Source organism: Diceros bicornis, chromosome 9, assembly GCF_020826845.1.
Source record: "Diceros bicornis minor isolate mBicDic1 chromosome 9, mDicBic1.mat.cur, whole genome shotgun sequence".
Lineage (NCBI taxonomy): Eukaryota > Metazoa > Chordata > Mammalia > Perissodactyla > Rhinocerotidae > Diceros > Diceros bicornis.
In genome coordinates, this window is record NC_080748.1 from 44,486,730 (window position 1) to 44,775,087 (window position 288,358).

The following is a 288,358-nucleotide window of genomic DNA, read 5'->3' on the forward strand; positions in this document are numbered from 1 at the left end:
AAATTTTTAAGTTCCAATAGAAACAGGCACATAAAACGTTATAAAAAAGAAGCATATTTCTAGTTATTAAAAAGTCAAATTTTGAGCCTTAATTTCTATACCAAATGAAAAGTGTCAAAGCAAATATTGCACTGGGCAAAGTTAAATAAACAGGAGAGAATTTATTCAGGGCTGGTGCAATGGGAGAGTGAGGCCGGTCTAAGTTCAACTCCACTGAAACAAGGGCTGGGGAGATTGTAAGAGCTGGGGAGGGGTGATCACAGGCCGTCTGCATTCACTAATTGGCCTTACCCAAAGGAGAAGTAAACTTTCTCACATCTTCATGACAGGAGGTAGTTTCACAACTTGACTCAAGGCAGCCCTCCCACAGAACTAGGAGATGGGGCACTAACCCTTACATCTCAAAAGGGATGGCTCCGGAGTTCTTCAGAAGGATGCTCCTGGATTGTAAAAGTCTCAAGAAGCTGGGAGAAGATTTACATCTCAAAGGGGCAGAGAAAGAATTTACAAATGCAAGTATTCTAAAGTAAGTCATCTGAGAAAAGGCCTAGAGATAGGAAGAAGCGTGTCTAAAGTTTAGTTAAGCTGAGAGGAACATTAATGCTGCCTTGGTCAGCATCAGATCATCCCTCAAGGCAGTGCCCTGCCAGCCCAGCAAACTGGCATGCCCTTATCATCATGTGGTTTGTAATTGACTAAGAACCAGACACTATAAATATTTTATTTTTTCACAATAGTGACATCTCAGGATGACAACTTTTAGATTTTGCATATTGTAGATGGTTCCGTTTGTTGATTTTTGTTTCCACATGACACACTTTTTAGTAACTCAATGGGGATAAGAAACTAATAACTGGATTGCAATGATGATGACCCTAAAAAGTTAACTTTAGCCTTTATTAATAGGGGGAATATAGAGAAGAAAAACATATTTGACCTTGGTATTTTCCCCTTCACACTAAGCAAAGTCCTCGTTAGAGGGCTATCACCAAGAGAATTTTTGTAATTTACTTCAAGTACTTGCCTATGGTTGTTTTACGTGTTTTATATTGAACCCACCTTATATCAGGACAGCTTTCTTCAGTACACGGCCCAGAATTCCACGAGGTGGCTCTGCCTCTCACTCTTGGAGCTTATAGTAATTCCAAGCCCCATTTAACGTTTTTCATTTGTTTACGTCATTTATTTCTCACAGGAGAATAAACTCAAATTTTTTCCTAATCAGTTGGAAGACATCAATTGAAAAGTACACTGCTTTTTAATGTATCTGAAACTTAGCTCCTTGAATTAGGAAAAATTGTCAATGATTGAATTAAACTGATAATACGAAAAAATAATAACTATTTTATAGTGCTTATTATATACTAGGCATTAATTAACTCATTTATTCTTCACAATAACACTAAGGGCAATTTAATTTTTATTGTTATTTTGAAAGTGAGGAAACTTAGGCACAATATGTTAAGTAATTGGCCTAAAATCATACACTGAAGTATTTGACAATGTTGAGTTTTGATCCTAAGCTGTTTGAAATAGATTTTATAAACCAAAGTTCATAGCTAGTTCTGCATCTCCTGAAATACAACTTCTAAGAAAACTGTACATGAAGTTGCGTTGGGAATATTATTTCTACTACATTTTTCTGTGTCTATGTCATACTTAATATTTAATATCAAAATGGAATAGGTTTTGATACCATTCAATAATTTAATTTCCTTTCAGGTCACAGATGATGAAAAAGACTATTAGCACAGAATGTATGCATTTAATCATTATCCCAAGTATTATACCATTTAACATGTTAATACCATGTAGAATGCAATTAGTAGAAGTATTTGTTTTGTTTCAAAGCAATTATGCAAAACTTCTATGAAATTCACAAATTCATTTCAATTTTACATGTTTTTTTTTAGCTGATTTAATTTTGGGAGGAAACCAATATTTTACAAACAGTAAACTGAACATCCTATCATTAGTGGATACCCCACATCCATATTTGAAAATATCAATATTTAATTTTTAAAAATATACTGAACATAAAGGATGGGTATATTAAAAGATATAGCAATATTTTCACACATATACTTTAACTAGAAAATCAATAGGAAAGCTACACTTAAAGTATCTATGATTTATGAAAATAGTTCTTCTAATTTCATTTTTATTTGATGAAATCCACATTTGTATCTTTAAAAATGCGATTCTACATATTGTAAGATATTTTGTTTTGAAAAGTAGTACGTGATCTGCAGTTTCTTTCCCTAGTTCATTTTTTGTCTGATGCACATTACCAGATGCTGATTTAGCACCACATCCTGTGTATGTGTCTGCACGTGTACAGGTGGCACATTGCTTCTTTACTTTAGGCTTTCTAGATTAATGGGAAAACCAAGGGGACTTGAATTGAAGGGTCAGAGTTCTCTGGTGTCTCTCTTAACACTTGCCTAGGGGAGTCTTCTTATTGCAGATATTTCATATTCGATCATAGCATACTCTGGGGGCATTTGTCATGATCTTGACGGGTTAGATAAATGCTTAGTTGAAACTATGGGTGAAGGTCAATAAGGACGAGTCTGAGGTAGCTAAATTAAAAGCAAAATACCAGTTATAACTCTCCTTGGTACGGAAAGCCTCACAAAGTTCAAATAGAACAGAATCACTAATGTTGGGTTAGAAATTTACACAAGTAGGTTTTAACTCTACAGTAACAGACAATTGAAATCAAAACTCTATTTTTGCACTGGGTTAGTCTCAGGACCTGCTGTCATCTTCCTCTCATATTTCTGGTAGATTGAATAGGATTAATAAATAAAATGAATTAAAATGGAAGCAAAAACCAAAGTACAAAAGAAAATTGAAAGAGTGCATGATAAATTAATACTGTGAGTAAAGTCAAGGTGAATTTTGTTTTTACCTTATCAATACAGAAATGCTAGTTTCTTTATTTCTGACTTGCAAGTTTTAGCAGCAAGTAGAATGTTATTGGTCATCCATTTTACATTGTTAGATATGTATTAATCACTGTGCTAAGAGCATGTAATAGTCCCTACATTCAGAAAGTATAATCTTCTGTGAGACACATTAATTCATGCATTAATTGAAAAAAATTTTGCTTCTTAATAAGCACTTTCGTAGGGAAAAATGGAAGATAGATTGTTAATAAATACACAAAAAAATAAATGAATTTATTTAATATAGCAATAAGTATTTTGAAGGTAATTTAAATATGAGATATTATTTGCAGTGACTGGTGGAATAGGCAGCATTGGGTATGGTTCTCAGAGAAGATTTTTCTGAGGAGCTAATATTACTTCTGAGATCTAAATTATGAGAAATAGCCAGACCTTTGAATAATTGGGCGATAAGAGATTCAGACAGAAAGCGTATCCATGGCGAAGACTCTAAGGCAAGGATTAATTACTGCTTAAAGATGAAAGAGCAGTGTGGAAGCAGTAGTGCATAAGCTGTCAAATGGTACAAAATGGGGTTCAGAAGAGTAGGCAAAAAACAGTTAAGAGATGTATAGACAATGGAAAAGTGTTTAGATTTTATTCTAAATCTGGTACAGTGTATAAAAGGTACACAAATCATAAATGGCAAATGTGATAATTGCTCTAAAAGGTACTAGTTGCTTAGACCCGAGTAGAAGGCTAGGTAAAATTTTCCTAATAAGAAATATTTGAGTTGACAATTTATAATAAGCAGTCAGTAACAAAGGAAGGTGCACAGTTTTTTAGGTTTTTTTTTTTTTTTGTAAAGGATCAGATGGTAAAAGTTCTAGGGTCTGTGGGCCAAGAGGCAAAATTGCAGATATTATATAGGTGCTTATATACCAAGAGAAATGGCATGTTTCCACAGATTTATTGACATAAATGAAATGTAATAATAGTTGGTAGACTTCTTTTGCAGTACAGGTCTACTAATAAGGACAATGAAATTCTTTATTGGGGCATAACATTTTGCATAATTGGGATTCAAAGTTTGTTTTACCTATCATCAAAATTATTTACAAAATCTCATCTGTTGATACTCATCTGTAATGAGATTTTCCATGTTTCATCTCTGAAAATGTCTTTTAACACAGAGGGATACTGCCAAATATTGATATCGATTCACAACTGTATTATTTTAATTGAGCATATGCAACACTTGGATGGCATTTATAGTATTCTGTTAGATTCTTCTCTTGATATTTGCCTTCTAGCATATCATTACATTGCAGAATAATCATTACAATTGAAGGTCAGGTGAAAGAGCCTCAATTGTACAATCAAATGGAATTTGAAATGTGGACATTTCTTTTATACTTACATAAAACTTAAAAAAAAAACAGTACTGGAACTGTAGTTTGAACTCACAGAAAATTTACCTCCTGCAAATTTGTGTAGGAATTGAAAATATGCTTCTTGTTCAACATATGACTACAGAGGAAGTATATGAGCAGCTTGATATTAGTTAAATGACTCAAAATTTAGTTGTTGAAATAATATTACAACCATATAGGTTTTGCATACAGGCACTATTTTGCTCTGTAATTTTCAGATGAATTCATTTAGAAATATTATCTGCAGAAATCAGCAGGAAAAGCTAATTTCGTAGCCATTCTATGTAGTGATTGGGGATGGTTCTCATTCACAATAATTTCAATCTTGGCTTTCAGCTCAAACAACTGCTATAAAACTGTACTGCTACTAAGTGAACTAACCACTGTGTGGTAGGTCAGGATATTCAGCTTCTATTTCTGACAAAAATTCATGGAATTGACAATGGTTAAGTTCATGAGAGTGAATGAAATTCACCATTCACACTGTTGGATCAAAAAAACATGATAGGGTCAAATATTTTATGCAAATATATGTGATAAATAGCACAATTAATAACTATAGACTTTAAACATCTTACATTTTCTCAAACTGTAAATTTGTCCACCTAAGGCTTTTTCTGCTGCACGTGTTTTTATTCCCATCATTTGTAACCATTGTAGTAAATTCCATTTCTAGATGCATGGAATTAGTGTTTTCTTGACTTATTTCAAAATATTCTTACTTATAATTTTTCCTGTAGACTATAGAGAGAGGCTAATTCTTCCAACACTTCAAACTGATCACTGACTTATTGAAAAATCAATCATAATTTAACAGTGTTAGTAATGTCTCTCAACTCATCAAGTATCTAGTCATCTGCTTTACTTTTATGTAAAGTTATTTGATAATACAGTAGCCTAAAATTCATCTTGAATGAATTTGATAGCTATTCTATATTGAACATTTATTTATCTTATTTATCAGCACTGAAATTGCACTCACATCTGGGAAATATGTTATTCAGCAAATCTTTTTGGATGGTGTGACTATTCCTCATACATTGGGAGTCAAGAAAGCCAAATATTTTTCTTCCACTTTCTTAAAATCTAGGACTTCTGACTTAAATTTGTTTCAAAAGTTTGAGACTTTATATGTAGAAAAAGTGATTTAAATTACTAGAAATGGTTACAATTTTATTAAAGTGACTATAAACCATGTACATTCAATTTTTGAGGGAATATTTATTCTCTATTAGATGTAACAATTATCTTTTTGATAAAGAATCCTTAGTCTAATAGAAATATTATGGATGCTCATGTAATCAATATTCTAGTTTCCCCTGACAAACAGGACATTACCTGATGCATAAAGACAGGCGTTCTTAGCAGCCCTTCGTCATCAAGTCCATTTAGAGAATCCTTTCTTACTCTCTCATAGCAAGTTGACTATTACTGCTTGAATGGACAGGAAAAAGCTCTAACATGGTTTGTATACTGCTCTTCAGGCTATGCTTATCCCACAGAGGGGTGTCTCTGAGGCATCATGAGGAAAGAAATTTTTCCCAGTTGAGAGACTTTGAGCAGAACATCTTTATTGCTCATTTTGCCTAGGAGTGATGACACAATGTAAGGATCTGCAACAATATATATATGCAATGGCCGATGAATGCACTAGACCCATGTGACATTCACTGCTAATAGCCTAAGATGTATTTTCTACCTCCCTAGGAAAGAACTTAAATTTTAAAAAAGGCAACAGTATAGTCAGCTTTAAAAAGTGAAACATATCTCTCAGGTTCTTTACAGCTAAGAATAATGAGGTGACACAGTTATGGCAATGAAATAAATGTAAGTAAAACTCATTGGATGAGGCTTTTGAGAATCCTCTCTTAAATATCATACAGTGGACTAGCATATACCATTTTGAACTTTTCCAGGTCTGGAAGATAGACGTAATGTTGAAGTGGCAGAGCCTTGCTAAGATTATGAGGCAACAAACTGTAAGCAAAGGATGGCTGAATATAATTTTATAGAGAGTCTCAGATAGTAGTAAAGGGGCTTCTGTGAATATCCTGGCCTACTTTCACCTAAGAAAAATAAAATGCATAATTTATTTAAAACATGATTCATTCAGATTTACTTTTACTCATAGTTCTTTCATCATGTGGAGGGTAGGGTAGGCTTGACTAAAAAAAACACGTAGCCTGAATTTGGATTTATTTTCCTACCTCATACTTCGGCCAACAAAATTATATTTTTGTATCACAAAATATAGCTTCTGATCAATAAATTCAGTTTATAATACAGGAATCAAAGCTATGGAATCATTTACAGGAGAAAGACTCTAAGATTCTGCAATCTACACAATAATTCTAAAGCAGCTGGACATATAGAAAAGAAAAATTGTCTATTGGAGCCCCAATTATTGAAACATTTGCAAAGCAGAAGTGAGACTGGCCATAAAAGTGCCACATAAATGATATTTGCAGTGATGGAACAGTTGTGTATCTTGCCTTTTTCAATGTCAATAACCTTGCTGTGATATTGTGCTATAATTTGCAAGATGTTACTATTGTGGGAAACTAGGTTAGGGGACATGGGAACTCTCTGTGTTATTTCTTACAACTGAATGTGAATCTACAATTATCTCAACCTTAAAGTTTAATTTTAAGAGGAGATTTTAGAAAACACATTAGTTTAATGATAAAGATTTCATCAAGGGCCGGTAGTTTGTGTAGCATGATGAGGGTAGATCTTCATGAATCTTTGACTTTCTATGGTACCATAGTACTTGGCGCAAGAGAACTTTCAAAAAAATGGCTCTGTCACTTCAACGTTATGTCTGTCTTCCAAACATGGAAAAGTTCAAAATGGTACATGCTAGTCAATTGTGATATTTAAAAGAAGATTCTCAAAAGTCACATCCAGAGAGTTTTACTTATATTTCATCGGCATAATTGTGTCACCTGGCTATTGGCTGCAAAGGAGCTTTGAGATATGAAACACACTGACAAGGATACAGATTTCATCAGGGGCTGGTAGTTTATGTGATACATGATGGGGGTAGATCTGCACGAATCTTTGACAAATCCTAGTACTTGGTCCCCAAAATTAAAAAAAAAATAATAATAACAGAAAGAAAGCCAGATAAATTGTTATCTTGTCAGACTTTAATTTTCAAGGAATAATGACTTCCTGATTGAATGGTTACTTTTCTCTTCTCTACCAGTGAATATGATATATTTATATATATTTCCCCCATTTTTATGTGTATGTAGATGGACATTTCCAACTATATTATATTTTAAAACAATATCTATTATTTACCTAAGAATCATAAATCATAAATCATATAATGCATAGCTTTACTTGGTCTCAGACTTTATTATGTACACATGCAAGTATGAGGAATCATCTTGTTTATAATACTATATAACATTTCATCTTGATATGCAGATAGCAGATCCTACCTTTTAATAGAGTCATACAATTCATAACAATGTTTTGGTCAATGACAGACTTCATATACAACGGTGGTCCCATAAATTACTACCATATAGCCTAAGTGTGTAGTAGGCTATTCTATCTAGGTTTGTGTAAGTACACCCTGTGATGTTCACACAATGATGAAATTGCCTAACGACGCAGTTCTCAGAACGTATCCCTGTCATTAAGCGACACACGACTGTACTTGAACTCATTGAATTCCGTTTTCATGATAACAACTTTCACAGGTATTCCCACCCTAACAAATATTTTATGTTTAGACTTCACCATTAATTTTAACCCTAAGAATTATTTGAATTATTTTATCATATCTATAGCCTTATTTATACTATTAGGATACATGTGTTCCATTATTAAATCTAGTTTATCAGATTTATAGTGTGTTAAGGATTATTTATTTTTCTGGTGTCAAATGTAGAAGGGTAGATTATGTTAACTTTTTGTCAAAAGGCTTCGTTAGGGGCCGGCCCGGTGGCGCAAGCGGTTGAGTGCGCGCGCTCCGCTGCGGCGGCCCGGGGTTCGCTGGTTCGGATCCCGGGCGCGCACAGACGCACTGCTTGGTAAGCCATGCTGTGGCGGCGTCCCATATAAAGTGGAGGAAGATAGGCACAGATGTTAGCCCAGGGCCGTCTTCCTCAGCAAAAAAAAAGAGGAGGATTGGCGGATGTTAGCTCAGGGCTGATCTCCTCACAAAAAAAAAAAAAAAAAAAAAAAAAAAAAAAAAGGCTTCGTTAAAACATTAATAATCATAACATTTTATAAAATATTCTTATATTTTTAATTTTGTAACCTAGTGAATGAAGCCTCTTCAGATAACTAGAATTGCTTTCATAACTCATATCAGAGAACCAATATCACAAATTGTGTTTTGGATTCTGATTTATTTATTCATTAAATTTGCTTACAATTGCACATTAAAAGTTTGGTACAACTGATTGTTTTCTTATGAAAGTTTTTCTGTAGTCCTCTCTTGGCTTCCTTCTCACCACCAGCCAGGAGAAGAAATGTTGATATAACAAGTGAAGGCCGAGCATCTTTGGAGAATCCTATCTACTTGTTTACATCTGGCTTCTTTTGTGATTGCTTGACATTCTCTTTCCATAGCATCTGGAATGCTAAGTACTTGAGCTATTTCTTGCTTGAAAATAATACCTTCCTTCATCAGGTCGAGATGGAGAATCTAAGACAAATGTTGTTCTAGGCCATTGAGAGACTATAAATCTACTTTTTATTTCCGGACTTACACGTTTCTTTGGTTTTATCTTTCCTCAACATGAAACGTTAAGATTTTGAGGACAGAGATTCAGTTGTAGGCTTAAAGAATATTAGTTGGAAAAAAAAAGCATGATCTAGATCATACACCTTCCTACTCAAGCAAGAGGAGTCCTGATGACACCACATTGCAAATGTACCAGGACATACTAAGTTTGTCTACCTGGTTCTTTCGTTTGTGTCTGATCACTTTTCATATTTCCCTCAGGAACAGTTGTTCCAGTGCCTACATTCCAGAATAGTAAAATCACTTAGCCACAGTGTTACACACAGGAAATAGGAAAAAAATAAAATAGAAAAGAATGGACATATTGTCAAAGAATGAGACAAAAATCTGCTACAGATAATATATAGAATGCTGAGTCTAATAAAAATCCAAGAATGATAAATCATGCTGGAAAAGAAATTTGCTGCACTGCTCACTGAGGGGGAATGAGCATCGTAGACTTCCTCCAGTATTAATAACCACACAAACATTATCTGTTTCAAACTGCAACATCCACATTTGGATTAAAAATAATTTATTAAGATAAATAATTCCCATATAAATTGAATATTTCTTCTAGCTTCATATATTTTCTCCAATATTCAATTAATGACCGTCTCAGCATATTATGTTTGGAAATAGCAACAACATCCACATACTAATTAAAATTATTTTAATGAAACCATCTTAAGAAATTCCAGAACAACAGTTAAGTGTCTATGTAATTAATGTTCCTAATGAATCTATTTAGTCTTTAATTTTTGATAATGAATAACAAATTTTCAAACATTTGCTCATAATAAAAGTTATTGCCTTGAGTTTATAGCTTCCTGATGAAGGTAACTAAATCTCTTTAATTCATTCTCTAGAGAATAAGTAGTAAATCTCTGGGGAGACTCACCTGCTATTGTGAATTACTTGTATTAACACAACCCCATTTCTAAGCACTATTGTTCTATAAATTCTCATTTGTGATTTTTATTAACATAATAAGTATTCACTGTAAGACAGTACATTCAACATATTTAATTAAATACATAGCCATGCTGAAAACCAAGCTAAACAAAATGTCAATAAATAGTTAAATTTGGCGCAGTGTTAAATGTCACTTATTTCATGCTGGTGAACTCCATTGCATTATATATTTATTTTGCTTTTATTTTTACAAGCCACGATTTTCCCATTTAGTCAAGATAATTTAAAAAACTTTTATTCAACTATAAATTCTATATTTGAATTACAATTCTTAAGAGCATGAAGAAATAGGAAGCTTGTATGCTTAATATGCGGACTATACTATTGAACATACAGTATTCTCTTATTTCAAAAATCAGACAGCTAATAATAAAACAGTAATCCTTTTTTACAGCTACTAATTCCATTTATGAATTTGAAAAGTCTGAAAGTTGTAATACCATACTACTTATTCTAGGTCAATTTGTTCAACAATTCATATCAAAAATTTAAGTACTATGTAAAAAAAAAAGAAAACTGAGACTTTGCCAAAGTGGGATATGTGTGCTCTATAAGTTGTTTATATAAAATTATTTTCCAGTTTTCTTATTTGCAAACTATAGAATTTAATATTTTCTGTAATTAATTCTCTTGGTGAGGTTTTGCCACAGACATCAGAGCTAATTCTACTCTTTGGTTGTCAATTAGAAGTAGAGAAGGCTGGAGAATCAAAATATAAGTAGGAAGTTAAAACAAAATTAACATCCAGCAATTTGCAAAAATGGTATGAGTATTGAAAGCATATGAGCCTATATATTAGCAGATAAATTGATAGAGATTTTCAAAATACATTTGTTATTTTCAATGTGATTGAAAAATTGAGAAATAAACATAGTTATTTTATGAATTAGTCGTGAAATGAAAGTAATTTATGACTTCTAGCCAACCTGAGAGATTTAAAGACATTAAAGTTGCTAAAAGTTTTATTCACTCATACACTTTTTTTTCCTTAGAGAACAAGCCTCAGTCACAGTCTTAGAATAGGAGATCTGAAATAGCTTTGACTACTACTATTACAATTGACTATTATTTGACAATTACTTCTCATGAAAATCTGGTTGGATATTTGGCCAAATACAGACCAATTGAAATCGGTATCATAAATATTTTGAACATGTGCACAAAGTTAACTGTGTGGCACTGAGCCAGAAGATAGTCATCTTGAACTGAAGTTCTCAGAAGATCCATGGACTGAGTTTGCCACTTTGGTACAATCATAATTGACTGTGTTTAAGCCATTAAATGAGCAGAGGAACCAAACTTCAGAGGAAGAAAAATCAAATACTGGCACATAGAAATAGAGAGACAAGAGACTAGGGAAAGAAAGAGAGGTGGAGAGAAAGAAAGAGAGAAAAGCTTCACAGTGCCTTTCCAGCTCAGAATGGATTCAAATCCATTTCTTTCTATCTCCAAGGACTCCTCTTTTATCCTCATATAAACACCCATTTTTATTTCAGCTTAAACGATTCTGTTTCTGTGTCTTACAAACTAATGATTCCTTTTTTAAAAAATTTATTTTCACATGGATATTAGACACATTATCAGATTTCTCCCTTTCTGTCTTATTACCTCTCTCTCTCTGAAATTACCAATTACCATCTGGATTGATTGAGCAATACTAAAGTTTTACTTGTCACATGGTTAAAAATCATGGTTCTATATTTTTATTTGCATGATGCAATAAATAAAAGTAGATTTGAATTGCAATATTGAATATGACTTTGACTTCTACTTTATTCATAGTTTACAATTTTGATATAGGAATTCGTTTAGAATTTAAGGTCACAGACTTGAGAAAGACTACTTCAAAATGAATTTCTACTTCTACTTGTTACTAATTACTGGTATTTGAATAAATTAATACAAAAGTATAAAATATTTATAGAACTTTTAAATGAACAAATTAATAAATGTGGCTGATTTTACAATTTTTAAGCTACTTGAAAATTTGCAAATGAAATAAATAGTGAAATACTTATTTGCAAATGTGGATATTATGTGTGTCAATGTTATGTCTTGGACTTTTGATGCTGGTTCCATTACATTTATATTATCATCTAACAAGTTGGAAAATCTCAAAATGGCTACTGGGGTGGTAAAGTGAGTTTGTCTGAAAGAATCCGTAGAGTTCAAATGGTATCATTTTAGTCACAGATTTTGGCTCCTGGAAATAAAGAGCCTTAACCCCAGTCTCAAATGTGCTATGTAATTCCTATGAAAACATTACAAAGAAGAAATTTGTCCTTTTCTAATTTTCTTTGATCACATCATAATTTGTTTAGCATACACACAGGGAAGAAATTGCTTCCAGACAGAACACTTATTATTTCCAGAGTGTCTTTAAAAAACTTCTTTTGAATAATTTGAACTAAAAGTAATAAAACACTTTCTCTCTCTTTGTAAGAATATTTTTTCTTTACAACTTGGTAGTCTTTATTCAGGTGACATTGTTTTTCATTTTGTCTACTTCCCCCAAAATGGAGAAGGAACATTTTTGTTTTTTGCTAAAAAACGTAGTATCAATTCTGAAGTATAACCTTAACTATTTATTTTGATATGAAGAATGCCTTGTGTTTCATAAGAGCTATTTTTTGTTGCTCCATTCATTCCGAGACAGTAATTATTATTAGTAGTAAAAACAGCACAGGACAACACAAGTAAAAAACATGCGGTTTGTTTTTTTCCTAAAATGTGAAGTCAATATTAAGAAGGAAAAAAAGAGGATGACATCATCATCATGGCAGTATGAGATGTTCCTTGTGTCTCTTCTCTTCAATCTGCAATGAGTAAAACATCCATAACTCAAAAAGACTACATTGCCCAACATACCAGGACAATGGAGAAATCCACACATAGAGGAGGGGAACTGGAGGGATAGTGGAGGTGGTGCCCAAGATCCTGGCCCCCAAGCTGTGACTACTAAGCCAGCTGCCCTCAGCCCCAGAGAATCTGGTAAGCAGCAACAGAAGTGCACACACAACTATGTCCTCCCAACCACAGTGGCACCTGCAGCCACAAGGAAATGAGCAGCAGTGGAGGCAGTGCCCCACAAAAATGGCTGCCTCACTATTGTCCCCTTACCTCCACCATGGCTGCAGTGTCTGCATCCTAGGTGATCTCGGGCATGGCACGTGTAAGCCATACCTGTACCCCAGGAGCAAAGCCAGTGACCACAGTGACACTGTCAACAGCATAGCATCAGTCACTCCCGGAGGTGCAGGAGACAGCAATGAGAGTACCGATGACATCCCTATTAGAGGTAGTAGAGGGTAGAAAATGCTGATCCTCAAATATAGCCAAAGGCACCTCAGGTAAGAGAAACCAAAAACTGGTGCTATAACACCATTGACAAAAAACAAAATAAAGACCTCTAATCTCCAAACTGTTGAATAGTTAGAATCAAAACAAAGATATATCTAAAAAAGAAAAGTGTTCGTTATGACAAATGCACCAGAAGAGGAATAATTCACCAAACACCAAGAAAAGCTATGATACCATGGCATCACAAAAAGAAAATTACAATTCTTCAGAAACCAAACATAAAGTCATGGAAGATTGTGATCTAACTTACAAAAAATTTAAAATAGCTGCCAGGATGAAACTCAATGAAATACAAAAAATCTCAGACAGGCAGTTCAATGAGCTCAGGAATAAAATCAATGAACAAAAGGAATAGTTTACCAAAGTGATTGAAACTCTAAGAAACAACCAAACAGAAATTCTAGACTGAAGAATTCAATAAATTAGATGAAAAATATACTATAAAGCATGGAAATAGAGGAGATCATATGAAAGAGAGAATTAGTGAACTCAAAGACAGAAACCTAGAAATGATGCAGGTAGAGAAGGATTGAGAGCTAAGATATTTTTAAAAATGCAGAAATTTTTTGAGAATTATTTGACTCCATTAGAAAGGAAAACATAAGGATGATGAGTATCCCAGAGGGAAAAGAGAAAGAGAAGGGAGCAGAGAGCTTATTTAAAGAAATAATAGCTGAGAAATTCCCACCCCCCTGGAAAGGAACTGGATATATACATTCCTGAAGCTAATGGAACACTCAGTTACTTCAAGACAAAAAGACCTTCTCTAAGACACATGATAGTAAAACTGTTGAAAGTCAATGACAAAGAATGTTAAAGGCAGCCAGAATAAAAAGTAATAATCTACAAGAGAACCTCCATTAAGCTATCAGATTTCTGAGCAGAAACTCTATAGACCAGGAGAGAGTGGAATGATATATTCAAAATATTGGAAGATAAAAGCTGTCAGCCAAGAATACTCTATACAGCAAAGTTATCCTTCAGATATGAAGGAGAAATAAAGGCTTTCCCAAACAAACAAAAGCTCATGGAGTTCATCACCATTAGACCTATTACAAAGAAATGTTGAAAGGAGCTTTCCCACCTGAAACAAAAAGGCAAAGATATACAGAACTTTGAGCAAGGTGATAAATAAACAGAATCAGAAAATTGCAACTCTATATCAGAATAGGTTGGTAAATATTTAATTATAACATAAAAGTTAAAGGGAAAGAAAGGATTAAAAATAACTATAACCACTTCAATTTGGTAATGAATTCATAACATAAAAAGGGATAATTTGTGACAACAAAAACCTAGAAGGGGAAGAGGTAAAAGATGGTAACTGTATAGGCAAATGAAGATAAGGTGCTATCAGCAGAAAAAAGACTATATTATCTATGATACTTTTTATACAAACCTCATGGTAACCACAAAACAAAAATTAAGAGCAGATACATGAAACATAAAAAAAGAGGAAACTGAGAAAAACATGACAAAAACTACCAAACTGAAATGGCAGACAGAAACACAAAGAAAAAGAAACAATGGGAAAATAGAGCAATCAGAAAACAAAAGATAAAATGGCAGTATTAAGTTCTCATTTATCAATAATCACCTCAAATGTATATGGATTGAATTCACCAGTCAGAAAACACAGGCCTGGATGGATTCAAAAATAAGACCCAACAACATGCTGCCTCCAGGAGACCCATCTCTGGGTCTAAAGATAAACAAGCTCAAAGCAAAAGGATGGAAGGTGATACTGCAAGAAAATGGCAAACAAAAGAAATAGAATGTAGCCATACTTATATCAGACAAATTAGACATCAAGCCCAAAAAGATAACAACAGACAATATGGACATTATGTAATGATTAAGGGGAAAATCCACCAAGAAGACATAACATTTATTAAAATATATATACCTAACATAGGAACACCAAAAGCTATAAAGCAATTATTAACAGACCTAAAGGGAGAAATTGACAGCAACACAATAATAGTAGGGGACTTTAATATCCTGCTTACATCAATGGATAGATCATCAAGACAGAAAGTCAACAAAAAAATATTGACCTTAAATGAAACATTAGACCAAATGAACTTGATATACAAAGAAAACATTCCATCTACAAGCAGCAGAATACACATTCTCCTCAAGTGTACGTGAAACATTCTCAAGGATAGACCATATGTTGGGAAACAAAACATGACTCATTTTTCTTGTTTCTTGAGGTAGGCCTGTATTGCTATAAACTTCCCTTTTTAAGTTTGAGAAGATTGAAATTATATCAAGCATCCATTCCAACCACAACGGTATGAAACTAGAAATCAACTACAAGAAGAAAGTTGGAAAAGTCATAAATATGTGGAGACTAAACAACATGCTACCGAACGACTATTGGATCAACAAAGAAATCAAAAGAGAAATAAAAAAATATCTAGAGACAAATGAAAATGAAAACATACCAAAATCTATGGGATATAGCAAAAGCAGTACTAAAAGGGAAGTTTATAGCAATATAAGTCTACCTCAAGAAACAAGAAAAATCTCAAATAAACAATCTAATATTATACCTAAAGGACCTAGAAAAAGAATAAAAAGCAAAGCCCCAAGTCAGTAGAAGGAAGGAAATAATAAAAATCACAGTGGAAATAAATAAAATAGAGACTAAAATGTAATAGAAAAGAACAGTGAAATTAAGAGCTATTACTTTGAAAAGATAAACCAAAGTGACAAACCTTTAACTAGACTCACTAAAAAAAAAAAGAGAGAAGGCTCAAATAAATAAAATCAGAAATAAAAGAGGACAAATTGAAACAGACACCACAAAAATACAAAGGATTATAAGAGAATACTATAAAGAGCTACATGCCAGGGGCCAGCCCTGTGGCCTAGTGGTTAAGTTTGGTGCATTCCACTTTGGTGGCCTGGGTTCAGTTCCCGGGCATGGCCCTGCACCACCTGTCAGCGGCCATGCTGTGGCAGAGACCCACATACATAATAGAGGAAGATTGACACAGATGTTAGCTCAGGGTGAACTTTCCTCAGTAAAACAAAAAACAAAAAACTACATGTCAACAAATTGGATAACCTAGAAGAAATGGATAAGTTCTAAGAATCATACCACATTTCAAAAGAAGAAATGGAGAATCTGAATAGAACAATCACTAGCAAGGAGATTGAAACAGTAATCAAAAACCTTCCAAAAACAAAAGTCCAGGACCAGACAGGTTCTCTGGTGAATCCTACCAAACAGTCAAAGAAAATTTAATACCTGTTACCAAAATCTTCCAAATAATTGAAGAGGAGGGAATACTTCCCAACTCCTTCTACAAGGCCAACATTACCCTGATACCACAACCAGATAAGAACAACACAAAAACACAAAAAAAGAAAATTACAGATCAATATCGCTGATGAATATAAATGCAAAAATCTTCAACAAAATATTAGCAAACTGAATACAACAATACATTAAAAGCATCATATGCATGATCAAGTGAGATTTATCCCAGGGTTGCAAGAATGGTTCAACATCCACAAATCAATCAATGTGGTACACCACATCAACAAAATGAAGAATAAAAATCACATGACCATCTCAATAGATGCAGAAAAAGCATTTGACAAGATTCAGTATCCATTTGAGGTAAAAATTGTCGATAAAATGGATATACAAGAGAAGTACCTTAACATAATAAAGGCATATATGATAAGTCCATAGCTACCATCATACTCAATGGTGAAAAACTGAAAACTATCCCTCTTAGAATAGGAACAAGACAAGGATGCTCACACTCGTCACCCTTATTCAACATAGTATTGGAAGTCCTAGCCAGAGAAATTAGGCAAGAAAAAGAAACAAAAAGAATTACTAATTGAAAAGGCAGAAGTAAAACTGTCACTACTTGTAAATGACATGATTTTATATGTAGAAAACTCTAAAGAATCCACCAAAAACCTGTTAGAAATAATAAACAAATATAGTAAAGTTGCAGAGTACAAAATAAACGTACAAAAATCTGTTGTGCTTCTATACACTAGCAATGAACTAGCAGAGAGAGAAATCAAAAGAACAATCCCATTTACAATCACAACAAAAATAATAAAATACTTAGGAATAAATTTAACCAAGGAGGTGAAAGACCTGTACACTGAAAGTTATAAGACATTGTTGAAAGAAATCAAAGAAGACACAAAGAAATGGAAAGATATTCCATGTTCATGGATTGGAAGAATTAACATTGTTAAAATGTCTATATTACCTAAAGCAATCTACAGATTCAGTGCAATATTTATCAAAATCCCAACGGCAGTTTTCATGGAAATAGAGCAAAGAATCCTAAAATTTATATGGAACAACAAAATGCCCTGAATAGCAAAAGCAATCCTGAGGAAAAAGAACAACCCTGGAGATATCACACTCCCTTATTTCAAGGTATACTACAAAGCTATAGTAATCAAAACAGCATGGTATTGGCAGAAAAACAGACACACAGATCAATGAAACAGAATTGAGAGCCCAGATATTAACCCACACATCTCTGAACAGCTAATTTTCGACAAAGGAGCCAAGAACATACAACAGAAAAAGAAAAATCTCTTCAATAAATGATATTGGGAAAACCAGATAGCAATATACAAAAGAATGAAAGTGGACAACTATCTTACACCATACACAAAACTTAACTCAAAATGGATTAAAGACTTGAATGTAATATCTGAAACCACAAAACTCCTAGAAGTAAAGATAGGCAGTACACTCTTTGACATTGATCTTAGTGGTATCTTTTAGAATACCATGTCTCTTCCTGCAAGGGAAACCAAAGAAAAAATAAACCAATGGAACGAATCAAACTAAAAAGCTTCTGCACAGCAAACAAAAGCATCAATAAAATGAAAATTTAACCTATGGATTGCGAGCATATATTTGCAATTCATATATCTAGTAAGGAGTTAATACCCAAAATATATAAAGAACTCATACAACTCAATGACAAACAAACAACCCAACTAAAAAATGGGCAGAGGATCTGAGCAGACATTTTCCAAAGAAGACATACAGATGGCCAAAAGGTACATGAAAAGATGTTCAACATCATTAATTATTAGGGAAATGTAAATCAAAACCACAACAAGATATTACCTCACACCTGTCAGAATGGCTATTATTAAAAAGACAAGAAATAACAAGTGTTGGAGAGGAGGTGGAGTAAAAGGAACTCTCATACACTGCTGATGGGACTGTAAATTGTGCAGTCACTATAGAAAACAGTACAGAGAGTCCTCAAAAAATTAAGAATAGAACTACCATATGATCCAGCCTTGCCACTTCTGGGTATTTATCCAAAGAATACAAAAACACTAATTTGAAAAGATATATGCACCCCTATGTTCATTGCAGCATTATTTACAATAGCCAAGACTTGGAAACAAGCTAAGTGCCCATTAACAGATGAATGGATAAAGAAAATGTGGTATTTATGTATACAATGGAATACTACTCAGACATAAAAAAGATGAAATTTTGCCATTTGCTACAACATGGATAGACCTTGAGGGTATTATGCTTAGTGAAATGAGACAGATGGAGAAAGACAAATACCATATGATTTCACTCATATGTGGGAGATTAAAAAAAACAACAACAGACTACAAGATATAGAGAACAGATTGGTGGTTACCAGAGGAGAAGGGGGATGGGGGAAGGCAAAAGGAGTAAAAGCAGACATTTGTACAGCGAAATAAAGAAACTAGTCTTTTGGTGGTGAACACAATGTAGTGTGTACAGAAGTCAAATTATAATGATGTACATCTGAAATCTATATAATGTTATAAACCAATGTTACCTCAATCAAAAAATTAGTAATAATAAAGAAGGAAAAAAAGACAAAAAGAGTTGTTGCCATTGAAATCTTAGGTATATATATATTTATACTTGTCCTTCAATTACAATTTGCTTCAAATTACACAAAAAGAAATGTGCTTTTCAAGGAACATGCTAATGTAAAGAAGGAAAAGAAAATCTTGATAAATCTAGCATAGCCACACTGTTTCTTCATTCATTCATTCATTTATTCCTTATTGAAACATTTGTTCATTCAACAAATTTTCATTGAATAACTATCATGTTCCAGGAACTACAGTAAATGCTGGAGATAGGGTAACACAAATTGCATCAGGACTATTGAATTAACCAGGGCCTGGTTAAATATACCAGCCTTCCAAGGTAACACTTGACCGAGGATAATAAAAGCAATGAGAAGAGCAGTAAGAGGGAACAAGTACTTACTGTCCCATCTATTGATTGGCAGGCACAGAGCCTGCATAACTTCTCCCAACTCAAGCGTGCCTATGTAACAAAAAATACTAAGATGAAGCTAAGAAAAGTTGTGCTATATAAAGAAGTGGAGGTACCACAACCCAGAATATAAAAAAGGATGTTTTTGAGAATTATGAACTACAGAAATAGAAGGCATTTATATATACTCAATTTTTTCTCAGTGGAAATTCAGAAAGTCAAGAGTTGGAAAAAAAAACACCTATAACACTAGAAACTGTCAATAATGCTATTTAGACACGTTCAAACTCACATTAAGACATATTCAAAACACCATCAAAGCTATGTGTCCAGAGAGTTTTATCAGTGATACATTTCAAATTCAGGTGCAGACAATGCTAAATAATGATAAATGTTTTGAAAGTTTATATTATATCATATTTTATTATTTTTGGGGGGTCTGCTAATCTTTCCATGCCATCACAAAAGAAATCACAAATGCATTATGAAACAGTGGTCAGACATTACTTCAGTGGCCATGGATGCCAAAATTGTATGAATAGTGAAAATTAGTCTGGTTTTTATAATCTTAGGATATTCTAATGGATTTTGGTAATCTTGCATTAACTTTTGAGTAAGCTACGTTGTGTTGCAATATCAGATTAAAAGAGTACAGTTTGACAAATGCTAGAAAGGGAAAATTCCCTTTTTTCTTTCCCATAGTTATCTAATTTCCTTCAAGGTCACATAGCTTCACCATAGCAATCCACAGTCAAAAATAAGTGGTGAGGGAATCACCAAGAAACACTAGAGAAATGAGCCTGTCTATTGGAGATGACTGACATCTCAACAAGAGCATCTTATTTTGTTGAAAGTCATTGACATTTAGTGACATATGACATAATGATATACCCCCAAATAGCGTAAAAGTTGCCAAATAAGTCTGGGGAAATATGACATCTTAGAAGTCATGATTTTTGTTCTATCTCATGTCTATTTCATTTGGGATGTACTATAAAGAAGGAGATAATAAAATATAAACTGCGTGAACTGAGATGTAATTCATAATTTTGACTAACTGAATTCACATCACAATTACGACATTTTCATAATTAAACAAAACAATTTACTTGTAAATGTCAAGTGAAATAAATTGAATGTCAGTATTAAAACTGTAGCAAGTATTATTAAATTTACAGTTTGGAGATGCCTTGTATTAAAAATAAACATAAATTTTGTTCTCAATTTATGGATTCAAAATTATACTTTTGTATTACAATCCATTACGTTTGTTTTGGTATTTAGTAGTTTGATTCAAATTTTATATGTGCTTCATTTATTTCAAGAGACAATTTTCTTGCAACATTTTATGGAATTCAAGTTTTATATACCAAATAATATAATAAAAAATATCCAAGGATATATTTGGAGAAAAGAACACATTATTTTTCTTTTATAAAGTGGCATATTCTCTCATTTCTTTATCAAAAATCCCTGAGAATAGAGTGAAATATCATTCATTAAAGAATAAAAAAAATGGCTCCTTAGTGTTGAATGGAATCTAAGTATTTTAGATTTGATTTATAATTTTAAGAAATTTTCTCTCCTTATGTCTCATCCATTTCTATGAAGTTAAAATACTATTTTGACTTGAAAATTATGATATCTTTTTAATTATGTTTTAGTATATAACACTATTACAAATTCAATGCAATATATAATAAGTGGAAATTAATTTGGAGAAACAATACATCTTAGTTACAGAGTCTGCCAATGATAGCTTGGAGGGTTAAGTACTCATGAAAGGCATACAGCACTAAAAAAACTGCTTTATCGAATCTGCCTGAAATAAAATTCATCTTGTTTTGATTCCTCAAAGGTTGTTAACATTTTACACGATCATACATTTAATTTTAACAAGTGAGCACTGTGTAATTAAAATTTTAAATGCATTATTAATTCTAATTGGGTTTATGGTGATCCTTATTTTATAGATGATTATGCCTTTGTAAAAGACACTGCTTCCAAATACAAATAAGGTGAGCATTCAGGACATATTGTAAAGTCCACATCTATGTTTGTATTATCTGTCTTCAAGGAAGAGGAGAAATGTTTTAAATACAAAATAATAAAGAGAAGGTAGGGGTGTGATACTGACTCATTTGTAATCAGATGGCCCCATCAAAATATTACCTTAGAAAAAGAGATTAACTCTTCCTAAGCAACTTTTTAATAGTAACTATTTGGATGTAGGTATCAGTTTCACCCTTAAGGCACCACTACTTACATCTGATTTTAATAAATGGTTACTAGAAATTTCATATATTATGCATAAATAAGCAATTTCATACACTGTTAACATAATATATTCTTATACATAATACTATGATTTTATACACTTATTATTTTAAAACAAGAGTATATGCAGACATTTTCAGATTTTATTATAGAAGATTAAAATGCTTTATTTTTTCAGGTTTTGCACAAACATCATAAATATCATTATCAGTCCCTATCACCCATAACTTATAAGCCACCTGTACTTGAAAATCTCAAACTTCCTTCTTTATTTGAAGATTACTATTTCAAGAAGAAAACTTTTGGTGTATTCTTTTAGAGATCATCTTGGTAAACTTTCTAAAATTTTTTTACTATAAAAGAATTTTCCTTGGATTATTGTATCATCCACTACATCTGGCAATATTTGGTGACCGGATTTTTTTCTTAGGCATAGGAAAAAAAGATAGTTGTTTATTCACATAAAGACAGTTATTCTGCATCTCATCTTTCTAATTGACAGTGTTAAATATAAAAATTAATATAAACAGTTGTCTATGATGTATTTGCAGAAAAAAAGATAAACTACACGAAATTGATACTTTAAAAAATGACAAATACATTTTCCTGCCTATTATGTCAGAATTGAAATCTGATTCACTTGCAAGTCCATAAATTATTTTGCCCTATATGTATTACTTTTTTTGAAAATAAGTTCTGTTATTTTAAGCTACATGTTTAACTTAGCTAAGGTAGTGTCTATTTAATTGAGATTTTAATAATATTTACTAATTGTCTCAAATCTGTCTTACTTTTTCATTTGAGCATAATTCCATTTTTGAACCAATATCTACTTTGCATTACATGCAGGGCTGTGCCCTCAGAAGAAAACATTCATACCTGGTATTTATCAATGTGAACTAAAAATAATTATCTAAAGAACAAAGTAATTTTGCTATTAAGTTGGAAAACGCACTTGCTTAGGAAAATATTTCTTACCCTTCTCATAAAACTTGATGTGGTTTCCTTCCTCCCTTTACTCAGTCTTCTTTTCAAATGCTGCTATCTCAGGGAGATCTTTTCTCATATTTGCATATAAAATATCCCTGTCTCTTCACTCTTTACCTCTTTAATGCACATTACCTTTAGTTTTTAGAAACTTTAATTGCCTCAGAATTTGTTGTAATTATTTTTCATAGGAACTTTTTTCTCTTGCTAATAAGAATGTAAGCCCCATGAAATAAGGACTTTGTGACTATTCTGAACCTTCTATCCCTAATTAGATGATTACTTGGCACATAGGCAAACAATCAATTAACATATGTGAACATATGAATAGCTTAAGTGAATATAGAGTGTTTGAAAACACTTCCTTCTTCATAAAATTCTAATAATCCAATGATAGTAGTTTCAAATGTCCTTAGCACTTTAGCATCTTTATCATAATTTTCCCAGGAGAAATTGATGAGCTGAATGTTAGGTGTGTTGACTATCAGCTTCAAGTGTAACACCTGATTGACAGCATCTGTTATCATTTGGAGGCATGAGTATGAGTACAAGGAATGATACCTATGCTAGTGAGACCGATTTGGGAGTTACTATAATGGAAGGGTTAATTAAAACTAAAGGAGATGATATGATTGGCCAATGAGAGAATATAAAATAAGAAAAGACAATATAGACAAACGTCAAAGAACACCAACATGTATGATATAGAGACAGGTGAGAGAAATGAGGAGTTGCTCCAGCCTGTCCAACAGATTTTCTCCAGCTCCCTGCATTTTCTGCTGCCCAAAGCCAAAAAGCCAAAATTTAGGTTCCCTGCCTTTACTATCAAATCCAGAGACTAAAATGCTCCTTCTCCCACTGAGAAGAAATAAATTAGGAGAAAAAGCAGTAGAGATTATTATCATAGAAATCAAAAGAAGATAATTTTTCAAGAAGTTTCAAGAAGAAAGGGTAATCAAATATTGAGGAGAAATGATGAAGTCAGATAATTGTCTATTCATTGGTTAAAATATTAATTGTTTAATGAGGGCATGGTTCATTTTCCATCAATATCAATTTTCCCAAGGTTGGCCCTGTTGGAGTGATTTTATTTCCTGTGTACTCCATTCACTTTTGCCCTCTTTGAATCACTCCCCTTAGCAATGAACTGGTCTGCAGCAGACCATACTCAAACACCATGATGCTCTTATGCCCTAATTTTTACAAAATTTCAATCATTCGGCATTTTGTGAGTTTAGACATTTTACAAAATTTTGAGGGCTTACGTTAAGTACAGCACTGAATGTCTCTATTTTTCTAGATCTGATTTTATCATAAACTTCCTAAATTGTTCCCTCCTTATACTCCGACCTGCAAGTCCTGCATCGTGACTTTCTCCTCTGCAGACATGACTCTCTTCTTTTGCCCCGGGAATATAATCTGTTCCTTAATCCCAACTGCTTCACTATTGCACACAGTGAACGGACAGACCAGCTTGTTTTTTCCCATTCTCCTCCAGTCAATTCTGTTGAACAAAGAATTGATTTTCATTTTAGGTATCGCCTAAAGTTCCTTTTTTTTTAAGAGTTCAAATTGTCAGAATCTTGAAGGATATGATGTGGGTACAACAGGGAAGACTGAATCCACAGTATACTACCTGGAATACAGTGGCATTTAATAAATGTTTGTTAAATTAAAAATATATATACTGTTTCCAATAATAGTATTGAAACAATTTCAGTTGTTAAAAAAGTATGCATCTTTTTTACAGCAGACTTATCTCTCTTCATTCTCTAAATGAAAAATACGGTGTCTGTCACTTAGCTCCCATCATTTCTCTTCCTCCCCTATTTCTCTCCCTCTACCCACCATGAATGCCTCCCTTTATTATACACACTTGTGTTTAAATATTCCTAGGGCAAGGAGGTCTTTCTAAAATAACAAATAAAAATAAAATATATCTTGAGGCAGACTACTGTGATAAAACCAGTCAATAACATAAATACTAATGACTATTGCAAAACCAGTGGAATCCACAAACGCAGTGGACATCAGTAATCTTTATCTGGGTGTTAACCGCAGATTATTTTTGAAAGGCACAGGGCATGTTAAATACTGCTTGGGTGTCAGCTAGAGTATGAGAGCTACTAGTCATTTGGAGTAGTAGAGGAAGTGGAGGACTGGGGGACACACAGTAGCCTAGATACCAGTCCTCAAAGCGCTTTTCAGGGACTCTCAGTATTATTTCTGTAGAATTTAAGTAATGCTCGAATTTCCACAGAAAGTGAATCAAAAAGTCTATGAAATATCTTTTTTTGGTAATTATTCTTATTAACTTGTTTTACTCCAGGAAAGGTATACCCTCAAACAACTAGTTACATTTATGTCAATTAGAGTGCTGGATGTGTTGGGATAGGGGTCGATTTAATTTAGAGGTGAATACAATCATTTATATAAGTTGCTTAAACACACACATTAAAAAATTTTTCCTCATGATATTTCTCTTTTTTAAATTTCATACTTTTAAAACATTATTATTCTTTCTACTTGCATTTATGACAAACATTGTTTAGATTAGTAATCCTAGCCTTATTTTTCTTTTGCCAAAATCACTGCAGAATTATGTATTAATAAAATCTTTAGAGCAGAAAATATATGTAGTATCTACCTACCTAAGTGAATGTAGATGGAATGATATAAGCATGTATACAAATGGAAGGTGTTACTCTGGAGCACAGCGAAATCAATCTTATGAAGTTTTTAGAAAGCACTGTGTCATACTGTGCACATTGAGATCAGCAAGGCGTGTGTTGTTGCATGGTTTACAGCTTTCTAAGCAGCTACCATGTTCACAGTAGTTACAGCTGTTGAGACTGAATGTTGAGCTAAGCTAAAGCGTACTCCGTTTACAAATGTTGTGGGTATATGTACATATTTTTTGGAAATTTGTTAGCCAACAAAATATTTGAATGGGAACATAAATATAGATTGTATGTTCCAAAAGAAATATGCTTGAATTAAGGCCATAAATATTTAGCATTGGAGCTGTTAAAATACTTTTACTCTATTATTGAAAGAGAGTAGTTGAAAAGTCCATACAATTTTTTTCTGATATCTAAAGAGCTCAGAATTGTATTTGGCATCATGGAAGTGTTAAAAAATAATTTCTATGATAGAAACTCTTTCAAAAATACTATTTTATTAATTTACTTATTTTGTCATGTATTTCATACACAACTATTGAGTAACTACTGTGTGCAATCTATGCTATTAAGAAGAGGCAATACTTTGGAAAATACAGCTCTGATAGCCTACTGCCAGAGCCATATATCTAACAAGACATTTGCAGACTGAGAATATGTACATAATAGAGGAAGTGGGTGTTGCTACTGGAATGTATAGAAAGGGCACCTAATGTAATATGGATGCTCAGGAATTTATTCCCGGTATAAATAATGTCTCTTTTGATCATGAAATGTGTATTTACCAGGCGATGATTGGATAAAGTCAAAGAGGACTCAATTGCATATGAGAAAAGTGGAAGCAAGAGAGCATAATTAGTTCAAGTAATTTTTAAAATGTTATCATAGCCAATGAAATGAGAAAATAATATCAAGAAATGAGGTTGGAAGCACAGGAGGGGCCACATATTTTAAAGCCTTTTACAGAAGAAAATATACATTAGAACAACAGAATCTCAAAACATAACAGTCATGCATCTTTGAGAATTTTAGATAGTTACGTCTAATTTGTATAGCATGTTCATACATTCAAAATGCTTTATGTCATTCTCGTTAATTCCATTAAGACTACAAGACAACTAATTTTTGGAAGATGATGTATGTAGATTACACCTTCAGTGCCTCAGGAATATGAACAACATTAAGGTACCTTTTTAAATGGTGGATTCCTGGCTTGCCTTTAATGAACAGTGCATTGGGCTTAATGAATCAGAATGTCTTGGGAGGGGCATTGTTAACTTGTATTTTTAACAAAGTACTCAGATATGTATTGTGAACACTGTAGTAAGTCATTTTTAAACTAAATATAGGTTCATGAAAAAATTCTATTTGTAATATAAGTGCATCTGGTACACTATCCTAAATAGACCAGATGCTGAATCAAAGAAACAGAATCAACGAATTTAAGAGAAGGGAAATCATAAAGACTCTATGTTTATAAAAGAGTTAAATTGGAAGTCAATAAAAATCTCTCAGGAAACTCAAAAACATTTGGAAATTAAGTAATACATTTCTAAATATTCCATGGTCCAAAAAAGAAATCAAAAGGAAATTAATGAATATTTTGAACTGAGGAATACTTAAAATATAACACATTAAAATTTGAGGATGCAGATAAAAGAGCAATTGAAGGAAAATTTATAGTTTTACTTGCAACTTTATAAAAATAAAAATGGTTTAACATAATTGACCTAAGTTTCATCATCAGAAGATAGAGGAAGAATGGCAAAGTAAATGTCTAGTGAAAAAGATGAGAGAAGTTACATTCAACAGGAAAATAAGTGATGGAATACATTAACAAAAGCAAAAGTTTGTTCTTTGAAAAGAGCTGCTTGATATAACCCTAGCGAGTCTGATCACAAGTCAGAGAGAAAAAAAATAGGAATAAAAAGAAGTTTTTACTACAGATCCTACAGACATTAAAATAATAGTAAATGAATATTTTGAAAAATTTATGTCAACATATTCATCAAGCTGGATGAAACTGATATTTTTTACAATCTTGGAGTAGCAAAATGTTCTTAGAAAACAGAAGGTACGGATTAAAAAGAAAGAATGTTAAATTGGACATTGTGAAAATTAACAACTTATACTCTTTGAAAGTGCCATTAAGAAAATAACAGCAAGCCACAGAATATGAGAAAATATTAGAAGTATGTATATTTGACAAAGGGCTTTTATCCAGAATATTTAAAATCTCCATAAGAAGAAGACAACTTACATATTTTCAAAAATGGGAAACAATTTTAACAGATATTTTATAAAAGATGATACAGAACTGGACCAAAAACTCACTAAAAGATGATTAACATCATTAGTCATCAGAGAAACGCAAATTGATGCCACAATGAGGTGCCATTATATACTCCTTAGGCGGATAAAATTGAAAAATATACCCCCCAAAACTATTAATCTTAAGTGTTGGGTTATCAAACAGAACTCACAAACACTGTTGGTAGGGAAGGAATATGATGCAAACTCCTTGGAAAGCATGATGGCGGTTTTCTAAAATATTAAACACACCTACAAAACTATTGCATTCCTATATATTTACCTAAAGGAAATAAAAATGTTTGCCTCAAAAGAATTGTACATAATGTTTATAACAGCTTTATTCACAAAAGTCTGCAACTGGAAATAACCTCAATTTCCATCGCCAGGTGAATGGATAAAGAAACCGGGGATGGAATATTACATGGGGGATGAAAAAATAGAAGGAACCACTAATTTATGCAACCATATGCCTGAATCCAAGAACAGTTTGCCAAATAAATGAAGCCAGATCCCACGAGAGTACCATATTATTTCTTCTATTTATTTAAAACTATAGAAAATACAAGTTGTCTGGGGCTGGCCCCGTGGCATAGCAATTAAGTGCGTGCACTCTGCTGTGGCAGCCCGGGGTTCAGATCTCGGGCGCACACAGACGCACTGCTTGTCAAGACATGCTGTAGCGGAGTCCCATATAAAGTGGAGGAAGATGGGCATAGATGTTAGCCCAGGGCCAGTCTTCCTCAGCAAAAAGAGGAGGATTGGCAACAGATGTTAGCTCAGGGCTAACATTCCTCCAAAAAAAAAACAAAAGAAAATACAAATTCTCCCATAGTGTCAAAAAGGCAAATGAGAATTTGCCTGGGGTTGGGGCACAAGGCAGAACGAACTGAAAGGGAGCACAAAGAATCTATAAGAGTGATGGAAGTCTTGTAGCATAATTGTAGTAGTGATTTCATATGTTTATACATCTGTCAACAGGCATCAAATGGACTTTAAATGGAAACAGATCATTGTACTGAAGTAAAGTTGACTATTTTTATTTATTTATTTGTTTTAGAATAAAGGGACAAAACTTAATTTCCAATTTCAAAACAGAATGCTTAGGAATTGCAACTGGTCCAAAGACAAGCAACATGAGAACTACATTAGGTGGAGAATTGAGGATTCCCAGTAAGCTTTAGGGAGGTGGAGTCATATTGAGGAAAATGGTCTAGGAGAAAAAAACGAATATGATCCAGCTAATCAGAATGTTTAAGACTCAAGCACAATCAGTTACATTTAAATGTTTGCTATCATAAAGCCACCGAAAACAACTGGTTTCAAATATGTCAAGTGTTCCTAGAGGAGGATACTGTCCAACTTTCTTTCTCCAGGGAGGATGGAAGAGAAATGGATGGTGTTACATCACAGCCAGCGTGTTTAGTTAGGAAGCAGGTGGAGGGATCCCTTCATCAAGTCTGACTGAACACTGCAGGGGCTGCCAGGGGAGGGTGGTGTTGAGGCTGAAGCTCTAGAATATCAAATACCTCCAGCTCTCCTGGATACTTTAAGAATTGTCTCACCTGGAAGCTGGAGATGGGAGCTCATGACTTCAGGTATCCATTCAGCTCTGAAATTTTATATTAGTTCCACTGTGAGGATCCCTTTATGTTTGCTAAAGACTAAAACCAAAGCAGGCATTCCATCTTTAGGAGGAGAAATTGTATCTTGGCTCTAATTATATTGATCAGCATGCAAATACTTCTACAATATTTGTGATGGTCCTTATCCTTGTGAAGAAATAATCATTTGACACAAGCGAGCATTAATGGCCTGAAGAAAAAAAATATATTACATTTAGGTCCTGTTAATCTATAACTTGCCATATCCAAAGTAAAATAGACCCAGAAATTACATTTGTACTATTTTATGGGAAAATAGAGGACTTGATGTAGTTGGGGAAAATTAAACCCCAATTAATCTATTGATTACAATAATGGTGAAGATATTTTAATAAGTTTACATGTAGGAGACAAAAATAAAAATAAAATACTGTATTTCTATATATCAGCCTTTAACAGAAAACAATTATAAAATAAAACATAACATTAAAAAAAAAACCCAGAAAATATAAAGAATCTGGAAATACATATAAGAATTGGATATGCCCTCTATAACTTTTTAAATTACTGAAAATACTAATAAAATACTACATAATTTAATATATTCAATATTTTAAAATATCACTTTTCCTTAAATTGATGTCTAAATTAAAGATAATTCTGATTAATATTATGACTATGCGAGTGTATATGTGAGTGTCTAACCTAATAGCATAAATCTAATTTAGGGAAGGAATAGAGTGAAAAATAATAATAATCAAGACTTGTTTGAAGAATAAGGTTAGGATTCTGGCAATACCAGGAAGCAAAAGATTATGAAGCTATAATTAATGCAACTTCATATTAGAAGGAATATACCTTGAGCAAGAAAATAAAATTGTCAGAATCAACACTACACTTATTTTTAGATATTTGATATATGAAAAATTACCACTCGAGACACTTGGAAGAAGGATACAATGATAGACCATTATCCATATGGGAAAAAATAATTCTGTACTTGACACATCATACAAAAAATCAATTCCTATTTTAATAAATAAAAGTGAGAGAAAAAGATTAAAATTATTTTGAAAAAGTATACAAGCAAATCTTTTTTTGTATTTTTCTGGAGGACAGTTTCTTAATTGAGACACAGATATTTTACGTATAAAAGAAGGAATTGATAAATTACCCATTAACTTTAAGAGTTTTAGTTTCCAAAAGACATACCATAAAAAGTTACCATAGAATTAAAAAAATATATTAAGGCACACGCAACCAAATATAATGATTGAGCTTTGGATTCTGTTTTCAACAAAACCAGTTGCAAGTAGATATATCAGAGAAAATAGGAAATTTCAATATGAAATGGATATAAAGTGGCACCAAGAAATATTCTTAATTTGATGTGGTTTCATAATGGTATGGCGGTTATCTAAAGACAAAATCCCTCTTTAGAGATGGCTGCTGAAATACTTACATTATCACAGTATTGCAGTCTACGTCTTCCCTGAAAGTAAACATATTTAAAAAGTTGGGGTCAAAAGAAGCAATATCAGCAAAATGTTGATAACTTCACAGCTAAGGCATGGGCACATGGAGTTTCTGTAAATTTCTGTCTCTAATTCAGCATGTATGTGAAATATTGCCATAATAAACTGTTAAAATTAAGATAAAAAGTAGCACAGAGAATGAAAGATAGTTAATAATCTGAGACAAATTGACACCTAAAAAAGAATAAATAGCAAGTGTATATAGATAAGTGCTAATTATTATTAAGAAAACTATAGGTCACCCAAAAATTGTAGGCAACAGGATTTCACACAAGAGTAATTAGGAGAAGCTTCTGTAAATACAACGGCTTATACAAATAGAAGAAAGCATGCTGCGGCTCATTAGTAATCCCAAAAAGAGGTAATTCACTCCCAGAGTCATGTACTTTAAGAAACTCTTGCACCTCACCACCAATGGTTTCCCTTAAGAATGATAATGTTTTTATATTGGAGAGATAAAACTGTTTCAAGCATTGACTGGCTATATACATTGAGGTATATTTGCCAATGAAATATCATAAAGCAGAGAAAATACAGCTCTAGAAAGCATCTTGGAAACGAAATATATTCATAATAAAAAAGAAAGTTGCAATAGACTAAACATTGTATGGTGAGAGTTTTACTAAGTGGGTAGAATTATAAACACACATACATATATACATATATATGTATATATACATATACACAAATGTATTCATACATATATATATGTAGGAATATATGCATAGGAACATATATGCATGAATATAGGCATTTTAGGAAACAAATGTGTGGTTAAACATTTTTAAAAATCTAAAAAACTCATGTATACATACAAAATGAGGCTACTGGTTAACCTGGCATAGAAGAAAAAGGTTAGAAAAAAATGGATGTAGCAATACTGTTGACTTTGTGCTTATTAGATTGAGTAGGTGATTCACGACTAGGTTTTCATTAAGTATTGTGCTTTTAACCTCACGTGTTATGTTGCATATATTCTTTCATGTATCACATATTATATAATAATTTAATTAAAATTGATTAGTATGATGACATTCATATCAAAAAAAAGTTACTCATTGCCAAAACTGGGATATGGACATTATGTAATGAGAAAGAGAATAATTTATTGATAAATTATATCAATAATATACTTAACATACCAATGGATATTCCATTTAATTAGCTAAAGTTAAAGATCATAAAATAAGAACTTTACAACCAAAAAATTAGAGTTGAAATATTTGATATGTTTATTTTCACATGTGACCATATGAACAATTTGGCAAAGACAAACTAGATCAATTAGCAATGATTTGAATGAAATTATCAACAAAATTAAATCCATGTATATACACATAAAATTCTTTGCCTTGCAAAAAAAATATGTTTTTAATATCAATGAAGAAAACCCAAGTGCATTCTATAAAAAATAAAGAAGCTGCAAAGGCATAATCTTTTTTAAAAAATTGTATCCCAATAATAAAGAAGTAATATAAAAGGTGACCAAGTCCTATTCCCATATAAATTATTAAAAAATTAGGAGATATTTTCATAAGTAATGCCAGTATCAAAAACATCCTGAATTTAAATTTATCTACAAATATATTAAAATAAAATATGCAATAGCATGAGTAAACCTAAATCCTCTATAAAAATATACTAAAGAAAATAACTAGTTATCATTTATAATACTATCACAAAAGAAAAAAAAACTTTTCCACACAAAATAATGTTCTTATGATAAAGTAGGTGAGTAAGTCTTGCAATTAATCTCAAATCCATTATTACAAAATAATCGCTTTATAGCCATACCCCATATTCTTTATTCATTACCTAGTTATTCTTTTTATGTAGCAACATTTTCACAAATTATAATATAAAATTTTAATAATATCCCATTTGCTCTATTCATTTAACATATGCTGTTGAATAAGTGATAAATGAATATCTAATTTGAGAATGTTAATCCAGTAACTGCATCTAAGAATCTTAAATTTTGCTGCACTTTTTGCTATATTGTACAATTATGGGCACTCAGTATAAGTTAACCATATAAATTGAATTATGCTTTTTGCAGATATGAGATGCCCTTTTTTTTTTAATGAGTAAAGACGTTTTTAGCTCATTTGTAGATGCATGGTTTGATTCTGCTTTGCATGCATATTTGCTTCTGGTTAGCAGTTACCACAATGAAGGTAAAGTTTTTATCTTAAAAGTTGTATATAGTACTTGTTTTAGATTTTTATAATCTCCCTGACTTTCTTATAAAAAATGGAGAATTGAACAAATAATGTGTTTGCTTTTACTAACTCTACCAAATGATGTAAATTAATTTTGCAAAGGCTTTAGTTACAGGGAGGTGCAAGTATCAAAATTAGCTAATTTGAGGGGGGAAAAAAGCTGAACCCATGGAGAGCGTGGGATTTGCTGAGGATCAACTAGATTTTTCCTCAGGAACTTTTATTGGCTTCATAATTTAAGAACCAAAGACCTTGGAAGTGGAGTGTTTAAATAGCCTGATCAATGGATTGTTGAAAATCTTTTTAGCAAGCATCTAGATTCTCCAGGTATCCACTCCATCCAGGGAAGACTAGATGTTTATTTTCTGGAGAAGCTAAAATGTGGGAGTTCTGGAGTAGAGATCCCTGGACATAGCTGAGGGCAGGAGTATCACACTGACAAGTGGAGGGTTAGATGAAGGACTTTCCTTGGTTGTTGAGACTCCTGACTTCCTTGACACACTTGATGCCCCAAATCTGGCAGCCAGGTTTGTGACAATCAAATGTGACTTTGAAAGAATATTCTCTAGGAATCTAACTCTATTGAAAGACAAGAATAAATGCACTAATATTTAGCTTCTCTCTCATAATGCCTGATTATCTATTGCTTCTTAACAAAATACCCCAAAATAAAATGGTTTAACATAAACACATGTATATCATCATTTCTTGCAGTTCTGTGTGTTGATGAGTGTTTCTTTCTTGGAGTCCATCATAGTGGCAGTCAGATGATGACTAAGGTTGGCATCACTGGATGGCTTCTTCACTCATATATGTGGCGCTTGGGCTGGAACGGCTGAGGCTGCCGAGGGATCTCTCTCAATGAGGTCTCTCCACTTGAATAGCTTCTTCTTTTTCAAAGCATGGTGACTTCAGGAAAGCTGGGCTTGGTACTTGATGGTTGGATTCTCCCATGGTGAGTGTTCTTTAGAATCAGGAATTGGAAGCTGCCAGTGTAATGACTCAACAATGGCAAAATGTCACTTTCACTGTATTCCATTGGTCAAAGCAGTCCAGAGCTTACCATATTTAAGCGGAGAGGACATAGACCAAACCTATTTGTGGGAGAAATTTCAGAGAATGTGTAGCCACCTTTAATTCACCATACAAACAAATGAAATGGCCCAGAGAGATAACCCTTCAATAAAGCCCACCTTTTAGGGCAGCTCAACAAATTGCATACAGACAGATCTCCCTAATATCTTTTAATAGTGCCATTTAAAAATGGTCAGACAGCCAAGGAAAACCACTTCAGAAAAGTCTCTAAGGCAAAAAACAGACATTAAGATAAACCAATACAAACAAAGAAATTCAGAGAAAAGTGACAATGCAGGTGAAATAAACCTCAAAAATCCTATCACTAATATTCTCAAAAAAGATAATGTACCCGTGAAAAAAGAATAGGACAGTATAAGTAGCAAAATTCAGAAAACCAAAAAATGACGTCTAATAATTCTTTTAAATTATACCATAATTTAAAAAATAATTTAAAAAGAATGGTATTTTGATATATTTGAGGAAATCTCCCAAAATTAGAATAAAAAGACTATAAGTTAATATATAGTACATAGTAAAATGACAACACCAGCATACTGTGATAAGACGTATATTTAATTTTGGTTTGTTTATAGTGTTCATTAGCGTATCTATTTGTACAGGTTTTTAGTGGTTGTTCTGGGTATTAGTATATATATGTATATAGTATATGCCACACAGCAAGTAATCCATCCAAAAAACAAAGATTGCAGCCTAAATTCCTAATACCAGAAACAAATCTTCAGCCTTGCCTAAGAGAACATCTTGATCATTGAACTTTTATCAAAATCAATTAAACTTTAAAAAATGTTTAGGTAGCCCACAACAAGGGAGATAAAAGGAAACAGAGGAACAAAAAATAGAACAAACAACAAAATAAAAATAAAATAACAAACAAGCTCTAAAGTATCAATAATTACATTAAATGTAAATTTTCTAGATACACCAATTAAAAGACGGAGAATGGTAAAGTGAATTTAAACACGTAACGTAACTATCTGTCCACAAAATAAACTCACTTCAAATATAACAATATAGTCAGATTGAGAGTCAAATGATAAAGATACATCACACAAATATTAATTTTACAAAAAGAGTGGGTGGTCTTCAACTATAGTAGTCTTCAGAACAAATAAAATGACCAGAGACATTAAGGGATATGATATTATGATGAAAAGAATAATTCTCCAAGAAGGCATAGCTATCCTAAATGTGTACACACCAAACAATAGAGCTGCAAAATATAAAACAATTTGTGTATATTCAGCTGCTAGTTTATACTATTTAATGTAGACAATTATTAATTTAAAATTAATTTAAAATTACTGACTGTATGCTGAATATTTGAATATTTATATGATTTTTCTGATGCATTCACTATGTAATAGTGTTGTTATTTTATACTGGGCAGTTGATTTTTTTTTTAACATTTTTTATTATTTATTTATTTGTTTATTTTTTGTGAGGAAGATCAGCCCTGTGCCAACATCTGCCAATCCTCCTCTTTTTTTGCTGAGGAAGACTGGCCCTGGGCTAACACCCGTGCCCATCTTCCTCCACTCTACATGGGACGCCGCCACAGCATGGCTTGCCGAGTGGTGAGTCGGCTCGCACCCAGGATCTGAACCGGCGAACCCCAGGCCACCGCAGCGGAGCACGCGCACTTAACCGCTTGCGCCACCGGGTGGGTCCAGGGTAGTTGATAATTTTAAGAAAAAGAAAAGCAAAGCAATATTTTCAAAGATCTCTACTGTTAAGCTGTCACCTGATTTACAGTAGTTGCAAAATTCATGGACAGTTAGAAAGCCTTTTCAGTAAAGTTACCAACTTCAGAAAATGATGTGAAAGAAGTGCTTTTAAGAGCTGAAAGCAGTGGCCACACGGAACAAAGGAATGAATGGTCAGGGTTCTGCATGATGTGCGTACTGAAGTTGTATTCTTTTATAGTTCGACAGATCCAATGTAAGGGTCCACTTGTTACTAAATAAAAGGATAAGGGGCTTTCACTTTCACAAAGCCAAAGAATCCAATTGCTCTTTCTTTTATAAGTACTAGGAGTGATTAAAGATTTGGGTAAAGAAATGGAAGCAACATCCTAAATTCTGCCACCAGCTGTGGATTATGGGCCGCTGGTGCCGCACATAGAATAGACTTCTTTTAAAAGGCACCTAAAGTTGCTCCATTATTGCAACATCCCATTTCGTCGCCAAAGACCACAAGAGAGGAAGTTCTGTCACGTAAAATCTGAATAAGGACGCCTGAATTTCTCCACTACCTCCAGATCCTGAATTTGTCAACTCAACAAGACACACTACACCTTTCATTATTATTCTTGTGAGACTAAATTTCCTTAACTTCAGTAATTTATTCTTTTAAGTTTAAATTTTCAGATCTTAGAGTTGACAGTCTACATATGATCCTTTATGAAATATGTACTAAACATTACCAAATATGGAATATCTTGGTAAATACCATTATTTTTGCCGTCCTCATCCACTCCTCTGCCCCCCCCGGCTGTCCTGCATCCTCCCTGACCTCCTTGCTGATCCTTGAACACACCAAATTTACTTGTATCTTAGGGGCTTTGCACAGGTTTTTCTCTTTGCTTAAAATGCTCCTTACCAACACAGTTATGTGGCCAAACCCCTCAACTATTTAATCTTTCTTCAGATATCTTCTTACGGCTCAAACATCACTCTACCTCCAATACTCTATTTATAATTGCAACTGGCTCCTCCTTCTAGTACTCCTGAGCTCACTTGCTTTGTATCTTTTCCTGCAAGACACTTAGCATCTTCAACATAATATTTAATTTGTTATATCACTTTTGCTTATTCCTAATTACATATTTCCCACTAGTGGAAAGTAAGTTCCCTGAAGGCAGGAGTGTTAGTCTACCTTGTTCACAGATATAGGCCAAGTCCCTTCTACAATTCCTGGCATATGATGGGTACTCACAAAATATTTTTCGAATGAATGCTGTTGTAAAATATAATACATTCATTTGTATGTATTATAGGAAAAGCTTTCATTCACAGTCCCACTTCTTATTTTGCATAACTGGCATCTGTCATAATGTCTTGTTTAGTAAAATAATAATGTGTTTAGTGCCTTCTTTTCCTTTTATTTGACTTAAGTTTTTTATCTTCCCACAAACTCTGCAAAAGAACAAAAGGCTAACATAGCTTTGTTAAATATAAATAATAATATATACAGTCAAATCACAATCTCTATCACAGCTCAAATGCTCTTTAAAATGATAGGGCTACACTATATATTCTAAGATCATTTATGGATCTAAGGATTGAGAACGCTAAGGTAATTTACATTTGTATATATACATTTATACGTAATGTGAATATTGTAAATATATTACATATAATTATACTATGTAAATATATACATAAATCCGTGATTTTGACTAACATATTTATTAAACTATATTCATAGATGGGGCCAGCCTGGTGGCGTAGTGGTTAAGTTTGCACGCTCTGCTTCAGCAACCCGGGGTTCACAGGTTTGGATCCTGGGTATGGACCTATGCACTACTTATCAAGCCATGCTGTGGCAAGCATCCCACATATAAAGTAGAGGAAGATGGGCACGAATGTTAGCTCAGGACCAATCTTCCTCAAAAAAAAAGGGGAGAATTGGCAACAGATGTTAGCTCAGGGCTAATCTTCTTCACCAAAAATATATGTATATTTTTATATATTCATAGGTAAACAATTTCATCCACAGCTTTGTACTGGGTATCTATTTGAGAATAAATCTATAAGTACACTTCTATTCATGAACTCAGCATATATGTGTTGAGTACCTACAAGGTGCCAGGCATTGGGCTATGGTATGGGGACATAGAAGAATATAAGACAGGCAAGATTGCTGCCTTCATGAAACATTTATTTGGAGGGGTGAAAATAAAAATATTTTAAAATAAATGGAAATTTCATTATAATCAAATATAAAATACAATAATTAATAATCAATTGTTATAAAAATATTTTTATAATAGAAATGGCTAACACTTCATTTACCCATGTCTATTCATTAATAGATGAATTTCTAAAGTATAATATAAATGTATATGCACATTTTATTAGAGTAAAATGACATAATGTTTTTAGTTCTTTACAGATAGACTAGTGGTTGTTCATTTATTTTAAAATTTCTTTCTCAGATTGCAATATTGTGCTGCCTGCCTGCTATACAATGCCTAAAAGCAGTTGCTTCATATATTTTGTTCTGTTTTATATTTGTTTATGCATGGAGGTTTATTTCAGTACCAATTATTCCATCACAGCCAGAAGTAGAGGCATCTATTTTTTTATATAATAAATTTTTATGTGATATTACCTTTCTAGAATAAAAGTGTGCAATATTTGAAAAATATTTTAAAACTACTGAGGAGACGTAAAGAACCCATGTGATTCTGAAAAAGTAAAGTCACATAAAGTACATATCATTTCATAGAAAGGTCATCTGGGAAAGGACAGATTCCTAGTAAGGGAGATCATTTGAGAAACTGTCGAAATTGTACAGACAAGCAATGATTAGGACTTGAAATAGGACAGTGGTTGTGGGAATGAAAAGTAATAGATTGTTCAATATTGTAATATGAAAATGTAATATAATTTGTCATTGCCAGTATATTTCAGCATTTCTAATATACAAAACTACGGTAATTCTGAGATGCCTCGAGCAAGGACTGTGTTGTTATAAGACTATTTATTTTAATACAGACCATCGAATTTTAAACCCAACTTATCACAGTGACAGATCTAATATCCCCTTGGGGTCCAAAATTTTTAAAAATGTTTCCTGTCCTGATGATATTCTGTGAATCTATATATTGCAATTTCTCTTTACAGACTAATTAGAGAAGTACGATTTACAAAGGCCCAGAGGTCAAATCAATGCAATAAGAACTATAATTTATTTCACTGGGTCATATGGGTGAGTCTTGATCAAGAGTGAGAAAATTATGGTTGAAACTATTTCCAGTGACAGATTAACACCCAGAGGATTAGAATTTTGGATAAGACACTCTACTAAAGTAAGCAAGTGAGCGGGTCATTAAACAGTACATAATTAAGACTATGGGCTACAGCTATCGACAAATGAAGGTATGAGCCTACTAGTTTCTGAGAAATTACAGATCAGGGCTCATGACTTCCTTTTTTCTCCAGATAGTATCACATTGCCCAATTCATAGCAGACATGAAGTATGTTGTTGCTGACTATTAAATGAATGGCCTTCCCTATTCTAAAAAAACAAAAGGTCCAATGAGAGATGAGAATCACATTGTTAGAAAAGGTTCACGTTTTCCCAATAGCTCCTCTACTCGCTGGATACTCTTGTAAAAAGTATTAAGCCAATTGGATTACATTTGGGATCACTCAAACTTATTCCTGTGACCGTTTCATGGTCATTCTAGGTCACAATTATCGTTTCAGATGATAACGGTATGTGTTTGTTGGAGTACAAAGGACTCCTCTTGGAATAGCTATCGATCCTGGAAGTATAAGATCAGTGAATTAGCGGTCATGGGCCTATTCCTGTACATTTTTTTTTCTTTAAAGTAGGTCCCCTGTACTTAGGTAAGTGTAAGTATAATTTGATGCCAGTAGGTCAAATAAGTCCTTGCACGTACTGACTCTGTGCAGGTAGTAAAGATAAACATATGCCCAGGTACATACCTATTCCTTGAGAACAAACCACTAGTCCTTACCACCAAGCTGCTCTTGGTCTCCTCAAGGATGGTGCCATATTTTGCCATTGGTTTCTGCTCCTGGCAGGTTGAACACTGGACTCTAGCAATAGCTAGACTAGCATTGGTAATATGAGCCAATGCTGTTAGACTTTGGCATCGCCTTCATGGCTGCCACTATGGCTACTTAATTCATGTGCCCATTATTCCAGGCTGACAGTTGCCAATTACAAAGGCTTGCTAAGGCCCCCTGGCTGGGTCATTTTGGCTGTTTGGTGGATTGATTCTTATGCAGAGGAGGATGCATTCTAGTTGATAATAACATGTGGCACAGTCATACGGCGTATGCCTATACCCCAGACCTCTTTTTCCTCAATACTACAATATTTTTTTCCTTTGGGGATCCTGAATTTCTCAGCCATTCACGACTATGCATGAGTCTATGTTTATTCTTTTCTTGGGCCACTTCTCTGTCCATGCAAAGTGGATGACCAGATTCACAGTCTGAAGTTAAGCCCAGGGGGAAGATTTTCCATTGCCACTATTTTTTAAGGCTAACAGTGTACAGTAATATATTCCAGTTGCTACTGATTTTGACCTGCATCTTCATACCAAGACAAACTATCAATAAACCAACATAAGGATTTGTTCTCTTCTTTCATCTTGTCTTAAGGGATCCCCTAGACATGAGATGAAGAAAGGACACTGGTGCAAGGATGATGGGTGTTATGAGCACTAGACTTCCAGCAAGTGTGTCTGACTTGTCACTAATTATAATGCATTCCAGATGTACCATTTCACTCATATATCAGTGGATCGTATCAATGATGGTTTACAGAATACTCAGAGAGTCCATATCTATTATGACTAAATTACGACAGAGTTGGAAGAGTTAACATAGCACTGGAATAAAATTGTGACTGTATATTTTTGTTTATTCCGTGTGAATATGAACTGGTTCTAATTACGTTTTTTCATAGGGATAGAAAAGAACACATTTTCCAAATCAATGGTCACACATCTTATTACTGAGGCTATATTAATTTTTAGGAAATGTATTTGAGATTTGGGCTACAATTAGGTTGAGCTTGCAGTAGTCTACAGTCATCCTCTAGCATCTATGCTATTTCTACAAGAGTGAGACTGGTGAGTCAAATTAGATATGATGAGAACCACTACTCTTGCCTCTTGGAAATTATGCAGGGTAGCATTAGTATTTTCTAAGCCACCTGGGATGCAATATTGTTCTTGAATTACTTTATTGTGAGGGGAAGAGTAGTTTCTGAAGACGTCCTCTAACATTTTCTACCATAATAATTCTTCCTCTATGGACTAAAAATATATTGTGATAAAATGGCAACCAGGTGACCACTGTAAAGTCTGTAAGCCTGCCCTCGGCCAGGACCTATTTATTACCTCCCCTCTCTACATATGTCCCAATATACCCCATTTTAATAGGGAAGGGGCATGATGGCATGATGATGCTTTAGGTCTCCAGGTATTAGTGTCAACACAGACCCTGTTTCTAACATCTCTCAACACGTCTGGGAATCTTCTACTCTTCAGTCCACAGTTATCAGAGGAAACGACCAAAGCTCTCTTTAGTAAAGGACTAGGGTGTCCATTTTGTGTATGCTAACTATGGTTTCATATGGTCTTTTGTCTCGGGTACCTCACTATCCCTTCAGACAATGAGTTCTAAGTCTGATAACTGGCTTAGCTCTAGAAACTGGGCAAGAGGTCATGACTTTTAAATGGACCAGCTGTTTTCAGGCCCCTTCCACCCTTGACTTCTTCTGTTAGCACAAATTGAATAGCAGCTTGTTGGCTGCCCACTTGTATTCTCTCTGGGACGGTTGTGTTCTATTAGCCATACCCATAACCCTCTTCCTGTTACATCCCCTTGGCCGCCAATGAGACCTTGCCAGTCATTATTACAGTTGTGATCACTTCTCTTGATGGTTAAGCACCACTGCCTGGCCTCTACTGTCTTGCTATTAATGAACTAAGTTCTGTAACAGCCTCTCCTACTTTCAGCCCTGGTATCAGAAAGAGTGATCCTCTCACCATTACATTGCTAAAGGTTTTGGTCCTCCTGCGAAACAGTGTCATTTTGTGAGTCTCACGACTTCATGTAATATATCCAATCTAGCATGGTTCTTCCTTCACCATCTATGCGGCAATTCTGGCATTTCATCTTTATTCAGTGTGGGCCATCAATTTTCCATGGTTCTAGGAGGCATTATACAAGTTAATTTGATCAAATCTGGGGTATTTTCTGGGAAGTTATATCCTATAATTTGGGAGAACACTCCCAAGTCCAAATCTAAATCCCAACCCTCTTGATCAGCACTCTCGGAATCTAGTTTCATGCTCAAACCTATAAATGATAGCTATGCCTTGTACTTCCTTTGTGGTATAGTCCTATTTCTCTTTTATGAGAACCAATATGTCCGCTGATAGGTTATGCAATGAATTAACCCTATTTAGGCCTACTGGTCAAGATGGGAGTAGATCCTAAGGAGGATTGTAGTGGTTTTGTACCATGTCAATTTACCTAAGAAGAAATCTTCTCTTACATTGTCTTTTTTTTTTTTTAATCTTTATGTTCCTTTATTGGAGCAAGATTCCTGACCAGTTTACAGTGATGTATTTACTAAAAACAGACCTGTGCATAACTTACGTACTATGCATCTAGACAGGTTTTCATTACACTTTGCCTGTTGATGGAATAGTTCCATTTATAAAGTTTTATACATCAAAAAGCTTTGAATTTGACCAAACTGTCCATTAATTCACCTCTGAAAAGTTAGGTGGCATTTAATTTTAGCTACTATATTTTACAGCATGAAAAGTTTATACATTCGGTGATTTCTCAAAATGTTATTCTATGCACAATGGCATTTAGCAGACAGAACAGAGTCCATTGTCTCACCTAGATTCACAGGAAAGGGTCTCATTTGAGAGCTATATGCTAAAAAGCTGGTACTTAGAGACAAAAGTACTCCTAACCTGAGTTTCTTACCACCAACGGGGACTTCTTACTCTAAGTGCCTGTCTTGTTGGCCACATTTTATAGTGCCAATGAAGACATGCCAGTAATTGCCCCATTTGTAACTAGACATTAGAGTACCAGGTCTGTCTGATGGTGGTGGTAGGCACTGTTATTGTATCTATGTAAATAAAGGCCTATTTTTTAAAATGCCAATTTGAGATACAAATCAAGGATACAATATACTCAGAACTGAGTTTTGAGCAATCTGATATCGCAAATGAAGTGAAAAATTTTAGAAACTGAGGGCAAATTGTACCCATGATGTTTCCCAGTTATGAAGATATTAATACATTGATTCAAATATCTTTACTCAATCCACATAGCCGTGAAGTCATCCTGCAAAGTGTGTATCAGAAAATACAGAGCTAGGGTGGCAAAGTTTAAATTATTCTCCTTATCTCTTCTAGGAGAAAAGCATTAAATCTTTTGTATACAAGTTTAGTTTTACTGTAACAAAGCAACTTGTACACTTTTAACATTTAAAGCTGAGCATCACTTTTCTTTCCAGTGAAACAAAAAGAAAATTTAAAATTTAAAAATAAACAGGAACAAAATTACAATAGAGAATATCAATTCCATACAAGATCCTACAGGTTCTCCTGATTCTCCCTTAAGTGGCAGGGCTCAAGTCATCATTAGGAGAGAACTTTATTTTAAAAGTGTTACCTTAAATTGCAAGTATGTCCATTAAACATCACAATTAAACATGCCAAAGGAGAAGCTATGTTGTCAAAATGCCCACTTACCCCACTCAAACATTTAAAACACACCTTTTGCTAACCTTCTATAAGCCAACTTTTTTTTTTTAAACAAGAGAAGGTAGACAGACACATGTTGGTAAATGCTAACTGTTCCTATTCACATAGAGACACAGTGTCATCTCTGAGCCCAATATGCAGAGAAAGGAGGAAAAAAGCTAGAACTCTAGGCACTACTACACAGGGGCCTAGCCCCCTCCAGATTCCAGCAGAGCTAGGGGAGCAGAAGGTTTTTTCTTTTTCGTACATTGTACGATGGTGTTGATTTCATAAAATTTTTGATAAGACAGGAAGGGATAAAAATGAATTTGGAACAGAAAGAAGCAGAGATTCTTTTTCCACTGTATTCTGCTCAAGGTATTTCCCCCTCAAATGTTGAGAACCATGGTACAAAGGAGAAAAAAGAGAACTCAAAAACAGAGCAACTGACTGGGCACAAGAGTTAAAAAAAGAAAAGATTGCAACTTGCATCCAGGCACTGGAAAAAATTTAAAAAGAAAGATTATAATGCATCAGTGTTCCATTAGTGATCTCCTCCTCCTCCTCATCTTCATCTTCTTTAGCTTCATGCTTATCCCCTTCTTCATCAACATCTTGCAATCATTCCTCCTCCTCCTCCTCATCAATCTTCTTGTTCTCCTTCCCCTTTTTCATCATTCATGTCAGGAACCAAGCAGTACTGTAATGAATTTGGCCAAATATCATCTTTGATGCCCTCTTCTAACTCACCTGCACCTGTATCAGAACGGTCAGTAAACCACGTAAGGAAGCTTTCTGCTTCCTCATGCTGTCTTTTCCTGCTGGCTTTATTCTTTATTCAAGTGTTTGACTTCAACGTTTCGTCAAATCCTTTCCAGATTTCCATTTGGTTTCGGTGGACTTTGAAGATGGATCACCACTCTCAGTCATACGAAATTCTCTGGAGAGCACTTTCTTTTCGATGTAAGGGTTTTCTTCAAAGTAAAAATCTGTTCTGTAACCTGATTTCATATCTTCAAATTCTCTCACTTCAACTCTCGTCAAATAATGCAGTGCCTCTTCATCTTCCTCCTCAAGCAGTGCAGACACTTGTGGGTGGCTGACAAATGTTTCCATAAAATTTGGGATTTTGGCGATCAATTCTGACCTCTTCTGAAAAAATGGTTGGCGGACTTTGCTATATTTTTCTTCTACTTTCAAAATCTCCTCACGAGCTCGTTCATTAAGTCTATTTCATTTTGTATTTCATCAATATGTTCAATTGCTTCTTGCTGTTCCTTTTCTGAGCTCTCCTCCGCCCCATTGTTGGAATTGAGCTCCTTTTTACTGACTTCAGCCAAGGGTGAGCCTAAACCTTGCTGCTCTCCCTCCCTCAGGGGGAAGGGAAGGAAAGGAGAAAGGGAAGGGCAGCGGCTTCTTGCAGCACACGCACAGGCGCTCTCTCGCTGGCTTGCTGTCCCTCCCCCCGGCCAGCGCTGCCTTCCAGGTCCCGGTGAGGAGGAAGGGGCTGGGGCGGCTTGAGCCCGGCCTAGGCTCCCGCTTACTGACGCATCTTTTTGATGCTCTTGTAAATGAGATTTTTTTCTTAATTTTGTCTTTAGTTTGTTTTAGTATATAGAAATGTAGCTGATTTTTGTATGTTGATATTGTATCCTGCAATTTTACTGAATTTGTTAGTTATAACTTTTTTTTGTGACATCATTAGGGTTTTCTGTATATAAGATCATGTGTTCTGCAAACATAGATAATTTTCTTTCTTTCTTTCTGAATTAGATATCTTTTATTTCTTTTTCTTGCCCAATTACTCTAGCTAGGAATTCCAGTACTTTGTTGAGTAGAATTACTGAGAAGGGGCATTCTTGCCTTGTTCCTGATTTTACAGGAAAAGCTTTCATTTTTTTCAACACTGAGTATGATGTGAGTTCTGAGTTTTTCATATATGGTCTTTATTTACTTATTTTTTAAATATTCTTCTATTCCTAGCTTGCTGAGAGATTTTATCATGAAAAGGTGTTGAATTTTGTCATACACTTTTTTCACATCTACTGAGATGACCACGTGATTTTTATCATTCATTCTGCCAATGTGGTGTATTATATTTATTAATTTGCATATGTTGAACCATCCTTGTATCCCAGGAATAAATCCTATTTGGTCATGGTGTATGGGCCTTATAAAGTGTTGTGGAATTCCATTTGCTAGTGTTTTGTTGAGGATTTTTGTGCCTGTGTTTATCAGGTATACTGGTCTTTTTTTTTTTTTTTTTTCTTGTAGTGTCTTTGTCTGGCTTTGGTATCAGGGTAAGTCTGACCTCATAAAATGAGTTTGATATTGTTTCCTCCTCTTCATTTTTTGGCAAAGTTTAAGAAAGATTAGTGTTAATTCTTCTTTTAAATGTTTGGTATAACCCAGCAGAGAGTCTTTTCTTTGTTGGGAGGTTTTTGATTAGTTATTCAATCTCCTTAATCATTATTGATCTGTATAGGTTTTCTATTTATTCATAATTCAGCCTCAGCAGGGTGTATTTCTAGGAATTTATCCATTTCTTCTAAATTATCCAATTTGCTGGCACATAATTGTTCATATTAGTCTCTTATGATCCTTTTTTATTTCAGTGGCATCAGTTGTAATGGCTCCTCTTTTATTTCCAAAATTGTTTGTCTTCACTCTTGTTTCTCAGTTAGTTTAGCGAAAGGTTTGTCAATTCTTTTTATTCTATCCAAAAACATCAATTTAGTTAGCTTGATGTCTTTCTATTCTCTATTTTGTTTATATATTCTCTGATCTTTATGATTTCCTTCTTTCTGTTAATTTTGGACTTAGTTTCTTCTTTTTATAGTTCCTTGAGGTATAAAGTTAGATCGTTTGAGTTTTTTTTTTCTTTTTTAATGTGGGCATTGATCGCTATAAATTTCCCTCTTAGTACTGCTTTTCCTGCATCCCATAAGTTTTAGTATGCAGTGTTTGTTTTCATTTGTCTCAAGATATTTTCTAACTTTCCTTGTGATTTCTTCTTTATATGCTTTGATTGTTCAAGAGTGTGTGGTTTAATTTTTATGTTTTTGTGAATTTCCAAGTTTTCTTTCTGCCATTGATTTCTAGCTTCATTGCATGGTGGCTGGGGAAAAAATCTTGTTATGATTTCAATCTTCTTAAGTTTAAGACTTTTTTTTTGAACTAACGTGATCTATACTGAAGAATGCTCTATGTGCACTTGAAAGGACTGTGTATTTCCCTACCATTGGGTGGAATTTTCTGAATATGTCTTTTAGGTTCACTTGGTCTATAATGTTGCTCAAGTTGACTATTTGCTTATTAATTTTCTGTCTGGATGTTCTATGCATTATTGAATGTAGGATATTGAAATTTCCTACTATTGTTGTGTAATTGTCTGTCTCCCCTCTTCAGTTCTGGCAATGACTGCTTTATATACTTAGGTGCTCTGATATTGGGTGCATATATATTTATAATTGTTACATCTTCCTGGTAAATTGACCCTTTTATCATTATATAATGTGCTTTGTCTCTTATGGCAGTTTTTTACTTAAAGTGATTTTTTCTGACAGAAGTATAGACACCACTGCTCTCATTCATTTAGAGTAATGGTGGAATTATTCTTAAGTGTTGAATTTGATATATCTCTACCCTTGGGTTTTGGAAAATAGCAAGCTAAGGAAGAAATCATCACAAGGAAATAGAGATATTAAGTAGATTGAGACAATGTGATAAATTAAGAATTAGAGAAATATCAAATTGAGTGGCAGTAGGCAAAATAATTATGATGGAAGAGATCACAGGTAGCGTGCAAGAAAAAAGTACTTACTACTTTATAGAACCAAGGATAAAACAGCTCAATGGGTAAATATGCTAAAATTCTAATATCATTTTGATTTAAAAATCATATCTGTTTATCTTTTCTTTGGTGATTACCCTGGCATTTAATTTAGTTTAAGTGATTAAACAAATAATACCAGTATGCAAAATGACAGCTACTTTGTTGCCTAAGTTGTCAGAATTCAAAAAGTTTTCTTGTGAAAGATCATGTAGTACCCCCTGGAGAATTCTATCTTCGTATGGCTTGTTTACGTTTGTGCACGCCTTGAGTTAAAAATGCTCAATACACACACATGCACTGAATAAATGTATTGCCTTAAAAACCAAAAGCATTCTTACTCACAGATAGATTTGACTGCTTGCTGTTAAATGCTTCATCTAGACACTACGCAAACTTTGATAATAGCCCCTTTGATAATTTAGTAAACTAACTTATTTGCATACATTTCTGTACTCCACTACTGTACCAGTACTATACCATATTTTCCTGGAGGGAAAATCCTAAGCTTTATCATCATTGTTTTCTTAATGTCAGCATTTTGCTAAATCAATCTATGCTTATTACATGAATGAAAAATAAAGGAATGCATGAAATGTTAGCTGTGACAAAATTTTGCCTTTTATAATTTTTCTAAACTTTCTAATAATGCATGATAGTTTTAAGTGGGTTACAATCTCATGTTATTGAGCTTCACAGATATTGTGGTTTTTACAAGACTCTCCACCAGCAAAAGATTGTAACTCAGTGAAGGCTCAGATGATGGTTAGCACTGTTTAGCAATAATGTATTTTTTAATTAAGGTATGTACATTGTCTTTTTAGACACAATGCTATTGTACACTTAATAGACTACACTGTACTGTAAACCTAACTTTTATATGCACTGGGAAACCTAAAAATTCATCTGACTGTCTTTATTGTGATATTTGCTTTATTTTGGTGGTCTGAAACCAAACCTGCAATATATCTGAGGTATCCGTATATTCATTTCACAGCTATAACACAATTGAGTTGTCAGATAGCCTGTGGTAGTGTTGGACTGGATAAGATAGCATTTTCCTCAGGTATTCTCCAAAATATGTCAGCTTTTCTAATTTGCTTTTCTACTATCTCTTCTTCCCAAATCCTAACCTAGAGCAACATATTTTTGATGGCTGAACTGATATTTATATTCTTGAATAATTTAGGAAAAAAAGAGGGGGACTGTATGACATTTTAAGATACTTCTGTATCATAGTTCTAAGAATGAAAGAGAAAAGCAAATTATGGAAATGGCAAACAGAAACTAAAACTTTCCAACTATTTTCAGATTCTCATAAAACTTATATTTTTAGGAAAGAGAAGTGAATTTTTATGTTAAAATTTCAAAAGTTGAAATAAAATGGCAATACTATTATAATATCATTTAAAATACACTAGATGTTTATTTTGTTGGTTTTATTTAAACTTGATTATTCACGGATATTACCACTGGCTAATTTGGCTTTCTACTCTATGAAAAAAATTTCGAATGAATTGCACAGTTTCCATAGAGATTTTGCAAATTACCATGAGTCAACTTCTCTCTAGAGAGCTTGCCTTATCACAGCATATCAACCAAAAGCATGAATATCTAATACACAAATCCCTCTACAATTGCACAACTTGAGCCATGCTTGCTACAGAGCAGACTGTTAGAGGAAGGGAAGAAAAATTTAGAGAACTTGAATGGGATATCATTTGGTTTAGGACATGTCACTCAGTTCATTCAAATATTTTTAAAAATATATTCAACAGTAAATATAATGTAGGGTAAATAGTTTTGTACTTGCAAATGAGTGGCAACTTAAAATGTCTCCAGTGAATGGTATTTTTATGTTGAAGATATTTCCCATCCAAATGATTTTAGGATTTATATATGGAATATTACAATCTTAATTATTTAGTTAATATTCAATTTTTTAAAAATATACTTTAAATTCATTCAATATATGTCTGCTGGCCATTGGAAAGAATATGTGCAGAATACAAAATTAGGAAAACAAGTTAGTTTATATTGCCTTACATACATTTTAATTTTATCAAGTTAATCATAAATATGTGTGGATTATCAAGTCATTAATATATGTATGGATTATAAAACAAATAATTTATATACTTGAAAAAATTTAAAGATAATTGTCATCGATCCAAGGGTTTTCTTGGCATGATTGATATATTCCATTGTGTAGATATCTTACAATTTCATAACTATTTTTCTACTGATGGGAATTAAGATTGATTCCATATTTACATTAAATATATTGTATTATTGGATCCTGGGAAGATGATGAAGTTAACAGCCCCAGGAATCTGACTCCCCAACCAGACAACAATTAGACTGGCAAAATCTATCTGAAGTAAATGCTTTGGAATTCTGGAATCTATTAGCAGCTTGCAAATTCTATGGGAAGGCTTGGACAGTAAAATGTGGTGAATTTTGGTCAATTTCAGCTCTTAGCTCAGCAGTGGCCATCCATATCCCATCCTCAAGGCCTGTGGCAGGCAGCTGTGTGTGAGTTCCTGGAGCAGCTTCCTCACAGATTTTGGGAACCAGAGTGGGCAATAAAGACCCTGTTTTCTAAATGGTGGCTATCAGTGTTCTGATTGCTGATTGGTGCTTCTTATCTGAGAAGTGCAGGCAGAGAGGCAGGGGGCAATCGTCCCTGCATCTTCCTTTACTATTACAAGCCCCTCCCCCTCCAGCTAAAGTTACAGTCAGGGGATTTAAAGGGCAAGCACCTTTTTTCCTTTGACTTTTCTCTTTTCCCCTTTTGGGAGCCAGATGTTAAAGACTAGCACATTCAAAAGCAACTGCATTTATGGGAAAAATTAGAAAGTCACTGTGTATACTCAGGGAAAGGTGCAGGCTCTGAAAAGACCATAAATTTATACCTTAGGCTGATCCTCAGTGCAGAGACAACCTACATCAATAAAAACAAAACCCAGCAAAACCTGGGGAAAGGACATAATCTGATTTACAGAGTTAACATATTATTATATCTAAGTGACTAGTTTTCAATTAAAACAAATCACAAGGCATACAAAGAAACAGGAAGTATCTACCATTAAAAGGAAAAAATAAACCAAGAGAAATTGTACAAGAGAAAAATCTGATGGCAGAACTACTAGATAGACTTTAAAACAACTGTCTAAAAGATGCTCAAAGAACTAAAGGAAGACCTAGAGAATGTCGAGAAAACAATGTATCAACAAAATGGAAATATCAATACAGAGAAAAACCTAAAAAGAAATCAAAAAGAAATTCTGGAGCTGAAAAGTACAATAAACGAACTGAAAAATTTACTAGAGGGATTCGTGGCCTGATATGAACAGGCAGAAGGAAAAATCAGGGAACATGAAGATGGGACAATTGAAATTATTGACTCAGATGAACAGAAAGAAAAATGATTGAGGAAAAGTGAACAGAGTTTAAAGGACCTGTAGGACACTGTCAAATGGATAAACTTATACATTGTGGAAGCCTCAGAGGAGAGGAGAGAGAGGAAAAAAAAGGGCCGAGAGACTATTTGAAGAAATAGTGGCAGACAGTTTTCCAAATTTAATGAAATACATGAATATAAACATCTAAGAAGCTCAACAAACTTCAAGTAGAATGAACTCACAGAGACCCACACTAAGACACATTGTAATCAAAGTGTCCAAATGAAAACAAAGAGGCTGCCTTGAAAGCATCAAGAGAGAAGTGACCCCATCACATGCAAAGGATCCTCAATAACATTAACAGCAGATTTCTCATTAGAAAATTTGGAAGGCAGAAGATGGTGAGTTTATATATTTAGAGGGTTAAAAGGAAAAAAAAACTGTCAACCAAGAATCCTATATCCAGAAAAATTGTTTGTCAAACATGAGAGAGAAGTTTTTCAGATAAACAAAAGCTGAGGGTGTCCATCACCACTAGACATGCCCTGCGGAAATGCGAAAGGGAGTCTTGCTGGTTTAAATGAAAGGACAATAGATAGTAATTCAAAGCCATGTGAAGACATAAAGATTTCAGTAAAGCTAAGCGCATGGGCAATTGTAAATCTAGTATTCTTATAACTTTTGTTTGTAGCTCTACATATTGTTTTCTACATAATTTAAGAGGCTAATGCTTTAAAAAAACAATTATCAGTTTATGTTATTAGACACACAATGTATGAAGATATAAATTTGTGACATAAACAATAACAGGTGGGACAGAGCTATAAAGGAGCAGAGGTTTTGTATATTATTGAAGTTAAGATGGTATAAATTCACATTAGAATGTTATAACTTTAGAATGTTAAATGTAATTCTCATGGTAACCACACACATAGGATATACTAAAGGAAATGAGAAGGCAGTGAAAATATTTCACTATAAAAAATCAACTAAATAGAAAAGAAAATAATAATGTAATAAATGAGGGACAAAAAAACTAAGATGTATAAAAAACAAATAGCAAAGTGACAGAAGTAAGCCCCTCGTCATCTGTAATTACTTTAAATATAAAAGCAGTAAACTCCCAATCAAAAGACAAATTGGCAGAATATATTAAAAAAATCCAACTATATGTTGTCTACAAGAGATTCACTTTAGATCCAAAGACACAAATAAGTTGAAAGTGAATAGATGGAAAAAGATATTCCATGCAAATAATATGCAAAAGAGAGCAGGAGTGGCTGTATTAAAATGATACAAAATAGACTTTATATCAGAAAAATTTACAAGAGACAAAAAGGACATTCTATATTAATAAAAATTTCAATACAGCAAATGATATAACAGTTATAAACATTTATGCACCTAATAACAGATCATCAAAATATATTAAGTAAAAATTGACAGAAATGAAGAGAAAAATAGACAGTTCTACAGTAATAGTTGGAAACTTCAGTAGTAATGAAGAACTCTTGTGCACTGTTGGTGAGAACGTAAAATGGGACAGCTGCTGTAGAAAATGGTATGATGGTTCCTCAAAATATTAAAAATAGAGTTACAAAATGATTCAGTTATCCCACTTCTGGGTATATACCCAAAAAATTGAAAGCAGAATCTCAAAGAGATATCTGCATTCCTGTGTTTATATCAGGATTATTAACTGTAGCTAAAACCTGGTAGTAACCCAAGTGTTCATTGATAGATGAATAGATAAGCAAAATGTGGTATAGGCATACAATGGAATACTGTTCAGCCTTTAAAAAGAGGAAATTCTGACATATGCTACAACATGGGGGAAAGTTGAGGACATCATGCTAAATAAGCCAATTCCAAAAAGACAAATCATGTATAATTCTACTTAGAGTAATCAAAAGCATGGAGACAGAAAGTAGTGAGACAGAAATTAGAATGGTAGTTTCTAGAGGCTTGGGGAGGAAGGAGGAATGGGGAGTTATTGTTTAATGAGTATAGATTTTCAATTTTCAAGACGAAAAGAATTTTGGAGATGGGTGGTGGTGATGGCTGCATCACAATATGAATGTACTTAATACCACTGAATTGCACACTTAAAAATGCTTCAAATGGTAAATTTTATATGTGCATTTTATCACAATTTATAAAAATTGAAAGAAAAAGTGAGATGATTGGGGAAATTTGAATAGGTACTGGTTATTAGATGAAATCAACAAATTATTATTCATTTTGTTAGAAGTTTTATGATATTTTGGTTATGTCGGAAAATATTTTTTTTGAGATGAATACTGAAGTATTTAGTGGTGAAGTCTTGACGTCTGTAATTTATTGTAATATACTTCAACAATAACAATAAAATAGATGAAGACTTGTGGCAAAATGTCAACAACTGTTAAATCTAAGTGATGTGTACAGGTGTTCATTATACTATGCTCTGTATTTTTTTGTTTTTAAATATTTCAATAATAAAAAAGTTTAAAAATATTCCCTTGTTTGTAGAGCTCATACACTCCATGATTTTGTCCTTTTTTATATATTTTATTTGTTCATAGAAACAGCTATTCAGAAATAAAAAAAGAGAGAAGTAAATGCTATTGTCCTATCACTCAAAAACAACGCTTACCAATAGTTTAGTGTATATCTATAATTTTTTCTATGCTTATTTGTTTCATTTTACTATGAACAACTTATAACAAAATTTTTTTGCAATAAACTCTTTGTAAATATCATTAAAATGTTCCGTTAAACTTCCTCATAAATATTTTCTGGTATGTGGATAGAGAGAATACTGGAGTGAGATTGCTGGCTCAAAGAGTATGTGTATTTTTAATTGTAATTGATGCTGCCAGATATATTCCTAGGAATGTTATAACATTACACATATTCAATATTGATTTTTAAGGATGAAAGTATTTGCCTCACTCCTCATGTAGCTTTTTGGCTGGAGGAAGATCCAAGACTATAAACACTTTGGGCCTCTCTCCAGCTAAGTCCCCCCAGTGGGAGAAGGAATGATGTAATCTTATTGATAGAAAGACTGGACATTTATATCTGAGTCCCCTTTGCCTTCCTTCCTTTTTGAAGCTGGCCTACATGATGTGGACATGTATTCCTCTTCTGCTGCCATACACTGAAAGGCTTGCTTCTCTGACAGAAGACTGCAATTGCTGGAACTACCTGTGAGAGGGTGGGTGAGACTGCCAGTCATCTAAACCACATTATCAGATAGCTTTCATCTTTAATACAGATTATGTTTGATTTCCTATGTACTTACTCTGTTGTAAATTGTCACACTTCCTTTGGAACAGATTTATACTTTTACCATAGCCAGGGAAAGTAGCTTCAAGTATCATGAACACTAAACTGGACACCAATGAAATGGAGTTTTCAAATGGAGGGCTATCTTCAGCCTTTTCCACAAGGTAGTGGCTGTTTTGATGTAAATAGGGCTACAGTTGCTCACCTTAAGTACAAACCTGTGGGCCTCATGGAATAGTCCAACCTTAAAAATAGGTAAGAGGAGATCAGAAATTTTACCTCTCTGCTTCAGCATAGTTGAAAAGTATTGTGTGTCTGTGTGTTTAATTATTTAAAATAATGTAGAAAAAGATTGATTTTGTTGAGAGGAAGTTCAGTTCTATGAATTTTAACATGTATATAGATTTGTATAACCATCTTTACCCTCAGGGTATAGAACAATTTCACCATCCCACAAAACTCTCTTGCACTCTCCTTGGAATCCATGCTCTCCTTCCATTCCTAAGCCATGGCAACCACTGTTCTGTTCACCATCACCATACTTTTACCTTTCAAGAAGGTCATATAAATGTAAGTATAGAGTGTATACTTCTGTAGATATTTCATTCACTCACCATAATACCTTTGAGATTCATCCAGTTGTTGCTTGTATCAACAATTTGTTCCTTTTGTTTCTGATGTATGTACAACGGTTGTTTATCCATTCCCTCATTCAAAGACATTCTGATTTTTTTCTAGTTTTTGGTAATTATGAATAGTGTGCTATAAAAATCCATATACAGATTTCTGTGTGAACATAAATTTTCATTTCTCTGGATAAAATATCCAGGAGAGGGATTACTGAGTCATATGGTAATGGTATGTTTAATTTGATAAGAAACTATCAAACTTTTTCCAGAGTGGCTGTATCATTTTGCGTTCTCACCAGAAAAACACGATAGTTCCAGTTTCTCTGCAACCTCATCAGCACATGATGTTGTCAAAAATTATTTTAGCTATTGTAATAAGTGTGTGGTGACTTAATTTGCGTTTCCCTAAGAGAAATGATGAGCATTTTTTCATGTCTTGGGTGTAACCTCTTTGGGAAGTGTCTGTTCAAATCTTTTGTGCATTTTTAATTGAATTGTTGTTTATGTGTTCTGGATATTCACACACACGCTTTGCATTGAAAACAGTTCACTACATGTGAGATGTTAGTGTTGCCACCTTTAACAGATGCTGTTCAGATGCCATTTACCGGACCAGGATACTTGTTTCCCAGCACTAGCAGCCATTGGCTGTCAGTAGCTCACATCTGCTCCTTTCTCTGGAGGATTGCTCTTGGCTGATGCGAACTATCTTCCTCAGAGATGCTTGAGAGTTTAGACTCTTAGCAAACCCCCATGGGTCATGGCCTGAAGCCAATGACCAATCCAAAGGGATAGCCCCAACCACTATTTTCTAGATATGATGGCTTTTGTCATAATTTACACAGCAGAGCTCTCCCTGGGATTAAGGTGAGCCCAGATGTCTCCTGAAGTCACATTTTTGTCTAGTTCAAGGGTGGGTAAACTTTTCCTGTATAGGAACCAATAGTAAATATTTTAGGCTTTGTAAGCCATGTGGGCTCTATTACAACTACTCAAACATTGCTGGTGTAGGAAGAAAGTGACATAAAGCCACAGTAATTATAACAGAGTGGTACTACTGGCATAAAAACAAACACATAGACCAATGGAATAGAATAGAGAGCCCAGAAATAAATGCATGCATCTACAGTCAATTGTTCTTTAGTAAGGCTGGCAAAATACGCAATGGGGAAAGGATAGTCTCTTCAACAAATGATGTTGGGAAAACTGGATATCCACATGCGAAAGAATAAAACTGAACTCTTATCTAACACCATACATCAAAATAAACTCAAACTGGATTAAAGACTTAAATACAAGAGCTGAAACTGTAAAACTCCTAGGGAAAAACATAGGCAAAAGGTTTATGACATGGGTCTTGACAGTGATTTTTTGGATGTAATACAAAAGTCAAAGGCAACAAAATCAAAAATAGACAAGTGGGACTACATCAAACTAAAAAGTTTATGCACAGAAAAGGAAACAATAAACAGAGTGAAAGGCAACCTATGGAGTGGGAGAAAATATTTGCAAATCATATATCCAATAAGTAGTTAATTTACAAAATATATAAGGAAGTCCTTCAACTCAATAGCAAAAAAAAACAACCTGATTAAAAAATGGGCAAAAGACTTGAATAGATATTTTTCCAAAGAAGACATATGAATGGCCAACAAGTAAATGAAGAAAATCTCAACATAACTTATCATCAGGGAAATGAAAATCAAAACCACAATGACACATCATCTCACACCTATTAGGATAACTATTATTAAAACAGCAAAGATAATAAGTGTTGGTGAGGATGTGGAGAAATTGGAACCCTTGTATACTGTTGTTGAGAATGTAAAATGGTGCAAGTGCTATGGAAAACAATATAGAAGTTCCTCGAAAATTAAAAAATAGAACTGCCATATGATCTAGAAATTCCATTTTGGAGTATATATCCAAAAGAATTGCAATTGAGATCTGGAAGAGATATCTGCACTCCCGTGTTCATTGCAGCATTTTTCACAATGCTCAAGATACGGAAACAACCTACATGTCCATTAAAAGACAAATGGATAAGAAAATGTGATATATATATATCTATATGTATGTATATACATACACACACACAATGGAATAATATTCAGCCTTGAAAAAGAAGGAAATTCTGCCATTTGCTACAACATGGATGAACTTTCAGGACATTATGCTTCATAAAATAATCCAGTTACAGAAGGACAAATACTATATGATTCCTCTTATATGAGGTATCTAAAATAGTCAAACTAATAGAAACAGGGAGTAGAATGATGACTGGGTGGACTGGGAAATAGGAAGTTACTGTTCAATGGGTACAAAGTTTCAGTTAAAAGATGAATAAGCTCTAGAGGTTTGTACAACATTGTGTCTACATACTTTATTGTGCACTTAAAAATTTAAGAGGGTAGATCACATATTAAGTGTTCTTACTACAATTAAAGAAAAATAAGAAACAGCCTGGTTGTGTTCCAGTAATATTTTTATTTATGGATACTGAAATCTGAATTTCATGTAATTTTGACATGCCAAGAAATATTACTATTCTTTTACTTTTTTTTCAGCTATTTAAAAATTTTAAACTCATTCTTAAGGTGTACAACATCTTAGTGTTAGCTAGGGCCTTTGCCTTTATCATGTTGCATAATTACCATTTTCTTTTTGTGGTGAAGACATTTAAGATTTACTCTGTTAGCAACTTTGAAGTTTGTAATACTGTATATTGTTGACTATAATCACGATGCTGTGCATTAGATCTCCAGAACTTATCTATTAGTTGCAAATTTACATGCCTTTATTAATAGCACATATATAATTTCTCTTTTTGAAAAAGGACATTTACAATTGTGATAAAAATGAAATAGTATTTTTATAAGATTTTATTTTAACTTAAGGGAAAAAGAATGGTATTTATCTCTCCATATCTGCATATATATGTGCACATGTGTTAGATCATATGAATATGTTACTACACACACCTGACATACATATTTTTCAATAGTGATAAAGAGATGACAATTTTAACAGAGATGGAGAAAAATTTTTTTCTGCATACATTTGATTTGAAAATCTCTTATTTTCTGATCCAAATAACCAGTTTTATATGTGACTAGCCACATCTTCAAATAAGCATAATTTAGTTATTTGGTTGCCTGGATTTATATTTTTAAAATGTGTATGTATATTTTTCCTGTTATATTGAGGCATGTAATGAGATGACAGTTAATATTCAGAGGAAAGATTAACCTACGTCTGTGATGACATCATTATATTTTCCATAAATTTCTGATGTAGTATGGGAATGTACATAAGACCAATTCAGTGAACCTATATGTATGTATATTTTCAGGAGACTATATTAGCTCAGCAAGCCAGCAGTTTAAAAAAAATTATATGTGTGCTATTAATAAAGGCATGTAAACTTGCAACTAATAGACAAGTTCTGGAGATCTAATGCACAACATAGTGAGTATAGTCAACACTACTGTATTATAAACCTCAATGTTGCTAATAGAGTAAATCTGAAATGTTGAAATGTTGAGCATAACTCCTAATATAAGTTAATATTCTTTACTAGTTACAAGATTTTGGCAGCAAATAGCAGCCTATTGGACTAACAGTGGCTCACTTAACTTGAGATATTCCATTATCTCACATTATAAAATATATAGAGAAAGTAATATCGTTGTCTCATGTTTACAAAAGGGCTGCCACAGCTCCAAGCATCATATCACATAATTTCATCCAAAACGGGAGTACAGGCAAAATGACTTTTTCTTTTTTATATAAGACTAGCCGCTTTTTTCATGTGTTTTTATCTTGAACAAAATCTTTTCCAGAATTCTTCCATAGAATTACCCTTAGGACTCATTCAATTTGGTCACATATATCCTGTCATTTGTGACTAAAATATATCAAAAGATAATGAGTTAATAAGATGAGTTCAGACTAATAACGTCTCTCATTTCGAAGAAAATGTTAACATGTTATTTTAATTATTAAATTGAAAATGTAGGGAATAGACTGAAATTGAGAGAGGTATTTGATAGTTAATAAATTATGAATCCATATACTTAATCATTCTTCCCACCTACATCCCCCCAAAGACTTTAATCCTGGTGGCAGGTAAACATAAATAGTTAATTAGACATCTAAAAGATTCAGAAATATTTCGATTTAATATCATAATTTGTTAGGATAAATGATTTTGATTTCTACATGGCAGTATATTGAATTATTAAATACAAGTTAAGCAGATTGACAGAAGTCTTCCAACTTAAACATTAATGACAATTAGAGAATAAAACATGAACTCTATTTCCTTAACATAATCCTATGCAATTCATGAATAAATAAAGCTCAACATTGGCTTTTAGAGGCAGGCATTAGTTCATTAAAATATTCTTTTATAAAATAATATCTGTGCCAAGGCACATATCAGGGATTAACTTTAGTTAAAACAATTTCCTGAAGAGTTATTTGCTTTTCTTCACAATAGCACATCGCAGAGAGAGACTGAGTCAGAGAAATTTCAGTAACTTAATCAAAGTCACAAACTGTTTCGTGGGTAGAGCTGATATTAAAATCTAGGCATGATCCATTCTTTACTTTCTAATTTTGAATTAGAATCTTCTGTTTTCATTGGTATGCTAACAATAAAACTTTTTTGTTTTGCTATTAATTGGAAAGGAAAATAACCAAAGGATATCTATTGTTTTAACTGTTCAGTCACCATTTTTCCCCCAACACTTACTCAAAATCTTCAAAAAATGCTTGGAGTTTTAAAACAGTGGTTTTCAAATACGCAGCCTCAGTATCACCTATAAGGAGGTTAGCAATGAGGATTCACGGCCTCTACCTTGACATACAGAATCTGAATATCTGGGGTGAGTCAGGAAATTCTTTTCACAAATTCTCCATGGATTCTTAGGCATAGTAAAGTCCGAGAACCATCATTTTAGTGTATACATTTTTCAGTAAATTTTATACTGAATCCACAATGTTTTTAAGCTAATTTCTATTTTGGTTCTTTAACGAAAATTTACAAATATTAGCTTGGATTTCATTTTCAGGATAACCTCAATATTTCATTTTCAGGATAACCTCAATATTAGGTGAAAATCATCTTCTATCATAAGACATTAAATACTTTATTATTTTTGTTGTAGTTTAGAGAATAGAATAAAAGATAGATAGGGGAATGCCAAGAAATTCAATTAATTTGAGAACCACTGCTAGAGTTTGCAGTAATTTTCATATATCACGAAAAATTTGAGGAAAGCTACTATTTATGCAATTATTATACAGATATGTGTGTGTATATATATAAAACGTATATATATATTATTATGTATATATAACCCTTAAATATAAAAGAGTAGTGATTTACTGGCTTATATAGAATTCTATATAGAATTCTATTTTTGTAAATGGTTATACTTTGATTACAATGTATTTAGAATTACCATTTTACCTTTGACGACCTTCGTGGTCTGGTTAGAGAAATATTTCTTTGTTTCGATATTTCTTACATAATTAAAATTATTATAAGATACGCAAAATTAATGTTCTTTTATATGCCTGCTAACAAAGTTATTTGAATATGTTATAATGAATATTAAAGCATGAGGAAAATTAGAGAAAAATCTATTCTACCTTCCTAATATATAGATAAGGTAATGAACTTCAGTGAGTTTGAGTTACTTTCCCAGATCTCTTGAAGACTTTACTCACATTGAATACATCTTGAGTTCTTCTCTTCTAAGAGAAATTACTCCACCGCCAGCTCCAGTGGGGGACTGGAGTCTTTAATGGAAAGGAATGCATATTTGTGTATTGTCTGTACTAGGGTGTAGGTGATGGGACTAAGGTTGGTTATCTGAACCCAGGAAATCTGCACGGTGGCAAGTCTGGACGGATCTTGATCCATGAATTGACTTGTTGAGAAATGTTGTGTTGAAATGAATAAAAATGAATTATAAGGCCACTTTTTTTCAAAAATAAATGCTATGAAACATAGTAAGAACCTGATTGAGAGAGACAGAGAAAGAGAGAAGCAGAAATACACAAAATAGTATATACACATTAATGGAAAAGTAGAGATCAGATTTAAGAATTTCACCATCAGTATATTAACCATAGAACTGGCTTAGATCATGAATGACCTCCTAGTTCTAATGTTAATGAGTATTGTATTTGGGAAAATTCCTGCTATTCCTATGTAGTTCTGTAAGCATACTCACACCATACCTCCATTACGTTCTCAAGGCTCAGTGGTTCTGTATTTTTTAATGAAAGGATTCTAAAATGCATATCATATAGGTTATGGTAGGAATGAGTCACAAATCTACCACCTTTCTAGTACTAGTTATTTTAAACCCAGGTAGAATTAATTTGGTATCCATTGCAGGTCTTCGAAGAAGTCCATTACTAAGACAAAATGTATATATATTCAGATGGTCATTTTTCTGGGGAGAAGAGCCATATATTTTATTAGTATGACAAAGTCATCAATGACTAATATAAACACATGTTATCTTAAGGCTATTTATCCAATTTCATATCAACGTGTCTAAAATTTTGTTGCATGGATGTCCTACCTCAGAATTCCCTGGAGTGCTTGCTTAGAATGTAAGTTTATGGCCTACTCTCTCATTTAATGGACCATAGTCTTGGCAGATGAGGCTGACAGCTGTAGCTTAACAAACTGTTCATATATTTTTACGCACAAAAAATCTTGTATATTACATGAAAAAAAGTGAGTTTTTCTATACTTGCATCATCCACTTCAACCTTGTGACAACAAACTATTACTGTTTTTTTTTAATTGAGGTAAGAACACATCATAAGATCTATCCTTTTAACAAATTTTAAAGTGAATAATACTGTATTTTTAACTATAGGCACAATATTGTATAATAGATCTTTAGAACTTAGTCATCTTACGTAACTGAAACTTTATACTCATTGAACAGCAGCTCCACATGAATTTGAGCTAAGTGTGATATTCCTTCAGTGCTAACCTGTTTTTGTGAAGCAACCTGAGCTAGACAAGTTACTGAGAGTTTCTTCTATATTTGACAGGGTGGAAACCCAGTCAGACCTATGGGAAGACCCATAAACTTGGTATTGATTGGTACCCATTGCGGGAATAAATGATCTTAAAAAAACTCAATCATTTTAGAAGTAGAGCTCCACCATACTTCTCTTTCTTTCATTTACAGTATCCATAATGCTACTAGGGACATACCATGACATATTTTGCTTGGATACTTAGTGCAATAAATCTCCTTGGAAACTCACAGTGGTTAGAAAATGTGGCTGGCACAATGCCTGCTAGAATCTAGGTCCGAAAGAGACTTTTATAATATTGATTAACATCAAACAGCCTGGAGCTAATAGAACTAATAAAATATAATAGAACATATACAAGAGTATTATTGTGAAAGTGAACCATATGTACATATGGAAAAAAAGTGGCTTCATTCAAAATTCTTTTCCTTGTGTTTGGCCTATTATTATTGCTGTATATATGAAACTATCCTAAAAACATTTGCTAGCTGATTGTTTTTGGACTGAATGAATATTTGTTTTGTTTTGTTATAATATGCTTGTGTCCCTTAAAAAACTACCTAATGATAAATAACTAAGAAAATCAACAAGAAATAGCATTTTTACTCGCAATACCTTGCATTATCTTTTGCCCTTATGATTTATTCAACATCAAAATTCAGTCACATTTGAGAGTGTTTTATTTTATTTACAGATAAACTTGAATAGATTAATTCATTAAAAAAACCCTTTATTCCATATAATTGTAAGCTCATGTGTAATTTATTCTCTGAGAGGCACTATAAATTCCCAGTTGTGATAACAATATTCTTCTTTTAAATATGTAAAGTGGGTTATTCTTTTATTTTATGACTTTTTTTTTGCGAGGAAGATTAGCCCTGAGCTAACATCCATTTCCAATCCTCTTCTTTTTTTTATTTTTTTATTTTTTGCCGAGGAAGATTGGCCCTGGGCTAACATCTGTGCCCATCTTCCTCTACTTTATATAGGATGCCGCCACAGCATAGCTTGACAAGCAGTGTGTCGGTCTGTACCCGGGATTTGAAGCCATGAACCCCGGGCCACCAAAGTGGAGAATGCGAACTTCACCACTACGCCACTGGGCCAGACCCTATTTTCTGACCTTTAAGCCAACTGTTACTTCTGTCCATCACCTAAAATTCCTCTCATTATGTTCTAAATGCATGAAGTTTACAATTACATATGTCTTCTTTAATAAAAATTTGACATGCCCCCATTAAAAGGAATATGTAAAATAGGGAGTGAACATGTATCTAAATTTTTGAAGGATTGTACAAGAGCATGTCTTGAGTTCATATTGTATTAATGGAAAGAACAATGATGATATCCTGGGGAGTAAAATGCATAGTGTTGGAATATAAGGGCAACTCCTGCCTCAAATATTTAAGTCTTGGGCTTACTTCAAACACTAACCATCAATTACCCCGTACATTAAATAAGGGCACAGAGGACATCTCAGGATTATTTTAATTATAAAATTCAGGGTAAGTAATATGAGTTACTGATTCCTAGTGCTGTTCAAATTTACAACTTTTAGCAGCATCATCTATACCAGGGGTTGACAACCATTTTCTGAAAAAGATTAGATAATAAATATGTTAGGTTTTCTGGGCGATACCATGTCTTCACAACTACTGAACACTGATATTGTAACAGAAAAGCAGGCACGGGCAATATGTAATTGAATGGGTCTGACTGTGTTTCAATAGAACTTTATTCACAAAAACAAGTGACGGGCCAGATTAGACTTGTGGACTGTAGTTTGCTGATCTCTGGACTAGATGATAACCAGTTGGTAAATTGATATTAAGGGAAAATGAATATTAAGGAGTTGGCATTAACTTTTAAAGAGATCTCTAGTAGTTCCTGCATGCCCTTTCCTTGAATCTCTCCAATGAAATCATTTCTATCATAAATTTTATTTTTTCACTGTCATAAAACTTGTATACTTAATGAAGCAGGATTGAGCAATAAAGAATTGAGAAAAAATATAGATATATACATAAAGGAAAAGTTGAATGTGATAATAATCAGAATCTTAAACTCAGTAAGCTGGAATGATAGAATACATTTATTATAGTTAAACAGTATACTGATAATATAAAATCTAATACATGGTTAATATAACTGTCTAGGTAGAAGAAAACGGAGGTATGACTTAAAACAATATTTGGAAAAAATATATAGGTTACAGTCTGATATAATTGCTAAAATAATGAATTTTGGATTAGCAGTAGAGAAAGAATATTAGAACACCAGCCCTCTAATTAGGGTTCTGCTGCTTGAGCAAACATTTCATCTGTCTGAGCCAGTTTCCTTATCTATAAATTAACTTGAGATATTTGTTTCATTATACATTAATTGGCATCTCACTTTTTTTTCTTTTTCATGTAGCAAACATCTATCTTGATCAAAACTTGTGATAATGTCTACCTGTCATGATGAATATCAATATGAAATTTGTATATTTTGTTTCTTGATAATCCCCATTCATTTACATCTCAGAAAGTCATGTACCTTTGACTTACATTTAATGTATTTAGAGCTAGTGTTCAATAAAAATGAGTGGACATTTTAATTTCTCCAGATGTATAATAGCATTTTATTGTAAATATATCACTCATTAAGGTAGTCCATTAAGATTCTACATAATGCTATTAAGTGAGAAACATAAAGTATAACATAATGCTACTTTGCATAACAAATACAAAAACATGCCATACGTTATACATCTTATTATGTAAAACATAAAAACTCCAATTCATATACTTGTTTATGCATACTTGCTTTTACATAAATAAATATGTGCAGATATTTTATGTCTAGTTGCTTTTCTTCTTTAGGATCTTTTTTTCACTCCGCTTTACTGAGATATAATTGACATATAACATTGTGTAAATTTAAAGTGTACAATATAATTTGATAAACATATATTTTGAGAAATGTTTATCACAATAGGGTTAGTTAATACATCCACCACCTCACGTAATTACCATTTTTTTGGGGTTTTGGTGAGAACATTTTAAATTTCCTCTCTTAGCAACGTTCCAGTATATAATACAGTATAGTTAGCTATAGTCGTCATGCTGTACATTACATTCCTTCAACTTATTCATCTTCTAACTGGAAGTTTCTTCTCTTTGACCAACATCTCCCCATTTCTCCCACCACCCCTCCCCTGGCAACCACCATGTTACTCTCTCTTTCAATGAGTTTGGCTTTTCAGCTTTTACATATAAGTGAGATCATGCAATATTTGTCCTTCTCTGTCTGACGTATTTCATGTAGCATACTGCCCTGAAGTTCAATCCATGTTGTCACAAGTGGCAAGATTTCATTTTTTTAATAGCTGAATAATGGCATATATATATATACACCATTTTTTCTTCATTCATTCATCAGTTGATGGACACGAATTGTTTCTATATCTTGCTATTGTGAATAATGCTGCTGTGCACATGGGAGTGCAGATATCTCTTCAAGACACTGATTTCATTTCCTTTGGATATATACGCAGAAGTGGAATTACTGGATCATATGGTAGTTCTATTTTAGTTTTTTGAAGAACCTTCATACTATTTTTCATAGTGGCTGTACCAATTTACATTTCCACCAACAGTGCATAAGGGTTCCCTTTTCTCTATATCCTTGCCAACATTTGTTATCTCTTGTCTTTTGATAATGCCAATCTAACAGATTGAGGTGATAACTAATTATGGTTTTGAGTGATGTTTGAGTGAGTTTTCAGATGTGGTCTGAAAGATGTACTCATTTCAATTAATAAAAACTCTAGCAACTATGCAATAAAAATAAAGAAAATATTTATTTATATGAATAGCAATAGGAAAATATAACTAGAGTTACAAAGTTACATTTTAGTCCCAGTAGAACATTTTAAAGCATAAGAAAATTTTGAAATTCTACTTAAAAGCTACTAAATTTTACCTTCTTATTACTTATGTATTATTTCTGTTTTTCAAATTGTTAACCTTGCTTTCAAAAGCTATAAATCATTTTCCTAACACAGAATACTTGATTTAAGCAGCATACCTACAGATATAGCAGCTCTTCTGTAAGGAAGAACCAAAGAGATGTCCAAATTCAAGAATCCGTAAAATGCAGAAGTCCTCATTATTGGCATTACAACTCAATTGCTGATTCATTTATTGCACAATTTCATGCTGGGTAATTACTCTGAAGTTTGTGCCAACTGGGTTGTTATCTGTCTTAGTAATAAGTTCTGCTAAAATCATTCCCTTTTTCAGAGTAAATTACCCTGTTCAGAAGAAATGTCAGTCATGAATATAAAATTTAAAATATATTTTAAAATACAGTAGAACTTCTAAACATAGGTAATGAACATCATGCACTTGCAATAATCAATAGATTTGTATTAAACCTAAAATTCTTTGCCAAACATGCATGATCAATAAAGATGATGAAAGGATATTAAAATAAATAAACAATTACTTGGTTTAAATTCTAAGAAAGAGCTCATTAAATATTCTGGTTTTTAGGGTTAAAATCCTTTAAGATCATAGTTTTAAATGCAGTTTACTTTTATCTAAGCTCAAAGAAGACAAAAAATAATACAATAGTCTCCTTTTTTCTAAAAATCTACTTTAAAATTACACTCATCTCTACCTCCTAAGTTAAAAATATATTTAACTAGTGTTAGAAATATAGCTAAATTTGCTGTCTCATAGCATCTTTATAATTTTTTCAGAGACTAGTACTACTGAACTTTTATTCCTTAAGTTATCCTTATTTTCTTTATTCAAATAAACAGCTAATTAATAGCCGTATTCTATATTTGAAGAGGAAATTTATTAACCAAAAGATTCCTGTCTAAAACATTGGTCTTTGAAAGTATTTACTTTGACCACATTTTTTGAATTAATTTAGCACTTTCTTTCCTCCTCTCCTATCCTTCTCCACTCAGGCATGCATGTGCATGCACACACACACACACACACACACACACACACACACATCCTTCTGCCTTTACACTTGTACATCCCTCAATACCATCATGTAACTCCATTGTTCCCCAATACCTTCTGCTTCTTATTCCCTCAGGAAATATCATGTTCCAGATTCTCACTGATGTCCATGTTTCTCATCCTAACCATGCTTAAAGAATGGTACAGAAAGTACAATCATGACTGGAAGCAAGAAACACACACATGCACACACACACACCAGTGATTTACTTTCTCCCCCACAAAGAAGGCACAGAGAATCTGTCCAAAGTCCAAGAATTTTTGCTACCTGTCTTCACTCAGGGCAATCTCCCATCTATGTTGCTAAAATACCCTCCTAACTGGTCCTCCTGCTTCTACCATTGCTCCCTGTTGGAGGTTGAATGTGTCCCCCCAAAAGATAGGTTCAAGCCCTAACTGCAGATATAGGTGCGTGTAAGTGTGACCTTATTTGGAAATAGTGTCTTTGTAGATGTAATCATGTTAAGATGAAGTCATGCTGGGATAGGGTGTCCTCTAATGTAACGATTAGCATCCTTATAAGAAGAAGGAAATTTGAACACAGAGACACACAGGGAGACCACCACATGACGCCTGAGGCAGAGATTGGAGTGATGCTCCAAGTCAGAGCCATCAAGGATTGCCAGCAGCCATGAGAAGCTAGGAAAAAGCCAGGAAGGATCCTCCGGTAAGGATTTCAGAGAAAGCATGTCCTTGCCAACACCTTAATTTCAGACTCCTATCCTCCAGAACTGTGGGAGAATAAATATCTGTCATTTTAAGCTACCCAGTTAATGGTAGTTTGTCATGGCAGCCCTCAGAAATTGATACACCCACATTCAGTTCAGTCTCAACAGAACAGCAGAAAGATCCTTTGTCCCCATAACATATTCTTAACAGAACTCTAAGTGGTATTTTAAAATACATACCAAATCTTGTCCCTTTTGTTCTCAAAATGCTCCAGTATATCCACAGTTCTCTTACAGTAAAAGCCATTATATTACGATTTCTGCCAAGCCGCATTTGGTCTGGTCCTTGTTAGGTCTCCTGTCTCAATTCTTACACTTTCTGCCTTACTCACCCTGCTTTAAGCAATTGGCCTTCTTATTGTTCCTAAAATATAGCTGGGATTTCATTTTCAGGCATTAGCGTTGTGAATTCTTTGTGCGTGGAATATTTTTTGCTTGGATATTCATGTGCTTAATTCCGTTACCTCCATCGTTTGCTTGTGCAGTTGTCACTGCTTCTTCCTATACTAGTTTAATTGGATTTTTTTATCTTCTAAAATTCTATAAACTTTAATAAATTGTTTTTGTTTATTATTTATTATCTCTCCATGCTAGAATATATTTTAAAAATCATCTCAATTTGTTTCCCTCTCTATTTTAGATCTACTCATCCAATACAGTAGCTACTAGCCACATGTAACTATTGAACTTTTCAGTATTTAGAGTTAACATGTGCCATATGTGTGAAATGCACTCCAGGTTCAAAAACTTAGTATAAAAATAATGTAAACAATGCCATTAATATTTATATATTGATTACATGTTAAAGTAATAGTTTAGATATACAGATAAATAAAATTTCAAATGTTTTAACTTTTTAAAATGTGGCTTCTAGAAAAATTTTAAATTACATGTTCATCTCACAATTCTGGTCTGCATTACATTTCTATTGGAAGAGTGGTGATCTGAATGAGGCTGATCTTTAAAGGTTGGGAAGGGAGATTAGGGATGAATGAGTTCTAAAGTGCTCATGCTTCTTAGGAAACATATTTATGTTTTATGAAGGAATTTCTGAAGGTACTTTCTTAAAGAGTATATTATTTCATAGTGATTTTGGTGTGAATGTACAGTCAATTGGGGGCACATTTTAAGGAGGTCTCAACTTAGAAACTGCTTATTTTGTGTCTCTGTTGGCCATCTGCATATCTTCTTCAGAAAAATGTCCGTTCAGATTCTCTGCCCATTTTTTAATTGGGTTGTTTGTTTTTTTTGTTGTTGAGTTCTTTATATATTTTGGATATTCACTCCTTATCAGATATGTGATTTGTAAATATCTTCTCCCAATTGGTTCATTGTCTTTTCATTTTGTCAATGGTTTCCTTTTCTGTGCAGAAGATTTTTAGTTTGATGTAGTCCCATTTGTTTATTTTTTCTTTTGTTTCTCTTACCTAATGAGACATGATATTCAAAAAGATACTACTAAGACTGATGTCAAAGAGCATACTGCCTATATTTTCTTCTAGGAGTTTTATGGTTTCAGGTCTTCCATTCAATTCTTTAATCCAATTTGAGTTAATTTTTGTGTATGGTGCAACATAATGGTCTACTTTCATTCTTTTGCATGTGGCTGTCCAGTTTTCCCAACACCATTTCTTAAAGAAACTTTCCTTTCTGTATTGCATGTTCTTGGCTCCTTTGTCAAAAATTAGCTAACCGTAGATCTGTGGGTTTATTTCTGGGCTCTGAATTCTGTTTCATTGACCTGTGTGTCTGTTTTTCTGCTGGTACCATGCTATTTTGATTACTATAGCTTTGTAGTATATTTTGAAATCAGGAAGTAGGATACTCCAGCTTTGTTCTTTTTTCTCAAGATTGCTCTGGCTATTCAGGGTCTATTGTTGTTTCACATAAATTTAAAGAGTCTTTTTTCTATTTCCATGAAAAATGTTTTTGGGACTTTGATAGGGATTGCATTGAATCGATAGATTGCATTAGGAAGCATGACATTTTAACCATGTTAATTCTTCCAATTCATGAGCATGGAATATCTTTCTGTTTCTTTGTGTCTTCTTCAGTTTCTTTTAACAGTATTTTATAGTTATCAGTGTACAGGTCTTTCACTTTCTTGGTTAAATTTATTCCTAGTATTTTATTCTTTTTATTGCAATTGTAAATGGGATTGTATTTTTGATTTCTGTTTTTGCTATTTTGTTCATGTATAGAAATGCAACTGATTTTGGTATGTTGATTTTGTACCCTGCAACTTTACTGTATTTGTTTATTATTTTTCATACTTTTTTGGTGGATTCATTAGGGCTTTCTATATATAAAATCATGTCATCTGCAAATAGTGACAGTTTTACCTTTTCCTTTCCAATTTGGATCCCTTTTATTTCTTTTTCTTCCCTAATTGCTCTGGCTAGGACTTCCAACACTATGTTGAATAAGAGTGATGAAAGTAGGCATCCTTGTCTGTTCCTATTCTTAAAGGGACCATTTAGCGTGATGTTAGCTGTGGATTTGACATATAGGGCCTTTGTTATGTTGGGGTACTTTCCTTCTATACCCATTTTATTCAGAGTTTTTATCATAAACGGATGCTGAATCTTGTCAAATGCTTTCTCTCATCTATTGAGATGATCATATGATTTTTATTCTTCATTTTGTTAATGTGGTATATCACATTGATTTGTGGATGTTGAACCATCCTTGCATCCCTGGAATAAATCCCACTTGATCATAGTGTACTATCCTTTTAATGTATTATTGTGTTTGGTTTGCTAATATTTTGTTGAGGAATTTTGCATCTACGTTCATCAGTGATATTGGCCTGTAGTTTTACTTTTCTGCGTTGTCCTTTTCTGGTTTTGGTATCAGGGTAATGTTGGTCTTGTAGAATGAATTAGGAAGCATCCTCTTCTCTTCAATTTTTTGGAACAGTTTAAGAAGGATAGGTATTAAATGTTCTTTAAATGTTTGGTGGAATTCCTTGGGGAAGCCATCTGGTCCTGGATTTTTTTGAGGGGAGATTTTTTGTTACTGTTTTGTTCTCCTTACCAGTGATCAATCTATTCAGATTATCTATTTCTTCTTGTTTCCTTTTGGAAGGTTGTATAAGTCTAAGAATTTATCCATTTCTTCTAGATTCTGCAATTTGTTGGTGTATAGCTTTTCATAGTATTCTCTTATAATCTTTTGTATTTCTGTGGTATCTGTTGTAAATTCTCCTTTTTCATTTCCAATTTTATTTATTTGAGACTTTTCTCTTTTTTTCCTGGTGAGTCCAGCTGAATATTTGTCAATTTTGTTTATCTTTTCAAAAAACCAGCTCTTGGTTTCATTGATCTTTTCTATTGTCTTTTTAGTCTCTGTTTCATTTATTTCCAATCTGATTTTTATTATTTCTTTCCTTTTACTGATTTGGGGCTTCATTTGTTCGTCTTTTTCTAGTTCCCTTAGGTATAATGTTAGATTGTTTATTTGACACTTTTCTTGTTTCTTGAGGTAGGCATATGTTACTATAAACTTTTCCCTTAGTACCCCTTCTGCCATAGATTTAGTATCCCATAGATTTTGGTATGTTGTATTTTCATTTTAATTTGTCTCCAAGTTTTTTTTATTTATCCTTTGATTTCTTCATTGACCCAATAGTTTTTCAACGGCGTTTTGTTTAATCTCCACATATTTATGATTTTTCTCATTTTCTTCTTGTAGTTGATTTTGAGTATGAAACTCCAACTGTGGTTGGAAAAGATGCTTGATATTATTTCCATCTTCTCAAATTATGACCTAATATGTGATCTATCCTGAAGAATGGTCCATGTGCATTCGAAAAGAATGTATTCTGCAGTTTTTGGATGGAATGTTCTGTATATTTCTATTAAGTCGGTCTGGTCTGATGCGTCATTTAAGGCCAATGTTTCCTTATTGATCTTCTGTTTGGATTTTGTATCCATTGATGTAAGTGGGGTGATAAAGTCCCTTATTTTATTGTGCTACTGTCAATTTCTCCCTTTATGTCTGTTAATATTTGCTTTATATATTTATATGCTCCTATGTTGGGCATATAGATATCTACAAGTGTTATATCCTCTTGCTGGATTGTTCCCTTTATCATTTTGTAGTGTTCTTCTTTGTCTCTTGTTACAGTTGTTGTTTTAAAGCCTATTTTGTCTGATATAAGTGTTGTTACTCCAGCTTTCTTTTTATTTCCATTTGCATGGAATATCTTTTTCCAGACATTCACTTTCAGTTTGTGAGTGTCTTTAGGTCTGAAGTATGTCTCTTATACTCAACATATATATATGAAACTTGTTTTTTATCCATTCAGTCACTCTGTCTTTTGATTGGAGCATTTAGTCCATTTACATTTAAAGTAACTATTGATAAGCATGTACTTATTGCCATTTTGTTACTTTTTTTCTGGGTGTTTTTGTAGTTCTCTGTTCTTTTCTTCTTCTTTTGCAATTTGATGACTTTCTTTAACGTTACATTTGGGTTCCTTTCTCTTTATTTTTTGTATATTTATCATAGGTTTTGGTTTGTGGTTACCATGAGGTTCATATAAAATAATGTATGTGAATAGCAATCTATATTAAGTTGATGGACTCTTAAGTTTGACGTCTTACTAAAAGCCCTACACTTTATTCTCCTCCATCACATTTTATGTTTCTGACATCATATTTTACCTCTTTTAATTTGTGTATCCCTTAACCTCTTATGATAAATATAGATGATTTTAGTACTTTTGTCTTTTAACTTTCATACTAGTTTTATATGTGGTTGATCCACTACCTTTTATTTATATTTGCCTTTGCCAATGATATTTTTTTCTTTGCTAATATTCTTATTCCTATTTGTGGCCTTTTGTTTTCCACTTAAATAAGTCCCTTTAATGTTTCTTGTAAGTCTTGTTTAGTGGTGATGAATTCCTTTAGTTTTTGCATGTCTGGAAAACTCTTCATCTGTCCCTGCCTTCTGAATGATAACCTTGCCAGGTAGAGTATGCTTGGTTGTAGGTTTTTTCTTTCAGTACTTTGAATATATTGTGCCACTCCCTTCCAGCCTGTAAGGTTTCTGCTGAGAAGTCAGCTGATAACCTTATGGGATTCCCTTTGTATATAACTTGTGCTTTTCTTTGGTAGCTTTTAGGATTCTTTCTTTATCTTTAATTCTTGACATTTTAATCATAATGTATCTTGACGTGGGCCTCTTTAGATTCATCTTGTTTGATACTCTTTGTACTTCCTGAACCTGGATGTCTGTTTCCTTCCCCAGGTTAGGGAAGTTTTTAGCTATTATTTATTCAAATAAGTTTTCTTGCCATTTGTCTCTCTCTTCTCCTTCTGGGACACCTATAATGCAGATGTTAGTATGCTTGATGTTGTCCCAGAGATCCCTTAGACTGTCCTCATTCTTTTTAATTCTTTTTTATTTTTTCTATTCAGCTTGGTTGATTTCCTCTTCTCTTTTGTCCAGATTGCTTATTTGCTCTTCTGTGTCATTTACTCTTCTATTAATTCCCTCTAGTGAATTTTTCACTTCCATTATTGTAATCTTCATCTCTGATTCATACATTTTTATATTTTCTAATTCTTTGTTCAAGTTCTCACTGTGTTCATCTATTCTTCTTCCCAGTTCAGTGAGCATCCTTATGATCATTAATTTGTACTCTTTATGAGGTAGATTGTTTATCTCTGTTTTGTTTAGTTCTTTTTCTGAGGATTTGTCTTGTTCTTTTATTTGGGACATATTCCTTTGTCTCCTCATTTTGCCTACTTCTCAGTGTTTATTTCTATGTCTGACGTAGATCAGCTTTGTCTCCTGATCTTGGAAATGTGGCCTTATGTTGGTAAAAATTATTGGTAAATTATCTTGTTAAACAAGATCTCAAAATATTTTGCTTCAGTCAACTCAGGCTGCTGTAACAAAATACTATAAATTTCATAGTTTATCAAGAACAGAAATTTATTTTTCACAGTTTTTGAAAATCCGAAATATGAGTGCCAGCATTGTTGGGTTCTGGTGAAAGCTGTCCTCTGGGCTGCAGATGGTAGACTTCTCAGTGTATCCTCACATGGCAGAAAAAGAGAGCAAGCAAACTCTCTCCTGACACTCATAAGGGCACTAATCCCACTAATGAGATCTCTACCCTCAGGACTTCATCTAATTCTGATTACTTCTAAAGGCCCACCTCTTAATACCATCACATTGAGGATAGGGTTTCAACATATGAATTTTGGGGGAACATAAACATTCAATCCGTAACATATCGCACCTGACACCCTCCCCACTTATAACTATTAGTTGTAATTTCTCTTTCTGGAGATCTGACTCAACAGTTCCAAATCATTTTTTTATTTCCTCCCTTCTCCTTTTCCCATCACACTAACTCAATCCCCATGTTATATTAATAATGTATTAGGATTATCTACTGGACTTGTCAAGTTTGTTAGTCAACACATGCTTATTTAACACATAATAAATTATTTGACAGACACTGCTGGGAATATAAAGAGAAACAAGAAAGATTCATCCTCTAACTCAAAGAAATTGCAGTATATAAATTTTAAATAATCAACATAGGGTGTTATGCTCATGTTAATTTTTACTCAATCATTTTTTGTCATATTTATTGATTTAAAATTTATATATTCTCATTGATGAGTTTTAATAAATGTGTTAACCCATACTCTTTGATGATTTTTGATAAATGTATGTAACCCACAAGCAAGATCAAGATATATAGAATTTCCATAATCACAAAGTTTCCTTCATGAGCCTTTGTAGTCAGTGATTCCCAACCCTGGGGACTTGCAACCACTTATCTGGTTTTTGTTTCTATATTTTTGTCATTTTCACAATGGTATATAAATGGAATCATTTACTCAATAGCTTTGTGTCTGTCTTATTTCAATTAGCAAAATGCTTTGACTTTAACCAATGCTATTGCATTTATTTTTATTCTATATATTCTCCCACTGATTTGACATACCACAATTTATGTACCCATTAATCAATTGATGGATATTTGACATCTTTCAAATATGTGGCTATTTTGAATGAAGCTGCCACAAACATTGATGTAGAGGTCTTGTTATGAACATGTGTGTTTGTTTCTCTTGCACATATATCTAAGAGTGGAATTGCAGTGTCATATAATAAGTGTACATAAAACTTGAAGAGACTATCAAAATCTTTTCCAAAGTGGGCAAGTCACTTTGCGTCCTCACCCACAATATATGACAGTTTCTTTTGTGAAATGTCCTTGTCATCCCTTTTTATTGTCAGGTTTGATTTTACTTTTGTTTATCTTTGTTTATGCTTTTGATTTTTCCCAATCTAATAGCTATGTAATAGTATCAGAATTCTTTTTAATTTGCATTTCCCCAATTATTAATAATATTGAGCATCTTTTCATGTGCTTAGTTGCCATCACTATTTATGCAAATCTTTCAGCCATTTAAAAAATCTTGTTATATATTTTTGCTCATTTAAAAAATTCTGTCATTTTTCTTCTTAGCTTGTTGTATGCTTTTTTATACATATTACTGGCATCTGTCCTTTTTCGGATAAGAATTTTGAATTTTTTTCCAATCTAGGGCCTGTTTATTCATTTCCTTAACAAGGTGTTTGAAGAGCAGAAGTTTTTATATTTTATGAAGTCCAATTTATCATGATTTTCTTTTGCAATTCATGCTTTTTGTCCTACTTACAAAATCTTTAACCCAGGCTGAAGATTTTTCCTATTTTTTTAATCTTATTTTTTTAGATGTTAAATTTAGATCTATGAATTATCAAATTAATCTTTGTGTAAGGAGTAAAGTGGGAGTTCATTTTTATCTTTTGCCCAGTCTTATCCAGGTGGTCCAATATAAATTGTTAAAAAAAAAAAAAAGTAATCTGCTCACACTGAATGAACTTGTCAGTTTTGTCACTTATCAATTGACCATATATGTGTAGGTCTATTTCTAGGCTATGTATTTTGTTTTCTTAATCTATTAGTTAATCCTTACAATAATTTCACACTGTCTTTACTGGGATAGTTTTTGACCTTGTTGAACTCACTTCTTATTGTTAGTGGTTCTTTGTGCATTCTTTGGAGTTTTCTAGAGGCATCATGATGTTAACATATAAACAGTTATATTTCTTTCCAATCTCTATGCTTTTTATTTCCTTTTCTTGTCTTATTGTACTGGCTAACACCTCCAAAAATTATTGAATAGGAGTGATGATTGGATATCCTTTCCTTCATCCCAATCAATCATAGTAGGAAATCAGTCTTTCACTGTTAAGATGTTAAGTTTAGAATCCTTATAGATGGAATTTATTAGGTTGAGGAAATCCCCTTCTATGCCTTATTTAGTGAGAATTTGCAGTTAAATCTTGTATTTGATTTGCTAATACTTTGTTTAAGGAATTTTTCCAATATTCTTATAAATATAGTTGTTTCCTTATATCTTTTTTATGATTTTGGTATCTACCTACTTCTAGCCTCATAAATTAACTTAGGAAGGTTTCCTGATTCTTTTATTCTTTAGAAAGATTGTGTAGAATTGACAATATTTCTTTATTACTTTTGGTATAATTCACAATGAAGTTGTTTAATATAGAGTTTTATTTGTGGGAAAATTTTTAACATATAAAGAACATGAGGTCTTTCAAATATATATATTTTCAAATATAAATATGTATATATTTGAGAGATAAGGAGAGAGAGAGAGAGAAATATTTCAAGGTTTGTTGTATTTTTTCCATATGTGTTGGAACATCATCAATTTCTACTAAATTTTACAGTTAGTGTAAGAAATAGTATTATATGTCCTAGTAACATATCTTTTCTCTTTAATGGTTAAGATTTGACTAGTAAACACTTTATGGTATTAAATATATAATATAATAATATTTTTCAAAATATTTGTCATCTGTGAAAGTATTAATGGACAAAAATATTCCATCTCAACTAGGTTGGTGTTAGTCATATATAACTATTCTGGGGCTATTACAATAAAAAATAAAATTTGAAAATTTTAGGAAATTAATATACAAATTTTTACATGAAAATACTTAATATGTTATATATTGAGAAATAATATGTTACTTAAATTTTCCCTTTATTTTGCATTAGTTTCCTATTAGTGTTGTAACAAATTAATACAAACTTAGTGACTTAAAACAAAACAAATTTATTACCTTACAGTTCTGGAGGTCAGAGTCTAATGTAGGTTTTTCTGGACTAAACTCAATGTGTCAGCTAGGCTGAGTCACTTTCTGGAGCTTCTATCCATTCTCTTGTCTCTTCCAGCTTCCAGAGGCCACTTGCTTTCCTTGGCTTATAGCCCCCTTCCCACATCTTCAGGGCCAGCAACATTGAGCCGAATCCTCACACTACCAATTTCTGACTCTCTCTCTGTATTCTCTCTTCCACTTTTAAAGATCCTTGTGATTACACTGGGCAGACCTGATAATCCAGGAGACTCTCCCTATTTTAAGGTCAGCTGAATAGCAACCTTACTTTCATCTGTAACCTTAATTTCCCTTTACCATGTAATCTAAAATATTGATAGGTTTTAGGCATTAGGATATAGACACTTTGGAGGGCCACTATTCTTTCTACCACAACAACTTTCAACAGAAAAGAAAAAGTAATTTAAGAAACTGTAAGTGACCATAACAGACATAATAAAAAAGAACTGAAAGTTCAAAGCAGTAAGATAAGAGCACTGAAATGATACTATAAATGGGAGAAGAATAGAGAATACGAATCGCTGGAGGAACACAAAACACAGAAAGGGAAGCACTTTTCACGCTATGTAGTATGATAGACTGAAAACATTTCAAATTATGTCACAGTATATCCTCTGCAGATTGAATATGTATGAATACGTTTATGTAATTACCTACTTTTCCATGATGGTTTGGGAGTAACTGTTAATGTAAGGAATAGAGATTACCCAATAAACTCTTAAGATTACTTCCTTATTGATTTCACAATTATCACATTTCTTCAATTGCATTTTCATTTATAACCTTCTGCATATTTGCATGTTATTGGCACTGAGTCTCACTTCACAACTTCTTTGTCTCTTTCGTCTCAGATTCCATGAAAGCAGAAAAAAGAAAAGTGTTTCCTAAAACTACCATTTGTGTATTCAGGCAGAAGAAATAGCACTCTGGAATGTATCCTCAATATTGACTTGCACCAAATTATAGAACTTGAACAAATCACTTAATTTCTTCAGGTTCCTGCTATCATATCTGTGCACATGGGAGTATCATAGTAAATTACCCTTGAATCAATGAGGTTGTAGCAAGAAACACAGAACACTCTCAAAGTGGGTAATTGCAAGAGAGAGTTTAATACATTGAGTAGTCGTAAGTAGAGTAGGTGGAAACCAAATGTATCCCATGACAAGTAATTGGGAGTGGAGGGATGAGGAAGTAGGGGAACCTTTATTCTTGCAGCGAGGCCTAAGGAGACCTGAGGACACAGCAAATTTAGACATGGACAGATCTGTGGGTGGAGAGGGCCACAGAAATGTGACTTGCAGTCCACAGTCATAGCCAGCTCTCAGTAGGTGGGGAGCCAGGGATATATACAGCCCGTCTTCACTCTCCACCTTCTCTCCAACTGCTTCCGGGTGCTCACCAGCTCCAACGCTTACCAGTAGGTGGCCTGGGCAATTTACTTAACCTCTTTGAGGCCTAAGTTCTTTATAATAAGTTTGTTATGGGTTTTAAATATCTGCAAATCATTAAAACTGTGTTTGGCCCTTAATAAGAGCTCAGGAAGTGCTGATCGCAGTTATTATTTGAAGTATTATCATCACATGCTTGTTGGTCGTGGGGAATTAATTCAGAACAGAATAATAAAAATGGCATGGTAGGGCATCAGACTGAACAAGGAGAGGTAAATAATGAGAAATAAATTAGTTTATTCAATAGTTGAGTAGTTAATACATGTCATGAACTTGTCTAGGCATTGCAAATAGTCCATGGCACTGGGTGCACTTTTAAGTTAAAATTCAAGATGACGTATGGCAGAATTGAATTTTGAACAAAAGCAGTTAAAGTGGAATGTAAAATAATCAATTTTGTATTTTTCTAAGATAGCTGCAGAAGCAGCTTATATGATGAATATAATGAAGGAAAAAGTGACTTAGAAAAATCAGTTAGCAAAATATATGACAGTCAAATCACATTCCTCTCTAACAAGAGGACAAATCATTGGCTATCACCAATCTGTGAGCCAACATCTGAAAGAAAGCATCAGAAAAAATTCAATCAAAGCAAAAGTGTCATACATTTTTAAAGTATAGTTCTTCCTTCAGAATTATTAAAGCTGCTCTATTGTCTTGAGAATTCCACACAAAATGAATTCATAAGAAGAGTAAGATACAATCCTTGGTTTCTTTTGTGAGCTATATTGATGGGGAGGATACAGTTATACTGACATTGCATTATTTTACAAATCTCTCATTTGAGTATTTTAAATAGAATGGTAATTTTAAATTGAATGTATTGTTACTTGAAAATGAATTTGAGTAATATATGCTATCCTTAGAGTTATAAAGGATCTGTACAGTTTTGTACAAGAAAGACTGTCCTTGAGCAAACAGGAAAAGAAAGCGTAACCAAGTAGAGAGGTGAAGCTCTTCCTGCCTCGTCCTTCACTTGGCTCCTGCAGTTTGTGCACAGAAACCAGCTCACACACACGATATATAACACAGGCCTTATAGAAGAGTGCATACTGGACAGAGTTTTATTGTTTGGAAGGCTGTATGTGGTTATCTGTCAAATGTTATGATGCCATTAGAGAGAAATACATTAGATGGTACAGTACAAATTAGTATTATGCAGTGTGTAATAGTAAAAAAAAGGTAGCTTGAATATAATCAAGGGTTTTAGTCATTGTTGGAGCTTCAGGGTTTTAACATAGTGGTTTAAATATGTGGATCCTAAAGCTCGATTGTGGAATTTGAATCATGGCTCCGCACATGCAGCCTGTGCATGACAAACTTGAGCAAGTCACTCCTCCTGGCTGTACCTCAGTTTCTTCATCACTAAATTTGGGTTGTGGTCAGGATTTAATATAAAACATATATAAAAGTGTTTTTAAATATTTAATGTGTCTTCCATGGTTGCTTATATTTTTGCTATTATTGATATAAATATTATACTATCCTACTTAGAAATCAAACTTAGGCCCCCTCCCTTTTACAGACTGTCCTGTCTTCTGTCACTCATTGGCTTTGTTTTCTTAGACAAGTCACATAACCTTAAAGAATGTTTCTTCATCTGTAATGTGTGTGTAAAGGGATTGATAATATGTAGCATCTTTCAAACCGTCAAAATCTCTAATGATTAAAAACTAAAATAAAACAGAAACACTTTATCCTCAGATTGTTGATATTTAGAGAGGAACTTGTGAAGAAGTTGCAAGTCCAGGAAGATATCTAAATGCTCGCTGAAAGTTGGCAAATCCTTTGGGACTTGACTTTCTGCTCAAAGTAAATTCTGATGCTCTGGCTATTTGTGACATATTATTTATCCGCTGATGGATGACCGATGTTTAAATGGTAATGCCATTGTACACACACACACATACACACACAGGTACACACACATGCACACGTTCACACACACACAAAAGAGTCACAATTGTCTGTCTTGGCTGACTTGGGAGGTTTTGTAGAATTTTTTATAATGAAGCTGGAGTATTAAAACTGAAAAGTTAAAGGTAAAATGTAACAGTTTGTCACAATTATGTTTCATATTGGCAGGTGTTCTGAACTTTCTGTTTGATAACTAGACATATAAATTTCAGTTCTTAAAGCTTTGCAGCCAATTTAAGGGCTCATTTATTTCGCTGACAGCAAGATGTATGTGCAGCCTGGCATACTGGATGTCTGGGGCCAAAATCGGCACTTTGTTGCTTGCTTGTCTCACAGGGAGTAAATAGTAGCAATTTTTCAGCATAGGCATACTAGCACAAGGTGTTTAGCAAATAAATGAGCATAAGATGACCTGTGGTGTCCTGAAATTACTAAAATTCATGAATAATAAAATGATCTATAGATTGTTAGCAGAGGGCTATAGCACAGGCTAATTTGCAGCTAGTGAAGCTTTGCAGGATAATTTATAACTTTTGAAAATTTAATGACTTCATCAATTTTTACCTATTTTTTACCAATATAATCTCCTGAATACCACTTTTAGCTATGATTTCCTCATAAGAAAATATCTAAGCCAACTACATGTTTAGGTTATTAACATTAAAGTTTTTTTTTTAGATTTCTTGATTGTTTTATGTAATTCAGAAAATCATAGAGGAGAAAATTTTAGTGGTTGTATGTGTTTGGTTTTAACAAGATAATTTTATGAAAAAACCTTGATATACATAACTATTTATGTAGTTTGATGCTGTTATTTCAGGGGCATATCATTTCACTTTTGACAATTAAGTCTTTCACTTTCAATCCAAGCATCGATACCAATTCATTTTTTTCTTTGCTATCATAGGAAAAAAATCTTTAAACAAGTATAAAAATATATATGTCTTCTTACACTCAAATTACTTGGAGAATATTTTTAAATAATTCACTCAAAACAATTAATAAATAATGCTTGAACTTTACTTTTATATTCTCTCACAGAAGACAAATAATTTCTTTAAAATTCCAGAATATATTTGTATGCATGTTTTTTCTCATAATATTTACACTTTATGACTAATTTGCTTACATTAATTATTAGATCATATTTAGACTATGGCTTTATGATGCTATTCTTTTTTTCTGAATTTTCTGGTGGTTGAAATGAATAACTTTATTATTGTCTCATGTATATGAATGATGCAACCTTTTATATACAGGTCCACGTTCTTTAGATTTTTCTCAGTAATGTAGAATTTGTTCATTGAGGATGGTCTGGTTATTGCCAAAAACCGAACATATTTCCTGACAATTTCTAAGCAAGTTACTCTACAAGCTGGATGAAATAGGCACTATCAAAATTGAATACGAGGGGCCGGCCCGGTGGCGCAAGCGGTTAAGTGCGCGCGCTCCGCTGCGGCGGCCCGGGGTTCGCTGGTTCGGATCCCGGGCGCGCACCGACGCACTGCTTGGCAAGCCATGCTGTGGCGGCGTCCCATATAAAAAAAAAAAAAATGGAGGAAGATGGGCACAGATGTTAGCCCAGGGCCGTCTTCCTCAGCAAAAAAAGAGGAGGATTGGCGGATGTTAGCACAGGGCTGATCTCCTCACAAAAAAAAAAAAAAAAAAAAAATTGAATACGAATGTAAAACAGTAAAACTGTTTTCATCTGTGATACATAAAAAAGTAGAATGTAATTCAAGAGGAAGTATTGCAATTGTATTTGGAATATTAGTATTACTTAAATGTGGCATGTTGGTGTGTTTATTATATGTAAATTATTTGGATTTTAGTGGCTTATTTTTTATGACAATTTTGGTAACTTTCTTTTTATATTTATTTTAATTACCTTTTTAAAATTTAGCATAGTTAAAGAGAATGTATTTTCATCCACAACTTTCTACTTGAAGTTTTTTTTGTTTCACGAATAAATATTTTATTTCTGATCAACAAAAAAATTAATTCAAATAATTTGTGGTCTTTTAATAATTGTTTTATTTCTTTTATTAAATAGAATCAGTAGAATTCTACATTGCACAATAAAGTTTAATAAATACAAATTTCAATCTATTGTATGTTATTAGTATACATATACATACGAATAATAATTACTCAGAAGAAGGGGTCTTACATTTATTGTGTAGCTACTATGACCTAAGAACTATAGTAAGTATTTTACATATTATTTCATTAGCTTCTTATGACCTGGGAATATATGAATTAATACTGCAATATATATGCCAATTAATTGAGGCTCATATGTAAGAGCAACTTTTTCAAGGTCCTGGGTATATTGAATGAAAGAACCAATATTTGAATTCAGTATGTATGTACCTAAGTCTCATGTTCTTTCCAAAATACCACAAGTTGTCCCAAGATCCAAATGAAAGAAATATGCACTTATTTTTAGTGGTGTTTTTATGGTGTGTATTAAAAATTGTAACATATTTTGGAATTTAAACAACATATTTCACAACATTTTGGTGATCCACTTTTTATACTTATTTTTCAGGACACTTTTTTATTTACCTCAGTCAACTCTAGTATGCACTTTCCCCCATTTCTGAATTGCTGGTATCTCTTATACTATCATTTAATATAATGGAAGGAAGATAAGGAATAACGTAGTCTGATAATCCTGTTTATGTTCCTGCTATTTAATTCCTTGGGCTTTAGTTTTTTCATCCATAAACATGACAAACTAATAAAATTTATCATAACAATCTTGGCATTGGTGAATACCATATAGTGAATGTGATAGCCTTAAAGTACTCTAATTATAATTCCCATGAAATGAAGAGACTACTGAGTGAGAGCTAGAGCATCCAAAAATAATGTTGCAAAGAATGTCAATAAATTGCTAACACAGAAGGAGGAAAGGAGAAGGAGAGGGAGGGGGAGGCCTATTTAGAGATAAAGCAATTAATTTCAAACTGAGTTATTCTAGATTATTTCTAATAACTTATTTTGCCACTTGCAAAAAGTTATGCAGTATAAATGTGGCTTGTCAGAAAGAAATTTTAGAGCCAAGAGGATCATAGTGAATTACCTAAATACTGTCACAATCAATTTGACCAGTATAAGATGAATTATCAGCAAGGCCAATTTGATATGTGGGAACCCTTACTTAAATTCTCACCAGTGTTTCCTGTCAGTAGTTTTCATTTTCCCTCTTTTTATTGACTCATTAGTAGAATATCTTTTTAGACGTTTTCCATTATTATTTAGAGCATTTCTATGAATAGTGAAAAAATAAAATATTAAAAATGTCCTCAAATTGAGAGTTATAAAGCACGTGTGTGTGTGTGTCTGTGTGTGTATGTGCATTTTGGTTTGGAAGGTTTGGTGAATGTCTTGATGTCTAGGCAGGATCTTCGTGCCATTGGCGGCAGTAGAGGTTCTCACATCTAAGTGCCATTTAAATTCCGCCTCCTTTGAAGTTGAGAGGAGAAAATGAATGTTATTCAACAGGCTAAATTTAACATTTGCAACATGATGCTTTCCCTGAGCCTGGATCCCACTCTTTCGCTCTTTAAAAATTCTTAGCTAGAAGCTAGGATAATTCTAATTTTAAAGCTTTCACAAATTTTCTGATTTGTTGGTCTAACGAAATCTTTGATTATTTAGTTCCTTCTGACAACCTAGGCATTGGTTACTTCAGCTATGATAAGAATACTCTTGAAAGTTGGATATTTGTAAGAATTAGAATAAATTAATTGATTACACTCAGAAAAATTCACAATGTTCTTAGGATTATTCCTAGGAACATTCAATTGTTTTCTTGCTGGTCAACCATATTAATGACATACAGGTACAAAAAATATTTATTCAAGTTTTCATTTTATTTGCAAGTAAGTAAATTATAGAGGTTCAAGGTGATGATACACAGTCAGCTCTCCCCTTAGCCACTGGTTTTGGTGATCTAACCCATACAGAATCATGTTGGGTCTTCTTATCTCACAGATGATCCTCTTCAAAGGAATGCATTTTCGTATATCTATAAGTTGACTCCTTGGAATTCATACCTGATGTCTAGGAAACGTCAAATTTTGCCCTACCTTTGACTAGGTGCCATTCATTTTCTTACAACCACTTCTCTTTGCTCTGGCACAGGGCCAAAAGCTCCAAGTATAAACTTTCCCCTTTAGTCCTGCTAACTCAGAAGTTATCCTTATATTTATAAATTCTTATATGACCATATCTGAGGTCTCCATGTGGTCCTTCTCCCTAAGCTTGAAATGAAGCAGTGGCATCATGCCTCACTTCCACTGAAAGGTGGTAAACACTACCTGATGACTCCCTAAAATAGGTCCACTTTCCTCACATCTTCAACCATAGTCTTTCCACAGTCAGCTAGTCAAGAGGAAGGTGATAATTAACATAGGTGGAAAGAATACTTCAGTCTCTTACTAAGCCCTGATGATTACAGCACTTTCCTTTGGAATGAGGTTACCTTCGGTACCTATTTATTTTTCTCAGTGCTTTGGCCTTAGCTAAAAGTGAGATTGAAATTGTTACACTGTAAAATGATAAATTATACCATATGCCTTAATATGTTATTAATATTTTAGAGGGTGTTATAATGAATTGTATGTAGTTTTAGAAAACCCTCATAATATTGCCTCCTTTCTCAAATTTGTCATTTCTCAGGTACCTAAGAAAAGATCTTGACCTTGAGGTCACTTAACAGTGTTACAGAATTGAAAGGAATTTTTACAGTATAGACGGCAGCCCCTTCCTAGAGAAGCCTGTATCCAGTGACTCTTTGATGCAAGAGTGTAAGAGCCTAGCTTTGTCCCAACTCAAGACAACTCTAAAGAGGACATCCCAGCTGCAGAACATAGAGTCGGTTTTGAGACTTTATCACAGCCTGCCCAATCCTGATTCTTTCCCTTCTTGTCCTCAGAGGGGGATCCCAAGTATCCTCCCTAATAAACATCTTGCATGCTAACCTTCGTCTCAGGGTCTGCTTCCCAGAGAACTCAACACAGAGACAACAGTTAGTGGCCCCAAAACACAAACCTTACAATACTAGTAACTTAGTTCAAAGGAAACTCTTAAATGATTTGTGAAGAAATCTTTGAAATTATTGATCAGAATGGGTACTGAGGCAAAGGAACTCACTATACCCATCTATGTTAAAAGCTTAAAATGTATCTTTTTCTCTAAAAAGTATACTGAAAACAAGCAGGTGCAATTTAATATATGAAATGTTATAATAGATACTATGTTCCTAAGTTCCACCAGTTATTTTAGTACAAAATATGTGAGAATAAATTCCCTGTCATGAGATTTTTAAAACAGTGCTACATACGTGTTGGAAGTCAAAATTGGCTATAGTTACATAAAAACCACATTCAAAAAACTCATATTACAATCAAACATTATGGTTTTAATGAATACAAACACAACAATAATGTTCCTATCCTGGATCATTCCAAGTAAAGATATTTCAGGAAAAAATAAATCACTGTTTTCTATTGGATTTTTTCTTGTTTTATGAATATTTTCTTTTCTTGAAATTTATTTATGGTTCTAGATTTACATATTTAATGAAATTAGATCAACAGACACAGACAGGGAAGCTTCAACAAAAATGTTGGTAATTTCTACTTTTGTTCATTTATGTCATGTCATGTCAAGTAAACTAAAGGAAAATAGTTAAATATATAAAATGAAAATTAACATAGCAATAGTTTAAACTTCACCTGCTTGCCAAGCTCAAAGTGTTTGTGGCACGCTTTTCCGGACTGACAAAATGGGTTGAGAAAAGCCAAATTATAGCCAGTCCTATTCCATGCCTACAGTCCTTCACGTTGATATCTTCAATAAAGCAACGCTGATGACAGCCATTTTACTCAGGGGGTTTGCAAGATCATATGAAGAAAGCAGTCCATACATACATGTGTAAAAATTACAATACAACTAATTTATAAAATGGAACAAACAAATTTAGCTAATAGGAGTTTGTCAGGTTAAAGTAACATATAAACTGTGTACATATAGTAAGTACTTAAAAATGGTAGCTTCTATTATTGTGCTACTCCTTTACAACCACTCCTGGCATACGGTTAGATTCAACAGCAGCCGACATTGACAAATGCCTCCCTCACTCACACCTTGTTTTTGCTGTACTCTAATTTTACAGAGAGATCTAGTCGTTATCATTTCTGAAAAAAATTGACAATTCTTTCAGTTGACCTTGAATATCACAGTCTCTATGTTTAAAGTCCTTTGAGTCATCTAAATTTATGTCACCTAAATTTTCAGTTAAAAGTTGCCACTCTGGGGACTTAAATGCAATGCTCAAATGTTGGAATATTTTCATCACTTTCAGATATGTCCATTATTTCTTCTAAACTCCTCTAAAGCAATCTAGCTATCATATTTCCATTATGCTATTATATACTTTATATGTATGATATTATATAGGATTATGTGCGTTAGATACTGTTTTCTTAAAGTATCTCTTTTCATACTAATTGTACACTATAATTTTTATTACATGAAATAAGAATCATGGATATGTTTATATTAGATTTTTAGAGCAAATTTAAAATAACAACTTTCATGAATATAAAAATAATAGCATGAAAATTGAAAAATAAAGAAAAACATAAGCGAATTATCATTACATCACTATGAAAAAATAGATATGCTCTTAAATGTGTACATATATGATCAGATTGTACATATTGCTTAGTAACATTTTTTACAATTAATAATATATTTTAATATGTTATAACACTTTTCCATACAATGGCATACTCTTGTATACCAAGTATACCAAGTATACTCTTGGTAAACATTTCACTATTCCCATGATATGGATATGTCATATTTTCTCTAAATTGTTTTACTAAATTGTTTACTAAATTGTTTCTCTAAACTGTTTTACTATTCTTGTTAAAAATCTGCAACAAAATCTTGTATCTATTTTCTTTGGAAGTTCATATAGAAAGTTATAAGTTTACATAAATTAGAATTATTTTTGAAAAATGTTTATATAATTTCAGAGATAAACAATTTGAAGGAATAATACAAAGAACTTTAGTGTACCTTTGTTTAAATTTACCCATAGTTAAATTTTGACCCATTTGTTTTTACCTTTTACTTCTATTATCCACTTATATTGTATATAATTAATGTATCATATAATATATCATATGTATATTTTAAACATCATGCCCTCTTACCTCTAAATAAAATAACTTAGTGTGCATTTCTTAAAATGAGACATATATTACATAACCATAGTAGAATGAGTAAAATGTGAAAATTTAAGATCAGCTTAATGCTTTTAAATATTCCATAGTCCATATTCATTTATATGAATTACCCAAATAGCATTACTTAGGTTATTTTTCTCTAGGTATGGATTTGATCAATGATCACACATTGGTTTTGGTTGACATGTCTTTTATTTGGCTTTAATCTGGAGATGTTTTTCTGATTTTCTTTGTCTTTCATGACTTTTAATTTTTGGAAGAATACTGACCAGTTATTTTGAAGAACATCCCACAATTTGAGTTTGATATTTTCTCATAATTACATTCAGGTTTTGCATTTTTGGTAGGTATATCAGGTTAAAGTGGTGTCTTCAGGTTTCTCCATTATAAAATTACTGGTTTTCCTTTATAATTAATAAGCATTTAGTAGAAAATACTAAGGAATATGTGGATATCTTAGTGTTATTCAAGTTTTAATCAGTGATTTTAGCATCCATTGATGCTAATAGGTCATTTTCACGAAAGTTGCAAAATAGAGGTTATCTAACTCCAGTATTGTTTCTACAATTTTTGTATTGTATTCCTTCTATAATTTTGCCATTTTACTATAAAGAAGCCCTGCCTCCAGTTTTAGATTTTATTATTCATTAATTTGCTTGGCTGTGGACACATAGATTCCCATTTTTAATGAATTATAAACTATTTTACTATTAATGTTCAAAATGTCTAAATAAGAACTGAATCCTGTGTTCTTTTGACCTGTCCACATCTTTTTTTGTTTCCCTTAGATATTTTCTGTCCTAGACTTACCTTGCTCTCTTCTTGCCCAGCCCTGAAATCAACCATATGTAGATATAGAGTATTCTTCATGCTTCTAGACACGCTCTGTGTACCATGCCTGGAAATTTTATATCTGTTTATATGCGTCTCTTTATGTTTGTTTGTTTGTATGCTTGTTTGCATGTATGTATGTATTCTCCCTTTCTCTCTCTCTCATATATACAGATATCTTCATAATCTATTTATAAAGATTTGAGGTCATTATGTTTTCTTCAATTACAGTCCAACTATTCAGAGTTCATTTTAGTCCCCTCCTTTCTTTCCTTGTAACTTCCTTTATCAACAGTAAGAAACGTGGCTTCCATTTTCTACAATATATTTGCTATCTTCTCAAGTCCTATAATACACAGAAAGTAGGTTCAGAATTGCTAATCCATACTACTGTGGAAAACAAGTCTGCTAACTTGAGTTTCGTAATTGCTTTTTCTTTTTTCTTTAGTTTGAAACTATCAAGTCAGAGTACTGTATTCTAAAGTTACTTGAGATCTTATTTTTCCCATTTTGCATGATTATACTATTTATCTGAAATACAGTTATGTTTAGGTTTGTTAGTAAAATAGGCTATAGTTTACTTTTTCTTTTGTTCTATTTTTTAAACCATTCTCATTGATTATTTCAATTTTTGATTTTGTAAAAATTTAACATAGTTCCAAAAAGCAAAACTATGCAAAGTTATATTTGGAGAAATATCACTAGTTCCTCATTCATTTCTTCATATTTCCACCCACTCCCTGTACATAACCAATCTCAGTAATTTCTGTTTGTTTATATATTTTTTCGAGTATTGCAAATCCATGGATATTTTTATATTTTCCCTGTTTCTTATACATAAAGTTAGTATATTATAGCTTTTCTTTTTCATGTAACACATTACATTGTATCAGTTCACAGAGATCTTTCTTATTCTTTTATAAAGCTGCTTATATAGCTACATATATCCTTTGTGTGGGTATAATGTATTGTCAACCAATCTTCTATATATAGACATTTAGATTGTTACCAATACACTGCAAAAATGCTGTAATGAGTAACCTTAATCATATATATTTTCATATGTTTCAAGGTGTGTCTTTAGGTTAAATTACTATAATTGGGATTGTTGAGGCAAGAGTTAAATATTTACATAGATTATTAGATATTTCTGAATTTTTCTCCTTATGAGCTGTTCCAGTTTGCATTCCCACTGACAATTGATGAGTGCGATTTCCGCACAGCTCCATTAATGACACGTGTTGTCAAACATTTTAATTATCTGCCAATTTGGGAGTTAAGAAATATCATCTTAGTGTAGTAGTGATTTGTGTTTCTCTTATTGTAACTGACGTTAAATATCTTTTCATATGTTTAAGGACCATTTTTACATATTTGTTTGTGAAATATCTGTTCATGTATTTTGCACATTTTTTATTGGGGTTTGTATATGTATATTTTTTCTTCTAGTATTTCAATGGTTTCTTTTTAAACTATATTTCTGATCCCTTGGAAGTTTGTTATTTTGTTTGGTGTGAAATATGAATTTAAAATGATCATTTCTCAAATGTTTATACAGTTGCTGCAGCACCATTTATTAAGAAGTCTGTCTTTGCCCCAGTTATTTGAAATGCTACTATTAGCATATAATTAATTTATATGCATTGAAGACAATTTTTAGACTATACGTCCTATTACACAAACTATGTCTTATGCATCTATATTCCATTATTTTAATTAAAGAGCTTTTGAAGCACATTTTTAAGATTGTGTAGGCTAGTCAGCTCTCATAGCTGTTCTGTTCAGTGTTTGCCAGTTTAGATTTTCAGTGAGAGTTCAACATAGTATTGCTGGAATTTGGTGGTAATTTTCTATTTATATTGAGGTTTGTGATCTTTCTCCTATTTATGAATGAACATGTGGGTTTTATGTGAGTTTCAATGTTCTTTTTGATATATATAGTTATTTTGGAGAATGTTTGGAGTGATTTGGATTTAAGTGACAATTTTCCTCAGGTTAGGCAAAAAAAAAATTTTTTTTAAATATATCCCCAAAACCAACATTGGCAAAATACTATATATTATTTTGGTAAATTTGTATGACTATTTGGAGTAAACTTTAGAAGAAACCTAAAGAATAAATTACATAAATAACCCTTTTAAAATTAAAAAGAAAAAAAGCAGGAAATGAGATTGGATTTTATCTATTGGTACATTTAACATACTGATGTGATAGGTTATGTTCCTATGTTTTCTAACATTAAATCTTATTTGGGTCACTCAGCTAAATTTTATGTGAGATTTCTAATACATTGTTCTAAGTGTCAGCAGTTTCTCATTATTCATGCTGTATTTGCCAGACTTTAGTGTGGTAGTTTATTTTTATATTTTAGAACTAATTGTGAATTTTAGATCTTTTTCTTTGCTCTGGACAAAAAAATAGATAACGTCTATATGGTTCTTCCTAATTGCTAGAAAAAAATTTCACATGTGAAAATGTACCCACCCATTAGTCTTGTGTGTATTTGTTTCCTTTGATAAATTTCCTGACTTTCCCTTACTAATATTTCACATACAAATTACTAGTTCTTATTGAATCAAAATTTGGCCATTTTCCTTTTTTTTTTTTTTAACATATGGTCCATGTCAATAAAGTTATCAAATGTGTTAGCAGAACATTTTCAGAGGATTTGAATTTTTTTTTCTTTTGGTGTATCTCTTTGTTGTCTTTTTATCTCATTTCTAGTTCGTTACACTGCATGATGGTGTTTCTACCCACTTCTCTGTCAGTGCTCTAACCAATATCGAATGATAAGGGGAAGGTAAAAGAAAAGGAATCTGAATGATATTCATTGTTTTTTTATTTTTAAATCTGTTATTATTTTCCTCTTTTGTATGTTGTTCTTCTTCTTTTTTAGTTTATTAAATCACATGCTAAATTTATATTATTCAATAGCAAATTATCAAATAACATAAATATTCCTCTGTGCTCATGCTTGTTGTGTCAGGAACCCTTTTGATAACATTTTCTCAAATATTGAAATTTTATAATATTTATATCTAAATTCAGTTATTACAGAGGAAATTCTAGTGGTTTTTTTTTCCAGATTTTTATATGAATCTGTCAAATACTGTTTTGTTTTAGTCAAACTACAGAAAAATCATATATGGCTCTTTTATTCTCTGAGATCTAAGATCCAGTAGTGTATTGATGACAGTGGGGGTGATAATATGGATAGAGGCAGCTTAAATAGAGAGATATATCTCTATGCAGTTATTTTCCTTTTTTTTTTTTTTTTTTTGCTGAGGAAGGTTAGTCCCAAGCTAACATCTGTGCCAATCTTCCTCTACTTTATATGTGGGTTACTGCTGCAGCGTGGCTGACGAGTGGTGTAGGTCCATGCCTGGGATCTGAACCTGCAAACTCAGGATGCCAAACCAGAACACACCAAACTTAACCACTACTCCATGGGGCCGGCCCCAATTATGTTCTTTTTTAAGGGGATGATGTCTATAATTTGTTATGGCTGCGTTCTAATTTTTAAAATAATGATATAGGTAGATTTAGAAGCAAGATATTCCAGAGTCAATAGTCTTTTTGACAAATGATTGTGGTGCAAATAGATATTCAAATCAAAAGAATTAAACCTGACCTCTATCCCACATGATATACAAAAATTAACTCAACACAGATCTAAGACCAAAATATATAAGCTAAAACTATAAATCTCTTAGAATAAAAATTAGGTGTAAATCTTTGTGACCTGGGATTAAGAAATTGTTTCTCAGATATGACTCCAAAGTACAAGCAACAAAAGAAAAAATGGTAAATTGGACTTCAAAATTAAAACTCTTTCTGTGTTTCAAAGGACGCTATCAAAACAGTGAAAAGACCATCCATATAATGGGAGATAATATTTGCAAATCATATATGATAAGGATCTAGAATCTAGAATATATAAAATAATCTTACAAATCAACATTACAAGGACAAATAATAGAATTGTAAAATTTGGCAAAGAATTTGAATAGACATATCACCAAAGAAGATATACAAATGGCCAATAAACACATGAAAAAATACCCAACATCATTAGTCATTAGGGAAATACAAATCAAACTGCAATATCACTTCATACCCACTAAGATCACTATGATGGCTATAATAGATAGATAGATAGATAGATAGATAGATAGATAGATAGATAGATAGATAGATAGATAGATGGATGGATAGAGAGATAGAGAGAGAGAGAGAGAGAGAGAGAGAGAGATAGAGAGATAGATAGATAGATAGATAGATAGATAGATAGATAGATAGATAGATGGGTGGGTGGGTGGGTGGATGGATGGATGGATAGATAGATAGACAGACAGACAGACAATAACAAGTCTTTTTGAGAATATGGAGAAACTGAAACCCTATACATTGCTGGTGGGAATGTAAAATGTTGCAGCTTCTTTTGAAAAAGAGTTTGGCAGTTTCTCAAAATATTAAACAGAGTTACACATAACCTTGCAATTCTACTCCTAGGTATATACCCAAGATAATTGAAAACATATGCTCTCAGCAACAATTTTATATGGATATTTATATTTACCCAAATGTCCATCAACAGATGAATATATAAACCAAATATGTTGTATCCACAGAATGGTATATTATTCAGCCACAAAAAGAATGAAGTGCTGATATGTGCTACAACATGGATGAACCTTGAAAACATTATGCTAAGTGAAATAAGCCAGACACAAAAGGCCACATAGGGTATCATTCCATTCATATGAAACGTCCAGAATAGGCAAATCCAAAGAGACAGAAAGTAGATTAAATGGTTGCCAAGAGCCAGGAGAAGGGATAATGGGAAGTGAATGCTAATGGGTAAAGCATTTCTTTTTGGTGTGTTGAAAATGTTCTGATTTAGATGGTAGTGATGGTTGCACAAATATTGTGAATATACTATAGGTTCTAAAAATACTGAAACTCACTGAAATCTATACTTTAAAAAAGGTGAATTTTATAGTATGTGAATTATATTTCAATTTTAAAATGCTGGAAAATGCATTGCAGTATAATGTGTGTGTGTGTGTGTGTGTGTGTGTGTGTGTGTGTGTATTACTAAGACCTGTAATCTGGCAATTTACATTTGGAATCAATTTACCTGCAAGTATTGTGGAAGTTGTGGAAATTAATGAGCTTTAAAAGTGAAATATAAAGGAAAAGCTTAGAGATGCAAGGTATGGACTTTGAGGAAAGTTCATACCTAATAGGGAAATGAAAGGAAAGGAAGCGAGGAAACTGCCTTTGAGAATCCCTAGAGGATGTGTCACTGCAACCACCTACGTATGTGAACCACAGAGAGCCATCATCAATATAGGAAGTGCCCCTGTATTTAATCCAAATGCCCATCTCTGTCCAACTCCTAAATGGTAAACTCGTTTACAAGATATAATTAGGTGAATCATTTATTCATCTGAGGATTCCATTAATTTGTTAACATATATTTACAGTATATCTTCTATCTGCCAAGCAGTGTTCCTACACTCTAGAAACCCAGCATTAAATATATATATAAAAAAAAATCGCTGCCCTTCATAGAACTTACATCTCAGTGAAGGTAGAGAAGCCATATATTAAGTGTATACAAAAAAGTCTACAGTGTTTCAGATGGTCATTAATGCTGTGGAGAAAGATAAAGAAGAGAAATGGTTCAGGGTGTTGGGGACATCATGGAGTAGGCTAGAGTTTTCATTCACTTTCAAATTTATTTTTAAATAAGAGTATAATTTTAATTACAGAAGTCAAGGAAGGCCTAACTAGAAAGATATATTTGAATAAATTCCTAGAGGTCATGATGGAGGAAGATATGTGAGGCTTTGAGGGAAAGACATATTTAGGCATAAGAAGAGGGATATAAATGCTTTGAGGTAAGAGCATGCCTCTAATATATTATAAGAACTCGGAATTAAAAACAAGTTCTAGGGGCCGGCCCGGTGATGCAAGCAGTTAAGTGCGCACGCTCCGCTGCAGCTGTCTGGGGTTAGCCAGTGCGGATCCCGGGCGCGTACCAACGCACAGATTGTCAAGCCATGCTGTGGCGGCATCCCATATAAAGTATAGGAAGATGGGCATAGATGTTAGCCCAGGGCCAGTCTTCCTCAGCAAAAAAGAGGAGGATTGGCAGATGTTAGCTCAAGGCCGATCTTCCTCACTAAATAAATAAATAAAAACAGGTTCTACCTTTTATAAATTAATATCAATGTAAAGAATATTAATTATTTTTTGAAATACTACTTATCATACTTTATATTTATACTTAGGTTAATCTGTGATTTGGGGCGCATATATCATCAGATATATTTTTTTCTGAAGAAGTGTGAAGATTACCACATGAGATTTTACATGGGTTCAAGTATATTTAACTTCCACATATTCAATTTTTCTAAGAGTGAATGATAATCGAAAGCCTAGGTATTTTTTACAGGTTTTCTTATAGTTTGTTTCTCTCTCTGTCTCTCTTCTGAGAGAGGAGTGGGAAGTACTTTATGGTATAAACCTTGCTCTCTATGCCTACTTTACAGTCACAGTATTTAGATTTGTAATTTTTCTTGTCATCAGGTACAGGATTACACAAGATGATTTTAAAATGAATATCATTTATACATTTATATTGAAATGTAAGCAATCCATAATATATTAATTAAGTGTACTGGATTAACATTTTTATTAATCCAAAAGACATATTACCTGTCTTTGCTTGCATCCTTCATGAATCAATGTAATTTAATATAAAATTATGATAAGAATATAAAGAGGATAATGCTATTTTTCACCCATTATTTCTCCTCTGGTGTTCAATAATAGCAACATTAAGTCTTCACAGTTGTGACAGCTATAGAAGGATGTGGTTAGATTATCTACATCAAGCGGTAAAGGTAAGAAAGGTAAAGTAATATGCTACCACAAAATGACTTTTAGGTCATTTGCTTTTATATGTAAAATTAATTAGATAAGCAAGATTGGAAGTTGAAGATTTTGTTCCTTTTGCCTAATGTAGAATATTACTTTTAGCTGAAAAAAGAATATTCAGTTGTAATTTTCCTTTTATTTGCTTCTCTTAAAATACCTAAAAGTTTAGTTAACTATATCTCGCATTACGTGGAAACATTCTTTTTTCTAGCAATGTGTAGTTTTGTATTTTTTTGTATACAGTTCAGGTATTTTCACACATCAGATGAAACTCAGCCTGTCATAACTAAACCAGACAGATTTTTCTATGATATAGCACGCTATGTGCAGTTTGAATTTTTGCAGACATTAGAGAGACAGTAAAAATAAATTTAGTTGTAAGACATAAATAGCGTTCATAAGAACCTCGAAGGTGCTATTGAAGCAGAAAAAGAAAAATAATTTTCTATGAAAGGTATTCTAATGATATTTGCACTGGAAAAAGAATTTATTCATATGTCATTATTTTATCATACTTTATAATGATAAACATAATTAGGTTGGGATACCATGACCAATTATGCAATTTAAAGGAAACATAATTTAGTATTTTTTTGTCATTGTAAAACCATTTCATCTGCTTGAATTTTTTTTTGTACAAAATACAGGGCTTTGGCTAATAAAATGATTAGTTATTGAAAGCACTTCATATATTTTCTTAGCTCATAATCAAGATGAATTTCTATATAAGAACCATCATATTATCTTATAGATTTATGTGTTTTTGGTTTTGGTCATTTATAGACATCCTTATGGCTATTTATTCAGTTCTCAGAGCTGAGTGAATGGTATTTAATAGATATGTGGAAGAAAACATATGCTTATTTAGTAGAAAAAATAAACAACAACAAAAAAGCCCTTTACAATTACTTGGAGATATTTCTTCAGTTAGCATTTTATTGCTCAGGTAGCTGTTCTAAAATAAGAAAAAAAACTTATTTTACCAGAAAAGAATTGTTATAGAAATTCAAAATTCATTTATATGAGTTTTTAAAGTAGTAGATTTTATTTTCAGCACAGAATATGCTGAATTATTTATACAAAGGTCATATAAATAAACTTTTGAAAGAAAGCCTTTAAATATCGTTTTAGTGATAATTTTATTTTTAACTTACTTTGCATTGCCACTAGGTGGAACCAGTAAACTTTATAATTTCTGTTAATGCATTTTTGTCCTATATGCGTACACTTATAAACTCTTCAACTAAAAAGCCTGGAAATAGTTCAACACTTAATCTTCTTAACTCTGTGGATGGGCATCAAAAATTGAGTAATTACCCATCCAACATTACTGTGGGCAAACCCTAATGCAAAAATAAGTGAAAAAAATGTCATCAGCAACAACAAAAAATCTGAGTAGCTTAAATATATCAGGAGAGAGCATGCAGTCTTTGAACAATCAGGAGGAAAGCTAAATCATAATCAGAAACTGGACTAACACGTTTGGTGATAAATACTAAGTTGTGTCTTGGCAGAAATCTATTAAATGAATCAAAATAGATAATACTAATTTTTCAACTTTTGATATTCATCAGAAACCATTAAATCATAAATCAAACCTATTTTAAATGGTTCCATGTAAAAATTATTGCTAGTGATCAACAATAATCAGCTCCCTGGCAATTTGAGCTTGTGTTAATACTTTATTTCTCAAATTAGTAATTTTTATCTAGACATTTATAAAGGATAAAATGAGGGAGCAATTAAGAACCAGACAATACATGGTGGTGCACATAATAAACTTTTTCCGCCTTCATTAGAGGGTTGATTTTTTCAGTATATCCAGTTCCCAGAATTGGAAAAGCCTAGTTATGCTCCATAAAAGACAGAAGCAGGTAAGAAGACTGATTGGATAGCAATAGAGTAGCATTGTTGGATACTTTTATAACTTCATTTTATAGGGGCGAAAATTGAGACTTAAAAAGTTTAGTGGCTTTCCCAAAGACAACTAGCTTTTAGAGCTTGTTTCTGATCTAAGATACCACGCTCTTAGTCCCTATGCAAAATACTAGTATGTGGAGTATACAGGGCACATATAAAGCAATGAACCTTGAAAAACAAGCTTAGAACATCACAAGCCCAGATTGCCATGGAAACACTTTTCCCAGTGTTGATGGTAATTGTAGACGCTGTAATTGATAAGATGACACATGAGGAATATGAAGATTTAGAACATAAGAAAACCAAGGGTAGATACCAAAGAAACACCATCTGTATTAGTTTGCTAGGGCTGCATAACAGTACCACAAACTGGATGGCTTAACGCAACAGAAATTTATGTCTCCCGGTTCTGGAGATTACAAATCTGAAATCAAGGTGTCCACAGGGCCCTGCTTTTTTTGAGACTCAACGGAGAAGCAGAATCCCTCCTTGTCTCTTCCTACCTTCTGGTGCTGGCCAGCAATCCTTGCCTTGCATATCAATGGTCCAGTCTCTGCCTCCAACATCATGGTAGAAATCTATTAAATGTATCAAAATATATATACACTATTTTTCAATTTTGATATTCACTGGGAACCATTAAATCATAAATCAAATCTATTTTAAAAGGTTCCATGTAAAAATTATTGTTAGTGATCAACAATAAACAAAAAAGTGATCAATTGCTAATTGGCAATTTGTGCTTGTATTGGTATTTTATTTCCCAAATTAGTCATTTTTATCTGGACCTTTATAAAGGACAAAAATGAGAGAGTGATTAAGAAATAGAAAATACTTGGCTGTCTTCACATCATCTTACCACTGTGCACGTCCGTGTGTGTGTCCAAATTTCTCCTTTTTTTTTGGTGAGGAAGATTGTCCCTGAGCTAACATCTGTTGCCAGTCCTCCTGTTTTTGCTTGAGGAAGATTGTCCCTGAACTAACATCTGTGCCAATCTTCCTCTATTTTGTGTGTGGGACACTGCTACAGCTTGCCTTGATGAGCGGTGTGTAGGTCCGTGGCTGGCACAAAGCCAGGGCTGCCAAAGTGGAGTGTGCGAACTTAACCACTACACCACCAGGCCAGCCCCCAAATTTCTCCTTTTTATTAGAACACCAATCATATTTGACTGGGACTTATCATAATCACCTCAACTTGGTTACCTGCAAAGATCTTATTTCCAAATAAAATCATATTCACAAGAGGGGAGGTTAGAAATTCAACGTATTTTGAGGGAGACACAATTCAAATAAGAGCACTATATTTAAACAAAGTACTAGAGAAATATTATTCTGCATATATCTGATGGAAGAGTCTACTCAAAGATGTAGATTTGACAAAATTAGTCAAATGCCACAGATTTTTAAGTAAGAGTGGACCTAAAGTCTTTCTGTTAAATTTATCAGCAAGGAGGTTGGTTATTTTGGTAGGAGTTGCTTTAAGGAGCAGTGTAGATATAGCAGAACTTATCTTTGTTGGTTGCTTATTAAATGAGACATTTTCTCAGGAATCTTGATGTTGAGTGGACGACAATATTGTCATTGCTTAAGATGGGAAAGGTGTGCAAGTTTAAACTGTTATGGGGAAAAAAGGAGTAGAGAATGTGTTTACACATGCTAGATATTAATGGGAAAACTCACTGAGTGAGTGAGTGAGGTTAGTAGGTTGATATAAGGGCATCTCAGTCAAAACACCATTGAATTGATTTATCTTTCATAGAGTCTTTAGAGAATATGAGAAGGTTGTTAGCCATCAGATGTTCTAAAGCTATGGTGAAGTAAGGTATAATATATAATAATTTTTTTTTAGAAGTGAAATCAGCTTTTGAATGGAAGTGGATTTTGGAAAGGAGATGACTGGGGAAAGTGTTGCAAGTTTGAATTATTACCATACAGAGGAAATGAGATAGCTGACTAGAGAAATACAGTATGATTGCTTTAAGTGACCAGTGGTAGGTGGCCATTTATTTACAAAGATTACAGTTGTGCTCAACAACACAAATATGGATTGGAAAAATCACAAAATTAGAATGATGGAGATTTGGGCTTGAGAGTAATTATGTAGCTAATAGGAGTGTTGTGGGATGGATATAGAAATCGACAATAAGGGCTGATCAATGGTGATAGGTGTAAAAAAGAAGGAAAAATACAAGAATAGAAAATCGGCTCTGTAGTTAAATAAAATTATCCCATGTTACCCTCTGAACGTTTAAGAAATCAAATTAAAACATATGTGTGTGTATTTTAAATTAAAGATTTGTAATATAAAAATATGCAGATATAGCAAAGTAAACTCTTGATTTTGTCTCAAAATACCAACTAATTACCCAACTAATTGGATCATTTCTTGACTTATAAATTTAGGTCCATAAAGATACTACTTAATTCTAAGTTAAATGAGGAAAAATAAATAAATTGGGATTTGGGACTTGTAGGCTTGTTAAACATATAGAAGAATATGGAAAACTTGTTTTTTTTAAAAATTATAATATATGAGGAAAATATCTAGAAACATTATCGAATATCTCTGTTTTGAATCAGTATTTACAGTGAGATGGCCACAATAGAGATATATAATGTTTTGTTAAAACTCTCAAAGTATGTAAAAAATAACATGCATCAATCATAATCAGGATAGTGAGTTGGTCTGCTGGCTAAATCAGGAAAAGTTAATAGGCTTTTGATCAAAATATTGTTGATGAGTCATGGTGTCTCCATTTAAGCTGAGAGATTTTTCTTTTTCTTTTTTCTCTTTTTAATGAAAATGTCAGCAAGCTAGAAGTTGACCTCAGCACCCAAAAGCTTATCACTGGAGGTGAAACTTCAACTCTTTCCGTTAAATTTGTAATTATGTCTAAGCATCTAGAGACAAGAACTCAAGCAGAATAAGAGGCAAACTCATTATTATCACTTGTGACCTACCCCTGCACTAGGGAACCAGAATTAATTACGTAATCAAGATATCATTGTCAAAGTGGATTGTTCACAGGTCAAGGAAAAAAATGCAGAGGAGATGGTTGCAAATGAAAAAAAAATAAAGTTAAAGAAAAGAAAAAGAAAGAGACAGCCAAATAAGCTTCATTACCTAGATGAAAATAAAAGCAGCAAAGCTAAGGCAGATCTATTTTGGTATGGTATTTATACAACACGCATTCTCTTTAACATTTCGGAACCAAAGACAAAATTAGAACAACCAAATTTTCAAATAAAATATCATTTCAGTAAGTTTTGCAGAACTCAAAGAAAAACAAAACTCATCTTTTTTTTAATTCTCAATTCATGAAAAATAAATCCTTCTGGATTAAATCAATTCATTTAAAAAACACATTCTGTGAAAAATGTTGGTAATATACAGTTGGATAAGGCAGAATTATTTCTCTTTGAAGCATTTATGACTCCTAGTTTAACAAATAACAGAAAATACTACCCAGCTCAAAGAATAAGAGCATTATTATGACCTGTATTGAAGATCTGATGGTATGGCTTGCTTTAGCCACAAATAGATTAGAGTCTGCGTCCATTTCTCCATGGTTCTCTAAACTGTATTTTCCTCTCTTTTAACTTGACTCCAGATTACTTTACCTGATGGCAACAGAATGACTGAGGCAGTTCTAGGCTTCATGTCTGCAGACCCCACCACTGTAAGCAACCTGTTCTTCATTCTCACTGGATAATCCTGAGCCAGTCACTATGGTAATGAGGACTGAGATCACTCTGATTTTTCTAAAGCAGGATAGTTCTTGCTCCTAGAGGCATGAGTAGATTCAATCCTACCGGGAATGCTTTGTCCTCCACAACAGTGATGAATCAAATGGATATGGGATTATGAGGCCAGAGTAGAGACGTATTGTGAAGTTTTTTACTGGCAGTTTGAAGCAGTGGGGTGTCAGCAGTGATGTAGCTAGTGCAGTGGAGAGGGGAAGATCTACCCACAGAGCAGCTAATAGAAAGTACGTTGTCTCTAAAGAATTTAGAAACGGCTATAAAGCCACCTAAAAGTTGCTCTGCTTCTTATTATAGCCACGCTTTGGCAATTCTAAACAATTCAGTGGTAAATTACCCATCCCTAAAAAAATCTTCTTTTTTGATGTATCTAAATTTTATTTTAACATATGTATAATTTACATACAATGAAATGCACATATTCAAGTGTACAGCTTGATGAATTTTCACACATACATATAACTATGTAACACTAACTCCCTCATGAACATGTAGACCACTTCCGTCAACTCTGAAAGTTCTCTTGTACTCCATTCCTAGTCATTCCTTGCTGAACCCTGGGAAACAAACACTACTGTGAGGTCTATTGTCATATATTAGTGTTGCCTGTTATTTAACTTCATATTAAAGGAGTCACATAATGTGTACTCTTTTGTGTCTGGCTTCTTGTGCTGAATACAGTAATGTTCAATATCAGCATTCATTCTGTTTGCTGAATAATATCCCACTGCACGAATACAGCACAATGTGCTTATCCTTCTTCTCTTTATGGATATTTGATTTTTTTCCCCCAGGTTTTTTCTAGTATGAACAAAGCTGCTATAAACAATTTTGTGTGATAATTTTTGTAGATATGCTTTCATTTCCTTTGGGTAAGGAAAACACCCAGCATAATTGGTTGGCCATAAGGTAGATTTATTTTTAATTTATAAAAGACTGCCAAGAGTTTTTCAAAGCAGTTGTTTCCTATTCAACACCCCTGAATATTCTATGAGAGTTCCATTCGATCCATATCCTTGTTGGTGCTTGGTTTTGTCAATCTATTCAAATTGAGCAATTCTCCTGGTGTGTATGGCTACTTCAATGTGGTTTAAATATACATTTCTCTAATAATAAAGGATGCTGAGCACAATTTAGATCAACTATTTGGATATCTTCCTTTGTGTAGATCATTTTCTCATTAATAACTCCTCAAACTCTACAGTGAAGGTTTGTATAGGTTTACCGTGTAAAAATATTAAACTGAATAGAAAAGGAAAAAAAAATGAATCGCATCTCCCCTTTCAGAGGTTTCCCCTTTTCAGAATCTTGCTTCCTTGACTCCTGATTGCTTGAGCAGCTTTCTGAAGACTTTAATTGAGTATCTTTTAAATGTTAGTTTATTTGCTTACTTGTTCACTTTAGTTGGTTAGAGGAGATGGGGGGGGGACCATTTGTTGGCTATGATCTTCCTTGTCTGAAGTATTTCCTCATTCTTATTCACTAATTTTTATATTTAAAATTATTTTTATTATAATTCTAGATTTTATTTTTGCTATTTGGATCTCCGTTTTAAAATTTTGTATATTTCTGTCTCTTTCAGCATTCTATTTGACTACATACGCTCGCTTGCTTTAAATCTCTGTTCCAAAATCACTTTATCAGAGAGAATTTCTTAACTATTCTATTAAAAATAGCAAAATAGAATAACTTTTGACCCATTATACTGATGTTTTATATCCAAACATTTATCACCCCAAGATATAGTATATGATTATTTGTTTATTTTCTATCTAGGAAATGTTCCCTCCTCTTCAATTTTTTGGAAAAGTTTGAGAAGGATTGATATGAATTCTTTTTTAAATATTTGGTAGAATTCACCAGTGAAAGCATTATGTCCAGGACTTTCGTTCAGGAGATTTTTGATTACTAATTCTATCTCATTACTAGTTATAGATCTATTCAGAATTTTCTATTTCTTCCTGATTTAGTCTTGATAGGTTTTGTGTTTCTAGAAATTTGTCTATTTCATCTAGGTTATCCAATTTCTTGGCATACAGATTTTAAAAGTACTCTCATAATCATTTTTATTTCTGTAGAGTTGTTAGCAATGTCTCCACTTTTATTTCTGATTTTAGTAATTTGAGTCTTCTCTTTTTCTTTTAGTCAATCTACCTAAAGTTTTGTCAATTTTGTTGATCTTTTCAAAGAACCAACTTTTGATTTCATTGATTTTCTCTATTGTTTTCCTATCCTCTGTTTTATTTATCTCTTATCTAACCTTTATCTCCTTTCTTCTGTTAGCTTTGGGTTAATTTGTTCTTCTCTTTCTAGTTCCTTGAGTTATAAAGTTAGGTTGCTGATTTGAAATCTTTCTTGTTTTTTAATATAAGTGTTTATAGCTATAAATTTCTCCCTTAGCACTGCTTTTTCTATGTCCCATAGGTTTTGGTCTGTTTTTTGTCATTTTCATTCATCTCTAAGTACTTTCTAATTTTCCTTGTGATTTCTTCTTGGATCCATTGGTTGTTAAGAGTGTGTTGTGAAATTCCACAAATTTGTGAATTGCCTAGTTTCTCTTCTGTTATAGATTTCTAACTTCATCCTGTTGTAGTCAGAGAAGATACTTTGTATGATATCTATCTTTTTTAATCTATTGAGTATTAATTTGTGGTCTAATATAGAGTGTACCCTTAAAAATGTCCCATGTACACTTGAACATTTGAGAAGAATGTGTATCTGTTGATGTTATGTAGAGTGTTTATATGTCTGTTAGATCTAGTTGGTTTATTGTGTTGTTATTGTTCTCTATATTCTCACTTATCTTCTATCTGGTTGTTCCATCTATTATTAAGAGTGAAGTGTTGAAGTCTCTGACAATTATTGCAGAACTACTTATTTCTCCCTTCAATTCTGTGAGTTTTTGCTTTTATATATATTGGTGGTATGTCATTAGGTGCATAAATATTTATAATTATTATATCTTCTTGCTGTATTAAATGTTGCATTAATATATAATGTCCTTGTTCGTTTCTTGTAACCTGTCTTGATTTAGTCTATTTTGTCTGATATTAATATAGCTACCCCTGCTGTCTTTTGGTTACAGTTTGCATGGAATATCTTTTTCCCTCCCTTCACTTTCAATCTATTTATGTCCTTGATTCTAAAGTGAGTCTGTTGTAGACAGTGTGTAGTTGGAATGTGTTTTTATCCATTCTGCCAATCTCCAACTTTTGATTAGAAAGTTTAATCCATTTACACTTAAAGTAATTACAGATAAAGAGGGACTTACTCTTGTCATTTTGCTATTTGTTGTCTAACTGCCTTACAGCTTTTTTTGTCCCTTCTTTCTTGTATTACTATCTTATTTTGTGTTTAGTTGATTTTTTGAAGTGAAATGTTTAAATTCCTTTATCATTTCTTTTTATGTATATTCTATTGCTATTTTATTTGTGGTTACCATGGATATTATATTTAACATTCTAAAGTTATAACACTCTAATTTAAATTTATACCAGCTTAACTTCAATAACTTACTAAAACTGCTCCTTTACAGCTCCCTTCTCATCCCCTTGGTTGTTGATATCACACAATTAGATTTTTATACATTATGTGCCCCAAGATATAAACTAATAATTCTTTTAAATGCATTAGTCTCTTAAGTTATGTTTAAAACAAAATGTAGTGTTACAATTTGTAGTTACAACAATACTAACCTTTTGATTAATAATTTATTTTTAAAGTATATCTCAATTCACGTAGAAAACAAAAAGTAGAATTAGAAACCATTGGTACAAAAATACTAGCTTTTATAATTGCCATTGTATTTATCTTTATTGAGATATTTAATTCTTCATATGGCTTTGAGTTACTGCATAGTGTCCTTTTGCCTCACCCTATAGGACTCCCTTGAGTGTTTCTTACAGGGTAGATCTACTGGTAACAAACTCTCACACCTTTTGCTTATCTAGGAATTACTTAATTTTGCTCTCACTTTTGAAAAGCAGTTTTGCTGGATATAGGATTCTTGGTTGAGTTTTTTCTTTTAGCATTTTAATATATCAAGGCCTACTGCCTTCTGCCTCCAAAGTGTGTGATGAGAAATCTGCTGATAATCTTATTGAAGATCCCTTGTATGTGATGAATTGCTTCTCTTGCTGCTTTCTAGATTCTCTCTTCATGTTTGTCTTTAGAATATTTGATTATAATGTGTCTTGGTGTGAATCTCTTTGAGTTAAAGTTAATCGGACTTTGCTGAGCTTCTTGAATGTTTATGTCTTTCATCAAATTTGGGAAGTTTTCTTTGATTATTTCTTCAAAAGTTCTCTCTGCTGCTTTCTCTCACTCTTCTCCTTGTGAGATTAGCATAATATGTATGTTGGTCTACTTGATGTTTTCCCACAAGTCCTTTAGTCTCTGTTCACTTCAATTTTACTCCTTTTTGTTTTCAGACTCAATACTTTTCAATGCCTTATCTTCAAATTTGCTGATTTTTTTCTTCCACCTGGTCAAATATGCCTTTGAATCCCTGTAGCAAATTTTTTTATTTCCGTTATTGTACTTTTCAGCTCCAGAATTTCTTTTCTGTTTCTGTTTTAGGTTTTCTATCTCTTTGTTAATATTTCCATTTTGTTCTTGCATCATTTTGTTGACTTTCTTCCCATCTTCCTTTAGTTCTTTGAGTATCTTTAAGAGAGTTGTTCTAACGTCTTTGTCTAGTAGGTTTGTCATTAGGTCTTTTAAAGGGACAATTTCTGTTGATTTATTTTTTTCACTCGAATGGGCCATGCTTTTCTGTTTCTTTGTATACCCGGTGATTTTTTTTGTTTAAAACTGGATGTTTGAATCTAATAATGGGCTAACTCTGGAAATCATATTCTCTCTTTCCTTGGAGTTTGCTATTTTTTGTTTCAATTTTTATGTTTTTATATTGTAAACTACCTTCGTGCCACAGATCAGCCTGAGGTATAAAATTAGGGTCTTCTGATGTCTTTTTTGAGCCTGTACCTTTCCTTGTGCATGTGCAGTCACTTTCTCTGTAGGTTTTGAATATCCTAATCTTTAATGTCTGGCTCTCAAAAGGAGAAAAAGAGAAAAATTAATAGTTTAGGGGAAGTACAAGGCACTAGTTCTTTAAATCTCCTGGAAGTCACTTCAGAAGGAGAGGGAGGGGCTTATAGCAATGGAGGAAGATGCAACAACAATGTCCACTATTTCATCTGCACCTTTGTAATCAGAAGCAGTAATCAGTGACCACACACTGATCCCCAATATTTAGAGAACAGGGTCCTTTTTAGCTCACCCTGGCTCCCACAAGCTGTGTGCAAGGTGTGTCAGGAACACTTGCACACCTGCCTGCCTTGTGGTTGGAGTAGAGTATGAGTAGTTGCTACTATACTAAGAGCTGAAATTGACCAAAATTAACCACAATTTACTTTCCACCACTTCCCCTGGAAGTTGCAAGCTTCAGTAGACTCCAGACTTCCATAATAGTTTCATGAGACAGATTCTGCCAACAGAATTATTATCTAGGTGGTGAGACAGATTCCTGTTGCTTATTATTCTGCCATCTTCCCACAATAAATATTATTTTGATGAAAGAGTGACTTATATAGGGGACCTTAAAAATGTGAGGGACTCAAGACCCCAACTTATCAGTGACTTTAAGGTATCCCAATAGGGACTTCAAAATTAATAAATTTGAGCCTCTTTTCCATTATCTTAACCAAGTTATCACTAAGAAGAATGCCAAATATGATATAGCAGGTGTGTGTTTTCTAGTAATATTTTAAAAAACTTTCAAACTCTCATTGTGTGAAGATGTACTAAAAAAAATCACTGGAAGCCACATTTAATAAGACAAGCTGGGTTCTGATATTGTTGCAAATTCTTTCTGCTTTATTGAAGCTTACAATGAAGTGAACTGAACCATTTTGTTAGCACATTAAGTCACAATAATATAAATATATCTGGCAAGGAAAGATAGGAAACATTTTCTTTTACAAAATCAGAAGACCTCTTAATTTACAGTAAATATGTTACATAAATTTAGACTAAGTCTTATATTTTTATTGTTCCACTTCAACTGTTTCCTACTTTCAGAAAAAAGTAATAAAAGTGGAAATAAATGATTTTTATTTTAATAAATTGTTATTTTAATTAGTTCAACAGTTACTTTCATTATTTTGTAATGAAAACTTTTATAGTTCATTTGTTTAATATCATAGTGGTGTATATGTATGTTTGAGGTTGTTTATTTAGGGATTAATTTTAATATTGTATTGTCCAAACAAAGTAATAATAACACTGATATCTGCTAATTATCATAAGTAATTGATGAATAAATTTAATATCACTTGCAGTCTTTAGGTATTCATAAAACTCTCATTTCTACTAATAAAGCAAAGTTATTTTGAAGTTCTAATGACTTAGAAAGCAATACATAGATAATTATATATATGCCAAAGCTACATTTATAAAGATTTTATGATAATGAGATATAAGAATATATTTCTGAAATGAAATCATTTCAATTTGAATCATATTACATATTATTATTTTCAATATAAATGCATCCATATTCCATCATTTTATCCAACTATAGAAACAGATTAACGGGGACAATCTCAAGATATATTACATTATTATTCCCTTCTGGTGCTCTTGTAAGATCCTAGTCAATACTGAAAAGTCAGAATAAATGTAATTTGTATTTTAGAGTTGTTTTCTATCGTTTTCTGTTGAAATACATGTTGCTGATCCCATCAAAATCTAGAAAATATTTCCTTTAAAAGCAAATCACTACTCTGTGATTGGATTTAAAATATAATTTTATAAAATGTCTTAAATAGTATATTTTAAGAAAAATTATACATTTATCCTAATTATTAATCCACGATGCTAGAAATATTTTCAATTTTGTTGTGGAACTTATGGTATATCCCAAAGAAAGATATATCTTTTAAAATGTTTAATTATAACTCCAGATTACTTATAATAAAACACAGACTATTATGAATCTATAAATAATCATTATCATGTATTTTATAAAAGGCTGTTGTTTGAGTTACCACAAACAACCCTCTAATAAAAAGAAAACATGTAACCATGTGTTGGAATCAAAAGCTAAAACAAGGAATCAAGAAATGGCAGATATGTAAATTTTATTTTATATTTTTATTCATCTGTACTTAGATTCGGCCTTCTAAAATCAATGATATTAATATGTCTGAGTAAGCCAATGCCTATATTAAAATACATGATGTATGGGTTAATGACTGAAGACTGTAATTAATAAAATATATCACTATCACCCTGCAAAGGTTTATTATTACTATAAGGTCAACTAATTAGAAAAAAGTCATACCTTCAATACAGAAGTGACCTAGTTAGTTTTACCCTTTACAAGCCTGATTGGCTTAACTATTATTAGTAGAAGGTCAATATTATTAAACTTTACTTATTTATCAAAAGGTAATGAGATAGATATTGATAATTCACAAGCATTTTAACAAAGCATGAATTAAAATCCACTAGCTAGACTTTTTATGGAAAATTTGACACAGTATTCTAAACATAAAACTTTATGCCTTTTATAATTTTTAAAATGTTGAGAGACAAATATTGAATTTTATAACATATTATTTAAAATACATTTAATGATACATTCCAGAAATAAGCTCTGTTTATCTGTATAGTTGTCAGAAATAACATTATTTCATTTTATTTTTCCTTTTAAAATATACGATAGTGTAAGATTATTCATGATGAAAAGTCTAAAATGTAGGAGAAAAAGGAATATAGCAGCAAGTGACTGAGCCAAAATTTCATTTATAAATAATCTCTCTTAAAATTTCATCATTTGATGTTAAACATATCAATTGTTAGAAATAACTCTGAATGATTATTTGCTGTTGATTATGCAAGGATCTATGCATAGCAATTTGCTGATATTTGTTACGCAACTTCCAAATGCATACCAGTTAACTCAAAAGTGAAACTTTAAATTTTTCTAGAATTTAATTGTATTAAAGCACTTTTTTTATGTTGGGCATTTGCAAATTCTATCTTCTTTTATCCTAACAAGAATATTGGTAGATAGGTACTGCTGGTCTAATTTGTCAAATAATACTCAGAGTTTATAAAAGTATGCCATAAATTATAAAATAACAGCTAGGATTTAAATCCAGGGCTCTGAATAATAAAATGTATGTCCTTCCCAATGAGTAGATTATGCTCTAAGATATTCACTTAGATTATTTTCAAGGACATATTCTTTGAGAGCAAAACATAAAAGGAACAAAAAATATATCAACAAAAATTTTCAAAATAAAATAATTCGTGTTATATTAGAAACTCTTAGAAATCAATATAAAAACACATGAAACCTAATATAAAATGGGTAAAATATTTGAAGAGTCACTTTGCTGGGAGACAATTCTGCATGGCGTATCTACATATCTTGTATCAATTTTTGTTCTGGACTATCTATTTATGCATATTTAAATGATAAAAAGCTTGGAATTTTGCCTGTTTTAACCTAAAATGAGTGGAATAATTAATAAACTAATATTCTCTTATGACATGTTCCATAACTCAACATAAAGAATGTGTTTCACCATTTTTTTTTGGTGAAGAAGATTCTCTGTGCACTAATATCTATTGCCAATCTTCCTCTTTTTTTGCTTGAGAAAGATTAGCCCTGAGCCAACATCTGTGCCAGTCTTCGCCTATTTTTCATGTGGGTCACCGCCACAGCATGGGTTGACGAGTGGTGTAGGTCCATGCCTGGGATTTGAACCCACAAATCTGGGCTGCTGAAACGTAGTGCACTGGACTTGACCACTATGCCATGGGGCTGGCTCCCGTTTCATCATTTTTTGCTTATACTTAGTCTATTTATTTGCATACATGTATAATATTCTATTGTATTATCGTAGTATAATTTATGCATTCGACTTATGAAGTAACATAATGTCACTCTCTGGGTGTAAAAAGTAAATTTGTTTCTTGGAAAGTGTAGTAAAGATGTTTTCCTCTCAGACAAAGGCACAACAGTCTTGTTGGTACCACTCTACAAAAGCTTTGGCTTCCTCAGCTGTGATACAAAACAACCGTGTGCCCAGCATCCGTCTAGGCTTGTCTCTATATTGCCTTGAAGGTACTTAGGAAACAAAAGCAACCAAAGTCAACATAAAGCTCATGCTCTCTGCTGTGCCCTGAATAATAAAATCATTTTTATCTGACCCAGGAATCCTGTGTCCTCTGCCAGCATCTATGAAACTGTATCAGACTAACTTGTTAGCTTATAAGCAGAGTAAAATCTCAAACATGTCAGAGTTCTAGAAACACTTAACTAAAAACTTAAATCTAAATCACCATTATATTGCCAATATACATGTAGAATGATGAACGAAAAGATCATGCTATAAACAAAATATGGAGAATCATATGCTGTTGTAGAGTAAAGAAGCATATCACAAAAGAGTATTAGTTTATTAATTATCCTACTCAGTTTAAGTTAAAACAAGGTAAACTAAACTAAAAATTCTATAATATATACATGGTTTGTAATTTGTTAAGAAAAGAAAAATCTAGGTGACTTGAAGATGTAGCTACCATCATGTGATATTGGAAGAGTGCAGATAGATCAGTTATTTATCTGTAGTGTGAGAGAAAAATCGGTGCTGGGTATATAATTTGGGGGTTGTCAGCATTTATGTAGCCTTTAATACCATGAGACAGAATGTCATCACCAAGAGAGTATACATAGTGAAGACCAAGGACTGATTCCCAGAATTAGTCAAGAATAATCACCAGAGCAAAGAAAGAGAATCATTGGATAATATTGATAAGGAGTGATAAGTGTGGTATAAGAAAAGCCAGCAGAGTGGAGTATCTCAGAAGACAAGTGAAAAATTTTATAAAGAAGCAGAAAGTACTACTCTTCATTAAGTGTTACTGAGTAGTCAAGTAAATGAAAACTAAGTATAATATATAAAATATAGTCTAAAATATAAGTATTTTATATAGTAACATGAAGTTCAAATGACTATAACAAGTGCCATTTTAGTGGAGTACCGAGAGTGAATGTCTGACTTAGGAGAAGATAGGAGGAGAACAATAGACAAAAGCGAGAATGGAAAGAAATTTTGAGAAGCAGTAAAACATTATTTGGAGAATAGCTGTCAGGAGTTCAAGAGAATTCATCTCATGGGATGGAAAAATATCTTCAGGTATTTATATTAAAGAAAATGATGCAGTAGAGAGCAAGCAAACAAGCAAAAACTAATAGTGGTAGGACATCATCAAAAATGGTGGAATAAGGACCTCCAAAAAATTCTTCCCATAGAAGCGACTTCTAAACTCACAAAATATTTCACAATCAAGTTTTTCAGGAAACTGGAAATTAACCAAAAACTTGAAATGAAGTCAAATGAAGACTACAATGGAGAAATAGAAGAAAAAATACATAACATACAGAAGATAAGTAGCAAAATGGCAAACAAATACTATGTTATGAGTAATAATTGCATAATATGTAAATTGATTAAACTCTACAATTAAATGCACAGATTGGCAAAATGGATGAGAAAACATGATCCAATTATATGCTGTCTACAGCATACACACTTGCGATTTAAAGGCGTAAGTAGGTTGAAAGTAAAAGGATGGACAAAGATCTATCATGTTAACATGATAGATGATGATACTGTGATCATCATGATATAACATGGTATCATGTTAACCAAAAAAAGAACTGGAGTGAGTGTTATGAACTTGAGACCACTGGACTTCAAGATAACTGTTGACCAGAGACAACGCAGGACATTTTGTAATTATAAAAACATCAATTCATCAATAAGATATAACAGTTATAAACATATGTGTATCTAACAACAGAGCCTCAAAATACCTGAAACAAAAGCTGACAGAATTAAAGAGAAAAGTAGACAATTCAACAACATAAGTTGGTGACATCAATACCACACTTTCAATAATGAATAGAATAACTACGCAAAAGAACAATGAAGAATGAGACATGAACAACAGTATAAAACAAATGGACCTCACAGAAGTCTATGAAACATTCCAATTAACAACTGTAAAATATATATTCTTTCTCAGGTGCACAGTGAACATTTCTCTGGATAGACTATATGTTAGACCATAAAACTCTCAAAAAATTTAATAAGGATTGAAATCATAGAAAACATGTTCTCTAGCCAAAAAACTTATGGAATGCAATGAAATCAGTATTGGGAAAATTATAGCTATAAACATTTATATAGAAAGATAGAGAGACAGATATCTCAAAACAACCTAATCTTCTGCCTTAAAACAATGGAAAAAGTAAACTAAATCTAAAGCAAGAAGAAGGAAAAATATTAAAGATTAGAGCAGAAATAAATGAAACATAAAATAGGAAGACAATAGAGAAAATCAACCATCTCAAAAATTAGCTCACTTTGAAAAGATCAACAATAATAAAGTAATGGTTTAATTGTCCAAGTGAAGTAATATTGACTAAAATTGTTTTCTCTTATCTTAATTGATTTCCCAATGCCTGGAATTGCTTGATATATAATATGTAATAACTATATTACCTTCCTAAGTTAGTAGTAAGTTTTAATATAACTAAATATCTAGTAATAAATTGCAAAAATGGCCCTAGTTCTCCATTCCTTTTTTCTCCACCATTTGCCATATAACTTTGTAGTACATTTTAAATCCAATCCTAGGGGTTCAGTCATGTGACTTTTTTGGCCAGTGAGATGTTAGCAAACAGGACATAAATAGGGAACTAATAGACATATACCTGATTAAACATGCTCTCACTCCTCCTTATCAGGAATTTCTACAAGAATCTCCCTAGGCTAGCCCAGTGGAGAAAGAAAAACGTGAAAAATAGACATGTGGCCCCGGTTGTCCCAGCCAAAGCCGTCTTAGATTAGACCAGAAATAGCTCACTGATAGCATGTGAGTGAGCTTAACCAAGAGCAACAGAGCTATTTTGAACATCAACTAAGATATGAGAGCAATAGATTCTTACTACTGTCTGATCTGGCATTTGTGGCTGCATTATTGTGGTTAAAAAAATATATACATATATATTCCTGTAATATCATAGATATTAAAGTTGCTGATAGAATTAAGGTTGCTAATCACCTGACCTTGATATGGGAAGATTAACTTGGACTCCACATGGACCCAATGTGATCACAAGAGTCCTTATCTATGAAAGAGGGAGGCAAGAAAGTCAATGTCAGTATCAGAGGGATGCAATGTGAGATAGACTCAACCTGCCATTGCCAACTTTGAAGATGAAAGAGGGCTACAAATGAGGGGGTGTAGCTGGCCTCTAGAAGCTAAAGCAAAAAAAGTAAATTCTCCTCTAAAGGAACACAGCCCTGTCAACAGCTTCACTTCAGCTCAGTGAGACCTGTTTTAGAATTCTGACCACCAGAATCATAAAATGACAAATTTGTGTTGTTTTAAGCCACTAAGTGTGGTAATTTCTACAGTAGCAATAGGAAACCAATGTGTATATGAATATCATATAGGATATGTGTGTATAATTTAATAATGTATTATTATTATAATAATGCATTCTATATGTGCATTACTATAATAATTCACGTTGTGGGACAGTTATTCCCATTTAATGAATGAATGGAATTTGGTGTGGACATTAAAAATGACATGGCTCCACATTAAACCAAGATCTGTTTGAATTTAAATCCCAGGATTTCAATCAATACATTAAACTGCTTTTATTTACCCAATGTTTAGCTATTTCCTCTGATCTAAGAAAATTATTTAATATTTTTTATTTCTAAATGTTACCTTAAGTTATGTGGTTGAAGTCAGCTAATATAATTCATGAAATAATTTCTAATTTTAGAGATGAAGCTTTTATAAAACTAATATTCATGTGAATTTATATTAACTTCAGATGACTCATTCTGGAACTACTAATAATGGTTGTAAAAGCATATATCATGTTCTTCAGAGAAAAATATTCATATATACAACTCTAATTTTGTTGTCAGATGTATAAAACAGTTGAATAAATTCCAGGTGACTAATAAGCTGTAATTTTTAAAGAGCATTACTTATTTCAACACAGGCGAACATTAACATACGTATCTGCAAAATATTTTTTCATTTGAGTAATATATTACTCAAAGTTGAATCCATAATAAATATCTAACAAATGAGATGATTTTTTTGGAAATTAGTCATTGGATCCTAAGTTGGAAAGAATGTGAATACTATAACAAGTGTTTTAAAATATGATTGGTCTTTGGTGATGTGTCTATCTCAGTCATTTGGTAATACCTATCGGTTAAATAAGGCTTTATTGACTTGTGATTCATTTTTTGGTCATCCTTCTCACAAGATTCCATGCTATATTAATAATATAAGGAAACTATTTCTATTTTCTGTGAAGACTACTAGTTTGAAAATCAAGAGATTGGAGGTTAACTGTTCTCGGCCAAGCCAACACTTTGAAGAAAAATAAACAAATTTATTAATATCAAGAGTTAACTGGGGCCAGCCCAGTGGCACAGTGGTTAAGATCGCATGCTCCACTGCAGTGGCCTCGGGGTTCACAGGTTCGGATCCCGGCAGCGCACCAGCGCACTGCTTGTCAGGCCATTCTGTGGCGGCATCCCACATAAAGTAGAGGAAGATGAGCACAGATGTTAGTCCAGGGCCGGTCTTCCTCAGCAAAAAGAGGAGGGTTGCCATTGGATGTTAGCTCAGGGCTAATCTTTCTCACAAGAAAAAAAAAAAATATATATATATATATATAAAGAGTTAACTTACAAACCACTGGGTTAAGACAATTCCTTGCCAATCTAAAATGTTGTTGAACCACTTTCAAAGTTCATTGGAAAAGGTTTGTACACCGTGACCAGTTTTAGCTTCTTTGTCATCTTTGCCCACGTCGAGTGTTAAAAATTTTGCAGGATATTTTAAGATAAAACATTTACAAATAGAATATAACAGTGAAAATATTAAAAACAACATACATATGTAATAATCATTATGATAGTATCATGATTTTTCATAGATTTTTTAAAGCATTTGCAGTTATACTTTTAGTTTAAATGCACTTCAGTCTCATGCATCTATGCCTGAGAACTTTATTTGCCCCTGCCTATACTTTCTGTTATACTGCTGGACAAAATTTCTATATTCTGTGTAACATACATTACTTCATTGGTCCTAGTCGTGAGCTTTATAGCTTTGTTACACTGTGTCACTTTATACAATCTGATCAGTGAAACGCTACCCCCGATGTACCTGCGTCAGTATGTATTCTTATTTGTAGCCAAAACAAACAGAAAACATTGGTCAAAATTTGTCAGTCCACTAATTGCTGAAATGCTCATAGTAGACCAAAGTGCTGACGTACATGTGCAAACTCATTTGTGTTATTGAGGTTAAGAAGCAGAAAAAGTGGTGTGTCCCTTAAGTCAGGAAAAGGGAACGTGTGAATGTAAATACACACGCACACACAATCTATAAGGTTTCTTAATCTATAAAGTACTAAATTCCTTGTAAATGTATAATAAATACTGAGGGAACTATATATAAGGCATATGGAATAATTAGTTAATATATGGCACATAATGAATTCATAACAAATGAAACAATCATTATTATTATTGCTATTATTTTTATTTATATATGAAAGACAGTGGAGAAACATCCAGATTTGCATTCCCTGAGTAGTCTTTCACAGTATTTGAGAAGCTGAATTTCTCTTTATGGAACTGTCTTTTACCCTCCACATTATTTCTACTCCAATAGAAAAAAAAAATTGAAAGCAAGATTTGATATTAATATTGAAGCAATTGTTGCTTAGGCAAAAGAAATGACTGATTGCATGGAACAGTGTAGTAGATAAAATTGGGTAAGTAAAAGTAAATAAAAGCATGGGCTCTGCCCTCAGACCTGGATTCACAATATGATGCTGCCAGACACAACAACGTTACTGTGTGCCCATTACTTACATTTCATGATCCTAACTACCCTCTTCTGTAAAGTAAATAAAAAAAAACTCCACGGAATTATAAGTATTTAGTGAAAAAATAAATGTGAAGTTCATTTTATACATGAAGTTCATAATTTGATTAAGGACCAATACATACAAGCTATTATAATTGTTAAAATTATTACTATTTTATCCATTGCCACTACTTTAAAAGTTGACCTATTATGTTCTGGACATGAGGTAATCATTAAATTTCTTCTCTTAACTACAAAAGTTTTACGTTTATATTCCATTTTAAATCTGGCCATATTGCCAATTTGACAAAACTGACAAGATCAGAGTGAGGACATTTCAAACCAACTAATGATGCACCATATCAAAAGGAAAAGTCTGTTTTAGACCTGTGATAGAATCTCATCAAAATTACTGAATTTAGAATTTATAGATTGGAGACTGGTGTATATTGTGAGACAGTTCTTAACAGTCAAATTAACAGTTAACAGTCAAATTTTATTGAAATGATGAATCAAAAGTTTCTAAAAGTGCTCCTAGTGCTGGAGTTTATGAAAATTGTAACGTTATTAAAGTCTCTGTGATTTTTATTTTTGTTTATTTTATTTATTTTTTTTGTGAGGAAGATCGGCCCTGAGCTAACATCTGCCAATCCTCCTCTTTTTGCTGAGGAAGACTGGCCCTGGGCTAACATCCATGCCCATCTGCCTCCACTCTATGTGGGACGCCCCCACAACATGGCTTGACAAGCAGTGCATCAGTGTGCACCCGGGATCCGAACTGGCGAACCCCGGACCACCACAGCAGAGCGCGTGCACTTAATCGCTTGCACCACCAGGTCGGCCCCTAGTCTCTGTGATTTTTAAACATGATATTGGTGATTCCAATGGTGCAAATGGTGATTCTTTATGAGGATATTCTTGTGAGATAAAGAAAAGTTTATTGAACAAATTAACTGTTGTTGCCTCTGAAAGATAGAACATAAACAAAGGCCACAGTTATAACAATGATTGATCCATTTTATTCTGGTCTCACTTTACCACTTGAATTCACTTTTTTTTTTTAATTTTTTCCCCCAAAGCCCCAGTAGATAGTTGTACAACATAGTTGCACATCCTTCCAGTTACTGCATGTGGGACGCGGCCTCAGCATGGCCAGAGAAGCGGCGTGTGGGTGCACGCCCGGGATCCAAACTTGGGCCGCCAGCAGCGGAGCGCGCTCACTTAACCGCTAAGCCGCGGGCCCGGCCCCTTGAATTCACTTTTAATCTCACTTTAATTCATATTTTCAATATTATTCAAGGAGACATTGTATTAACAGAGTAAAAGTATAAGGCTACATAATCAGTAAGTTGAATTATGGAAAGATTTCCTATAGATAAAAACATATGGGCAAATAAGAAAATACATTAGTATAAATCAGCAGTAAATTGGAGAATAAAAATTAATGAGAAAGAACATTCTCTAAAACACAAAAGAAAAGATACATTTCTTAAATTACAGTAAAATGAACAAACCTGAAGAATAAAGGTAGGAGATCCTACAACCATAGAATAGGTATTCCATTAGGTGTAAAGAGAGGAAGTAATTCACTCACTTATCCATCATTCATTCATACATCCATTCATTCGTCCCTTCATTTATTACCCAGCAATATTTATATATTCCAGAAACCTCTCTCAGAGTTGGAGATAGAGTGATAAATTTGGGGTAAAAAAATAATGACTCTACTCTTAATGAGTCATACTGACTATGCAATGGCAGGAATGATCTGAGGGTAAATATACAAAAAAATTAAAATAAAATATATATCATGGCAGGTGGTGAGAAGTGCTATGAAATTAAGAAAGGCAAGGTTCCAAAGGGCATTGGGGGTGTGGGTTTCTGTGGGAATCCATGTTGATCTGCTAGTTTTGCTAAAGTATCTGTATCCGTGAAAGTGGCATTGGAGCAAAGACTTACAGAAGAGTGTCCCAGACAAAAGCAAGACTACATGTAAAAGCTTTAGCCAAGGATGTGTTCGCAACGTCTGAGGAATGACCAAAAAGCCTGGTGAGGGCGGAGAGGTAGGGAGGGTGTTAGGAGAGGTACCCAAACAATAATCGGCATAAACAAAGGAAGACGGGCAAATAAATTTAAAAAAGAAAAATGCTCTATCTGAAGAGAGATTTTAGTGCGGACATCAAATGCGTTAGCAATAATAGCAAGATCCTATCATTGATTGGGATGAAATTGTAACTAGATGGATATTGATGCTGTAGAAAATCAAGAATAAGGAAGAAACCCTCCCATCAAGCAGACAGAAATGGAGAAATAATGAGGTTGACGTTTGGCTGTTCTGCAACTTTAAATGCCAAAGACAAGGGTTCATTATCAGCATTATGAGGAAAACAGTTTGCGTGCCCTCTGTGACACAGCCCGTCAGGCTGTCTTTCACGCGGGAGGACAAGAGAAGGGCACTCGTTGACATGTAAGCAGTGAGAAAGTGTGCTGTTTCTATAAGCTCTTCAGGAAAAAATTAGAGACCACAGGATATGAATCAGCAGCAATGTGGGAAAGATTTGCAAAATAAACATAGACTATCAATGACATTTACGGCAAGTCTGAATAAGGGGTGCTAACATAATTATGAAACAACGTTGAAAATTCTTAAAATATAAGCTATTAAAAAGATCTCAATAAAATCTGAGAAAAAATACCATTTCATTTCGACACAATTTTGTAGATGATAAAGGGTTGAAGAAGAGTAAAAGCATACGGAAGTGTGGGGAAAATGCTATTTGTTTGTAAAAACAATAATGACTAACATGAATTGTATAGTTACGCCAGGGTCTGCTTTGACAGCATTTTATTTAGGAACAAATTTAAACCTCCCAGCACTGTAACATAGGGTTGCCTCCAATCAAAATCATAGTTTTAAGCCAGAACTGACTTCTACGGAAGACAATTGATTTTTTAAGGGAAGAAAAAAATAACCTCAATTTCAGAGCAGCCCATACCTTCACCTAGGTAGCAATGATTTTGCATATACAAAAGAGATTCTGGGGCATTGTTGGAAAGAAAAGAAATGTGAAAGTGGATAAAGGAGAGATGGAGAGATGGGAAGGAACGGGAAAGTAAACAAGAATTACAGTGAAAAGGTCAACCTCTAGAGAGGGTAGCATGCTCAGTGAATAAACAGTGATCAGTATCAGGGTGTCCAAAAAAGACTTGCGGTGATAGGGATGACAAATATGTGGTTTCAACTTTGACTGTCACAGACAGAGAAATGAAGCAACTTTTCATGTCGTGGTCCCAAAACTTTAAGGTGCCATTATAAATGACAGGCTTGAATTCCTGATTTCTTGAGGATGGGATCAGTGTGTAAATATGATAGAGGAACAGCTGAGAAGAGCACTGCAGTGAATTCAGAGGCCAGGGAACTTTGGGCCAGAAGTGACTGACACTTTGGCAAGAGCACTGGGCTTTCTGCAAATAGAGAATGTAGGCTTAGATCAATTTTATTTGGATATTAAGTTAATAGAAAAAATGCATCACATGACAGATAACTAATAATGTAATATTTAAAATTAAGTATTTCTAGCAAATGACCATCTATAAAGATGATCACGACAGCAGTGTTTATAATAGGAAACTCTTCCAAAAATAACTTTTAATCCAAAGTAGAGGATTAGTTAAATAAATTAAGCAATATATGTGTTAGAATACTAATCAGCCATTCACTTTACATTAAGGCAGTTATTATCATGGTAAGATTTTTCAGGACAGATTGAGAGCAAAAAAAGGGACAAACTCTGGTAGTGGCACTACAGTCTGATGCTCCCAGAGGGTGTGAATATGTAAAGAGAACCTCCATATCCATATGGTTTAGGTGTGTTATAGGAATTCTGTTGTTTACGCTATCTGATTCTCTTTCCCTTGTGGATATATAGGAAACTGCTTTTCTCAGGCCCTTTGCAGTTGGGTGGGGCTGCATGAGAAATTCTGGCTAATCGTTTATGAGGGTAAACAACTTCCAGGCCAAAGCATCTAATTTCCTGTGTGAGACTTTGCTTCTCTCCTGGAATAACTGTGTAAGATGCCTCTCAGTAAGAGGGTAGAACCATAAGCCTTTGTCTTTCAAGTGCTTTGAAAAGTTGCTTGGAGGCACAGCGGACTTTGCGTAGTTGAGAAATAAACTTTTGTCATCATAAGTAATTGCCATGTAGTTTTGTTGTTGCTGTTATTGTTTTGTTTCTAAGCCTCAACGTAACCGTAGCTATCCAGAATAATATACAGTAGGAACCAGCAGTCTGCTGCATGTTCTTCCTTAAAGTTCACACATTGTAGGAATTATCTCAGAAAAAGTACATGATGTTTTCACCTCTAAGATCAATTTTAAATTTAAAAAATATTTATATTATTACCCCTGAATTATATTGTTTTTTTATGTACATTTTTTCTTCATTTGTAGTATTTCTCAGCTTTAATTTTCTAGACTCACCTCTCTATCCCCCATCTGAGCACTAGCTAAACTATGATTAGTTACCACAGATGTAGACCTCAGAGAACTGTTATTTATCATAACATTACCTACCTGAATTGGTTTAATTTTAGTACCTACTTGATTATCTTTTTTCATTACCTTATTTTATTTAGTCAAAAATTTACCAAGTGATAAAATTGATTCTATAACAAAATAGAATAAAATAATTCCAAAGAAAAATTAAATTCCTATATACTTTGAGGAGATTAGTATCATTCTGTGTGGAACCATACCAGAAATTATGTGAAAAATTTCTGGAGAAATTTTGTGTGTTTTAGTTTATGTAGAGACTAATAAATGCAAACAAATACACAAAATATTGTTATTTCTTAAAGTTTGAGTAATATGTATGTCTATTTCTATCCAAAGACTGGATTTAAAAAAATATTTCTTAGTAATGCAAAGTGCATTACTAAATGTGATATAAATCACATTTTATAACCCTTCTCAATCTTTTGTAAATTGTATTCATCTATTCTCCTTAGTACTCTCTCCAGAATGTTAAAAGGCATGTATTTTTTTTAATTCTAAAATATGTTTAGCAGTATATACAGTATTTCCTATGTCTAATCTAAGTGTTTCAAAGCTTGTTTCAATATTAGATTATTTTACCTCTCACTATTCAGAAGATAGGCCTTTTGACAGCAACTTATTATTATTAGAAAGTTTTAGAAAATTTGATATTTGTAAATATTACTTTGAAAATACTAAATTTTGTCTGTCCTTTTAGGGTCAATGTACCTCAGATTGAACATATTTATACATATTGTCTAAATACTTGCCGTGAATTTGGAACCTTGTATCTTATGTGTATTTTAATCTTTATTTTATTTAATAAATGTATTGTAGTAAATGGTCATAAATAGCATAAGGCACAAGAAGTGTAATTTTATAAAAGCTACTAATTTTATGAAAACTTTTATTCTCCTCCATGATATCCAAGTTCTATATTAAGTACACTTCTTAAAATCTCTGTTATTTGAAATTCTCTTTAACCTGCTCATTTTTATTAAAACTTTAGTTTTCCTCAAAGACAATTTTTACTGCATTCTTCAGCAATTGAGACTCTTTTTCCAACAATGAGCGAAGAAGGATGATGTATTTCTTTTTCTAATTTTCACTTACTGACGCATCTCTCACTGTCAACCTATCATAGACAGTAGTGCCTTAGCCTCTTATTCTATCTTACATATTCAAATTTTCCTGTTCTAGTTTAATATTCTCAGAAACACATAATATGACATAGTAAATCCCTGCTAAGGTTTTTGTTAAAGACCTCATCCTCTTCTAGCCATACCGAAGTGTGTTTTTTTTTAGTTGAAATATATTTGACATATAACATTGTGTAAATTTAAAGTACACAACTTGTTGATTTGATACATTTATATATTGTAATACGGTTACCATTATAGCAATAATTAGCACCCGTATCATGTCCCATAATTATCGTCTCTGTTTTGTGATTGGAATAGTTAAGATTTAATCTCTTAGGAATTTTGGTAGCTGTAATAGAATATTGTTGTCTACGTTCACTATTCTGTGCATTAGATCTCTAGGACTTATTTACTACTCACTGCAGTTTGTACCCTTAAACAACACCTCTTCTGTGCTCCCACCTCCCAGCCCCTGGTAACCATTATTTTACTTTCTGTTTTGACAAGTCCTGCTTTTTTAGATTTCATGTATAAGTGACATCACACAGTATTAGTCTCTCTCTATTTGACTTATGTCACTTAGCCTAATAGCATGTTGTGCCTAAGCACCATCTCAGCCCACATCTACTCTTCCACTGACTCAGGCTCCAATAAGTTCATACCATTTGACCCACGGCGTTATTATCACTGCCTCCATTAGCCAAATAACTGCCTTGACACCACAATGTTTTTGTTTGTTTGTTTCCCTCTGGCTTCTATTTCTCCTTCTAATTAACTGGATCTTTCTTCTCTAGTTCCATTGAAACCATTCCTGAAGTGAACTCTTTCTTTAAGAAAGAATACTCCAGTTTTCTAAGAATTTCCTCCATTATCATTAAGCTTTTAAATTTCTTTAATATGCTAGTTACTCATCAATTGAAATCCAATCTAGACATCTCCTCTGAGCTCAGACATATATTACTGCCTATTGGAAATCTGAACTTAGCCATTATTAGGTATCTTAACTGCAGCATTTTCAAAATTGTACTTGTGTTCTTCTTACTCTTCACCTCACTTCTTTCACTTAATCCACCGACTGCTCAAGACACAACCCTTCAAGTCATTTTTAGCATCCTCGTGTCATACTCTCCATACTCTGGTCCATAAACAAATTGTATTTATTTTATTTGCAAATGTATCCTGATCCTAGTCACATCTTTACTATACCACCATTGTCATCACCTCAATTTAAGTCACTATGTCTTGCTAGAGAAGAGAGTAATTGCTCATTGGTCTCCTTTCTTTGATCTGTCTTTTCTATTTTCTCTACACAGTAACCAGGAGTATCTCTCTAACGTGCTGAACACCTATGCCACTTACTGATTACAATATTTCAAGGCTTCCATTGCACATGGGACAAAACTCAATTATCTTAAAGTGAACTGTAAAGCACTATATGAGCTGAACTCTGCCTAACTCATCAACCTCATCTTGTCCAACTCTCTTCCTTCCCTTATTGTCCTCCATACACAGTGAGTTTTAAACGGGTTATACTCTTTTCAGACTCAGGGTCTTTGTACATGCTTTTGCCCTCTCCCTGAAGTGCTGTTATTCTGATTGATTTCTTCTCATTATCTTTGCCCTGTTTCAATATCACCTTTTCAGAAAATATAATCCTATTCTAGGCATACAGAAATGTCCATTCCTTTGCAATGTCTCACAGACCCTATTCTTATATATTACTACATGTATGTATATTTGTTGCTTTACTCATGTAGTGTCCCAAACAGGAAAGCAGGGCTCATATCTATTTTATTCACCTGTAAACCTAGTGTGTTGTGTATTAATTAGTACTCAGTTTATATTTTTTAAACAAACGAACGATTAAATATTCTTTCCTCTTTTCCAGGTCACATCATCATCTTGTAGCATTCATTCACCATATACATTTTCTTTGCCTGAACTCCATAATTCATTTTCAAATAATTACTTAATTGGCTCCAGTATCTGAGTCATAGCTAAATCTACATGTGCTTTCTCCTTGAGATGCATCTTACTCCTTTACTTTTACTTAATTTGCTTTAACTTGATGTTTTAGTTTATAGAATACTTCTGATATTACTATCTTTTCTTTGTGTTTGTATCCTATCATGTACTAATTCAACATGACTATATTTTCAAAAATTTTTGTGCACCAATTTTGAGCATTCACTAATTGTTATCATGTAATCAGCCTACTCCCATTTCCAAGATTAGCTAAACATGCTGAATTAAGTCCTAGCAGTTTACTGACTGTAATTTCAGTGACTTCATGCAGTGTAACCTCAACATGCTCACAGTACTGGTTTGTGACTAAAACTAAGTCAAGCAAGCTCCTTAACATCTATGTCATTTCAAATATTTCATTATTGTTTCCAATTTAAAAATCCATCTGGCTAGTAAATTATGACAAGACTTTTCACAGACCTTTAAGATGATTAGTTATATAATCACAGTAAAAAGTTAAAATGGTCAACCTAAAACACTAGACTACAATAACGAGATCCAAGAATAATTTACAACAGCTATTTTGCATTATCTCACAGTAATTTAATATTTAGTGAAAAAATAAGGCAAAGCATACAAAAATGCTTACCTTCATATCTTTTTATAAAGTTTGAAAACAAGAAAAATAAACACTATTTATGTGATAAAACTATATATAGATTTTATGTGTGTGTGCGTATGTGTGTAAAGGAATTCCTAACACAAAATTTTCATTGCTTGCTACTCTAGGAGTGGCACAGGGATGAAACAAGCCCATTCATGGAAAAATGGTGATAATATGTTATAAAACAAGGATTATAGTCAATTTCTTAATTCACAGGTCTAAGTAAGAGAGAAAAAAAAGAATGACGATTGTGATAGAGCATTACCTTACTGTTCTGTATCAGCCTGGGAGATAACAATTTTTTTCAAGTGAAAAGCATACGTATGTCATATCTTTATAGTCTTTACAGAAGTTGATTTATGTGTTGAAAATACCTTCTCCCATAAGTGTTATTTTACTTCCTTTTAGGTGCCTTTTAATAGTAAGTTCTTAATTTTAATATACTAATTTTTATCAACACATGCTTTTGTGCCTTTTAAACTTGTAAGACTTGAATTTAATTTTTTTTAATATAAAAGTTTTTGTTTTTGTCATTTAAGTTTTTAATCCATATTTATTTTAAACAATAATGCTTTTAATGAGTTGGGAAGGCAATATCATATATGTGTGAATATATATATGAGATATATATTATATATGTATATTTTTTATAATGAGCATATCTCACTTTCTCATTGACCTGACAAGCCAGCCCTATAAAATATCAATGTTGCATGTAGACATGGTTTTTTTGGACTCTATCCTGTTCTATTTTTTCTCTCTTTGCTGCAATATCACTAATTTCCCCTAGCAGGACTATCCAATTTCCTGTTACTTTATAATATCTTAATATCAGGCAAAGTAAATTTTCTTCATTCTTCCTTCATAGGATAATGCTTTTCCACATAAATCAACATACAAAAATAAAAAACTACCCTTTGGGTATTTGGGTGAAGTTGTATTGAATTGACAAATCAATACAATGAGAAATTTCATCTTTTTTAAAGCCTTTAATCTCTTAATATTTAGTTTTATAATTTTCTAAGTATTAAGTATTACACGTCTTTTGATTAATTTTTCACTAGGTACTTTATAGCAGTTTTTCTATTGTAATGCTACTTTTACATTACATTCATAAATTGTTTGCTGCTTGCCTAAACTTTTGAGTAATAATCCATGTCCAGCCACCTTGCTCAACATTTTATCATCTATAATAATTTGTTTGAAGACACTGTTGGTTTTTATTTGTAGTCACTTTTTGTCTCCAAATAGTGACAGCTGTAGCTCTCTTTTCATTTCTTGTAATTAATTTATTTGTATTTCTCACTGCCATAGTGAGGATATTCACTACAAAGATAATTAGAAGTGGTGATAGCAGACATCTTTGTTTTATTATTGATTTAAAAGAATATTTATCATCTTTCCCCATTTAGAAAAATGTTTGCTCTAGGTTTTTATAGATATCCTTTATCATGATGTGGAACTTTTCTTTTATTCTTCATTTATTAAGAGTTTTATTCATGGACAAGTGTTGATTTTCATCAAATATGTTTCTGCATTTATTTAAATGCTCATATGACTTTTCTTCTTTGTTTTTTTAATGCTGTGAATAACCTTTATGAATTTTCCAATAGTAAGTTTTCCTTGTATTCCTGAACTAACCTCAAATTTTTTATGAAGAGTTTTATCTTAATACACTTTTTGGTTAGGTTTGCTATTATTTTACTTAGAATTCTTCATCTACATTCATTAGAGAATTAGGATTGTAGTTTTCCTTCTCCTTCTATTTTTTGGGGTTTTGGTAGCACAAATAATACTAGTCTCAAATAAACAATTTTGGAGTATTCCTCCATTTTATACTCCCCAGATGATTTTCAATAAGGTTAGAATTCTGTGCTTTAAATATGGAATGTTTGGCAGAATTCACCTGTAAAGCTATTTGAGCTGGTGATTCTTTAAAAAACGTATTAACTATTATTCAATAACATAATAATTACTCTACTTCAAGTTTTTCAATAGAAAAAATATCTTCAATAACCTTTTGGTCCTTTCTGAAAGCTACACATTCCTGGGACTTTTCCTATTATATCATGTTTCGGAACTTATTTGCATAAAGATGTAGATAGCATTTCCCTCTTTTTTTTTAGTCTCTTCCTTATCTTTATTTGTTTTCCTTTGTTCATTCACAAGAACGTTTATGTATCTTTTCTTTCGCTTTCTCTTTATTTTTTTTTTTTTTACAGAAAATGTCTATTAAGTTAGGTGCTTCAAAGAATCAAACTGTCATTTGGCGTTTCTCTATTATTTAAAATTTTGTTAAGCATTTCAATTATTTCTATTCTTTTTTTGTCTCATTGTCTCTATTATCTCTGAATTTTTATGTTGTTCTCTTTCTAATTTTTTCAATTGTCCATTTAAATAATTAATATTTAGGCTTTCTTCCTAAGATAACCATTTAAGACAATGTTTCCCTCAAAATGCTGATTTTGCTGCATCCTGCAAGTTTTATATGCAATGTTTTTATCTTCATTCAGTTTTAAATATTTTAAAAAATTATATTATGATTTATTTTATCCATAGCTATATAAAGTTGCATTATATAATTTCCCAGTAGATGAGGATTTCTTGAAGATATTCTTTCATTCAAAATTTTACATTCAAAAGTTGGGAAGTTGTACCATGAAAGAATTGGTAGTCAGAATTGAAACCTGTTAACCTTTGAGCAGTTAACTCTTAATAGTTAGGATTAATTGTAGGATGACTTCTGCTTCCAGAAAGATGGAGTAGACATACTTTTCCCATTACTTCTACTATTTTGAACCATAAACTCTAGATGTTATATATAAAACAAACATCAGAGGACTCTTAAAGGTAGAGAGAAGAAGCTCCTGGCTAGGGACTTCAGGAAACAAGGAATGACATGGTAGAGAATTCAAAGGATTTCCTTTTTGCCTTATATGCCCAGGCTTGAAGCTAAAGAAGCTGGCATACTGGGAACATCAATAGGACAGGGAAAGGAAAGGAAAGAAAAAAGGAAAGAGAAAAGACCCAACAAAGCTCACCCTCTCTAGCCAAAGGACCACTAAAGGGGCAGCCTAGCAAGATATAAAAGTTTTAGACAACTTTAGACAAGAGAACCCAGTTTTGAGATTCCCCAACACTACTGTTGGGATGATGTCAGAGAAGGTCAAGTAAGGAGCAAGGACTTTCGTTCATGCCACCAGTAATGAGCCCCACCCATATGTGTTGGTACAGAGCACTTGGGGAAGCTGGACTTTCACCTACCCACAGCCGTAATGAGGCATCCTTCTCTATCTCCACACCAGTGGAGTGGTATCAGAGGAGACCAGTAGATTCAGGACTTGCATCATTTCTCTTTAATAATGAGGTTAACTCCAACAAAGTGTCAGTAGAGATCATGTGGGAAACCCGAACTTTCAAGCCCACCCAGCAGTAATGAGGAACCAAGGTCAACTCAGGTACCAATGGAAGCCAAGTGGGAAATTTAGATGTATCAGTTTTCTATTGCTGATGTAACTTTACCACAAGCAACATGGCTTAAAACCTATAAATTTATTAGCTACTGTTCTGGAGGTCAGAAGTCTGAAATGGGCCTTGTTGAGTTAAAATCAAGGTGTTGTCAGGACTGAATTCCTTCGAGAGTCTCTGTGGGAGAAATTGTTTTCTTGCCTGCTCCAGGTTCTAGAGGCCACCTGCATATCTTGGCTCATGGCATCTTCATTCATCTTGAAATTCAGCAATATAGCTTCTTCAGATCACTGATTCTAACACTCTCACCTCCTTCTTTCACTTATAAGGACCCTTGTGATTACATTTGGCATACTCAGGTAATCCAGGATAATCTCTGCATCTCACGATCTATTAGTGACTTTAATTATATCTGCAACGTTAATCCTGTAACATAACATATTTACAGGTACCAGGTTTCAAGACATGGGCATCCTGAGGGAAGGGGTATTATTCTTGTGTACCACGCTAGACTTCTACCTCTACCTGGCAGTAATGAGATGACAACGTCCTTCTTCTGATGGAGTGGTGTCACAGAAAGCCAACTAAAAGGTAAGTGTAAATAAAATCCAGAATTTTATAACATAACCTGAAAATGTACAAGATTCAACTGAAAATCACTTGGGAAGATCTCCAAAAGAATGAAAAAAGACAGTCAATATATGCCAAGATCAAAATAGCTGAGTTGGTAGAATTAGCTGAAAAAGATTTTAAATCACCATGATATAAATGCTTCCATGGACAATTAAAAGCACATTTGAAATAAATGAGTAAATAGAAAGTTTTCAAACATTTTCTCCCTATCTGAAGTTTTACTTTTCATTTTGTTGGTTATTTCTTTTACTGTGCAGAAGCGTTTTGGTTTGTTATAACCCCACTTGTCTATTTTGCTTTTGTTGCTTGTGCTTTTGGTGTTGTGTTCAATAAATCATTGCCAAGAGCAATGTCAAGAAATTTTTCACTTTGTTTTCTTCTAGGATTTTTATGGTTTCAGGTCTTACATTTCAATCTTTAATCCATTTTGAGTTGATATTTGTGTATAGTATAAGATAAAGATCCAATTTCATTCTTTTGCATGTGGATATTCAGTTTTCCCAACACTACATATTGAAGAAAGTATCCTTTCTCCTTTGTGTTTCTTGGCGTCCTTGTCGAAGGTCAGTTGACAGTATATCCCTGGATTTATTCCTAGGTTCTCTATTCTGTGCCATTGGTTAATATGTCTATTTATATGCCAGTATCATATTGTTATGATTACTGTAGCTGTGTAATATATTTTGAAATCAGGAAATGTGATGTCTCTAGCTTTGTTCTTGCTCAAAATTGCTTAGACTATTTGGGGTCTTTTGTTGTTCTGTGTAAATTTTTTTAAAGACTGATTTTTTTAGAACAGTTTTAGGTTCACAGCAAAATTGAGAAGATACAGAGATTTTCCATTTATCCCTCTGTCCCAACACATGCATATCCTCTCCCATTATCAACATTGCTCATCAGAGTGATACATTTGTTACCATTGATGAACCTACGCTGACATATCAGAATCACCCAAAGTCCTTTAGGTAGTGTAGATATATTAACAATATTAGTTCTTCCAATCCGTGAACATGAGATATCTTTCCATTTATTTGTATCTGCTTTAATTTCTTTCATTAGATTTTTATAGATTTCAGTATACAAGTCTATCACCTCCTGGGTTAAGTTTATTCTTGAGTATTTTATTCTTTTTAATTCAATTATAAATGGGATTGTTTTCTTAATTTTACATTTACACAATTCTTTTTTTAGTGTATAGATGCAATTGATTTTTGTACATTGACTTTGTATCCTGCAACTTTGTTGAATTTCAAATTTGCAGAATTCATTTATAAGTTCTAACAGTTTTTTGGTGGAGTCTTTAGTGTTTTCTATATATAAGATCATGTCATCTGCAAACAGAGATCATTTTACTTCTTTCTTTCCTATTCGGATGCCTTTAATTCTTTTTCTTTCATAATTGCTCGGGCTAGGACTTCCATTACTATGTTGAATAGAAGTAGTACACAGGCAAATCCAACATGGTGGCTGCAGCTTAGGTGCGTAAAAGATAAATTTAGGAAATCGAATAACAAGATTCAACTACCTATTTGTGGGTGGGAGAATGAGTTGCTGAAGATAAATTCTGGATTCCTGGATGGAGCACCTGAGTGGGTGGGAGTGCTTTCATTGATATAGAGAAGACTTGGGAAGTAACAGGTGTTTGGAAAAATACCACAAGTTAAAATTTTATAATATATGCAAATTTTCAAATAATACAAAAACATGTTTCTTAAATTTAAGGGGACTTCAAAACCTGTGTTTTCTTAAAATTAGTTTTGTTTCCTTTATTTCTTGATTTTTGAATTTTGTCTGTTTTTAAGTCATATTTATTGTTATAATTTCCTTACAGTAAAATTGGCACCTTTTAATTGTACAATTCAATGAGTTTTGATAGATTCATAAAGTCATATAACCAAAACCAAGCTATTGAACATTTCTATTACTTCCCAAACACTCTTATGCCCCTTTTGCTTGCAGTGTCCTTCACAACTACCCCCAGCTCATAGTTACCACCAATTTGTGTTCTTTCTTTACAGTTTTGCCTTTTGCAGAATGTTGCATAAATACATAGACTTTGTATCTAACTTTTTCAATTTGTATAGTGCTTTGGAGATACGTCCATGTTGTTGCATGTATCGGTAGTTTTTGTTTGTTTATTGTTGAATATAATTCATTGTATAGATATACTATCATTCATTTATCCGTTCATCAGTTGAAGGACATTTAGATTATTTCCTGTTTTCTCTTGTTAAAAATAAAGCTACTGTAAAAATTCATTTACAGATCTTTGTGTGACTATGTGTGTTCATTTGTCTTAGGTAAATACCTTAGAGTAAGATTTACCAGTCATATGTTAAATCTACTTTTATAGTAATTTAGATTTAATTATATGTTTAGTGGCTGAAATACATTCAACCGGTTCTTTATTACTATAAATCTACTTTTCTGAGGACTGTTGATTTATTTGGTTTGTTAAAAAAAAAGAATAACTCAAGTAATATGTGTGGATGAGTGGTATGTTTCCTAAGTCCCTGAACATCTAACAATATCTTATTGCTTTTTTAATGCGCGGATGACATTTAATTTGGAATGTGACTTTTTCCCCTGGTGAAAAATCTGAGGATTCATTTTTTCCAGTTTTGAAGGAAAATTTGCAACCAACAGAGAGGTCCTTGTCCATTTATAGATAACATCTTAGATTTCTTGGATACATAGTACATGAGATTTTGTAGTAGCTTGAAGTTTTAATAATTATGTCTATGTTTATTATGTAGTACATGGTAAATTATTTTCACCCACCATTCAGGAAGATTACTTTTTACTTGTGCTTCCCATACTGTAATATCAAATATTGTTTCAGCTACATTTTTATCTTTATTGCAGGAAGTTCCAATAGATGAATCTCCACTCTTTATGTATGCCGCAATATTCCTAGTCTCTATTTATACTAATAAATTTTCTCGTCTCATCTTGTATATTTAATTTTCAAATTATGCTCATGTTATTTGCATACTTACATTATATTTCCTTTCTGCTTGTTCTCTTTACTTGTGGAGTTAGAATTATGACTGTGTGACATGGGAAAATAAGGTCATCCTTTTATCCTTAAATTTTCTCATATGAAAATTAGGCTATTGCAGAATTTATCAAATATTGTTGTGGTGGATATTTAAAAAGAAATGATTCTAAAAAAAATCACTTAGGTCTCAATTTGGCAAAGAGTACAAGGTTATTATATATTATTTTTGCTGCCCTTTTGTTTTTTATGGAATTTATATTATTGTTAATTAAAAAAAAATTTAATCAACTTTGCATGTTTCATTTTCTTTGATAGACACAAATACTGCTGTGTCAAAAAAGCTGGTTACCTAACCTGAATATATTGGCATGTATTGGTTGAATGTTCCAAGTTCTCCTTTTGCCCAACGAACACTACAGGCCAAACTTAGTCCTATCCTCCCCTGGACTATGCCATACTTTACATTGACTTCCTAAGTGTATGAGTGTGTATTCATAAGCAAGAGCAGAGTAGAAACCATCTCAACATATTTGCCATAAAGAAGATGAAATTTTTGAAAGATAATTCAAAAATAGTTGAAAGATTTATGAAATGAAACAATTAAATTTGGAATTATATGTGGAATTAATATATATTAATGGCACTTTAAAAATACACATATATATATTTGTTGTTGTCTCTTTCTTCTAAAATCTCCAATTCTTTCCATCATATGTACCTAAATTTTCTATGCTGTTTTTGACACATAATAAAGGTATTTCCCTTGGGGAGAATGTGTATTCCATAAAGACTAGAGAGTGCGGACAAAATGCTTAACAGAAAAAGGAAAAAAAAAATCATTGTGGAAATATAATAAAACATATAGTTCCAATATACTGGATAAAAAGATATAATATTTTAATTCTTTAAATATAAATTTAAATAAGTATTTATTAATATTAGAAAAATTAATACTAAAGTGACCAACATTAAAGCTATGTATAAATATGCTGAAATAATTACATGATGGTATAAAATGAGCTATCATAAATCATAATCAATACCATGTTTATAATATATAACTTTGTTATTAAAATTAAGATATACAATTTGTAACTATGTGTGGTCATGGATGTTAACTAAACTTATGGTAATCATTTTGCAATATATACATATATTAAATCATTATGTTGTATAACTTAAACTAATACAATATTATATGTCGATTATATCTCAATAAAAATATTTTAAAAAAGATATACATATACATGAAGTGGTCACATTTTAATAGTAGAATGAATAGGTCTCACAGAAAAAAAAATTGGAAGCAAATAGACCAAAATATTATCACTACTCATTTATTCTATGAAACATTAATATTTATTTCTCTTTAAATTGATTTCTTTATATAGCTATATTAACTACTACAAACATGCACTATTATTAGAACCTTAAAATTATACTTTGAAATTGTACTTATTGAATACATGTTGCTTAAATTAATTTACAAAATGCTAGACATTTTAAATATGTACAAATCCAATGTATTTGATAAGAACATAAGAAAACCAAATTTCAGTGTCTTATTTTGAAGACTGCTGCACTGTCTCTTACTTTCTGAAGTTTCTAAATTAACTATAATTAACATAGCATAGCTGTGGGAAATTATAATCATAAGTTGAAGTTGAACCGAAATCGTTACATTTTAAAGTTCCATCTTGACTGTGGAAGTAGTTGCTCAATAGCCTGAGGTGTTCTTAGTATTCAAAGTATTGTCAAAGGGGCCACAGACCACAAGCAGTAAAAATTTTTCCAAATATCTATATTCCCTAGGTGTTCTCTGCACATGTCTTGTTTTCTACTCAGCAGTCATCAGTACTACTAAATATTTCAACACAGAAAATACTTGGAATCAATGAGTAGAAGATCAAAAAATAGGTTTAATGTTCTTCTGCACTGAAAATACATAAAGCATTTGGTGAGCAATTTTCTGTTGGGTTTAAAGCGATTTCATAAATTCACTGAGCAAGCAGTTCTATGAACCTAAGTTCTGTGTTGATATGTTAACTACAGTGTCTAAGATATGTACCACAGCTTTCTGCTCTCTTGTAGAAAATAAATTTGAGGATGGAAGAGAACAATCCAGGAAATGGCATGAGTTGTTAAGGTTTTCGATCTAAAATTACTGTCCACTTTTTCACCCTTTCGAATTAAGTTCTATAAAAATCTCTTCTGCAAGAGAGGAAACTGAGGTGATATAAGGGACTTTCCTGAAGGTAGGCATCAAATTCCAAGAAAATAAAAATCCGTATCTAGGCTTTAGATAGTTACCAGTAGGTTTTTCTACTACAAAACACATTTAGCTGTGGAACAACCATGATAAAAATGTAGACCCAAAAAAATGCAAAAAACACTACAGTCACGCATTGCTTAACGACGGGTGTATGTTCTGAGAGATGCATCACTAGGTGATTTTGTGTGATTGTGTGAACATCCTAGAGTGTACTTACACAAACCTAAACAGTATAGCCTACTACACACCTTGGCCATATGGTACTGATCTTATGGGACCTCTCTTGTATGTGTGGTTTGTCATTGACTGAAATGTCGTTATGTGGCACATGACTGTGTTGAGTTTGCCTATTTTAGATTCCTTATATGAGTGGTGTCATGTAGTATTTGCCTTCTCCATCTGACTTATTTCACTCATAGAAACATGATCTCACTTATATGTGGAATCTGAAAATACCAAACTCACAGAAACAGACATCAGATTAGTGGTTGCCAGAAGCTAGGGGTAAGAGATGGGGGAATTAGGTGAAGGTAGTCAAAAGGCACAAATTTTCAGTTAAAGATAAACAAATTCTGAGGATGTAATGTGCAACATGCTGACTATAGTTAACAATACTGTGTTGTATAGTTGAAAGTTACTAAAAGAGTAAATTTTAAAAGTTCTTATCATGAGGGAAAAAATAATAACTACGTTAGGTGATGGATGCTAACTAAACTTATTGTGGTAATCAATCATTTCACAGTATATACATATAGCAAGTCATTATGTTGTACACCTTATGTTGTACACATTATGTTGTACACTTTAAACTTATACAGTATTATTTGTCAATTATATCTCAATAAAACTGGAAAAAAATAAAATAATAAAAATAAAAATCTGATCACATGCCATTTACAGGACACACATAAGAAACAGACATAGACAGTTTAAAAATAAAAGAGATCCAGTTAAAAAAGAAAAAAAAAGAAACTGGCAGTACAATGGTGGTTGCCTGGGGCTGGAAGGAGGAGAAAATCTAGTTTTAGTCATAGAATACAAAGTTTCAGTTATACAAGATGGGTAAATCCTAGAGACCTACTGTACAGTCTAGTGCCTATAGTTAATACTATTGTATTGAATAGTTAAGAATTTGCTAAGAGGATAGATCTTTTGTGTTCTTAAAAAATAATAATAAACAAAGAGGGAGGGAGGAAATTTTTAGAGGTGATAGATATGTTTATGGCATAGATTGGTTGAAACCAACCATGGATGGTTGGTTTCATGAATGTATATTTATCTCCAAACTCATCAAGTTGTATACATTAAATATGTACAACTTTTTGTATTCAATCATACCTCAATAAAGTGGTTTAACAAATTATTGGGGGGCCCGCCCTGTGGTCTAGCGGTTAAGTTCAGTGCACTCCACTTCTGCGACCTGGGTTTGGTTCCTGGGCACAGACCTACACCACTCATTGACCGCCATACTGTGGTGGCAACCCACATACAAAATAGAGGAAGATTGGCACAGATGTTAGCTCAGGGTGAATCCTCCTCAGCAAAAAAAAAAATTATTGCATTGCCAAATATTATTGTATGATTTTAGCACCATCCAACAAGATTAAACTTGTTCCAAGTTACAAGATTTATAATAGAGAAATCAACAAGTGGATTTAAAGTGTGCAGTTGAGCTTAAAATGTGATTTTTCCTTGTAGTTTCAGTAAATTGAGGGAGCTTTCAAGTGTACACCATCCAATTGATAGTTGCTGAACAAGAACTACATCTGTGAAGGATTAGTTTCAATGCCAACTTACTGTACAATGTCTCTAGGAATTGTTTCAGTGGTGATATGATATGTGGTCATAAACTTTTGGCTGCCTGGCCTGTTGTGGTCTTGACTATCTAAAATGCTATTTGTTGATTGAGTCCAATTAGCCCAGAAATCAACTGAGTTATTGCAAGGTACTAACGCTGGAGGAAGATGGGTGGCATCTAAAAAATAGTGGGTAGAAACTCAAGCAAAACTGAGGCTAGAGTTTGGATCCATACCAAGGAATGACTAGAGATTCAAATAAGAGTATTAAAAATAGACGCCTTATTAAATAAAAGTCAGAGTTAATGAGTGATAAGTGGCTTAGCAATTCAGACATTGAAACAGAAGAAATAAAAATTTCTAAGCAAAAAACGAACAAACAAGATCATGCTGATTGAAGCATGAATATCTGAGCTATTAGTCATCTGCCTCTTGCTCAGGGGTCTTAGATGAAAGTTGTCTACTTGATGCGATCATTCAATGGTATGTAAAATGCCAAGAATTTTTACACTCTCTTTTGTTGTTCAAATCATAACAAGATGATAAAAAACAAATAACTAATTGTTGTCGATACCAAATTTTAATTTATTGATTAATTAGATGGATGTGGTTATATATAGTAAATTAATTTTTCTGGATATTATAGGCTGGACATTGAATATATTTGCAAATAAAGAAATCTCCCTATACTAGGACTTTCAGTTGTAGATTGTTTCATAAGCCCAAAAAATATTAAGTGGGAAATTAAAGTTATACATTTATGGTTAAATATCCTAAATGTTCTAGTAGGTTAATTAAAAATAAAAGCTAGCTTGGAGAAAATTAGTTATTACTGTCTCTTTTTAAAAATAGAAAACAAATGTTTTATTTTTAGAGTTGAAAAATACTGGCTTAGTGCAAATTAATGTCATTAATGCAACTTTTCCTAGATCACCTAATAATAAATGTAATTCTCTTTGCTCTCTTTCATTTGGATAATATTAGTATACTGTTATTTAGTAAACTTTAATGAATTATGATTATATTAAGAGGATAATATATATTTTTTGGCAAGAATCAGAAAATATATACATTCTTTTTATACTAAATTTTCTCCTGAAATTCCTAAAAGAGATACATACACAGAAAACAAAGAAAATAGAATTACTATTTTGATACAGGCTGGAAATTTTGCCCCTAACCTTCAGTGCAAAATTATAGTGAGCTATATAGAAACCTTGGAGAAATCATTGTCAAGAGAGAATTTCCCCCAAACTACAAAAAGTGAAGGAAGAAACTCTCAAGAGGGAGCAGGGCACCCTGTCCAGATAAAATTACATCTAAATAAGAAATTAGTCATGATAGGGCTCTCTCGCCAATCTGGATCCATTGAAAATAGAGAAAGCATAAAAGCAAAGTTATTCACTCAAATATTTCAAATTTTACCTGGGAAGTTCTGTACTTGTCTTTTGCTATAAAACCTGTCCTTGGTAAATTTAGCTGTAGCTTATAGGAAGAAAACCCAAAAAATCTGTATCTCTGACATTTATCCATTTTAGAGCTTCCCTTCAGCATTTTAATTGCCCATCACAAGTCACATTCTCAATATTCAACAGGCATCACGTATTAAATATGTCAAAATTGGAGTTCACTGTCTCATTTTTAGACTTTCCTTCATCTTTTATTATCTAATTTGATTAATGGTACAGCCAGCAGCCTTATGAGTTTCTCTTATAAATAAAATATAATGTATAAGTATCTTTTTTCTTGCCCTCTATATCAAGCCAATAAGATATTCTGTTGATTGGTTCTCTACTATATCTCTCATATACAGGTATTCATAAATACTGCAATTCTTATTGGCATAGTTATTTTTATATTTTTATTTAAAATGGTGTAAGAGTTAAAACATAAGCAAAACATTAAAAAATAAAATATATCTCCTCCTAAGTCTAAACCAATGTTAACATTTTACCACATGCATTTCAGATATTTTAATGAAGTCACACGTTTCCACTTTTCGACAAAAAAAAAAGCAATGTGAATTGCTGATGCCCTTCCCTGAACTACGGACTGAAGACAACTTATAAGCAAAGAGTTGTGGAAGAATCTGAGAAACTAAAGCTTTGCGAGATTCTTGAGAAAGAACACATTTGTTTCCCAGAGCTAGAAGTGCTGGAAACTAGAAAGTTACAGCGGAATAAGGGGAGATTTCTAGTTAGGGTGTTTCCTGTTTCCTTCCACAAGTTGTTCATGAAATATTTTTAAAGATTTTAAAAAGAATTTATTTCTAGTAAAAATACAATTAAAATGTGAAGGAAAACATCAGTATATTATTGTCAAGACTACAAATCCTTAGAAAGTTTCTATGGTAAACAACACTTTTGGAGCAAGAAGAGAGAGGGAGAGAGAAAAGAAAAGGGGGAGAGAGAGAGAGAAAGAGATTAAGGTGCTAATGTTATTCTCTTTGGCTCAGGGAATTCCTCAAGTTTCTCTAAAGCTTTACTTAGAAATATCTTTCTATGTCTGATTTTCTATTTCTGTGTCCGTGTTTTAGACTTGCATTCTCTCTCTCTCTCTTTCTCTCTGCCTTGCCTCTCACACTGTCATTTCAGTTGGAATCTCTCTCTACTTATCTATCTCTCTTCCTATCATTCTACCTAACTACTTAACTAACTACCTGTCTGCTTACTTTTTATTTAAGTATAGCATAATACTATGCAGGACCCAAATTTAAAGTGTATCAATTGATGAATTTTTACATTTATGTGTAACCTTTAGCCCCTACCCAGATGCCTGAGGCAGTGCTGACTCGAATCAGAATATTTTGCAAACATTTATGATAAAATTTACTATCTGGAATGTTTGGAAGGTTTGCTATATACTTAATATTAAAAAAGAACTCTTTTAGCTGGATATGCCTCCTCTGTCTGGATTATTTATTGTAAATAAATTGCAATTTGTAGAGTAGCGGGATGCATCAACAATATAATATTTATATATAAAACTGAGAAATCTCACAACTCTTTGCTAACTCTTTCTGCTCTAACTCCATCCTAATATGGAAATGGAGACTTGAGGAACTAATTCTGATGGATTAAAGGCTTCTCAATGTGACATATGGCGGTGCACCTTTCTTGTGTGGTTTAATAATGATTACTAAACCTTGGTGCCAGATAAGATTGAAATTTTGTGAATCTGGTTGAAATATTGGAAATTTTAAACTGATGAACAAGAGAGCCAGTCTTTCAGACCCACAGTACATAATAATATAATGTCTAAGTATTCATTGGTAGAAATAGAAGGGGAAACTAGACACAATGAGAATTTGATATCCAGAGAGTTGTCAACCTATGCATGATTTGAAGCGGCTAAAGCTTGTGATGGATCATACAGCACACATATCCTATTAATGAAATTTGATGAAATAAAATCAAAGTAGAGAGATTAATAAGTTGATAGACAAGGATAGGATCCCTTTCTGGTACAGATGCATTCAGTGACCAAAGTGCCTTAAAAAACTTTGAGGGGTCGAGAAAAGGAGGGTAAAAAATAATTTTCAACTGATTTTTTTTCAGCTTTATTGAGATATAGTTGACATATAACATTGTGTAAGTTTAAGATGTACCACGTGATGATTTGATACACATATATATTGCAAAATGATTACCACAACAAGATTAGTTAATACATCCATCACCTCACATAACTACAATTTGTGTGTGTGTGTGTACGTGTGTGTGTGTGTATGGTGAGAATGTTTAGGATCTACTCTCTTAGCAACTTTATAGTATATAATACAACATTGTTAACTATAGTCACCATGCTAAATATTAGATCCCCAGAACTTATTCATTTTATAACTAGAAGGTTGTACCCTTTGACCATCTCTCCATTTCCCCTACCCCTCAGCCCCAGGCAACCACCATTCTACTTTATTTCTATGAGTTTGGCTTTTTATTAGGTTTGACGTATAAGTGAGATCATTCAGTATTTGTCATCTTCTGATTTATTTCACTTAGCCTAATGCTTTCAAGGTCCATCCATGTTGTCACAAATGGCAGAAATTCCTTTTTTATGGCTGAATAATATTCCATTGTATATACATAAAATACATTTTCTTTATCCATTCATCCATTTATGGACACTTAGGTCATTTCCATATCTTGGCTATTGTGAATAATGTTGCAATGTACATGGGGCTGAAGATATCTCTTTGAGATAGTGCTTTGATTACCTTTTGATATATACCTAGAAATGGGATTGCTGGATCATATGGTAACTCTATTTTTAATTTTTTGAGGGAACTTCATACATTTTCCATAGTGAATATACCAATTTATATTCCCACCAACAGTGCACTAGGGTTCCCTTTTCCCCACATCCTTGTCAACACTTATCTCTTGTCTTTTTGTTATTAGTCATTCTAACAGTTGTGAGAGATATCTCATTGTTGTTTTGATTTGCATTTCCCTGATGATTAGTGATGTTGATTTTTGAGAAAGTAGTTGCAATGCTCAAAAAATTCAGATGACTGTGGATGACAGTATGTATGGAAGATCCAATGAATGCCTTGACAATTATCTCATTGTTGAACGACATTTGTGAGGAAAAGTACATCGTTGTCAGACTGAGAATGGTCCACAAAGCCAAGCACATAATATTGTTTAGCTTCAAGGGCCACAACTGGCCAGTGTTGGCTAATTACTTGAACAGCAATAATACCAAGAATGATGAGCAACCACCAATAACCCAGAGACAAGGATCAAAGTTCTGATTTAGTCAATCTGCCAGGAGTGAGTGCAGCTATGCATCATGCAATATGGTCTCCATTACCAAGAAACCTGGGTCAACTTTTGACTAAATTTACAAGTATGGCATACAGTTGTAACTTCTGTGTCAGAAACATAGAGTTCTTCACTTGGTGCCTGCTTTAAGATAGTTGATTGTTGCTACGTCCAGGACGATTATGGATCCATACATCAATTGGCAGCATTCTGGGAAATGTTAAATCAGCAAGTGGATTCCATTTGACCTCATCAGAGAATGAGCCTTTACCATGGATCTACAAGAGTGACGCAGATGATTCAGTCAGCATCCTTGCCTTGTTTGCACAGTTTATGGCCCTAACGAGTGGTGTCTTTACTCTGCCATTCTGTGGTTTTCCAAGTGGCAGACCAAACAGATTGGTCATTGGCAATAGCCCAAGGTCAGTAAAAATATAACAAATCCATCAAGGAAAGTATTAAAGAAAGCTAAGAGAATGACTTTGATTTCTGCCCACTGAATAGAGCTACTACGTCTGCTTTCAGGTCGACAAAGCTGCCACTGAGTTTAAAAATGAGTAGCATTCCATTGCACATCATTGGGTTTCAGCTTGGTTTGTCCATCAGTGAATAAATCCCGGCTATTTAGAGGAAACTCAGTGAATTGAGGGCCTCGTGGAGAGTGTTTGCTTAGAGATTTGAATTGGAGAAGAGGGTCACATTTCACTCTAAAGAAAAGCTTTCTGCTTTTTCATGTAAAGCCACTGCACCCCCGAGACCAGGTTGGTGCTTTCTTTTCCACTTCACATTTACATTTGACAGGTGAAGCTTAGTGGGCCCTTAACCCCTTTTCAGTCATTAAGTCTGATTTGACCCCCCCCCAAAATAGGACTATCAGACTGGAGAATCATGTGACATCTATGGATCAAATGTCTAGTTTAGATACAAATCTAGGGTAAGTCATCACATCTTTTCCAGACAGGCTTATTGAAAATTCCACTTTCCAGTTCTGTACGTAAGGAGCTTGGAAGTCGCCACTCCATTCTAACAAGTAAAAAGCTGAGCAGACTGAAATCAAAAACTTCTCTTGGATCCACAAGAAAGGGGAGGACACAGGGCAAACCACTGCCCCCAGGATTGGAGAGATAGACAGGCTAATCTCGGGAATCACGGTTTACCTGAGCAGACACTCACGAGTGGAAACCACCAAGGGAACCAGTTTCAGATAGGAAAATCTGAACTGTAATTGACGAACAGCTGGAGGCTCAGCATGGACAAGTCTAAGAAGTAAAAACCTCAGGGGGTCCCAGTCGTAAAAGCAGCCCCAACAATATTGTGAGACTTACCTCCTCGAGCTCATCCAGGTTCTCACAGTAAAATTGGAAAAAAATCCCATCTTGCTTCCAGCAGAGGAAGGGGAAAAGGAACCATTGTGAAATATACCAGAAGACTCTTAACAAGATCTACCACTGAGGGAAACTAGGTAACCAGAGCCTAATGCACTGGGGTTTTATCAGAGCCTAACGGACCTGGAGGACGGGAAACACCCAACTCCAAAGGGGTATATCTGGCAGCAGCGTCAGGAAAGCAACAGGCTGGAGACTCTAAGGGGTGACTCCAGGTAGAAGGTTTCCCCCTTTGCCAGATACCTGAGTTGGCAAAAGTCAATCACCAGAATTCATAGCTCAAAAGTGTTATTTGGATTGGTAGGCCTCAAAAGTAGAGATTAAGCCATAGCTTGCTAAACATTTTCCAGTATGGCTTGTTGGTTTGTGATCCCCTCTAAAAGGACACTGATTTGTGGGCCAAGTAGAATGTTCATATGTATCATTTAACAGTGCAAAGCTATGTTTTTATATATCGGGTGGATGTCTTACAAATATAAAATTCTTTAAGAAACCTGAGAAAATATTAAGGATTCTCTCCTTTTAGAAAAATAGAGATGTGCTAATATAATATGACAATATTAAAATGTCTCATTAATGGGGCCAGTGGCATGGCCTAGTGGTTAAGTTCAGCATGCTACATTTCAGTGGCCCAGGTTCAGTTCCCAGGCGCGGACCTACACCACTTGTTGGCAGCCATGCTATGGCAGCAACCCACATACAAAACACAGGAAGATTGACAACAGATGTTAGCTCAGGACAAATCTTCCTCAGCAAAATTAAAAAAAAATCTCATTAATCAATATCCACTTAATTGTCAACTATTAATATTTTAGCCCTTTTTTAACATATAACATATAATACAAAGGCCATTGTTATATTTAGTTCTCTTGGCCTGCAGTGGATTATATTACTTTTTCTCTCCATACTTATACCTTTCAAATTACAGAGTGGAGAGAGATAAAGGCACAGTGTCCCATGAAAAGGAATTTAAACTTTTTTTCCTGAAAATTTGGGTAATTTTTTGCAAAGCATTCTGTGTCTTAACTATACTCTTCTTCCCTGGGGAACCCAACATTCTGAGTTGTACATAATATGCTCTTAACAAATATTTATTGAATTCAACAGTTCAAGGGGAAGTGTATAGGAAACAATGGGAAACTTCCTAGCAAGCTTTTTTTTATTTGTGTCTTTTCTTATTTATTTATGGCATTATTCATAATAAATGTCACTGACACATTATCTTGTTCCCATTCCTTTAATAGATACGGAAGTGTAAAGAAGTAGCAGATGGGTTTTCCAGTTTTGACGTGGAAACTGAAGAGCTGTGTAAAGTTGGCAAGATATTGGGTTCCTTTGGTGTTTTCATACAGTGAAGGGAACTAGTTGGGGCAGCAATATATTTGATTCATCTCCAGAAGAAGCAAACTTCTCACAAAGAGACGTGTCAAAATAGATTAGAATCAATAACAACTGCCGAGCAGTCAAAGCCTGCTCTAGCATGTCAGACACGGGGCCACCAGGGGGGAAAAAAAAGCAATTTCATTGGGCTGTGGCGATAACACTACAAAAAACTTGGGAAAAAGGCATCTTATTTGTCTGTAGATTTTGGTGAAATATAAAATGAAAAATAATATTGTCATTTCTAAGGTTTAACTCAAAAAATGTCTCATATCCTATTACTTGCTCTACTATGTAGTTGGCAAATGATCTTTTCTAAGTTATGTTGCACATATGCTTTTATGCTTTTGATCATCTGTATAAAGGGGGCTGTGATTAGGACTATGCTTCTACACAGTATGACCCTGAGAGACAGTATGCTTAAGTAGATTGTTGTGAATATGAAACTGAGGACCATTGTCACTTGAAAGAGCAAGAAGAGAAGGTTACTGGTTATTAGATAGAGGTGGAAAAGAAAGGTGAGTAGGGGTCAAAGGTAAATTTTCCCCAATCACCCTATTTGCTTTACACTTTTTTGAAGTAATAAACTCATATGCCAATAAAATCAACTTTATTTCTCCATCTTCCAAATACATGTCATAGATGTTTATGATGTCTAAAATGAGATGTAAATTTTAAATAAAATTGTATAGGAAACGTTAACTACCATTTTGCATATGTTTGACATCATATCTTCTAGGTGCTTTACATATATTATTTGTTTTCCCAAAACAAGTCTATGAAGCAGGAAGCATTTACTCAAAATTTTATAAATAAAGGAAACTGAGGTGCAGATAGATTAAGGTGAAGGTCACACATTTAATGAGTGATTGATAGAGATAGGATATAATCCTGTAGATCAGGCTCCAAAACCTGTATTCTAACCACTAGACTCTAAATTTTAGTTCTCGTTTTTCTTTCCTTCCTAACTAACAAGTAGTTTGACATAAGATTCAACCATTAGTTCTTTATCTATAAAACTAATACTTAACAATTTTCTGCCTTTTCTAACAAATAAATTTGTTGTGAGAATAAACGTGGGATGGAAATAACATTAATAAACCCCACTACATTCTAGGCACCTTATTAGATTCTTTTACAGATTAGGAAGTGAAATTTAGAGGATCGATGATTATCCAAGTCATACATTTACAAAGGGACATATCAGATTCTAAAGTCTAAACCATTTCCACCTGAGTACCTGTCATCCAATGAAATAAAACAAGATATTATATAAGATGAAATATAAGCACGACATATTTTTAAAGAGGCAAAGAAAAGAAAGAGATTAAAATTTCCTAGAAAATGATAAATACCAGCTGTTGACATTGTAGCTGTTGGGATCCCCAGAGTATTTAGCAAACTTTGTCTGTAAAAGGTTAAATAGGAAATATTTTAGGTTTTGTGGGCTATATAGTTTCCTGTGCAATTTCTCAGTTCTTCTGTTGCAGTGCAAAAGCAGTCATAGGTAATACATAAATGAATGAGTGTGGGCTATGTTCCAATAAAACTTTATTTCAAAAACAGAATATGAGCCCAATTTGGCCCATGATATAGTTTGCTGGCCTAGGTAAATACCTCAAATTTCAAATCTGTTAAAAAAGCAATACATATTAAACAAAACAGCAAACAAAAAATGTTCTCTTCGTCTAAAAGGAATATTTCTTAAATAATAATACTAGTAATAGTTAACATTTGCATAGCACATTGTACTTGTCTTAAGGACTCATGTAAATCTTATAAAATCGTTCTGAGGCAGATACATTTCATAGGTAAAAAGTTAAGCAAAATTTCCAGGGACACGCATCTAGGCAGCAGTGAAGCTAAACCCAGTCAATCTGGCGCCTGGCTCCATAGTCTTAACCATTACGCCCTACCCTCTCCTTACTAGAGCCACTGACCTCTTACTCCTACAAGTAAGGTTAGTTAAACTTTAATCTCAGCACCACAGACATTGTTGAGGTTGAATAACTCAATCTTTCTCTTCACGCTAGTGTTTCATTTTAATCAAAAAGCAGATTATTATGTATATGGAAATGTTGCTTTTTATGTGGGAGGATCACCATATAGTCAGTAAAAATCACATCACCAAATAGTGATTATTTTACCTGAAACTAGATTTAAGATTATTGACCCCAAAAAAGTCTTATTGACATTATAAACATTATAATGGGCAAAAGATACATAACTTTAAATTATTAAGTTAAATTCTATAAGATTTTGGATGTTTAGGTTTTGTAGGGCCAACGCCTAGATTGCACAGTGTCCATAGTCATGAATCATGTTTACCCGTAGAATAGAAATTAATCATTTGATCATTGTAAATAATTTTTTCATCTTTGAGTGAAGGTTGGTTTGTATGAATTTATATTTACAATGATAAGACATGTTAATATTATTTATTATTCAGCTTAATAACAAGAAAATATTAGGTATGAACAAGGAAGTATTTTATGGAAGATAGATATTTGAAATTTACTAAATTTAGTATGCTTCTTAATATTATAAGCTACATATTAGCATATGTTGGAATATTTCCTTTGCTAGAAACAAAAACAATTTGATTCATATCTGGTCTTTAGTAAGCCATAGGCAAAGTTTTGTTACATTCTGAGGAGACTATATAAAAATATTTTTATTTTAATAACAACACTGATGTCATATTTAATTGGAAAATCCTGTAAAATTATAAATAAGATATTTAAGTATATATCTTGTGAGAAAACCAATATTTTATTTCAACTCATCACAAAATAGCAGTTACTAAAAATAAAATGATGTTGAATTCTCATTTAATTTTAACAAATTGGGTGATATAAAATTTTAATAAAACATTTTGTTTCTCACTTTACTCAGTATTTTTTAAATAGATGTTAATTATACTGTTATGTTAAAAATCTCAACACATTATGTTGGAAAGGCTTAGGAAAAAAAAATCCAATAAACTCCCTTCAGTCTAAATCGGCATCAAGGGAACAGAAATGAGTGTGTGTCAGTATGCTCTGTATTGTAGCCCAGGGGGACATAACACTTGCTATGTGTGGGGAAGAAACAGCAGGACTTTTCAGTAAGAAGGAGACAGAGGGAAAACTTGTGATCACAAAACAGAAAAGCATATTGCTGATAAGACATAAGTGTTAGAAGTTTTCTACAACTTCAAGCTGTGCTTCTCCCAACAAAAATCTCATACTAATTTACACAAGGCAATTTTAGTTGCACAGCCAGAAAGCACTGTGAAAAATGAAATTAGTTGTTCTTTTACTAGGAAAGATTCATTGCAAACTTCTGAAATGATTTTTTCTTTTGAACTCTGTTAAAATAGCTGACACTAGAATTGCCTTATAAAACTATTTATTTTAAAAATGGGAGACTAGTGTTTTTTAAAAATACGTTTGGATGCATTCTTACTCTTTTCTATGATAAATAGTTTTCATGAAATTCATATACCTGGACGAAAGGAAGATTAAGCCCAACTTATAATGTTGCTTAGAGCCTATAGCCTTAGTCTTGCTCTAATTAAAGATCCACTACCACCCATAGAAAGACTATTCATTGTTTATTCTGGAAGTGGAATGTTAACAAGAGGAGTTGTGAGGGAAGTAGAGTGAAAACAATATAGCCCATCCAAATCATCTTCTAGGTTGGCTTCTGATTTTTCTATTGTTTCTTGGCCCAGAATTTACAGATTTGTCCCACTGACATGTAAAGAGGAAGGGATGCTCTCTTTTTCTGTCAATGTGTTTGTAACATCATGAATCTAAATTAAAAGGAAAAAAAAAAACTGAACCAAATCAATTGTGTAGAAAAAATCCTATAGACTGTAATATGTTTCTACACATTTATGATTTTCCAGAAGTGATTCATGGTTGGCTATGGTAGCCTGACGTGGGGTATCGGTGGCTCATGCGTAATTCCAGTTAGACTCATGGTTTCCCAGGACCAGAAAACCCAGAGAGAACTTGTGTCAGAGAAAGTGAGAAAAATGAATTTTCTAGGAGTAAGTGAGTTTACAAAGAAATTAAGGGAATTCTAACTTTCACTTAGTTATTAACTTTACTGAGGCTAAGTTGTATTCGTACTTCTATCATTAGAGTTATAATCACATAGGATTTTTAAAGTGGAGTTCTTGCTTTCGAAAATAGTGCACGTCTTATTTCTGTAAACCAACCAATCATTACCCATGTTGAGAATATTCTGGATGAGATTCCTACAGTTAATAATAGTAATATCTAACATTCACTATATACTGTGTGCCAGGAACTATGTGCTCCCTTTACACATAATGTCATATCCCATTTAATTATTTGAACCATCTATACTTTAGCTTTAATTGTGACTCTTTACAGGTGAAGACATGGAGGCTCAACTATTTGAACAAAATCGTCCAAATACCTCAGAGAGAATTAGTCGTTATTCCAGGACTCAAACACTGTACTTACTGAATTTAGCTTTAATTGTGACTCTTTACAGGTGAAGACATGGAGGCTCAACTATTTGAACAAAATCGTCCAAATACCTCAGAGAGAATTAGTCGTTATTCCAGGACTCAAACACTGTACTTACTGAATTTGAAGTCCATTTCTGGAAACTAAACCTGTACATATGTAGTCTCTCATCCCCATAGTTGATAGCCGGTTTTGCTCTATTCTGTTTATCACTATGCCAATTATGACTACATGACTGTCATGAAATTCTGCTCTAAAGGCTAAGGATACAGTCCACAAATGTAGCCTTCAGCTAAGCATGCAATGATCAAACTTGCTGATATTTTAAATCTACCATCTTCTCTTTTGTGTCTGACACAGATGTCTATCAAGTCACTCCAGTTAACCTAATTAGTTTGCTGTTCTCTGAGGTTGCCCCCCTTTTCGGGTACTCTATAAACCTCTTTTTCTATGAAGTAGTCTAGGAAGTACACCCAACTTATGGTTATTTAAATCACCTACAAGTGGGGACGTATAAACTTTTCATTCTTTCTTTGATCATGTACTAACAATGCAATAATAATTTTGAGATATTTATGCAAACAGAGTATCCTCTATATCTATTGGTGGAACTACTTTCGTTGATAACTCAAAATAATTTGAAAGGATGAAGAAAGATGAAAAGAATGACTGAAAGAAAGAAGGAAGGACATTCTAAAATATTCACAAAATAATTCATAAAATTATGAAATTTGACACTTTATCAGAGTTAAGCCATTCCCAATATATCTTTATCTATATTTATCTATCTATATCTATATATTTATATACACACCCACATATATAGTCTTTGAAATATTTGAATATTTGAATATTTGAAATATTTGTAATATTTGAAATATTACAACCTTGGGTAACACCTGAAAAAGGAAAGTTAACTTTCTAAGATATACTCTTCACACTATTAACAGAATGAGTATTTTGTAGGCTTTTTAAATATAGATACCATTGTCTTGAGCATTATAAATTACAATATTAAAATAGAATTAGTAAGCATTGCATAGTGGATAAGAACAGTTGCTCTGGAATTAAAATATCTTTTAATTCTGCCTTCAGTATTTATTAGCCGTGAGACCTGTTTTGTGCTGGTCTCAGCCTATCGATAACCAACGTGTGGCTGGACTGGTCCTTGAGATTCTTGTTATGATAGCAAGACGCTTTCTACAAAAACCATTAGAAAACTAAAACAAAAGATTTATTTCTTACAGGTCCTGGAAATTACATGGCACACTTGGGGCCACACAGCGAGGTCCTGTGGGTGCAGGAAGAGAGAGAGAGAAGGTGGAGTTTTTGCGGGCTTGTTCTCTATTGCTGAATTTAAAGCATAAGAGTGGGAATTTAAAGTGCTAGAAAAGAAAAACAGGCAGCCCAAATGGTCAGTTACTGAAATCAACTAGGATCTGTAAAACAAAGGCGCCTGGGTGGGTGGGGGGCTGGCTCTTTATCTAGTTGTGGGGCTGGCGATGTGTTTATTGCAGATCGCCATCTTTGAAGTGGATGCCTCTGCAATCAAAGCTTAAGCCAGGCACTTGCATTACAAAAAGAAATGCCCACTGTCAGGGGTTTGCACTATAAGACCTTAGACTCTCTATCTCACCTCTCTGCATTTCAGTTTCTTCCATGATACAATATGCTTGATTTTAAAGTATGCCTCATTGAGTTACGATAATTAACTGATAGTGCATAAAAAGTGCTAAGCATGGTGTCTAAATGTATCAAGCACCCAATAAAAGGCTGTCATCATCATTACTATTATTAGCAAACATTTTTGTTTTTTAAAAATATCTATCAGAATATGCTGGATTTCACTATTGCAGATGGCATTGTGGACTACTTATTCTTATTTAAAATATTTTGATATTTGTGACACCACCATTATTTGGATCTCCTCATAGATAGTTTTCAATCTGTAAGCACCAGTATGGACATAAAAATTGCTAAAATACTGAAACACCTCCTTTTTTAGTAACTAATGCAATAATATCTGATATACTACATGATACAATGTGATACTGTCATATATTTATTAATACTTAAATTCTAAAACAAAATTATTAGTTCTAGCTAATTTTCATAGGATTGCATGTCAATCAGTGATAAATCAGTCCCTGTTGTAGCAGGATTTAGTTGGTAATAAAAAAAGTGAATATATAAATATTTCAGCTAGTATCATAAGGGCTAGAAAAAAAATTAATGCATTTGCTATAAGTTCAACAGAAGGCAAGAGAAGAGTCAGTGCAATGACATTGTAGGTTTTAATTTTAAATCTTTATGAGGAACAGAAATCACCTAACAATGCTGCCTAGTGGAGGCTGCACAGTCAGCTGAAGTGGCCTAGACGCAGGGCCAGGGAGGGGGAACATGTGCAGCTCAGACTCGCTGTTCCTAAGCTGTCCTGCGGTGATGGGGACAGTGAGGCAGGGGACAGAGACAGTGATAGTATTGTTGCTGGGTCAAGGTAGATACTTTCTGGGTCCAGGTGACACAGAAAGGCCGACCTCAAGGTAAGTATATAGATATAACACTCGCCACCACCTGCAGCATCTAGAGACCTAATGAAGATCAGTTTAATTGTTGGAAGGACCACATGCAGTTCCCTCTATCAAATCCTATCTCAGAGAAGGCCATCCTTTAGCTAGTGACAGCAACATCAAACAAAAAAAATCACATCAAAAATTTCTGAAAATTAACAAATGATTTGAATATTACTAGATGATATCATACAGAATTTATACATAATTTTATACTGCTCAGTGAGCAATAAAGATGATACTGTATATAATACATACACATAAATGTATAGTTTAGTTTCTTAGTGAATAAAAAATTTATATTTTTAAATTCATAGGGCATATATTGAATGAAATGTTAATTTACAAACTATCTCAGTTAATGTTGTTTAAATATTGGTATGAATTTCTATATACTCGCCGAATACTGCTGAAGCTTCCTTGTTGACTCTTTTACTTCTGCTATTTCCTTTATTACCTTTGTACATTTTGCATATCTCTAGATCATATTTTGGGGGCACTTGTTTGTTACCACCTGGTGATTTTGATATCTTAGCTCTTGACCGGACTGCCTGACATATAAATCTATGTATATGTCCAAAAGACACCTCCTCAGCAACAGTCCAAAGAGGGAGCAAAGCTCTTTCTCTTTTTCTTTCCCTCCCTCCTTCCCTCTCTACCTCTCCGTCTCATCACTTTTAATTGCTGAGGCCCATGCTGCAATTTTTTTGGTTGAAGAGGCCTGCCTGCATTTGTTGATTCTAAGCAAATTGCTTCAGTCTGGGGAAACCCTGATATGAAATAGCCATGTATCTACTGGAGAGAGCAGAGGGGTGGGGTGGGGGAAATTGCCCCACATGTCCGGATCAAAATAACAGAATAGTTTATGGCTTAAAGCTTGGCATCCTGAAATTTAAAAAACAACCCCACATAAAGGCAACTTGGCAGTACAATGGTGAAAAGGTGTCGTTTCAGTAATTGGTGTTGGTCAATAGGCTATGGAGAAATACAGAGAAATAAAATATTCATCTTACTGCAAATATGCACAAAATTAATTTGAATGGATTGGAGATTTAAGTATGAATGGTGAAACAATAAATATTTAGAGGAACAAATGAGGGGAAATAATTTTGTCAGCTTGAAATAGACAAAGGACATTTAAACAGGATAAAACATACCAAGAATTTAAAGGGATTTAAATCTACTCTAACACTCATACATTGCTGGTTGGCTTGCAAATTGATAAAACCTTTGGAAAACTCTCAGTGTCGATCATAGATGAATATGTATGTATCTTTACTCCTATTTCATTTGGCTTCAGTATCTTGTTTTGCCATCTGCTAAAACAGTCCTCTCCTTTTCCTCCTACTAAATCTTCCTCATTTTCCTAACCTTCTAATGGCATAGTCTTGAGATGGATTTCTTTTCTTCTTTTCTATCTACTACTCTTCTCTACCTATCACTCTGCTCCCAAAGTGATACAATCCAATCTTGTGTGGGTAAAATTTGATGTATATGTTAATGACACACACATTTATGTTTCCTGCCCACTTGTGTCCTCTAAACTCCGGCTGGAATTTTCATAGGTAGTGTGGCCGGCATACATGTGTTTGTCCAGGACAGTCCTAGTTTATGTCCATTGTCCTGATGTAATTATTAAGTTATTGTGACCCGATCCAAACTCTTTATTACCCTACACAAACTTCCCCTCCCCAAGGATTCCTTGTTTTAACAAACAACTCTATTAACCTTGAAATTCAGAACCGAACACTTGGCTCTTCACTTTCTCTCAATCCTCTGCATCTAATATTCCTGGAAATCCTGTTGACAATATCAATAAAATATATTATTGAACATAACCTTTATTCTACATATTCACTTCTAAAACCCTGATCTAATCTATCATCATTCTTCACCTGAACGTAGAAATCAAACCCTACTTGATCATTCTGCTTCCTCTCTTGCTCCCATAGAATCCATTTTTTTTATACTTAAGCCAAGAAAATTCTTTCAAAATATAAATCTGAACTCAAAACATTTTTTCATAACTCTGGATAAAACCCAATATCCATGCCTTACTTGAAAGGCCTTCTATTATTTGGCTCCTCATTTCTGTTTAAATCTCATCTCCCCTCAGTTTTATTCTCACTCATCTTGCCTCATTCACGCTGTTTCCATATAATTCCTCAAATATCTCCAAGCGCTTTCCCCCCATGGCCATTGCGTTTGTTGTTCGCTCTGCCTGAAATGCAGCTCCCTTAGAGCTTAATATGGCTAAGTCCTTCAATTTAGTCAAGGTGCTGCCAAATATCCCCTCTACAGACACAGCCTATCTAACATCAGGCTCCCATACCTAGCTTGTGGTCCTGCACTGTTTGAATTCAAAACAATTATAACCACTGCACATATTGATCTATTGCTCACTTATTTGATGTGTATCTTCCTCACTAGGCTGTATATTCTGAGGGCAAGTTCTTTGTCTATTTTATTAAACACTCTATTCTAAGGGCCAAAAAACCTATAAAATGCTGGGCATGTAAGAGATACTCAATATATATTAATGAATGAATGACTTTAATACTCATTCATTTAAGGTAAGGTACGTATAACTTCATTTATAAGAGCTTTATTAAGGTGTAATTGATAACACAAAGAACTGCGCATATTTAATGTGTACAGTTTGATGAGTTTGGACGTAGGAAAACACCCGTGATATCATTACCACAGTCAAGGTAACAGTTGTATCCAACACCTCGCAGAGTTTCCTTGTGTCCTTTTATATATTTATTTTGTTTGTGGTAAGAAGACTAATATGTAGTGATATGAAGAATCTTCCTTCAAAAGTATTTCATAGGTGTCTGTTATTTTTAAAGTACTGTGTTGAAGCTCTAGCCCTTCAGTAGTAAGCATTATACAGGAGAAGGAAGATATTAATAATCACACACAACTTGCAATCATCAGCAAGTTCAAGATGTTCTAGGTTAGTGGTATTTGCATAAGTTGGAGAATCAGGCTTGGCTTTCTTGAGGAAATCATAATTTAGCTTGTATATGATTGATATTTAGAAGTTATTAGTGCCAAGAGGTAGAAAGGAGACTATTGCATTTAAAAGGGTGGAAACTTCAGATGTGCTATCACTCTTTTGCATTTCAAAAAGCTCTGCACTGACTGAGGTATGGAGAAGAGTTCATTGAAAGCAGATAACAGAAGGGGCAGGCAAAGACTAGAGAAGAAGGCAAGTAAGTACAGTTATTCGTTGGTAGGCCTGAGATTGGATCCCAGTTGTTTCTCATTCTAAAATCCACGCTCTAAGGTCCATGTATGTAGGTATGATATCTGTATCTGTCCCCCACTCTGTTTAGATCTTAGAGGTTATGGACTGAGCTTTGGTCATCTTTGTACCTCCAACTCCACACAGTGTCTTGAACATAGTAGGCACTCAATAACTATCTGATGAATAAAAATACGGAATATAGGTCTCTTAAAGGTTGCCATTAAAATGTCTGCAAATGTCTTTGGTGGGACTAGATCCAAACTCTAGGCCAATGGCAAGAATTGAGACAAATTTTGAAACCCAGGGATAAAATTTGTATCTTAGTCTTGTGCTTTAACATTTAAGTTCTTTCCACTTTGCTGCCCTCTCCATGAATATTTAATGGTGTTTCATGACTATGAATTGAATAGTGATCTCCAGTAAGTGAATGATGATGATAAGATTAATGCCACCTTTATTAAAATAGCCTTATATCATATTCCTTGACCAGTAAAATTGGGTTAAATTTATATAGCTAAAAACGAAAGATGAATGCGTCATAAATTCAACGTTCAACTAAATAAACACCTTTCTCTCTCTTTTCATTTTTCTTTCTCTCTCTCATATCCTTAGTGCTCAGAATAATGCCTACCACGTTTTAGGCACTCAAGAAATATTTAATATAATAATCGTTTTAGGAGCTTCTTTATGAAAATCTACTTTTCTCATACATTTTTATTTGATATCAGAAATCAATATATTTCCAAATGATAACACAAAAAGATACCACTCAGTGGTATCTATGATGCATAAATGAAATGACTATTCACTTTAAATATTTACTTGAATTCTTTCAATGATCAAATTAACTTGGCACTTCCTTCATCCAGTCTAATTTTTTTAATGCCAACCCCCTACAAGTTAATCTAATAATAAAAATAATGTATCAGTAGGAGATAGTATTCATTTTATTTGCATTTAAGAAGTGATTCTTGCTGTTATCCACAAAATAGATACCTGTATTTCGTTATTAATTAATCACCATTTTAAAAAACCACCATTTTTTAAATCTGCATTTATTGACGTAGATTGTTTTGAAATAATTGGGGATGAAAACATAACATTGATTCAAATAGTACCTAATTTTGAATAAGTTAATTTTACTAGGATCTCTTACAAAAGTCATTCTCTGTATTCCAGGCATCATTCCTATTATCCCATATATATTTAATATATATATTTAAATTTGCACTAATTTTTTCTTTAATAGCTAAGAAGACACCATACATGATATTTGAAAGAAGAAAAGACAATGAAATAAAAGAAGCTCTTCCTTTTTAATAATTTACATTTTAATTATCTTTTTCAAAGTTAGATCTTGCTCATGGCTTTGATTACAAGTAGATTATCAGAGTGCATATACTATACCTTTTTTTTAGCCACATTCAAAATAGATACTTATTCATTAAGGCTCTGTGTGTATAAATAACCCTGATTAAATAGAAACCCAATATCCCTGCCTGTATAAGTTTTATGGGTTCAGCAAAACAACGTATGATTTAAGTATAGCCAGTGTTTCTCCTCCAAAATCAATTAAACTAATATTGAACAGGATAATCATAATGAACATAGTTTATATAAAGCCTATATGTGATAAAAATCAATTCCTGACGTGATTTTTTGGCATAACACTGAATTGGTACTGCTGTGGAAATGTTATATAAAACAAAAAATAAACTTGGATTATAGTTACCTTGATTATACATTTATTTAAAAAGACTTAAATAATAAAAATTAGATATTGAGATGATTAAAATGGCCACATATTCTTTGCTGATTCTTCCATCAATCTGTAGAATCTATTCCCTTTCCCTTGGATGTGAGATGTGCCTCTGATTAACGCAAGGAAATGACATTGGGTGATTTTTGAGCCTCAGCGTCAAGGAAATTTTCAGCTTCCCTCATGTTCTTTCAGAACTCTGAGGTGATGCTGTGATGAAGCTCAGAATGAAGGACCACATGGAGAAAGAGGCTCAGTCACCCTAGCTAAGGCTCCAAACACTTGAGCACCTGAGTGAAACCATCTTAGACACCTGGCTCCAGCCAAGCAACAAGTTGATTACAGCCAGGGGAAGGAGCCCGGGCATGATCATCAGAGAATCATGCGGCCAACCCACAGAATTATGGGAAATCATTTAAGTCACTAGTTTTGGGGTGGTTTGTAAAACAGTGATAGATATTTGATGCAGTCCATATAAATATATACAGATATAGATGCATATATACATAAGATGGTGTGATAAAGTGAATACCTAATGACAGAGGGGAAAATTCAAGTGAGCTCAATATATTAGGAAGGAGGAAAATTTCAAAAAGAACAGTTAAAGAATACATAATTAAGCATAGAAGTTTTGATGGATTAAAAATTTCATTAGAAATGGAGTCATGTTGTTGATTCTTTACCCTCTACTTTTGCTCTTTAAACTTCCTTTTACTCTGGTTGTGCTCAGGTTCAGAACTATTACTTTTATCTTCCTATTTCACATTCTAAAAGACACGTTAAAGATTGAATTTACTAGGGAAAACATGTGACCTGAGTAATAATAGGAACATTTTACTTTCACATCCATTTTATCAAATGCTGTCTTTTTCTCTTTTCTTACTCTTTTAGATTTTTCTCATTAGGTTAATTAATAAAATAAAGAAAATATAATTATGTGATATATACAGATGCATATATATGTATCTATATCTATATATGTCTATATAATTTAAATCACAACAGTTGTTTTGGAAGAGACATTAAAAAAATTGATCGATCTCCACTAAGCATCATTCCATTTTGAATGTCTTTATAGGAGAAAATGTTAATTTCTGTAATAGGGTAATTTGTCCTATATATGTCACAACCATATTTTCTTTATTGTATTAAATAACCTAAGATTGTGCTGATGCTGCTGGTTAGGGACCGCACATTGAGAATTACTGTACTAGATTTTTTTTGAGCAACTGGAAATAAAATATTTATAGCCATATAAGATCTATGCAAATAAAAAATAATCATTAACTATGAAAAGCAAAATATTGCATAATAAAGTAATCATACTAATGTACAATATTTATATAACCCGTAATGATGTAAAAACTTGATTAATTTAAGAAAAAATGTGATATTTGGACTTGAGGGTTGTAGAAAGTAGGGATGTTATAATGAGACAGAATCAATTCTCAGCAACAAAAAGAGAAATCAGCTATATAAGCTTACTATGTAGAAAATTGTGTAAATAAAAAATTGTCAAAATTTTATATCTCAACCTTGTCCAGGGAGTAGGATAGAAATGAGATTAGGGTGGTATGAGTCTACCCTTGGTCATTAAAAAAAATTAAATCTATTTATTTTCAATTCTGTGCATTTAGAGATAGAGATAGAGATATACAGATATAGATAGATCTCTCTCTATATATGTGTATATGTGTGTGTATTTCTCCTTCCCTCTAATATATATATGAATATAGATCTATATATATATAAAGAGAAATATACATATATATTGAAATATATATGTCTATGTATCCCTATCTACCTATAGAGAGAAATACACACACACATATTTACTCTATAGTTTCTGTTTTTCTGGAGAATCTTGTATACAATTTGTATTGATCATATTTTGGATCAATCATTATTTCCATACACGGTAAAACTCTAAAATGCTATAACACGTTGGAAAACACTTTGGATTACTAAGGAAAGTTGAAAATATTTATTCTTGAAGACTTAGCAATTCTAGCCATGAAATATCTGAATATGCAGAAGAATATAGTTTGCAACATGTTTTGTAATAGCTTCAGACTAGAAATAGCTCAGATGTTCCACCATACAACAGATAAATTATGTTATATTAAAACAATGGAATATTAAAAGTTTCAAAAGGAATAAACTCCAGCTATATACAATAAGTATATAAACATGGCAAACATAATGTTATACACTCACACATAACTAGGCACAAAATAATGCATCTAGTGTGATTTCAGTAAAATAAAATTTGAAATAGATACATACATAAATGATAAACCAAAAACAATATCAGGATAGTAGTTATCTCTAGGAGGGATGAAGAGGGTGCTAATCGTGAAGGAACACTCAGCAGGGAGAGAGGCAGGAGATTTCCTGTGGGTTATCGTCATTCTGCGTCTTGAACAGGGCTCTATTTACCCAGGTGTTTACTTTATAAATATTCATGAAGTTATTCTTGTACTTTTTCTATGCTTATCTGAATATGTTATATATTACAATAAAAAGCTTTAATAATCTGTTTTTGCAATATAATTTCACTTTGTTAAGAAAAATAGATACATGTACATACAGAAGAATTTATGATAAAAAAAATCATAAGCACACTCATTTTTTTATCTTAATCTTATTCATCATGAATGTATTTTGTAGCTCTGCTTTCAGATACTTAAATATCCCTCTCACTATTTAGAGAAGATAGCAAATGGGTAGACATTTCAAGTGTGATTGATTGTGTTTTTGATAAACATCTTTTACAATGAAAAATTACTGTTAGTTCTTCCTTGTGTAACAAATGCAATTATTAAATATTCTCAGTCTAAAGGGTCTCCATAATGTCTGAAGAATCACTTCATCCTTAATCTAAATTGTGGTTTCCTCTAAGAATATTTATTGTACTGTAATGCAGGTTCCCATTAAAATCGGAGAATTCAGACCTCAGAATAGCATAGCAAAAAAGAGAAAAATTCTTATAGATAAATAATTTTAATATCAGGTCAAAAATAAATAATTGTTGGAATAAGAACATATTTCCCATATGAGAAATGTTACCCACTGCAATTTCTGTAGTGTGCTGTGTTTGGCCATGTGTGTCCCCAAACAAGAAGAGGATCCATCCTTGTTTTTTCCGCTGATTCAAGTAAGCTATATATTCTGAGTCCCATGTGTTTTGTTTTTGCTTTTGTTTTTCTCCCCAGAATTGTGTATAAAAGATTGTAGCAGCTGCAAAAATGGTCCATTTTAAAGTACCACAAAGAAAAGCAATAACTAGTCTACTCTGTGGGCTTCATAATCCTACTGCCAAATTGTGATGTGAAGGCAAATCTATGAGCACAGAAATTCCATGTTATGAACATATCATTCCTACAGATTAGATAAATACCTTGATATGAAATCTATTGGAGAATATAAATGGGCAAGTGGGATTATATAAAAATACCACTTGAATGGTAAAAGATCTATCTGTGAATGTATTCTAAAATACTTTCCACCTTCAACTATAAAAACATAAAAAGTATCTAAGATTCTGACCAATTCTAGACCTAAATGAAAGTCAGGTAATCCATCATAATGGATCTTATAACAGTAAATCGAAAGGTTTTGATTACAATAAACCCTCTTGAAGAAAACTTTTTTTCTAAATGTGACACATAAAAGGAGTGAACTTCACACAACTATGTACTAGAAAAGAAGAGAGTGAACTCCTTAAGACTAGGAGACTAAAAGCAATAGCGACATTTTAGTACTTCTAAAGAAAATTGCTGGCTGAAATAGATTTTGTACATTGACTCTGTCAGTATACATTGTAATTTCACAGGTGTTGGATAGATAACTTTAATACGACTTGTCCTGCTCCCAGTCACTCACAGTCAGTTTGAGGAAGAAGTCTTTGAGATATTCCCAAGTGCTTCTCTCTTATATTTTTCAGGGTTTCATGGTATAGTTAGCACAATAAAACAATAGACTATAATTTTCTCCAAACTTCATTACAGCAGGCAATCTTTATGAAATAACACTGCAGGGTACACTATTCCCTCCTCTTTCACATGCCCACATCACAGCTATAGAGAAACTCTACAAAAGCATGATGAGGCACTAGGGCAGGTGGCTCTGTGCCATCCCAGCAGAAGTGCTGCTTGAGATTCTTTAATAATGAATTCTAATTGGGTGGATTATTTGTTCCGCATATTTGGTTTTCCTAAGACCATAATGAGAGAATTGTTGAGCAATTTTAAAAAGTGAAATTGGCTACTGCTGCTACAGAGCCTTTTCTGTATTTCTGACTCTAGTCTCACATACCAGTGAAGTACCCACAAAAGGCACTAATGCTTAATAGAGGCCGTTGAATTTCGAGTAAGAACCCATGTTTTCTATTTGATAAGCCATTATTACTACATGAGGGGGAGATCACAGTCAGCAATAACTTTAATCCCCAAAATACTTAAATCAACCTTTCTCTCAGTGCCAAAATATCATTATTTTCTCAGAGGCTATGCACTCAAAGTTTGAATTTTCAGCAGCCTTTCCTTTTATTGTGGAGTGCACGTAGCCCTAAGATCGTTTTCACATTAGGAATGCTGCTTTCTGGCAATGTTCCTTCTTAAGTTGTTTAATCTCAAAATTAAGAATATTATGGAATTTTTCAGGTACAAATAATATTGCATCTGACCTACAGGGTTATCTTTAACCAACAGATTACAGAACTTATTATGACACTTAAGTTTTCAATTTTAAGACATACTGCCTCTACACTAAACTTATTTAATATTATCGCTCACTCTATATTAGAGATGGAAAAACTGTGGTGCAGAGACAGTAAGTAATTTCTACAAAGTTACAAACATATTAAGCAATACGTACAGGATTCTAATCTAATTGGTTTTGTGTCTTTATGAATATCGATGTAGTTAATAATTAAGTCACCCATGACATAAGTTTTTCAGATATGTTAGGTAGAAACTTATTAGTAAAGATATTGTAAAAGATATTTGCTGTTAAAATCTGATATCAAAAAGAATGACCACCTCTTGATAAAAGAATGGTTATCAAGGTTTTTTCTACGTGAGTGGGTCACTTTTTATTTGAACATGCTAAAATAAAGGAATAGATTGTATCATTAAAAATAGTTTGAGACCAAATTAAAATCACCAGCATACTGATTTCTAAATAAATCAGAGACAATGGAAGGAAGTGATATAGTGGGAAAAAATGATAAATGTAAGTATGTTACAAATAAAGGCTAAAATAGTTATGCAAAATAAAACTATTTCACATCTTTTCTTTTTTAGCTCCTAGTGTCACAATTAAGTGTAATTGTTTTGAGTAACTCTCTCATAGAGAAATATTATTTTTCCCAACTTTAAATTAAAAGGAATTTAGTTAACTGACTGAAAAATATATAAAAGATCTGAACAGACACCTCACCAGAGATGATATACAGTTGGTAAATAAGCATATACCAAGATGCTCAACATCATATGTTCTTAGGAAATTGCAAATTAAAAGAGCAAATATAAACCACAATAAACATATTAGATTTACTAAAATCCAAAACACTGATAACACAAAATGCTGGCAAGGATGTGGCGCCACAGGAACTCTTATTCAATGCTGGTGGAAATTCAAAAAGATACAACCACTTTGCAGAATAGTTTCACGGTTTCTTACAAAACTAGTCGTACTCTTATCATATGATCCAGCAATCAAGCTCCTTTGTGTTTACGCAAATGTGTTTAAAACTTAAGTCTGCACAAAAATTTGCACAATAATTTTTTATTTTTTTTGGCGAGGATGATTAGCCTTGAGCTAACATCTGTTGCCAATCCTCCTCTTTTTGCTGAGGAAGATTGGCCCTGGGCTAACATCTGTGCCAGTCTTCCTATACTTTATATGTGGGATGCCACCACAGCATGGCTTGATAAATGGTGTGTAGGTCTATGCCCGGGATCTGAACCTGCTAACTCTGGGCCGCAGAAGTGGAACTTAACCACTACACCACTGGGCTGGCCCCTGCACAATAATTTTTATAGTAGCTTTATTCATAACAGCCAAAACATGGAAGCAACCAAGATGTCCTTCAATAGACGAACGGCTAAACAAACTGTGGTACATGCATAAAACAAACTATTATTCAGCAACAAAAAACAAACAAAAAAGTAACAAAAAATTATCTAGCCATGTAAAGACATGAAGGAGTCTTAAATGCATGTTGCTAAGTAAAAGAAGCCAATATGAAAAGACTACATACCGTATGATTCCTACTACAGGACATTCTGAGGAAGGCAAAACTGTGGAGACAGTAAAAAAAATCAATGCCTTTGCCATAAGTTTGGTAGGTGGGAGGGAGGGATGAATAGGTAGATCACAGGCAATTTTAAGGTCAATGAAACTATTGTGCATGATACTTCAATGGTAGATAAATGTTATATATTTGGCAAAACCTATAGAATGTACAATAGAAAGAGTGAACCCTTATGTTAACTATGGAATTTAGTTAAAAATAATGTATAAATATCAACTGGCCTATTTAATAAATGTGCCACACTAATGCAAGATGTTAATAATAGGGTAAACCGAAGGCTGAATGTGAGAGGCTGTCACAGGAACACTGCATTTTCCACGTAATTTTTCTGTAAACCTAAAACTGGTAACAAATGATAAAATTTATTAATTAAAAACAAATTCACCAGAGGGGAGTAACAGTAGATTTGAACTGTCAAAAGCAAAAAATAGCAAACTTTAAGACAGATCAATACAGATTGTACAATCACAAGAACAGACTTTAAAAAGAGTGAAGAGAAATTAAGAGAGCCTCAGAGAAACCATCAAGAGCACCAATACACACATAATGGGAAACCAGGAGAGGAGAGCAAGAAAGGAAGAGAAAAAAATATTTGAAGAAATCATGGCAGAAAACTTCCCAAATTTATTGAAAAACAATAACCTACACATCCGAGAAGCTCAATGAACACCAAGTAGGATAAATGCAAATTGACCCACGAAAGGCTATATAGGAAAAATGCCAAAAGGGAAAAAAAAGAGAAACTCTTGAAAATAGCAAGAGAAAAATCACTCTTCACTTAGAAGGTAAGCCAATATGATTAACAGCTGACTTCTAAGCAAAAACATTGGATTAACCAAGAAAAAATACTAGAATAAGAATTGAAACAGGGGACATTACTACCAACTCTACAGAAATTAAATGAACAAGAAGAAAGGACAGAAAGAATTGTATAACAATAAATTATTAGCTTAGATAAAATGGACAATTTACTAAAAAGACACAAACTGCAACACAGACTGAAGAATAGACCATGTGACTATATAGATCTATAACAAATGAAGATTGAATTAGAAATCAAAACCTATCCACAATGAAAAGCCCAGGCCTGATGCCTTCTAAATTCTAACACACATTTAAACAAGAATTAATTCAAATTCCTCATACACTTTTCCAAAAACATACAAGTAAAGCTTCCTAAATTACTTTATGAGGTCAGTATTACCCTGATATGAAATGAAAGACTCCAAAGAAAGAAAACTATAAACCAATATCTCTTGTGAATTTGGATGCAAGCATCCTCAATAAAATTCTAGCAAATCAAAGCTAGCAATGTATAAAAAGAATTATACACCATGACAAAGTGGAATTTACCCAAGGAATATGAGATTGGTTTAAAATAAGAAAATCAATTAATGTGATAACATCATATCAATAGAACAAAAAACAAAAACAGCATGACCACTTCAACAGATGCAGAAAAAGCATTTGGCAAAATCCAAAACCCTTTCCTGATTTAAAAAAAAAAAAAACCAACTCAATATATTAGGAATAGAAAAGAATATCCTCAATTTGATAGAGGACCTCTATGAAAAACACACAGCTAACATTATGCTTAATGGTTAAAGGCTGAATACTTTCTCTTTAGGGTCAGGAAAAAGACAAGAATATCTTCTCTCAGCACTTCTACTCAGTATTGTACTGGAGGTTCTAGCCAGGCCAGTTAGGCAAGAAAAATAAATAAAAGGCATGTATACTGCTAAGGAAGAAGTAAAACAATCTCTATTCACAAATCATATAATCTTGTATGTAGGAAATCTTAGGGAATCCTCTAAAAAATTAGAACTAATAAATTATTTCAGAAAGATTGAAGGATAAACAATTAACATATGAAATCACTTTTATGTCTATATACTAGCAATAAACAACCCAGAATGAAATTAAGAAAATTTTATTTAAAATAATGTCTAAAAAAATCAAATACTTAGCAATAAATTTAACAAATGTAATGCAAAAGATTGACTCTGAAAACTACAAAATATTGTGGAAAGAAATTTAAAAAGACCTAAGTAAAAGGCAAGACACCTCATATTCATGGATCAGAAGATTTAATATTGTTAAGATCCAATACTCTCCATACTGTTGTACAAATTCAGTGCAATCCATATCAGAGTCTCAGCTGACTTCTTTGTAGAAATTGACAAGCTGATTCTGAAATTCATGTGGAATTGCAAGGGATCCAAAATGATCCTGAATAATAAGAACAAAATAGGAGGACTCACATGTTCCAATTTCAAAACTTATTCAAAACAATATGAATCAAGACATTGGATTGCTCACATAAGGACAGACGTATAGATAAACACAATAGAATGGAAAGTACAGAAATAAACACATACATCTATGATCACCGGATTTTCTGTAAAGGTGCCAAAACCATTTGAAGGGAAAAAATAGTCTTCTCAACAAATGGTGCTGGAACAACTGGATAGTCACATGCAAAAGAATGAAGATGGACTCTTATCTCACACTGCATACAAAAATGAACTCAAAATAGATTAATGACCCAAATGCAAGAGCTCAAATTATAAAATTCTTAGAAGAAAACAAGAGTTACATCTTAATGACCTTGAATTTGGCAAAAGGATTCTTAGATATGATACCAAATGCATGAGGCACAAAACAAAAAAAATATATATATATATACATTGGATTTCATCAAAATTAAAAACTTTTACATACCAAAGAACACCATCAAGATAGTGAAAAGACAATGCACAGAATGGGAGAAGAGATTTCCAAGTCATATATGCAATAAAGAACTTGTATCTAGAATATACAAAGAGCCCTTACAATACAATGATATAAAAGACAAATAATCCAATTTTAATAAAGGACAAAGAACTTGAGTAGCGATTTCTCCAACAAAGACATATAAATGACCGAGAAGCACCTGAAAAGATTTTCAACATCTTTAGTTACCAGGGAAATGTAAATCAAAACCACAGTGAGATACCACTCAAACCCTAAAGAATGGCTCTCATCAAAAAGTCAGATAATAACAAGTGATGGCTAGCATATGAAAAAATTAGCATCCTCATACAGTGCTTGTGGGAATGTAAAATGGTGCAGCTGATTTGACAGTCTGTCACTTCCTTAAATGATTAAATATAGTTTGCAATTCCACTCTAGGTATGTACAAAAGAGGCATGAAAACAGATGTCCACACAAAAACTTGTACACGAATGTTTATTGCATCATTAGTCGTAATAGCCAAAAGGAAGAAACAATCCAAATACCCATAACAGATGAATGGATACACAATATGTGGTATATCTATACAGTAGAACTTTATTTGGCCACAAAAAGGAATCAAGTTGAACACCAGCAAGATTCTCTGTCCTTCATTATTTTCAATCACTACCTTCTTCTTCTCCCCAAAGTTAGACATTATTCCATCTACTAATACATAAAATAATGGGATTTTTTCTTTAACAATTTATAAATGTAATCATAGAGCATGTTTTTTTTGCTTGATATATGGAACTTTTTCTTATCTCAAAAAGTTTCATGTTGCTGAAATTATTATTTTTTTTAGTTTTTGGATGATCATGTTCTTTGTAATAACGGCTGAACTTTGATATCTTATGTTACTGAGCTTAGTTTGTAGCGCCCATATCCCTACTGTATTGTGATTGCCATAGGAAGAGTAATCATTTCTATTTTGATTTTATCACCAAATCACAGCACACATTATAGCAGTCATTAGATAAATTAGTCTATCTTAATGTAAAATGAACGGCAAATGGTTATAACAGGTAAGAAGAAGGTATAAGAATAAAATAAGATACCAATGAAGTTGAAAAATGTGTAAGCAAACAAGTTAGAAGAAGTGGAGGGAGTTACCAGAATAGGATTTTGAATTAATAGATTTTTGAGTTACAACAAATTTCTAAGTTGTTCTAGTAGTGAATTGTTAAATTAAATTAGAAGTGAATGAAGGTCTTGTAGGAGATCAAGAACTGTGAATCTTCTATGTAGGACGGGTCATTTATCCAGATGATGATACAGTCACCCAGGTGGATGGACAAAACTGAATTCAAAAGAAAGTTTTTAAACCAGTTGCTGAAAGAAAGAGGTTATAGCCAGATGGCTTGAGCCTAAATGGATTAAAATTTTGGAGAATCAATAGCCAATAAGAAGCAGAAACGTATCACACTAAGCAATTTGCAGTCACATTAATAAAAATAAAAATATCCTCCACTGGAGAGACTTACAAGGAAAGCCAAGGTCTTGGAGTGGAGTACTGACAGCCAGCACGATTTCCGTTGAGAAGAAAAGGAGGCAATATTTTCAAAGTAGTTGGTATTAGAAAATAATTTTCTCGATGTGGAGTGGTACTCTGAAAAGTACAGGGAAGGATTATGGCAGAAACAGTGCAAATTTAGAGAAAGAGAGAACAATTACAAAAGATTATGAGGGTAGTAGTTGAACAACGAAAAATAAAGTATTGACTGGTACCAAAATAACATTTTTTGTGAGGCATCATAAATTTAGTCCCAACTGTCTGTTGGAGAAAACTGAAGGAAAGAAAACAGGATTCAGCTATGCTTTCATGATCATGACCAACCTATACTTTAAACATATTTTACCTGCATATTGTAGAAGTGTTTCAAGAAACACGTGAATTACCATCACGTGCTATAGATTGTCTCTTCAGCTTCCGTTAGTTTGATAATTATAAATTCCGTAAAAGTCTACACTAGACGAGGAGCACTAATAAAGAGAAATAAAAGAGAAACAATGATATCTTCATGATTTGAAAACCTTATTAATAAGAGATGTTCTTGGATATGGTAAAAATATATAAAAATTAACAATGGTAGAATTCTAGGAATCTCTGTTAAACTGTAGCCTGGGGTCAAATTCCCATAAACTACATCGGATATGAACAAGAGCATAACTAAATACACCACATGTCTGGAGAGGAACATGGATTGACTGTTCAATCCCCTAAACAGTCTCATCATTTTGATTGAATCAATTCATTAATTTTGCACAAAATATCAACATAATAAATATGAAATTTCCTTTAAAATCTATTGTTATGTTATGTAAACCATAGTAAGTGTGAAAACAAACTGAAGAATGAGCAGGTTTTAATAGTGTCGTCAAGCATGTGATTATTTTCTATAGTTATTAATTTTAAAACTGGCTGCAACATCATGTTAAGGATACAGTAACAGATGGGGATTTCCCTATAGAGGAAGTCTAGCTTCACTATGCAACAAGATTTATTTGCCTCATCAAGAAAGTATATGGTAGGTTAGAAAATACAATCCTTTGGGGCTTCTTAGTCCTTAAAAACCATATGAAGTTTTCCTCTGGTAGGAATTCCAAATAATTATTCTTTCTTAATTTTTTTAGAGAAGAGTGAAGTCTGTGGTTTGGAGGGTAGAAAACGAGAAAATTTCTTGGAACATTGAAGAAGCTTCAATGGTAAAAAAAAAAAAAATATATATATATATATATACACTAAATAGAATCAAGTATCAACAGGAGTGCTCTCTAGTTACTTCATTTTTCCTTTAACAGATTAAGACTACTACTTAAAACACCACATCGAAAATATTTTTGTTACTGGCTTAATTTCTAATAGTGGACATATTCAAATCATATCACATATGCTCTAGAATAGGAACCTAGTGTGTATTCCAGTTTCAATATTATAAAAAATTACATAAAAATCAAAACTGCCAAAATAAATTAAGACTTTACTTTTGAAACAGCATGAGGAATACAATTTTAAACTTTTATTTTAAAATTTACATGGAAGAAATGCCAAATACACATAATTAGTTGGTTTAATTCTAAAGGTCACATTTACAATTCCTATTGTGACAGAGCTTAATTAAAATATCATAAAAAATCTCATTTATTGATGATTTTAGTTCACATTAGTGGCTTTGACCTCAGGCTAGCCTCAAGCATCTTTCAAGCTGCTTTCATTAGCAGACTATGCATACACAAATCAGTTCAGCATTGCATATCATTTTTTTCAGAGATGCTATCCTCTGCAGTATTGAAAGACACAAGTGACCACTGCCTAAATGTCCATCAGCTTTAACTCCTGTCTAATCCTGTACTGATCATAGCATTGATGATTCATCTTAAAGCTTATAGAGTTTAAGTATCTAAAGACAGATGAGTTCATGAATTCAGTTAAGAACATTGGACTGTTCAACAGCGATCTGAAGAGGTGCTTAACATCACTAATCATCAGGGATATGCAAACCAAAATCACAATGAGATATCACCTCACATCTGTTAGGATGGCTATTATCAAAAAGACAAGAGACAAGTGTTGGCGAGAGTATGGAGAAAAGGTAACCCTTGTGCACTGTTGATGGGAATGTAAATTGGTACAGCCTTTATGGAAAACTGTATGGAGTTTCCTCAAAAAATTAAAAATAGAACTACCATATGATCTAGAAATCTCACTTCTGGCTATATATCCAAAGGAAATGAAATCAGGGTCTTGAAGAAATATCTGCACCCCCCATGTTCACTGCAGCATTATTCACAATAGCCAAGATATGGAAACAACCTAAGTGTCTGCCAACAGATAAATGGATAAAGAAAATGTGTTTTATATATATACACACACACAATGGAATATTATTCAGCCTTAAAAATGAAGGAAATCCTGTCAATTGTGACTACATGGATGAACCTGGAGGACATTATGCTAAGTGAAATAAGTCAGACACACAAAGACAAATACTGCATGTTCTTACTTGTATGTGGAATATAAAAAAGTCAAACTTACAGAAGCAGAGGGTAGAATGGTGGTTGCCAGGGACTCCAGGATGGGGGAAATGAGGAGACATTGGTCAAAGGGTGCAAATTTTCAGTTATAAGACCAATAAGTTCTGGGTACCTAATGTACAGCATAGTGACTATAGTTAACAATACTTTATAGTACACTTGAAATTTGCTACGACAGTGGATCTTAAGTGTTCTCACCACACACAAAAAAAAATGGTAACGAGGTGACATGATAGATGTGTTAATTAGCTTGATTGTGATAATCATTTCACAATGTGTATGTATATTAAATCATGTTATACACCTCAAATATATACAATTTTTATTTGTCAATTCTACCTAAATAGAGCTGGAAGAAAAAAAAAGAACATAGGGCTTTTATTTTATCATCTGATTTTATGTCTTAAAAAGTCATTTAGAGAATTATAAACAATTATATCAGTTTTTTTATCTCTCATTCTCTATTATATACATGTGAGTATAAGTCAGGTTGGCAAATATTTTACTTAAAAGGCCAACTAGTGTGCAGTTTAAATCTGCAGGCTATCTAGTCTCTTTTGCAGCTACATAACTCTCTCTTTATTTAAAAAGAAAAGGCAGCCATAACAGTAAGTACATGAATATGTATTACTGTATTCCATTAGAACTGTATTTACTATTTACAAAAACAGACACATGGCCTGTGGGCCATAGTTTGCTAATCCCATGTATATAAATATATTTATTTATTTATTTATTTATTTATTTATTTATTTATTTATTTATTTATTTTCACCATATCAATGTTTCTGGACTCAACAGCTCTTCTGTTGAATCTAAAGATGAGTGCTTGTGGTCCTAGGTATCAACATAAGGTCTCCAGACTTCTACCCAAGTTATATATATTTAGCATTATTTTTCTTTTCCTAGAGCTAATTATTCAACACTCACCAATTAGATTCCTTGTGTTACTATGTTGTAACTTTATTTAGCCCATCCCTTTGTTAGAAGAGGCAAATTGCTACGGTCCCCGAGTGTTCTTACACATTCTTGCTGGGAAAGTCAAAAATGCTAGGTCCTGTCTTGAGGGATGAGGCTGTGTCTATGCCCAGATAAAGAGCCAGCTTGCTCAACTTACTACAGAAGTGGCGATTCTACAGGCTCAATGCTCCTTTCCTGTCATGTAATCCACTGTGTGTGCAGGCATTCACAATGGACTTTTTGCATGGTACTTTGAGGGGCATGGGGAGCTGACACTAGTCAACATGAATTCTGGCTACTGCTTTTGCTGTGAATAATAAAGTGTTTGTCTCTAACTCAGGAGTCTCGCGTCTTCTTTCAGCATCCACAGAACAGGAATCGGTGCGCTTGTCAGCTTTTAAGAAAGACAAAATCTCAGGCACTGCACAGTTCTTGCCAGTTTTGGTGACAAGGATGAGCTGCTGACTGAGACAGGGCTTCCTAGAATAGAAAGGATAGAGAGGATAGATATGAGAAGACTCCCCAGAATCAGACAGTGAATGTTATCAGTCAAGAGTAGGTAGGGAGAAGAGCAGAGTGAGTATCTTCCACTGTCCTATCTGTTAATGACTGTCGCTCTCCTTGGTTGTTATTCACTCTCCTTTGGGAGGAAGGAGGAAAGGATTTATCATGATAATGGGCTCAGGCCACAAAGTAAAGATGATGTGGATATGGCTGCTGAGTCAAAAGTTCCCCAAAGTTAAAATCAGTGTGTCAGCAATAATGATACAGAATTTTGAATGGATCAAAACTAGATGCTCATTTGGAGAGCTCCAGTGTGCAGCCACTTGAACCTGAACATACATGCAAATTATTGTTCACTGGAGCTGAGCATCTCTAAATATAAACACAAGATAATAAAGTTGTCCAGTGTATTAGTTTGCTAGAGCTGCCACAACAAAATACCACAGACTGGATGACTTAAACAACAGAAATTAATTTTCTCACAGTTCTGGAGCCGGAAGTCCAAGATCAAAGTGCCATCAATGTTGGTTTCAGGTGAGGCCTCTCTTCCTGGGTTACAAATAACCACCCTCTTGTTGTCTCCTCATATAGCCTTTCCTCTGTGTGCATGTGGAGAGAGAGAGAGATCTCTGGTGTCTCTTCTGCTTCTTATAAATAAACAGTCCTATTGGATTAGGGATTAGGGCCCCACCCTTGTGACTTCATTTAATCTTAATTTCTCCTTAAAGGCCCTATCTCCAACTAGAGAAATATTGAGGGTTAGGGCTTCAACATATGAATTTGCAGGGGGTGGGGGATGATGCAGTTTAGTCCATAACAGCCAGATACAAAATTCATTTACAGAAAAAAAATATTATTTATAATTGTACTCATTCGATGAAACAAACTCTGGTTAAATTCAACTCTCTGCCAAACCCATTCCTGGCCTAAGACAGAAGTACATGCCTAGCAAAAAAAAAAAAACAAAAACTAAAACCACGCACACACACAATTATGTAGACAGTTTTCTTTTCAAATTTATGATCAATGATCTTAACTGGATCTTTAATGCTGCTCAATACTCTTACTCTATTTTCTTAGGTCATTAACTCTCTCATTGTTTAAATACTCTCCCTTCTTTCTTTAAACTCTGAAATCCCTCCTCCAATTTTCAATTCCAGCTGACAGCTTTGCTTCCTAATTTACAGAAAAATTAATATATCAGAGACATCTATCTGCATCTGTAGTTACAAACTTGCCCGCCCTTCCTTTTTGCTGTTATAGATTACAGCTCTGAAATTCTAGACAGGATCAACCTCTGTAATTGTTTACTAGATTCCATCTCCTCTTGCTTTCTCCCTCAGAAATTCTCTCCTATCTCACAAGTATCTTGTATATTTTTTCTTTCTAGAGTGAATTATCCCCATTAGTGCACAAAGATAAAAATCTTTTTCTCTGCCTCCTCTTCAAACTACCCACTTATTCCTGTCATTCCTACTTGAAAGATTTGTCTAAACTAATCTTCAATTCATTAAAATATATTTCATCCTCAACATTCTATCCAAACTGCTCTGATCAAGGTCACCAATTACCTCCACTTTGCTAAAAGGAATGGTAATTGCTCTGCCGTTATCCTTCTGGAACTACCTATAAGCATTTGAAGTAGCCAATTATTTTTCCTTTGTGAATAATGTATTTCCTTGACTTCCTGGGCAGCTCATTTTCTGCCTACATTTATGACTTCATTTTAGTGACCTTTCTGTTTCCTCTTCATTTTTCTCAACTACAAATGTTTGCATCACCCTTGCTATCAGCCCTTTGATCATTTTTCTATCTGCACTCACTTTTAGTTTATCTTATACAGTCTCCTGGTTTTAAACACTGTCGATGTGCTGATGACTCCAACCCTCTGAACTCTTCTGCACTTCAAATTGGTATGTCTAACTACCTACTTGACATTTCTCTTTGGATGTCCAACAGGAATCTCAAACATAGCATTCTCAAATCTGAACTTCTATCATGTCTCTCTAACCCTACTCCTCCTGCAGTCTTCAATCACCACATCTGGTAGGGACATCATTCTAATTGGACACACCTACACCTGGGTTTTATCCTTAATTTTTCTCTTTTCTTCCCTCCATACATCTGGTCTGTCAGCAAATACTATAGTAGTCAGCTTTAAAATATATCCAGGATCTGGCCACTTCTTACTGACCCCCCTTCTATTACCCTTACTTAAACTCCCACCTTCTACTATAAAGACTATCTCAATCCCCTTATGACTACCCTCCTTGTTTCTACTCTTACTGCCTTAAATCTCTTCTCAACATAACAGCCATGTGATCTTCTTAAAACATAGATTAGATCTTGCTACTCTTCAAAGCACTCTACTGGCTTCCCACTTCACTCAGATGGAAAGCATTACATGAGTCCCACCCGCCCCCCGACCCCCATTACTTCTCAGAACACAACAATACACTCTGGCTTACTGTGTTTCAGCCACATGAGTTTTCTTATGTTCCTCAAACTTTCCAGTGAGGATGTTATCCATGCTCTTTATTCTTCCTAGAATGGTTTTCCATTGATAACTAAATGGCTACCTCACACATTTAATAGGTTCTTTTTGCAAAACTCAACTTCTCAGTCAAGCATTTTCAGGCCACTCTATATAAAACTGCAACCCTAAACGTGTTTCTTTGTTTATTATCTGTCGCCCTGCTGGATCAAGTGTTGTCTGAGTGAAGAAATGTTTATTTGCTTTTTTCCCTGGTTTATCCTCAATGCCTGGAATGGGACCAGGAAAATAACAGGTGCCTAAAATATATTTTTTAAATGAAATAATTAATTTGCAACATATCATAAAATATATAATGGATGATGCCTTTTTAATGCCAAGAATATAATTAAGTGCCTAAAAGTAACACTGATATGTATGAAAGATCCATATGAAGAAATCTTAAAATAGTCTTATTGTCATAGAAGAAAACGAATTAATTTATAAAAGTACTTTGTTCTGAAATTTCAATATCAAAAAAAATAAACTTTCTCTACAGTAATATAAAAAGTTGTATATGATCCCAATAAAATTATGAGGTGGTTTTATATTTGGAACTACAGATGCTCATTCTAATATTAATTTGAAAGAATAAACAAGAATGGCCAATGAATTTTTTTAATAAAGACAATAATAAAAATGTAAAAACCTTGATTGATATCAAAATTTGTTTCAATATTTGAGATAGTGTGGTAAGCGAAAATGAAGAGAAGGACAAATCAACGAAGCAAAATTAAGTTGTGAAATACAATCAAGTAGATAAATAGAACTGCTTGGTATCTATCTTTAATAGATATGTGGCATGTGACTCACTTGTGACTAGCATGTGACTGACTGCTTAGTTCTATTCATATATTTTTTTCATAGCATGACTTGCTCAATGAAGGGAACAGCACATTGCACTACTTTCTGGTGTACACTCCTTAATTTGTTACAGACCTACAGCAAAGAGTACCTTGATCTGCTACTTTGAATAACAGTGCTCTAGAGAACTTATTTCATTCTGCTATGTGCTGGAGCATATTTTTATACATTTTAACAGCTTTTTTGAAATATAATTGACATACAAAAAACTGCACGAATTTATAGCATACAATTTGATAAGATCCGACTTATGTTCACACTTATGAAACCACCATCACAATCAAGCTTATGAACATATCTATCAGCCCTCAAATTTTCCTCATGCCCTTTTGTTATACTTCCCTTCCACTCTTCTATACCCAGCCAACCATTAATCTGCTTTCTCAATAGTTTGCATTTCTGAGAAATTTATGTAAGTGAAAGTATACAGTCTGTATATTTCTTTATTTTTTGTCTGGTTTCTTTCACTCAGAATAATTACTTTCGGTACAACAATGCTGTAAGGGTATATCTAATATTTGTCTCCTTTTATTGCTGAATATAATCCCATTTTATGTATTATTAGAGGTTCTTTATCTATTTATCTGTTGAAGAACATTTGGATTGTTTCCAGTTTTTTATTATTGCAAATTATTACAAAATTGCTATGGATGCTCATGTATGAGTCTTTATATACACATCTAATGGAAACATATAATGATGTGAACACTTTGAAAAAGAATTGGCAATTTCTTAAAAAGTTAAACATCTACGTACATATGACCCAATTCTTTCATTCCCAGGAATTAACCTATAAAATAATGAAAGCATATGTTCACGCACATCACTTTTAATCTAACTATACCAATTCCAAGTATTTTATCCCTATAGATGCACTCACAAATGTAAAAAATGATGTGCATACAAGTAAATTCATTGCAGCACTGTACTTAGCAGATTAGAAATTACCTGTGGGCCTATATTTGGGAATACGTTAATTTGGGGTACAATGATATAAAGACATGTTAGGCATCCAAATTTTTAATTTAGAAATATTTTCATTTCTAATGCTTATTTATTTCTAATATATAATTTATTTATTTCTAATATTTTTATTTCTGTATTTATATAAGATGATCTCCAAAATATGTGAAAAGTTGAGCACAACATGTTAAAGAGTGAAAAAAACAATGAAACAATTTCATTGGGATAAAAGGTTATTTTTTTAATAGTAAAATTATTTTTTATTGCTTTGGTAAATAGTATTTGCTTAGAGTACTCAGTTTTGTGGATTTGTTCTATGACTTCTTTATGCATAAGTTTCATTATAAAGGAATTATTTTGGCACTTCAACAGCAAAACTGTAAGAAAGGATGCAATAAAGAATTTCTCTTTATGTTTGTGTGTGTGTGTGTGTGTATAAAATGTTAGATGGATTAATAGTAAGATGTCTCTTCATGTATTCACTACCGTATGTCAATACCCTTCCAGTAGAAAACTGATGATAGATGTTCACTAGTGTTTCTATTTGTTTTGTAGTTAAAAGGAACATTAACCAAGAATCATCATATATTAATTACTCTGGAAATTATATGATAAAAAAATTTATCATCCTAATGATTTCAAGGAAGCAAATGTTTTAAAAATATAGATTTTTTTTTTAAATTTTAAGTAAAACTACTTATTTTTTAGAATTGTTTTAATTTCTAAATACTATATCATACATCTGTGACATTTTCTAAATAGTTAAATTTTAAAGCAATTTTAGGTTAAAATTCATTGCATGCAATATATTAACATGGTAAGGTTTTGGAGTATAATTTTAAATTCCATTTTACTTTGTATTAGAAATAATTTACAGGGGAAATTTGTCAATCTTGCCAATTCTAAGAAAACATTATTTTAAATGTTACATTCTCAATTAAAGTTGAAAGCAATGTGCCTTATTATTTGCTTAAGAGATTGAAAATAGCATCTCTCCAAATAGTCTGGAAGAAGATGGGGTAGCCTTTACACCAAAGCTTGGTGTGAAATCATAGCTTTATAATGGACTCTAAAAATCAGAAATTCAATGTCACGCTGATATATTGAGATGGAACTAACAGGAATCTGCTGAATTGAAGCACCATTAACCATAGCACCTGTTTTACTTTCTGCAAGATTCTTTTTTAACAAATAATCCTCCACATTTTTCCATCATTTAGAATGCTGAAATAAATAACTGATTGAATTTTATAACTCTGAATAGAGCAATTTAGGTGTTAATTTATAGCGTTTTATAATATCAAGAAACATCTATCTATTAGCTATTTCTTCCTAGGCTATTATGCAGCACCAGTGTCATTAGTTCCAATTTATTAATAATGTACTTTGGATTTAAAATGGTAAAATGAGTTGGCTCAATCTATCAGTGCATTAGCTAAGCTCTGAGCTTTAGGACTCATATAACCAGTTCACAGCCTTAGCTTGGCTAAGTCCATTAAACACTCACACTTGCTAGGTCAAGCAAATAATACTTTCACATCAGCAGAAATTAGTTCTAATAGTAGGAAAAATAATCTCTGAAAATAGATTTGCTGGACTCATCCATTTTTACTCATCATAGACTTGCCAACTCAGACAAAACATAACATTTGAAAATGCATGTACTTGGGAACATAAACCACCGTCCATCTCCAATATTTATTAGGTTCTTATATTGACTGTGGTTTACTAATATTATAATATGCCAAATGTTGAGACTTTTAAATTATGTTTAACATCAAATGTAACCTACCTTTAATAGTAACAAAGGTTTAAAAATTGAACATGCTGAAGTAGCATTTGGCTGATCTCTAACAGTCTTTGAAGAAAGGCTGTTTGAAGGTGGGTTGTGGAGGACTGCAGTGAAGAAATAGGAAGCTCTGCATGAAGAGGGAAATGTTTTTGCATAGGGGACTGGTATTCCCAGTAGCATGCAACCTGAAAAAAAATCCTTTTTAAATCTCTTTATCTGTAAAACAAGTTTACCAAGTGTCAATAAATAACCTTTCACTTGAAATGGAAATGAAAAACAGGAATCAGTATAACAAAGTAGTTATGATAGAAAAACATCCAGCAGAATGGCATGCAAACAATGCAGAGCATGGAGAAGGCATTGTCCTCAAAATAAAACGTGTAAAGAAGAGGAATTATCAAAGAAATTATATGTAAATGAGTAAGAAGGCATCAGAAAGAAATAGAGGAGACAGGAAATGTAGCTTAAAAAATCTTGCAGAAAATGCAGCACAAGCATAAAGATGATAATTACTGAAAACAGAGTGACTTGCAAAGAGATCTGCAACATTCTTGGAAAATGCATTTACAAATGTTACAAGACCTAATAGGACTAGACATGTCTCTTATAGTCACTCTGTTTGCAATCTATGATAAATAACAAAGTGAAGGGGTTGAGGTTTAAAAGTAATAAATTTTAATATATTTTATGATATATCGACTATAATTAACCAAATAATATCTGTTTTAAGTGTTTTTCACATTTGGTTATAATTTTATGTACATGTTTATATTAATATATTACCAAGGAAATTCCAATTTTGGAAACACAAAGAGGCATTGATTATATCAGAAAGACCTGAAATTTGGTGAACTAATGCCTGCTTGGTTACTACACTTAAGATCAGATAAAATAGCATAATGCATAGTTTCTGGGTAGAGAGGGAACTTTTTTTATAGAATGAGTATCTAAATTTCAATACATATATCACATGCCTCAACATATAGATAAACACACAATAAATGCCAGACAATCTTAAAAGTTCAAAATCTATACCTGTTGTTAAGTTGTATTTATATTACATAGTCAGTGAGACATTCTGAAATGACTTTAGAGTTTCATCCATACCAATTTCTGTATTTAATGGAAATCTAAGTGCGTGATGTCCTGCATTAAAACAAGCACTTATCTGGGCTGGCCCCATGGTCTAGAGGTTAGGTTCATAGTGGTCTGTTTTAGTGGCCTGGGTTTGGTTTCCAGGCGCAGACCTACATCACTCGTCAGAGGCCATGCTGTGGTGGTGACCCACATACAAAATAAAGGAGGATTGGCACAGATGTTAGCTCAGGGCAAATCTTTCTCAACAAAACAAAAACAAAAATAAGCACTTATCTTTTATTTGCAAACAATGGTATACAGGCTTTGTACATTTAGTCCTATAAATTACTCATCTCAAGGGCTACATATAATATTTCATCAGTTCTGAGACAAAAAATTTCTCAACTTTTAAAATGTCCAAAATCACGAAGTTCTAAGTAAATGGCATTTTAGCATTGCATCATATATAGGTGACTTGTTAGCTTTAAAATAAATTTCTTTGTGGTACATAAAATAAAGGTATGTTTTAAAAATATGGATCTTATATTTAAGGAAATACATTATCTAAGAAGAATTTGATGGATCAACTTGCAAAAAATAAAATTTTAATTTTAAATTCAGATAAATTTGAATTAAAGCAAATATAGATGATTAAACTTAATTTAAATATGTATAAGTATAGATTAAATTTAGATAAATTTAACTGAATTTAAACATATATATACTACTTATCTAACAAAGCAAAGCATAAAACATAAGAGATGTCATTTTGCTTTTGTTCTCATGTTCATCATTAAATCCGAGGCTTCATATTCTTTTTAAATATCATTGAAACAATCTATTGAAACTGTCAAATGGACTGAAATTATATGATAAAAAGAATTGAGTATAAGAAGGAGCTTAATGGCCCAAGAATTGGATTTCTGAATAAAAATTTTACATTCTTCTGTAGAAACAAAATTCTTAATATAGCTGGGTTTGTTTCTTTTTAATTAAAAAAAATGATAGGCTTATTATAACACACATGTTAAATTATGTCATGAATTAAAAAAATACTTTAAACGTAACTTCTAAGGACAGAAAAATGTTAGAACCATGTTATTGTGAAATTATATTTAATGATAAAATGTATAGAATATAATCTATTGACTCAATAATTTCTACTTCTGTTCCCCAAAATGCTGAACATCATGAAACTGGAGATATTTTAATTTAGTAGAATTGATTTTATTTTCACTTCTTATCATATAGTCACAGGAGAGGAAAAGTAAGACCAAAGATAAATTTTTTTAGGAGTCTATGATGAAAAATAATTTTGTATTAAACACGCACACCCAAACACACATACAGCCTGATGAAGTTATGTTATAACATTTCTTTTTAAGTTTAGAATGAAATGTCATGGGAAAGATGATTTCTGCCCAGAGTCAAATTATTCACTCTATATACCAGAACAACAGTTTTTGCTCTTTTTCTTGTTATCTTGATTTCTGCCTTTACTATGCCTTGATACTTACCTGCATGCTGAACAGCAGGAAACATAAGCTAAAAACATGGTTTTTCTTGTGTCTTATAGTAAGGATTTTTTTATTGAATGGGTCTGGAGTTGGTTCCTAGATTTTATAGTTAAAAAAGAAAACATACTCAAAACAAAGAAAAGCATAAACAATATCAAAAAACCTTCCCAGGTAATCAGTAAATTTTAGACACCACTGCCTGTAGCACACATAATTATAATGTCAAAATTAAAGAACTTGAAATGAACTGTCTCTTTAAGTTACTAGAAGTGTCTTAAAGTGTTAAATGGATACAAAATTATTAAAAATTTTGCTAATTAAACATGCAACTGATTTTAAAATCAATATAATTGAAATCACTAGCCATGTTAAAATATTTAACAAAATTGAAAATGTATAAAATATATTATTTTAAAAATATATCTTTACTTAGTGAAGGTGATGCTAGGAAAACATTAGTTACTTACTATTAGGAAATCCACTAATATAATTCATGATAACAATAGATCTGTTGAAGGATATCAAATGTTTATCTCCACAGATGCCAAATGTTGTCTAACATAATTTAACTTCCATCACTCTTTAAAATAAAATCAATAAATTGGGAATTTATAGTTTTCTAATATGATACTACCTTCTGGAGTTATTACCTCAAATACAGGGAAAAAAATTAAAAGCCCATTTTTTCCACCACTATTCAATTTTTTTATTGGCCATGTTAACTGAGAACTTTGGCAAAAGAAAGAAATTAGTGACATAATGAAAACGTAATAGAATGGAAGAGATCAAATGTTCTCTATTAGTGGGTTACAAGCATATATACGGAAAATATTTAAGAATCAATAGAAATAGCTATTACAAAATAAAAGAATTTAGTTAGTAGCAAGTTATAAAATTAAAATACAGTAAAAAGAACTTCATAAGGAAAAACAATAACCAGGTATAAATACAATGAAGGGAAAACTCATAATTGTCAAATCTGTAAACATAACAAGAAACATATAAAGGAAATACTAGAAACTACTCTTGAAAGTCACAAAAGTAGACTTCCTATGAAAATTTTTTATAATTTTTTGTTATAAAATGAAATCATTGTCAGAGGTCTAGAGCTACCAGATATTAAAACATATTATAAAGAGAATATTAATAGAATTTTTTGCGTTAATAGAAAGACAAATGAAACAGAAGACTCATGTATTAAAATATATATATATTTGGAAGTATAGTATATGATAAAATTGTCATCTTTATTTCTTGGGTAAAATGTTATTTTTAATAAAAGTAAATGAGACTCCAGGATAGCCACATGGAAAAAATCTATTTATATCATGCTGAATATAATGAGGATATGTTTAAAACCGGTATTACACACATGGCAGAGAATGACGGAACCAAAGTAAATTTTATGTTTGTTTTTTTAATTTGGAAATAAGTAGAAACCTCTGTAACAGCAGTGAGTCATTAAGTCAGAGCAGTGTCAAAAAAGAGGATTATTAATTTGTTGCTGAATCATTTCAGTAGAGATATAAAGAATTCTTATGAAAATCAGTTTTAGTTTGAGAGACAGGGTTGGAGATGGGACCACCTGTGTGATGGTAATGAAAATTTTCCAGCACTTGCAAAAATATTCGTTTTGCATTAGATTTTATCTGGCAATTCCCTTTATGGTATAGATTCCTGCCTATGACAATGCATAAGTTGGCTCTCACAGAAGAATAAAGATTTCTCTAATAATGATCAAAAGTAACATTTGGGACATGGACAGGGGCATAGGACTTTAAAAAATTCCCATTACTTGAGTAGTTTTTGTATTCCAAGGTGTATGGTTTTTCATAGTAGTGGTAGTGGCATCTATGTCAACAAGAAAGCCCTTTCATTGTCCAAATGTATTCATAAACAATGCATTGATTTTGGCCCTATGATTTCCTTCAAGAAATATTATTGGGGGGGCCGGCCCCTTGGCATAGTGGTTAGGCTCAGCACACTCTGCTTCAGCGGCCTGTGTTCGCACGTTCAGATCCTGGGCGCAGACCAACAGTGCTCATCAGCCATGCTGTGGCTGTGACCAGTATACAAAATAGAGGAAGATTGGCTCAGATGTTAGCTCAGGGCTAATCTTCCTCAAGCAAAAAAGAAAAAAAAGGGGAAGATTGGCAATGGATGTTAGGTCAGGGTGAATCTTCCTCAGCAAAATAATAAAAGAAAGAAAGAAGTATTATTGGGTGCATTTTGGATGTTTGTTCTTTTTATCCTTAATCAGCATGAGTTCTTGCAATGGGCTCCACTTGTAATATTGACTGCTGTCCTTATCTTCAAGTCTCGGATTCTTAGAGCACAGAGGATATTTTGGTTTTGTAGTTAACTTCAAGCTTGTTTATTTTCTAAGGCTTCTTAAAAACATTCAATCACATACAGAAGATTACTAAATTGGTCCTGTCCTATTCTAATTTGTTTTTTCTAAGTTCTCTGTTTAAGGTATGAGTCCAACTTAAAAAACAAAAATAAAAAGCAAAGCTCACTTTGTTTTTCTGCTGACTGTACCCCAAAACATTGAAATCTTCCTGAAATATATTGTTAGAATCTTATATTGATTCCTTCTTATTTTATTTAAAATTTTGAATCTGTGTTGTTCTACCATTAGAGAAAGAGTTTCTAAAATACACCCATGGCCATTTTTAAATTATGCACAACTGGGATATTTAAGTTTCTTCCTGATTTTTTTCACCCTTTTGCTTTTAATCATCTTCCCTTTCTAAGAAGTTAACCACTTAGCCATCTAGTCAGTACAATAGAGGACCAAGGTTGGTTGAAAGTGTGTGTTTACAAACAGGGACTAGGAATAGCTCTAATCAGTCACTGACCTCAGAATTTGGACTAAACAAAGTGACTGTCTTTCAGATATCAATAAGACATGCGTCTCTGCACAAGTTGTCCTCTTGTCTAATGGAGCTATAACCATTAGCTCTCAAGGCCAGATTGCATGAGGGGTTTCTTCAGTCTGTTTTTCATATCTTGTCTAGGGGGTACTCTATTATAATATCCAAAGGACAAAGAAAAGTAAGTAAGTGCTATTGCTCGAGGGAATATTCTATACATGTCAATTAGATCAAGTTGGTTGATAGAATTGCTCAGGTCTTATACTTCCTTGGTGATTTTCCAACTACTTGTTCTATTACTTACTAAGAGATGCTTATCTTGTGGATTTGTCTATTTTTCCTTTCAAAATTCTGGCAGTTTTTGCTTCATATATTTTGAAACTCTGTTGTTAGGTCCATACATGTTTAAAATTGTTATATCTTCTTAGTAAATTGACCCTTCTTATCATTTCTTAATATTTTTATACATCGTAATTTTTCTTATTCTAATGACTACACTGTTAATATTAATAGAGCCATTCTAGTTTTCTTTGGATTATATTTGTATAGTCTCTCACTCTTAGTTCTTTTATTTAATCAATATAATTTTCATTCTTAAAATATTTCTTATTAACATCATATAGTTGAGTCATATTTTCTTAACCAACCCTGAAAATCCCAGTCTTTTAACTAGTGTGTTTAGATTATTTTCATTAATATATTTATGAATGTGGTGGGATTTAGGTATACTATTTTTGTTGTTGTTGTTTTGCATCTGTCTTCTTTGTTTTTGATCTTCTGTTTCCTTTTTCCAGCCTTTGTTTGGGATTATTTGAATATTTGTAGTGTTCCACTTCAATTTAGGTATTGGCTTATTTGGCTATGTCTCTTTGTATTATTTTACAGTAGTTTTCTAGGATATATGTATATATTTTATATATGTATATAGTGATGTATGTTATATGTATAGCATACATAAACAAGTATATATATGCTTAATAACTGTTAAAAATGCTTATTTTTTTAATTACGTATGGTAAAATTCACTCTTGGTGTACATACAGTTCTATGAGTTTTGACAAATGTATCCATCACCACTATCAAGATAGAGAACAATTTAATAATTATCACAACAATGACTCCTTCACGCTGTCACCTTTGTAATCCAAATTTCTTCCACTTTTCACCATTGGCAACCACTGATCTTTTGTTCTTCATTAGTTTTGGGTCTTCCTACATGTAATAAAATTGGAATCATACGGTATACAGCCTTTTGAGCCTTTTTTCATTTAGCAAAATTCATATAAGCTCATCCATATTGATGTGTTTATCAATAGTTTGTTCCTTTTTATTACTGAGAAGAATTTAATTGGATATACCACAGTTTATTTATCCATTCTCTTATTGATGGACATTTCAGTTTTTTTCAGTTTGGGGCAATTATGAGGTAAGCAGCTATAAACATTCAATAACTGTGTGTGTGTGTGTGTGTGTGTGTGAACATAGGCTTTTATTTTACTTGAAAATAAAATACCTAGATGTGGAATTTCAGGGTCATATGGTAATGTTTCTACAAAACTTCCAAACTGTTTCCCAAATTTGATATATCATTTTGTATTCCCACTAGCATTATATGAGTGTTCCTGTTACTCCGTATCCTCACCAGTAATTGACATTATCAGGTTTTTATTCTTTCTAATAGCTGTCTAATGATAGCTCATTGTGGTGTTACTTTACCTTCCTGAATAACGAATGACGTAAAACATCTTTTCAAGGACATATTTGCTATCTGTATGTCTTCTTTGATGTAGTGTCTATTCAATTTTTCTCCATTTTTGTATGGCTGGTTGTTTTCTTATTGTTGCATTGTGAGTTTTCTTTTTATAGTCTGGATATAAATCCTTTGTCACTAGGTCATTTGAAAACATTTTATCCCGTGTGTTAGCTTGTCTTTTCATTCTCTTAGCACTGTATTTTTCAGAGCGAAAATTTTCGTGGTTGATTAAAGGTGATTTGTCTTATTTCCTGTGTGGAGCATGGTTTTGGGGTTATATCTAAGAACTCATTACTAAATCAAATCCTCAAATACCTTTACCTATGTTTTCTTCTAAAACTTTTATATTTTTATCTGTTACATTTAGTGTTATGATTTAGTTTTTGTACAAGGTTGAATTATGTTGAGGTTCATATTTCATATATGGATGTTTAATTGAAAACACTATCCTTACTTTTGTACTTTTTGTTCAAATTGCTAAATTTGTGTAATGTCACTCTTTATCTCTGGTAATTTTTCTAGTTCTGAAGTATATTTTGTATAATATTAACATATCCACTCCAGCTTTGTTTTGATTAGTATTTGCATGGTATATATTTTTCCATCTTTTACTTTTAATCTATTGATACCTTTATAGTTAAATTTGGTTTCCTGTCGTCAGCATATAATTGAGTCATATTTTTATCTTATCTCATAACCTTTGTTTTGTAATTGGTGTGTTTTGGCAATTTACATTATTTTAAAATTCTAATTTAAATTTATTTGTAATTTGGATACCTCTATTTTTATTTTTATTATTACTTTTGCTTAGGGATTACAACTTGCATATCTAATTTTTCACAGGCTATTTAGAGGTAATATTTTACCAGTTCAACTAAAACTTAGAAGCCTTACAACCGTATAGGACTCTTTCCTTTCTTTATGTTATTGTTGTTTCATGTACTGTATCTGCATACGTTACAATTCTTCAGACAATGATATAATTTTTGCTTCCCAATCCAGCCTATTATATTTACCCCTATATTTTCTAATTTTGCTGCTTTTCTTTTATCCTGAAGTTCCAAATTTTTATCTGGTATAATTTACCTTCAATCTGAAAAATCTTCCTTTTGCATTTCGTTTGGAGCAGGTCAACTGGCTACAAATTCTCACAGTTTTCCTTACTCTGGAAAGGTCTTTATTTCGTCTTTATTTCTTATGAATATAATAGCTATTCATAAAATTCTGAGTAATTGGTTCTCTGTTTAGGCAATTTGGTTATGATGTCACTGAGCATTGTTTTTCTTGAGTTTATGTCTCCACTCTGGGTATTCTTTCACTCTCTCCAGCTCTCGTGGGCTCTTTTCCTGGTCTGCTAGCTAGAAGGCTAGGCTTCATTCAGAATTTTAGCCATCGCCACCCTTCCCTGTTGTCCTGCAGTTCCAAGTAACTGGGGGAGACCTGTGTTGAGGTGGTAAGAAAAAAAGCGAAAAAACAATAACAGGATTTCCCCCACACTCTTTGATCCACAGGGGCCTCTTGCCCAGAATGATGGGCTCTGAGTCTTTTTTTTTTTTTTTTTTTCGGTATATAAATCATTTATTTCTATTTTTTCTTAACCATGTCCCACCTTTTTAATTCATTATTAAGAACATGAATGTGGAGATGAAACGATTTTCTCTATTTTTGTCTTCAAATGGTCTTTATTTGCTGCTTCTGTACATTGCTAGATTTCTTCCAGCCTCTTACACTAGGGTCATAGTTTAGCTTCGACTGGGAGCCAAATGCCCTACAGCTGAAATGGCCGCACCTCTGAAGTGGCATTTTCCCGGCTCTGAGTCTTTTTTTCTTAATTTAAATATAATTGACACATAACATTGTGTAAGTTTAAGGTGTACAATGTGTTAATCTGATATGCTTATATATTGCAGCATGATGACCACCACGCTTTAAACACCGCTATCATGTCACATAATTAACATTTCTTGAGGTGACAATATCGAAGATCTAATCTCCTAGCAATTTTGAAGTATATAATACAGTATTGTTGACCATAATCACTATGCTGTGTATTAGAGCTCTAGAATTTTTTTATTTGATAGTTGCAGGTTTATACCTTTACCATCTCTGAGTCTTAATTAATGCCACAGCACTGTGGCTTTGTCTCTGGGCCTGGCTTGACTCTGGTCTGAGAAAAAAGATTTTTCATCTACACTCTCCTGCATGCATAGACTCTTTTTCCTATTCTTCTAACTGGAAAGTGTAGTTTTGTCTGTGATTTTGTGCTGTCTGCATTCACTGGTCAGTTCCAGGATTTGATCTATTCACAGGTAAAAACCAGAAGATAAAGGTGGGGGAGAGAAGGAAAAAAACAGTATAAGTTTACCATGATACGGCTCCTTTAATTTTGATTTCTCTCCCCATCTGCCCATTATTCTTTAGCTGTCAGAGTCCTCAGGGAGTTGCTTTTTGTTCTGTCCAGACTTTTAGATGTAATCAGAGGGAGAGAGAGGCTATGTAGGCTCACTCCATCTTAGTTAGCTAAGAAGTCAAATCAATGTCTTTTAATCTGAAATTTTCTAAAAGGGAAAAAAAGTGTTTAGAATAGTTTTGAGTTAATTAAAATTTGAGAATATCAAACAAATATATTTATTTTTATTATCTTCACTTTTATGAAATGAAAAACATATCTTTATATTACAAATATTAATGTTAAGTAGTCCAGCAAACTCATAAAGAACTTACATATAAAATATATCTTACCAGTTTTGGTGCTTTAAATTTGGAACATTTATCAAGAAAGGAAAAATTAGGAACAATTTTCAGAGAAGAGAAGATATGAATATATGTTTTTAGAATCAAAAGACAAATAATCTATATGCAATATTTTCAAAATCTACAACAATAACAATTTTTAGGAACTTCAATTAAAAAAATTAAAAAAAACTGTAGTATAGAAATTTAACACAATATTTTCACGATAAAATACAAACTGTTTTTGGGGCACAGGATAAATTAGCCATTGTATAGAAGAAACTCAAATTCTAATTTGTCTCCTTGTATATCATTCACGTAAAAATACACAGGGTTTTTTATTGTTCTTGTTGTTGTTTTATACTAACTTAAACATACCTCTAAATGTACGTCGTTCGATATCCCAATATATAATTATAGATACAGATGATACATTTAAAACATTCCACTTTTAAATATAATTAGCTTCATCAGCATAATATGTAGACCATATAGGTATTATAATACTTTTTTATCTTAACAAATTGAAACATTTTCTTGATAAAACAAAAAAATCATGTTTATTTTCTTCTCTATGCATTCATGTATTATTGGAACTATTACACCTAGTAGAATCTCAATCATTATATTAAATACTACCTTAACCAAAGTAACCAACTGTTATTTATAACAGATATGTAAAAAAAAATGGAAGATGGAAAACCAGGAACTGTCATGAAATGTTCTCCCCATGAGCATATTCATATTAATTTACCAAATTTGAGCAGTCAAAAATATACAGAAGTATTAACATCATCCAGATATTTTTTCATTTCCTGTTTATCTACAGACATTCTACAGTGTATAAGAATAAGAAGAGTATAGAATATAAGGATAAATGTATAAGAATAAGAAGGGAAAGAATATAAGAGTAAATTATAGTGAAGTGATCAACATTTTGCATTTTTTCTTTCTCAGAAATACTCTAGGTTCCCACTGATTAATCTTTATTTAATTCAATCTCGAATGAACAATCCTTGATTTCTAAAGTTAGAACCCATGAGAAATCGGCTGATGGTAGGTCAAAAGAGAAAGTATTGTTTGTGTGTATCTAACATCCTCAACCATACAGCAGAGACACCCTTGAGTGCAGACTTTAAAAATCAGGAGCTGCCTGTCAGATGGAATGTGAAGGGAGGAAACTCCTCCAATATTCATCTCACAGTTTGGGGGATGTATTTGGTGTGATGATTATTTTTTAGGCAAGTTGAGAAAGATATTATATTTGAGGATAGAAGATGCTGAAGAGCAAAGCATGTGCTTCCTATATGTCTGTGAATTAGGATGAGGCTTTGCTGAAGCAGCTGCCCGAGTAGAGTTGAATGAAATCAGATTTTTACCACCTGAGCAGTAGGGAAGACCCCCCCCCCCACTCTGCTCTTCTGTTTATACTAAATGTGAATGTGAATAGCTGAAATGTAAGGAAAGTGGAACTTGGATAGCTTAAGGAGAGTGGTAATATTTTGGCATATCCCTAATGACCATTCTCTGGACATTCAAAAGGGCAGCTTGTGGGAAGTCTTCTGACACACCCCGACTCAGATTCTTAGACATAGAATAAGGCCAATTGACAGTTTCCTGTGGCACCATATACTTCATCGACTTTGGGCAGCATACTGTTTACTCAAACTATACAACTGGCACGGGCATCTGACAGCAACGACTTATAGGGAAACTTGGACAGCCCTAGCCTCAATAGGCTAACAAAAAATGGGGACTTTCGGGACTGGGTTTGGAATGCAGGATCAAGTCAAAGTGGCATTTCTAGAGGCTTGGCATCATGATGAAAAAGACTTGCTAACGGAAATATGGGCATTGAAGGGAGAGCTCTTTAAGAAGGCTTCCTATGGCTGGCAAACAGTTTGGAAAGATAATGGAAGAATTCATATGTGGACTGTATGCGTTACGTGACTGAGGAAACATTTCTCAGTCAACAAATTGACTGAGGGCTTGCACACTTACCCTATATTAGATATATCTATACCACTACAGAATCTGAGTTTTAATGGTCAATCTCTAGGCATTATAGAGACCCAGCCAGGATGGAGTGGAGTGGGATGGGAAGAGATTGTGGCAATCTTATGGTAAGATTAAATTATGGTAGTGTGGATTTTATTATTGTTTTTAATGACTAGAACATAATGGTTTAAAAGAGAACTTACCTTTTAACTGCTTGAAATTGGGCCAACATGGTTGCATCCTTAGGTGAGATCAATAGGCAGTGTTTCACAGTAATATCTGGAATTTTGTACTGGCGAAAACCTGTATTATGATATCTAGAATATCATTATGTCCATAACCTAGTTACTAAGCTGAATACTGTAAATGTGTAGTTAATGGGTATAAGTTATTTCTGTTGGATAGGAATGGAAAACAATACTCTAATTTTAACTGGTTTTTGTGTCAAACATTACACTTGTCTATAGCTATAGAATATAACAAAGGTTTTGTAGAATTATTAGTAAAATTAAACAAAAAGCAAACATATGGAGATGATAAACTCCAGGATGAGAAAGTATTTGGAAAGACTGAATTGAAGCCCCAACTGATGTTATACCAATGGAACTAAATTAGGCAGAAAAAGAGGTCAAATTGGCCTTTGTAAAATTAACATGCAATAGATGCTTCCATCAACACTTGTAAAAATATACAAGTATCTCTTAACAAAAGAGCAAAAACAATATTCCAACTGGTAAGAGATTATCAAAAAACCTGTGATTGAGTTCATTCTTTTATTTTTTATAATGAATTCCCACTTTCCAGCAGATAATTCAAATCCTTATGATCATCGACATGGCAGAAAGTTTATTGCTTTCTAGAAAACAATGGATAAATATTTTAATTAAAATTAAGAAAAAGATGTTTACAATACAGGAGGTGAAGTGATACTGCCCAGGGTTAGAGTTTACCCTCGGGTAGAAGGGGGAAGCAGTAGGCAGGTCCTCCTTGGGTACACTCTAGATGATTTTGATCTTCACCAGAATTCCTAGTCAATATTGACCAATAGTACTTAGTAGCTGAAAGATAAATGGGTGCCCCACAGGATTTAACAAGTACTGATTACTTATCTAGGAATGTTTTTAAAGGGAGATGCATAGTGCCTTGAGGTTGTTTACCGTGAATAAACTTGTAATTTATGTACTACAACACATGACTAGTGAGGTTTATAAGCTGAGAGACAATAAAACTTATTAGCTTCCCTGAGTTAACTCACCTTGTACACAGTTCTTATCTCTCTGAATCTGAATCACTTCCCAGTGGGAGAAAGAGGTCCTAGGAATATGCATCTGCCAGCATTGGGGTCACCCAGGGATTGAGGTGAATTTTGTGTCTATAGAGTCTTATGTCCTTTGCTCATTGTTATTAAAGCTGGGTTGAAGATGCAACTGGAAAAGCAAAACTATTCATAATTTACTTATCTCCCACTACTGAATTTTTCAATCACTGACATCTGCATCTACGTGCTATCCCCTTTTTGTTGTTGTCGTTCCCTCACTTGGGGCACTGATTTGTTTTTCCTCTTATCTACCCAAGGGCTTTGCTTCTCCCTATTAGTATCAATATTCAATTTTTAATTAGATCATTCGAATCAGCTTATAAAAATATTTCAGAGGCTGGCCAGTGGCTCAGCGGTTAAGTGCACGCACTCTGCGTTGGCAGCCCGGGGTTCGCAGGTACCGATCCTGGGCATGCATCGATGCACCGCTTGTCAAGCCATGCTGTGGCGGCATCCCATATAAAGTGGAGGAAGATGGGCATGGATGTTAGCCCAGGGCTAATCTTCCTCAGCAAAAAAGAGGAGGATTGGCATCTGATGTTAGCTCAGGGTTGATCTTCCTCACACACACAAAAAAAATTTCAATATCCTCAAACTAAAAGAAATAAAATTTTTGAAGTTCTTATTTGAAAAACCTATACCACAGCATCCTTCAGTTGTTTTCTGCTTTTCCTCACTTTCAAAAGTGTTGCTGACAAATCTTGTCTCCACTCAGGAACTCTGTTTACTGCATTCTCTTCTGAATCTTTATTTTCAGTGATATTCTTTTGAAACATCTCTTGTTTTATCACCTTTAGTCTCCACTGTGTCACATCTAAGCAGCACTTAAGAGTTGCTAACCCTTCTTCATCAAGCTCTTTGCTTTTAAGTTACCATATGTACTCTTTCACTTTTTTTCTTATTTCTAGTTACTTCTTTTCAGACTCTCTAGCTGAATGACTCATATCTTCCTGAATTTTCTTGAAGTTCCTCATCTTCTTCGAAGTTCCCTAGTGTCATTTCTTAGATGGAGATCTTTTCTTCTCTGTTTACCTTCATTCCCTGAGTCACCTCTCCTAGACCCATGGCTATCATTGATTCTCCAAATTATTTCTCCAGCCCTGTCTAGTTCCTCATATTCTAGATTTGTAGATAAAATTGACCACAGAAATCTCCTTATGGATATGTAGTAGGGAACTCAGAACTTTTGTATTCAAAGGGAAACTCTTGTTTTCTCACTTGAACCTCTCACTTCTCACTACTTCTCCCGTTATTGCCCTAGCTCAATCCAGCGTCATCTCTCAACAGGGCTACTTTCACAGCCTCATGACCACTTTTTCTGCTTTCATCCTTTCCTTCTGAAACAGTGCTCTTCTGTAAACTTCTCTACAATGTTGAAAATATCTGTACTGTCCAATATGGTAGTCACTAGCCACATATGGCTCTTTAGCACTTTAAATGTGGTTAGTGTGACTAAGGAAGTGAATTTTTAATTTTATTTAGTTTTAATTAAACGAATTTATATTTAAATAGCTACATGTAGCTAGTAGCTTCCATATTATCAATGCAGCTCTTGGAGACTACTCTCCACATAGAAGTCAAAATGTCCTCCTTAAATCATGGATTTAATTATGTTTCAGACTCAAATTCCTCCAAACTCAATTCCGTGCAATCGCCTATTTGGTCCCTTCATCATAAGGACCCAGTTTACTAGTCTGACCTAGCTTCATGTCATATTTCCCTCAGTTCTCTCTACCCTGGTCTTGATATCACCCTGAGTAGTCTTGAACATGTTGCCCTAGGGAGAGGTAGATATATTTGTGTTTCAATGTCCATATATTTGCTTTTACTTCATCCTGCAACACTCTCCTTACAGATATTTTTGTGACTTGGTCCCTACTTTGTCTCATCTCTTCTTAATGACTCCACTTTAGAGAAACCTTCCTATCTAAAGTAATGCTCCCCATCAGTCTCCTCTCCATTATATGCTTTCTGTTTCTATATAGCCTGAATCAACTAAAAATTGAATAAAAATGCTTATGAATAAATATGAATTTCTATAATGGTTTATTGTCATAAGAGCAGAGTATTTGTCTCTTTTGTTTATAGCTCAAGCTTCAGAAGCTAGAAGAGACTTTTATCTAACCAGAGTTAATATTTACTCCTCAAATAAACAAAAAAATTTTAAATTGGTAAACATTGGAATAAAAGTACACATTTTCCATAGAATTTGAAAATTACATGTGGATCAAAATATAAAAAAGCAACAAATTTAGAAATTATAACATGAAATATAGTGTTATGTCAAAAATTAAATGCATGCCATATTAATAGATGTAAATATGCCAAAATAATCTATTTTAACTGCTATTTTAAAAATAGAAAATATTTTAAATAATAAATAGAATAAGCTAAAACAAACCAGGCAAATAGTTAAACACAATCCCAAAAAAGTTGCGATCGTAACTTATCTTCAAACAAGTATGAACTGAGGGCAATTAATTAAAACAAATATGGCCACTTAATATGATAAAGGATGTAATCTATAATGAAGATCCATAAGCTGGGCCTTAAACTTTCATGTGTTTTTTGGAACTACGATATACTTTTACATTATAATTTGTGCTTTTAAATTTAAGAAATACTAGCCTTGTCTTAAAATTTGATACACACAAAAAAGTGGTGCCCAATAAACTGTTGTACTGTGATTCGGTGCAGAATGCATCCATTTTTAATATCTTACCAGTGATACGCCATTAAATTATACATATATGATGATGAACCTAAAATAGTATACTTCAGATTACTGGGTTCAAACCTTATTGTGTAGACTAATTAATAAAGGGAGATACACTTTATCAATGCTGTGGACACAAATAAAGGCAGAAATCATAGAATTATTTTTTTCTTTAATTCTGTTACCTCCATAAACATTTTATATTACCTTGCTATTAAAACACTTTTACAATAATCTTATTATATGTTGAAAATAATACAGCAGATAATTTAATTTTGGTAAATTAAGGTGATTATATTTTTATTAAATAATGATAAAGTGATGAATTGAATATCTTGTGGACTCAGATCTATTTAGCACCTAATTCAGTTGAAAATACCTGCTTATTTTGCATTAATTGGAAGACATAGCATTTGAAAAAAGCTAAAATCCCATTTAGATTTTATTTGCAACAAATATTTGTAATGCATTAGGGATTTCTCAAATACTTGTAAAGGAATTGATATTCATAGTAAAAGAAATGTATACCTAAGAAAATAAAATACTAAATTTTCCCACAGCAATCATTTCATAATTAATATTTGTTCAATCAAATGCAATCTGTAATGAGAGCTCATGCATGTGTTATGAGGAGACACCATACACAATGTATGTGAGTGTCTGTGTACTCCACAAATACAGAGGAGAACATTGTATGGTCTACAACGTAAAAGGCATCCTCTGTATTGTGCAACAAGGTGTCCTTGCTTCATAATTGTACGATAAGGGCAGTTAAGATTTTTATAGTTTGTTATCATGTAGTCAAGCCATTTTTGTAACATGGTTGATTTACCCAATTCCAATTTTATGTCAGAAAAAAATATTAGGGGCAAAAATTATTTGAATTTTATTTCATGTCAACAGTAAGTTTAACAATAAAATTAAGTTATTCAATGTCAGTTAAAAGAAAACTCTCAAAATGGGTAAGATCTACTGGGAAAAGTTGTATCTTCATTGTAAGGTAAATCAATGAGAAAAAGACAAAAATAATAGAAAATTGGTAAAAAATATATGTATATAATTGTTCTAGTTCCAGAAAATGAAAAACAAGTAGCCAATAAAGTTTGGAATGATGTTTTAAGTAACTCACAATCAGAAAAAATTAAAAAAATAAGTAATATGGCCAGCCCAGGTGGCCTAGTGGTTAAGTTCAGTACTCTCTGCTTCAGTGGCCAGGGTTCGGTTCCCAGGCACAGACCTACACCATTTGTCAGTGGCCGTGCTCTGATGGTGGTTCATGTACAAAATTGAGGAAGATTGGCCACAAGTGTTAGCTCAGGGCGAATCTTCCTCAGTGAAAACAAAAAGTAATAAAAAACATTTTTCAAAGAAAAAGTGGCAACATTTAAAAATTTTGATAATATCCTTTGTTGATGGGGTTAAAAATACTATCATACACTATATCTTACGTTTTGTTATTAGCTTTATGACTTTTTGGTTATTACATTGATAATTGGTTATTATTGGCCTGGAAATATTTTGACATTTTTTATGGTGATCTTGTTTAAACTCAACTTACTGATTCACTAACTTTCACTAATGCAATAATTTACCATCTTGAGTTTCCTAGATTATTTCTGTAAATGATGACTTCATTTGCAACATTTATACTTCTTATTTCTGTTTTTTTGGTTTGACCGTAATGAAAATGCTCTAATATTTCACTAACAATTTAGGTGCTTCCTTTGGTTTTCTGATAAAAGTAGTTTACTTTTTATTCTTATATTCCTTTGAGATAATCTTTTGTTTTCTTTTTTAAATTATCAATATCAACTAAATTTTGTACTTAGTCTATCATAGTACTTTTTGGTATTTTCAGCACTTTTGTTTTGTTTTACCCTGGGTATGGAAATATTGAGGGAAAAAAGGAACTCTTTATCTGATATGTGTTCTTGGTTATTCTTCGCTTGACTTTATTCTCTGCCGTCTTTCTTTCTATTGGCAGTTTTTTCTGTATTGTTTAGTTTGTCATCTGCGTCTATAGTATTCAATTTTTAAAAAGGGTTCTCTCTCCGCTTAGAAAATACTCAACCTACTCACATTGCATTCCAATCTGCACCATATCTTTTTACAGCAGGATTATTTCTGGTTTTCCTGTTTCAAATAATTCTTTCTAGTATTTCAAAATAAATTTGTATATGTCATAAAACAATTCCACATTTCTTCCTGTTTTGTTTAGGAGTGGTTGAATCATATAAAAAGACTTGTAGCCAAATGGCACTTACGTTAAAGAAGCAATATACTGTGTGCACATTCAATATACTAGGCACTATTCTAGGCACTTAATTTTTAAAACTTATACCTTGTATCTACATTCTGAGAAATTTTTACTCCATTGATTAGGCAATCAAAATATTTGAAAAAATAGTACAGCCAGGGCAAGGCCAAATTTCCAACCCAAATCTAACTGCCATCACCAATTTAGCTACACATAAAACACAATTCTGTTGAAGAAAAGTTCTCATAGATTAAAGATCTCTCTTTTTCTCTTTCTCTCTGTTTCTTTTTCTCCTTCACTCTCTCTCTCTCTCTTGCATGTGTGTGTGTATATGCACATGTGTGTGTCAGCATAGACTTTAATGAAAAAAGTAGTGAAGATGAATTGTTAGATGAGGAGTGGGGGATAATTTTCATTTTAGCAAGAGAAGCTAAATCTGTAATATTTATAGTAACTGCAAATCAGCAAGTACCACTTCACCATAATGTTATCAGGGAAAATAAAAGGATGGGGAAAATAGTAGAAATCATATCTACTAAGAGTTAGTGTATAGAGGGATCTATTATATTGTTAAAATGTATGACATAGTGAATAATTGTCATTTGTTATTGCTAAATGTTTTGATAGATGATGCAATTCCTCACTCATAATATTATTTATTTTAGCTTACTGTTTTATTTTAAATCATATAACTTTTTATCAAGATGAGGAAAATAACTCCTAATTAAAAGAGTTTTGAGAAACCGTATTCAAAAGAAATACAAAATTAGTATTTTGAGGTCTCTTTATTTACATATTCTTTCTCCTATTCTAGAATATGCACCATTTAATACAAATTAATAAAAATTAAATTGAATAAAAGATCCACATTAACAGTTTAGCTCAATTTGAATATATTTCCATATTGTTGGTAGAAATAAACTTTTAATACAGACTCCATATTATTTTTTCCTCAGGTTTCATAAACAACTTAATGAAGTAGTGATGTAGAACAAAAGCAGTAGTGTGTTCCTATCCAACTTATAAAGAAACTTTTTTAAAAGATGAAGTTTGGTTTCAAGGCAATTTTCGTTTCTCTTTTGAACCTTTAACACCGTACTAATAAAAAGTCTGGCATAGTGTTGAGCATGAATCTTATGAAGCGATAACATCTATCCACAAAATGTGTTACACTGTTCTAATTGAAAACAATATTCAGCAATACCATTAAGGTAATTAGAAGCTCTATTGTAAATTAACAACTTAAAACTAATTTTCTAGATAGGATTGCATGGATAATGCAGGCAAACATGTAGATAATAATTATAATTTTAAAAGTATACTTACTCTCTAAAAGAACATTTTAAGATTTAAAATTTTCTAATTGTTACTAACTTTCATGTAACTTTTCAATAGTTGAAACGTTTTAGCTCTTAAAATCACATTGACTTTAGACCACATAGTTATAGTGCATCAATTGCTTATTTTCTTCTAGATTAAAATAGCATTATAGTACTTTTGAGTTATATGTACTGTCCTTGCACTAGACATTTTAAATCAAGCAAGAAAAAAGAGATAACTAAAAAGGTAAAATGACTATCTTTGAAAGAAAGCCATTCATATAGAAACAAAGTATAGAAACAGTGGTTAACATATTATCAGTCATAAAACAGAAAAAAAACAAGTATATAAACAAAATTCATAATATTAGTATATCCAAACTTTTTTTGTTGGTAGATTTGATTAATCATCAAGAATAATTCTCTTAGACTATTTCCTGCTATTCTAAAATTCAAATATAGCAAAAGTAACACCATGGAGAAGCTTGGTCAGCTGTGCCTGCATATAAACTCATCTATAGAATCAATATTGTGTCACTGTTTTCCATAAGAATCATAATTGCTGGCACTTGCCTGTTGAATCACATAGTGTAAGTGACACCGATGCAATGATATAGAAGGAGCAATATGGAAAAAACTTGGAGTTGTTCCAGTCTTTTGTCTGAGAGGTCTTTTATGAATTCCCAAACTACAGTAGATATCACCACTATCTCCTCCACTGAGCCAACTAATTCCCCAAATCCAACTCTCAGTAGATATCATTATAATTCTCCCACTTTCTGTTCTGGGCTCTACTTACAGACATAATTTCTGCCTCATTCACCACTGTATCTGGAGCATCTAACATTGTACTTGACACAAAGTATACACAAAACAAATACTAAAGAAAATGAATAAGTAAATGGATGGATTTAACCAATTATTGTTTCTGAGAGTCACAAAATTTCTTTAAGCCTTGAATATTTTAAGTAGTTAACATATACTTATCAAAAATCTTCTAAATACACAGTTGTTATAATTTAGTGCATTTGCTTACCTGTTCCCCTCCTCTGGCCTGTGAACTCTTCCAGGGAAGGGAACTTTTATCTACTTTTATATCTCCAAAGCCTACCTCAGTATTTATTTAGTAGTAAGTCTAGATGAACTTTAAATGAAATATATATGAGCAAAATCCAGGAGACAGGTCAGGAAGAATTGGTCAGAACATCTTTTTATTCACCTCGTTACAATATGACCTTTAAAAGTCTTTGAAAAGCTGAGAAGCTGAAGACCATATTCTATCTATCTATCTATATATCCATCTATCATATTAATTTGTACATATTAAAGTAAATATATACATACACATTAAATGGAGAATATAAAATTTTTGCTAAATTCTTAGTTATGTGAAACTGGAGGTTGTTTCTTTAATTGTGTAGAACTGTGCACTGCATAAATCAAAAGCAGAGAATACGACCTTGTTTTATCCTGATGATTGACTCCTGTCATTGTTTTGCGTGTTACGAAACTATTAAAGAAAATGAGAATTTTATATTTTTGCTAAAACTATGAGAAGTTGCCTTGATGCAAACTGTGAGTCAACATAGGTGACTATTTTATTCATTTAAATCACAGAGTTGACATGCTGTCAGATCACCAAACAACTTTTCAAAAACTTCTTTGGGTGGCAAAAGAAAGACCCAATGACATTTTCAAATAAAAATGGGGGAGATACTTCGGTCAAAATTCCTTTTAGTGATAACTGAAAACTCAGTTAAGTTTAATTTTGTTTTTTGCCCAAGGAAGGCTTTTAATTGTGTTTCTTCAAGTATGTAGGGAAAGTAAACACAGAAAAAATGGTATACCTTGCACCGTAGATAACATATAGTATTAAAAGAATCACAATTCCTTGCAAGGTTTCCTAAACTTGATTCATATTTAATAATTATGGAAAAAAATAATTGATTTTTTAAAAAATTGGATTTGAATAACTGAAATAATCAGTGCCAACAGCTCTATTCCTGGCTGTCCTATTGATTAAAATATACTTGTCAACCTAGATCACACTCATTTTGGTCTGTGCAGCTGTGCCCTCTGTTGTTTTACTTATATTTTGACAGTTTTTTCCTCCCTCTATTATAACTTAGGAAACTATAGACAAACTGTGAGTATTCATCAGTCACACTGGATTATTTGTTATAAGGAACTCAATTAAGGAAACAGAGTTAGAAACAAAAAAAGAGATCCTAAAAAAAGGAAATAATTTGAAAAGAAAAACATTTTTTCATGCCAGCCAGAAATCATAATCTCTATATACAGCAACTCTGACCTAGCCTTAAGAGGGAAAATCAATCAACACACACACACATAAACACACACACACACACACACACACACACACACACACACACGTCCTAACCCTAGAGCGGTTTCTTAAACTGGGTTAGGGCCACACTTCTCCAAAACAAACAATATCCTAAGAGTTTTGCTCAAAACTTTTTAGTTCAAGTCCTAAAAGAAGCAGATGTCAAAGTTTGATTAGGTACACAATACATTTATTGGGGGGTCTGCCTTTGAGGGAAAGTAGAGAGGGAGGCTGGAGTGGCTGGGAGAAGTGTTAGCCAGCCATGAAGATCTGACCTCAAATGAAGGTGAGAGAGAAGAAAGGCAGATTGGCTGAAAGCGTGGGGTTGACTGCTGTCCAAGTCCAAGGAAAGTTTCAACAAAGCCAAAAAGGAATCCTTGAGTCAATGCCCCGTTAGAAGAAGAAGAAGATACCTCTTCTGGCATCTCCCAGGAAGATGATTGCTTTTAATACACCTGCCACACTTGGCCATAGGTGGGAGCAACCTGTAAGAAACAAGGCTTCAACAGAAATATAGTGACTTCCAGAGCATAGCAGCTGGGACTGTCAATACATTCCTTGCACTCAGAGGCCTGAGGGGCTACTTCTTGTGGCTGCCTCACTCACTCTCTGCCAAGGTGGGTGACTCATTACAAGACTCATACATTAATCCTTTGCATTTTCTGAAACAAGGCCACCAAAAATCTACTTTCCATTGGTACGTCATGGCAGGATATGAAATACAATTGTTTCCTCAAAATAAACACAAAAGTGAACATAAATCTCCTTAAGTGGAAGCCTTTGGGGCCAAGAGTCAGGTTCCTCTCAGACAGGTCATTATGAACATTCAGGGATATGTTCACTTTTCTGCAACAGATTAACAGCAGATTAAATGACCTGCCACAGACCTGTAAAACTCCATGTCTATAATTTTCCTCAAATTTCCAATAACCCTGAACCTTTTCAACAGGAATTATAAACCATTACAACCTGTTACAAATCTCATTGAAGAGATTATAATTAATTTCTCAAAGTTATTTTCCCAGGAGACAAATTCCACAAAGTACTTATAGAAGTAGACTGACCAATAAACTAATCCTTTGCAAGTATAGACATTTTTAGAAACAAAGATAAATTGGTAGAGACATTCTTTACTTTCTACTCCTAAAATGTTAACTAGCTAATAAAAAAAAGCAAAGAGAAAAAATTGATAAGCTGATGAAGTCCTCAAACACAATTTTTTGTTCTGAAATGCTTCTGGGTTTTAGGTATCCTGTTGTTTCACAGTCATTTATTCAAATTTCAAGAGCAATTTAAGATCATTGCAACAGTCTGAGAAGCTGAGTAGCAAAGTTCATGGACAAATGGGCAAATTAGCAGATTATTGTGAAGGATGAGACCAACTTGAAAGAGAGAGAGACGTGAAGTTAATGGCATGTGAAATTTCTCATTTCAACTTAAATCATTAAGGAATATGATGTAGGACTTTCGAGAATAAAGGAGGTTTGATGTAAAGAAGAGAGCAAAATCAAAGAGTTAATAGATTTTCAATTCCTCCTGGATCATGTCTTTCCGCTGAGCAGGAAGGACAACAAAGTCAAGTGTGCCAATAATCCTATTAAAGAACTTCTCCAAAATATGCTGAGGAAAAAAAAGCCTGGCAATCACAATATTATCATTAGATATATGCTAGGGCAGCCTAAACAAATCTGAATTCAATTTAGCCACTCATATTTCTAGAACAGAAAGGCTCCCTTTTCCATTGTGAAATTGCAGTTCGTCAAATCTATTTTCTCAAGGACAATGAAGCTAGCAATATTATATTGCATAAAAAAATGCTGCAATTTCCTTCTCTTCTAAAATTGTCCATGCTGATGTTTTCTAGCCATATAGTTTATTTTTCCATCTGCAAACTTCTCTATGCCTTTAGGTCTATTTCCTCATGCATTAGTTCTTATTTACGGGTTAATTTTATTAGTGTGACCACTTAACCCGTTTGAAATGTGTTTTCTTTAGATTATCAGATGATACCTACCTAAACATCTTCTTCTCCTCTAAAGAGATAATTCAGATATTATTCATTTTCCAGTTGGAACTTCAAATATAGTCCACCCTTCAGAAGGAAAAAATTAATCAATTAAGTTTATTGTCTATTTTGTTTCAATCATTCTAATTTGTGTGACATAACTGTTGTTCATAGAATGAGTTCCATGGCGTCCCTCCACCTTGTCATCTTCAATATCCCTTCTGAGGAAAGCTGGTGTTCAACCTATTGATGATTCTCTTCTGCAGAAGGGAGTTGTAGCCTTTGAATAAGTCCTTACAAAACCATACTTTTCCTAATTAAGAAAACTGGGAGGCAATTCTACCTATTCTTATAATTAAAGTAGTATTTTCTTCTATTCCTGAAGTCACTAAACAAGCCTCTATCCTCACTGATACTTTGCTTTTTAAAATTTTTTTACTTGGGGGGTGTGTGTGTGCATGTGTGTGTGTGTGTGTGTGTGCACACATGTGACTATTAACATTCATAGCTCATTTCTCTTTGCTTTTAGCTAAGGGACATAATTTTTTGGACCATATTACAATAAGGTTTTGACAATCCCAATAATTTTTTAATTTTTTTTTATTTCCCTCTCTATCCGTGAAATAAATTCAACTTGATGTTTTTATGCCTGGATTTATGTGAATTTTGTATGTTGATAATCTCATATTTTGCTTTATTTCTGTTGAGTATTTCAGAGATGCTTCTCTATATATGACTGCTTTTTAAAGCAAGTACACTAAACAAGCAGAGAAATTCTGACTGTTCCCAACCTAAGCACAATATCTAGGATATTATCTCTTTGTCAGTATCCTCCATGTGGCTGATAATATTATCCAGCAGACTTGCCACCATATCATACTGAATTCTTTCTTAGGTTTATTTTGGCCATGCCTCACTTGTTAAGCCGTTACAAAATCCAGCCAGATTAGCTTCTTGTGAATCTCTCCCCTGAGGATAGAAGAAGAAATGTCACTTATTTTACTGGAAAGTTAATGTAAGATATCTTAAAATTCTTCCAGATCGAACATGGTTTTCATTGTCTTTCTTACTCCCAGAGTGCAGGAGCAATAGGAAAAGAAGTAGAATTTTTAGGGCAAAAAAAAGAAAGTTAAAATCTTTAGAGCCACATGAAACCCTAACAAACATGAGAACAAAAATCTGCTCTGAGACTTGGTGAAATATTTAAGGGGAAACCTACGTATCATCTCAAAAAACATCAATGGCATTCTACTAATAAGATATCTCAAAATCACTCCAAGGCACAAATGAGTTTGCAGAGATCTTACCTTTCGCAGGTTTGCAAAGCATTCCAGACTCCTCTAAAAAACTGATATCGGTCACTTTCTGATGACTCAACCCAGACTAAAAATCATCCAAGAAAACTTTTCTGGATTCACGCTGTAAATAACCTTACCAAATTCTTCTAATCAATCCCACCATTATAAAATTTCAGGATTTAAGGTCTAGGACGTGTCTCACTGCAAGAATGTATCTGCATCAGACAATGATGCTGTAGGCTGTTTCCTCTGCACACTGGATTCTGCAAGTTTATTTTGTTGTTTGGAAAAAAACATTTCCACAATCACTGTTGGTCATTTTATTTCTTATAGAGAAATTATGCTACTGTACTACAGACCTTAGTTTCACTCTAGCCAAGTTGAATTTCCTGGACTAATGGCTTCCAATTGTATGAAAAGGCCTCTGATTGGCCCAGATTGGGTTTGCATCCCTATATGTTACATGTATCACAGTCCAGAGATGATTACTACTCAGAATATTGACTTGCTCATTTTGTCATTGGCAGCTATATTGTGCCTTAGCAGATACCATCTGACTGAGCATCTCAAAATCTCATTCAGTGGCTCTTTGAAAAATCAAGCAATCAAATATTTTCAGTCATTTTTCCTTGGGAATAGAATTAATTTACATGATTTGAGTACAATGCTACCTCATAAATTAAATACAGTTAAATAAATAATCCATCCAGGTTTTTACACTTTAACAGCATGCTTATTACTGAATGGATTTAGAAAATAACCATTTCCACTGTAAGAAGTTGATCTAGGTGCTAAATATGTGTACATGGACTCATCAGTATGTACCAGTGTTCCCACCAGACAAACAACTATCTAGCAAACATAAAACTTGTAGCAAAACAAAAAGTCATTATCTGAGGCAAAGGGAAGTGAGAAAAACATCTAAGCAGTAAAATATGATCTTAGAAAAGTAGAAAATTAGTCCTATAGTTGTAAACCACTGTATGTATGGAATAATGGCACCCATAAGGCAGGTTTCTGGGAAGGCAATCTCACTAACATAATTGGGTCTTAGATTACTCAAGTAACAAATATTGAGACATTTTTATTTGGAAAATATTTTTTCTAAATCCCAACTCTTAAAATTTGAAATATGTGAACGGATTCATTCCTTATCTGAAGATGGATTTTTACTATATCCCCTGTATGCAGGTACTTACTAACTAACATCTGTTCAGTGTCAATAAAATTTCATTCAGCACAATTTTCCCCTTAATATTGTGAAAATACTGCAATTCCTACTTTAGCTTACTCAGCCTCACGTAATCAGGCTTTGTATTGACTGTAACAACCGGGTTCATAAATTCCTACCCTTGAATTGAAAACTAAAGCTATAATGAGATTATATGGGATTTATTGTATTAATTGTACATAATTATATTGTATTATATATATTGTATAATTGTATTATATAAGAAATCATTGAGAACAATCACATATTATACCGATTCCAAAGATCCAGAAGAGATAACAAAACCACAAGCTTGTATCAGGCTATGTGATTTATGATATCAGGATTATAGTTAAACAAATTAAAGAAAATTTCTATTTTATCCCTGTTATTTTTGAACAATTAGCAATTTTAACTAGAGGTTGTATTGGGAAATTTTCAATAGAACTTTGAGGATGATGGGCATAAGCACATAAAATTGAATGGCCCTTTACTCTAATATTGAAACCAATATAAAAATACTTTAGTTGGTCAATAAATCTTTGAATGTTACCCTAGTCAATTCTATAGCTAGAATTCACAAGATATTTAGGGAGAAATGTCTTTAAAGGAGGTACAGTAGTTATCTTGCTGATTTTACATTTATTATTTCCTCATTTTTAATAGTAAATGTTTCCTTAAACCTCCTGTAGAAAGGATTTGAGAGGAGCGTGAAAAGCATTCAACAGAGAGAGTAAACAGGATAGGTGTATTTTTATGCAAATAAAGCTATTAATATGGAAATTAGAGTGAAATAGAAAAGCCCTTTTTAGCAGAAAATCACAATATTTATAAACATTCAATGAATTCATCTACTCTACTTTAAAATACAATATATCCCAAATATGTCAACTGAGTTGATAGCAAAAGCTAACTCTCTTGTAATTTTTGTTTTCACAGTTAGGCAATCAAACAAGTTTTCCATTTTTATTTTACCAGAACACTAATAATATCATTCAAATTCATGTGATAATTGGTATTTTGAAATCTGAAACTTTTTGTGGTTTTGTTCTGTGAAAAAAAGAAGTGACAGGCCCAAAGTGGAGTCACTTGTTCTAAGCCCACCAAGACTTAATACATAATCTAATGGTAGTTACAGCCTCTTCCTGGAATATAGTCTTAACTGGTCAGTCTGGAATTTTCTGGTCAGCATCAATGAGGTAATCTGCCACGTAGGCCCTTTCCGTCCTCCAAAGAAAGATGAAATAATCCTTCTAATAGAGCCTTTTGTCCCCCAAATGGGGGTGACCTTGCCTAAAATAATCCTTTTTCTCATTTATGACTTCCTCATCCCACCTCCTTTCTGCCTTTAAAAACCCTTCCCTTTTTGTAGCCCTTTGGAGCTCCTTTCTACTTGCTAGATGGAATTCTGCCCAATTCATGAATTGTTTACTAAAACCAATTAAATCTTCAAATTTACTCAGTTGAATTTTGTTTTTTAAAATATTCCCCTGATAATATGAAACTAAGTGATATATATGCCCAAGGCAGGGCCTGAACTCAGTTTTCACTTGATAATTGAAGCTTCTGCCATGTGGCTGCAATAAAAATCATGCTTTCCTACTGCTTTGTGGACTATGATACATATTTATTTTATTTGTAACTAGCTCATGGTGTGAAATGCTCCTGTGTGTTGGGACTGCTGGCTCCCTAAGTAAGAGTTTATTTCCTCATGTATTCTGTAGTTGTGGGAGTGAACTCCTCTTCAGAAATATGTCGAGGTAAAACATGCTCTGTTCTGTGCTAGTGTCCCTTGGAGAAGTTTTGTGGTTTTTTTTCTGCTTCTGCCAGTTTTCTACATATACCATCAGTTCAAGACTAAGTTTCACATGAACATCTCAGTTAGGGGCCCTCAACCTGAGCAGGTAGTGGAATTTAAACTCTGTCCTGCAGTGTACATAACTCAATTTAGTTTTCAAGTGAATGGCTTCATTATTCACTCATAAACCAGGGTAGATGACCAACTCATGCTGAGCCTCTATGCCATCTGGCAGGGTTTGCCTATTTCTAGTTTGATAAATGGAACAAGGCTTCCACTTGGCTCTAGATAACAAGCTCATTTCTAGCTCCCTGATGCCCTGGGGGCTAATAGTCATGAGAAAATTAACCTCTGGGGGTAGATACAGTCTGCAAACACCCATGGGCTATTTTTGGCTTCAACTCCTGATTACTTCTCTGGCTATGCGATTCTTCTTCATTTCTGCATGTCTTGTCTCAAACTATGTTTATTTTAAATGTTAATTATGTTCAATCCCAAAGAATTTTAAACATCTGTGGATATAATAAGCAACATTGGTAATTTCAACATACATGTGATTCCATCCAGAACAAGTGCTTAGTTGTTTGTTTTTAGCATCCTGGGTTTCGTCTTTAATGGTGGTATGAATATAGCAGTTTGGACACTACTTTTTGTGTGTTGTAGGATTGAACAAGTGAGTAAATAAATTGACATTTGAAGCTAAAATTCTCAATATAACAGAACAGAGAGATACAAAGGAAAAGATTGGCATAAGATTGGACTTCAATTATAATTATGCAATCCTAATTACATAGTCAATAAGGGACAAACTAATATCATGTGCTGCCTCTTGACATGAAGACACAATGTCATAAATATAGTATTTTTGCCAAAAATGAATAATCTGAACATAATCATGAGAAGATATTAGGCAAACCAAAACTAAAGGACAATTTTCAGAAAAAGTGGCTTCTACTTTTCTGAAATGCAAATTTGAAAATGTAATATAATGAAAGATAGAGGTTGAAGAACTAACCCACTTTAAAGAAAACTTTTAAAAAAAGAGGAAACAAAGGCAATGGGTGATTCTAGATCAGATCTTCAATCAGAGGACATAAATAAACATATCTATATTACATACATTGCCCTGGACCTATAGAACTTCAAATGTAAATGGAAGCAACTAAAGTAATCAATAGACTGTCTAAAGGGATGACCAACAAACAAGAAAATTTTCATTACAAAAAAAACGAAACAAACAAAATTTCTAGATTAAAAAGGCCTTGGAAAAATTATAACATCATGTCCTGTCTTGAATCATGTATCCAGTTATTCTGCCATTTAACAATGTAGGTGAACTTTTGAATATCATATATCGGGTACATTATTCACCAATTCTTTCTGAAGGAACATATAAAGTGTGTAGTTTAACAAAAGGCAATTAATTATGAAAGAAAAATAAAATAAGCATTAATGAGAAAGATTCAGGTGCAATTTATATTTGATATTGACCATAAAATAGAAGATAACTAATTTGGGGGTGGGAGGATAAAAAACAAGTTGGAAATAAAATTAACAATTATGAAATACGTAGTTTAAAACTTGAAAATTTGAAAATAAACATTATCAAGTGAGAAACTGCATCACTTAGTAAAGTCTTTGAAATTAGAACAAAATACATACAAATTTTTTTTTCTGTATATTAGCAAGGAACAATTGGAAATGAAATGAAATTCATTATTTTCAAAACCTCAGTAAATAAGAAATCCTTAGGGATAAATTTAATTAAATTTGCAAAAGTCTCACACACTGAAAACTACAAAATATTTTTGAATAAATTAAAAAGGACATAAATAAATAGAGAGACAACCAATGTTCTTAGATTGGAAGACTCAATATTAAAATTTCAGTTTTCTCCAAAAATCATCTATAGATTAACCACAGTCCCAATCAAAATCCCAGAGCCTTTCTTATTTAGGAATTGGCAAGCTGATTCTAAAATTATATGAAAATGCATAGAACCTAGAATAGTCAAAATAATTTTGAAAAAAAATTGGAGGACTTATATTACCTCATCTCAAGACTTTAAAATTAATACAATATAAACAATGTGGAATTAACATAAAGATAACATAGAGATTAATGGAACAGAAGAGAGAATTCATAAATAGATCCACATATAAATGGTCAATTGATTTTAGTCAAAGATGTCAAGTCAACTCATGGGCAAATAATAGTTTTTCAAGCAAATTATACTGAAATAACTGGATATCCATGTGGAAAATAATGAACCTCAAATCTTTCCTCAAAAAAAATAATTAAAATTATCTAAGAATGGATCATAGACCTCAGAGTAAAACCTAAATCTAAGATATTTCTACTAGAAAACAGGAGATTGTTGTGACCTCAGCTTAGGCAAATATTGATTAGAAAAGTCACAAAAAAGCATAATAACAAAGGAGAATTGATAAATGGCATTTTATGAAAACTGAAGACTTTTACTCTTTCAAAGGCATCATTAGGAAAATAATGACAAAACTATGATGTGGAACAAAATATATACACTATATGTGTCAAAGAACTTGTATCAAGATTATGTAAAGAACTATAGCTCTATAAGGCAAACAATACATAATGCTATCAGAAGTGCATAAAAATATCAGCAAAGTCACAGTCTCATCAAAGTATTATTAATTAATGGCTTTATTGTTACCTATATTTCAGCTATTAGCGTTAATATTTGCTAGTTCATGGAGGGCAAAATGATGTTTCAAAGTAATTTTTGTATATGTTTCTTTAATTAGAAATTAAATGGACTTTTTCTCTTTTTTATCTGATTATTTTTTCATTACTGCTGTTTATACCTTTTGGAGCAATTTATTTTTAATAAATATGGCTGGCATCTGCATCTTTTAAAGAATATTTACTTTAATAAATATAATGAAATGTCATAAATATGCTTTACTGAAAGGTAAGTTATTGAAATGAGTAATAAAATGAAAGTGAATATTTATTGCTTGAAAGGGAAATGTATGACAACTATTTGCAGCAAAGTTTTCAGTAAACGTTTAACTCAAAGGAATAAATAAGAAATTCCATACTATTAATTTGTTTACCTTGTCATGTGAATGTAGTGACATGATTAATAAACTTTTAAGAAATCTGGCCAAGGAATTGCATTTAACCTGAAGTACAGCTATAGTAGTAAGTATGAATAGGTGTTAAGTATGAATAGTCGTGTGTTAAGATAGGTCATATGTGAGTAAAACTCATTTGTGTTCTAGATAGAATGGCTTGACATCCGGAAAGTCAAATTCAAGTGGATAAGTTTCAAGAAATGCAGCTCCATTTGTTCTGAATTTTATACAAAAATTTTTGGCTTTAGATCGGAAAGCACTTTAGGAGTAAGTTCTCTGATTCTCTTGATGGACCACAATGAGAACATTATTTTCAATGGTCTGCTTCCTTATTTCCAGCCATTAAGATGTAAGCCTTATAATTAAAATAGTTAATTATATGCCTTAGGTTTGATGGAGGTGGACAAGGGTTGTAATCACATCACCTGGCCTAATTTGGACTTCCATGTGGGTATTCTCCTCTCTATCTAATGTACCAAATTTGTCAATGTGGACAGGATAATACTCCTTATTTGCTGTTTTGACTCTGTTATCGCATCTTATCCTAATCCAGAGGCAAATATTTCTAGCACCATCTTCAACCCAAAGCCTGTTTCATTGGGCAAAAAGAAAATAAGACTTTATTGGTGTTTATATCAGGCTTCCTGGAGATGACGGGGATAAATATTGGATAATTACCCAGGAATTCTCTTTGTGGTCCTATAATAGGAGGAAAGGACATTTGAAACTTTTACCATGCGTATGCACACACGAGTACTACTGAGACATAAGTACACACAGACAAACCTATATCACCTTGTACTAATAAGTGAATATTATTTACCAAGAAAATAATCTTGGATTTTCAGTCTAAGGTACAACTGAAATAAAGATAAAGAATGCATTGGTCGCCTAGAAATCTGCTTTCTGGATAATATATAAATATCTTGTTAATGTGTTAACATCTTATAAATAAAAATCCAATAGAACTTGCAATGACTACAGCTGCTTCAGAATATTCTTTTTTTGCAATAAATTCAGCCACTAAGTGGTTTTGTCGTATCCCTTTAGCTTATTAACAATTGAAAGTGTTACATTTTCATTTAATTGGATGAATAATTGGATAGAAGCTATATTAAGTTGTTGCATTCCAGTTGGGCACAAAATATGTAATTTAAAAAATGATCGTCGTGTAGGGGACAAAACTATAGAGATATATGCCATCTCATATACAGAACACCATCATTGTAGTTTCTTCTGGGCATCCTCTGGATTTGATTACTTTATCAACAAGAGGGCTCTGTAAGAAAAAGAAGACGTTCAGTGAGGCTGCAAATGTCTTTATTATACTTCATATCAACCCACATTATTAGTGCCCTTATTGTGACATTTGCCCTTTTGATGTACATGGATCTTATTAGTAAATCACAAGTTTGTTTTACTGTTGTGTTTAAACCAGTAAAGTCTGTCACATGGATTAAATGAAGGGAAATAATGGCAAATGCTAAGATGCTTTCATCTTCTAGCAATTGAACAAAATATAGGAAGACAAACCTTATTTATGAACAGGGCCTATGCTATGGGCCTTAGATGTTTATAGATTCACATCATTTCCAGCTTTAGCACCATCAGCAGCCTTCTAAAAATTTAAATGTTCTAACTGTTTCTTCATTGAGAGAGACTGGAGCTGGCAATATTGTCTGTGGGTGTATGTTTTAGATAACATTAGCAAGTCAAGGCAAAGATAATAGGATTCTATAAATCCATTTATTTTTGTAGAGAAAACGACAGTCATTGGGTTGATATAGATGAAACAGACTGTTCACATATGAACATACAATATCCACATTTGAATTTTCTCAGCATGTTTAAATTTCTAAACATTATTAACCTTTATTAATCTGTCATATAAATTCTGTATGAACTTTCAGGCAACACGTGAACTTCTGAATCTTTGAGGGAAATTCTACCTGTAGAAGGACAAGCAAATTAACAGGGCCAGGTCTCCTTCAGATCTCTTTCTCTTTCAAGGTTGAATACACTAAATTTCAAAATTTACTATATTAAAAAAATATAGCAGATGAACTGGATAGATTTTTTCCCACAGTATAAAATAAATTCTCCATTAGCATTAAACTCTATTATTATCCAAAGGTAAGATATTGTTTTCTAACATACTAAAAATTATACGATCAACATCATAATTTACAAGCTTTCAAAAATTAAATAAAAGGAACTTCTTTTAGATATATCGGGCCACTTTGTATGTAACTGAGTTGCAAAGGAGTGATTGGAATAACCTGAATCTTTCCTGGGAAAATTGTTCATTTGGGGGTCCCAGTTTCTCTCACTTTAACAAAAGATATTCAGGCCAGAATCAGAAAATGATGCAACTGGTAAGTGATAAAGCAGGAATTTGAAGACATATATAATGAATTTTGATACACTTGTATACTATCCTCTAAATTATACTATACATCAGTAAGATACAATAACTAAAGTTTTCATGTTTTAAGAGTTCTACAATGAATTAGATTTAAAAGCAATAATTTAATACAAGAATATTACTATCATTTTAATTGATTTCTGTCTTATTCTTGGACTTTGGACAAAAACTCAAACACAAATTGTGACGCCAATAATATTGCTTAAATTTAAATAGAATATTTTCAAAAGGACCAGCTTTATGCTCACACATGGCATTTTGTCAAACCTTTTACCCATTTATTTTCTGATTTAGTATACAGAGCAACAGAGGGAGATAACTTCTGTAAAAATAAATCATCTGAAATTATTGTTCTTGTAGGTCAAATATAGACAATTTCATGTAGTTCAACCTAGTATCACTCCAGTTTTATAAAAAAGCAAAGAAGGCTCATAAATCATCAGTGAGTTGATCAAGTTCATACAAGTAGGGAGAAGCAGATCTGTAACCCAAGTCTTTTGAATGTCAAGTCAAATGCAATTTTCACTGCATTATGGCTGTCTTTAGTGATGATAGGTCTTTCTGAAGATGAAATGGAAAAGGCAACAGAGCAATATTTTCAGTGCACTCTGTACCTAGTGTTTCATCTTAGATCTACTGTAAAATTGCTCTTCTCACTGATTTACTACCCACTTGTTTTGAGTTGTTGCAAACAGGTAAGAATATGGAAATAACAGTTTCCTTTGGGAGCTGAAGCAGGGAAAATTGAAACAGACAAGTTACTGGCGAAAACAGAATCTGTGGTGGTAGTTCAGATATATTTTTTTAATGGAAATGATTTGCAGTGTCCATAAATAAGTTAAAAGTTATATTTCACCACAGGTATTTGGCACATGAAATCTATGCCTGAAGAAAAAAGGTTCTTAGACTTGCCAACCCATACAAAGTCATTTAATGTTGCATTTGATCTCTCGCATGCATTATGAGTAAAGTACCATCTTCCAAGTTAGAATTTCTGTATAGTTCCATATATTTCATAGAAACGAATGTTTAATGATAATTAAGAAGGAACAAAAAATAAATGAAATTATAAAATATTTATATCATATTTACAATTTTATAAAATTATAAAAGCATAATTGTAAAAATAATTTATCCTTCCATAGATTTCATATGTATATTCTGTAATATTGATTTGGATGTGTAAATTAAAAAAAATCCTGTATATTCATGTTAGAACTACTTATAAGGCAATAATCATGAATATTAAATAAAATATGAATAAAACATTTTAATCAAATTCAAACATATGTTTGAATTTTTTTTTGTAAAATATTGAAAAAGGAGTATGCATAGTGATATCTCTCCCCATCCACTGCATCAACATCATATTTTCTATTATGCTTTTCCGTAAATTCAAAAATGTCTTCGTATATCTCCCTTCGTTAGACAAACAAGAAACAACAGGGTGACATCAGCATCATGGCGGAGTGAGCTTTCCCGTGAACTCATCCCCCGACAAGATACAACAAAAGCAACAGTCACAGACCAACAACGGAATCCCAGACAGTGAAAACCTAGAGCGGAGGGATCCACACTGCCGCACATCTGAGAGCGGAACGTGCTGGGCCCCCGGAGGAAGTGGGGAGAGGTAAGGAGAACTCCTCTCCCTCCCCATCAGATCAGCAATCCTGGTCGGTGCAGCTCCCAGAGAGAGGGGAGGGGCGGCCCTCGGCGGGGAAACCGTGGCTCTTCGGGCTCTCTCAGCCAGTGGGAAACTCCCGCACAGAGGACTCAGAGGAGCCACAGGGCTACCATCAACATCTGAGCACCCCAGAGAGCGGATAAAGAGGGGCAAACGAAAAGCCTCCCACGTCAGGGACCCAGAGGGCAAAAGAGAGAGCTCCCCCCTCCCCGCAACCCGGACTCTGCAGCTCAACCGACCAGACCAGACCTAGCAATCCGAGGCAGACCTGATCAAAAGACTGGACCCGTGGATCGCAGCGGGAAAAAAAAAAAAAAAAAACTGCAGATAGCAGCAGAAAAACCGGGGCAGAGCACAGGAGGATTAGACTACACAGCCCTTTACCACCAGACAGCGGCGGCAGGTGGAAATTGCAACCAGAGACTTCCAGGATGAGGAAAAACAAAACCAACACAGGAACCACAATGCAAAAATATATGAAATCACCAGACCAGAAACAAAATGACAAGCACCCAGAAATCAACCCCGAAGACACAGAAATCCATAAACTAAATGACAGAGATTTCAAAATAGCTATCATAAAAACACTCAACGAAATACGAGACAACACAGACAAACAATTCAATGAGATTAGGAGTTTCTTCACAAAAGAGATTGAAATCATAAAGAAAAACCAATCAGTGCTGATGGAGATGAAGAACACAATGGAGGAGATAAAGGAGAATCTGGAATCTTTAAAGAACAGAGTTGACAATATGAAGGAAAGAATTAGTACTTTAGAGGATAGGAATACAGATATACTCCAGATGGAGAGGAGAGAGAACTAAGACTAAAAAGAAATGAAGAAAGACCTCGAGAAATATCTGACTCTATTAGAAAATGTAACATAAGAATTATAGGTATTCCTGAGGGAGAGGAGAGGGAAAGAGGAACAGAGAGCCTATTCAAGGAAATAATAGCTGAGAATTTCCCAAATCTGGGGAAGGAGCAGGAAATACCAGTAAGCGAAGCCAACAGCACACCTATGTATATTAACAGACAAAGGCCTTCACCACGACATCTAGTGGTAAGGCTAGCCAGGATCAACGACAAAGAAACCATATTAAGGGCAGCTAGACAAAAACAAAAAATAACGTACAAAGGAACTCCCATCAGGCTCTCAGCGGATTTCTCAACAGAAACTTTTCAGGCTAGAAGAGACTGGAATGATATATTCAAAATACTGAAAGACAAAAACTTTCAGCCAAGAATACTCTATCCAGCAAAAATATCCTTCAAATATGATGGAGAAATAGTAACTCTCCCAGATAAACAAAAGCTAAGGGAGTTCATGGCCACGAGACCCCCACTACAAGAAATACTCAAGAAGGCCCTCAGGTATGGAAAATAGAAGAGAAAGGGAACACAAAGCTTGGAGGAAGGAGAAAAGTAGGTAGACAAAATCAGAGAAATAGTAGATCTTTACCGGAATAGGTTAGCAACCACTTAAATACTAAACTCAAAGATCAAAGGAAGAAATTCACCAAAAATAAATTTAACCTCATCACTGTAAACACACAGCCACAACACAAGATAGAATAAGGTATAACAAGAACAACTTAGAAGGGGAAGAGGAAAGTGACTGAATTGACTTAGTATAAGGAAATAGGAGGCTATCAGATAATGGACTATCTCATACACAAGATTTTTTGCCCAAACCTCAAGGTAACCACTAAACAAATAATCAAAGCAAAACCACATATGATAAACAAAGAGAAAACTAGAAGAATCATAAGACAGAACAACCAAACTGAATTGGCAGTCCAAAACAAATGGGACAAGAAACAAAGGAAATGCAAAAGAACCAGAAAATAAGTGACAAAACAGCAACATTAAGCCCTCATATATCAATAATTAACCTAAATGTAAATGGATTGAACTCTCCAATCAAAAGATACAGAGTGGCAGGATGGATTAAAAAGCAAGACCCAACAATATGCTGCCTTCAGGAAGCACATCTTAGCACTAAAGACAAGCGCAGGCTCAGAGTGAAAGGATGGAAGACAATACTCCAAGCTAATGGCAAACAAAAGAAAGCAGGTGTTGCCATACTCATATCAGATAAAGTAGACTTCAAGATAAAACAGGTTAAGAAAGACAAAGAAGGGAAATATATAATGATAAAAGGGACACTACATCAAGAAGACATATCACTTATAAATATATATGCACCCAACATAGGAGCACCAATGTACATAAAGCAACTATTAACAAACCTAAAAGGAGACATCAACAACAACACAATAATAGTAGGGGATCTTAACACCCCACTTACAGCAATGGATAGATCATCCAGACAAAAAGTTAATAAAGAAATATTAGACTTAAATGAAAAACTGGACGAGATGGACCTAGTAGACATATACAGAGCACTCCACCCAAAAACAGCTGACTACACATTCTTCTCAAGCGCGCATGGAACATTCTCTAGGATAGACCATATGTTGGGAAACAAAGCAAGCCTCAATAAATTTAAGAAGATTGAAATCGTAACAAGCATCTTTTCAGACCATAAGGCTATGAAACTGGAAATGAACCATGAAAAAAAAACTGGGAAAGTGACAAAAATGTGGAGATTAAACAACATGCTACTGAACAACCAATGGATCATTGATGAAATTAAAGGAGAAATCAAAAACTATCTGGAAACAAACGAAAATGATAACATCCCATATCAAACCATATGGGATGCAGCAAAAGCAGTCCTGAGAGGGAAACTCATAGCGATACAAGCCCACCTTAACAAACAAGAAAAAGCCCTAATAGACAACCTTAAATTACACCTAACAGAACTAGAAAAAGAAGAACAAACAAAGCCCAAAGCCAGCAGAAGGAGAGAAATAATAAAAATGAGAGCAGAAATAAATGAAATTGAGACCAAAAAAACAGTAGAAAGGATTAATGAAACAAAGAGTTGGTTCTTCGAGAAGATAAACAAAATCGACAAACCCTTAGCCAGGCTTACTAAGAAAAAAAGAGAAAAGGCTAAAGTAAATAAAATTAGAAATGAGAGAGGAGAAATTACAATGGATACCATGGAAATACAGAGGATTATCAGAGAATACTATGAGAAATTATATGCCAACAAATTGGACAATCTAGAAGAAATGGATAAATTCTTAGACTTATACAACCTCCTAAAATTGAACCAAGAAGAAATGGAGAATCTGAATAGACCAATAACAAGTAAAGAGATTGAAATAGTAATCAAAAACCTCCCAAAAAATAAAAGTCCAGGACCAGATGGCTTCTCCAGTGAATTTTACCAAACATTCAAAGAAGATTTAATACCCATCCTCCTCAAACTATTCCAAAAAATAGAGGAAGATGGAACACTTCCTAAATCATTCTAGGAGGCCAACATCACCCTGATACCAAAACCAGACAAAGACAATACAAAGAAAGAAAATTACAGGCCAATATCGCTGATCAACATTGATGCAAAAATCCTCAACAAAATATTGGCAAACCAAATACAACAATACATTAAAAAGATCATACACCATGATCAAGTGGGATTTATACCAGGGACGCAGGGATGGTTCAACATCTGCAAATCAATCTATGTGATACATCACATCAACAAAACAAAGAATAAAAACCACATGATCATCTCAACAGACGCAGAGAAGGCATTTGACAAGATATAACATCCATTTATGATAAAAACTCTCAATAAAATGGGAATAGAAGGAAAGTACCTCAATATAATAAAGGCCATATATGACAAACCCACGGCCAACATCATACTCAACGGGGAAAGACTGAAAGCCATTCCTCTGAGAACAAGAACGAGGCAGGGCTGCCCACTCTCACCACTCCTGTTCAACATAGTACTGGAGGTTTTGGCCAGAGCAATTGGGAAAGAAAAAGGAATAAAAGGAATCCAAATAGGTAACGAAGAAGTGAAACTCTCACTATTTGCAGATGACATGATTGTATATATAGAAAACCCTAAAGAATCTGTTGGAAAACTATTAGAAACAATCAACAACTACAGCAAAGTTGCAGGGTACAAAATCAATCTACAAAAATCAGTTGCATTTCTATATGCTAATAATGAACTAACAGAAAGAGAGCTCAAAAAGATAATACCATTTACAATTGCATCAAAAAGAATAAAATACCTAGGAATAAATCTTACCAAGGAGGTGAAGGACCTATACAATGAGAACTACAAGACATTATTGAAAGAAATCCATGATGACATAAAGAAATGGAAAGATATCCCATGCACGTGGATTGGAAGAATAAACATAGTTAAAATGTCTATATTACCTAAAGCAATCTACAGATTCAATGCAATCCCCATCAGAATCCCAATGACATTCTTCACAGAAATAGAAAAAAGAATACTAAAATTTATATGGGGCAACAAAAGACCCCGAATAGCTAAAGAAATTCTAAAGAAAAAGAACAAAGCAGGAGGCATCACAATCCCTGACTTCAAAACATATTACAAAGCAATAGTAATCAAAACAGCATGGTACTGGTACAAAAACAGACACACAGATCAATGGAACAGAATTGAAAGCCCAGAAATAAAACCACACATATACGGACAGCTAATTTTCGACAAAGGTGCTAAGAACGTGCAATGGAGAAAGGAAAGTCTCTTCAATAAATGGTGTTGGGAAAACTGGACAGCCACATGCAAAAGAATGAAAGTGGACCATGTGCTATTGCCATTCACAAAAATTAACTCAAAATGGATCAAAGACCTGAAGGTGAGACCTGAAACTATAAAATTCATAGAAGAAAATATAGGCAACACACTATTTGACATTGGTTTTAAAGGAATCTTTTCGGATGACATGCCTACCCAGACTAGGGAAACTAAAGAAAAAATAAACAAGTGGGACTTTATCAGGTTAAAGAGCTTTTATAAGACAAATGAAACCAGAATCAAGATGAACAAACAACCAACCAGCTGGGAGAGAATATTTGCAAAACATACATCTGACAAGGGGTTGATCTCTATAATATATAAAGAATTCACACAATTGAACAACAAAAAAACAAACAACCCGATCAAAAAATGGGCAGAGGAAATGAACAGACACTTCTCCAAGGAAGATATACAGATGGCCAATAGGCACATGAAAAGATGCTCAACATCACTAATCATCAGGGAAATGCAAATCAAAAGAACACTAAGATACCACCTCACGCCCGTTAGAATGGCTATAATCACCAAGACAAAAAACAACAAATGTTGGAGAGGATGTGGAGAAACAGGAACCCTCATACACAGCTGGTGGGAATGCAAATTGGTGCAGCCTCTATGGAAAACGCTATGGAGATTCCTCAAAGAATTAAAAATAGAGATGCCCTATGATCCAGCCATCCCACTACTGGGAATCTATCCAACGCACCTGAAATCAACAATCCAAAGAGGCTTATGCACCCCTATGTTCATTGCAGCATTATTCACCATAGCCAAAAAGTGAAAGCAACCTAAGTGTCCCTCCACTGAAGATTGGATCAAGAAAATGTGGTATATATATACAATGGAATACTACTCAGCCATAAAAAAAGACAAAATCGTCCCATTTGCAACAACATGGATGGGCCTGGAGTGTATTATGTTAAGTGAAATAAGCCAGAAAGAGAAAGACACACACTGTATGATCTCACTCATATGTGGAATATAAACCAACACATGGACAGAGAAAACTGGACTGTGGTTACCAGGGGCAGTGGGGGTGGGGGGTGGGCACAAGGGGTGAAGGGAGTCATATATACGGTGATGGACAAACAAAAATGTACAACCCAAAATTTCACAATGTTAGAGACCATTAAAACATCAATAAAAAAAAAAGAAAAAAAAAAAAAACAGGAAACAACAGTATACAAACATGTAAGTTTACATGCGGAACATGAAAATTTCCTTTGCACCCACAAGCCCCTCTTATGACTACTCCATTTCAATAGTTTCCAACTAAAACTCTCAAGTTGCCTACTAGCATCAACCACATTCAGAGTGTTAAAGACATTTCTGCATTTCCGTCATTTTGTAATTGCTCACACCATTCTTTATCAATGCTTTTGTATACACTCTCTCACCAATATCCCTTTTCCTTGCCTATCTCTAATTCTCTCTGAAAGCTTTTAAGATTTTTCTTTATTTCTTGATCCCCAAAAGTACACACTAATGCTTCTCAGTGTGGATTTTGCCATGTTCATTGGCTGGGCACTCAGAGGACACTTGTTTGTAGATTCACATCCATCGGTACCCATGATTTTTGTGTATTCTGTTTTTAATTATTTATTACTCATGGTTTTCTCTGTTTTCTCATTTTGGACAAACATTAATCAAATGTAGAACCCCTGCATCAATGTATTTTTCTAATAATTGCTCTCTTGTTTCTTTTTTTTTCTATTCTCTAAAAGATTTTCTTAACTTTGCCTATCAACTCTTTCATTGATTTCCATTTGTTTAATCATATTTAATATTTCCTAGAACTCTATTCTGCTCATTTGGCTACTCTTTTTTGTCATAGAATTTTATTCTTGCATCATACATTCAGTATATTTTATAATATAGCTGAAGATAGACTGTTTTCTGAAGTTAATTTTTATTTTATTTCCTGGATTTCCTCTGCACGCTGTTTTATTTGATTTATGTTTTTCCTGTTGGTCTGTTAGTTTTGCTTTCTCACATGCTGAACATTTTTGATAATGTTGTTTCATTGACCCTCTATGTGCATGGACTGAGACAATCTATTAAGAATTCTTTATAGGGAAACTGGATGGTCAAACATCTTTGGTAAAGTGGACCACCAAATGTTATTTTCAATAGGTCATATTTTTAGGTTGTTTTACTTTCTGAAGAGGAATACCTTGTAGTCTCTTATCAAGATACTTTAGGAAGTTACCTGCATTGTCAGATGAGTAAGGGAAGGAACTTAAATTCCATTCAACATTAACCCATAGTGACAGAAATCAGAACAGTAGTTGCCCTGATTTCAGAGTGGGGTGAAAGTATTGATTGCCAAGGGTAATGTGAAAACTATCTGAGGTTATGGGAATGTTCTGTATCTTGATCTGAGTGGAGGTTTTGGGTCTGTATAGGTACTTTAAAAATTATTGAGTTTTACACTTAAGGGTTGTGCACATTACTGTATGTAAATCAAATTTGTACAAAAGTAAAAATAATATTAAAAACTGTTAAGATTTAATTCATTGAGGATATTCAAAGCAAACCAGATGATGTAATTTCAATCCTCAGTGTAGATCCATCACAGTAGAGTATCCAGGCACAGCATAAGAGACAGCCACTTAGGAACACGCATGGAGTCTGAGTGTACGGTCTCCAGCCCCCATCTTCTCAGGAAGATGACAAAAGATTGGGAAGAGGAGAAACTGAAGAGAGAGGAAGCAGGCTGGAGAAGCTCTGCAAGAAAAATCAGGACTTTAAGGTGTTCCGCTGGAGTCCCACATTCCACTCCCCGCCCTCTTTCTCCCGATTCCCTAAACTCAGTCACCTTACAAGTACTATGAATATTGTGAATCAGCCTCATGCTGAGGGAGAAAAAAAGAAACTTCTCATTGATTGGAATCTAGGTCCTCAGCTGGTGCAAAAGTGAAAAGTACACCCTCCAAATCGAAGTACATAAACTTTTAGAAGAAAAAACTAGAAAGAATAGTATTTGATAAGCAACTTCATTTCCTGACCACCTTATCTCTTCCTTAGTGCAATGAACATAAAAGTCCTCTGAAAAGGTATAGCATACAGAAAAGGAAAAAAAAGATTTACATCACAAAATATTATCTTAATCACAAATGTGTATCTTTGGCCTTAGGAATTCCAAAGCAGGAGCTGATCTCTGCTATTTCAGTCATATTTTCATGCACATATGGCAAGTATCATCTTCAAATAAAAGGAATGAAGGTATTTGAAAATAACATTAATGAAAACATTTATTTTCAAATTAATTAACCCATATGAACTAGATGTACAGCTTGATGAATGCTATATAATTTGCTTATTGCTTTGAGGTTTAAAAGCTTGACAACCTCCTTCATGTCTTTCTAAGCTTTCCTTTTGTTCCCTGCTGGGTGTACAAAGTTAGGATTGAAAATTAAAACTTATAAATAATTGAATACCTTATGTGATTTTTAAAATGCTTGATATTAAATTTTGATGATTATTTTAACAAACAAATGCATTGTGAAAATATTATAATTCCATATTTGTTTCAATAACAATCATTATTCCTATTTTTTAGAATCAATGTAAAAACTTCCATAGACTTACTCAAAATAATGCACATAGAATCAAATTTATTCATAGAACAAGCATAAATCTTATTCTTGAGACTTTAAGTTTTTAACGTCTGTATTAACATTATCCTGAACAAACACACAAAGTTTCTAGAGCAGAACAGATTGTTATTATATACTTAAAGCAAAGAATACATTCATGGTTCCCCTGCATCCTAATTCTTACCTTTGAAGTGACATGATGAAATCCAGATATTGCACTACACCTACAGGGTCTGCATGGTAAGTAAGGAGCCAACCCAAAATGATTTTTTTTTCATATATGTAGAGAGAGGCAGCTGTTCCTTCTCCTTATCTAAGAAAGTTTCCTTTGAAACATAATTGGAAGGAGTCTTGTTTTCTTACTCTGTCTCTTTGGTATATAAATAAATCTCCCCAGGGGAAAGATAGGATCAGAGTTACCAACTTTGCAACTCAAGAATATAACCACAGGGTCTCATCACTCCTTGGAATGTAAATATATATCTCTGAGGAGGTAATATCTCTGGAATTCTCTCACTATATAATCAGTCATAAATTATCTCCCAAGGCTTGTTTGTAGCCCGGGTCACAAGTCTCAGTAAAAATTGCTCAGAAAGCCCTAACTGTGAAGAAACATAAAAACATTTTCTTTATAGTTCCACACGTTTCTAAAGTTAAGTCATATTACCACGAGTAAAGAATAGATAGATATTTATGAATAAAAACATATTTAATTTTATGAGTGCAGTGATGGTCTTGGCATTAAGTATAATTATTAGGATGAGCAGGTAGTAGAAAGAATAGTGCTAATATAAATGCTTGTCATAATTAAAGATTTTTAGATTCTGGTTTATAATTACAAAATAAGTTCTCTGAACATTATTCCTTTGCCCTTGAAAACAATGCTGGTAATTAAGCAGGCATTTATTAATATATCATTGAAATTTGATTCATAGACAAGTTAACTTATGCCAGTGCAAACTGGGTTTGACTGGTGGAAATGAAACTAGGCTTCTCATGTATCATTCAATGTCCTTTTTACGTCATCATGTTTCTCTGAAGATGTTAATAGATATAATCTTCTAATTGGCCCAGTAAGTTAAAAAGACAGATAAATAGGGGCTGCCCGGTGATGCAGCAGTTAAGTGCGTGCACTCCACTGCAGCGGCCCGGGGTTCACAGGTTTGTTCCCCTGGCACGTACAGGCACACCGCTTGTTAAGCCATGCTGTGGCAGCATCCCATATAAAGTAGAGGAAGATGGGCACAGATGTTAGCTCAGGGCCAGTCTTCCTCTAGAAAAAAGGGGAGAATTGGCATTGGATGTTAGCTCAGGGCTGGTCCTCCTCGCAAAAACAACAAAAAAAGACAGATAGATAGATACATCCATACGTACTTACGTACATACAAATGTTACCTCCCAAGGTGGGGTTGTCAGCCTGCTGCAAGACATGCCAATAGTCAAGAAGCAAGGTGATAGGAGAGAAAGGACTTTTTATTACAGCTTGCTAGCAAGAGGGAAGATGGCCAACTAATGTCTGAAAAAACCATCTTACAGAACAAAGACTACAGGCAAGTTATATAGGGGGCTGGTCTCTGGGTGGGGGAAGCATCTGGTCTCCAGATGGGGGGCATCCATCTGGTCTTAGTTCCTGGCAGTCCTTTGTTTTACTTGATATGCATCAGAGACTGGAGCAACGCCCTACACCCTGATCTTTCAGTTGTCATTGATGATGGCTATCAGCATAGACTCTGCCTGAGGGTCATTACATTCCTAAGGAACTCAAAAGAACAAAATTATCAACTTACAGCAGCTGCAAGGGACCATAAAATCTACAGAGCACGTCTGAGTTAGTCAGAGGTCATTTAAAGTTACAATAGGGTTTCTTTTCTACAATATGGCTTCCCTCATGTCAACCTTGTGTTGAGCCGGTATCTCAAACACATACACATAAATATGAAGATAAATAGGTAGATAGTGTTAGGGAAATATAATTAAAAACAAAATCTTCTCCCAACCAGAAATCCTCTCCACAAAAGTAGTAGAGAAAGAAATCATTTTTATTATAGAGTGAGCATTAAACCAGACTCTGATGTGCATCCCAGGCAATATGCTAAGAGACTGCAAAGACAAAAAGAAATCACACCCTTTTATAACCAAGCAGGTACAACCCATTATGTATGTGTTCTGGAAATAAATAATGACTAGTCTTCAAGTAAAAAGACCTGACAGCACTATTTGTCACATGTAGTTCATCCTGAAGTAACCTGGTAAATGGCTTTATACAAAGGGAAAATAAACTTTATCTATATGTATAACAGGAGGTAGTTTTGCAACCTGGAGCAAGATGCCCACTGAAGTTAACTTCCTACCTTCCCAAGAAACTGGGAGACGGAGATGAGATTTCCCTTGACGTTTACATTTCAGTGAGATGGAGCCCAAGTCCTTGAGAAGGACATTCCTGGGTTATGAAGCTGACAAAAGGCTTATGTAGTTTCTAAAATATTTAGATACATGTGAAAAAGATGAAGAAATAAATTACAAGTTTTCTGAAGTAAATGCTCTAAGAGATGGAAAAGTCTTTCCCTTCATTCCTTCATGGAGAATTAAGCCTATTTTAAATTTCTATTTTTCCCTACATATACTTACAAAACAGACATTAGCTTCAAAAACTCTCTTGATGACAAGACATTTTATCTCAAAATTTAGTCTCAAAAAATATTGCAATTTCTTTTTTACTTTTACTACTGTGTGTGATTTTTCTCACCACTTTTTATTAAAGACTCATGAGATTGTTATTTTGTTTATCTCCTCACTGAAAATGCTTGTGGGGGCATCAATGTAAATAATCCAAAGCAGTAAATAGCGTTACAATAGAATATTACATACAAAAATATGAACTAAATGATGTGATAAAGAGATTATGATAAATATGTCCTAAATGTTTATGATAAAGAATTCTGCCTTCTGAGTAGAATAGGATTATTAATTCAACTTTGTGTTAGAGTGCTTCTATTTATCTAACATTCAATAACATTAAATATGAAATTAGGGTAAATGTTACTTCTCATTGCACTAATATTATCAACAGTAGTTTTCAGAGATAATTTTCAATATGTACATTTAAAAATCTGCTGGAAGAAATATTTCTCAAACTCATCAGCTATGTCTTTTTTCATTTAGTAGAGATAATACCTAGACAATTTGGAACAATGTATAAGTTAGTCAGTGTGGAATATTTTTTACATGTCATGTAGTATCCTGCCATACCTGCTGATACAACAATGACAAATGATGAATAAATGAAAAGCGATAGGATATATTGGAGTATATGAGGAAGCCATTTGGTTTAAAACTAATTTGGCCTGAGCTTGTTTTTCCAGAAAGGCCTGACGTGGCCTGTTGAGCAGGCATTATATATCTGCCTTGAACATTTATCATGTCCCAAAGCCAAGAATGATGCCCTTAAAAATAGAGATGTTGCCTCCCCCCATATCAGTATGTCTTTAAGAATAAGCATTTCTTCCCAGAAACTAAGGATTAATTACCAACCTGCTGTGTTCATCTTGTGACCAGTGACCTACTGTGCCAGCAAGGCATCTCATAATGGTAGTAAAGGAGGTATTCCTGTCATATGTGGTGTACGTTCTTTGTTCCAAGATGCTGTAAAACCACTCTGTACACCCTGCATCTTCAGAGTGTTTTCTTCCATAGGGAAGGAATCTCCTGGGCTATAGTCCTCAAGGCTGGCTCATATAATAAGCTCAACCCAATTTTGATTTATAGATTGATTATGGATTATTTGAATCAACACAATTTAAATTTTTTATTTATAGAACATAGAATATTTAGTTGTGTCAGTCGATTTAAAGATGAGGCCCTAGTGCCTATTGTAAAGGACAAATAAAAATTAAGAATAAGAGGTTTAAATTAAAAATAAGAAGTTTAGTTCTTCATGTTGAAAATAAGGGAAGATATTTCCTTACCTTCCTATTTTCTTAGGTCATTTATTTTAGAAATCTTAAAATGATAGGTATTTCATCCTCTCTTTGAAATGTACATAAATCCTTTTGAAAACAAAATAAGACTTCTTCCAGCTTTATGACCCAGGAATGTCTTTCTAAGGACCTGGGCTCTATCTCTTTGAAATGTAAACATCAAGGGAGAGAGCACCCCTATCTCTCAGTCTCTGTGGGAGGGTAGGAGGCCAGCTTCCATGCGCATCTTACTCCAAGTTGCAAAACTACCTCCTGTCATAAAGAGAGGAAAAGTTTATTTTTACTTTGTATAAAGCCAATTATCATGTGAATTTAGAATGAACCACAAGTGACAAATGGTGCTGTCAAGTCCTCTTACTTGAGGACTAGTCATTGTTTATCTTTTTTTTTTTTTTGAATTTTTTGTTTATTGCAGTAACATTGGTTTATAACATTGTAAAAGTTTCAGGTGTACATCATTGTACTTCTATTTCTGCATAGATTACATCATGTTCACCACCAAAATACTAATTACATCCCATCACCACACACATGTACCGAATTATCCCTTTCACCCTCCTCCCTCCCCCCTTCCCCTCTGGTAACCACCAATCCAATCTCTGTCCCTATGTGTTTGTTTATTGTTGTTATTATCTACTACTTAATGAAGGAAATCATACGGTATTTGACCTTCTCCCTCTGACTTATTTCACTTTGCATTATACCTTCAATGTCCATCCATGTTGTCACAAATGGCTGGATTTCATCGTTTCTTATGGCTGAGTAGTATTCCATTGTGTATATATACCACAGCTTCTTTATCCATTCGTCCCTTGATGGGCACTTAGGTTGCTTCCAAGTCTTGGCTATTGTGAATAATGCTGCAATGAACACAAGGGTGCATGTATCTTTGCAAATTGGTGTTTTCAAGTTCTTTGGATAAATACCCAGTTTATCTTGAGAACATGTATGTAATGAGTTGTATCTGCTTGGCTTTCAGTTTCCCCCCAAACTGAAAGTAAAACGTTTCCAGAGATATTTCATGAAAAATTACCTGGCTTAATAGATGGAAGATACTGTGTCCTTAAAATTGGGAAGAAATATACTAGAATATTTTTAGATATTTGATGTTCTTGAAATGAGGGTAGAGATGAAAGGACCTAAAGGTTGTCCTCATCAATAGAAATTCTCATCTGGGTAAATTCATATTTAAATGAAAGCAATTATTAACCTTTATGCTGTTCAGAGTTTGTCAGTGTAACCAGGATTCAAAGATATGGCTATACGATCAACTAATTTGAATTAGAATTCTCATTTCAACTTTAATTTTTCATATACATACATGCACACATTGCACTGATCTATAAATACTCATGCCATTGGCATATTAATCATATCCAGGAAGACCATAAATTCTGCCATTCTTCACACATATTTTATTCATGCATATCATGCTCAGCAGATATCATAATATATAAAGGATAATAAACTTTACAAAGATATTTCCATTATGCAACCAATGGACAAAATTCACAGCAGCCTTAGACATATGTATCAATAAAAGGAAGAAAAACTAGTCCTGGAGAAAATAAAGGGTGAGACTAATAAAGCATGAGATGAGGAAAACAAAAGAAAACATGATGTGTAAGAGGCTCTGTGTAAATGTATGTGTGTTGTGTGTGTGGGAGGGAGTATGTGCATGCCCATGGCATTTTTCCCATATCAGAATATATGGTACTGTATTAGCCTGGGTTTTCCAGCGAAATAGAACCATATACATATGGTTTTCATTCATGTAATTATGAGCAACCCAGCCAAATACAGCTCTCCCTCTAAATGGGGGAAGAGGTTTATTCTAAGGAATTGGTTCACACCATTGTGGAGGCTGAGAAGTCTGCAGTTGGCAAGTGGAGACCCAGGAGAGTTGATGCTATAATTCCAGTTTGAGTCTGAAGGGCTGAGAAGCAGGAGAGCCAAAGAGGTAAGTTCTAGACTGAGCCCAAGTCTGAAGTCAGGAGAGGACTAATGTCCCAGCCTGAAGACAGTCAGGCAGAGAGAGCAAATTCTCTCTTTCTGAGCCTTTTCAGGGCTTCAATCATTAGATGAAGCCCTCTCACAATGGAGAGGGTAATTTGATTCCAATGTCTACTGATTCCAATGCTGATCTCACTCAGAAACACCTTCACAGACACACTCAAAATAATGTTTAACCAAATATCTGGGCACCCTGAGGCCCACCAAGATGAAACATAAAATCAACTGTGACATGTGCCACTGAGTGTGGTCAGCTTGATATATTCTAAATCATGTGTCAAAACCTCCTAGTGAGCTCATGTGTAAGAGACTCATGATGTTCTGCCAGCTATCCCTTTATTTGGGGAAGATTTTCTAATTCTGCCAAGATCACATATATCATTGCCAGGATTGAGTCTAAAGAAGGAAAAGAAAGGAAGATCTATCTGAAGTCAGAAGGAGATTGCCACTTGATCTCTTATTTTTTATTTTACAGTGGATAATTTATTTAATTGCATTTGAAGGCATTGTCAATGCTTTAAAGAAAGAAAAGTAATGCAGAATAATTCTAATTCTTTTTGAATTTCATGTATGATTTTTACAGATTTCATTTAGCATAATAAAACTTGCATTTTTTCTATATAGCAACTTTAAGTGAGGGCATTAATGTTGATAGCAGCAAATAGCCCTCTTTTGAAACAGGAAATATTGTTCTGCCAATACTGTTCTCAAGACATTTTGCTAGGTTGTTCATAATTACAAGGATGAACACAGACACTTGTAAGCAAAAGAGATTCTTGATTGTTTGTTATGGGTTGAATTATGCCCTCCCTACCAAAAGATATGTTGAAGTCTTAACTCCGGGTTCCTCAGAGTGTGACCTTATTTGTAAATAGGGCCTTTACGGAGGTAATTGACTCAAACGGAGGTCTTTAGGGTGGACCCTAATCCAATATTACTGGTGTTATTATAAAAAGGAGAAACTTGGACACAGAGACAGGCACACACAGAAGGAAGATGGGAAGACAAACAGAGAGAAGATGGCCGTGTGACTGGAGTGATGTTTCTACTAGGTAAGGAATTCCAAAGATTGCAGCAAACACCAGAAGATAGAAGAGGCTCTCCTAGAACAGTTAGAACATGGCCCTGCTGACATTTTGATTTCAAACTTCTAGCTTCCAGAAGAGTGAGACAATAACTTTTTCTTGTTTTAAGCCACCCAGTTTTTGGTACTTTGTTATGGTAGCCCAAAGAAACTGATATTTCCCAATATTTAAGAAAATCAGACTGTGTAGATATTTAGGTGGTTTTCATTATGTGCGGTATTATTCCCTACATAAATTTGAATCAGGCTTCAAATTTGAAATAAAAGATAAAAATGAAAGTTTAGCCACACATTGGAGACCTACATTAATGAAATATGGAAGTGTTAACTGAAGTTCTGAAAAGTTAAAGAAGGGGGTCTCCTTTGTGAAAGCTGTAATTGTGATATCTCCTATTGACTTTGTTAATAATTTCAGGATTTGGCAAACTTCTGTAAAAGGCTTGAAAATAAATATTTTTGACTTTGAGGGTTGGGAGTTCTTTGCCATAGCTGCTCAACACTGTTGTTTTAGTACCAAAGTCGCCATAGACATAGCCACGGTAAAAGAAGGAGCACCGATGTGATACGATAAAATACAGTATATAAAATATGCAATATGCAATAATATTTTATTTTCAAAAACAGACCATGGACTGAATTTGATTTAAAGATCATACTTTTCCAACCCTTCACTTATTTAATTAACCCTCAAAATTTGAACAATGTTTTAATAGGAAGATTTACATTAGCTGTGAGCATTTAATGAAGTTATAAGTAAGCAAAATCATGTTTTTTAATTCATAGAAATTATTTCTTGTGATGAATTTAAATTTTGGGTTAATTTTTAAGAACATTCATTTGAAAAAATAATTTTCATTTTTTGGTATAGGTTTTTAAAAGATAATTCAATATTGTTGATAATTTGAGGTGTGACTGTAGCACCATGGTTATATCTTCTTCTTTTTTTTTTTTCTTTTGTGAGGAAAATTAGCCCTGAGCTAACATCTGTTGCCAATCCTCCTCTTTTTGCTGAGGAAGATTGGCCCTGGGCTACATCCATGCCCATCTTCCTCTACCTTATATGGGACACTGCCACAGCATGGCTGGACAAGAGGGGCTTCTGTCTATGCCCGGGATCCGAACCCGTGAAGCCTGTGCCACCAAAGTGGAGCATGTGAAATTAACTGCTATGCTACCAGGCTGGCCCTGGTTATATCTTCTTAAAGAGTCCTTATTTTTAGAGATATGTACTTTAAAAAATAGGAATTAAATGTTGAGATATCGAGAATGATCTCCAAATAATACAAAAAGGGAGAAGTTAGATGAGGGTGAAGATGAGATGTGTTTGGTCAGAGTTTGATCATTGTTGATCTGTGTTGCAGTAGGTACATGAAAATTTCATTATTATGTTGTATTCAGTTCTATTCACATGTGTATTACAATTATTCACGCTAAAAACAATAAAGGTATATTAGTTTCCTGGGGTTGCCATAACAAAATACCAGACTGGATGGATTGAACAATAGAAATTTATTTTCTACAGCTCTGGAGGCTAGAAGTCAAAGTTCAAGGTGTTGGCAGGTTTGGTTTTTCCCGAGGTCTGTCTCCTTGGCTTGCAGATGGCGGAAAGCTGTGTCCTCACATAGCCTTTTTTTTCCTTTCAGCTTTACTGAAATACAATTGACAAATAAAATTGTAGGATATTTAAAGTAAATCGTGGTGATTTCGTATACATATACATTGTGAAAGGATTCCTCATCTGGTTAATTAACATATTCATCACCTCACTTTTTTATCTTTTTCAGCTGTAAGATGAATAAGTTCTGACCGGCTAATGTAAAACATGGTGACTACAGTTGATCATACTGTATTGTATAATTGAAATTTGCTAAGAGAGGAGAATTTAAATGTTCTCACATAACATTTTCACTGCATCCTTGTGGTCTCTTTCTCTACTTATAAGCACACTAGTGCTCTTGACTTATGATCCCACCCCCCAGACCCCTTTTTAACCTATCACTTCTTTGAAGGCCCTAATATGGTACTCCAAAGACAGTAACATGAATTGGTGCTCATTCATATGATCTCATTTAACTTTAATTACCTCTTTAAAGGCCTTATCTCCAAGTAATATTACATTCTGAGGTAGTGGAGTTGGGACTTCAACATACGAATTTGGAGAGTACACAATTCAGCCTATAACAATATGTTGATTCAAGCCAGCCTATAAAAATATACATTAGACTATGTAAATATTATGGATTGTAACATATATGGAGATAAAGTAAAAAAATGAAATGATTCAAAACTACTTTTTTTAAAGAAAAGCTTTTCTGAACTTTTTAGACAGAAAAGTCTTAGGAGCAGATGCAATATCTCCTTCAAGTCTTTACTTTCTACATTACACACAGACTCTTATATTATTTTGGTGCCCAAATAATTTTTTTTTTTTTTGCGAGGAAGATCAGCCCTGAGTTAACATCCATGCTAATCCTCCTCTTTTTGCTGAGGAAGACCGGCTCTGAGCTAACATCTATTGCCAATCCTCCTTTATTTTTCCCCCCAAAGCCCCAGTAGATAGTTGTATGTCATAGTTGCACATCCTTTCAGTTGCTGTATGTGGGATGCGGCCTCAGCATGGAGGGACAAGTGGTGCATCGGTGTGTGCCCGGGATCCGAACCCGGGCTGCCAATAGCGGAGCGTGCACACTTAACCGCTAAGCCACGGGGCCAGGTGCCCAAATAATTTTAATATAACATTAGAACAGTTTGAACATTAGAAGACAGCTTAATATTCCCCTCTATTGCATGCTGTTACTCTAAAGAGCTTTTAATTTGTATTTTCCTGTATATCACCAAGCTGTTTTTTGGTTTTAACATAATTTAAAAGTTTGCAGTAACCTAAAATACTCATTAAAATAATATAATAAAATTGTGCTGTGTAGTAGGCAAAGGTGCTCTCAAAGGAAATATTAATGTCATAACTACATCTTAGTGTTCAAATTTTTTCCTATATGCGTATTTAGGAAACATCATGCCATCTTCTTCTTTTCTGTTTTTAATAATGTGGCAAGCTACTTGTAAACATGTATTGATCTACTAAATATTTTACCCTGGGTTTTCAGCAAATGTCACAATCTGTGGCTCAGCTAAATTAGAGTGAAAATGTTTACAAGCAAAATTCATAGCCCCATGTAATCTCTGTAAAAAGAGAGGCAGCATGATAGACTAAATGGCATTTATATACACATTGTTTTCTATAAGTACAACCATGTCAATAAAATAGTCAGCAGGACCAAGTGCTCTGTTACTCAGTTGGAAACAGCCCTTCTTGGATTTTTTATTTCCAATATGACCAGGAGGAGAATGCAAATAAATGTGTCAGGTAAATCTTACTAAGTTCAGGTTAAGTTTTAACAACTTACTCTTCATAATCACTTAGCCTACTATTTATCAGCACCCTAAACGCAGATAATTTTGTACACTTTGGATATGACTTTTTCTTAACTGAAGAGTAATGGTAGCAGGCGTAGTAAAGCAGAAATTAATATTTTCATGCAGAATGATTTGTTTTATTTACTTATTACAACATCGTAAACAAATCTAAGCAAATGTGTTTACTTAGAGAAGAATAAATATTCTTAGATACATTTTTCTAAGTCTTTTATTATAAAACTTAGTGATGTGTGCCTATATCTAATATTTATAATAATCAGTAAGTTTATTTTTTTAATTTGATGATTAGACAATATTCCATATTTTGTAAATAAGTTAAATTATTTGAAAATGCAATCTCCTCTACCTTACAATAGCATAATTTGGGATTAAATGATTTATACATAAAAATTATACTATAAATGTAAGTCATCACTTCTATCATGAGAGCAGATTAATTCTTTGAGAATAAATTATTTAGTACCATATCTGCTAAACAAGCTTCATAGTTAAATAGAATTTTTAAAATTTAGTTGACTTTAAAGGTTATTACTTTCGATAAAGATTAAATTCAATAACACACCTTGTATGACTGTCTTTGATGTTTTTATAAAAATGTAAACAAGGAGAAACAATAGCTTAAGTGTAGGTAAGATAGGAAACTGATTGTATCATTATAGTTTAATGTATACGTTTTACATTAAACAAGACATAGTTTAATATCCTCTGTGTCTCAGTCTGGAGGTGGTCAGCTTTAACTTGGATTCTAGGTCTAAGACTTGCTAGCTGAATGGTCGTGGGAAAGGCCTCTGAGCCTCCATGTTATCATCTGCAGCATCCACATGTTCTAGGGTCGTTTTACTATTTATGTAAGATGATATGTCTAAAGTTACTATACAGTACCTACATTCAACAAGCTATGTTTATTTAATAAATTTAAAAATCACCAAAGTATGTGCTTATACGTTAACAAATTTAATACTTCAAGAAACTTGTAAATCAACTTTCTAACTTTTAAGAACAAATTAAATTAAAGCTGGGACTGCCTAAACATTTACTTTATAAACCTCTATCATGTAAGCTGCAAATCTGGAATGCTACCTTCGTCTTTTTAGTGAAATTGCATTTGTTGTTCACCTACTGGCTGCCTTCACCCTAGCTCCGTACGTCTTTCATTCTGTACCCATAAAGGCCAGGCTTTGCTTCACTCCTGTAAGAGATAATCATGCTTATGATATGCATACATCTTTCATCCTTTTGACTGTCAAGTATCTAGAAAAGGATTTGATGTGAATATTTCCCAAAGATGCCTGGGTCTGTATTGATATACAGAAAAAGAGGATTTTTTTCTCATAGAAAAGATTTTTGATGTTGCTTACTAGCTTGGCTTTATAAATCAAATACTGGTAATCATTTTTAATATTTTCCTCATGTCATTTAAGAAACATATAAATACATATTTACTCAACAACTCTAAAAATCCCTTTTCCTTTATTGCTTCCCCCTTCTGCCTTCTTGCCCTCCCAATCCAATAAATGAAATAAGGGAAATACAGTAAAGGCATATAGTTAAATAGAGAAAACAGCGTATACTTTAATATGATTAAAATGGAAAATAGGGGCTTGCCTGGTGGTATAGTGGTTAAGTTCGTGCACTCTGCTTTGGCAGCCCGGGGTTCATAGGTTCGAATCCCTGGCACGGACCTATGCACCACTCATCAAACCATGCTGTGGCACCGTCCCACATACAAAATAGAGGAAGATGGGCACAGATGTTAGCTCAGAGCCAGTCTTCCTCAACAAAAAAAAAGAGGAAGATTTGCAACAGACGTTAGCTCAGGGCCAATCTTCCTCACCAAAAATAAATAAATAAATAAATAAAAAATAAATAAAATGGAAAATATATATCAGGAACCAACATGGAGAATAGAAACGCACAATATAATTTGGATAACTAAATTTATGTTTTATCCACAAAATATAGTCAATGTTGTTTGATAATTTGGAATATTCTAAAGGAATAATTCAAGACGCCATATTGATATAGTTAATTGTGGAAAATGTATAGATATAGCTGCATTTTTACATCTCATGAAATGATAGTGATAAATTGAAAAAAATGATACCCAAAAATATCATTGAATTTTTTTATTGGGTAAGATATGCATTATCTTATAAGGCATAAGAATCAGAAACCTGAGTTAATTTTAGGCATTCTTATTGATTTGAGCTATTAATTTTAAGGTTAATGGTTTAATTTACTTCTCTTCACCATCTATGCTTGAAAATTATCAGGCATTGCCATAATAAAAGGCCGTTATAAATAATATATAACTAATAAATAATTATATTTATAATTTGGAGTGGTATTAAAAATAGCATTCAAGAAACTTGCAGAGAGTGGATATTTGTGCAAGGCTGAATCAGATTGTCTCTCCACCTGATCGTTCACTTGATTTTAGCTTTCCCACCAGGTGAAGGATCCTATTGGTGTACAATATAGCACCAGAGTTTTTTAAGAAAATGTGGTGATTATTTGTAAGTAAATTTTGGCCCTATAGGTAGTTCTTTCTAAAGAGTCTCATGGAGGGCTGTCAATATGTGCATGAATAGTTGAAATGATATAATTTTATTTCATGTTTTCCTGGTATTCTTTGAAGATCAAGCTAGGATCCCAGAGGCAAAAGAGAATCCAGGATTAAATCAAGGGGAATTTGGAAAGATACAAAACAATAAAAAGACTATCTAAAATCCAGTTGAAGTTATTTAAAGTGAACTGAAAGAATATTTGGTAACAAAAGTAAGAATATTTACATGTTTGTGGTTACTTAAAGAATAACAATTTTGGATGATTTAGGCATTGTTAAAGATGGGAGAAGAAAATAAACATAGGAACTCTACATTCTGGGATTTTTAAAAAATTGTTTCTGTGAATCTGAAGTGAAAGCATATTGTAGAAATGAAAAAATGTTGCATTCTAAGATATCTGAAGTAACAGAAGAATTACATAGAGAAATTAGAATAGATACAACATGAGGAATACTCTCTAAACTTGACACACATCCTGTGGAATTAGATGTTAAGGCAGCGCTAAGAGAGCGGAAAGGTGCTAACATTAAAAATCTTGGGCTCTTCTTTACAGCATTAGGAAAAACAAACAAATAAACCAAAACCTCACAAAAAAATTTTTTGTAGAAGAGGATTCCATAAGAAGATGATCTATGAATGTAGTCCCTTCTCCCTGTCCATTTCACAATACATTTTTAAAGAAATTTTGGTTAATTGCTCTTGCAAAAGCCAGAAAGATTCCTGAATAAATCAAGGAATAACAAGTACTGCCTATACTACATCTGGACCCTGAACTAACAGCCTCTTAAAAGCAACACAACCATAGATTCAGTCCACTAATGAAAGTACTGACCTGGTACTTAAAACTCAGCATTTGGTGGGCAGGATTTTAGAATGACTACAGTGGGATAATATTTTAACTATGAATTGATTTACTAGGGAAGTGTTCTAGAAATGGAATATATCATAGACCAAGTTTGTATTTGTATTACAAAATTTAGAGGACATGGTCCTCAAGGTGATGAAAAAATAGAAAGTGTTGATTCTAATAATCGTCTTTACCAGAGTAGAAACTGCTTTGAAACCATAAACTAAATTCTAAACCATCCCAAATAAAGAGAGTGGAAAAGTTATATGCTTTTTTAAATAAAAAGAAAAGAATTAACTCAGGGCAGAGAAGATGGCAACAGTAGAAAATTTATAAGACGAAGTGACTCATCTAGGATAAAAGAAGGAATGACTAGAATACTGCAATGTCAGAATCAAGGGCATATGTGTCTCTCCTTCTGGGGAGGAATGAGAGAGACCCCAAACAAACTCAAACATAATTCTATCCCTCACAGAGAGAGAGAGAGAAGAGGAACATGGGGCTACAGATTAGTCCATAGTGCTGGAACACTGGAATAATGCCAAAGATGATCAACGAAAGGCTTTTAGCACCAGGCTGTGGTGGTATTAAGTCTGAGAAAAGCAGTCAATGTGTGGATTATAGAAGATTTAGACAATTGACTGAGACTAATTAATGCACCCTTCGTTGAGTTTGGGATGCCTTAGTCTCAACTGCAGAGGGCAGGTGTTTTTCAATGGGACTTAAGGAATGTGTACCATCTGATACATCTAGTGGAAAAGATAAGGAGAACACAACTATAGCTTATCCAGCAGAGATAATGGTTAAGACATTTGTAATGGTTAAGAGATTACCTCATAGCTTCTCTACAACTCTAGCTCCTTTCAGTAGCCAAAACAGATAATTATTTTAAGTACTTCCTTATGTATACAATATGTCTTTGAGGACTTTGAAAAAGAAAGAAAAATGCTAAAAGTGCTAAAGCACCTTGAGATAACCATAGTTGAAATTAACACTTAATAAGTGTCAAACACCATAATTTATTAAGTGTGAGTGACATAACAGTTTTTAAAAATTGCATAAACATATAAGCATAAACCTCCAAATTATTTATGCCCCATTAAACTGACTCCATCATAGCAACTTACAAAATTTTGAATTCCCGTATTGTCAGTCCTCTACCCAACTTGACTAGGGATCCTCTAGCAAGCCCTAGGACTCTCCCAGAGTATTGGGGCAGTAAAGATCACCCCAGGAGGAGAAAGGCAACATTTGCTCTATTGAACTGAACAATATGGGGAGAGATGAATGGAGACATATAGGTAGGCTTCAGAAATACTGACCCAAGACTCTGTGGGTGATATATAATGACCTTGGAAACTTCTGGAAAGAGGCATATGTTCATCAATTGTAATGAATGCATCACTCTGGTGAAAGATGTTGATAATGGGGCAGGGAATACATGGAAAATTTCTGTACCTTCCTCTTAATTTTGCTGTGACCCTAAAATTACTCTTAAAAAATAAAGTCTTTAGAAACAACAACAACAAAAACTAAAACAGTGCCTCACCTAGTATTTAACTAAACAGGATTACTCTCTAATCCCATCTGCTAGTGAATGCAGCTCAATACTCAAATTGAGTATTGGTAGCAGACAACTAAGAGTAGATTCCATCTCTTGATGTAGACTGTTTAGGATCCATGCTTCATTTGAAAGTAATGCCCTGAATACAAGCCTCAGTATTAAGATAACGCTGGATAACAGCTGTGCACACTTTGGAGATAGGTAGCATGGGAGAGGTCCACCCAGTACAAAGCAAATACTGTAAAAATCATATGTCATACAGGCAGCAAATCCTTCAAGCTGTTCAAAAAGAAACCTCAGATTCTCCATCTGTGATGGCATATCATGGAACAGAGGAGGGGGAGAGGGCCCCAAACTTCTAGAAAAGTAGAATCTTCCTGGAACAAGAGAGATGAACTATCAACCCCTGAAGGCCAGGGTGCAATGACTCTCCTAGAACCATAATGAGGTGGGAAGATGTATTTGCTTAGAGACTGGAGGGATATAATGATGGAAGAGACAGTGGAAGGAAAGCAAATGGAGGGAAACTAAAACCGAAATGGACTCCTACTTTTTCACCAATTTTACACTGTGTCTGCTGAAACTGAATGGAATTTGGTAGTAAAAATAATATTTCACCTATCTTTATATTCCCCTATTACCAAGATTGTGTCCTCATTAGTAATCAACTGTACCTATAAGCCCTGCCACATATTGCAGAGCATAACAAAGGTATTATACATAATACTAGTTGTTATGTGTCACTCACTCTTCTAAAGGCTTTATGTAAATATACTAATTCATTAAATCCTTATGAGTCTTATGACGTGAGTATTCTTTTCAATCCACCTTTTTACAAATGAAGGAATTGAAGCATACAGTGTTAACTAACTTCCCCCAAATTACACAGCTAGTAAGTGGCAGAGCCAGGCTTCAAACTCAGGCTCTACACTTATAAGGAACTTATGAAGAACTTTTGGCTTTTCTCATCAACACTCTCAGCCTTAGCACAAGAATACTTAACAACAATGACAAGAGTTTAAGCTCTTCTCCTGATTCCATCCTAAGGGGAACAGAAGGTAGCCTTAGAGGTTCACAGAGTCCCTATGTGTATTTAAAAATCAGTGTTATAGGTCATACATTCCTAAGAGGTTTTACTTAACCTTTAGCTTCAGAGCTAGCTCCTTAAGTTAGTGCTAAAAATATTCCTGTCAATATCATGGTCCAAACACGGAAGAGTAGATTAGAATATTTTTCAAGCTATGGTTCAATGATTTTATTCTGTTCTCCAAGCTGGAAATAAATTCTCTTCTATAGAATCAGCCTTTCTTTGACATATCCACTGGTGATTATGCCTTTCAAAATTCACTGACAAGAAACATCTCTCCCATTAGTGTTCTGTGTCTGTCTTGATGAATTTAACATTTCGCTGTTCTCTGCTCCTTGTACGGAAATGTGGTTACTATTAAGAGTCATAGAGCAAGGTTGTATAATTTCAGTAACATAACACCAATCACTAACATGTGATCACACTAAAGTAAAATTGTAATAATGCAGCTTTATCTAGTTTAATATAATTTTGAAATGGAAGCCAGAACTGCTGCTACAAGTGTAAATTGGCTATTTTGAGATAAAATTGAACTTGTTCTACTAAGAACATCAATATATTTTGAAAAGTGTTTTATTATGCTAAAAGACAAATTATAACCTTGATAGTTGTAAATAATTCAAATGCTCACTTTAACATCTCTCAAAGGTATTGTTGCATGCCAGAATAATTTCATATTTATGTATATTCATCTACTCTATCACAACTGAGGAAAATAGAATAAATATAGAAATTTGTTTCTATAATAGATTTCCAAATTTTATAACGGTGCCCTCTTTAAAATGAGATACAGTTGTTCTTAATTTATAGGACTAAAGTTCAAGAAGCAATTTTCAAGAAGTCTAACATTTTGTAAGGCAACATATTTTTTTCATATGAAATTAACTAATAGACTAGCACTCCTCCCAAAAAAAAGAATAGATAGCTATAAAATAATATCTATTTTATTTATATAAAATATTTAATGGCAGCAAATTTTGATTATTATCTTTAATTTTGGACATATTTTAGGCAATTTCTATTAATAAAATATCATCACAACATTTTCTTTATTTTTCTAAATTTCAAAAACAGTTTTTACTAGAAAGACTATAGTAAAATATTACATCCTAGATCAACTGTAATAAATGAAACTGATAATAACAAATGATACTGAAGATATGGAAAAATGGTAATCCTTTTACATCGTGCGTAGGATTGTATAATAGTATATGTGCTTTGGAAAACATTTCGACAATTTCTTAAAAAGTTATGGAGCGATGAACATATTCTAATTTTGATTTATAGTCAACTTGGCAAATTTACTAAAAATAATCATTGGATTGTATGCTTGGAAAGTGTGAATCATATGATATGCAAAATACACCTCATAAAATTATTTTAAGATGAAATTGTACAAAAAAACTGATAGACATCATCTCATAGAATATAAGGTCTAGTAATAATAGTCAGATTGTTCAATTAAGTTTCTTGAAAAAAAGAATACTGAATCAATTTGAATAAGAAAGGTCTTTCCCGAAATTAAGCTGCATCTCTTATCATAGAGTTCACACAGCATACTTCATGTAAAGGACAAAAAAAGAAAGGAAAAAGGATACTTTTTATACAGATATTATAGACATTTTTGGTAGACTATCCAAAACCCATTCAAGACCATCCACCTCATTAGCAGAGACTTGACTTCATTCACATAGAATTCTCAAGAAAGTTGTATTCAACCAGAAGTAAAATTTGATTGTAAAATGTAAAATTACAAGAAATAATGTTCTCCTGATTGTAGTATAAACAACTATACACATTGATAACAAAATTTGGAGAAAATAGACTTATTTTTTAAAATATTGGGTAGAAAGAAACAAATCTCATCTGCAAGAATATTGGGATAACCACAATAGTAAAGACATAGTTCAAAATCTATGGGACAATCATGATGTTTAAGGATGGTAGAATAGAAGTATTTTTAATTTTCTTGATTCTCTGTAATATATTGAAAACAACAAAAGTAATGTGAAGGAGACGGAATAATGATATCATCAATGAAAGGGTGAAATAGCCACAATAAAAGGTAACAATAAATGAAGAATATCAATCATTTGAACTTAAATCAGAGAGGATGAACAAAGCTGATTCCTAATTACATGTCTTTGAGAAAATTGATAATGTCTTAAAAGGTAAGTGAAAGTTCCTGAAAAACTAAAAAATTATTTGTTTTTATATAAAGTGACATGTTTTGGAAGAAGTGAGTGGACCACAGAGAAGTAGGATCTTTCCCCATAGTGCTACCTCCATGTTAAAGAATGGCATAACAGGGCAAGATTGAAAATAAAATGTTAGATATTCTATATTTATATTTCATGATTCATAACTTTAAAATGGAAAAAGTGCTTGGAGATGAGAAAGGAAGAAGGAGAGCATGACCACAACCATCACCTCTAGCTGCTGACCAAAGTCAGCTGAGCAGTGATAACCAAAAAATATCTTAATAAAAAAATCTGTTGTTATTATTCCATGACTCTTAGAGTATGTAAGAATACTTCTCATGAAATCTTCTGAAGATTGAGCTGTTGACATATTTTTCCTTTGATTTTAAGGGTAATAATATCAAAGCTAAGAGGTGCAGAAAAATTATTTCACCAATACTTCTCAATAAATGGAAGCATGGGTTCTAGAAAAGAAAGAAGGGATTTCAAAAGACACAAAAGGTGAAGAGTAAACTGGCAGAGCTCTAAAACGAATGAATGAATAAATAAATAAATAACTGCAATTACAGAAAAGATATCCACATTGGTCAGAAAGCCAAATCTAATTTAAAAAACAGACCTGGAGAAAATATTATATATGAACAATAGGCAATTCCATAAATATGGAATAGCTGTTGCTAAAGAGAATAGTAAAAATACATTGAATAGGTATATATATGCACTTAAGTAATATATTTAAGTAAATGCACTAAATTTTTCAGTTTTAAAAATTTTCTGAGGATAGAAAATATATGAAAATTCTTCCACACTCACTTTATGAGGCTAATATAACTACAATACTAAATCCTCAGAAATATGTAAAAAAAAACAAAGGAAATTAGAGGTAAAAAACTGAATCAGATATCTTAATGACAAAAAAATTCAAATAAAATGTTAAAAAGTTGAACACAATAATTTTGTATTAAAAATAATATACGTTATGGATGTAGGTTTTATTCCATGCATAATGTTTGTTTCAACATTTGGAAACTGTTTAATATCATTCACCAAAAACGAAAGAGAAAAAATATCAACAATTCTCATTATCTCAATAAACGACCAAAATATTTGTGAATAAAATCCACCATTCTTGGTTAAAAACACCTTAGTAATCTAGGACTAAGAAAAAATATCCCAATAAATCCTTTCAGTAACACACAGGAATATCATATACTGATGAAAACATTGGAAACATTGGCACTAAAATCAGAGGACAGTGCAAAATGGTGTTAATCATCACTATTATTCACATTGGATTTGAGGTCTTGGGCAATGAAAAAGGCCAAAAAAATTTAAATATTTTTTAAAAAGAATATATTTCATCATTTATAGAAAATAATCTACAAAGGAATTTACAAATAAAAAAAGAAATAACATGAGGGTTTAGCAAAAATTAAAAAGACTAAAATCAACCAGTATTAGAGCAAATATATAGAATTTGGTATTTTCATATAATGTTGATAATAGTGAAATTTTAAATGTCACTTAGTAAGACATTTGTATGTCTCTAAACAAAATTAAAATTAAAATATTTTTGAGCTCTGTCTGCGAATGTATGTGTCCAAAAATAAATATACACTTCCTTTTTTCAAAGTATTTTTCAGGATTTCCTCAATATAAAGCACAAAAGCAATCTGAATACCCATTAACTGGTAAAGAGATGACTTACATTACTTACAATCTATGAATTGTTACTTTTTAATTGTTTACGTTATATTATATTTGATATATCCAAATATATCTATAACACACCAAATGAAAAAAATTATAAAAGTAGCAGACATAAATCTAATGACCAACATGTGATAATAACATTACCAATTTCACTCTGTGCACTTCCTCATCACAACTTCATCCTATTCCTCAGGGAACCACTCTTCTAAGTTCTGTGTTAATTTTCTATTGCTTACACGTATTCTGCCCCAAATCTCTCTGCATCTTATTTTTTCAATAAATAGAATTTATTAAAAATTTGGGCAGATCAAGTTGTTTTCTTTGTGTGGACATATCAAATTTTATCAATCTATTCTTTTGACAGTGGGCTTTGAGTTGTTCCTAGTTTTTGATGTTATCAGCAATGTTATGAACATTATTATACACGTTTCCTAATGAATTTTTTGTTAGTGCCATTGAGTCCATTCCGACTCCTAGCAACCCTGTGTACAGCAAAGCCTACAGCGACTGCCTGGTTGTTTTGCGGCATCCTCTCACCTTCCGGTGCTGTATCAGGCAATGCTTTGCTGCTATTCATAGGGTTTTCATGGCCAATTTTCTCAGAAGTGAGTGGCCAGTCCTTCTTAGTAAATACATATGAGGAAATTTCAGTGATACACTTTTAAAAACAGACACTGGTAATGGAACTGTAGAACTCTGGGATTCATTACCAAGCATGAAATGCAATAATCCTGTATGTCAAGATTTGGGAAGACTTCTTAAAGTGAAGAAGAAGCTACAGTAAAATATTACTTAATTCTCATCATATATATTCCATATCATAGAAGAAATGTTATTATAAAGTAAATCATCATTAAATCATCAAAGGATTACTGCAAATGCCTCCAAATTTGCCAAGTATAAAAGAGGTTCATAGGAGCTTTCACAGTTTTCAAAGAACGCATAGCATGAGTCTTATTTATGTCATTAAAAATACAGACAAAAATGAATCATGTCCGAACTACTTTAATCAAACCAATACAACATTGATAGCAAAACTTGAAAAAGTTTACACAAAGAAAAGTAAAAAATAAATTGAGTTCTTTAAATAGACCAAAACCACTTAAATATCAGTAATTCCTTATGGTTCAATCTCACTGATTTCACACCTACACATAAATTAATTTCTGATGAATTTTACAGTTAAACATAAATAATAAAACATAAAACTTTTGGAGAAAATCATAGGAGAACATTTTATTAACACTGGCTTAGGCAAAGATTTTGTAAACAGGGCTGAGCTGGTGACAATGATAAAAGAAAACAGGATAAACTGTGCAATACAGAATTTTCTATTCATCAAAGATACCATTAAAACAGCAAAAACACAATTCATGAAATAGAAGATATTCATAATATATCTATCTGACAAATGACTTGCACTGAGATTATGATTTAAAATCTATTAATTAAGAAGAAGAGGACTTGAGCAGACACTTTGTAAAAAAGGACATTCAATTGACCAAAAACCTATGAAAATGTGCCTATATTTATTAGTCAAGGGAAATCCAAAGTAAATACTAGAGAGGGCATCAAATGGCAGCAATGAAAATGTTTGGATGTCCCAAGCATTGGTAAGAAGCAACTAGAACTCTTACACTTGTGGTGGGAGAGTAAATTGATACAAACTCTTTGGAAAATTGGTAGCATCAGTTGAAGGCAGACATAGGCATTCCCTATGACCCAACAATTCCACTCCTAGAATATTCCTATGTACACCAGAATGTTCATAGCAATGCTATTTATAACAGACAAAAGCTGGAAACTATCTAATATCTATCAAAAGTAGTATTCAAAAGGAAATAATATAGAACATTAAGAATAAACAGCAACAAAAGCTGGCCTAAAAAAGACAGGCACAGATTAGCACATACTAATCTTTTATTTACGTGAGGTACAAAAGTGGGAAAATGAATCTATGCTGACAGTTGCCAAGATAGTACTTACTTACCCTTAGGAAGAAATAGCAGCTAAAACAACACAATTGGGCTTCCAAGTTGTTGATAATGTCAGTTTCCACCGTTTCCACTATGAAATAACAGGAAACCAGTGCATTTATATCTTTCTCTGTCACTCTATTTTCTTAGTTATTTTAATCTTTATCAAGATTATTAAAAATATAGATCATCACACTATATTATTATCAACATTATATACTATTCAGCAATTGATAGAACAAATTTTTAAAAAGTAAATGTACAGAAGATCTGAAAATTATCAGTCTTCTAGACCTCATATATTTTTATAAAATCTACACATATTTGCACAAAATGCGTGGTTTTCAAATACACATGGTATATTCACCATGATAGATCTTGCAATAAGCCACAAAGCAAGCCTTAGTAAATCAAAATAATTGAAATCATACAGTTAGTTATTGGTTCCTGAAAAATAAACTAAAGGCAACTTTAGCTTGAGGCTCATAGTCCAATGAGGGGCATCTAAGGGGAGTATTAACTGTGCCTTGGGCATTTTTGAGACTTCCTTTTGCTATAAAAATGTAGATAGCGTACTCTTATTTCATCCAGAGTAATATTCTAATTACAAAATATTTCATTTGAGGCTTCACATGAATTCACCCAGCATATATTTCTATCCTTAAAATCGTACACTCATAATTTTCATCAGATTCTCTCATATTTTCTAGTATTAATAAATGGAAGCCCTCTACTCCACTTGTATGTTCTACTCAGGAATTAAATCAAGACACACTGCAAATCTCATGTTCTTTTAACAAAATAGTATTATTTTTCTCTAGTCTAGAATGAAAGTTGCCTCCTTTCTCTGTTCCTATGTATGTAGGCTATACCAATAATATTGAAACTATATTATTGTAATTTATTTTCTTTTTGTTTCTCTCTCCCTCTTTTAGCTTCTTGACTTTTTATTATTACTAACTCCCGCTTTTAACACAGACACTGCACTGTAGAAGATATTCAGTAAATACCTATTGAATTGAGTTAAAACAATAATATTAATTATTTTAAAATGAAATATTTAACTATCAAGAGACATAGAATATTCAGAGATTTTCGGTTTATTTTCTTCCCAGTAAATAAGCCTAAGAAAACGTTACTATGATCAAATGTCTTAGTAAATATTAAATCTCAAAAAGCAAAGTAGATTATGTTCATTGTTAATATTATCAAGTAAAATCAGCAGTCAATTAGACCACTTATCATTTAATAACCTACTTTGTACCAGACACAGGAGCTAGAAATTAATTAAACATTCTTTTCCAGTATCAGGAAAGATTTATAAGGTTGCTCAAATTCTCTTCAATGTTTGGGATTCTTTCCAAGCTGGAACGTTTTAAAAAGCAAGATGTGGAAAGTATAAGTTACACCTTTCTAACTGTCCTTTTTTCTAGAAGTGATGACCATGACCTTCTATTAGAACTTTTTTAAACCTCTCTTGATTTCAACATGATGTTATAAAATGTTAAAACGCTGGCAAAATTTATTGATATTACATTCAAGTAACTTCTAAGAAGCTCTGTAAACTCATGAATAATATGACATAACTGCTTATGAATACTGAGTATATTATCTGATGCATTCCATATGGGAAAATATAGAACACTGTAAATAGTGCATGAATATTTATTAGTTTCAATTAAAGAAATTTATTCCCTAATCTGAAAATAATTCTTTTCTTTGGTATCTTGTTGAAATATTTTTTTCTTGGGTTTTGGAGACTAATTTATTATGATGTATTAGTTTTCTATTGTTGCCGTAACAAATTACCACAAAATTTGTGGCTTAAAACAAGACAAATTCATTGTCTTACAGTTTTGGAAGTCAAAAGGATGAAGTGCATCTTAAAGGCTAAAGTCAAGATGTCAACATAATTGTGTTCATGCTAGAGACTTTAGGGAGAATCTCTCCTCGCTGTTTTCACCTTAAGTTTAAGTAATTAAACTTGCTTAACCACTCAAGTCCAGATGGAATGCATGACATCTAGAAAAAGATAGAGACATAGGTCTCCTCTAGGTTTTTTACATTCCTATTGAGTGTATCCCTCTTTTATAACAATTCTTTTTGTTATTATTACTTGATCACAACTTATTATATAAAATATAAAGAATGTTCCAACAATCAGTCAACTATTCAGTTTATTTACTGTTACTCTCTGGATTGAAATCCTAACTATAGTTAGGCTTTTTGATTACAGTTCTCTTCGTAGTGCATCTATTTTTACTTTTAGCTTCTAAATATATTAGAGGCACAATATTGTCTTAAGTTTTTGGAAAATCTAATACACTTATGGAATTTTTTTTTTCATCTTTTATTAACACCTTAAGCATATTAACAGATTATTCTAATGTAAATTTTGTTCAAATTACTTTTGATCTCTAGAGGGAATTGTCTTAACGTTTCAATTCACCATATTCTTACTAATTACTACAATTAGAATTTGGTGATTTATCTTTGATTAATTTCTAATTAAACATCTATTTAAAGGAAAAAGTAATATTCATCAAACTCTTGTTGAGTCCTTCTACAACTTTTCTCAATCATATTTCAGTTTCAGTTGTTAAATTGTTTTCTGGTATTTGGAAATGCCATACTAACACACATTTATCTCAGGAAAACACATAAACAAGCGACTCAAGCTCTCTGGTTGTTGAAAATGTTCTCTCATCCAAACGGGCATAATTTATTTGTTTATTTTCTCTTCCCTCAAAATATTATACTTCACTTCCAAGGCCCTCTTAAAACACCATAGATAGTGATAAAATATAGTAAACTCAAGTTTAGTGTCATAGATAGGGTTCAGCACCACAAGAGGCCTTATGTGCAAAGCTAGGTGATAGTCAGTCTTCTATATTTAACATTTCTTGGTCAATGGCAGTAAGTCAGTACAGTTAATTCCCAAAGTATTTAAAATAAATAACTTAGGCAAAATGTCCTTTGCACATGTATTTTTTCTTTCAAATTTTTATTTATTTATTTATTTTTTTGGTGAGGAAGATCAGCCCTGAGCTAACATCTGTGCCAATCCTCCTCTTTTTGCTGAGGAAGACTGGCCTTGAGCTAACATCTATTGCCAATCCTCCTCCTTTTTTTCCCTTTTTCTCCCCAAAGCCCCAGTAGATAGTTGTATGTCATAGTTGCACATCTTTCTAGTTGCTGTATGTGGGACACCACCTCAGCATGGCCAGACAAGTGGTGCATTGGTGCGCACCTGGGATCCGAACCCGGGTCACCAGCAGCGGAGCATGCGAACTAAACCGCTAAGCCACCGGGCTGGCCCCCCCTTTGCACATGTATTTTTAAAAATAAAAATATCCATTAAATATAAGTTAATTCCACTAATTAGTACCTAAATATTCATTATTACTGCATATTTACTATTTTTACTAAATATTTTTGTTTTCTCTTTAGTGGAAAGACCCTATAAGAGTCTAAAATTTCATTTTGAAGTATATTTTAACAATGATACAGGAAATTTTGTTTTAGTTTATTTAAAAATTTGAAGAGATTCAGGATATGTTATATTTTATGGAAAGTTACCTTATAAAATCAACCTGCATTTCTATATTTGTGTGGGAGTACTATATATACTCCCCACATTAGACAAATATTTCCACATGATATTGTTATACTGACATTTTTATTATGATCTATTTGACTCAGGAACTGAGTATTTTAGAAAGCCTATAACAAAACCTGCTGACACAGGGCATCTGAGAATTTTCATCAGTTTCTATTTTAGTGGCCACATTTGATTCTATGAAGATGTCATGTGGTAATCTAACTGGATTGTTAGGAACAATAAGATGAACCAATGGGTTCTTTTAATGTGGTTGCTTGCATGAAAATAGAACTAGTAGGTGTCCTAGAAACTAGAAGTTCAAAGCAGTTTGGATGTGGATATTATGGCTTTCAGCAATTTTGAAGTTTGAGCTTGTAAACTAATATAACTAGAACCTAATCATGGATGCGCATTCTCAACAAAACTACATGCAGTAGTTGGATTTTGAATCTGGATCTAATAAAAATTTCAGGATCAATAATCAACAAACCTAATGTTAGCTTTTTAAATACAACAATCAGTCAAAAGTATAATTATCTTAGGAAAGACAGAAAAGGTTATATATCTTCAAAAATATGGAAAAAAAACAATTGGAATAAAGCTTCATATCAATAATAATGAACTGACCTTAAATTATAAATATGGGCAATGGCAATAAACGGAAACATTGAAAACAATCAGAGGATTGCCACTTGAGCACAAGACACAAAAGATATAGAAGATGATATAAATCATCTTCCAATTCTAAAGTTTTACTTCAACACAATAGAAACATCTGTGCCAAGCCATGTGTTAAATTATATTTTCACTGGTGATAAAATTGAAAAATACTTTTTAATTTTAATCACTTTTATTTCTTGTTGTTTTATGGTTTTAGTTATTATACAAAAGAAAGCAGCATTTTAAAAAAAGCCATATGTATGGAAATAAAAGAAATACTAAAATCTTTCTAAAAGCCATATTTTTTTCTATCTTATGTTTCTTTTCTACGGCTGAGGTATAAATATGAAGGGAGACATTCTCCCAAAAGCACAACCTCTCCAGTGTATAGACTACTTAGATTTTCTTAATTTTCTCAGTAATAGAACTTATTGAACTAAACACATTGGCTTATATCTTAGAATTATCCAATAAAATTATCCTGGAAAATGTATAATTATCTTATTTGAAAACAGGCGTTTATCATTAAAATCAGAACATTTTTTTTTCATTTGGTGCCTGAAGTATACACCATTTAGTCACACACTTCCTTCTTCTTGTTAAAATATTTATTAAACTGTACATGTAAGTCATTTATAAGGAAGTTTTATGAAATTGATAACACCCATTTGTCTGCACAATAGGATCTTCAAGGTGTATTAAAATGAGGGATGTCTTGAGTAATCAAAAATAAATTTTCAACTGTTTCAGAACATTTGTTGTTAGTTGGGAGAGAAAGAGAGGATAAAATTATCTTTGGTATTTTAGAAATAATCTTTATTTATTTATGATTTAATGTTCAGGAATACACAGCTTAATGAACATAATTTATTTCTGCTTAATAATTTTGCTAATTATTGACTAATTATTTGAGGAAATACGGTTCCAAATTCAGCAGTGCCTATTGAATACATAAAAATTTGATAATAACAATATAATAAAGAATATAGGATTTCAGAAACCTAAATATTCTAATTTTTTTTTTTCGTGAGGAAGATCAGCCCTGAGCTAACATCCGTGCTAATCCTCCTCTTTTCAATGAGGAAGACCAGCTCTGAGCTAACATCTATTGCCAATCCTCCTCCTTTTGTTTTTTCCCCAAAGCCCCAGTAGATAGTTGTATGTCATAGTTGAACATCCTTCTAGTTGCTGTATGTGGGACGCGGCCTCAGCATGGCCGGACAAGCTGTGCGTCGGTGAGCGCCTGGGATCCGAACCTGGGCCGCCAGTAGTGGAGCGTGTGGACTTAACCGCTAAGCTACAGGGCCAGCCCCAGAAACCTAAGTATTCTAAAGCTCAATCATTTCAAATGAAATATCAATACTGTCAACTGCTAATAAATTGAGGAAATTATATTTATTTAGGTGAAAATATAAATGTGAGGTTTTAAAACACAGGTTATGGAACATAAAGTATGGTGTAATCTAGTTTATGTGAATTACTCATTTGAATGTCCATAGAAAATATTCACCAAAATATTAGCTGTAGCTCCTTTTGGTTGTTAGAATTTCAGGTATGCTTCGTATCTTTGAACAGTAGTATGTAGGACTCTCTCTTCTTCCAAGGCTCTTGTAAAGCATGATAAAATAAACAGACATAGGGGCTTAGGGAAGAAAACAGTCCAAAATTCACCTTCAGTAGTTAAAATGTTTAAATTCAAATCTATTTCCAATTTTTCTCCTTCTCTTTCTTTTCTTCCTTTTTGTTTACATACTTTATCTAAAGATCTTTCCTCCGTAAGAAGAGAAAATTAATAATGATATAATAATGAGCCAAAACTCACTGCACTAGATGATATCATGAACTATTTTAAGGTAGGCATCAGTTTACTAAGATAATGGAGCCTTACTCAGTAGATTTTTGTGCTGTAATTCCAAAACTTGCCTAACACACAATTATGTGCTTTTGGCCAACATAGCCCAACAAAGATGAACATAGTATGGAAATACTTGGTGGTACTAGCCGACTGTGGTTAATTTCTACATGATGGTTTTTGTTATTAAGAAATTAAAGGTAGATCTGAAACAGAATAGCACAGAGTTGAGACCAAGTAGTATACCTTTTTTCTTTTTAAAGATATTTAAAATTGAAACAGTCTCCAAAAATACACCATGTGTTCTGCAGTTCTTTTCAAAACTCTTTTTGTGAAAGTTTGAGGACAAAAAAGGCAACCTTATACAAAAGGTCCCTAAGTTTTGTTACTGTGGAGACAGGAAGCTCCCTTTCTCTCAGGTATGATGACATAGCGGTTTCTAGATTTATGGCTCTCAAGCCTGTTGCTTTGTTTGCCCCCTAACAACACAAATCATGAATTAAGACCAAATATCCAGGACGTGAACTGATGTTTTACAGGAAACTGGCTTCCAAGGAAGCTGGGTAGTAAACAAGAATGTGATTTATTCTCACTTAGATGGGACTTTGAATTTCCACATTTACCTAATTCAAAATGGGAACATATTTTGTCAATATGAGACTCTGTGAGTTCTCAGTTGGAATTCTGACATTATATAATGATGAATTTAGCTAAGGACAAAATACTAAGACTAAGTAAAATGGAAGATAAGATCAATAAAGAAGATATATAAAATTTCAAGTGGTGAAAAACTACATAAAAGAACTCAAGATAGTGAAATAGTTATCATGACTCTCTCCAAAATAACACACTAGGCATAATATTTTAACATGAGATAGGGAAAAATTTCAAGAAACAGGTAATTCTTAAATTTTATAGGTTTTATTGTCTTATCATCTTACCTCTTTCCTCAGGGTTTACTACATTTGAAAAGTCACTATCATGAATCTAATTGCTAAAGTCAAAAAATTGAGAAATACTTCCCTGTCCCTCACATTTACTTTACAATAGATCACCATAACCTGGTAATTTAATTTCTAACCACGCCTCAAATCCATCTAACTCTCTTTATTGCTAACTCTACAATGCTTGTCCAAGCTACCACCTTTTATCTCCTAGACCATTACAATAGCTGACTAACTGCTCATATACTTTCTCAGTTCCTCTAATCTATTATTTACAGAGTAACCCAGTGTAATCTTTGTAAAATTTAAATCTGATTATTTTTCATCTATGCTTAATATCCTTCAATAGCCTTAATATTATCTTATGATAAAGAATTGCACTGCTTTAAATGGGCTTTCTCTCTCACCACTTTCTCAGTTTTGTCTCTTACCACTCTATTCTTTGTTCCTGTCACACTAGTCTTTCTACATTTTCTTAAAAAATATCTCTTAATATCCTAATAACATGCATATTAATATTAATAGCAGTTAATATTCAATTAAACATTAATCTTAAAAATGATAAAGATAAAACTTTCAAATTAAAGGAAAGTTTGAAGTGATCAATATACTTATGAAAAAATTTTCAATTCAGATAAATAAAAATTAAAAAATAAATATCATTTTTATTTTTTTATTTATTTTTTTGTGTGTGAGGAAGATCAGCCCTGAGCTAACATCCATGCTAATCCTCTTCTTTTTGCTGAGGAAGACCAGCTCTGAGCTAACATCTATTGCCAATCCTCCTCCTTTTTTTTTCCCCAAAGCTCCAGTAGATAGTTGTATGTCGTTGTTGCACATCCTTCTAGTTGCTGTATGTGGGATGTGGCTTTAGCATGGCCGGAGAAGTGGTGCGTCAGTGCGCCTGGGCCGCCAGTAGCCGAGCACGCGCACCTAACTGATAAGCCACAGGCCGGCCCCTAAATATCATTTTTAAATGATAAGATGGGCAAACTCAAAAAAGAGGCAATATGCAAAGTTGGCTATCTTGTGAAACAAATGGAATTTTCTACATTATTGGAAAAACTACCATTGATACTTGCTTTTTTGGAGGGAAATTTCTCAATATCTAAAATCCACAGTCATGTACAACTTGACACAGCCAGCACCCCACAGAAATCACAGCATATATACATAAAATATCTCTTGGTTATATTTTGGATATTATATTTATAATAGCTCAAAATTAGAAATGAATTACATGTCCATTAAAAGATAAACAAAAACAATGAATTTAATGGTAAATAACCTGAAACTTAGGATATTTCTGGTTTGTTTATTATGGCAGAATTACTGGAGGGCAGACAGTGGATGGGACAGGGAGGAGAGTTGTCATCTTTTTTGACCACATTCCTTATATTGCACTAACTGCTCTTGAAAGTGAAAATGAACCCTTAAGAAATTATCTAACCATAAGCCACCTCAGACATGCCCAAATTGAACAAATTTACAGCCACCCAAAAATGCTATTCCTTTATGAATGCTCCCCCACCAATTCCTAATTTCTCTTAAGCAATATACTTATGCTTTCAGAGTGCGTACGCAGCTAATATGTTGTGCACCTTACATTTCATTTTAATTATTGACCAAATGTACTTGCAATTAAGCAGTATATGTGTTTTGATTTCTTTAAGTTCTTAAAATAATTGTACTTGTGTGCAATAAAGCAGGAGCGGGTTAATTGAAGTCGTTAATTGCGTTAAAAAAGATGTCAGGGAAGTTAATCAGAACTTTAAACTAATTTCCTATAGAACTATATTTACTATATAATCACATCCACCAAAAGATTCTATAGTGTGAAATTGCAGAAAAATGTGGGAAACTGGAGCATAGGTTTCAATCGCTTTTTTTTTCCCTGAGGAAGATTAGCCCTAAACTAACATCCAATGCCAATCCTCCTCTTTTTGCTGAGGAAGATTGGCCTTGGGCTAACATCTGTGCCCATCTTCCTCTACTTTATATGGGATGCCACCACAGCATGTCTTGACAAACAGTGCGTTGGTCCACGCTTGGGATCCAAACCCGCAAAACCTTGGGCCGCCGAAGCTACTTAACCACTACACCACGGGGCAGGCCCTCAATCAATTTTGAAATACAATCAATATGACAATATTTTCAGTTAGATAGTAGAAGAGTTCTGGAAAAATTAAACATAAGATAACATCTCTAACATTGTCTCAACACTAATACAAAAATCAAAATTAGACTGTCGACAGCCTTAGATATTGACACTATCCCTAGGGATTTATAGCTACCGTTCTCTATCTCTTTCAGTACGTCTCCATTCCTTGACCTCTTCGTCTCAATCACAAGTCCTTTACCCACTGGCAGAATATTTATGTTGCCCTAACGCCCAACCAAGTATCTGAAACTCTCTTTAAATGGAAACATCATTCTTTTTGTTGTTCTGGTCTTCAACATTGGGGTAATCTTTGCTTCTACTTTATCTCTTACCACCCACATCTTACATTAGGAAAGCCTGATGGCTATTCTATCAAAATATGTCCAGGATATTACCACCTCTCATCATTTCCCCTGATACCATTTTGTGGTACTATCTACTACTATCTACTACTATATTACTATCATCTATTATCTGAATTATTCCAATTACTTCTTAACTGGTCTCCCTGGTTCCATCTTGTCCTCTGTAGATTGTCAATAGCAGCTACATTCCAATTTAAATATAAGGCAAGTTAGAATATGTCAGTCTTCTGTTCAAAACACACCTAACTCTGAGAAAAAAAACTAAGTTCATGCAATGCCTAAAGGATTCTGATTGAATAGACCACCAATTATGACTCTGGCATCATCATATTCTTTTCTCTATCACTTACTTCACTACAGCCACATTGATACTAGTATGCTAATGGGTGACTTTTGAGTGGTGAACTCATATTTACATATAACAGCCTGGGATTGGAAGTGACAAATGTGACTTTAATTCAACATTTGGCTGCAAGGTGTCTGGGCAATTTGGGGGAGTATACGGATTATTTTCTAAGCAATACTTTGCTACAAAGTCTTCACTAATATTTCACCTTTTCAGTAAGATTTACCCTGAGGCTCACATGTAAAATTATAGACCTCTGAGATTCTTCCTTTACATCTTCCCTGATTTTTCTGCCTTACACTGTCAGTTTCTACTATAATATCTGTGACAGATTCTATTTTACAAAGGTGGCACAAGAATATTTCCCATCCCTAATACTCTTTTGCAGTGTGACATTGGTGGATTCTAATTGCCTGCATCTTAAATGTGAACTGGCGTGCAAGTGACTTCTTGACCTAGAATGCAAGAGAAGTCACATTCTGGGATTTCCATGGCTGTATCATAAGGAATCTTGCAGATTTCACTTAATTCTTTTAGAGTGCTTGTTCCTGGGGCTCTGCCTTTTGGAACTCAACCACCATGCTGTGTGACGTTCAAGCCACATGGAGTGGTCAGATGTATGTGCATCAATCCACATCTCCATCTGAGCTCTCAGCTGAGAGTTAACATTCACTGCCAGCCATGCGAGCGAGCCCGCCTGGATACCCAGCCTAGTCAAGCTTTTTCTGATGACTGTCAAAGATTCAGCAGACAACTGATTGAAGCTGCATAAGAAATTCCAAGCAAGAACTGACCATTTGAGCCCAGACAACCCACAGACACCTAACAGATAAAAATACATTTTTTAATGTACTCAAGTTTTTTTTCTTTTTTTTTTACACAGCAATAGGTCATCTTTATTTACCATATTTATTATCTGTCTACCAAATAAGATGCAAGACCCATGTGGGCACAACATTTTCCTTTTCTGTTTGCTCATACTCTATTTCCAACATATGGAATATGTCTGATATCTGGTCTTTCTCAAGAAATATTTATTGATTGGTGAATGAACTTAATTTACAACATTATACTCTAGAACCACTGTATCCTATTTTTCTATTTAATTATTATTTTTTTGTGTGAGGAAGATTGGCCCTGAGCTAACATCTGCTGCCAATCTTCTTCTTTTTGCTTGAGGAAGATTGTCCCTGAGCTAACATCTGTCCCAATCTTTCTCTACTTTGTATATGGGACACTGCCATAGCATGGCTTGATGAATGGTGGGTAGGTCTGCACCCGGGATCTGAACCTGTGAACCCTGGGCTGCCGAGTCAGAGTGTGTGAACTTAACCACTACCCCACCAGCCCAGCCCCTCTATTTAATTACATTTGTTTAACTATCTCATTTTTTCCAAACTCACCCAGTCCATTCGTCACACTTCTCATGTCCTAAATTCTTTTTTAAAAAAGTGTGGTAAGAACACTTAATATGAGATCTACCTCTTAATACATTTTTAAGAGCACAATACAGTATTGTTACCTTCCTTTTCAGTTGAGCTTAGATGGTATGATACGTTGTTATTGGTGTCTTTCAAATACACTTAGTTTTCTTGCCCTTTGCCTCATCTTACTCACTAAAAAAATCCTGACTCTAGTTAAAACCATCTTTTTGAGACCTTTATGGCTACACCTAAGCAGTGAGAAAGAGCTAGAGAAAAGCATACCCCTTTACTTACTGATCTCGCTTTAAATTTATGACCATAGGGTGCCGGCCCAGTGGCTTAGTGGTGGAGTGCGTGCTCTCCGCTACTGGCGGCCCGGGTTCGGATCCCGGGCGTGTACCGTCACATCACTTCTCCGGCCATACTGAGGCGGCGGCCCACATACAGCAACTAGAAGGATGTGCAACTATGACATACAACTATCCACTGGGGCTTTGGGGAGAAAAAGGAGGAGGATTGGCAATAGATGTTAGCTCAGGGCTGATCTTCCTCACACACACACAAAAAAAATTTGTGACCATAGAATTTAATGTGGGATCTTAGCACTCCCCAGCATCCTGTTACTGCTTGTGGTCAATTATTTCCCCTCTCTAACAGAAAACTAATTGACAAGTTCTTCTCTTGTTGCCTAGCTATAACACCTACTCTTCCTTCCTCCTCAACTGATGACTTTCTTTTCTATTTACCTGAGAGAACAGAAGCAATCTAAAGAAAACTCACTTATCTTCTGCCACCAAACTTACTGCCTTCCTCTAAATACATATAAGATGAACCGTTTTATTATAATGAGCAATGTCTATATTTGTATCTAAGCCAAACCTCTCATTTGTATATTGGATTTCATTTACTTTATATGTATATATTTGAGAGTTTACTCCTATAATTATTTCATCATCTGTCTGCTGCATGCTGTTTTTTTATTTGGTCAGCTTTAAACTTAAACCCCTCCCTTGTCCCCATATGCCCTTCAATCTTCCATCAGTCTTTAGTAAAACTTCTAGTTGTTACTGAAACTAATCCATTTTCTCATCTTCTAATCTCTGTTGAATCAACTGCATTCACCAGCAGAATCATTATACCAAGTTAATTATAGCTGCTTCTTGAAATTCTGTCTTCATTTCACAGGGACACCAAAAGTACATTCATTATTTGACATTCCTTCTTAGTTTCCAATGCTATGGACTCTTCTGTGTCTCGTAAATGCTGAGATATCTCAAGGCTCTTTATACAGTCATTCCCTAGATGTTCCTATCTAGTACCATGTTTTTAATGTCGTGAATTTTAGATTTATTTCTATCTAGGGTATCTTCTCCATTCTTTAGACTCCATATCCAATATATGGAAGGATATCTCCACTTCTTTATCTAATTAAATAAATCCTACTGAACACCTGCAAAAACATTATCTTATTTTTCCCCACCCATTAGTTCCTTTCCCACAGTTCACAATATCCAAAATTGGTCCTACCCAGTTGTTCAAGTAAGACTTCTCCCTTCCAAATGGAATTATAATTGACTTTTTCCCGCTCTTTTACACCACAGCCAATCTATTAGCAATTCAGCGTACCTACTTTCAAATTGTGTCTTGTCAGACAATTTCTCATTATTTTCATAATTATTCCCTAGTCCAAACCACTATCATTGCTTACATTTAATTAATCTCTCATTTTTCATTCTCCACTCAAGCCTTCTATTGCATATTCACCAAACAGAAAAATAATTAAACCTCCCAATAAGACGCTTCTCCACTCAGATCCCTTCAAAGCCTTCTCAAAAATGTTTAGATAAAAATGCAGAAATCTTACTTGCCTTACAAGTTCTTCAAATGACGTCTCTGTCTTCTCCAACATGTTTCCTATCAGTGCTCCTTTTGCTCACTTTACTCCAGCTAAGATAGTTGCTATGCATTTTAATAATATCAAACATGCCCCGGTCCAAGGTTTTTAAGTTATGCCCAGAATCCACTTCACTCCATCATTTTCATAACCTAGTCCTTCAAATTATTCATAAAACTGAAAATTACCTCCATAGAGAAGCCTTCCCTAGCTACAATATCCAAATGCCATGCTCTACACCAGCCATCACCAAACTTTTTCTTAAGAGGCCAGATAGTAGAGTAAGTATATTATTAATCTCTAATGGTCATATCTATCACAGCTACTTGAACTGTGTCATTGTAGCATGCAAGCAGCCGTAGACAACATAAAAATGAATGGGTGTGTCTATGCTACGATAAAATGTCATTTACAAAAAGGGCAGCTGGCTGGTAGATCATAGCTAGCTGACACCTGCTCTACATCGTTGGCGTGCTTTATTGTTTTTCCAGCGTTTATCTACATAGCATTGCACTATATGTTTATATTGTTTTAGATTATTGCCTGTTTTTCTATTGAATATAGTTCCCTGAGGGAAAGTGATTTCTCTGTTTTGTTCATTGTTGTTACAAGCATGTTAAACAAGGTCTCAAACATTATGAAGCTTCAACAAATATTGGCTGAATAAACAAATGTATACATGAAAGAATCAATGAATACTGAATCCAAATGTGAAGAAATATTAAGAATGTACTCAATCTTTTGATTATCTTAGAGAGCTGCAAATTCCCACTCATTGTCAATCATTATTATTACTGTTTTGTTTTTTTCATTTCTTTTATTTTTTGGTAAGGAAGATTGGCCCTGAGCTAACATCTGTTGCCACTCTTTCTCTTTTTGCTTGAGGAAGATTGTCCCTGAGCTAACATCTGGGCCAATCTTCCTCTATTTTGTATGTGGGATGCCACCACAGCATGGCTTGATGAGCAGTGTGTAGGTCCACGCCCAGGATCTGAATCCACAAACCCTGGACTGCCGAAGCGGAGCACACAAACTTAACCACTATGCCATGGTGCTGGTCCCTACTTTTTGTAATAGTCACTCTCCAGAAATCTTAATGAAGGTAATCGCTATTTTTTAGAAATTTTTTGTTTAAGTCACATTTTGGATACTCCAGATACCCCATCTGTTGAAATGATAGTGCCTGTTTCTTCCTTGGTCCAATGATTTTCTCTATGTAAATAATTCTGTCTCTTCAGTTACTCTGTACCACAATAAACAGTAAACCCACTTCTTTTTTTTTTTTTTTAAAGGCATGATAAAGCTAAGAGAAGGATGTGCTAAATTATCAAGTTGTGCATTTTTGGATAATAATATGCAAATAGCTAATTTAAAAACAATGTAACTAAAAATAAATATCTTATTCTAAGGTAAAATGTCTTTCCATTTTGTTTTGGTGAATAAACTCCAATTGTTTTATGTTGCCTTCTCAATAATCATGTTTGTTGCTATTTGATACATAGAGTGTTACTAATTTCCCTTGGAGTTCTGGCTTTCTGTCCCGTGAGGACTATTAATCTTATAAAACAGATAAAATATAATTCTAACCACGAAGAGGAGGAAAAAGAGAATGTCTATGGCTATGTATGAAATGTAAAGTTACAGGAAATTTCAAGCAATCTGGGTGTGCGTCAGTTAGAGAGGGATAAGAAAATGTAGTGAAAACACACAATGTGATAACACACTACATTTTGAAGTGAAGGAATACGGCATCTCTAGACATTATTCATCTAGCATAACTGAAATTTTATATCCATTAAATAACAACTCCCACATTTCCCCCAACCCCCAGCCTCTGGTATACACTATTGTATTTTTTGCTTCTGTAAGTTCCACTCTTTTAGAAACCTCATATAAGTGAAGTCATGAGGTATTTGTCATTCTGTGACCAGCTTATTTCACTTATATCCTCCAAGTTAATCCACGTTGTCACAAATAGCAGGATGTCCTTCTTTTGTAACGCTTAATAATATTACATTGTATGTATATACCACATTTTCTTTATCCATTCATCCATCAAAGGACATTTAGGTTGTTTTCATATCTTTGCTATTTTGAATAGTGCTGCAATGAACATGGCAGTGCAGATGTCTCTTCAAGATCTTGATTTTAATTCTTCGGGATATATATCTTGAAGTATGATTACATATACTAAAGAGTGACATTTCTAACTAGTGGAGATAGGATTATTTATTCAGTAAAATATATTGGGGCACTTGACTATCAATTAGTGAAAACATTAGACACCTAACTCACAGCATTCACTAAAATAAATTGTGAATGGATTAAAGTTCTCATAATTCAAATTTTAAAAATATAAAGTTTTAAAAGTGTATTTTTAAAGTATTCTACTAAAAATAAATTAATAGATTTATCATCTTGAAATAGGAATGCCTTTTTAAAACAAAAACTAAAAAGGAAGAAAAAATAAATGTTATTGATATAATTGAATATATAAAAATAAACATACATATATAATGCCAAAGATACATGTAAACAAAGTAAGTGATTAAAATTATACTGGACAAAGTTTTGATAGTAGGAATATATAAATAGGACCTACAAATGTGTAAGAAATAGCCATACACATTATAAAAGTGACAGATAGATATTAAAATGATATTTATAACAAATAATACATATAGCCAATGCACATACGAAAGATAGTGACCATAATCAGTCATTACAACCAGAAGAGACAAGATTTACCCATCAGATTAGCAAAATAGACATTAACAGCAGCAGCAACAACATAAAGTGTGAAAACCTTAAGTGTCATTAAGGTTGTCGATGAGCTCTATTGTTTAGAAGTTCTAGTAGGAGCATTGAATGGTAAAGTTAATTTGAGGGAATTCAAATAAAGTATTAAATTTAAAGAATTGCAGAAGGAATGTTGGGGTCACAGAAACAGAAAAGTACCCCCAGTAACTAACTTATAGTGCCCAAGATGAGTTAGAATCTTTCAACTAGCAAAAACTCTACTTAAACACTTTAAAAGTAAATCACTCAGAGGTGTATTTCCTACTACCTTCTTTATACAAAACTAGACAAGGTTATCTATGGTCAGGACCTTAATCTACTATATGGTGCATACACATTCTTATTTGGGCACAAGAATTGCTTTTCAGACAACAATTCCGTTCACTCTAAATTTTAATCTAAAAATAAGTGCTGCAACCCTGAATTGTTAACCATGAGAGAAACCAAGAAAGAGAGTATGAAAGAGAGAAATAAACTTCATGTGAACAGATTGCAGCCCTCAGGAAACAAAGTGAAAAGGTAACAAAAACAACAACAACAAAAATCATAAATCTTAATTAAAATTGGTATCTACACTAGGGTATCTATGACTAAAATAACAAGCTGCAATGACAAGTAACCAATCAAAGTATTTGGAAATTAAAGCAATTATGGAACAACTTAAATAATAATGATGATAATGATGATGATGGTGGTAATAGTAGAAGGTAAATAGTTAAAAGTGAAATTAATAAACTGGAAGCCTTAGCTAAATGATTTGTCCAGAAAAGTGGATACACTGTCAAAAAAATAGAAAGTGTGGGATAAAACTTTAAATAAAGAGAGACAAAACCCAGAGTTTTGAGCAATTATTTTAGTAGAGAAGGGAAAGGATAAAAAAATTATAAAACATGAGAAAATATTTAAGAAGAATAATTATAAATATTCCATGATTTGAAATAGTAATAAAATCATCAGTTACTAAGGGAACAAGCAAGCAAGCATATATTAAAAACAAAAAACAAGATCTAAAAAGTGTTAAATTATGGTGCAATTGCTAAATTCAAAGAATATTTTAAAATTCCTAACAGTATTTTCAGAAAGCGGAGAAAATTGCAATTATTTATAGAGGCAAAGGAACCAGATTTTTTCATTTAGTATCTTATAACAACAGTGAATGCTAAAGACAATGGGAACCTTTCTTTAGTGAAGAATGGATAACAAGTTTCAACCTAACTTCTGTATACACTCAGATTAGTAGAAAGAAAAAGAAGAACAAGCTTTTTCTCTTAAGCCAGAACTCATGAATTGCTTATTATTTTATTGAGGAAAATTCCAATATATACAAAATAAAATTTTATTTCATCCATACTTCCACTCACCCCTATTACCCAACTCAAAATTATTTTTAATAGTTGGTTTCTCTTTGAAGCAAAATTGCATTCATTGAAATGAACAAACCGTACAATTTTGACAAATGAATATACCTCTGTAATCCACGAGTGATGATTTGGAACACTTCTACCTAGAATTTTTTCACATGTTTCTTTCCAGTTAATCCCACTCCCAGGGGCAACTGGTACTCTGCTTTTTTTTTTTTTTCATCTTAGAATAGTTTTTCCAGTTATAGAACTTTATTTAAATGGAATCATGCAATGTGCACTCTTTTGTGACAGGCTGCTTTCCTTATAACCCTGAGATACAGCCATGTTGTTGTTTTTGTGAGTAATTAGCTCAAATTTCATGGGAAGTATGCCATTATATGAATATACTACAATTTCTCCTATTTATGGGCATTAGGTGGGTTCCAATTTTCACCCTCTGTGAACAAATATGTACTGAATATTCTTGTAAAAGTTTTCTTGTTGTTGACACAGATATTCATTTTATTGCATTTCACTTGTCTTTATTTCATGCAAATCATGAATGTTTTTGAAAAAATAAATTAGTCCAGCAAAATCAATAATCAATCAAAGAATGAGAATGCTATGGCATATAAGACAACTTAATCAGCAAGTGAAATAGTAAAACATATTTTTAAAAATGGTTAATAATTTGTCTGAAAAGGCTATATATGTTAAGTAATGATTATTTAAAAAGAATAATAAAATCATAATTATCAACTGAAATTTAAGGTTAAAAACAAAACATTAATATATCAGGATATATGTATATATATGAGAGAAAGATTTAAGATTGGGAAAAAATAAATCAAAATATTCAAATATTATTGAAAATAATTAAGTATATCATTTTATGATTATGACACTGAGTTTAACAACTTTGGCTTTGCAGCCAAGGGTCCTAAATTCAAATCCCACCTCCAATACCACCTTGGGAAAACCAATTCCACTCTCTCTCTGTCTTAGTCTTTTTAGACTACGACAACAAAGTAGCATAGACTGGGTGGCTTATAAACAACAGAAATTTATTTCTCATAGTTCTGAAGGCTGGAAGTCTGAGATCAGGGTGCCAGTATTGAAATCATCCCATTTCAGTGAGAGCCCTCTTCCAGGTTGCAGACTTTTCTCTGTATCCTCACTTGGTAGAAAGGTGAGACAGCTCTCTGGGAGCCCTTTTATAAGGGCACTAATCTCATTCATGAGGGCTCCACCCTCACAACCCAAGCTCCTTCCAAAAGCCCCAACTCCTAATACCATCACCTTGGGGATTAGGATTTCAACATACGAATTTTGAGGGGACATGAATATATTAGTTCATAGTACTCTCCTTCCAGCATAAAGATTTTATAAAGACCTTAATGATATCACGTAAGTTTTGTGAGGGTTAAAAGACAGATGCAGGCAAAAAATATTTAGCATTCCACTTGACACATAATTAGTAAGTCATAATATTAGTTATTATTCTTGTAATAAATACAATTAAAATGATTGATTCATATTCAGTGTCTCTTTTTCAAGCTATTAAAGATAGGATGTATTTACACTCTTATGATGATCATATGTTATTTTAATCAATAGAACTTATAGTGGGGTTTGTGGTGTATGGTGCTGAGTGGCCTAGGTTTTAAATTATCATCACCAATTCAGACAGTGATATTGCCTAAGATTAATTTAATAAGAATATAGAGGAGTCAGCCCTATAGCCTAGTGGTTAAGTTCCGCATGCTCCACTTCAGCAGCCCGGGTTCCCAGGTTTGGATCTTGGGTGCAGACCTATGCCACTCATCAGTTGTGCTGTGGCAGTGACCCACATATAAAATAGAGGAACACTGGCACAGATGTTAGCTCAGGGCTAATCTTGCCGAAGCAAAAAAAAAAGAAAAAAGGAATATAGAAAATATGTACATACAAGCTGGTGGATTTCACAAGAAAAAAAATTAAAAGTCTTTTATTAAAAATCAGATATCATAATTTATATAGTTTAAATTCGGGACAACGTTGCTCAGTGGTTTTATTGCATTATATTTTTGCTGTATTGAAATTAGTTTGAAAAGTGTACACTGATAATGAAAAATAAATTCAGTGTTATATAATAAGCATTTAATATTTATCATGATTAAAAGAATGGGAAATGTATATTCATAAAATTGTAGCTAATATAAATAACAGAAATTTAAAAAGTTCTGTGTGTGTTAATTGCAATCATCTTATTCTTGCCATGTTCATTTACTGAGAACTATGTACAAGCAATGTTCTAGGGATTAGTGGTGTAGTGTGGGAGAACATTGAGAAAGATAAACTTGGTCCCTGTCTTCACGGAAGATATAAACTAACGGGAAATCCAGAAATTAAATACTTATTTAGGGCCGGCCCCGTGGCTTAGTGGTTAAGTGCGCGCGCTCCGATGCTGGCGGCCCTGGTTCGGATCCTAGGCGCGCACCGATGCACTGCTTCTCCGGCCATGCTGAGGCCGCGTCCCACATACAGCAACTAGAAGGATGTGCAACTACGACATACAACTATCTACTGGGGCTTTGGGGGGAAAAAATAAATAAATAAAATCTTAAAAAATAAATACTTATTTAGAAGAGGAATGAAGGTTATGAAAATATACAGACTACTTTGGGTCACACGGTAGTGAAATTTTAATCTTTTTTGAGGAAACAATGCTTAAACTGAAATATAAAGATTGAGCAGATTTTGCTAAGCAAAGGTTGTGGGAGAAGGAGGTTATTGAATTTTGGGCAAAAGGAACTATATGTGCGAATGCTCCTGCGAGGGAAACAAAAGAAGAAAGATCTAGTGTGGATAGAATGTGAGAAGTTAGAGTTGATTAAACCAAGTCAAGGCTGCCTCAGCCATTCCACAGGTCAAAATAAATCTACATGAGGTTTTTGTCTGGACGTTTTTCCCCAAAGAAAGAGGGTAGTCATTGATATGCTTTGAAACAAGGGAGTGATATGATTATATTTTTAATTTACAAATATCTGTCTGAGTGCAGTGGGGAGAATGAGCTTGAAAGGGGCAAGAGTAGACATAGAAAGTCAAAAATAGTTTTATTGCACTGTGCAAGTGAGATATCATACTAATTTAGACTATAAAGAGGCACTTATATATCTAAGTAGAATGCAGAGACACTTAAAGCACTATTAGAAAATTGCTAGCCATGTGGACTTTGGAGGCAGAAAAACTAGAGTTTAGATTTTGATTTTGTCACTTATTAGATATACGTACTTTAAGATGTGTTTTTGGCTAAAATTTTAATTATTCATCTCCAAATTGCTATTAATAGTGTATCCATCATAGGGTTATTATGTGGATTAAATTAGTTAATGCTTCAAAGTGCTTTGTCTGTGGCCCATTATATGGTATGAATACAAGCTATAAATTGGCCATTATAATAATACAAATCATGGGACTTGATTAAATGGATGTGGGATTAAAGCAGAGGAGGGAGTCAGCTATGACCCCAAACCTTCAAGATTGAGAGACCAAGTGAACGGCGGAGCCATTTAATGAAGACAAGAGCTTAGAGAAGGAGAAAAATATGCCAGAGGTATTGTGATGTAGGGTGACTTCAATTCTGGAAGATAATGTCCATCTCCTAGACTTTCTATTAGGATTAAATAAAAATAAAGTGAAACATATATCATACCTCAGAGCCTACCAAGTATTAAATGTTTACATGTTTTGTTCTTCTGTATTTCTCCTTTTCCAGATACTTTTTCTTCTCTCTTTTTGTGAGAATGCTGTTCTAGCTGTTGTCTCTCTACCATACAACTTAAGCACTTTTTTCTCCAGATACTTGTTTACTTCTGCCTACAAACCGAAAAAAAAAAGTTGTCCCTCCAAAAACCATTAACGTTTCTCCCTTGATTATGGCGTTCATAGGTCTTAAAGCCTGGTCTACACATGTTAGGTTAAATTCCTCAACTGTGCAACCAAACTATGACGTTTTTTCAGTGCTCTGTTTTATCAATCAACCTAACCATTTTGCAAATTCACTTAATATTTATTGTAACTAATATTTAAAAACTCAACTAACATTTTATACTTATTCAATATAATGGTTTTAAATGTTAAATTAATATCTATTTGCTAATTCAATTAATATTAATTACTATATACTAAAACTAAAATTTTCTCAATATTTTAAGCCACCTCTCATTGTATGTCACCAAGTCTCCTCTATGAAACTTTTTGCATTTATTCATTCATGAATGTACACACTCATTTATCCACTCATATATCTGCTCCATAGCAGTTGTTTTTGTTAGGCATTCAAAACACAAGGTTCATAAGTTCATTACATAAATATGTATTGAACACCTACTTTGGGTCAGACACTGCTTTAGGTCCTTGGAATGGTTCAGTAAACCAAACTTTGGTATAGTTGAGCTTATATTTTATTGTAGGGAGGCTGAGTCAAATTACAAATAATAAGTAGATTTCAATATAATTTTAGAGTCTAAATGCTATGGAAACAACAGAGCAGTGAAAAGAGCATCAGGAGATTGTGAATACGGGGCTGGTGGGGTTAGATGCAGTTTACAGAAAACTCAACATAGCCCTCATTAATTTAACATTTGAGCAAAGACTTGAAAGAAGTAAGAGATTTAACCTTGTGGATATCTAAAAAAAGATTATCACAGACAGACTAGACACTCAGTGCAAAAGCTCTCAAGAGGAACAATTAGGAGACAAGTGGAACAGGAGAGAGGTAATGGGGAGTCAAGTTACCAAGGGCCTTGTAGACTACTTAAATGGCTGTGGCATTTAGCATGACTCAGTGAACGGGGAATGGGTAACATGAGTTTTGAGTGGAGCAAGGATTGGAAAACTTTTTCTGTAAAGGCCCAGTAGTAAAGATTTTTGGCACTTAACAGTCTCTTTCATAACTGTTCACTTCTACAGTCATATAAAAGCTGTCATAGACGGTGCATAAGTGAATAGGCATGACTGTGTTCCAATAAAACTTTATTTACAAAGTAAACATTAAAGATGGTGGTCCAGTTTGGCCTGTGGGGTGTAGTTGACCAACATCCAACCCTGAGTAGAGGAACAACATGATCAAACTTTTATGTTTAATGGATCACTCTTGATGCAATGTTGAGAAAAGACCCCAGAGGGTGTGAGTGGGTGGAGGGAGACCCATCAGAACACTATCCCTATAATCAGGGTGAGATGATATGGTAGTAGTGCTGATGGTAGCAAGTGGCTAGATCCTGCATGTGTTTTGAAGATAAAGTACACAGGACTTCCTGACACAGAGGTTGTGGGTTGTGAGAGAGAGAGGTCAGTGATTAGTCCATGTAATTAGAAATTTAGAAATGCCAACAAATGAGGTAGGAAGAAAACCGTGGTTAGAGTGGATTGATGGGTAAAAATTGGAAGTTTCCTTTTGGGCATTTTCAATTTCAGGTGCTATTAAAAATCCAAGTATGAGTGCCGGCCCTGTTGCTTAGCGGTTAAGTGCTCGCACTCCGATGCTGGCGGCCCGGGTTTGGATCCCAGGCGCGCACCGATGCACTGCTTCTCCGGCCATGCTGAGGCCGTGTCCCACATACAGCAACTAGAAGGATGTGCAACTATGACATACAACTATCTACTGGGGCTTTGGGGGAAAAATAAATAAATAAATAAAATTAAAAAAAAAAACAAAATCCGAGTATGATGTGAAGTAGGCAGTTAGATATAAGAATCTGGACTTCAGGACAAAATCTGTTCTGAAAACAGATATGCGAGTTTTCAGCTTGTGGATTGCTTTTAAAGCCATGGAACTGAATGTGATCACTTAGACAATGAAAGTATGTGGACAGAAAAAAATGGAGCAAGCAGTAATGATTGTGACGTACTAACATAAAGATGAAGGAAGAAGGGAAAGTAATGTAAGAGACTTATTGGGAGAGGCCGGTTATATAAGAAGACAACTAAGAGGATGAGGTTTTAACAATGTCAGGCAAAGAAAGAGTCAAATGCTGATGGTATGTCAAGTAAGATAAAAATTGATATTTCATTACTAGACTAACAAATTTGGAGATCATTGCAGACTTTGATGAAAACAATTCCCTTCAAGTGTTGGTTGCAAATGTCTATTTGGGGGTGGATTTAAGGAAAGAACGTAATGAGTGAAACTGGGGACAGAATACAGAAACCTTTTTCCAGGACTTTTGTGGCAAAGAAGAAATATGAGTGAGAGCTTTAACCAGCAGAAAAAGTTGGGTCAAAAGAGGTTGTTGCTGCTGTTATTTAAGTGGGAGAAATAAAAGCATGTTTTCATGTCAGTGAAAGTAGTCAAGAAAAGAGGGAAAAATATCCCTCAGATGTTCTTAGAGAGGGAAGGAAGAATTGTTGGAACACACTCTTTCAGAAGACAGAGGAAGAGAAAATTCTGTGTAGGAGAAGAGGGATTGGCTTTAGGTAAGAATGAGGATTGTTCACTTATAGAAATAGGCAGCAAGGAAGAGTAAACAATGAGAAATAGCAGAAAGAAAAATTACATAAGAAATGAGGCTTGAAACAGGAAGAACAAATAAGTTTTTCATAACTTAGTGTTTCTGAAAAGCATAATGCACTCAAGTTGATACTGTACTGTTTCCACCATCAACAAAACAGTGTGCCACAAACGGGTTTAGAAAGCATGTAAAACAGATGTCAAGAAATCTTTCATCATACAGAGACCAATAAACATCAGGAATGACCCACCAAGCAAACCGGATTCGAAATCATTGGAGCCCTCTAGGAAGTAATTTAAACACGTGTTTAGCGATCAAAAGTTTTATGAAGAAAGGAGTTTGATGAATTGCATGGTAGTTAGCTTTTTTTACCAACGCTTTTTCTGTTTTATGTTTTGTCCCCATGGTTTTGTAGGAAGATGCATTCCTTCCATCTGTTATTTACCATTTCAGGCACTGTATAGTAAACTGAAAAATTCAATCAGAAAATTCGAGGAACGTCCTCATTGATTAACACTGGAGAAATTTTAAATAAAATTGTTTACAAGCATGCAAATCTATAGTCTGCAAATGCTTAATTTAAAAATAGTATTAAATTAAATAGGGTATAATGATTTTTTCCTAGTTCAATTGAAAAAACTCATTTTCTCTAAACAGCCTTTGATAATTTCATTACATATATAGGAAAATGTTTTTAATTGTCTGATTCAGAAACTCTGTGAATCTCAACATCTCAGTTTTTGTTTATTTTTGTCTATGAAAAACAGTGGATTTAGGGAAGAACATAGGGCAATAATGTAGATACTAAAATATTATTGTTATTGGCAATTAGCTTTTCGAATATTACTTTTTTTGTCATTTTTTCACAGATGCTATTTTTATTGTGTTAAATACTGTTTATGTATGTCACCACAAGTAACTGGAAATAAGGTTTATAAAACTGTAAAAGTTTTCAGGTGACTTCAAATGTATCTAACAGAAGAGCAGAGTTTTACATCATAACAACTAATGAAAGATATATTCATGTATTTCTTTTGTGTGCACTATTTGATTTCCAGTTTTTCCTGCTATCAGAATCAGAGAGGAGGGCCGGCCCTGTGGCTTAGCGGTTAAGTGCATGCTCTCTGATGCTGGCGGCCTGGGTTCGGATCCCGGGCACACACCGACGCACTGCTTCTCCGGCCACGCTGAGGCTGCGTCCCACATACAGCAACTAGAAAGCTGTGCAACTATGACATACAACTATCTACTGGGGCTTTGGGGCGAAAATAAATAAATAAATCTTTAAAAAAAAAAAAAGAATCAGAGAGGAGGCAGGGTCAAGATGGCAGCGTAAGCAGACTCAGAACTCACCTCCTCCCGTGGACACAGCCAATTTACAACTACTCGTGGAAAAATTGCCCCTGAGACAGAACTGGAAACTGGATAAGAGGAGCTCCTGCAACAACGGACAATCCTAACTGAGGTGGAAGAAGCAGAGACTCCCTTCTGGAGAGGAAAAACGCCGCCTTCACAAGCCGCCAGCTTCATGGCCTCCGGGAGCAGCCCACAGGTACTCAGCCCTCCCTGGAGGGGCGGGGCCCTAGCCGGGGAGCGCCCCCAATGTGGGGATTTTGTGGACCCAGCACAATCGAGACCAGCGGCATAATATCTGACTTTGCCTGCTACTAAAGCATTGGGGAGTACCCCCAGAAAACCTGGTTCACAAAGAAACTAAAACTGGCTCTTAAAGGGCCCGTGTGCAAACACACTCATTTCAGGAAGCATCCTAAAATCACCAGAAAGAAAGGTGCACAGTGCTTTGGTGACAAGAGACTCACCTAATAGGCCCTGAGTGCATCTCGGTGAGGGGTGAGACCTCTCCAGGGACTGGGACATTGGCGGCGGCCATTGTTGTGGCCTGGTGTGGGCGTGCTGACACAGACGCCATTGGAGTTCTCCCTGGGGCCTGCTAGCCCAGGGTCTGCCCCACCCGCTAGAGCACCGATTTAATCCAGCTCAGCCAGGGCAGGCAGCCCACCCTAGAGACTGGCCCCACCTAACAACAAGCCGTCAGGCAACTTGTGGGCCTGCATAGATTGGTGACTGGATTCTCTGCAGCCTGGCAACTTAGCCGACTTGAGCAGGGCAGGGTGTCCACAAGGAGCGGGTGGAGAGTGTGGGGCGGTGGCAGAGTGTGTGGGGCTCCCACCGTGGAGAGACTGGGTCTGCTTAGAGAGGTCGGGGCCCACACACAGGGCAGGACTGTGTTGACTGTGTGTGTGGACCTGTGGGCGGCAGGGCTTGTCAGCTGCAGAAGACTTGTGCTTCTCAAAGACCCACATAGGGGGTTTACCCCACCTTCCAAAGCCTGAAACAATTGGGTGCTCCTGTGCCTGAGGCCAGCCCCACCCAGCTGCAATCCTCAGAGAGCTGACAAGAGACCTAATAGGCTAGAGGCTTACAGCAATTGTAAGGCCCTGAGCCTAACAACCTGTCACACTGGGGGCCTACTCACTTAAAAGAAACACTGCAACACAAATGTGATATTAGAACTTGCAGCCAACTGTGCTGGGGCTCCCCACACCTGATAAAGAGACTGAAGGGCCCACAACAACTACAAGCAGCTGAGCATTACAACAGCTGGCCAGGAGCATAACTCAGCCTCCCTGGACACCTATAGGGAGAGCAAACAGGCCACAACAGAAGGACACACGTAGCCCACATAGGGGTCACCCCTGGAACATTGAGAACTGAGGGAAGCACACTGGAAGCCTCCTAAGGCATCACTTACATAAGGTCACCTATCCAACAGCAGGAGACGTAGCTGACCTACCTAATACGTAGACACAAGCACAGGGAAAGAGGCAAAATGAGGAGGCAAAGGAATACATTCCAAGTAAGGGAACAGAACAAAACCCCAGAAAAGGAACTAAGTGAAACAGAAATGAGCAACCTACCTGACACAGAGTTCAAACTAAGAGTGTTAAGGATGCTCATTGATCTGGGGAGAAGAACAGATGAACTCAGTGAGAATTTCAACAAAGAAATGGAAGATATAAAAAAGAACCAATCAGAAATGAAGAATACAATACTGGGAATGAAAAATTCATTAGAGGGATTCAAAAGCAGAGTAGAGGATACAGAAAAACAGATCTGTGAGCTGGACGAAAGACTAGAAGAAATTACCCAAGGTGAACAGGTAAAAGAGAAAAGAATTAAAAAGACTGAGGACAGTCTAAGGGACCTCTGGGACAACATCAAGCGCACTAACATCCGTGTTATAGGTGTCCCCAAAGGAGAAGAGCGAGACAAGGGGGCAGAGAATCTATTTCAAGAAATAATAGATGAAAACTTCCCTAACCTAAGGAAGGAAACAGACATCCAGGTACAGGAAGCAAAGAGAACCCCAAACAAGATAAACCCAAAGAGGCCCACACCAAGACACATCATAATCAAAATGTCCACAATTAAAGATAAAGAGAGAATCCTAAAAGCCATAAGAGAATGTCAAGTTACATAAAAAGGAAACCCCATAAGGCTATCAGCTGACTTCTCAGCAGAAACCTTACAGGCTAGAAGAGAATGGCACAATATATTTAAAGTGCTAAAAGGAAAAAACTTACAGCCAAGAATACTCTACCCAGCAAGCTTATCATTCAAAATGGATGGAGAGATCAAAATTTCCCCAGATAAGCAAAAATTAAAAGAGTTTGTCACCAAGAAACCAGTGCTACAAGAAATGTTAAAGGGACTGATTTCAGGGGAAAAGAGAAGACCACAAATAGGAAAAATTATCTATTTCCATGATTAGAACATAATGGATACAAATGCACAGAAAAGAAGTTAGATATGATATCAAAAACATGAGGGAGGAGGGGAGTTAAAGAGTACAGCTTTCAGACAGATGCCAAACTAAAGAGACCATCAATTCTGTATAGAAGAAGAAAGGAACAGAGAAGGATTACTAAAACACTGAGAAAAAAAAAAAAGTTAAAAAATGGCAGTAAGTACATACTTATCAATAGCTACTTTAAACGTCAATGGACTAAATGCTCAAATTAAAAGGCATAGGGTGGCTGACTGGATAAAAAAACAAGACCCATATATATGCTGCATACAAGAGACACACTTCAGACCTAAAGACGCTCATAAACTGAAAGTGAAGGGATGGAAAAAGATACTCCACGCAAACGGCAATGAAAAGAAAGCTGGGGTAGCAGTACTCATATCAGACAAAATAGACTTTAAAACAAAAACGGTAAAAAGAGACAAAGAAGGGCATTACATAATGATCAAGGGAACAATCCAACAAGAGGATATAACACTTGTAAATCTCTACGCACCCAATGTAGGTGCACCTAAATATATAAAGCAATTATTAACAGACATAAAAACAGAAATAGACAGTAACACAATAATAGTAGGGGACTTTAACACTCCACTTACACCAACGGATAGATCATCCAAACAGAAGATCAATAAGGAAACATTGGCCCTAAACGACACACTAGAACAGATGGACCTAGTAGATATATACAGAGCATTCCATCCAAAAACCGAAGAATACACGTTCTTTTCAAATGCACATGGAACATTCTCCAGGATAGATCACATATTAGGCCACAAAACAAGTCTTCATAAATGAAAGAAGATTGAAATTATACCAAGCATCTTTTCTGACCACAACGGTATGAAACTAGAAATCAACTATAGGAAGAAAATCAGAAAAGCCACAAATACTTGGAGATTAAACAAAATGCTACTGAACAACGACTGGGTTAACAAAGAAATCAAAGAAGAAATCAAAAAATACTTGGAGACAAATGAAAATGAAAATACGACATGCCAGAATTTATGGGATACAGCAAAAGCGGTTCTAAGTGGGAAGTTTATAGCAATACAGGCCTATCTCAACAAAAAAGAAAAATTTCAAATAAACAATCTAACAATGCACCTAAAGGAACTGGAAAAAGAAGAACCAACAAAGCCCAAAATCAGTAGAAGAAGGGAAATAATAAAAATCAGAGCAGAAATAAATGAAATAGAGACCAAAAAAACAATAGAAAAAATTAATAAAACCAAGAGCTGGTTCTTTGAAAAGATCAACAAAATTGACAAGCCTTTAGCTAGACTCACCAATAAAAAAAGAGAGAAGGCACAAACAAGTAAAATCAGAAATGAAAGAGGAGAGGTTACAACAGACACCTGAGAAATACAAAAGATTATAAGAGAATACTATGAAAAGCTATATGCCAACCAATTCGACAATCTGGAAGAAATGGAAAAATTCTTAGAATCCTACAACCTTCCAAAACTGGATCAAGAAGGAGTAGAGAATTGGAATAGACCAATCGCCAGTAAGGAGATCGAAACAGTAATCACAAACCTCCCCAAAAATAAAAGTCCAGGACCAGACGGATTCCCTGGGGAATTCTACCAAACATTCAAAGAAGACTTAATACCTATCCTTCTCAAACTCTTCCAAAAAATTGAGGAGGGGGGAAAGCTCCCTAACTCATTCTACGAAGCCGACATTACCCTGATACCAAATCCAGACAAGGACAACAGAAAAAAAAGAAAATTACAGGCCAATATCACTGATGAACATCAATGCAAAAATCCTCAACAAAATACTAGCAAATCGCATACAACAATACGTTAAAAAGATTATACACCATGATCAAGTGGGATTTATTCCAGGGATACAGGGATGGTTTAACATTCGCAAATCAATCAACGTAATACACCACATTAATAAAATGAAGAATAAAAATCACATGATCATCTCAAAAGATGCAGAGAAAGCATTTGACAAGATACAGCATCCCTTTATGATAAAAACTCTGAATAAAATGGGTATAGAAGGAAAGTACCTCAACATAATAAAGACCATATATGAGAAACCCACAGCTAATATCATCCTCAATGGTGAGAAACTGAAAGCTATCCCTCTAAGAACAGGAACCAGACAAGGATGCCCACTGTCACCACTGCTATTTAACATAGTACTGGAAGTCCTAGCCAGAGCAATCAGGCAAGAGAAAGAAATAAAAGGGATCCAAATTGGAAAGGAAGAAGTGAAACTGTCACTATTTGCAGATGACATGATTTTATATATAGAAAACCCTAAAGAATCCCCCAGAAAACTTTGAGAAGTAATAAACGAATATGATAAAGTTGCAGGATACAAAATCAACATGCAAAAATCAGTTGCATTTCTGTACACTAACAACGAAGTAGCAGAAAGAGAAATTAAGAATACCATCCCATTTACAATTGCAACAAAAAGAATAACATACCTAGGAATAAACTTAACCAAAGAGGTGAAAGATCTGTACACCGAAAACTATAAAACATTTCTGAAAGAAATTGAAGAAGACATAAAGAAATGGAAAGATATTCCGTGCTCTTGGATTGGAAGAATTAACATAGTTAAGATGTCCATACTTCCTAAAGCCATCTGTAGATTCAATGCAATCCCTATCAAAGTTCCAACAACATTTTTCACAGAAATAGAACAAAGAATCCTAAACTTTATATGGAACAACAAAAGACCACGAATAGCTAAAGGAATCCTGAGAAAAAAGAACAAAGCTGGAGGTATCACACTCCCTGATTTCAAAATATACTACAAAGCTATAGTAACCAAAACAGCATGGTACTGGCACAAAAACAGATACACAGATCAATGGAATAGAATCAAAACCCAGAAATAAACCTGCACATCTATGGACAGCTAATCTTTGACAAAGGAGCCAGGAACATACAATGGGGAAAAGAAAGTCTCTTCAACAAATGGTGTTGGGAAAACTGGATAGCCATATGCAAAAAAATGAAAGTAGACCCTTACCTTACACCATACACAAAAATTAACTCCAAATGGATTAAAGACTTGAATGTAAGACCTGAAACTGTGAAACTTCTAGAAGAAAACATAGGCAGTAGGCTCTTCGACATCAGTCTTAGCAACATCGTTTCAAACACCACATCTGACCAGGCAAGAGAAACAATAGATAAAATAAACAAATGGGACTACATCAAACTAAAAAGCCTCTGCACAGCAAAGGAAACCATCAACAAAAACAAAAGACAACCTAACAATTGGGAGAAGATATTTGCAAACCATACATCTGATAAGGGCTTAATCTCCAAAATATATAAAGAACACATGCATCTCAACAACAAAAAAACTACCAACCCAATTAAAAAATGGGCAAAAGACCTGAACAGACATTTCTCCAAAGAAGATATACAGATGGCCAACAGACACATGAAAAGATGTTCAAAATCACTAACTATCAGGGAAATGCACATCAAAACTACAATGAGATATCACCTCACGCCCGTCAGAATGGCTATAATTAACAAGACAGGAAACAACATGTGTTGGAGAGGATGTGGAGAGAAGGGAACTCTCATACACTGCTGGTGGGAGTGCAAACTGGTGCAGCCACTATGCAAAACAGTATGGAGATTCCTCAAAAAATCAAGGATAGAACTACCATATGATCCAGCTATTCCACTGTTGGGTATTTATCCAAAGAACTTGAAAACACCAATTTGTAAAGGTACATGTACCCCTGTGTTCATTGCAGCATTATTCACAATAGCCAAGACTTGGAAGCAACCTAAGTGCCCATCAAGGGACGAATGGATAAAGAAGCTGTGGTATATATACACAATGGAATACTACTCAGCCATAAGAAACGATGAAATCCAGCCATTTGTGACAACATGGATGGACATTGAGGGTATAATGCAAAGTGAAATAAGTCAGAGGGAGAAGGTCGAATACCGTATGATTTCCTTCATTAAGTAGCAAATAATAACAACAGTAAACAAACACATAGGGACAGAGATTGGATTGGTGGTTACCAGAGGGGAAGGGAGGAGGGAGGAGGGTGAAAGGGATAATTCGGTACATGTGTGTGGTGATGGGTTGTAATTAGTATTTTGGTGGGGAACATGATGTAGTCTATGCAGAAAGAGAGGTACAATGATGTACACCTGAAATTTTTACAATGTTATAAACCAATGTTACTGCAATAAACAAAACATTAAAAAAAATATCTAAAAAAAAAAAAGAATCAGAGAAAGAAAGTGCCTTTAAGATGATTATTGTTTAAATATAGGAAGGATATGTTGGAGGGTATTCTTGATTATTATTTATAACTATGTTAGGTATTAAATGGGGAGGAATAGTTTATATTGATTTAGCAGTTATCAACCACGTTTACTTACTCAGTTCAAGTGTAATTTTATTGTTCATATTGTGGGGCCGTAATCTGGCAGGCTCAGCAATGTTTTACCTACTCGACTACCTGATTAAAAAATTGAATTGATCATCAAAATGTATTAATTATGTGCTTCAGCAAATTGCAATGCCTTCATTAGTGTCCACATCTGACCCAGCTGAATGAAAAATACATTCTTTTCAATATACAGATTTAAAACTTTCTTTTAATACTTTGCAATTGCTATTTCAAATACTGTGTATATACTTTAGCATCCTTGCACAATAAAATTATACTTGACACTTCTCTGTCTTCTTGTAATAAGGATCTAAGAGTGGTTGTTATTTCAGACATTCGTATTTTTGTTATCATTTAATATTACAACCCATAGTGTACATATCTTTATTGTTTTTATTTATGTTTGTGGAGAAGTGGGCTTATGGAATTTATGTAATTTGTCCAAGGTCACACAACAATCAATTTTAGAGGGAATATTTTATTAAAGTAGATTCATGAAAATATTTCTTAAAATACCTATATAAATATTAACTGCAATTCTATATTTTAGGAAATTATTCATTCAATTCACTTAGAATTATTTCCTATAATTCCTACACCAGAGATTATTCTACCTAGTGTACCAGGAAGGAGGTTGCTTATTTTAGTCAATCTTTTCTTGACTAATCCTCTACTCTTCCTCTCTCTGGTGACAATGGAGGATGCATTCTTCCTCCTATCCAAGGCAAATCCTTTCTTCATGAAGACTATTTATTTTCCTCCATCTTCTCAATGACCTTAATAGAATTCACTTTGTTTTAAATCTTCTTTCTTGGATTTTCTAAACCTCTCTTTCTGCTGAAACATTCTAAAATATATGCAGGAATTCTCATCTCAAAATAAATCAACAACCATGTAAGCAACATTCCCTTGATTTGTCTTTTTCTATTACTGCCTGATCTCTATTCATTTATCCAAATGTAAACTTCTAACAGGAATTTCCTACAAATGCTGTATCCGTTTACATATTTCCCATCCACATTTCATTCCTTTCTCATCAGGCTTCCCCATGTGACCTACCCCTTCAAAGCCACTCATGCTACATTTATAATGACCAACCTGTTACCTAATCAAATGACTACTTCTCATTTCTCAAGATCTTTTATCTCAGCCGTATTAAACCCAGCATATCACTACTATCTTTTTAAAGTAACTTTATTAAGGTTTAATTAACATACAATAAAACCACATTTTTTAAAAAAGTTTTGGGATGTGTAATGTATATGCATGCAAAACATCATAACAGGGCCGGCCCCGTGGCTTAGTGGTTAAGTGCACGCGCTCTGGTACTGATGGCCCGGGGTTCTGATCCCCGGCGCGCACCGATGCACCTCTTCTCTGGCCACGCTAAGGCCACGTGCCTCATACAGCAACTAGAAGGATGTGCAACTATGACATACAACTATCTACTGGGGCCTTGGGGAGAAAAAAGGAGGAGGATTGGCAATAGATGTTAGCTCAGAGCCCATCTTCCTCAGCAAAAAGAGGAGGATTAGCATGGATGTTAGCTCAGGGCTGATCTTCCTCACACACACACAAAAATTCTGTTATCGAAATAACGCATATACCTATCATGTCCACATGTTTCCTTGTCTGCTTTTATATTCTCTTCTTTCTATTTTTTCTTGAACAAGCACTCACACCTGTCTTCCATCCTCAGGATAGCAGTGACATAATTTCTGTCACAATAGATTAGTTTGCATTTTCTAGATTATGATATAAATAAAATTATACAATATTTCCTTTTTTTATGACTTTTAATTCAGCATCATTACTTACTTATTATTTTTTTTATTTTGAGGAAGATTGGCCCTGGGCTAACATCCATGCCCATCTTCCTCTACTTTATATGGGATGCCGCCACAACATGGTTTGATAAGCGATGCATAGGTCCACAACCACGATCCGAACCTGCGAATCCCGGGCCGCTGAAGCAGAGCAGGCAAACTTAACCGCTATGCCACCGGGCTGGCTCCAGCAGCATGATTATTTTGAGGTTCTTCCATGTTGAAGTGTATATCAATATTTCAGTTGATTTCATTCTGAGTACTATTCCGTCATATAGATAGTACCACAGTTTATCTATTTGCATGTCAATGACTATCTGAGTGTTTTCCAGTTCTCAGCTGTTACAAGTAGAACTGCTGTAGCTTCCATAGTTTTAAAGTCTTTATATAGACATAGGCTTTTATTGCTCCTAGGTAAAGACCTAGGAGTGGAATGGCTGCCTCATGTGGTAGTTGAATGTTCAACTTTATGAGAACTTGCCAAACTGTTTTCCAAAGAAGTTGTAATATTTTGCATTCCCATGAGCAGAGTATAAGGGTTCCAGTTCATTCACATCCTCACCACCATGTAGTATGGTCAATTTTTTAAATTTAAGCCTTTTTACTATATATGTAATAGTATCTTTGTAATTTTAATTTGCAATTTCCTGAGTAATGATGTTGTATATTTTTACATATGCTTAATTTCCATCCACATAGGTTCTTTGATGAAGTTTTTGTTCAAATATTGGGATCATTTTTAAATTATCTTCTTTGTTTTCTTATTATTGAATTTTGAATATTTTTTAGACATTCTTTATTAAATATATTATCTGCAAATACTTAACTCCCAGCTAACGGTTTATCTTTTTATTACCTTTATGCTGTCTTTTGAAGAAAAGTTTTTCAAAATTTTATGAAGTACAGTTTTTCAACTTGTTCTTTTATGGATCATCCTCTTGATACTATATCCAAGAAATCTTTGTCTAACACACAGTCACGAAGATTTTCTCCAAATTTCAGAAAATAGTATTGAATCTAAACATACAGTAACAGAAACAATTCAAATTCAATTACACAAAGAAAAATGAGTGAACAAAATAAACAGAGCCTCAGTAGTTTTGGGATAGTCTAACATATGTGTGATTGGGTTCTAAATATGAGGGGAGATAGAAGGAAGAACAGAAAATAATATTTGAAGACACAATTGCTGGAAATTTTCAAGTTTTCTTGAAAGCATAACACACAGATCCACAAAGTCCAATGAATCACAATAAAAGATGAATACAAAGAAAATGAGTCCAAGGCACATCATAAGAAAAAAATAAAAATCCACCCGGGTGAGGGAAAAAGAGCCATTCTAGGTATGGAGGAACAAAGATAGGAATCATCACAGATTTCTTGTAAGAGTCCAAGCAAATTAAAATACAGAATGGCATCCTTAAGTGATTAAAGAACAAAACTCTCCACTTAGTGTTTGATAACTAGTACTTTTCAAAATAAAGACAATACTTTTTTTTTGGTGAGGAAGATTCTCTCTGAGCTAACATCTGTTGCCAATCTTCCTCTTTTTTTTCCCCCTTGAGGAAGATTAGCCCTGAGCTAACATCTGTGCCAGTTTTCCTCTATTTTGTATGTTGGTTGCTGTCACAACATAACTTGACAAGTCATGTATGTCTGTGCCTGAGATCTGAACCCATGAACTCGGGCCTCTGAAGCAGAGTCTGCCAGACTTAACCACTATGCTATGGGGCCGGCCCCAAGACAATACATTTTAAACAAGCAAAAGTTGAGAGAATGAATTGTCAGAAGACTTGCCATATTAGAAACGTTAAAATAAATTGTTCACACAGAAATAATTATGTTACCAGATGAAAACCCAGATCTACAGAAAGGAATTTATAAAATGCCGGAAATGATAAATACATGGGCAAACAAAAACATTTTTTCACTTTAACGTCTTTAAACAATAACTGATAAAACAATATATTGTGGTGCTTATGACATAAAAAAGTAAAATGCACAACAGTAGCAAAAAGGATGGGAAGACAGAAATAAAATAAATTTACGTTACTTTATCGTGCTTACATTATATGAAGTGGTTTTCTGTTATTTGAAATGTGGAATATCATGTGCAATGTGTGTGTGTGTGTGTGTGTGTGTGTGTGTGTTTATAGCCACCTCAAAAAATCAAAGAGGTATGGTCAACAAGCCAATTGTGGAAATGAAAAAGGGACACAAAAGTAAATATTGTTAACTAATTTAAATGCTAGAAGGAAAAGAGTAAAAAAGTGATAAAACAAAATACAAACAAATAACAAGACGATAAATATAAACCCAGCCACATCACAATGAATACAAGTCATCTAAACACTCTAGATAAAAGGCAAAGATTTCCATAATGTGTATATATAAGACAAAACTATGCTGTCTATTAAAAACAGAGAAGTTAATTATAATAAAGTATAGAAAGAGATATGCCATCCAAACTCTAATAATAAGAACAAGGAATGTTACCAGATACATAAAGTGACATTTCTTACTGATAAAAAGACATAACAATTTTAAAAGTGTATGTACTTATTAACAGAGTATCAAAATATATGAAATGATAAATAAGATAACATTAAATGGAGAAAAAGACAATTATAGTTGAAGATTTCTACACAAATCTTTCAGAACAAGTAAAGCAATAATCAATAAGTATAGAAGATATGAATAACTGTCAGTCAATAAGAAGAGATTAATATTTATAATAAAATTAATTCAAGCTAAGAATTCACACTCTATTTTCAAGCACACATCAGACTTTCACCAAGGTAGACTGCATAAAAGAATTGTCAATAAATTACCAATGATTGAAATCAGATAGAGTGTGTATGTTTTCTGATCACAATGGAATGAATAAAATTGAATCTATTAATAAATATAAAGTATATATTTGTCGTTCAGACTGCTGGAATTAATTTTATCTCTTGGATAACGTTATATAAATTGAAATTAAAATATAAAAAAATATATGATACAACTTAAAAGCATAAACCCACAGATATTGAAAAAGCTTAAAACTCAGAGAATTGTACTAAGCGTTATTAGAATTCACAAAAAAATGTATCCTATAATATTAATTAATTAAATATACGATTATAAATTCCATATAATATTATATTTTTTATATTCATAATACCAATGTAGTATACCAGTTAAAAACACAGATGCTGAAGTCAGATTTTTTGATTCTTGTTGTGTACTGTGAGCTTAATCTACCTGGTCATCAGTTTTTTCACTTGGAAAATGATATTTATAATAGAAATTTTACCGTAAAGTTCTTCCTAGAGCTGAAGTGAACTAATTCCTACACTCTGCCTGCACATTGCTTGGAATATAGTGATCACCCAGTACAATTATATTCTCTTAGTAGTCACAAAGTGGTAGCAGTGGTACTAGTAGAAGTATTGTGGTAGTATAGCCATATTGTTACCATTTATTTACAACATGCGTATAGACTAGTAAATTTCTCCACTGCTAACGCCTGCATATATGTGTTTTAGGTCCATATTTTTTATGACTGCAATTTTCCCTTGGCTTTAGCCTTCTATTGAATTTCTTCTTTCATTCATTCTTCTATACATAAATATTCATTGATTCTCCATGATGTGCCAGACAATATATTAGATGCCAGAAATATAAAGATGAAAAAATTGGCATAGTTTCTGTCACCATGGAACTTACAGTGTTGGAGATGGGAGAGAAAATAAATAATAATCAAATAGATGCATTACATACTTTAAGGCTGTCATGTGTGCTGTGAAGGAAACAAAGAAGGTTCAGTGTTTGAAAATAACTGCAGACAGGGCATGACCTAATTTGGAATAGAATCATCAGAGTAGGCTTCTCTGTGAAGATGCTCTTTAATCTGAGACTTGATAGTAGAAAATGGACAATAGGGGTTTTTCAGGCACGTGGAGGCTGTGCAGCACTCCAGGACACAGGTAATAGAGACTGGCTTAAGAGAATGGTAATGCTGCTGGAGAGAGAAAATTTATTTCAGATATTTTGGAGGTAAGAAATTAAGACTGGCATCTAACACATTGAGAGTCAAAATAATTAGATGGTATTTAAAACATTTGGAATGGATTTTGGAAAAAAGATATTTGAGTGGCCTAAGACAGTGCGCTGATGAACTCCCACTATTTGAAATCTGAAAGAAAACTCACGGACTGCAAAAAAAACTGGTTAGGATAAGGCTGTGACAAAAAGCAGAACAAAGGATAAGTAGCTACCATTGTGCAAGAAACAAAGGTAATTAAGACATGCAAAAGGGCAGCATAAATTTATCTGAGAAATCCAAAGAAGAATCTTTAATTTCCTGAAGTATTTATATATACTACATAACAAAATACTTCATGTATACATAGATATACATATACATATCCCTAAGGTTTAGGGATAAATAATTTATCTTTTGATATTTCTTTGATATAACTGATTAAATTTTTCTTAAGTTTCTCGTTTTCTCCACCTTGTCATTATAATGCTTATTCCTATCCTTAACAGTCACCTCTATCAAGATGGCTCTTTATTCCTCTTCTCCTAACTTTTTTCTGACTGTCAAGTTGGAATTTCTAACTGCCTGCTAGTTGTCTCTGACATATAAACACACATGAAAATAAAAAGGTGAAAATGATATTACATCAGGCAGAGAATTTAGCATAAGAACATATTAATAAGTTAAAAGTTTATCTACATATTTAATTTAATTTCAAAGTACTCTTGGACAATCATTCTGAACTCTAATCAATTAGATAAAGTGTTTCTATAGATATTTTATATAGATATTTTAGCTGATTAGCCTAGAATAATCAATTCACATTTGTGTCTTCACTTTGGAGAACATAGATGATAACATAAAGTATTTATTTCTAAAAATCCCCTGTCTCCAGTCTCCTCAGTATATGCCTTCTGTTGCTGTTAGATGATGATCTGCCCACTTCGTTCCCTCTGAATTTTCAGTGCTTGCTGGTTTGCTTGATACCTTGGCTGTTTTTCGTAAAATACTGTCTCCTTGACTACAACACTGTATCTAGTTGTTTCCATAACTTCTTCATTTCCATAATCACTTCTCAGCAACCACTCTTATTGGATAAATTGTCTTACCATTAAACTTTTTATTCAAATATACTAAAAATTTGCATTCCATAAGCACAAATTGCAATCAATTTTCTACATAACACAAACAACACTACTATTCTGAAATCACTTTCAATTCAATATAGAGATATTTATTTCAATGAAATTGTTATTAGCTTATGAATATCTGTATCCCTTCATTTCTCAGATGATAATCTGAATATCTTTTTTGAACTTCAAATGTATTATATACAAAATATAGCATACCATTTCACTTTGCCCCCATTCACTTCTACACAAAAACACTCAACTTTGGACTCCTCTATTCTTATTATTTTTTAATGAAATCCTTATTTTCCAAGCAAAATGATCTTTGTTTCTCCCCTAACTTACATTCTATTCCTGAGTCCAGAGTCTAGGTCTTTCCACAATGCTGTCAAATAAATCATTTTAAAAAATCAATTCCAATCATTTTCATGAACAGGAAAATAAGAATGAAAATAAAAATTGAGTAAAGAACTCATTTGACCTTTCTGTTTTGGGCTTGCCATACAGTTTTTGAAATTCCAGTATAGATTAAACTGCCTCATCCATTGCCCCTTTCACTTCTATAACTGTTGGTAGACCCTTCCTTGTAAGGGGAAAAAACAATGTCACCATTTGTCACTTATGAACAACAGACTGACATTCATAGGCTTACCAGTGACTGGTGAAGTAATTCTATCTATCTAATTTTCCTCCACAGAATTAGGGAAAGTAAGAATGCCACATGAGCATCTGTAAAATCTTTTTTGTTTTTCTAAGTAAACTAATTTTTAATATAAATATATGAGAGAGATATTTATCATTTCATCCTATAGCTATATCATGTGGTAAGTAGTTGAGTTATGAATATTGCACGGCTCTTTCTGGGTTTTAGGGAGGGGACACAGAAAAAGTAGCCAACCAAGAAGAATGAAGAGCACGGACTAGATGGTCATATAAAGAAAAAACTAGTGTATATAATCAAAGGGCAAGGGAGACTCTTAGCAAGAAAGAATACATTTAAGAGAGCTCCCATGAATTCTAGTGGGTTTCTATTTTCAGCTTTCCATATATGTCCTTGAAAATAAGCCTCTATGTTCTCAATGAGACATGTAAGAATCTTCCCTGAAGTCCTCTGACTATATATATCATCATCCAATTTACCTTACGGGTCATACTGGCTCTCTTGAATCTAATAACAGTTAGTTCCCATAGCATGTGTTAACATTTTTCAGTATTCTAGTTTTGTTCTTTATTGCTTCTGATGTTTCCTCCATATCACCATTCCTACAGATTGGTAAATATCTTTATCCTTTAAAACATATCTCAACTTTCACTTCTTTTATGAGCAGATTCACCATAAAATTTATCATCCAAACAAGTATATCTGACAGTGAAAAAGGGCATGTTAGTAACACTGGGATGACAGCCCCCTTAGTTATGGTGTACACCCTGATACAGCCCCAACCCATTGCCATGTAATTGACATTATTAAACCCTTTTAGGCCTCAAAATACTTTACATACTTTATTTATTTAGCTTTACAAATGTAAGATAAAGTATTAATTGTGCAATTATTTTTAAAAAAGCACTTGTGTTTTGCTCCGTATAGGTGCCAAATACAAACGCATTTTGATAATAATATAGTTGAATCGTGTAATATTTGATAGCTTAGTCACTTGTTCCTGAACAACGACAACAAAGACTCACTTGTTCAGGTCAGTATCAATAATAAAAAGGGGGATAGAAGATTTAGATGGCTCTTTTCCATCTCTACCTTTGTTTCTCTGGAACTTAAAATTGCAATAGAGAATTCTGTTTTTTAATATGCAGGAAGACACATGAATTCCTTGTCATAAAGTCTGTCACAAAGACATTTTAAAAGAGGCCTTTGTATTGAATGCACTGTCTAAATCAGCTTTCCAAACAATTCTGAAGCTATTGGTCGTCAAAAGTAATGAACGTCTCAGCTGCTACTTCTTAGGGTTCAAAGTAATATATTAGAAAATCAAAGGAAAAAGGCAATGAACAAAAACTCCATTGAACTTCAGATAGCAACACTGCCAAAGCAATTACATCAAATAACAATTACCTTTTTGATGTTTTTAGCAATTGTCAATTTAATTTCGTTAAAGGCTGTGCCATGTTGTTCAATAATGGATATTAACGTATAGGTCAAAGATAAACATTTATCATTGAATACAGATCACTTGTTGAAAGATGTGAGATAGAGAAGATTTAAAAACTTGCTCTCCTATAGATGAATGCAATATTCATGCCACAGAGTCTGTTAAAGGAAGTAGGTCACAATTTATTCTAGTCATTTATTTCAACTTTATAAAAAAATAGAGTAACTGTCGTTCAGAAATAAGGAACTGATTATCAGCCCTCAATATGAGAAACAGGTCTCCCAGTTAAAGGCACACTTCCTACGAAAGATAGGAAGACAGATGCAAGAGTATCACATAGATCCAAAAATTAGCTCCAGTAATAAGTGATGTGGACGACAGCATGTCAGAAAAGTTCTCCGTAAATTTAGTTATATTTATGAAGTGTTTTGAGATTATCACTTACTCAATCCCCAAAATATAGTCAGGGAAGAATTTTATTTAAATACATGTTTACTTTTGGTCAAAGACATCCAAGAGTGTAAAAAAAACCTGATAGTGACAGTAGAACTTTGTTATATTACTATCTTGTTTAGTCCCAATGGAAACATGCATATCAAGATTTTTGTCCTGATTATCTAAATTGTTTTATGCAAATTTTCAGGGCCAGAATTTTGTTGAAATAAACATAAAATTGTTCAAACTGCACAGATTAATAAATCAAAGACAAAAATCTTACTGTTTTAATAATTACTCCACCCCAAGGGTGAATATGTTGTCTTTACTTACTCTTAATTATATTTTACCTACTTTATTTTTGTTAGCTATAGTTAGAATAGAGACTACTCAAAAACATTCTGCTAGAAGGATAACTGAGGATGATTACCAAGGATATTCAAAACAAAAAATATATGATTATAGGAGATGATATTTAATGTTATATCCCTTTGAAATATTTTTAAAATATCTAAAAATGCAAAAGAAACATGATTTATCATTCTACCAAAAAGAGGGCATGCATTTAAAAAATAGGCCAAATAAAGTTTCCAAAAGGTTCTTTAAGTTTATATTTAGGTCAAAAAAATTATTTTTGGTAATATATAAATAAACACTACATAAATAAATACTACCATGTTGTCATGGCATGAAGGTATATATATAGACCAATTGAACGACAAATAGTGCTGGTAAAACTGGACATCCACATGGGAAAGGATGAAGTTGGACCATCCCCTAATATCATTTACAAAAATTAACTCAAAATGGATGAAAGATCTAAATGTAAGACCCAAAACAATAAAACTCTCAGAAGAAACTTTAAGGGAAAACTTCAGTGCATTGGATTTGGCAATGATTTCTTGGATATGACGCCAAAAGCACAGGCAACAAAATAAAAAATAAACAAGTGAGACTATATCAAACTTAAAAACTTCTGTGTGTCAAAGGAAACAACAAACAGAGTGAAAAGGTGACCAACAGAATGAGAGATAGTAATTGCCAATCATATATCTGATAAAAGGTTATATGTTGAATATATAAGGAACTTTTACAACTCAACAACAACAAATTAACTCCCTGAAACAATGGGCAAAGAACTTCAATACACATTTCTCCAAAGAAGATACACAAACGACCTATAAGCACATGAAAATATGCTCAACATTACTAATCATTAGGTAAACATAAATCAAAACCACAATGAGATATCACCTCACATCCATCAGGATGATCATTATCAAAAGAACAGAAAATAATAAGTGTTAGCGAGGATGAAAATAAATTGGAATCTTTGTTCACTGTTGATGGGAATGTAAAATGACACAGACATAATGGAAAACAGTATGGAGGTTCTTTAAAAAATTAACAAATAAAATTACCATATCATCCAGCAATGCTAATTTGGGGTGTATTCTGCAAAGAATTCAAAGCAGGTCTTGAAGAGATATCTGCATACCCATGTTCTCTGAAGCATTATTCACAATAGCCAAGAGGTGGAAGCAATGCAAATGTCCATCAACAAATAAATGGATAAAGAAAATGTGGTAGATACATACAGTGGAATATTATGCAGCCTTAAAAAGGAGGAAGTTCTATCACATGCTACAACATAGGTGATCCTGAAGGATATTATGCTAAGCAAAATAATTGATCATAAAAGGACAGATACTATATGATTTCCCTCATATAAAATCTCTAAAGTAGTAAAAATCACAGAAACAGAAGTAGAATGGTGGTTACCAAGGTCTGGGGAAGAGGAGGGGTAATTAATGTTTAGTGGGTATAGAGATCCAGTGTTACAAACTGAGAATGCTCTGGAAATCTGTTGCATAATAATGTGAATATACTTAACACTACTGACTTAACACTACTGTGCATTTAAGAATGTTTAAAATAATAAATATTATGTGTTTTTTACCACAATTTTTAAAAAATGGGCAAAGGTTTTGAATAGACATTTATCAAAATCTGATGTTCAACATCACTAATCAGTAGGGAAATGCACATGAGAGCCACAATGAGACACCGCTTTATACTCAAAACTGGCTATTATCAAAGAAACAGAAAATAACAAGGGTTGGTGAGAAGGTAGGAAACTGGAAGCCTCATGCACTGTTAGTGGGAATGCAGAAGGGTTCAGTCATCATGGAAAATGGTACAGTGGTTTCCCAAAAAATTAAAAATAGAATCACCATATGATCCAGCAATTCCATTCTACTTCTGGGAATATACCCCAAAATGGAAAACAGGGACTCACACACAGATACTTTTGCACATATTTTCATAACAACATATTCAAAAAAGTCAAAAGGTGGAAAAGAAGCAACCCAAGTGTCCATTGACTGGTGAATGGAAAAAATTTAGTATATACGTATAATGGAATATTATTCAGCCTTCAAAATGAAGGAAATTCTGACGCATGCTACAATATGGATAAACCTTAAGGACATTATAGTAAGTGAAACAAGTCAATCACATTAGGACAAATACTGTATAATTCCACTTGTATGAGGTACTGAGAGTTGTAAAATTCATAGAGATGAAAAGTAGAATAGAATTTACTGTATGCCAAAAGGAGGGAGCAATGAGGAGTTAATGCTTAAGGAGTAGAGAGTTTCTGTCTAGAATAACAAAAAAGTTATTGAAAAAGACAATGGTGATGGTTATACAACATTGTGAATGTAGTTAATGCTATTGACATGAATACTTCTAAATGGTTAACATGATGAATCTTGTTATGTATATTTTATCACTATTAAAAATGGAAACAAATGAGGCTGGCCTGGTGGCCTAGTAGTTAAGTTCGTGTGCTCGGCTTTGGTGGCCTGGGGTTTATGGCTTTGGATCCCAGGCGCGGACCTACACGCCGCTTATCAAGCCATGCTGCGGCAAGCATCCCACATAAAGTAGAGGAAGATAGACATGAGTGTTAGCCCAGGGCCAATCTTCCTCAGCAAAAAGAGGAGGATTGGTAACAGATGTTAGCTCAGGGCTAATCTTCCTTACAAAAAAAAAAAATGAAGCAAATGAATCTGAGTTTATTACAGAGGATGTTTATAACAAGAGGGAATAAAGAAGGTATTTCTATTTAAGCTAGACAGGGAAAGAAGGAACATTTTAGAAGACAGGAAGTAAATGAACACAGAAATTCATGTGGGGAAGTAAATTGTGAAAAAAAAAACAATGATAAGAGTGACTTGAAATGTGTGAGGAGTGTCAAAATAAAAGTTTGTAGTCAATTCTACAGATAATGAAAGGAAGCTGAGCGATATAGCTTCAACTGTTGGATAGAATGCTTGTTTATTTTTCTGTTTGTTTGCTATTGTCTTTTTAGATGTTGTATCATGTCTCCTAGACTGTATGTTTTAGTATATTTGATAATTAAGTATACCTTCAGTTAGTATTTAACAACAGTTTTTTGTTGTTGTTTTTGCTTTTTTTTAGTTTTGATGCCATCCTTCTGCACCTCTGAGATCAGAAAGAGCAATCAGCAATCAGGTCAGAGATCTCCAATATTTGGAGGACAGGGTCCTTTTGCCCACCCTGGCTCCCACAAGCTGCATGGGCAAGCTGCTCCTGGAACACTTGCTCAGGTGCTACCATAGGGCAGGTGGATGGACATGGGTAACTGGTACTGTGCTAAGAGCTGAAAGTGACTGAAATCAACCTCAATTTACCATCCAAGCCTTCTCCTGGAAGTTGTAATCCTTCAACAGACTCCCGAGTTCTAAAATTGTTACATCAGGCAGATTCTGCCATTGCAGTGTTGTCTTGATGGGAAGACAGATTCCTGGTGCTTCCTACTCTGCCGTCTTCTCAGATGGTGATGATACATACATATCTACATATTTATATCTGTGTGTATATGTATACATATATGTATGCATATATGTGTGTTTACATATATGTATATAGATGATACATACATATGCATACATATATATGTGTATATGATATATATATCGTATATATGTATATATAAGATGATGATACCTTTAAACTGTTGAAGATAATTTAGAGAGTGAGGGGAAATTTGGAGGAATGCAATATAGATGGTTCCTAAAAATTCTTGAAATGTAAGGCAATCAAGAAGTACATTCTGTATGTGGGAGACGTATTTTCTAACAACTAGAAGAAATAAGGTAATCTGGTAGTGTATTGAACTTAAATCATGAAAATCCAGGATTATTGTTTATTAAATATTTGAATTTGTGTCTATATGTTTCTGTAACTTCTGATTATATATTGCTATAATCAAGTTGACCAAAGAAGAGGCAACTAACTACAAGTGGAGGTGATTATATGACACATTTTTATTTTTGTCCTTAGGGAGAGTATGATAATATAATTCCACATATTCAACTTCCAGATTCCATACAAGTTTCCTTATTATTACTGGTTAGCTTTTGTATGTTGCTTTTCCCTATTTTTTTAGGTTTTTATTTTATGCTACCATTTTTATTGCCATTGAATGACTAT

General features: G+C 33.5%; 1 pseudogene; it reads right to left on the reverse strand.

Annotated features, from left to right (window-relative positions):
• Positions 1–44,392: 44,392 nt before the first annotated feature.
• LOC131409995 (protein SET-like) lies at positions 44,393–45,958 on the reverse strand (annotated as a pseudogene).
• Between the last annotated feature and the right edge of the window lie 242,400 nt (positions 45,959–288,358).